This window comes from Misgurnus anguillicaudatus, chromosome 23 (genome assembly GCF_027580225.2).
Source record: "Misgurnus anguillicaudatus chromosome 23, ASM2758022v2, whole genome shotgun sequence".
In the NCBI taxonomy this organism is placed as follows: Eukaryota; Metazoa; Chordata; class Actinopteri; order Cypriniformes; family Cobitidae; genus Misgurnus; species Misgurnus anguillicaudatus.
The window spans coordinates 21,241,256-21,502,500 of NC_073359.2; the positions used below are offsets into that span (position 1 = coordinate 21,241,256).

The following is a 261,245-nucleotide window of genomic DNA, read 5'->3' on the forward strand; positions in this document are numbered from 1 at the left end:
GACTTGTATCTATTTATGATGTATATTTTCCAAAAATCCCCAGTGCCTTGAATTTTTTCCCCCAGATTCACAAACTTTCAAGGATTTCAAGGACCTGTGGGAACCCTGAATAACTCAAAACCCAACTTAAGTTATTTTTTGTGATTTACTGTTTACAACATCAATTCATTTTACAATTTTGTGAAAATATAACTGATTGATATCTTTAAAATTTACTGAGATCATGTCAACAAATCAAACTTTGATGCTCCTAATACTTGGATTATAAGACTTTAGCCTGGATTTTGTACACTGGTGTCCTAAATGCAGGTATTTCCACCTGTTAGGCAGACAGCAGATTATAATTATTTATATATTATATAAGTATAAACCAGTTATTTACAATACATTACTAGATTGTGCTGCAATTAGTGTGGCCAATTGCGCCCTCTGCTGTTTGTATCAATGAAAAACTGGAGATCTTAAAGGAACATTCCACTTTTCAACATTCCAACATTTGATTTTTACCATTTCAGCTGATTTCTGGGTCTGGCGCTACCGCCTTCAGCATAGCCAAGCACAATTCACTGAATCCGATCAGACCACTAGCATCACGCCAAAAAATAACCAAAGAATTTCAATACTTTTTCCATTCAAAACTTGACTTCTGTAGTTACATTGTGTACTAAGACCGACAGAAAATTAAAAGTTGCGATTTTCTAGGCAGATATGGCTAGGAACCAGACTCTCACTCTGGCACAACAATAAAAGACTTTACTGTAGCAACATGGCCGCAGCAGGCACAACGACACCACGCAGCAGACGAAAATAGTCCCCTTAGTAACTTTCAGTGGCAGGGTGGACTATTTTCGGGCAGTGCGCAACATCAATGCGCCTCCTGCAGCCATGCCACCACAGCAAAGTCCCCGATCACCACGCCAGAACGAGAGCACAGTTCCCAGCCATATCCCATAGATATGTACACTAGATGTCGCCCTGGCTACGGAAGTTCAATGGAACGAATGTGTCAAATAGAGCCGCCATCTTGAAATGCATCAGTGTCATTGTAGGCAATGGTGTAACGGAAATAAAATCACCATAAATAGTCAAAAATGCGATTTTCTACGTTTTCTTTTGGTTCCTTGCAGCAATCAGACATGTATTTAGCATTGAGTCCAGAAAAAAATTAAAGTTTTGATATTATGAAAATCGACTTTTTCTAACTATAATGCATAGTGCTATTAGCCCTAACATCAATACGCAGCACAAAAGTCCGTCATCGTCCATGAATTCGAAGTACAGGCGGAGATAGCAGCGTTACCTGGCTACTTTCTCCCTGTTCCAAGATTGCGGTGGTTTTGACGCATACTTAGAACCCCAAGGCGACATCTAGTGTACATATCCATGGCCATATCTGCCCAGAAAATCGCAACCCCTCGTTTCTCTGTCGGTCTTAGTACACAACAGAAGAGTCAAGTTTTAAATAGTAGAAACATCCAAACTCTTCGGTGATTCTCCAGCGCGATGCCAATGGTCCAATCAGATTCAACGGACCGTGCCAAGCCATGCCAAACGCGGCAGCGCCAGACCCGGAGAACAGCTGAATGATTCCAAAATGGTAAATATATAGTGTTTAACTCTAGGGGAGCTGGAAAATGAGCATATTTTTTAAAAAAAGTGGAATGTCGCTTTAACCAGTATAGTGTTACAAATACATTGGTATATAGATATTTTTTATTGCCATTACCATTTTTATTTGATAAAAATGGACTTTGTAACTTTTATTTACAGAAGACAAAGTAAGAAAATAGAAAAATATTTAACTTTGGTGCAGAAAAACACTTAGGGGCGGTTTCCCCGGACAGGGCTTATCCTAGTCCCAGACTAAAATGCATGTTTCAGCTACTTTAATTTCAAAACACATATTTTAACATATATCAGCGCCATTGTTATGTCTTTAAAATGCACACAAGTAATGTTTTTAGTAAGGTTTGTTTGAAAAAACTTCTTAAAATAACTAAGGCCTAGTCCTGGATTAAATCTAAACCCTGTCTGGAAAACGGCCCCATAATGTCTGACATACAGTACTACCACCTAATGCACAACGTATTTTACAATATTTGTAAACACTTGCTGGTTTTCTCATTCTAGTCATTCTAGTCCAAAGATATTATATTTTGAAATTTTGCAAAACCCGGCCAGCCATCAAGGCACAAGTAAAAAAACAAATAGTTGCTTTTTGGAAAATATGTGATGCCGAATAGTCCTTGAACTCATCTATTGAGTATTTATGTTCAGGGTGCTAATTAAGGATAACATCAACGAGCCAGGCTTAAAGGAATAGTCTACTCATTTTCAATATCAAAATATGTTACCACCTCAACCAAGAACCGTTGACACATCCCTCCATCATCTGTGCGCGCGCACGCAAGCGCCGGAGCGCGCCGCGACGCCCCGACAGCACCCAGCCTAGCCCCATTCATTCAATGCCACCAATCAGAGACAAAGCCAGAAGTGACCAAACACATCAACGTTTCTCCCATTCAAGACGAGCAGCCACACGAGCAAGCCTGGTGGTACAAAACAAAACGCAGCGCTTTTCCAAGCGGATTCAAAAGAGGAACTACACTCTATGGCGCAATAGCACTTTTGGGAGTACTTCGACTCGGCGCAGTAACACCCTCCCTCTCCCATTATGAGAGTGAGAAGGGGAGCGGACTTTTCAGGCGAGTAGAAGTACTCCCAAAAGTGCTATTACGCCACAAAACGTAGCTCCTCTTCCAAATCCGCTTAGAAAAGCGCTACGTTTCACCCTGTACCACCAAACTTGCTCGTATTAAATAGGAAAAACGTTGATGTGTTTGGTCACTTCTAACTTTATCTCTGATTGGTAGCATTGAATGAATGGGGCCAAGCCAAACGCCATCGAAGCGTCGCAGCGCGCTCCAGCGCCCACGCGCACGCACACAGACGACAGAGGGATGCACCAACAACTCCCAGTCAAGGCAACAACACATTTCAATATTGAAAATGAGTAGACTATTCCTTTAATAATGTATAACGCTTACAAACCCAGTGTCAAAGATTGACTCAATAGCTTTTACCAAACAAAAAGAAGTAAAAAGATCTGGAAAACAAACAAACTCAGTAAAACGCCAGTTTCGTTTTGTTGTATTGTAAACATAACAATGGAAAAATATAAATACTTTTCACGAATTAAACATTTCCAAAGAACTTAAAAAGATAAACCCTGCACAGACTTTAATAGTGAAACAAATGAATATCTAAAAAAGCTGTTGTTTTAACCTTCCTGCCCAAAGTCGTTTGTGAACTTCTTCAGCTTCTCCAGATCTTCCTCATTTACCGTAGGCTTAGTTTTCTCCAGAGAGCTGAGCATGTCCTCCTGTGAAAACACGACAGTAGATGTCAAATCTAACTCTGAGTTTCAAACACAACAACACTACATAATTTTACTATGATATGACATACTTACCAAACTAACAATCGGCTCTAGAAGTTTATCGCTGGCTATATCCACCCAGGTCATCTTTACAGCATTCGGATCGTTCGGAGAGCAGGGGCTCAACAGGTCGTCCACGACGACATCAGGGTTGTTCCACGCTTTCCCTCTGACCTTTTCAAATAAAAATGGGATGTGTTAAATAATCTCGGGAAGATTGTTTCAATCAAGTGTGATAAATGTGCATCAGTACCTTTTTAAAGTGGGTGGATGACTGAACTTTGCGAATGGGCTGCATGAGGGCGTCTCGGACTAAGATGCTGATGTCGGCGCCTGAATAGCCGTCGGTTTTCTTTCCCAATGTGATGAAATCGGCTTCCGTGAGGCTGTTGGGAGTGGAGCCGAGGTGGAGCTTGAACATAAATGAGCGAGCGTGTTCCTCGGGAAGAGGGATGTAGATGCGCTTTTCGAACCTGGGTGGTAAACGCAATGTTAAAAAGGAATAATCTACAAAGGTTCAAATATATGTTTGATTCAGGGTTCCCACACTTTAGTTAACTTCAAATTCAAGGACCTTTCAATGACTTTCCAGGTTCAATACCCTCAAATTCAAGGACTTAATGTGGGTACACATTTCAAGTGAGAGCAAGGTTACATTGTGTTACCTTTTAAGATACATTGTTACTGTTCCCTTTTGAGGGTACTCGCGCTGCGTCACTGCGGTGACGCTTTGTTGACGCCTCCAGGGGTAAGTGCGTCTTAATGTGTATATCAAATTCAACCAATTGTGAGGCTTAAAGACAAAGACAGGGTGACGCGGGAGCCAGGAAGTATATCGCTTTCTGAAATATTGCCAAAGACGGCTTACAGGGACGCAGGAAGTATGGCAAGGGAGACGCAGCGTCTCGTTCCCTTCTCAGGGAACAACAGTTACATTCATAACCCAAGTTTTTTTCATGTGTCAAACACAACTATGCCAAAAAGCATTTTGGTATGAATCAACATTCACATACAGAAGATATAAAAGCGAACAGTTTAGCACGTGTGCTTAAAAAGTCTAGAAATTTTATGATATTATCCTACACTACACAGGGAATAATATGCATTTTTTTCCCCAGAAAACTTCTTGCATAAAATAGATTCAAGCACTTTCAATGACCTGTATATATGTATGTATATACAAAAACTTCCCAGGGCTTGGAATTTTTTCCCCAGATTCACAAACGTTCAAGGATTTCAAGGACCCGTGGGAACCCTGTAGACTGAAAAGCCACACACCTTCTTCGGATGGCAGAATCCAGCGTCCAGGGGATGTTGGTCGCACCAAGAACCAGAATTCCCTCATTGTCGTTTCCTACACCTGAGAGATCCACAAACAAAACCCTGATTACACGTTGGATAAAACATAGCTAGGCGCAATGCTAATGCTAACATCTGCGTTGCTATTTATCATTAGGCAGTAAATGTAGTTTAAAAAAAGTTTTCACATCAAATCTCAGGATATTTTAGCTGCTATTTACCTTGCATCTGGACCAGAAACTCGGTCTTGATCCTGCGAGCTGCTTCGCTCTCATTTTCGCTTCTCGAGCCGCACATAGAGTCAATCTCATCAATGAATATGATGGAAGGCTTGTGTTCCCGTGCAAGACTGAACAAAGTCTTTACTAACCTGGAGATGACAGTAGATTTGTGTAATAAATAAACATGGAGCTTCTTGATAATCTTCCCTTATTAAATCATCTTAAAGGTGCAGTGTGTAAATTTTAGCGGCATCTAGTGGTGAGGTCGCGAATTGCAACCAATGGCTTAGTCCACTGCTCACCCCTCGCTTTTGAAACACATAGAGAAGCTACGGTAGTCGGCACCGGACAAACATGTCATCATTGGAGACAACGTAGTAAAAAAGTTTGTCTGTTAAGGGCTTCTGTAGAAAAATGGCGGCACAAAATGGCGACTTCCATGTAAGGAAACCCTCAGTGGATGTAGATAAAAACGTCTCATTCTAAGGTAATAAACACATAACGGTTCATTATGAAAGGTCTTTATACACCTCTTATAATATAGTTTTGTATATTATTTTGTATTTCTGTCAAGAGATCCTTCTAAAAATTACACACTGCACCTTTAATTCAAATCAATATGAATGGTATCATAATCTCATCTTACTTCTCGCTCTCTCCCAACCACTTGGACACCAGGTCTGATGATGAGATGGAGAAGAACGTGGAGTTGTTGGCCTCGGTAGCCACTGCTTTCGCCAGGTAGGACTTTCCGGTTCCTGGCGGTCCAAAGAGTAAAATCCCCCTCCAGGGAGTTCTTTTTCCTATGGGGATTCAATATGAGGGGTTTGTATTTGTTGGTAAATACACTTGTGCACATTTCAGTGATTTAACCAATCGTACCTGTGAACAGATGAGGGAATTTGATTGGCAGAATGACGGCCTCTTTAAGAGCCTCTTTGGCTCCCTCCAATCCAGCGACATCGTCCCACTTGATGTTGGGTTTTTCCATAACAATGGCACCTAACCAAATACAAATTATCTCTTGAGTAAAAAAAAAATCACTTATATTCTTTTGGTCTGTTTGTTTAATAAAATAAAGTTAAAGGAAAACACCACCGTTTTTCAATATTTTACTATGTTCTTACCTTAACTTAGACTAATTAATACATCCCTATCTTTTTCAATGCATGCACTTAATCTTTGCACAGCGCGTCGTGAATGTGTTAGCATTTAGCCTAGCGCCATTCATTCCTTAGGATCCAAACAGGGATGAATTTAGAAGCCACCAAACACTTCCATGTTTTCCCAATTTAAAGACTGTTACATGAGTAGTTACACGAGTAAGTATGGTGGCACAAAATAAGGGGGGTTGAAGTGCTGTAAACTAATGGCGCTTTTCCATTGCATAGCACCCCACGGTTTGGTCCAGTCTGGGTCAGTTTACTTTTGGGAGCTTTTCCATTAGGTGCAGTACGTAGTACCCGATACTTTTTTTCGTACCACCTCGGTTGGGGTTCCAAGCGACCCGAGCTGATACCAAACATGACGCGAAAACACTGTAGATCACTGATTGGTCTGAAAGAAACGTCACTATCAGCATCATTGCTAGAATGTATTAGCTTTACCTGTGCTAGGCTAGCTTGCGCTGTCTGGAGCAAACATGTTGTCATCTGTGCTCTGCTATAAGTTCCCAAACTCCCTTTTAGCGATGAAAAACATCCACATGTTGAGAATCAGCGACACCATAACAGTTTTTTCCAGACTTTCAGTTTGTGGCGGAACATTCGCGACGAGCACGTCAGCATTATGTGCTTAAATGCAACTTCAGTGAGGCTCAGCGGAGCGCCGTCAGCTGATGCCGCGGATGTTTGAACAGAAACTGTCATGTGAGACAGAGGTAGTGATAAACGCGATGTGCAAACATCTATTTGTGGTGGCCAATTTTAATTTTGTGGCGGACTGAGAAATAAATAAATGAATGGGAATGTAGAACAACGCTCTCCTCTCACTTGTATGATGTCACAGCCGTATGCAGCGCAAATATAATGACACGCCTAAAATCCCTCCCACTGCGAAGTGATACTAAACTCAATGGAAAAGCTAACCACGCCAAAGTGAGGTGAGCTGACCCGACCCAAACCAAACCAAACCGTGGGGCACCATGCAATGGAAAAGCGCCATAAGTGCTCTTCCGCCATACAATATAGTTCTAATTTTTTATCCGCTTAAAAACATATCACCACGTTTATTTTGTATTATCATATATGTTTATTTATTTTGCATACTTACTCGTGTAATTACTCTTGCAACAGTCTTCAAATTGGGAAAACATGGAAGTGCCTGGTGGCCTCCAAACTCATCCCTGCCCGGATCCCAAGGAATGAACGGCGCCAGGCCAAACGCCAACACACTCACGACGCGCCGCACAAAGACCAATACCACGCATTGAAAAAAGATAGGGATGTACCAATTCGTCCAAGTTGAAGTAAGAACATAGCAAACCATTCAAAAACGGTGGTGTTTTCCTTTAAAGAAGCAAAATTGGGTATAATTACCCCACTGGCAATTTATTTTTTATTCTTGTAATCATAAACCTCACTGCATTTATGCTGTAGTGCAAGTTGCTTCAGCTTAAAGTGTCTGCCAAACGCATTAATGCGTGAACTGCACAATGGGGAAAAAAAGCGGTAAAGGTCGAGATGGGGGGGTAAAGAAAAACTGTCGCTGGGAAAGCACAGAGATCTGCCTGTGCTTGATTTGAGGGCCTTGGGCAGAAGGTGTGTTTTTAGGGCTGCTTTGCTCCACGAGAGCTATTCGAAAGAATACAGACTAATCTCCTCTCACAGAGCCTTGTCATCAACAGTGCGTCAACAAGTCCGCACAGGGCTGCGCATAAAGACGAACACGCAAACACCCTGTGGCCCAATTCGAAGGCTGGATCAAGGGATAAAAGGATGCAGCCTCCGAAGTCAACAAAGCAAACTAAAATGAGAAGGCTTGCATTTTTCAAAGGTTACGTCCTCTGAAGGATCCAGCCTTTGAAGGATGCGTCCTTTGAAATATGTGTCTTCCGAATGTAAGTGCAGTACAGTTTTTAATTGAACTTTTTGGCACACTTTAATTTAATCATTAAAGGACAAGTTGGGTATTTTACACTTAAAGCCCTGTTTTCAGATTGTTTATGATGAAATAGAACAGTTTTGACTGAAATTTTGACATATGATGCTGTCCCAAGAATTTTCGTGTGTTTGTTGTATTACCCGCCACCTCTACAATGGCTGCATAGGTGCACTGAAACACCTTCCTAAAATGCATTAAACTTTCTTTTACAAAGACGTGAAACTCACCGAGTGGTCAGGGGTGTTCACTGATATGCTCACACAAAAATCGCTGCAAAAGATGCTTTCCAACAGCTGTTTTATCGTAGTTATTGTCCAACTCCATTGACTTGTATTAGATGTGCTGTGAGGTACGGTATTACTCCGTGCCGGAAACGTTGTTTGCATTCTTGCAAATGGCAAAGGTGGATTATCGCCACCAACTGGGCTGGAGTGTCTATTATTCAAGCTCTCAACGGAAGAATATACGGGTGTGAGGCGTTTGGAAAAATAGGTCCACAAGTTTACAACGAATGCTAAAACACCTGTTGGAAAGCACCTTTTGCAGCGATTTTTGCGTGAGCATATCAGTGAACACCCCTGACCACTCGGTGAGTTTCACATCTTTGTAAACGAAAGTCCAATGCATTCCAGGAAGGATTGCTCCAGTGCACCTCTACGGCCACTATAGAGGTGGGAGGCGATACAACAAAAACACGAAAACTCTCGGGCCAGCACCATATGTCCGAATCTCAGCCAAACCCGTTCTACTCCATCACAAACAATCCGAAAAAAGGGCTTCAAGTGTAAAATACCGAACTTTAACTGTGCATACTAGCTATAGCTGAAAAGTTAGGCCTACTACACTACTGTATTTTAATATTGGTCATTATGGTGGTGCTGTACTTGGTGTAAAAAGTTTGTGAACCACTACTTTAATGCAAATGTTATGAAATACAGACTTTTGATTGTAAATAAATAAATAAATAAATAATGTAACCTTGAAGTTGATTTTGGAATTTCTTTTTCTCTGCATCGCCCTCTTCGTTATCAGTCCTGTGAAGTAATAAATGTTATAAGACTGTCGTGTATTCGGTTTTTGTGATCTCATACTCGACTATTAGCGGTCTCTTACCCTTTATCATCAGATTGAGGAACCTTTACAGGTTTGGATGGTGGTGCGCTATCCTTCTTCTTCAGATATTGTTTCAGCTGTTCGGCCCGGTCAAGGTACTCCATACATTTCGCTCTGATGCTCTGCTTGGCCTTTTCCCCCTGAGCGTCATCTTTATGGGGAAACACAATGAAATCATAATATAATAATAAGATGTGAGGTTGTCTGTGAAATCCAGGTTACTTGGAGCTTTAAACTTTGATTTCATCTCAATCTTTGACATGACTTTACTCAGTTAATATTAAAGATATCAAGGTTTGATCACTTACACTTCACCACATGAAGAAAATACTGGATTGCATGTTGATAGAGGCGAAGAGCTTCCTCATAGTTTTTGGCTTTGTCCTCCTCTGAAGCTTTACTGGCCAAATCAATGGCTTTCTGTTGTGTAGAAGAGAGATAATAAAACAACATGGAGAGCTTGTCGGTGACAACATCTTACATATATATATATATTGTTAAAGTTTATGATAGGCCTAGAAATCTGTTAGACTGCTTATGTTATATAATATAACGTTATGTGTGCTGTGGTGTGATATAGTGTATGAATAACTTGTTTGACCAGTCTGAAGAATGTAAAGCAGACACGAGTAAAAAAGCGTTTTAATCCAGTAAAACTTTAAGAAACACATTAACAAAGAAAGTCCATCTTTGTGATACTATCAAATTAACGTGCCTAGATATAGATAGATAGATATTTATAATAAGCTACAATAGAAAGTACCGTAAAAAACAAACATGTTATATATTTATGAAAAGACGTACGTTGACGTACGCAAGAGTAAATAACTGCTAACACAACACAAACACACAACATTAAGTTTTTTGACATGACTAAAATCTTACCTGTAAATTAACGTTGGTCATTGTTGTCGAATAAATCTGTCGACACGTCTTAACTTACGTGTCTCTTAAAAATTAACTGATGGTTGGTTACTGCGTCGGCGGTAATGTTTCACATTTCCACATGTTTAAATTAATAACCGTTTAACGCGTTTAATAGACGGTTGAAAACGACACGGTTCAATTTGTGCGTCCTCTCGCACTTCCGCGCTCAGTGTTTACCGTGACGTCACGCATGTCACGTGTTGAACCCAGCCCTTTATGCGAGAACCGAGAAGCGGATGACACCAAAGCACCGCGAGAGCGAACCGACAAATCATACAATCGAATCGCTCTCGCGGTACTTTGATGTCATCCGCCTCTCGGTTCTTTGCTCGACGCATGAAATTCACGAACACACCTGTAGTTCACCTTTACTGCGACATAACTACGCAGCTGATCTCATAAATCGCGATAAAATGGTTCGTTTAAAATCAAAATGCAGTCCATTCAGTAAAGTAAGCACCATAATTATTTGAATTGAAATATTTGTGTAATAATCACAAAAAACATCTTATTTTAAGCTTATTTTTCATTTATTTAAGTATATGCAAAAGGACGTTTGCATCATTTCAAACATTTATTATTTTCACATATATACAGTTTATCACTTTTCACAAAAACAAAAGATAAGTTAAGAAAAAATATTTTAACTTTTAAATAAATATAGCAAGAGTCCATAGCAAGTGTAGTTGTTTGTAGTTTTATTTTCTTTAGAGAACTTATGACGCCAAAACCTTAACATGCTGTTAAATAAAATATGCTTGCAAACCAAAAACCACTCCAACATTACTCAACAGCATTGAACATAAACTATTTCTTTCTACAAAATATCTCCATCAAACTAAAAAAAAAAAAAAACTATATTGCATTTCAATATGACATCACATCATTCACAAAGGCCAAAGATAAAGCAATTCTGCTTTTCAGTGCATGTTTGTTGTCCATCTGAACTGAGAAGCTGCAAGCAAGCACCATTAAAACATCCGCTGTTATGAGACTGACAAGCTGTTACAGAGGTCTCCTTCACCTCTCTAGAGAGGCTGTAGTGCATTTATCTTTCATGAACTTACAATAAACATAGAGCTAAGAGCAAACACAACAGTCATCAACTGGCTCCATTTAGCATCGGCCGTCGAAGGATCCTAAGGATGCGCTCATTCTTCGTAAGATCTTCGGGTAGTTCATTATTCTGAATAGAGAAAGTAATACAATAAAATAAAAAATAATCAAATTATCAACATATTCTCATTATTTCATCCTCTGTAAATTAAATTAATTGTTGCATTTATCATATTTTAGTGTAACTAGTCGGGTATTTCCTTTTTTAGTGTTAAAGTCCCCCTGTAGTCGATAATTTTATCACTTAAAACTTATCTTTGAGCATCATAACAGAATATATAAAAGTTTTTCCTGTGACAGTAATTTATTCATGCTTAAAAACAGCTTGAATGTAACTCTACCCTTGCCTCATTTAGTACACACGGAGCTATGAATATGCAAATTAGTCCCCGCCTCTACTCAATCACACAGCTCGGACTAGGCTTGCCGCGATAGTCGGTGAAACGGTGATAACCGGTGCTTCAGCCTCTCACCGGTTATATCACTTGCCCACCGCGACACCGTCTTTCACCGTCGTTTTGATATTTTCGTGTAATTAAATCATTTAGTTTCGTTAGAGAGAGCAAACACTTACAACTGAATGTGTCTGTTGTCTGAATTCAGCGGGGCTGAACGCGCGTCACGTCACAGAGCAGCAGCAGGTGTCAGATTTCATTTATTTCTGTCAGAGTTTGCAAGGCGAGCTGACTGACCAGATGATGACAGAAGCCGCGTGATTTGCTCGTTTTTGTTATAATATACATATATGATGTTTAATATAAGCGAGATCGTTTTGTTGTTGTGTTTTTCATCAAGAAAAATATTAAACCCATCATTCAAGCAGCGCTTTTATGGAGAAGTAGCCGGTTGCTCTGCTTGCGGGACTGGCGGGTTCTGTGAGAATTACCTGCGCACATTGACTCAAGCACTTAAGTAACTTAAACCAGCTGTTGCAGTCACATTGCACGCAAATTCATAGGCGATTTAATGCAGCTTACGCAAGCGATGCATTTAAACAGTTGCGTAATTCAAAAGTGAAAGTAAAATGTGCACGTCTGCATGCGCATTTATAAGCCCCTCCCACTCGGTGATACCGGGATCACCGAGTTTGTGACGCGCTGATTAACCGGTGGGAAAATTCCGTCACCGCGGCAACCCTAGCTCGGACCATAGATATATATGTACACAGATGCTACATTCGACAGTTTCAGACACATAACTGCAAAGGCCACTCGTTCAACTGTGTTGATGTCAAGGCATATGGTCCTAAAATGTAATTGGCGCAACCTCAATATATATTTGGGAGCATTTGTGCGAGTGCAAATGATTGTAGCGGTGTGATGTGTTTTCATTTCTTTACGAAACCTTTGCATATAATGTGAAAAAATTAGCAAACATCTCATAGAGACCAATGAAACTTTACACCTATGACGCAGTTTCGTACTGTTTTAGGACACAAATAAATGAAGTTAATATTCAGAGCTGCTGTCAGAGTTCATGCGGATTTCTTTGTTCACTGAGAAATGCGATGGTTAAAGGCGGAGTCCACGATGTTTGAAAGCCAATGTTGATATTTGAAATCGGCTAAACAAACACGCCTCTACCCCAATAGAATCTGGACCTGCTGTTGATAGACCCGCCCCACACATACGCAACCCGGCAAGGATGTCGGTTAGTAGACATGCTCCTTACTGCTGATTGGCTATAAGTGTGTTTTGGTAGTCGGCCCGTCTCCTTTTCCAAAGCGTTTTTCAAACATTGTGGACTCCGCCTTTAAATACGTAATGAAGTTGACAGAAATATATTCCTCTTGTATAATAAAATAAATCTACTTTTATAAATAAAAATCAATGATTTAAAATTATTTTTATTTCTTAAATATTATAATCACCCTAAAAAGATTTGTATTTTCATTTTTAATTTAAACAAAGTTTAGTTATGAAGAACTTTGACTAAAAATAAAAATGCAATGTTTTGAAAATTAATTTGTTTTATTTTTATTTGATTATTTTAGAAAATATGAATTATTATATTTTATGAATTCAGTTAATAAATCATGCTGTTTGATAAGTGAAATGTAATAAACCATTAAAAAAATGAAAAGTGAAAATACAGAATCCACAAAAATTAGAAAAAAAGAGATTTGTAAAAATAATCTGTTGTTGGGGATGTTTTCATCCACTGCAAGGTTTTTTTTACTCTTAATTTGGCCACAACTTTCTCTCTGTTTTAGCAAATTGAATGATTTTTGGTGACAAATCTTATATTTACATATATTTTAAAGGTATTGCGGAGGATTTTCTTTTTCCGGGTGGATCATCAAGACTATTGGTCCTCCTAGTTGTCAATCAGGAGTGTTGCGCAATTGCATTTTTTTAAAAAGTGGAGAAGGCGGTTCTTTTCTAAAATTCGAGAAAATCCTCCGCTACACCTTTAAGAAAATGCTTTGAAATTTTTCAAAAACTCAACGATATACCTTGGGCAAATTTACTACCTTTCGTGTTGTTAGTGTATGAAAACATCCACTAAATTCAACGGCTATAAAAATGTTTTTATAGACGGGTTGCAAGTTTACAAACATTGCAGGGTGCGCGCGCATCCAGGAGGCAGAAAGCCAGTTAGTGACGTCGCCGTGCAACCCGTCTATAGCCGTTGATTTTAACTCTTTAATTGCCAAAGTTTATAAGTGGTGTCACTGATTTGGGGAAAAAACACACACAAAATGACTGATTTTCAATATAAAAAGTGATTGTAACCTGGATTTTTTAACCTTTTTCACAGTCTTGGGTATGTCAAAGATTGGTAAAAACATTGGCTTTGAAGCATTTTTAGTTTTTGTGTAGCATTTGGTAGTTTTGATTAGTACTGAGGTTGATTAACAGATTAATGTAAAATAAAATTTGGAAAAAATATTCATCTGATATATTTTTATAGCCGTTGAATTTAGTGGATGTTTTCATCCACTAACAACACGAAAGGTAGTAAATTTGAACAATGCACAAGGGTTAAAATAACATTACATGTTTTTATAGGGTCGCATGAATCTACACATTTTAAGCATAAAAGAGCTTGTTAAAAAATGGGCCAAGCACAAGTGTGTTGCAAATAATTTAAGATCAAGTTTTATTGTTCAAGCTTTTAATCTTCAGGATGATGAAGATTAATTTCGAGCCCTGATTGGTTACATGTTTGTGACATAGGAAACCAATGCGATTTCAAACCGCGGGAATGAGATGTCTTTGGAAAACTCAAATTTTATGTAGAAAATACTCAGCAGTTGTGTTGAATGGTTGCACACGGTTTGTCTTAAAACACCACATAGACATATAAACAACAATAAAAACTTGATTTTCACCAGAGGAGGACTTTAACCAAGCAACAAACTAACCTTGTTAGGTAAAGCTGGGTCGGCATTTGCCTTCAGCAAAAGTGCAACCGTTTTTGGATTCCCGCCCATAACGGCTGCATGAAGAGCTGTGGAACCGTTCTAGTTTGATCCAAAATACACACACACAAATACAAATATACACAGATAATAAGTAAGGGATAATAACATGCTAAAACTTACAAAAATGCTATCTGTCATGTCATTCAAAAAGTATTTCTGTTATAAAGCAGGGGTGAAATCAAAATTTGACTCTGAATCAAGTCTGAAACATCTACAATATGCAAAATAAGTAGTGTGTTTGAAATATATCTACTTTGGTAAGCCTTCTTAGGCCTGCTTTTCAACTAAGACCACACAACATCATCAAATGAATATTCATAATTCAAGCTGATAGGTTTATAGTATACAAAGCATGTCAGATAATGTGTTTTTATACCTTCAGTATGCCAAGAGATGGGGAGAACTTGAGGAGCTCTTCAATTACGTTACCATATCCTTTATGCGCAGCCTTGAACAGAGCCGTGGAGCCATCCTTCAGTCAGAAACACAACCCGAAACAGCAATGAGAGACACGGACATCAAAGAATGAATTACTAATTGGTCAAATATTTTATGCAGTTTTAATGAGCTGCTTTTCCACCTGGCTGAACATGCTAAACCAAGTACAGATACAAAGCTAAAGCGAGTGAAAACCAGATCAGATGACCCAGGTAAGTCCTATACACACACCTTTCTATTTGCATCACGGTCCGCACCTCGCAGAAGCAGAACTTTAACCACTTCGTCGTGACCCATCTGAGCTGCCATCCAGAGCGGAGCTGTACCATCCTGACCCAAAAACAGAAGATCTGTTATTTCTATTGGATAGTGCAAATGATCACATTTGACGTCTAGATGTTGAAAAATCACCTCTCGTGGTTGATTGACTTTAGCCCCAGATGACAAAAGCTGGCGTATTACTGTCACATGACCTTCCTGCGAGGCCAAAAATAAAGGCGTGGCACCATCCTGCAAAGACCAATTGTTTGATAAACAGCAATATTTGATGATTATACAGCGATGAGAGAAATATTTTTAAACAAAAAATTACGCACTTCTTCTTAAAATGTCTATATCAACTTCTCTAAGAAACATGTCTGGTTCTGATTCAAACACGAATGTATCTGAATCAGCAGTAACCTTAGAAGAGCTGGCACAAATGTGCTTCTCACTGGCAGCTACAGCTTTTAAAGAGCAACATTACTGCAGGCTCAAAAGGGGAAGTGGTGTCGACTAACATTTAGCTGGTCGTGGACATTCGCACCGTTCTTCAGAAGAGTCTCGACCACTTTGGTGCGACCGTACTGACAGGCGGCAGATAGAGCGGTACCACCGTCCTGTGCCAGAAAAAAAGAAGGACAAACTTTTAAACAACAACAACAACAATAAGCAAAATCTCTTGAATTTCAATTGTAGATTTTGGTGTTAAAGCACATTAAAGAAGATACATACAAGATTATGTATTTCTAAGGAGATACATTTGAGGAGACTTATGCAACGTACACACCAAACTAGTGCTGCCTCACGATTAGTCGTGAATAATAGTTTGCAGAATAAAAGTTTGTTTACATAATATGTGTGTCCTGTGTATAATAATTATGTATAAACACACACACACACACACACACACACACACATTCTGGTTTCCATGTTTTGTGGGGACATTCCATAGACATAATGCATTTTATACCGTACAAACTGTATATTCTATTCCCCTAACCTACCCCATCCCTAACCCCAACCATCACACAAAACTTTCTGCTACTTCACATTTTCAATAAACATCATTCTGTTTGATTTATAAGGATGTTTCCTCATGGGGACATCAAAATGTCCCCACAAGGTCACAAAAACACTGGTATTCCTATCTTTATGGGGACAATTGGTCCCCACAACGTGATAATTACCAGGTACACACACAAACACACACACACACACACACACACACACACACACACACACGTATATAATTAAGAAACATTTGCTTATGTGTATTTATATATAAATAATTATTATAAACAGTACAAACACATATATTATGTAAACAAAAACTTTTATTCTGCAAACGATTATTCACGACTAATCGTGAGGCAGCACTACACCAAAACGTGGGGCATCGCGTTACTGGCTCTAGATTACTTGCGCGATTTAACTTCGTGTCATGTGAATTTTTTGCCCGAGTTGAATATTTTCAACTTGGGCGAAGACGCGTTTGAGGCGAATAGTGCATGTTTTCACGGCAAACGCGCAGCCCATATCGCGTCATTCGCATCGCCCCGCGTAAGGACGCGTCTGATCGCTTCTTTGCCTTGACATTGTATGTAATCTACTCGCGCAAATCGTTCGCATTTGGTGTGTATGTCCCATTAAAGTTAAAAGTTGAAATCGAAATGAAAAACTTTTTTTTTGGAATATTGTGGTATTTTGTTCACAAATGACTTAACTGTGTGCTTCATTATTGTATAAAAAATTCTGGTACCCTCATGATCTTTAATCAAAAACACAAATCTCCTCCCCTCCTTGAAACGATCTCTCTTTATTTCCGGTCACAAGGTATGGCAGGTGGGTGGGGTCCGGAAAAAGATAGCAGCGATTAAGTGTGTTCGACTTCATGCGGCGCTGCGCATACCAATAGGCGGCTGACTTGAAGCAGTGCATGCCGACCGAAATTTATCCGACTTAAGCTGGCGCTGAAGGCATGTGTCGTATGGTATCAATGTACCGCGAAAGCGGCTGCACGGAGTTCTGATGATGACACAGCTCTTTGTGACAGGTCGTCTCACTGATGATAACGATCATGTTTAATCCAACCTTCGGTTCCACTAATAAACATTAAAAATGTATGTTTTTATAACAAGTAAAACTCGTTAATATACCTGAATATGTCACATTGTGCCTTGTAAAAAGGCAAAAAAAATTTCTATTTGTATTTTAATAATCTAGGCTTATGTTTCCTGTTTTTTTTTCCGGGTATACAGTATAAACAGCAACTAAAATATTCAATATAAAGGTGTTCTAGTTGCAACTTTTATTTAAAGTTTTGTTTTTTGACAAATTCACTATCTAATTGATTTCATTCGTGATTATAAAAAGAAAACCCCGCGCCCACATCACTACGGCAAGCAGCAAATGTTTCTGACTTGATGGCTCCTTTTTCAGCTCTTCCCTCGTCTGCAAGCGGCAAACCTCACTGATCGGTCTGCACAGTGCCGCATGAACTCGAACACACCTTTTAGCAAGTAGCAACAACTTGAAATGATCCAATCAGTTCTCGACAGAAGAATTAAAGCTTTTTTGTACTTCAGAGGCCTTTTCTCGGATATACGTCACGACGGGAAAAATAAGACAATCGCTATTTCCATTTCATAGTGACTTTAAAGGTGTAGCGGAGGATTTTCTCGTATTTTAGAAAAGAACCGCCTTCTCCACTTTTTAAATGCAATTGCGCAACACTCCTGATTGACAACTAGGAGGAGCAATAGTCTTGATGATCCACCCGGAAAAAGAAAATCCTCCGCAATACCTTTAAGGTCTCCATGTGCTCTTCCTCCAATCTCATTCCTCTTTAAAGCAAACGGTTAAGATACCTTTGTCCGAAACTCGGTGGAAGCTCCAAATTCAAACAGGAGCTTGACTATTTCATTATGGCCCTGTTGTGAAGCGAAGAAGAGGGAAGTGGAACCTGTCTGGAAAACACACATCCGAAGAGTACAATTTCAACAACTTGTACTAAATATCACAAGCTGTCACTCTTTATATATTTAGGTCAGACAGAAATAACTTTCGGCACAGCCTCCTGCTAAACAGCAAGAACAGGCGCCAACAGAAATGCCAGTGAGATTCTGATTGGTCAGTCGTGGCATATTATATATAATGACATTAAACTCTCTCTTGTATCACTTTGTGGTATCTTTCATCCCACATAATAAAATAACTTCGACTCAAATGAATACTTTATGCCCGTTTATTTATTTATGTGGTAAGTAGCTAGGATAATGTACAGTTACTGTAGCTGGTCATCATAAACCTCTCAGGGCGATACAGTAATGAAAGGCTGATTATAATCTAATCCAATCATATTGCAACATAATATAATGCACACAATAAAGTAGATAATACATATATAGGCGAACCCAGATACACAAAGTATTCGTACCTCTCTCTGTAGGTTAATATCTGCACCTTGCATAATGAGCTCACGGACACACTCATAATGCCCACCATAGGATGCCACCATTAAAGCTGTGGTCCCATACTGCCAAAACACACCAATGATAAGTCTATGGGACAAAATGACCTCACAAGACAAAGGTGACGGCATTATTTCGTATTTGCATTATATTGCACAGCTGTTTGTATATAACAGATATACGTACACAATCTTTACAGTCCACATCCACTCGGCCACTGTTCAACAACAGCTGAAGCAAGGCCAAGTTTCCTTGCCTGGCTGCCCAAAACACGGCATTGGCAAGCGGGGTCTCCTTCTGTCCAACACATAAACAGACACACAGACAGTCACAAACAAACATAAACAGACCCAGACACATACAATTTATGTCAGATTCAACTATGCAGAAATGTATTTACTCATGGCAGCATTATTATTAAATAATTATGTATAGGAAAATTCTGTCTGTCTGTCAAAATTGTAGAAAGTGCTAGCCTATAAAATAAATATGAATAAAAACATTTGCTATAAATTTAGAGAGGTGAATCAATAAGTTACTTAAAGCGCTATTTCGGCATAAACTATGTTTAATGGTGATATTTTGGAAGGGCGGGATAGGCGGACACACGGTCGGTCAAACCTGCGTAAACCAATTGAACTATGACATCATAGTACCGCGAGAGCGATTCGAGTGCAGACTGCTCTGTACACCCTTGATTCTCTCTCGCGGTATTTGAATGTCAAACGATGATCTGTTTGCGCAGCGCTGCATGAAGTCAAAGACAGCACAGAAAGAGCCATAAACACACGACTGAAAGAAACGACGGAAATGCGCTTTTAAAAACAATTCGTTAATTAATTCCATGTTTATTCTGATCCATGTTAATGTTTTATTTAGCAGTGTTTTTGTATTATTGTCAGTATCCGTATGTTTACCAGTATCCGTATGTTTACCTTGAAAGACATCCTAGGAAATTCAGTCGAGCTTCATCTTGCTGGATTGCGCTGTCTGCTTTATGATGTTCGTTCATCCACAATGCGGCTTTGTGTCAGGACGAGGTTCCGAATAAATGGATATACGGTAACCGCAACGAGCGGTAAACGGCACGAGCCAGATGATCCAGCAGCTTTTGCATCAACAGCGAATTCTCTCTCGCTCTCTCTCTCTCTCTCTCTCTCTCTCTCTCTCTCTCTCTCTCTCTCTCTCTCTCTCTGTCTCTCTCTCTCTCTCTTTCATATTAGCTATAAAGGTTCAGGCTTCAGGGGTAGGCTACTTAGATTTTTTTTAAATACCAAAGACTACAAATAATGTAAATAAAACGTATCGTGACCATTGCACTGCTAACACAATGCTTTACCAATGACAATCCAAAAATCATATCTGAGGTAAATTTGATACTTGCCATGAAAGAGCAATTATTTACCTCCCATTATTTGACGTACATAGACAGTTGTGGATGAAATTTAATAACAGGTGTAAATTATGACCTCAGGTGCTAATGTTCACGTGGTGCATTTAAAAAACGCACAGTGAAACAACATGAATCAGCAGTCTATCACTAACATTACCTTCATAATAAAGGCTTTAGTGTGGATGGACTATACTTTATGGATATGGTGTGTCTACTAGTACATTCATTATATTCAAAACAAGCATTTGAACACTGCTGACTCATTGTAGAATGAAATATTGACCGTCCTAATTTTGCAAAGTAAGCCATGTTCCTAAACTTTAGTTAATCCGAGAACAATACTGTAGACAATTTAATAACCAGATTAAAAACATGATAAAAATATGGACCAGGGACTGAAAACTGCAGCTCAATTGGTAGAGTATTGGATTAGTAGCACAAAAGTTGTGGTTTAATTCTCTGCAAACACATGCACATACTGTGCCATTCAACCGAATTGGTGCCAATTCGGTCATCGGGACATTAAAAGTATAGAAATAGACTCTCTAGAATAAATATTAGTATTAAAGCGTAACTAAACCCTAAACCAACTTTTTTTAGTTAATGATCTGTAAGAATAGGGCTTTATTAGTGCTGTTCATTGATTTCAGTAAGTTTTTTGACATTTGGATATAAAGTGTTTCAATACTACAATATATCAGGTTGAACGGTGGCTACTGCAGTTGAATTTTTCTATTGGATGTTGGGTCCAAAAAATGACTCGTGACGTAAGCAGGTTTAAGATCACCACGCCCTTGTTACGATCTCACCACACACTTAGTTCGTCCCCTCTATCTCCGTTGGGATCTGCCCACTTTTCTTGCATTTTTCAAATATTGCCAGTGGGTGGAGTCAGGCTCTGACCAGGGGTTTAGTTACGCTTTAAGCAAAGTGTCCTGCATATTAATCTAACACCAAATTTAAACTATATAATTTAAAACATTAATGAAAACTACATAGAAAAACAGATTTTTTTTATAATTTACTTTAAAATATAGACGGTTTCATCGGACGCACGTGCGGTGACGCGATACACGTCTGGTTCGAACTTTACTTCCGGTTTCAGTTTTTTTAATGGTCTGACTAATTGCTAAACCGAACTCTTCAACAATACGCACAACCGGCGCAACGTCATAGAATGTCTCTGAACAGGTTCATGCCCACTTTTGGGGAAAAACAAACTAGACTTCCCATTGACTTCCATACAAAATAGCGGAACAAAGCAACGTTCGTACACACCCGGCAGGCGTAAATAACTTAAGCAATCACTTAGATTAAAAATGTTGAGTAATTATCTTTCCACCCTGCCTGCCATAGAGCGCGAAAGATACATTAACACATTTAATTTGGTCAATATAAAAACATGTCCTTTCATTCTCACAGCGTCAAATTTGTGTAACAACGCTCCCTATTGGCCAGAGGTGTCTTACTCAGACATTTACTCGTACCTCATCGAGTCAACAGGGAAGCCAGTGAATGATTTTCCTTCGTATTTGAAAGTTACTTCGTATTTATATATTATGTCTTTATATTTAGAGTACCCAGTCCACTTTTCCGTCCAGCCATACAACTACTAGCATTAATGATATTTCCAGTAATCACTGGATGACGTTGTTACACAAATTTGACGCTGTGAGAGTGAAAAGGACATGTTTTTATATAAAATGTGTTAATGTATGTTTCGCGCTCTATGGCAGGCAGGGTGGACAGATAATTACTCGACTAGTTTAATCTGAGTGATTTCATAAGTTATTTACGCCTGCCGGCTGCGCACGAACGTTGCTTTGTTCCGCTATTTTGTATGGAAGTCTATGAGAAGTCTAGTTTGTTTTCCCCCAAAAAGAGGCGGTGACAATTTACAGTCAAATTCCCGGATGTTCCCGTAGTCCATATGCCTGTCGAAAATAACTAAATGTTTTGGTTTCCAATGTAATCTACATGTTGTTTATTTTTCTTGTTATATAAATAAAGAAAGTTTAAAGTACTTTGTTGTTATTTATTCTTAGCGGAATTTACCGGAAGTTCCGTGTTGACCACGAAAGCCACTTGTTTATGTTGTTACTGCTGAAACCATCTATAGAGCATAACATTTTTTCAGATATCTTTATTTTTTGCATTTTTGTGTGGGTCCATATCCCATCTTTGCTGTTTATATTTTTTAGCATTAAAAAAGACATACTATTTTAGATAAAATGCAAATTTTATATCTAGGAATATTCCACAAGTCACATTTTCAAGAGGAAGGTACATCATCTGGATTTTCTGAAGGCCATGTGAAGATCAAAAATTACTTTTCTCATTTTCTTTTCTGTGTATTTTATGATATTGATGCTATGACTGTGAATGTCAATCTTAATGTTCAATACCTATATTATTTCTTTGAGGTTATCGGTTTATTTTAAAATAAAATTATTGGTAAATCACTAGAATTTGCACAGTGTCTTCATGCTATCAGCACATTTTCAATGCATATACATTTTAAGAGCACCTATTGTCCGATTCACATTTTTACATTTCCTTTGGTCTGTAAGTGTGTATTAGTACATGTTAACGATATGCAAAAGCTACAAACCCCAAACGATGATGTGAGATATCATCTCCAACGTAAATCTGTTTTCTTGGACTACAACAAACACACGGATTGTAGGCAACAGTTTACTTCCTGGGATTGGTGATGTAAACAAGACCGACATTATCATAATTCCTCCCGCTTCGAAATCAGCCATAAGTTAACTCCTGTTAGCATTGCGAGCGAATCTTTTAAACATGGTAAGGAGCGTCACAAGGTATTCAGACCAATCACAAGGTACAGATTAGCTGGCCAATCAGGGACACAGAGCTTTTCAAATCAATGAGTTTTGTACCAAATTCGAGCGTTTCAGGAAGAGAGGGAAATCTGGAGCTACAAAAATGTACTGTATGTGGAAAATAATGTGTTTTTTACCATAAACCACGCAAACACATTGTATTATACCAAATACACAAAATAACATTGTTTTTAAGCAATAAAATAGCTGCACTTTAATGTTTTTGCTAAATCTATGCTAAAAACTCAGTCCTGTTACTAAAATGCCTCCATCCTTCATTAAGAAACCTAAAAAAATAATCTAGCCACCTGAGATTGACCAATAATCATTTTAAAAAGTAAAATATGGTGGAATGGCCCTTCTGATAAAATGTATACTTTGAAAGGCCAAATGCAAAAACTTAAACGCTAGGTCATAAAAATCAGGTTTATTGTGAAATATTAAGAAACAACAAAGTTTTTTTTAGAAGTGCTGGATGCAATATAGGATTATGTTAAATCTTGTTAATTATGGCTTTCCTCTCTCGGGATGACATAGTGTAACAGGTGTGGACACACCTATGTGATGGTGTATATAATGCAAAATGCATCTTGCAGTTTGAAGTGCACATTACTTGAAACAACCACCTATCCCCATTCTGCAGAGCTTTTAGTTTGGTAAGTTCACTGTTTCTTTTGGATTTGGGGTAACTATTATAAACAACTTCAGTATATCAAGCATATTATCTTTTATCTTTTACAATGCTAGGAATTTGTTTTATAATATACATGTCAAAAAACTTTCTTAATTTTGAATCTAAATTTACCTAAATTGTGCTTTAAGAAAAAAGTTTCAGATACCTAAAGTTTCTGTTCATGCCCAAAGTCATGTTTGAAGCACATCGACTGGCGCTGTTCGTGCTCCTCATGTGGGAACCTCTGCAAGTGGCGTCAGATTCAGAAGAAGAGGTCGTCTCGGACTGGATGCTCTGGAAGAAACATAATGAAGTGTCGTATGATGAGAAGGTAAGATGCAGACCATTTCTTTATACAGTACGTGCTATAGTAACTCATCAAGTGGCATTTTTGTTGTCTTAACTTTAGAGCGATGACAATCAGAGAAGAGCCATCTGGGAAACCCACTTGGGAATGATTGAGAGAAACAATGAAGATTTCCGCATTGGACGGTCATCGTTTAGCATGGCGATGAACAAATATGGGGACCTTGTGAGTAAACCAATAGGTTCATACAGAACTAAAGACAACATTATAAATGTTAAAATGTGGGTAAATATATATATATTAGAAAATTAAATACAGAAAGTGTGTTTTAGCTACATAATATGAGTTTTATTGATTTCCTATAATATAGTCAGATTTATATGAAATATTGTTTAAAATTTGTATGTATATAATAAATTAATTTAGATGTTTTAATAAAGTGCATATTGTACTGTAGATTCTACTGTATAGTATTAAGTGTGTCCAAGTTCAATATGTCCTTTAAACTTATTTCTTATCCCGTTTTCCATCTTCTTTATTTCTTTATTTAATCTGCAGACCCAGGTGGAGTATAAACGTTTACTGGGCGCCACTATAAATGGGCAGGTAAATAGAAAAGGAAAGGTTGAATCTGCTCAGACGCTTCGTGCAAATGCTAAGAGACTGGGATTGACTCATGTGGACTACAGAGCGCTGGGATATGTAACAGAAGTTAAAGACCAGGTGGGTTTCATATTAATATTGCAGTTTAATCCTGAATGTATAAAGCCGTCCTTTCCCTTATCTATGTTATCTGAAAGTGACTTATAGTGCAATTAAATTATACAATCAGATGCACGATATATGTACGTTCCAGGACTCGAACCCATGATATTGTTGTTGCTAGCGTCGTGCTTGTTTTATATCTCTGAATACCAATAAATGCAAATATGGCATATGTCAAAAGTTAAATTAAGCGGATTAAGATGTGAAACAGATTGATGTGTTATCTTTACTCAGGGATACTGTGGGTCATGCTGGGCTTTCAGCACTACGGGTGCTATTGAAGGACAAATGTTTAAGAGAACGGGCCGGTTAGTGTCTCTGAGCGAACAAAATCTGATGGACTGTTCCAGGTCTTACGGCACGTACGGTTGCAATGGAGCTTGGATGGCAAACGCATATAATTATGTGGTCAAAAACGGACTGCAGAGCTCTGACACTTACCCATATACATCAGTGGTGAGTGATCAGTTAAATAAATATAGGTGCAAAACATAGGCTGGAAATGTATCTTGAGTACTGGATTACTTTAAAGCTTTCGGCTTAGTATTGATTTTTATTGATTATAAAGTAAATTGATCTAAATGTACTTTTCGAACGATGATTTAATGATCAGCTCACATTTATATATTTCTTAGGATACCCAGCCATGTTTCTATGACAGCAATTTGGCTGTCGCCAGAATCAGTGACTATAGGTTCACCCCAGCCGGAGATGAGCAGGCATTGGCTGACGCCGTGGCAACGGTCGGTCCAATCACTGTTGCCATAGATGCTGACAACCCAAGCTTCCTATTCTACAGCTCAGGTAAGAACATCTATCTATCTATCTATCTATCTATCTATCTATCTATCTATCTATCTATCTATCTATCTATCTATCTATCTATCTATCTATCTATCTATCTATCTATCTATCTATCTATCTATCTATCTATCTCTCTGTCTGTCTATATCTATCTATCTATCTATCTATCTATCTATCTATCTATCTATCTATCTATCTATCTATCTATCTATCTATCTATCTATCTATCTATCTATGTCTATGTCTATGTCTATGTCTGTCTGTCTGTCTATCTATCTATCTATCTATCTATCTATCTATCTATGGCTGTCGAGCTATATCTAAATCTATATCTATATCTATATCTAAATCTATCTATCTATCTATCTATCTATCTATCTATCTATCTATCTATCTATCTATCTATCTATCTCTGTCTGTCTATCTATCTATCTATATATCTATATCTATATCTATATCTATCTGTCTGTCTATCTATCTCTGTCTATCTATCTATCTATCTATCTATCTATCTATCTATCTATCTATCTATCTATCTATCTATCTATCTATCTATCTATCTCTGTCTATCTATATCTATATCTATCTGTCTGTCTATCTGTCTGTCTGTCTGTCTGTCTGTCTGTCTGTCTGTCTGTCTGTCTGTCTATCTATCTCTGTCTGTCTGTCTATCTATATCTATATCTATATCTATCTGTCTGTCTGTCTGTCTGTCTGTCTGTCTGTCTGTCTATCTATCTATCTATCTATCTATCTATCTATCTATCTATCTATCTATCTATCTATCTATCTCTGTCTATCTATATCTATATCTATCTGTCTATCTGTCTGTCTATATCTATATCTCTATCTATCTGTCTGTCTGTCTGTCTGTCTGTCTGTCTATCTATCTATCTATATCTATATCTATCTGTCTGTCTGTATCTATCTATCTGTCTGTCTGTCTGTCTGTCTGTCTGTCTGTCTATCTATCTATCTATCTATCTATCTATCTATCTATCTATCTATCTATCTATCTATCTATCTATCTATCTATCTATCTATGCCTGTCTATCTATATCTATATCTATATCTATATCTATATCTATATCTATCTATATCTATATCTATATCTATATCTATATCTATATCTATATCTATCTATCTATCTATCTATCTATCTATCTATCTATCTATCTATCTATCTATCTATCTCTGTCTGTCTGTCTGTCTGTCTGTCTATATCTATATCTATATCTATATCTATATCTATATCTATCTATCAACAGGGATCTACAAGGAGAAGAACTGTAACCCTAACAACCTCAACCACGCTGTTCTTCTGGTTGGTTATGGCTCAGAGGGGGGCAAAGATTACTGGATTATCAAAAACAGCTGGGAAACTGTCTTTGTTTAATGAATGATACATAATTCAAGCATTTATTTCAATCTATTTATCGCAACATAGTACAGATAGTTGACTTTGGCCTTTCTTGTTTCACTCAGCTGGGGAACAGAATGGGGAGAAGGTGGATACATGCGAATGCTCCGGAATGGAAGAAACAGCTGCGGCATTGCCAGCTATGCCCTCTATCCCATTGTGTGAGAGGAACGAAAAATTTCCTAATAAATACAAACAAAATCCCTTGTGTCCGTAATCAGTTAATTTACAATCCTGGTGATTTGAAGGCACTTGCTAGATCTGTTTGCATCAGTCCATGCATTTCCTGAGAATCAAATCCAGGCAAACAGTGAGTCTCATTCACTAAGCATGCATGCAAATTTATGCATGAGATGTGCATACAGATGATTCAACAAAAACTTTGGTATCAAAATGTCTTCTAAATGTACAAAAAAATGCAGGAACAACAAATAACACACATACGCAATAATCACGTACTAGGCTATAATTATAATGCACATAGTAATATTTTCTATATTATATATTGTTATATATACATTATCCATATTATTATTTAGAGGATTTTGTACATTATTATAGCCCCTACTTATTTTTTCTACACATATAAAGAGGAGGCATGCACGTAATGACAAATCTTCACGCTTTCCTTCCTTTAAATCTCTATATATGAAAGCGTCTGCTTACTGTAATGCCAAATGTAAACGTCATGTAAATGTAATGAGAAGTCCAAACGTCAATCACTTGATCTCATGTCTGTTTTATTTTAGATACAGATGCGCGTCTCTGTCTGTCATATTAATAAATGTCTTTGTTATCACATCCAATATTTTAATGTTACTCTAGTGGACACAAAGCATTGGCTGTTATTACATAAGTGCTAATAACTACATTTTGTTAACTAGCTGTCCAAATGTTTCTTTAAAAAGAAAGTTAATTTGTTTTACAAAGCCTCTCCTACTCTCAAACTCAAAGCATGCCCATTTTTCTCCACATAGCCAGGTGTGTTTTGTTTAGACACCATTATACTTTAATTCCCACAATAGGCTTCTAATACAGACAAGGTTGTGTGGTTAAATGTTGTGTCTTGTTCAAATGGGCCGATAAGCCTGTACTGTCAACAACCGGTTTTTGGTAAATTGTCGCCAAAATTGTATCCGGTAGTGAATTTCATCCATGATAAATGTGCTGAAAAGTATTTCATGTGAGTATTTAAAATGTGAGTATTTAAAAAAGTATAATAATGTGAAGATGATTAATCAATATTATGAAATGAATAAATAAACTGGGTTGGTGTAAAACCATGGGATGCACCAACCTAACATTTTTTAAGAGTATAAGAACTTATTAAAAGTATATACCAGGGGCGTAGCTAGAATTTTATTTTTGGGGAGTCCCATCTTAAAATGAGGGGGCAACGCTATATATATATATGGATGGCACATTTTCTTCTTCTCCTCGCTCATCTTCCCATGCTTTTTTGAAAAAGCGCAATATTGTACTTTGCGCGCCAGCTGCCATTATCACCAAATATTAATGAACTCTCATGCAAAGATGACAGCATAAGGTACGCACAACAACATGTGACATGAGCTAATCCAATCAAGTTTGAAAACGGCTGTCAATCAGACTAAGAAATCAAAATTTTCTTATTTTATTTTAAGCAATTGGAAATCTGAGGGGGGCGACATGTAAATGAGGGGGCCAAGGCCCACCCAGGCCCCCTCGTGTCTACGCCCCTGGTATAAACAAGTTACTATTAAAAAAATATAAAAATGTATTTATTAAATGTATTTATTACATTTATTTATTATTTAATAATGTACAGTGAAAAAAAATTATTCATTCAATTTACTCAAGTGGTTGCAATCAATTTAATTAAGCTTCATTTAAAAAAAAAATGTAGAAAAAAAAATAAATAAAAAACTTTTGTTTAAATGTAGCTTAAATAAATTGTATTTATTAAAAAAATATTTTATTGTTATAATACATAATGAGTGACCTAATTATTAGATTAACAGCAGTGTATTTATATTCAAATTAAATAATTCCCATCTTTAAACCTAATAGTAACATCATATTTGATAAATAGACAAAAAAATCCATATTTTACCCAACCACAGGTTAAAAACAGCTCAAGGAATTTGTACGTATTTTACAAATTAGCTAATTTCTATGAATTCGAACGAAGCAAATCATACAAAAACATATCATTGCAGTATCATAAAACAATAATAAAACCCCACCCCTAACCCCAACGTCACAGGGGCCCGAGCAAATCATAAAAACATACAATGTGGTCGTATAAATTAATACGAATGAACCTCGTAAAATACATATACGAATTGCCACTGGATTGCGTTGGTTAATAACAGCGCAGCATTATAAGAGACCAAGATTTCTACCTATAATAAGAAGGGCTGGGCCATGGCAAAAGTTAATGATTGAAAAAGTTCCCTGCGGTTACAGATATTCTTTGACTTTCCTATTGGTGGTGTCACCATGTGGAGAAAAATCTCTGCCCTCCCTCTTCTCTATATTACTCATGAAGGGAGAAACAGGAAGAAAACTTTTTTCACTTTGCTAAGAACGAAGGCCACACTTAAGAAGTTGGAGAGTGCATGAAAGTACTTATTTCTCTATATATTTTCCCAGCAGATGTATATGATATGTACATTTCTAGATGACTGAGATATTATTCTCGGGAATTTCTTGAATGGTGATTATATAGATTTAGACAGAGGATCAGGGAATCAGCACTGGTTGTTTGTAAATATGATGTATCATTTTTGTATGGTGTGGATTGGATCACTGGCGCTGATACCTGTGGATCTCTGGGTCTCTGCGGATCATTTGGGAGCTCTTCATAAATCCATGTGGGACAATGATGTTCAAGTCAAGAACGATTCTGGAGAACCAAGACATCGCCTTTTAGGAAAGTATTGTGAATCTGCAAACATTAAGGTAAGACAAATCATAGATAAAAATCGTTAGATTTTAAAATGTAAAATAGTAGTAAGAATCCTATGGGCGTGTATGCACCGAGCAAGACAGAATAGGAAATATGCATTAAACTTTTCATCTTTTCTTTAATGTAATGCAATGTTTGAGACTGAAAACACATGAAAGAAATGCCAAATCTGTTGCGTGTGATCTCAGATTAACAACTGAAAATGGCAAGAATGCATCTTGGGTAAATGCTTCTGTATTGTTGTTTCAGGATTATAACTGTAAATATGAGCATTCATGTAAACTTATGCAATGTTTTCAGAATTTGGCAGACCTGAATCTAACACGCCAAAACACGTTGGGCTTTAGGTATGTTAGATAAAAACACAGCATGCACTGGCAAAAGGCCAAATCAACACATGCATGCACTACTGTATTTGGCTTTTCTTACAAAAACCTGTGTATTATTAACGTTTTAGTATCGGCAAAATAGCTGGAGTTATTCAGTTGTAGGGTTTGAGAAGTAATGATTATAGGGTTAAAGTTCAGATTCCTAGCTCTGATTCATAGCCGTTGTCAATAAAAGCCATACACAGACAGCACAGTCATGCAGAAGTCCTGTTCTATATTTCTGTCACCTGAAACATGTACATGTATCACCTTATCAAGGGGCGTCATGCACCAATTTTTTTAAGGGGGCACAGTGTGCACAGCTCACAGAAATTTGTATTTGTGCATACACAGACATCAAACGAAATATTATAGAGCTTTCAGTCTTTTCCATGGCACTTACATTTCTAACAATCTGAACACCTTCATGCAAAAACCTCCAAAATAAAAGTGTTGACTAACTTTCATATCAAATACTATTTAATCGGAATAATGACATATTGATATCATGTTTACATCTGAAATGGCATGTTTTGTTTATTTAAGTTTTAATAAATGACTTGTTTAATTATCCCATTAATGCATTTTGCACAACAACTGCATTATCCTACACTGAAAAAAATGATTCATTGAATTTAATAAATTTTTTTAAGGTAAGTGGTTTTGAATCAATTTATTTAAGCTACATTTAAACAAAAGAAATTAGTAAAGTAAAATAAAATATAAAACTTGTGTTTAAATGTAGCTTAAATAAATTGATTGCAACCACTTACCTTAAAAAAATGTATTAAATTCAATGAATCATATTTTTCAGTGTACATAATTTATGTCATTTTAAATCCATAAAGTATATAAACAACGAAAATGACATAAGCTTATATGGAAATAATAAAATTTTACCATATGTAAGCATGTGTGATTCCGCGCCCCCGTGAACTTTGGCGAATTGACGCCTCTGCCTTATCTGATAATATTCATTTAACTTACAAAAAACCCAACCAAACAAATAATCATTTCTAGAAATCATTTGTGACCCTGGACTACAAAACATTAGAGGTCAATTTTTTGAAATTGAGATTTAACCATCATCTGAAAGAAGAATAAATATTTGGCCAATATAAAACTATTTGAAATACTGCAATCTGATGGTGCATAAAAATCTAAAGAATGAGAAAATTGCCTTTGAAGTTGTCCAAATGAATTCTTTAGCAACACATATTGCTAATGATAAATAGATTTTTTATAAATTTACAGTACGAAACTTACAAAATATCTTCATTGTACATGATCATTACTGTATATTCTGATGATTTATGGCATTAAAAAATCTATCATTTTGACCCATACAATGTATTTTTGGCTATTGCTATAAAAAAAATGATTCATTGAATTTAATCAATTTTTTTAAGTGGTTGCAATCAATTTATTTAAGCTACATTTAAACAAAAAAGATTAGTAAAGTAAAATAAAATATAAAACTTGTAGCTTAAATAAAATGATTGCAACCACTTACCTTAAAAAATTGATTAAATTCAATGAATCATTTTTTTTAGTGTTCCTTTGTTCTCAATACATTTTTGTTTGTCAATTCTATAAAACTTGTTCAGTTTATGTCTCTAGCAGTGTTGGGGAAAGTTACTTTCAAAAGTAATGCATTACAATATTAAGTTACTCCCCAAAAAAGTAACTAATTGCGTTACTTACACTGAAAAAAAAATGATTCATTGAATTTGATAAAGTTTTTTGGGGTGGGTGGTTGCAGTCAGTTTATTTAAGCTACATTTAAACAAAAAAGATTAGTAAAGTAAGATAAAATATAAAACTTAAATAGTATGCTAAATGTAGCATAAATAAATTGATTGCAACCACTTACCTTAAAAAATTTGATTAAATTCAATGAATCATTTTTTTCAGTGTAGTTACTTTTCATGAAAGGTAATGCTTACATTACTTTTAAGTTACTTTTGCGTTACTTTTTCTTACTTGGCTGAGGCTTGATCTGTTTTTATGATCGCAAAAACATCAAGCTCTTGCCTGCCATCTCCGTTTCTAACTTAAACTTTTCCCGCTCAGGGAATTCTATGTTAATATGTTCAGTTAAATTCAGTAAATTATTGTATTTTTAAATTGAATTAATTAAACTGAAAACTAACTTGCATTACTTTTTTTAAAAGTAACTCAAATATTAATGTGTACATTTATAAAGTAATGCGTTAATTTAATCGTTACTTCAGAAAAGTAACTGCGTTACCCCCAACACTGGTCTCTAGATATAGATATCTCTCATGTTCCTAAGGAATAATTGACAACGGGCCGTTTAACTATTCGAAAATAATGCACACCCAAGGTTTTAATGCGGCACAATGCGAGTGCCGTTATACAACGGGCGTGCATTAGTTTCAAATAATTCAGAGGACCGGAGTCAAGACATTTGACAGGTCTATCTTAAAAATAATCCATACCCATGAAACAGTTTTCAACCAATCAGAATAAAGCATTCAACAGCCTTTTGGTATAAAAATTACAAATATTTACCTTTTAAGTTTGCTGGAAATAAAAGAAGTTGAAATCTTTTTTTCTGAATGCATGTAATCTGTTTTGACCAATCAAAGTTATTGTCCACATACTTTTGATCTATATCATTATAGGGGTGTGATGCTGGTCACTATAGAGAGAGAAGAGGACCAAATAAGGGACTGTGTGTGCCATGCAAATGCAATCGTCTGTCTGATGAATGTGACCCACATACAGGAAAATGTCTGGTACAAGACCTTGTTTCACTTCATTTTACATTCAGTACTAAAAGGACTTTGTTGTTATCGATTCTTTGTGAAAGTTTACCGGAAGTTACGTTTTTTCTACGAAAGCTATTTGTTTACGTCGTTACTGCTGAAATCGTCTGTACAAATGATAACATACAACTAGAGGTTGAAGTTTGTGAGCAAACTTTGATGTTGGCTTGACAAAGGCTCTGGCTAAACGTGCACGTGCATCTGCCGGATCGTAATCTGACTCATCAATGTTGCTTTCTCACATCAGACCTGGCAAAGTCAGTGGGAATTTTTACAGTTTGATCATCCGTTTTACGAATTCCGTAAGTCCAGTCGCTTGCTAATAATAATACTCCAGGCCAGGCTTGCCAGTATGAATTATATAATAATGTACCATAGTAGGATAAACACATTGTTTCATAGGCATTCCCTTCACCATAGTATCTCTATATGGTGATTTCGGAAATCCTCAGACCCGGCAAAGTTTGTGGGAATTTTGGCAGTTTGATCGTCCGTTTTACAAATTCTGTAAGTCTGATCCCTTAAAGGTGCTCTAAGCGAATTCACGCGTTTTAGACCATAAATTTTTTTTGTTACATACAGCAAACATCTCCTCACTATCTGCTTGCTGCCTGTCCGCTGATCAAACTGTAAAAAAACGAGATCTCTGTAGACAGCCCAGGGAGGGGGAGGAGTTAGCTACGCTCAGTTTCTTTGAAAACAGTTCAAACATTAACAAAAAGTGACGTCACACAGATTCGCTTAGAGCGCCTTTAAGTCCTCGCTAAATTTTTAACTGTGCGTAAGTGGTCCACTAGAACCCCTCCCATCAGCTAAAAAAACTGCGTTATAGGTAGTTCCGTTTGTGACGGTGGGAACAAAGATGGACAGGCCCTGCGTTCCAGTTCGTTTTTTATGACCTTCCCTTGCTAACTTTCCTCAGTCTCGTTCACTCAGAGGTATGTCGTTGCTTACTGCTGCTTACAAGCTGCTGAAGTGACGTCATAATCGTGTTGCATTGTGGGATATGGAGCTGCCTGAAGTGTACATTTGAAGTAGACTCGCTCCCTTTGTCAAAATCGATGTCAAAAATGTTTAGGGAAGTTCGCGAGTGCGTGTCTAAAACTGGAGTGGAACGCAGCCCAAGTTGAGGAGTGATTTAACTCAAACTGCAACAAAAGTCGCTGTTAATTTCCATCACTTCTGGTCTTCTCAAAACATACACAAGAAGGTGCTGTTTCTTCTACGTTTGTGGGTTAAAATTGCCAAGCTGCTTCTTTGTCAAGCCAACATAATAGACACAGGTGCCCTACTCATATAAATAATGCAATAAAAAAAATAAAATAAAGCTTTGCCTAAATGAAATTAGGTGGTCCTGCCTGTCCAGGCAATTTCACATTGATTTCAATCTTTGACATGACCTTACTCATATTAAACATATTAAAGGAACACGCCCACATTTTGGGAATTTAGCTTATTCACCGTATCTCCCAGAGTTAGATAAGTCCATACATGCCTTTTTCATGTCTGTGCGTACTAAACTCTGTCTGACGCAGCCTCCGCTAGCTTAGCTTAGCACAAAGACTGGAAGTGAATGGCTCCAGATAGCATACTGCTCCCAATAAGCACTGCTACTTTTTTTATATTTGATTTGCACAACTCTGACCGAACTCTATGCTCCTCACCAGGGGGCTTATCGGGTGCTGCGAGCAAATCACTCCGCCCAAGTAGCAGTGCTTTGCCTTCTGAGAATATAGTTCCCAGTATGTATACTTTTAAAAGATGGCTGTGTCCCATAAGACCTTGTTATTTGTACACGGTGTGACTATCACAACACATAAATAGGAAAATGTTTGCGTTATTTTGTCTAGCTGGAGCATTATGCTAGCTGGAGCCATTCACTTCCAGTCTTGGTATGTATGGACTTATCTTACTTTGGGGGATACGTTGAATAAGCTAAATTTCCAAAATGTGGGCGTGTTCCTTTAAGGTTATAGTTAGCAGTAAAAGATGAAAAAAAATGACTTTGGCTTTAGGCAGAGTTCTTCTTACACTTTCAACTAAAATACGCTTTAAAGAGTTTATTAATGCATTTGCACACCACTTACTCGCTTTGTTTTATAATGTGTCATGCAGAACTGCCAGTTCAACACAGCAGGTGACCACTGTGAACGCTGTATGGAAGGTTACTATGGCAATGCAGTTTTGAGAACCTGTAGCATGTGTCCATGTCCATTCACAAACCCATCTAACAGGTCATCACAGACACACACCCATCAACTTGACATATCTTTAAATAAAAAATAAATACAAATCTGATGGCAAAATATGCATTATACTGTCTGTGCAGTTTCGCTCTTGGGTGTTTGAGGACTGGAGATGAGTTTGAATGTCTGTGTAAACCTGGTTACTCTGGATCCCGATGTGAAAGGTGTGTGTGGTTTTTAAAGCACAAACAGACTCGTGCAAAAGTCTTGGGCACATTAAATGCTTTAACAAAAATCATGTTGGAAATGTACATGGTGTATTTTGGTCATTTTAATGTGAGATTTGCACAGCACTGCATTAAACCAGCACAATATTAGTGGCCATTTTTGTATTTTATATGAACGTGAATGTTTGTAAAGGGGCATTTCTTCTTCACCTCATCTTTTAGGTGCGCACTCGGATACTACGGCAACCCTTTGGCTGAAAGAGGAAGCTGTGAACCATGTAACTGTGATCATGCTTATGTATGTGACTCGGCAACAGGCGGTAAGTTAACTCTCATACATACATATACACACACACATATATATATAACAATATGGGGCAGTTTCCCAGATAGTGCTTATCCTAAAATGCATGTTTGAACTACCTTCATTTAAGTGCCATTGTTTTGTCTCAAGATGCACACTAGTCATTTTTTTGTAAGGTATGTTTGTAAAAACTACTTAAATGTAATAAAACTAAGGCCTGGATTAATCTCCGGGAAACTTCCCTATAAGTGTCAAAGATCATATATCATATGTTTGTGTTTAAACAGATTGTTATGAAGCTGATGACCCAGACCCCGAGAATTGCTTAGGTTTGATTTCAGTATACAATACAATACACACATACATGCATGCACATGTGTGTTACATATAGCCATATACATACATGCTGATCAATGCATCCTTGAAGAATGAACTTCAGATTTTTTATTTTATAGACTGCGATGACTGTGTTGTTTTGTTAATGGATCAACTGGAAACAATGGACATCGAGTTTTCCTTTCTCAAGACTCAACTGGAACCTGTTAGTATGAAGGCTGCTGCAATCGCCGCATTGAAAAAACTTGAAGATGCCATTGCTGGTACAAAGGTCCTAAAACTATCTTATAGCATTATCAGATTTTGTGCATGAATCTTTACAGGACATCATTAAAGTTGCGATTAATATGTTGTTTATTTTTAAAAATGCTTTTTTTAGGTTTTGGTCGACAAGTACACAAAATCTGTTGATTCACTGAAACTAAAAACAGAAGAATTTGAAGCGGATATCGAAAGTTTCAAAGATGATCTTACTGCTTTGAATGACAAGGTGCCATTTAATAATTTTTTAATCATGGTTATATAATGTAACAGATGTTCAAATTTTGTGAATTTATAGAATTAAGACTTAAGGGGTTTATTCTGTACAGGCGATTCAGGCTTCATGTTCTGCAATTCAACTGCTGAAGACTCTTGACAAAACGTATCAACGGGGAGAGAACCTGCATTCTGAAATTGTCAACCTCTTACAAAAAATACACAGTAAAGCTTTTCGTATTTATTTGGGCTTGTGAAGACTTTCATTGAACAATAAGTTCAATTACCTTTGAACTTTTAATTTTTGACACATGTAGATTTCTTGGACCAGCTAAAGAATTCAAACCATACTGGTTGGGACACGGAGGAGGCTACCAGGATGTTAAAAGAAGCCAGACGAATGCTGGAGGAAATGAGAAGACAGAAATGCAAGGTTAAGAGAGAGATAGCTAAGGAAGAGCTAGAAAAAGCTAAAAAACGTGAGTTACTAATAAATGAACAAGTTTAACATCTTCATCAAAATTATGGTGAAGTTTGCTTGCTAAACTTAGCAGTGACTACACATTCTGAACAACAATGCTTTTATCTTGTGCAGTTTTTAACTTCATCATGAACAACTTTATGACTTCTCTGAACGGCTCATCTGTCAAGACTGATCGTATCGGACAAAATCTAATGGATCTGGCTGCTGGTATTCGAGATATACAAGAGGCTCTTATAGACGCAAAACTTGATGTGGTCAAAGCTAATGACGTGAACAATGACAGCGAGGCACTACTGGAAAATATTTTGGTAAATCGAAAACAATAGTTGATAATTGTCAACATTATTACAATAAGACAGAGGTTCCTAAACATCTACAACCAAATATCTTGACTGATTGAAATCAGACTTGCATGATTTTATGGGAATTCGTAACTATTACGCTGCTAATTCGTATGAATTCGTAAGATGTGAATCATACAAAAATGTACGATTATTAGAAAAAGGAATAATCAAGGCCCACCCCTAAACATCCAAATATTACTGGGTTGAAAGCAGACCATACAAAAACGTTTATATGAATGAGATTGTATGAATTCGTACAAATTAGCCAACTCATCAAATAGTTACGAAATACCATGACATTTTGTTGGACTATACATGTACTACATGGGCACCACCTTAACTATTTTTTACAGTAGTGCCATTTATAATAATTAGATGCAAACAGGCCGCTAATTTGTATGAATTTGTACAATGTGAATCATACAAAAATTTACGATTATTAGAAAAAGATATAAAAAAGGCCCACCCCTAAACCCAATGTCACTGGGTTAAAAGTAGATCATACAAAAACATGCGAATGAGATTGTATGAATTCGTACAAATTAGCCAACTCATCAAATAGTTACGTAATGCCATGACATTTTGTTGGACTATCCATGTACTACATGGGCACTACCTTAACTATTTGTTTACAGTAGTGCCATTTCTAATAATTAGATGCAAACAGGCCGCTAATTTGTATGAATTCGTACAATGTGAATCATACAAAAATTTACGATTATTAGAAACAGGAATAATAAAGACCCACCCCTAAACAACTGAAATTGTACGAATTTGTACGTATATTAGCCACCTCGTAAAATAGTTACGAAATGCCATGACATTTTGTTGGACTTTCCATGCACTACATGCACAACCTTAGCTATTTGTTTACCTAGTGCCATTTCTAGTAATTAGATGTAAACAGGCCGCTAATTTGTATGAATTCGTACAATGTGAATCATACAAAAATGTACGATTATTAGAAAAATAAATAAAAAAGGCCCACCCCTAAACAACTCAATGTCACTGGGTTGAAGGCAAATTATACAAAAAACGTACGAATGAGATCGTATGAATTTGTACAAATTTGCCAACTTGTCAAATAGTTACGAAATGCCATATGTATGACATTTTGTTGGACTATCCATGCACTACATGGGCACCACCTTCACTATTTGTTTACCATAGTGCCATTTTTAATAATTAGATGTAAACAGGCCGCTAATTTGTATTAATTCGTACAATGTAAATTGTACAAAAATGTACAATTATCAAAAAAAGGAAAATAAAGACCCTCCCCTTAACAACTCAATGTCACTGGGCAGAAAGCAAATAATACAAAAACGTACAAATGAAATCGTATGAATTCGTACAAATTAGCCACTTCGTCAAATAGTTACAATATTTGTTTACCATAGTGCCATTTCTAATAATTAGATGCAAACAGGCCACTAATTCGTATGAATTTGTACGATGTGAATCATACAAAATTGTACGATATCGTACAAATTCGTATGAATTTGTACGATGTGAATCATACAAAATTGTACAATTATTAGAAAAAGGAATACTAATGTCCCAAACCCAACGTCACTGGGCTGAATTAAGATCTTACAAATGTACGAATGAGATCATACAAATTCGTAAGAATTAGCCACCTTATAAAATAGTTACGTAATGCCATGACATTTTGTTGGACTATCCATGCACTACATGGGCACCACCTTAACTATTTGTTTACCGTAGTGCCATTTCTAATAATTAGATGCAAACAGGCCGCTTATACGATAAATTCATACAATGTGAATCATACAAAAATGTACGATTATTAGAAACAGGAATAATAACGACCCAACACTAAACAATGTCAGTAGATCAAAAACGTACAAATTAGATTGTACGAATTTGTACGTATATTAGTCACCTCGTAAAATAGTTACGAAATGCCATGACATTTTGGTGGACTATCTACATGGGCACCACCTTAACTATTTGTTTAACATAGCGTCATTTCGAATAATTACATGCAAACAGCTATAATAAAAAATTTAAAAGATAAATGGATCAAATAAAATATGAATTAAAAAAATTGCACTTTGTTTAACTTATATACAGTACATCTGGAGACTCTCTAAATCTCACTGGTCGTACACTTACATTCTCCAATGCTATAAAAGATGAAATGCATATCTTTTTTATTCAACATTTTTATTGAATGTTTGCTCGTCAGAAACATTTAAAGATACTGGAGAAAGAACAAGGAAATATCAAGGCCAATGTGAACATGACCAGAAGAACGCTGAAAGACACATCGGACCTTCAGCACACGATGAAGGACTTAACTACGGTGACACAATTCACTTAATCCAACTCAACATTCTTTTAGGAAAAGTTCACCAGTGTGGATTTTTACTTTTTGTTCTGTGCCAGGAATTGTCGCAACTTGCAGCTGAGGTCGACGGTGCGGAACACAATTTGAAAAGACTAAACACATCCAAGGAAGCAATTGTCAGACGTGCTGAGGAGCATGCGCATGATCTCATGAATCTGGCAATGGACTTTCAAATGTACGTAAGTTTATGCGTCTTTGCCCACTCAGTCGTAAGCTAAACTCAAATTGTATCCCATTACATACCATGCTTTTTTATGTTGATTGTAAAAATCCCATTTAACAGCCATATGAAACACATGCTAATCCATGCACATGTTTTTTAGGGCCATACTGAATGTCACCAATTCATCTGCTGTTCATAACGCAATCCAAACCATCAAAGCATTTACTGATGTCACCATAGCCATAAGAGAGGCCGAAGCTGCAGCCAATCGGGCCAAAGAGGCAGCAGACCGGGCGCTCAAGGTATAATGGACACCAATCAGCTGTATGCCAGAACTCAGCGTGACTTGTGATTGGCTACATTAAAAAATATTTATCTATTTCTTTTTTATTTTGTCTAAATTCCAGGATGTACAGGGACAAGATCTACAAACAAAGGCCAATTTTTTGAAAAATCTTTCGAATGCTCTCCTAGTTGATGCCAAAGATGCAAAGAAAAACCTGAAAGGTTCTCATTTACCTTCTTTGTATTCATTACTGTAACTGTAGATTCTAGATAGACAATGCCAACTACATAAAATCCACTTTTTAAAGAGAACTAAAATAACAAATCCGGTTATGGAAATACAGCACTGTGTAAGCTAGTAAACAAACAGCAACATAATGAAACTCTCTTTTACAGATGTGACTGAAGAATGTGAAAGATATAAAGACATGATCCAACGGGCGAAAGATAAACAGAACCTGCTGCGGCAAGCCATGAAAGACGAGGCAAGGAAGTTGAACAACATCACAAGGGATGAGATCATACATTTGTTTGGCTCCTGTAAAATGAAAGACGTCGGCTGTGAAGGATTCGGCTATAGACACAATTGCAACACAGTTGAGCAGAATCTAATTAAAACACTGAATGAAGAGGTCATTCAGTTTCACATTACCTTACCAAAAATAATCCTAGCTTTGTTTTTTTATTTAGATGATATAAGTGCCAATATCAACCAAGCTAAAGAAGAGGCTTTTAATGTTAATGGCACAGCCAGCGATGCATTAGCCAGAATACACAACATCAGTGAAGAACTCAACAAAACCAAGATTTCCCCACATGACTCGAACCTGAACCAGCTCCTCGATGATGTCAACAAAACACGTAGGTGTCTACAATTAAACTGATGCACACTGTTAACCCAAATACATAAGTACACTTAACCTAAACCCTGAAAAGTTACGCAAGTGTTTAAGTTTAATTCATGAATTGTATGATTTCTCTCATTCAACAAGAAATTTTAAGTTGAATCAATTTATTTGAGCTTATTTAAGTATCTGGGTGATTCTCGCAATATTAGACTTGCGAGGTATCGTGAAACATTTTGATAATAAAAGTAAATGCTATCAAAATAATAATCATACAGTTATAAACATCTCTTCTATTTTGCACATGATTTCAAATGACATCTTACAAACCAATTTTTGATGTTTTTCCACATTTAAGGGGAAAATTGTCATTACCGCAATGTGTCCATGACTGGATTTGGGTTCTTTGACATAGAAATATTTATAATTACAAAATCTAAAAAATTAAAAGCTTCAGTGCATGTTATACTATAAACATTTACAGTAAAGAAACATTTGGTATTTGGTGATCATTGGTAAATGTAGTGACAATAATAAGAAATATAAATGTGTCCAATACCAACTTTTTCATCCTCCGCAACAATTTTCAATCATTGATTAAGCCCTCAATGAACAAACATTTCATAAAAAAATATTGTTGGAAGAGACATAATTGACTGTGACACTCAAGATGGCTACCAGATAAGCAGTTCTTATTTTTTCTCTCCAGATAAAAGTTGAAATTTTGTTTGTCATAGTACCTAGACAACTTTTTAGTTCTCATTACCGAAACATGAGTTTGTAAATGCATATATTTAATTTAGAACAATGTTGCGGTAATGATAATTTTTTCTAAATCTAAAAAATTTAAAACATTCTATAGAAAATATTTTTTAAATCCTCTAAAAATAATGGTTATAGTAAGTTCATAAGAAGAAATCTTAGGCTGCGTTTACACCAACCGCATTTAAGGCATCAAAATCTACCGCGCCTAGTTTGCCACTTGAACAGTTTGAATGCATTCGCGCATCTAGAGCGAAGTAGACGCGCGGAAAAAGCAAGCATTTGACACACGTCCGCTTCTTGTGGGAGGGGCAAGTGCCATGCGGTTGTCTGTTTGCAAGGTTGCTGATGTTGATTGTGCATTTATCGAGAGAGAGACCAGTTTGTATTTGGTCACCTTACTATAGGGGGAAAATAAACGTTGCGGGTCGATAAACGTCACGTGACTCAAAAGTGAAATGTGTATTACAACCTAAAAGGTTGCCCGATGTCCTCACTGACACTCTTCCAAGCGAGGTCCTTTTTATTCCTGTATCTATAGAAATAAAAACTTGTGTCGTATAGCTCCGGGTGACTGCTTGCGAACAATATCAAGCGTTCCTTCAGTTTGAATGAGTGACTCCGGGCGGGGCTGCCACCACAGCAGCAAGCAGGCTCCTGATTGGTTAATGTGGCGTGAAAATCCGGCAAAGTTCAAATTTTTCAACTCGGGCGTCAGCCGCAAATTCCCGTCAAACGCAAAACACACAAAAAACACCATTCGCGCGTACCGTGCGTCCCGCACCAGACGCTCAATTCGCGCCAATCGCGCGGACTAGACGCGCAAATGAGGCGGAATTGCGTCTACCGTGGCGTGCCAAACGCCTCATCCGCGCAGCGAGATCTCCAGACGCGCCTCAATGCGTCTTCACATTGACTTAACATTAAAATCACTCACGCTTTACTCCTCTAAACGACGCAGCATTATATGTGCAAAAAAATTGGCCTCAAGGGCTTTTTAAAAATTCTGATGCTGGATACCTTCTAAATCTGGATTTCGTGAGAATCACCCATCTGGAATTGAAAATGTTACCCAGCATGCATAAATTAACTGCTACTGTTATAAGAGTGTTATTTTGCCGTGAGTTGTCTTCATTTACACTACTGCAGTTGTTTTTTGTTATAATTTTTCTTATTATTACATTGGTTCTATACAAGAACAGGTCTACTGGGGGGCTGGGGGGCATTGCGCCCCCAGAATTTCCCTCTGCCTCCACCCCCCAAAAAAATAAAGCCTACCATCAATTAAAAATGGATTGTCACTTTAAACAAGTAGTGTTCCTTGTTGGTAAACACTATTTTATATATATCTGTTAATAATATATGTTTTACATTGAGTGTTATGGCTGCCCACCCAAAATTCCTGACTGTCCTCCATCCAGCTATTCTAGTACCGGGCCTGGTCTATTATCCTGTATTATTCAATGTTCTTTCAGTGGTCGCTTTTTCATAGCCTCAATTTTTAATTTTTAAGTTAAGTATCAGATGTTGTTAGATTTCTTTGTCATTTTTGCAGGGGAAATATCTGAGACACATGAGATTTAAGCAAAAGTTTACATCCACTTTTCTACTTTCAGAAATTACTGAAATATTTAAAAAATCTCATCCCAGACAGATGCAGATGACTCCGGGCCGGATCTGCGCCGGAGCTGCCGACTTCGGCACGGATCCGATGCGGATCTGGCCCGGGGTTGCCTGCTCTCTAATATCTGTGATTTTTCAGAACATTTTATTGCTTTACACTGGCAAAACTGGACCAGTCTTTCCCTTCCCTCATTGATAAACTAATAGACGTGCAGAATCAAAGTGAGCATGCATCAGTTCCAGCCAACATGTCTAGCAATATTCAAAGAATCAAAGAGATGATCGAAAAGACCAGAGACATGGCCAACAGAGTAAGTGCTTTTGGGATCAAAGACGATGCTTTTTCAACCCTATAATTATTTGTTCATCATCTTCTTTATGTTTTTAGGTCAGAGGACCAATCTTTTTCTCTGGGGATGCTTATGTTGAACTTCGACCTCCTAAAGATATTGAAGACCTCCGGTCCTTCACGGCTCTTAATCTTACAATGCACCGACCGGAAGTCCCATCTTCCCGAGGTGATGAAACGCTTGAGGAAAAAGGAGACTTGTTCGTTCTTTACCTTGGAAATAAGCATGTGAGAAATCTTTATTTCTTCTTGTTTCTAAGGGGAATCAATCAATTGTCAGAAATGAATTCTTGTTCTTTTGTTGACCATAGACATTTGAGGATTACATTGGCCTGGTTTTGAAAAATGATGTGCTGTTTTGTGTCTACAAACTGGGTGGGATTGTGCATGAGATCAAGACCAGTAACATCACAAGGTCCAACAAAGACAAATCTTTTATGGATAGGGTGGATTTCCGCAGGTACACATATCTTTGTACTGCTTTCAACCAATCTGTTGCATGTTATTTCTATGTGATTTTTCATAAATATAACATTAAAGTGTATTTGTCTTATTTCCAAATCAGAGTTTATCAAGATGCACAGGTTATATTCACACAGTTCTTCACTTCAGCTCAACCTAAAGAATTGCCTCCTATGACAAACCAGGCTAAAACCATGGTTGGATTACTTAATCTTGATCCCAGTGACGTTGTCTTCTACGTAGGCGGATACCCGACTGAATTCACGGTAAATATTAACACCGCGCACACTTGGCTGTGTCTCATATTACTGTACAGTCTCTGCACAGGTGTTATATATAAACGACTTTGAATTATGATCCTATATTCTGTAAATTTTTTGTTTCATTGAATTTGGTTTACCAGCCACCAAAAGAGCTTCAGTACCCTGGATACAAGGGCTGTATTGAGTTTTCTACATTAAATGATCGCATCCTCGGTTTATACAACTTTCAACGTGCTGTCAATATTACAAGCGAAGACAAATGTCTAAGGTACATGACAAAGTTTCTAAAAAAAGCGGTTTTTAACATAAAAAATATTGTACATAATGTAAATAATATTTTATTTGCAAGCATTTAGCAGATGCTTTTATCCAAATATTTAAAATTCATTGTTTGTATTTTCTATTCCCAGGGGAAATATTCAGAAAGTGGGTTATTATTTTGACGGTACAGGTTATGGAAAAGTTAATGTATTAAGTATAAGCAAAGTCATTAAGTTCAGTGTTCTGAGTCATCAAGTGGATGCGGTACTCTTTTATATGGGACACGAGGTAAAACTTTGATAATTAAACGCCTTTCACAAAACTAAATTCCACATATCATTTGGTAACACTTTACTTGAAGGGATGTTAATAAGACTGACACGACACCTTTATAATCATGACATGACACATGTCATGAACATGAAGGAGATTTTATGCATGTTTATGACAACTGATATTAAGTGTCATGAATATTTTTCTTACCAGTGATGCAAATTTTGATATAAAAAAATGCTCTGTTAAATAGTTTTAACAAGATCATGAATATTTTTATTGCCTCAACTACAGTGGTATAAATTTAATTTGTCATTAAAATGTCATTAAGTGTTAATACCATGTCAAATAATTTAAAATACCTTAACAAAATGCAACAACATGTCAAAATATTATACCTAACTTTATATATGTGCACAATACATAAAAACTGTCAATTAACAGAATGTGTTTTTCCTCACACAGAGGGTTCTGTACGAAGCCCATAAGGGGACATGGAAAAAAATTAAATAAAGTTTAGTTTCGCATGCACACGTGAAACTATCGCGTTTAGTTTTGCATGCGCACGTGAAACTATTGCGCGGGCGCATGAAACAATCATGTGCAGACGTGAAACTAAACTTTTTTAAAAATTTCTGCACATGAAGGTTTCGCGTGAGCACGCAAAAGTTTCACGTGAGCACCCAAAAGTTTCACGTGAGCACATGAAACTAAACTTTAGATTTTTTTTAACTCCAATGTCACCTTAGGGGCTCGGTAGTTCTGAAATTTTCTGACTTAGAAGAAAAAACTTTCATTAATTAATTAATTTAATATAATTAACTGTTTTTTGCAGCAATATGGACCAAATGCTGCATGGCTTAACCCATTATTGTACTGTTTTCATATAATTTTATGTGAATCGTTCTCCAAATATTAACACTTAATGACATTTTAATGACAAATTCATCTTTGCATTCAAAATGACATAATTGTGCGAATAACACTTAATGACAGTTGTCATAAAGGTGTCATTTCAGTCTTATTAACACCCCTTCAAGTAAAGTGTTACCTATAGACCCCTTCAAGGTTTGTAAACATTGAATGATTATCGGGTGCGCGCACAGCACGGGGTCGAACTGTTCATACCATTTAGGCTTTATAATTTAATCTAACAGTGCTGAAAAATTATGACTTACCTCAAATGAAGTGAGCACTACAAACACAAGCCTCTTTGATCTGTGCATTGTCCCAGTCTGCACGTTAATTGCTTGCAGACGCAGATGTTGTATTTTTTTGTTTTTGAGATTCTGCATGAATCGCGAAAACTTAACGGAAGACCTTGTGCGATGTTCAAAGCCCACAACGTAAGTAGGCATTTTTGACGATACTGAATAATACGCAACTCAATCAGCTGTAATGACTTTTCTGACCCCGACATGCGCAGTGGGAACAGCCTGTGACGTGAACCGTGAAGGGGTCTATAATTCTGTAGTATTTGCTGCTTGTATTGAAATCAAAAATTTGAAATAAAATTAAATAAAATTAAAAAATTCTAATTGTTCAAATGAAAATTTATTTTTTATTTTTACAGAGCTCTTACTACTTAGTTACAATAGAAGGAGGCTATATTGTTTTGCAGGGTGCAAACAATGACAAAATAGTTTATGAAAAAAGTGACGGTAAAGTATCTTTCCAAGTAAGTATTTTTTATTTCCTTAGCCCAAAATAAGAGTTGTTTGTGTATTTTTCTGCAGTTTTAATTCTTTTCCCCACTTTAGACCGACAACATGCTGATCAGAATTATTCTGGATAAGAATGAAACTGCAATACAGATCACAAATCAGGTCACCATTTATCTTGGAAATGTCAAGGGTCTCTTCGAAGAGGCCTACATCGGGGGTGTGCCAACTGAAGTCCGAGAAAAGTATTTTTTTCCCTTTGTTTAATAATTTTATTTATGCACTTTATTTTTGATTTAAAAAAAACTTATCTTGACTTTTCTTTGCCCATGCAGATATAATGTTGTTCTTTCGCCACTTAAAGGATGTATAGAAAAAGTCCAGGTGAATATTGCTGTTAATTTTAAAGAAGAAGTTGGAATTATCCCAGGTTGTCAAAATACTTTACTGGTAAGAAAATGTGGATTATTTAATTGTGTCTATTAAGGGGCAGTTTCCCGGACAGGGTTTAGATAAATCCAGGATTAGGCTTTAGTTATATTAGGTAGGCTAGTTTTTACAAACAAACCTTACAATAAACAATATCGGTGTTCATCTTGATATGTCAGTGCAAGACCTTTTTAAATTAAGGCAGCTCAAACATACATTTTAGTCTGGGACTAGGATAAGCCCTATCCTTGAAACCACCCCTATATAATTTATGTATAATTCTGCTTGTTCCTGTTTGGTTTATTTTTGGTTTATTTTTAGGGTATTCGAGAGGCCACTTTTAAACCTGGGGGTTCTATGGATGTTCCACAAACTGTTGAAGATACAGACTCGGGATTGATGATTTCATTTGGATTTAAGACAATCGAGGACTATGATGACTTAATATATAATGGGATGGTTAGTTAATTGCTCCGTCTACATGACATGGCATACATGGATAAAAACTCAAACATGCATCAAAAAGGATCTTAATTTTACAAAAAAAGTTTGCTGTATATTGTGGCTATATAGATTTGAATACTATTTGTTAGTAATTTTTTTTATGAAAATGTACTTCATTAATTTAACATAAATAGAATTAACTAAAAAAAGTTTTATTTTCTTTGCTTTGCAGAACGGTAGATTCCTTATCTCCTTGAATGATAGCTTTGTCAAAATGACAGACGGTAAGAATACCTTAAAATCCAGAAACAAAAATGAAATTGGAAAATGGCACTACGTGACCGCCTACAAAAACAGTTCAGGGTAAGGAAATGTCTTGGTGTATGATTTTAATTTAACCTATTTTCAAGGGACGGTTTTCAAAAATTCATGTCAAATATTTTATTCTCAGGATGCAGTTTATTGTCGATAACACAAACACGGGAGATCCATTAAGTATGCCGTCATTTCTTCCAACCCAACAAAACAAATTTGTTTTGGGAAGAGGTGCCTTGGATGGCTGTTTGAGGAATCTGTACATTCGGAGGTTTAGTTATATTTGTATATTTCATACATCATTTTAATTGAATGGCATCATGTTTCAATATAAAAAGAAATATCACACTCAAACTGAATTTTAAGGTTGAATCATTCAAAGGTCATGCCATTTGAAGGTCGTATTTGAGGGCTGCATACGTCATAACAACCGTCTTTTTTCAGATTATTAACAATTCTTAAGTTACTATTATACTTAGTTAATCGTAAATTGTTGTGATATGCTTATGACTTGCGATTGTAATGCTCAGTTAACTGAAATAAACCAGGCTTGATGATGTATGCAGCTGCATATGCGACCGCCGAATGATGCAGCCTTCGTGACCTTTGAAGGATCCAGCCTTTGGAGCTATAGTCAATAGCTGTGTCACAATTTCGAAGGCTGCATCCTTTGAAGGTCACATACTTTGAAAGCAAGGACTCAGTCTTCAAAGGATGCAGCCTCCTAATTCCATGAAGACTATGAAGGCTTCACCCTTCCTCACATTTGAGGTATCCAGCCTTTCGAGCTATAGTCAATAGCTGTGTCACAATTCCAAGGCTGCATCCTTTAAAGGTCACATCCTTTGAAAGCGAGGACTCAGTCTTCGAAGGATGCAGCCTCAGAAGTCCACAAGGACTATGAAGGCTTCAACCTTCGTGACCTTTGAAGTATCCAGCCTTTGGAGCTATAGTCAATACTAGCTGTGTACCAATTCTAAGGCTCCATCCTTTGAAGCTCACATCCCTCAAAAGCAAGGACTCAGTCTTCTAGGGATGCAGCCTACGAAGTCCACGAAGACTACAAAGGCTTCAGCCTTCATGACCTTTGAAGGATCCAGCCTTTGGAGCTATAGTCAATAGCTGTGTCCCAATTCCAAGGCTGCATCCTTTAAAGGTCACATCCTTTGAAAGCGAGGACTCAGTCTTCGAAGGATGCAGCCTCTGAAGAGTGCAGCCTCAAAAGTCCACAAGGACTATGAAGGCTTCAGCCTTTGTGACCTTTGAAGGATCCAGCCTTTGGAGCTATAGTCAATAGCTGTGTCCCAATTCAAAGGCTGCATCCTTTAAAAGTCACATCCCTCAAAAGCAAGGATTCAGTCTTCGAAGGATGCAGCATCCAAAGAATGCAGCCTCAGAAGTCCACAAAGACTATGAAGGTGTCGGCCTTCGTGACCTTTGAAGGATCCAGCCTTTGGAGCTATAGTCAATAGCTGTGTCACAATTCCAAGGCTGCATCCTTTAAAGGTCACATTCTTTGTAAACGAGGACCCAGTCTTCGAAGGATGCAGCCTCCAAAGGATGCAGCCTCAGAAGTCCACAAAGACAACAAAGGCGTCACCCTGCTATAGTTAATAGATGTGTCCCAATTCAAAGGCTGCATCCCTTAAAGATCACATCCTTTTAAGGGAGGACTCGGTCTTCGAAGGATGGAGCCTCCAAAGGATGCAGCCTCAGAAGTCCACAAGGACTATGAAGGCTTCAGCCTTCGTGACCTTTGAAGGATCTGGCCTTTGGAGCTATAGTCAATAGATGTATCCCAATTCAAAGGCTGCATACTTTGAAGGTCATATCCCTCTAAAGTAAGGACTCAGTCTTCAAAGGATGCAGCCTCAAAAGTCCATGAAGACTATGAAGGCTTCAGCCTTCGTGACCTTTGAAGTATCCAGCCTTTGGAGCTATAGTCAATAGCTGTGTCCCAATTCTAAGGCTGGATCCTTTGAAGCTCACATCCTTCGAAAGCAAGGACTCAGTCTTCGAAGGACGCAGCCTCCGAAGTCCACAAAGACAACGAAGGCTTCAAATTTTGTGAAATTTAAAGGATCTAGCCTTGGGAGGTATAGTCAATAGCTGTGTTTCAAGGTCACGAAGTTTGAAGCCTTCGCAGTGTTTGTGGAACTCTGTCTGAAGGCTGCAGTCTTCTTGACCTTTGAAGGATCCAGCTTTCGAATTGGGACACAGTTTCAAAATAAGATTTTGGTTCAGTTCACAGAGCGACTACATTCCAGTGGACTTCAGCGGTTTAAATAAGGAAGGAGACGTATCTGTGGGGTCCTGTAAAGCAGAGAGACCTCCTCTAAACATCACCAAGAAGAGCGCAAGACATGCCAAAGTTACATCTAAAATAAACCAGGTATTTAAAAAGAATATCGCAGTGCGTGCACAAATACCATATAAAGATTTCCCTTTGTGAAACATGCTCATAATTTATTTTGCGTATTTACATATTTTCATGCTTATTTGTGTATAAGACATTGCTAAAAGTATTTGTTTTACTGCTGTGTGATTAAAGTAACGTTCTGATCAAATAAAGTATCAGCAACGTAGATATTTTTGTGGGATGTTTTACATGTGATTTTTCACTTCCAGTACTGTATTTAGTATCTGCCATTGATGCATGCAAATTATGTGTGCACTTACATCATTGGATTTACATCGTTAAACAAAGTGCACATCTTAATAACAATACCTGGCCAAACATTTTGTTGATTTTAACAGGGATTATCCATACAAGCCTGCAGGAACCCAAGATCTATAAAACGCACCTATCACCTTGGTATCAACAGCCAGTTGCAGTTTCAAATAGATTCAGAGAAACTCAATAACAGGTTATTTTTAATATTTGATTTTAAAGCACCTGTACAATGACTTAAATTCTACACAGCATTTATTTCATCAATGAAATCTTTGTCTTACAGGCCACAGTTCTCTCTGGATATCCAAACCAAATCCTTTCATGGACTTATAATCCATATCACAGGGAAACAGGGTGCACCAGTTGTGTTCTTGTATCTGACTAACGGAAATGTCAAACTCTCCGTTGGGGGACAGAAAATAGTCTCCTCACACAAGATCAATGATGGCGACTGGCACAATGTAAGTACTGTAGCAAACACAGAAAGATAAACGGGTGTGTATGTGTAACTGTGCATGTTAAATTTTCATGAAATATTGTGTACAGATCAAGTTCGGTTTGAAACGAAACAGCTTTTATCTAGCTGTGGATGGCATTACAGCACCTGATAAAGAGCTCTTAAAAGGGTCCACCCTTGAGCTACAGTCTCCTGTCTATGTGGGACACAGACAACAACAAATCCTCTACAAAACACATGTATGAATGCGTATTTTTCCCAGTTTAATATACTGTATTGTAATTATAACAGTCGTATACTAAACTAGGACGTTGGGTCAGTTACTTTGTGTTAAAAAATAAATTTTCTCTTGTCAGGTTAAAGCTCTTTCTCAGAAGAGCGTGATCGGATGTATCCGTGATTTCAGGTTTTCCAAAGATCTCCTTTCTGAACCATCTGTCAACTATGGTGCCGCACCCTGTTTTAAGGGGATGACTGCGAAGGGGGCATATTTTGCTGGAGATGGCGCACATGTGGTCTTAGGTTTGGCTTAGGTTTTATACAAAGCTTCGATACATGCACAGTACTGTGCAAAAGTCTTATGCTACATACACACCAAACGCGTAACATCACGTTCCTCGCTTTAGATTATTCGTGGGATTTAAATTTGTGTCATGCAAATTTTTCGCTTGAGTTCAATATTTTTTAATTTGCACGAAGACACATTTGAGGCGAATAGCGCGAGTTTGCTACACTTTTGTGTATTTTCATTGCCTTTGTATGTAATCTACTTGCGCAAATCGTTCGCGTTTGGTGTGTATGCCCCATTAGTCACCATGCCACCAGATTTGTTGTTTTTCCAATTGCACTGTAAAATAAGTTAGTTTAACTTAAAAAAGTAAGTTACCTGGTTGCCTTAAAATTTTGAGTTGACATTACAATTTTAACAAATAGTTAACATTGAGTTAACAAATATTTTTAAGATGAATTAACAAAAAAATGTAAGGTCATCAAGTACTTTTTAAAGTTGAACCAACAAATATTTTTACAGTGTACATATTTTCTGTATTTTCTGTTTGTATCTTAAATGCGGGGTGCATGATCTCTGAAAGCCAATGTTGACATTTGAAATCTTCTAAACAAACACGCCCCTACCCCAATAGAATCTGGACCTTCTTTTGATAGACCCGCCCCACACATACGCAACCCAGGCAACAATGTCGGCCCGACTCCCTTTTGCAAAGTGTTTATCAAAAATCATGCACCCCGCCTTTAATAAAGTCAATTAATATTGAAAAATAAATATGGATGGTCATTAAAACTTTGCAAAACAACAAAGCTGATGGTGGCCTATTTGAACAATACAATTTATGTGTGTTTGCATAGAAACTGTGCATGTTGTCTCATATAATAAGATCAAGAAATTTTTTTGTGTGCGTACAGAAAAGTATCTTTACTTTGGTTCTACCTTCGACCTCACTTTTGAGTTTTGGGCCAAAAACCACACCGGCCTTCTCTTTCACAAGAGAGATCAACATGGACGCACCCTCACTTTGTTTCTCAAGAGAGGAAAGGTGAACAGGCTAAATACAGTTTATGAATATTTTTTATTCTTAGACTGTACATTGTAAATTGTATTATCGATGATAATAATAAGCATCTGACTGGGCAATAAGGTCCAAGTACGCAAAAATAACATTGCTTCAATATTTTAAACAGTGTATAAATTAGGGCTGTCAAATATTAATCGCGATTTATCGCATACAAAATAAAAGTTTGTTTTTGGATAATATATGTTTGTACACTGTGTGTAATTACTTTGTATATATAAATACACACATACATGTATACATTTAAGAAAAATGTTATGTATGTATATATTTTATATATATATATATATATATATATATATATATATATATATATATATATATATATATATATATATATATATATATATTATTTTATATAGATTAAAAAATATATACATACATAACATTTTTCTACATACCTACATGTAAAAGTTTCTTAAATGCATGTGTGTGTATTTATATATACAAAACAATTACACACAGTGCACACACATATATTATGCAAAAACAAGCTTTTATTTTGTATGCGATTAATCGCGATTAATCTTTTGACAGCCTGAGCCTATTACTAATAAAAAAACATACAGCCTGAATGCAACGTAGGTTGCTTTGGATAAAGGCATCTGCCAAATACATAAATGTAAAAAATTATTATGATTTATTAGGTGGTTGTAAAAGTGAATGATGGGAAACGTCGCTATGGCACTTCAGTGACTCCGACTCGATCCCTGTGTGCTGCGTTTCACTATGTCGCAGGTACTGCATTATTACTTTTGTTATACCAGTACTTAAAGGTGCAGTGTGTAATTTTTAGAAAGATCTTTTGACAGAAATGCAAAATAATATACAAAACTATATTATCAGGGCTGTATAAAGACTGTATATGTGTTTATTACCTTAAAATGAGACGTTTTTATCTACATACACGAGGGTCCCCTTACACGGAAGTCGGCATTTTGTGCCGCCATGTTTTTACAGAAGCCCAAACGTTTTTACTAAGTTGTCTCCGACGATGATATGTTTGTCCGGTGGCGGCTACCATAGCTTCTCCATGTGTTTCAAATCAAGAGGTGAGCAGCCATTGGTTGCAATTTGCAACCTCACCACTAGATGTCGCTAAAATTTACACACTGCACCTTTAAGTGTGTAATTATTAAGACATCATTTACAGACGAAATGTGGTAACATGGTAAGCAATGTTAACGATGTGTGTATTCCTAAGTGTCTGTACGACAGAGAACTATCAAGCTCAGAGTGGGTGCAGTGACCTCACGGGTCAAAGGGCCGACCGTATCCCCTCCTTTAACTCGAGAAATGATCTACATCGGTGGAATTTCTGGTAAAGTCATTTCAACATACTAACTCAAACTCTTTTTCTTCATAAAAATATTTCAACTTTAAGTTGATGTCTGTTAATATTTATACAGAGAACAGCCGGAAAGGAGTGGAGGAGCAGATTTCTTACGTGGGCTGCCTAAGAAATTTACAGCTCAACAATGTTCCCCTCTCATTTGAAGAAATGACAAGCGTGTTCGGCCCCATAAACATGAATGAATGCCCGGCAGAATAGTGGCAAAATGAAGCAAAAATCAAGAAGTGCTTATGTGAACATATTCTCGGGCAAAGTAACTGATTTTTTAAATAAAAATTGTGATTGTGAAATAATGATTGTACATCAGTTAATCAGAGGTTGCGAGCTTAAAACAGTTGTGTGTTTCTGTGTTATGGTTTCAACCGGAATGTTTCAGAAATGTGTAGATGGATAATGTGATTGAAAGAGAATATGTTAAAAATACTGAAAGTCACTTAGTAAATAAATAAGCTATGCAAAAAAGGCCAGTACCTTTCATCAACTATGACAATTCTTTATCGATGGTAAAAATTAAAAGTAAAACAGATAAAATGAATGCTTTTTGCTTTTTTTCTCTCTATCATGCACTTTTGCCCGCAGTCTGCTTTATGTTATACACACGTGTGGTCAATACAGGGGCGTAGTTTTTATACTAATGAAAAGAAACGGAAATAAAAAGACTAGAAATGTTTAAAAAAAGGACATATCATGAAAATCTGACTTTTTTCACATTTATGTGCTATAATTGGGTCCCCATTGCTTCTATAAATTTAGAAAATGTGTAAAAGATCAGCCCAGTTTTGGTAAACCATTCTCTGCAAGCATGTGAAAAAATAGGTCATTGAAATCTGGCTCCCCTTGTGATGTCAGAAGGGGATAATATCGCCCCTTAATCTGCAATATCCAACCACGGCACTGCCGTTTAGTGCAGAGATCAGCTCATTTGCATTTAAAGGACACACCCAAAAATGGCACGTTTTTACTTACACCTACAAAGTGGCAATTTTAACATGTTAAAATAAATGATCTATATGGTATTTTGAGCTTAAACTTCACATACGTTCTCTGGAGACACCAAATATTTTTTTTACTTTTTTTAGTTTTGTGAAAGACTCCCCTTTAATTCAAACGTTTGTAGTGTTTCTTGACACTTCAACCTCTCAATGTTCATGCCCTTGGGTGAATATAATTTTTATGGGGCATAAACAGACAACCACTACTTAGTGTTTGGCCAAGGGAAATATGTTTAGATATTGCACAATTCAGAAAAAGAACAAAAATTTTGTTCTTTTTAATAGAAAATTGTTAATGAAGTACCATTGTATAATAAACACTAATTAATCTTTTTTGTTGTTTTAATGTCTGTAAATTGTAATACTTATTGTATGTTTTTTTAATTTAACTTATATAATTCAATATTTTCATTTAATTATATTTAATTTATTTTAGAAATAAGCTTCAAATTGTAATGTCCTTATTGACCGTTTCATCGTATGCAGTTACACATCTAAGCGGAACTTAACTTCGGTCTATGTTTGTTTAATGGCCTGACTAGTTCCAAAAGATGAGGGAAGATGGCGATCATGGATTACCGCTATGTGAAGGGAGGTTTGGCAGCCGATCTGTAGTTAATATTGTATACATTATATCAGTGGTCACTCGTGACTGCTCTTCCGAGGGGCGCAAATTCAAAATATGTGTTCGGAGTGTCATGTGTGTTGCTCGTGTTTTCAAAATGTGTGTTTGTTGCGTCATGTGGATCATGTGCATCATGTGTTTTGTCGAGGTGGGTGCCTGCTGCACGCGCGTCAAAGCTGTTTGTGATAAAAGAGACGCTCACTTTCACAAAATACACACATGACACTCCCTTAACACTAAACTCTGATTACGTATAAGATTATGCGAGTATCTGCCAATCGTGGGCGTCTCTTTTGTCATGGGCCCTTTGGACGCGTGTGCAGCAGGTGCTTGTTTTGACGGGACACGTGATGCACACAGGATCACTCGACGCGCGGAACACATGTTTTGAGATTACGAACCACACACATGATGGGATACATACATATTGTGACGAACTTCGCATCGAGTGCCCTCGAAAAAAGAAGTCACTGGCCGCCACTTCCTTAGTACAGTGGTTCCCAAACTTTTTCAGCGTGCGGCCCCCCTTGTGTACCATGCATTCCTTCGCGGCCCCCCAAAGAAAATTTGTGACAAAAAACTGTTGTAAAACTCAACATTTTAATTAAAAAACATTAAATTATACAAAAAAGTAGTGCTTTTGGTTAGTAGCCTTATTTTCTTAGGTTTAATTACACAGAATTCATAATAAATTAATGTATTTCATAAAATGTCATAAAACTGGGGCCGCCCTGGCACCTTCTCGCGGCCCCCAGTTTGAAAACCACTGCCTTAGTACACATTTTACACTACGTTAGCTCAGTGTAGTTTTCGATACGATTTAGCTATGATTTGAACTAAAGTACTCAACTTGTTATTTATTTAGCTTGTTATAAGAAATAAACTACTCTAAAAGGACTCTGTTGTTATTGATTCTTGGTGAAATTTACCATAAGTTACACACTAAAAAATATTGGATTGTTTTTAACCCAGGGTTGGGTAACTATAGGACAGAACACATTTCTGGGTTAAAATGACCCAAATAATTGGGTGTTTTAACCCAACTATTGGGTTGTTTCAACATGGTTGATTAACAATAACCCAGCAGTTATGTTAAAACAACCCATTATTTGGGTCATTTTAGAAAATTGTTCTGTCCAATAGTTACCCAGCCCTGGGTTAAAAACAACCCAATCTTTTTTAGAATGTACGTTTGTTCCACGAAAGCCGTTTGTTTATGTTGTTACTGCTGAAACCGCCTATATAGTATCTAATTTAATTTGATATTTTTATTAATTAAATTTGACATTTTTTGGAAAAAAAACACTCTAAATTCTACATTTTTATTGTATAATTTTAATTTAATTTTTTAAAATATTTTATTTAAATTTGATTTTATTTATTTTAAGAAAAATACCCACTCCAATGTCTAATGTTTTTAGTCATATAAAGTTTACATTTAATACTTTTAATTTAATTATTTTATTTTTAATCTATTAAATTATACTGGACATATACACGCCACTCCAAATTCGAATGTATTTAACCGTAATTTTATTTTATTTTATTTTAACAAGCCACTCCTTTTGAACGCACAGCCTGTTTACTGTGCGTTATTTCAGGCAAGCAAAGGGTTAATGGTGTAATTTCCTGGTTGGGTGCAAAGGGTGTGCGACTGTCAAGAGGAAGCTGTGAGTGAGCCCTCATCCTTTTCAAAACCTCAGTCTATTAAATCACCTTTCATATCACAGCGGGTGAATGAGAGGCGGATACTCCGCATGAAAGACGCCACGGTTCCGATGCGCCTTTAATATTGCGTAATGCACACAGCCGGTTGATATTTCACAGCTCGCGGCGGCCTGATGGAGGCGAAGACCGCGGATCTAAAAACACCTTAGGACTGCAGATTGGACGCGGAAGGGGTCGGATTTTATCCAGACGACTACATTTAATCGTGCGTTGGTGATGAAAATGTCAAGGCATTTGTATGGCACAGGCGCAGATGTTGGTTTTTGCGCCGGCGATTGTTTGATTTAGCGCGTGCATGTACTTAAACAAAACAACTTGACAGTCGATCTTCACTGCGGTGTTTTATGATTGTGATGGTCTATTAAACGCAGTTAGGGGTTATTGTCGTGTAAAAAGAGTACAACGAGAAGATGGCAGGCCCCGATCATCCACAACAGCAGCAGCAGCAGGTTGAAGAGAAAGCCGAACAGATAGATGACGCCGAATTGGCGTTTCAAGGCATCAATATGCTGCTCAACAATGGCTTCAAAGAAAGCGACGAGCTCTTTAAGAGATACAGGTGAGACCCATCTTTTCATTTCTTTGTTTATTTTAAAATGTTATTTATGCGTAACCGGTCCGGTCCCTTGACTTTCTGTTTTGATTTCATGAAAATGACGACAAACATTCTTGCAATCTTGCATTCTCCTTCTGCAATTTTGTCACATGCTTATGCAGATGTGAAATCCATTTACGGAAGAAGGTTGTTGTGCATGCATACGTGATACATGCAAAAGCGCGTTGCGATGATCGTGCATCTTATGTATTGGCACCTGGCGAGAAGCATTGCGTGACGTCACGTCGGCCCAAGCGTGCACTTTACACTATTGGAGGTCGAGAGTGTGCACATGACGTCATAGAGGGGACATTGAGCATCCCTGCATCCTATTTCGCATACTATCAATAGTAGACGAAATTTAGTATGTCCCATCTGTTTCAAAGCACACAAATGTACTGGTTTTGTTTTCCCATAGCAAAAACAGTACATACTTTTAGGGCATAGTATAAGTAGGCGAATTGGGATACAGGTCATGTGACGGTTTCCCACTTAAACCAAGCAAGTTTTTCAAATGAGCGTGTGAACTCTAAAGGTGGGTGGTAAGTGTTGGGAGCGCGTCTTATGTATCAATTGGGGACACCACGCTTTCTTTGGAGCACCCAGCTTGTTTTTACCAATGCCATTTGGAGATATTAAGGTTGCAGTTATACCCTTCTTCATCAAACCACTCTCTTGTCATGTACTTCAAAAAAACGGACCTAAGGTTTCCTCCATTTTCAGCAGTGTAATATTGAACCATAAAGTGTCCTAAGTGTGTGCTACATACTACGTCCTCTGAAGCCAATACCAGATTGAATACATACACATGAACATTTATGTGTGAACCTCTTTGTTTGTATCAAATGAAAAATGCTACTTAATGACATTCCTAAGGAATAAATGTTTTCATGGTTATTATGTTTCATGCTATTACAAGCTTAGGACATTGGCTCTACGGGTAATAGGAACACATTTTACTCTTCAAATCCAGTCTTTAGACATTTCCCCCCACTATTTTGGCAGAAAACTTTGTTTTTGTGTGTGTTTTAAATGTTAAGGTCTATAAAGTTATTACTTGTATAGTACGGGCTCACAACGCAATTCGTATGTGGCTAATAATTTGTACGGCCACGGCCACATTCGTACATTTTTGTACAATTTGCCTTTGCTTCAGTGACGTTGGGGTTAAGGGTGGGGTTTCGTTATTGTTTATTATAGGGATGTCACGATTAATCGTGCAAATGTGCGTTTTCTCAATGAATGAATTTTAATGAATTACGGTTCAATCCTGGCACATCCCAAAGCCAGAGGGCGCTCTCGTGCAGAAACTACCTTTGTGCCACATAAGAAGTAGCATTACGAACGCTATTCAAGGAAATATATATAGGAATATTTATATATCGCTGTTCTTCAAATTGTTTCAGGTATTTTCATGATGATTAAGAATATTTTGAATGATTTTGTTTAATGAGTATTGTTTTTTAAATGCACGTTATAAACGACGACTCCTGACCAAAAGCTGTGCACGACACACAGAATCGATTCAAAATCGATTGTTTATTCTTCAAAATCGATTCTAAATGGATTTCAGAGGCATTTTTGATGGGACATTTTCAATTATAATGATAATTGTATGTTCAGTGTGGGAGTTAACGCATTACAAGTAACGTGCATTACGTAATAATATCACTTTTCTGAAGTAACGAGTAAAGTAACGCATACGTTACTTTTTTATAAAGTAATGCGAGTTACTTTTCAATTTAATTAATTAGATGTAAAAAAAACAATGTACTAAATTACACTGAACGTATTAACGTAGAATTATGCACTTTATGCGTGAACAGTTTTAGTCAGAATTGGAGATGGCACACCAGAGCTTCACATTTTTGCGATGGAAATATGCAATTTCTGAATGCAGAACTTCTCAGTCATAAAAACACCTGCAAAGTAATAAAAAGCAACGCAAAAGTAACTTAAAAGTAAAGTAAGCATTACTTTCCATGAAAAGTAACTAAGTAACGCAATTAATTACTTTTTTGGGGAGTAACTTAATATTGTAATGAAATTACTTTTAAAAGTAACTTTCCCCAACACTGTGTATGTTTTTTGTACGATTCACTTCATACAAATTAGCCAACTTGTAAAAATACATACGAATTCTTGTGAGATCAGGCTGGGTTTCATGACTTAAAACTAATTCTTTGTTTTTAATTCTGTCTGCAGGACCCATAGTCCATTAATGAGCTTTGGGGCCAGTTTCGTCAGCTTCTTGGTAAGTAAATGACATGATGTAGTAAAAAAAATTTACATTTTCTTTTGAGTTTTTTGAGAATTTCACACACACGACAACGATTTACAAAAGATCTGTATTAACACCGATTCACAAAAACGTCTACAAAGGCTGTGCCAGGTAAGTAGATGGCAAAAAAACTTAACATGACTGCACAAATCCGCATTTCTCTACAAATTGAGAAATACAAACAATCAAGACAGCAAAAGCATCGAGCAGATTTGTTTAGATGGACTAGTAGTTTACATGGAAACAAAAAGCTTTCAAGTTTTCAAATACTTGCACTTCAAAACCTGTCTTCAAATGTTTGCGCTTTCAGGACCCCAAAGTAGGGCTGCACGATAAATCGCATGCGATAGGAATGCGCATCTTGTCGATAAATGCCGGTTCCATGATTAGTAGTAAATCGCCATCACCTGCTTTCAAATGGAGCACATTTACTACACAAAGCTGTAGTTCACTGACAAGCTGGGCCATATCGCAGGCGATACGTCCGCGATAATTATTGCGAAATTGCTCCGTTTGTCAGCTGATGGCGATTTACTACTAATCAAAGAACCGGCTTTACTGACAAGATGCGCATGACAATCACATGCGATTTATCGTGCAGCCCTACCCAAAAGCACTGCTTTTGTGTAAACAAACGGCCAAAACGTGAAAAAACGTACAGAGTTTTGGTTGAAAATGTTATGTAAGTAGCCTTACAGCAAATACAGTCCTACTTGAAGTATCTGCTGACCCCGCTAACTTGCCGGCTTGTGTGACATCCTAGCCAGCAAGACATGATAGCACTTTGTGAGTGTTTGAGTGTTTTAACATCATAGGCACTTCCCTATCAAATTAGGCTAGTGAACAACATCAGCCCATCATGCATAGTCCATCTTTGTTATCATCATTATATGACATGGTCAGCACCCGCTCTCATTCTTACTCCTCCTACAAACCACTTTTATGCTCTCGTTTCATCCTGCCAATTAGATGAAGTGAGAGGCTAGGAAGTGAAAATGAGATGAAAGTAATAGATAAAGAGACAGAGAGTCTTCTTTAGAAACTTTGTACTAGTTCCTATTTTTGTAGTGTGCAGTATGCATACTTTATGCAAATGTTTTGTTTGCATTGAATACCCAGACCTTCTACATTTGCCTTCGAATTTGTAGTATCCCCCAATGCAACACAGTAGACTTTTTACGTGTCTCTATAAATTGAAAGCAAGATCAAAAGTGCAATATAATCATTTTTATTCCCGAGACTGTAACTTTGTGCCGCTTGCTGTGTGATATTGTTTGAAATGTTTCTGTCTGTCATCACTAACATAATGTTAAAAAAGAAAGATACCAGGCACTCTTACCTTACCCATTGTTAAGGATTAGACGAAGTGTAGCTGAAATGCGTTTGTCTATATACTGTAGCATAGCAGCGTTGCGATCTATGAATTGCCCATTGTTTGTTACAAACAATAGATGTGAATGTTCATTCAGGTTTCAGTTTCCTATGTTTGATGAATACATCTATTCTCTTTTAGGATGAATTGGTATCTGTCCTTATGTGTTGTATTGTGTATGTGGCCTTATGTGTTCTGTATTGTGCATGTGGATGTGTAAATGTATTGTATAGCACTATGTGAGCGACATTGAGCTATGAAAGGTGCTATATACCGTATTTTCCGGACTATAAGTCACACTTTTTTTCATAGTTTGGCTATTCTTGCGGCTTATAGGCAGGTGCGACTTATATGTCAAAATTAATTCATACTGAATAACATGAACCAAAAGAAAACATTACCATCTACAGCCATGAGAGGGCGCTATATGTTGCTACTGTAGCCTAACCCTGAAAAAAACTGTTACTACTGGAACATGAACTTGAAGACAATGGAGAAAAACTAAACAAACCCAATGACCCCAAAAAGAATAATAGTTTTCGAAATAAATGCGACTTATAGTCCAGTGCGACTTATATATGTTTTTTCCTCTTCTTGACGCATTTTTTGACTTATGCGACTTATACTCCGGAGCGACTTATAGTTCAGAAAATACGGTACATAAAACAACAACTTCTACTGATAAAATCTATGATAAAACGAAAAAACTTAAATTTGTTTACTCATAGAATGCCATGATGACGTTCGAGGAAGAGAAAATGCAGATGGCCAGCGATGATCTGAGGACCACTGAAAAACTATGCGAGAGTGACAATGCCGGCGTCATCGAGACGATCCGTAACAAAATCAAGAAGAGCGTAAGTTTGTGCATTAAAGGAATAGTCAATTTTCTTAAAAGAAAAATGCAGATAATTTACTCACCACCATGTCATCCAAAATGTTGGTGTCTTTCTTTGTTCGGTCGAGAGGAAGTTGTGTTTTTTGAGGAAAGCATTGCAGGATTTTTCTCATTTTGATGGACTTTAATAGAGCCCAACATTTAATATTTAACTCAACACTTAACAGTTTTTTCAACAGAGTTTCAAAAGACTACAAACAATCCCAAACGAGGCACAAGGGTCCCATCCAGCGAAATAATCGTCATTTTTGACAAGAAAAATAAAAAATATGTACTTTTAAACCACAACTTTTCGTCTAGGTCCGGTCCAGCGCGACCTAACATAAATGTGCAGTGACGTAGGGAGGTCACGTGTTACATATATAAAACGCACATTTGCGGACCATTTAAAAAAATAAACACAAAGACATTAATTGGTATCATTTGACATACAACAACGTAGGAACGGTCCTCTTTCAACACACTTGTAAACACTGGGGCGGAGTTTCGCGTTCGTCCTCTGTGACCTCTTGACGTCATGACGTATTGCGTGAGGTCGCTGGCGCTTTCAGGACCGGACCTAGACGAGAAATTGTGGTTTAAAAGTGTATCTTTTTATTTTTCTTGTCAAAAATGACAAACGTTTGCTAGATAAGACCCTTATGCCTCGTTTGGGATCGTTTATAGTCCTTTAAAACTCTGTTGAAAAAACTGTTAAGTGTTGAGTTAAGTATTAAGTGTTGGTGTCCATTAAAGTCCATTAAAATGAGAAAAATCCTGCAATGTTTTCCCTAAAAAAAAAAAACATAATTTCTTCTTGACTGAACAAAGAAAGACATCAACATCTTGGATGATATGGTGGTGAGTAAATTATTTGGATTTTTCTTTTAAGAAAATTGACTTTTCCTTTAACGTGTCCGCGGTAGAGCATAGATTATGGAAATGCACAGATCTTTAAATCATTTAGCGAAGTCATTTTGAATAAAAGTGTGCAACAAATGCATAAATAGCAATTTTATCTCCACGTCAGATGGACTCTCAGCGGTCAGGGGTGGAGGTTGTGGATCGACTTCAGAGGCAGATCATCGTGGCGGACTGCCAGGTCTATCTTGCCGTACTGTCCTTCGTCAAACAGGAGCTGTCTGGTATAGTACACAAGATGATTGTAATATAACAATTTGAGTAAAATCTCTTTTATTTTTCTCGTGTTAGTTTAGTTTTCTTGCACCAAAAACTGTACTTTCTCAACCCCTTTCCAATTAAATAAAGCTACTTTACATTTAATGCTTCATTCACGTTTTGAGGAAATCGCCTTAATTACAAAATAGCACATTAAAGTGTAATATGCTCTTTACTTGCTCCTTAGCGTACATCAAAGGAGGCTGGATCCTCCGTAAGGCCTGGAAAATGTACAACAAATGCTACAGCGACATCAGTCAGCTGCAAGAGGCCTGCCGTAGACGATCCTCCGACCAGGAGGGGGCGATGGCCTCCGATCAGGCCAACCACAACGCGTCTCCTACGGAGAGCAGCGGCAGGGTAACTGAAGAGGTTCTGGACCGTCTGAAGGGTTCGGTGAGCTTTGGTTATGGGCTCTTTCACCTTTGTATTTCAATGGTACCGCCACACCTGCTCAAGATCGTCAACCTGTTGGGTTTCCCTGGTGACCGTCACCAAGGTCTTGCCTCCTTGGCATATGCCAGTGAAAGCAGGGATATGAAAGCGCCACTTGCCACGTAAGTGTGGATGACTTTATTAAACATTTAAGATATTTGTACGTTATATTATCAGTGTGATGAGTGAAGCATTACTATTATTAGTGCCTTTTTATGTTTAGAATGAATATTTTCACTTGTATTGAAGGTGAAATATGAGTACTAGGCAGCAATGTGTGTTTGTGTGTGTGTCAGCATGTTGTCGTGCTATTAAACTGATTTCACGCTGGGGTTACATAATTAATGCAATCTGAAAGGTCACAGTTAGAGATAAAGGGCATTATGAAGAAGCAAATGCTATAAAACTACAGATTCATAGATGAGTACAGCCATTTTTACACCAATTATTTTAACTATCATAATTCTGTGTGTATAAAGTACGCTTGTTTTGTTAATTTATTGCCAGAAGAGGACAGATTGCAATGAGCAGATCTATTAATATAAATTAATTTAAGAATGCTTAATTCAACATAGGCTAAAACAGATGGATTGATAGAGGGATGGATGACGGATAGAAAGACAGATAGATAGAGGGATAGATAGACAGATAGATGAATGGAGGGATAGATAGAGAGATAGATGAATGGAGGGATAGATAGATAGACGGATGGATGGATAGATAGACAGACAGTCGGTCGGATGGATGGATGGATGAGAGATAGATAGATGGCTAGGAGGATGGATGGATGGATGGATGGATGGCTAGACAGACGGATGGATGGATGGATGGATGGATGGCTAGACAAACGGATGGATGAAGGGAGAGCTAGCTTGCTAGATGGATGGATGGATAGATCGACAGACAGATGGAGGGATAGATAGACAGATGGATGGATGGAGAGATATAGATAGATAGACAGATGGATGGATGGTGGGATAGCTAAACGGATGGATGGATGGATGGATGGATGGATGGATGGACGGACAGACAGACAGACGGACGGACGGAGGGATGGATAGATAGACTGATGGATGGAGGGATAACTAAATAGACGCATGGATGTATAGATAGATAAATGGATGGAGGGATAGATGGATGGATGGATAGATGGATGGAGGGATAGATAGACAGACAGATGGATGGAGTGATAGATAGACAAATGGATTGACAGATTGACAGACAGGCCGATAAGAGGGATAGACAGACAAATTGACAGAAGGATTAACAGACCGACTGTAAAAGGGATAAACAGACGGATTGACAGATAGATGGATAGACAGATGAATTGACATACAGACGGACAGATGGATTGACAGATGGACGGATTGACAGACTGATAGAGGGATAGACAGGGGGATAATCCGGAGGGATATATAGACAGACTGATGGATGGAGTGATAGATAGACCGACAGATTGACAGAAAGACGAAAAGAGGGGAAGACAGACAGACGGATTAACAGACAGGCAGATAGAGGGCGTGATAGATAGACAAATGGATTGACAGACAGACAGATTGACAGACAGGCAGATTAGAGGGATAGACAGACAAATTGACAGACGGATTAACAGACCGACTGTGAGAGGGATAGACAGACAGATTGACAGATAGAGGGATAGACAGATGAATTGACATACAGACGGATAGAGGGATAGTCAGATGGATTGACATATGGATTTACAGATGGATTGACAGATGGACGGATTGACAGATGGACGGATTGACAGATGGACGGATTGACAGACTGATAGAGGGATAGACAGGGGGATAATCCGGAGGGATATATAGACAGACGGATGGATGGATGGAGTGATAGATAGACCGACGGATTGACAGAAAGACGAAAAGAGGGAAAGACAGACAGACGGATTGACAGACAGGCAGATAGAGGGATTGAACGATAGACAGACTGATAGAGGGATAGACAGACAGATTGACAGACAGACTGATAGCGGGATAGACAGATGGATTGAAACACAGACTGATAGAGGGATAGAGAGACGAATTGACGGATTGTCTGTCAATCCGGAGGGATATATAGACAGACGAATGGATGGATGGAGTGATAGATAGACCGACGGATTGACAGAAAGACGAAAAGAGGGAAAGACAAACAGACGGATTGACAGACAGGCAGATAGAGGAATTGATAGATAGAAAGACTGATAGAGGGATTGACAGACGGATTGACAGAAAGACGAAAAGAGGGAAAGACAAACAGACGGATTGACAGACAGGCAGATAGAGGAATTGATAGATAGACAGACTGATAGAGGGATTGACAGACGGATTGACAGACAGACTGATAGAGGGATAGACAGACGGATTGACAGACAGACTGATAGAGGGATAGACAGATGGATTGAAAGACAGACTGATAGAGGGATAGAGAGACGAATTGACGGATTGTCTGTCAATCCGGAGGGATATATAGACAGACGAATGGATGGATGGAGTAATAGATAGACCCGATGGATTGATAGACCGACGGATTGACAGAAAGACGAAAAGAGGGAAAGACAGACAGACGGATTGACAGACAGGCAGATAGAGGGATTGATAGATAGACAGACTGATAGAGGGATTGACAGACGGATTGACAGACAGACTGATAGAGGGATAGACAGATGGATTGAAAGACAGACTGATAGAGGGATAGAGAGACAAATTGACGGATTGTCTGTCAATCCGGAGGGATATATAGACAGACGAATGGATGGATGGAGTGATGGATAGATCCGATGGATTGACAGACAGGCGAATAGAGGGAAAGACAGACAGGCGGATAGAGGGATTGATAGATAGACAGACAGACAGACTGACGGATTACCTGACAGATTGATAGAGGGATAGACAGACAGATAGAGGGATAGACAGATGGATTTACAGACAAATGGACAGGCAGACAGAATGTGAAATGCTCATTTGTAAGAGAGGCTAAATGTTAAGAGGGGATAGATGGATAGACAGATAAATAGTATATTATTACATTATTTCTTTCTTTTACTTGCTAATCTCTTTCTCAGTTTGGCCCTGTTGTGGTACCACACCGTGGTCCAGCCTTTCTTTGCACTGGACGGCTCAGACTCTCGTGCTGGGCTCCAGGAGGCCAAAGCCATCCTGCAGAAGAAAGCAATGGTTTACCCAAACTCTTCCCTCTTCATCTTCTTTAGAGGACGAGTGCAGAGATTAGAGGTTTGTGTTAAGACTATAGCAGATCAGAGATTTTACGACACAGTTATTTGATGGGGAAATGATGGGAATAAAACAGAGAAGATGATTTGTGTTTCATAATGGATTGCCACAACAAAATAATAATAGTAGAGTTATCGATACTATAATATTTAATTAGTACGTAAGCACTAATTTAGTGAGGCTTTATTAAATGCATACAGTGCCAAAGCCAGCCATTAACATTCTACGTCTCAAATTATACATTACCTTATTATGACTCACTGGGGATGAAATTATGACTGAAAAATAAAAATTACCCCATAATTTACTCACCCTCCTCGATGTATATTATCTTTTTATTATATAAAGAAAATATTAGAAAATGTCCTGGCTGTTTCAAGCTTTATAATGGTAGTAAATGGTGCTTCTGATTTGAAGCCCAATAAATTCCATCGATCCTTTACAGAAACAATCCACATGGCCTTCTGAGGCCATTTTTTTAAAGAAAAATATTAATATATTTATTTTTCCCTTTTCAAACCAAAAGCACCATTTACTATCATTATAAAACTTTGAAGACCCAGGACATTTTCTAATATAACTCAGATTGTGTTCTTCTAAAGAAAAGATAATCAGATACATTGAGGATAGCTTGAGGGTAAGTAGATCATGGGCTAATTTTCATTTTTGGGTGAACCATCCCTTTAAGTTCTATAATAAAGCATGCTGTTTTTGAAAGTTGTTGCGAAACTTTGCTCAGATTATGCCAATTTTTCTCTTTCAGTGCCAAATCAACAGTGCATTGGCGTCATTTCAGGATGCTTTGGAATTCGCCTCAGACCAAAGAGAGATTCAGCACGTGTGCTTGTACGAAATCGGTAAGACTTCTGAATCTTAAAATCTAGATGTTTTCGGGCGGGTACACGTTGTATGAACTTTATGTACCCGTTAGATTTTTTGCTTGTCATACAGTACAATACAATTCCAGTAAGAGAATGCGACAAAAAAACGTTTACGGTCTTTTACATTTTTCTCAAATGGCAAAATTGTGACCAATTCGTACAGTTTAAAAGTGCTTTAATAAATATAACTAAAAACTTTGTTTGTATTTTATTTAATGTTTCGCAGGTTGGTGCAGCATGATCGAGATGAGCTTCGAAGATGCTTACAGGTCGTTCGAAAGACTGAAAAACGAATCCCGATGGTCACAGTGTTATTACGCTTACCTCACTGGAGGTCTGAATGTATTCCTTGATTTACACTCTTTTATTTTGTATGCATTTCTTAGTATAACGAAATGTTTGCTTTTCTCAATTAAAAGTATGTCAGGGGGCTTCTGGTGATCTCGAAGGAGCCAAAGCTGTCTTTCGAGACGTCCAGAAGTTGTTTAAACGCAAGAACAATCAGATCGAGCAGTTTGCACTGAAAAGAGTATGTTTTACTTCACAAAGCCCCCATTTTATATTTATATTGTCACGTTATAAACAATCATAAAACCCTTGTCTACCATTCGACAGGCAGAAAAACTGAGAAAGGTCCCCCTCACACGAGAGCTGTGCATTTTGGGTGTTGTGGAGGTGCTGTACTTATGGAAAGCTCTTCCAAACTGCTCTTCCTCTAAACTCCAGCTTATGAACCAAGGTAGGTACCATGATAAATAACATAAGTTGTTAGTCAGCCTTTAAGATTTGTCAATCAATATTTTGCTTCTTATTTACGTTTTAGTGCTACAAGGACTGGATGACCAGTCAAGTCTTGGTCTGAAACATCTGCTGCTTGGTGCTATTCAAAAATGTCTCGGAAATATTAAAGATGCTGTTCAGGTTTGTTCATCTTGTTGTGTTGGTTGAACCTCTATAGAGTATCTGTTGCTATTAAAGAGATAGTTTGGCCAAAAATGATATTAAACCCATGATTTACTCACCCCAAAGACGTCCGGGATGCATATGTCCATCATTTTTCAGACGAACAAATTTTTTAGTTATTTTAGAAAATGTTTTAGATCTTTCATTTAATCAAATGTAAAGTTACAGGGTCCACATTCTTCAAGTCAAAAAATTGTGCATCCATCCTTCACAAAAGAAATCCAAACAGGTCCACGATAATAAACAAAGGCCTTCTGAGGATAATCCGTGGGGTGTTGTTGTAGAAATATTCACATTTAAAACTTTATAAACAAAAATAACTAGCTTCCGGTAGCGACGGCATCTTAGTCGCGTCTGCATTCAAGATGAGAGCGTACACAGTTTACGGAGGTTTCTCTGCTGCTGCTCTGTGCCCCCACCCTCCGAATTTGTCATACGTCACTAATAAAAGTGAGTACACTACGCTGATACTCTCTCCTGAATACAGAGGAGTTTAAGATGGGGTTTATAAAGTTTTTAATATTGATATTTCTACAACAACACCGCAAGGATTACCCTCAGAAGACCTGTGTTTATCATCCTGGAGCCGTTTGGATTCTTTGGGGAAGGATATATGCACATTTTTCGGACTTAAAGGAGCTGGACCCCATAACTTTACTGTTTAGCAGCTGGAAGATAAAAGACATTTTCTAAAATAACTGAAAATGTGTTCGTCTGAAAAATGGACGGCTTCGGGGTGAGTGAATTATGAGTTTAATATAATTTTTAGCCGAACAATCCCTTTAAAACCTTAAAGGTGCTATGTGTAGATTTTAGAGGCATCAAGTGGTAAGATGGCGAATTGCAACCAGCGCTCAATATGTACCGCTCACCCCTCCCTTTCGAAACGGATAGGTGATGCCACAGGACAAACATGTCGTCGTTTGAGACAACAGTGATGAAATGTGCACTTTAGAGCAGTTTGTCCATTTAGAGATACTTTAGAAACATGCCGACACAAAATGGCAATTTCCATGTAAGGGGGCCCATGGTGTATGTAGATAAAACGTCAGTACAGTTCCTTACTTAAGGTCTTTACATACCACTGATAACATAGTTATGTATATTATATTGCATTTCTGTCAATTCAATGTAGGTGAAAATGGTTGCATAAAACTAAATTATGTTAACTTTTATTACCAGTACACTGTCAAAAATAAAGGTACAAAGCTGTTACTGGGGCAGTACCCTTAAAAAAGCTCCTAATATGTATGTAGGTACAAATATGTATCTTTGAACTGCCAATATGTACCTTCAAGTTGTACCTTTTTGAAAGGGTACTGTCCCAGTGACAACTTTTGTACATTTATTTCTGAGAGTGTAGCATTGACAGATATTTTAAGTGTGTGTTGCTACCTAGATGTGGCGTTTGGCCCATTTATGGATCGTTTTTGATGTTGTTTTTGTTTGTTTGTTCATAGTCGTTCCAGCTGGCGGCACATGATGAGTACGGTCGTCTGAACAATAGCTACGTTCAGCCTTATTCCTGCTATGAGCTGGGCTGTGTGTTACTGGCTAAGCCTGAGGTAAATAAAACATTTCAAATTCTCCTTATTCTCATTTTTCAGTACTTCACTGGATGAAATGAATCGGCTTTAAAAATGTAATATTTGCCATTGACACAAAAGATTTATTCTCAAAATCCCATTGCCAGGGATTAACACAGAAGTAGTGGACTTGATTTAAAATATTCAAGTACACAAACGTTGCTCGCTAACCCTAACCCTAACTTTATTTACAATTAGTCATTCAACTAATGAATTTAAGTATTTTCTCAGTACAGCTCATGTACCAACCCTGTATCACGAAATTACGTACCCAGGGTGCGATTTGTGAAAAAAACAGAGGGGGGGATGTTTTCATAGGCGTCGATTTCGGCGACGGTGGGCACCCACCATATTTCGTCATGAGTTATTTTGTACCCACCACTAGTTTTTACTTTTTTACTGTTTTCAGTGGTTATGAAGAGCAATATGAGAGAGAAATGTGGTAATCATTGTCTGACCTAACAAAAATCCATTATAATATTATTATTATTTTTTTATATATTTCTAATTTAAATATTTCTAATATTCAGAAATGCGCTCTCCGCTCACGAGCTCTGATCGGAACAAACCCGAACCTCACTGTCTGCTTAACTTGCGCAGAAACATCAAAATATAACCAGCTTTTTAAAATGGTTTTAAAACTTAACATTTAGACTATTTTAGCGCAAATTATGAGCTTATTGACATAATGCGTCTCTGTCCACAGCACATTTCAAAACATTTTAATTCATAAAAATAAATAATGAGAACATGAACTCATCACTGCATTTGCAGGAATTGTAAAATCTTTTTTCTTATTAACTCATGAAGCAGCCTAACGCAATATTTTTTTTCTAATAGCTTATCTTTCCCCACACATATGAACTGTGATCATGCACAACGAAAAACGCGTAAGAATTAAATCTTGAATGGCAAAACTGTATGGCACAATGTAGTGTCAACTTAAACATAAATATGAACAATGTCTTGATTGCAAAGTTAAACCATTACAGTAGAAACAGTTTTACTGCTGCTTTTAAAGTAATAATATTAACTTTACACCGCAATGCGGAGCTACAGTGAAATGATAGAAAAGACAGATGCATTATGTGTTAGTCACTTAGCCTCATTTGCGCAAACTGGACGCGCCCTCGCCTCGCTAAACGCCTCATCTGCGTGTAACTTCGGCCATTCTCAGTGGTGTGACTGGGACACTAACTCTGCTTGTCATCATAAACAGATAATCAGATTGTGATGTTTATTCCCGCTTTATTAATATGCGGATGAATATGCTGCCTTCCACCGTTTCGACACACAGCTCCATAACCATCTCGCATGTGTTGATAGGCTACTCGTGAGGTGTAACCGGGTCTGTAACCAATCAGATAGCGCCGTGGGCGGGACATTGAGCAAGTCTGCAGAGCGGTGAATACAGAGAGGCTGCGCGCGGCAGCTGTATCAGAGCCAGCCAAAGTAGCGCATTTTAAAACAAAATTGACTTTAATCAAACCACGGATCAGTGATAAGTTTTGTGATCCGTCTCGCCACAAGTGTAGTAGCACTGATCACTTTGAGGGGGGGGATAAATTTATCCCCCCCAGGGATAAAAATAATTAAGCAGAGGCAGGGATACATTGACCAGAAAGGGGGAAATCCCACGCATCCCCCCCGGCAAATCGCACCCTGTACGTACCTATAGTCACGTAATTTTGTGGGTGTTTTCCGTGACACTGACACGTTTTTCCGCTATTTCTGTTTATGTGTCACTGTCACGTATTTGTTTTTGTTACTCAACTGTTTTTCCTATTTTCTTACGATTATCGCTTCAGTTTAGGGTTAGATTTACATAAAATGACATCCATTCCTTACCCAAACCCAACTCTAACCCTAATGCCAGGCAACAATGGTTTAAAAATCATGAAGTATAAAAAATCATGAAATAAAGGTTGAAACCAATACTTAAAGTGACATCCTAATGCAAACACCAAATCTAACCCTAAACTGAAGCTCAATGGTTTATAAATAGGAAAAAGGAGTTGAGTAACAAATATGTGACACGTGAAAGAAATACGTGACACGTTCACGCAAAAAAGGCGGGAAAACGTGTTAGTGTCACGGAAAACACTCACAAATTTACGTGACCATAGGTACATACCGTAATTTCGTGATACAGGGTTGCATGTACAGGTACTGTTTAATATTTTCTAACAAACAATAGCTTGTTAGTTAAATTTACGCATTTGGCAGAAGCTTTTATCTTATATAAGTGACTTTTTTTGTGCAGCTAACGCAATGCTCTAACACTGAGCTACAGGAACACAATATTACATGAAATATATATTACGTAAAATTAATTAAACTAAATTAGAGTTTATAATGATATTGTATTTTTGTTTATTTTCTTATTCACTGTAATAATTTTTGGATTTCTTTTCTTGTAAGACTCTGAGTAAAGGAAGGTCATTACTGCTCCAGGCCAAGGTAAGACTAAAGTTACCATATATCACCAAAATCTTATCCCAGACAGGGATTAGACTAAAATAAATGTACGAGATGTCCAAACTGAAAAAAACTTACACAAGTAATGTTTTTGTAAGGTATGTTTGTTAAAACTAGTTATATTTCATAATTAAACTAAAGCCTAGTCCTGGCTCAAGCTAATCCCTGTCCGGGAAACCATCCCATAATGTTCCAAAAACGTTCACTTGGACGACTATGCATTTACTTGCAGGAAAACTACACCGGGTACGACTTCGAGAACAGACTGCACGTGCGTATCCACTCTGCCCTCGCCTCCATAAAAGAAGTGGTCCCCCACTGACCCCGTCCCAACCAAAAAAGTGCACCTTGACCACTCCTGCCCAGCACTTTTAAAACAAAAAGCCATTCGGAGTAGTGTGCTTTTCTGGAAGGAAAAACAAAAGTTATCTGACTTCAGAGGATCAACTTTACATTTTTCTTTTCAACTTGGTGTTGTATCAAAACTGGTTCACAAATAATTGTCCATGTAGCTGTTGGTCTCAATCATCTCTTTTTTTTTTTTGCATTCACATATACACTCACTTTACATTTTGGATGCATAGCGTTATGCGTGTTGGAAAATCTGGACGGACAGGAACTCAAATCTCACAATGAATCAAGTAGATCCTTTACTATAGCTTGCCCTACATTACTAAGTACATTAGCATGGACTAGACTTTAACATTAGAGCATTTACACAAAAATATCTTGCTTAACCATTTATCTTAATGAGATATCTAAAGTTATACATGTGCCAGATCATGATCGTATTTACCACGGCAATGTCTAGTGTAGTGGTCGACCGATAATAGATTTTATCCAGTATACGGGAAGCACGTTGATCAATATATTACAATTTATGATAGCAAATAAGAAACTATATTAGATTAACACTTTTTACTAATTTGTATTCAGATTCACGTAAAACACTGTCAGTTGGTCAATCGGTGCCACAGATATTCTTAAATATCAGTCTATCTCTTGACTAGTCAAGGAATATTGCAGTCATTGCATCGAAACTTTTGATTGTATGTATGTATTAATTACGTACTGTATGTTGCTATGACCATATAACACTACACCACATATATTTTTTTGTAATTCTCAATGCTAATATTTTAACATGTATAACAGTCTATGGTATAATATATCAGTAACAGTCATTGGAAAACATGCCATTACCCTAAACGTTGTATGTTAAGTTAGCATTAACATTAGCATCTACTTTGCTATACCTTTTCTTATAATGTCCTCTGCTTGTCAGCAACTTGTGACAACAGGATATATTTTCTGAAGAGAGAAACCATGCACAACTACCTACCAGTTTTCCTCTAGGTCAGAGGAACTCATTTGATTTAGTTAAATTTTTTCTTGTTTTTAACAAGTATCTTGTATTTGTTTTGTGCCAGATGTTCTGTAACAATGTTGTCGGCCTAAGTTTATTATTTGTAGCGCATCAGTATCACCTTTTGATAATTTTGCCTCTGAATAACTTGAACTTGTTTTAGCTGGTGTATATATTGTGAAATTGTTGTGAAACTTGAACTCCCTTATTTTCTCGGTCCCTTAGATGTCAAATCTCTGCCCGTTCAGGGCTTCATTAACTTATTCAGTAATTATCTATAAACAAGACCCTTTAGGCTCTCAGTAACATCTGCCAAGTCAAGAGGCTTGATTTAAATACTTAAAACTTGTTTTCACTGTGAAACATGTTAATATATTGGATGTTCAGGGTATGAAAACCTTGTGAGGACAATACAATTAGGAGTTGAATAATAAAATGACTAAACTTACAGTGAAACTGGTCCCGAATTCTGTTCTGTATTCGTTAAATTTTGATTGTGAATGCAGGATTTTGCAATTTTAGCCCTTTTTGTATTTTTCAGTGCTTTAAATTAATTCCATTTAAGTACAATAACTTTGGAACGCGTGCAGTCGTCGTTCAAGCTACCTTGGTCGTTGACGCTCTCTCTACGTTTTACGTCATGCACGTGCTTGATGACTACGCTGAATGACTGCTTCATTCATGGCGTAATGCAGGTAAGTTATTTAGAGAGTCCGTAAAAATAGACACTAAACATAAATTGACTAGATCAGTGAAGTTTATTACCTAATTTAGTTAGATATTATCAAGCAAAAATAAGTCGTTAATTTAAGTTATTCTGCTGTAAGTTACATAATAGCTATTGAACGTCAAACTTTTCGGTTCTGTATTGTACATAGCCAAACCGACAGTGGGTTATTTCTGGTTTATTATTCAGCCTAATCTAGTATCTCAGACTCAAACAACACTTAAATAAATCTTTACCAGCTGGCTTAGGTGCAAAAAAGAAATAAAGAAAAACATATGTGCAACAAAATACATCTGTGTGACAAAAAATATAAATAATAAACATTTAAATACAATGAAACACGTTTTATTCATAAATTCTGATTGGATGAGCTGTGCTTAAAACCATTAAAAAATATTCATCTTGCGTTTATTGCCCTGCCTAATTTTTTTTTAATTTGATATAAATGTAAATAGTTAAAGGCCAAAACAAGGAATTTATTTTTTTTATTTTTTTTACTTATTTATTTTAAACTATTACTGTTACATAAACTGTCATGTTGACTTTTTTAAACTAAAAATCAGGTCGGTGCGTAGTGGGCGCGTAGCTAGCTGTACGGAAATACCTTATATGGTGCGATATACTGTCCATGGTGCTGAAGTTAAAGTCGTTTTAGCACATTATTAAAGTTTAATATTTCATACCGTAAAACCAAAAAAATCATAAAAGCAAAGTTTACGTTACAATTTTCTCCACCACACCGTTTCTTTGATATTCTGTGAATTCCTAGTCACGTCTGTGTTGTAGCCACGCCCCTCGTTATCATAATAATTCAAAAACGACAAATTAATTAATTTGTAAGTTATCTGAGAGTAATTAAAACTGACATAAACACGAATAAAAGAGGGAATTTACTACAGGAAAATGCTGTTTATTATTTGTACATTATCTAAGATCGTTTGTACGTTTTTATTAGGCTACAAGCTTGATATGTTTAAAAAATGCAAGACGCTATTACTGTATTGATTTGAAGAAGCTGTCGATGCGGTTGTATCTCTTCTCTTAAGACGAGTTTTTCATTTGCGATCACTTGGATTAAAGTTTTTGGTCACTTTTAGCAATTTATCCCTGTCGAGGGCTAGAGGATAAAGAGCTTGAAACATCAAGACTAATCAAGATTAGAGATCGTCACAGGTAAATTTGAATCAATGCATGTTTAATATGTTGATTTGTGGAACATGTCATCTTCTAAAACAATTTTACTGACTTTTTCGATCTTAACCATTTGTCCTAAATATGCTAATGTATTGTTTTTTATATAACCTCATATTAGAAATTACTTGGAAATTTTTTACTCTACTTTTATTATAAATGCATCCCTGTAGCAATGTTACAAAACATAATTGAAGTCATATTTAAATGTATAATCTTCATATAATAATTTTCATCCCATCTATACTATCGTATGTGTGTAATGCAATTACAGAGATGTTAAGGCGCAGCTCCAGGTTGATGTCAAGTGTATACTACCTTACAGAAGATGATACAGTCCATACTGGTTCTAATGTATTGGTTTGCAAGATCTCATATATAGAAACTCCACCCAGGTGTGGACTCTGAAACCTAAAAGTCTTCTGCATTCATGTACCATGATCACTATATCTTCATTTTCATATATATATTTATTTACTTGTATGTAGGAGATCACATAAAGGTCATGGTGCTACCCCCACATAAACATCCAACAGTGGGAATAAATTACTGACTGATTATTCAAATGATGGTGTATATAATAGAGGTCAGTGCTGATAATATATTACAGTTTTTTATTAGACTACAAGCATGCTGGTCTTACAGCTCTGGTATAGGCTATATGTTAATTTCGGACCATTTTCTTCTTCATAACATGCTCTTTTCTTTTTTCAGGTCTAGACATGATCTCTAACTTTGAAGTTTCTGGCCCAAAGACCGAAATATTTGAGACAGACAGTTGCACCGATTTGCCTTTATCCCAAAAAACCACTCAGGGATTTGTACCTGTGTATCATTTAACTGATGAACAACCTCAACCATCCACCTTTAATGGTGTGTGTGTGTGTGTGTTTACACATTAAAGAAAGTACATATATTTCTTGTTAGTTACACATTTAAAAATCGTACTTTCTTGTCTCCAGATTCAGCCCATTACATTGAAAATCCAAAGTTAGCCTTCGTGGAAATTTTACACTCTCCTGGTAATAAATTTATCAGATTTTTATATCTCCCTCTAGTAAAATATTGTATTTTTTCATGCATAAGACTTTGTTGTTTGGGACAGATCTGGTTTTAGCCTTAATCTGTTGTTGGTTGGAGAAAGCCTGGCACACATTGAATCAGAACATATCAAGAATGCAGGCGTCTTATGATTTTCAGTTCAGCAGGTAAACATGTCGTTATAAATATGATATAAATATGTTTTGTGATCATAAACTCTTTTTACAACCTGTATACATTTGTTTAATAGATGCAGTGCAGGTTTGAGGAAAGCTGTTGCGTTCTCTCTCATCTTATGTTTGTTTTGTGGTGAGTCGGATCTCTTCATGGTTTACATTTACACATTTGGCAAATGCTTTTTTCTAAATGACTTATAGTGCATTACAAGTTAAACAGTTTGTAATTCTGTGTGTGTCATGACAGTGCTAACACAATACTTTACCACCAAGCTATACACAAGTGATATTATTATGCACAATTCAATAATAATTTTTCAATGCATGTTATTATAAAGGTTTGTCTTTATAGTCTTTTATCAATATTTTATCATATGTGGTGGGGAAAGTCACTATTAAACTCTTTTGCTCCAGGTCTTTGGTACATCCTTCCATTTGCTTTTCCATTTCATTGGCGTCACGCTGAAATTCTTCCACCATGTAAAACAAACAGAAGCAAGCCTACATCAGACAATGTAAGAAAAATTCATATACATAAAGTAAACTTCAGAGGAACATTGTAAACATTTTTAGGAAGACTCTTGCTGTTTTACAGAGCCACTTGCCTTATGAAATCCTGTCAAAGATGAAGAATGAGATCACTAGCATGCGTGAAAGAGAGGCCAACATGATGGTGAGGAGATGGATGGATGGACAGACAGACAGATGATAGATAGATGACAGACACATAGACGACAGACAGATAGATAGACAGATTGATAGATAGACAGACAGAGTTTTAACTAATAGATAGATAGATAGATAGATAGATAGATAGATAGATAGATAGATAGATAGATAGATAGATAGATAGATAGATAGATAGATAGACACAGATAGATAGACAGACAGACGAACAGGCAGAGTTTTAACTAATAGATGATAAACAGACAGACAGATGATAGACAGACACAGACAGATAGACATACAGATAAATGATAGACAGATAGATGATAGATAGATGACAGACAGACAGATAGAGATACAGATGAATGATAGACAGATAGATGATAGATAGATGACAGACAGACAGACAGATGATAAACAGATAGATAGATAGATAGATAGATAGATAGATAGATAGATAGATAGATAGATAGATAGATAGATAGATAGATAGATAGATAGATAGATAGATAGATAGATGACAGACAGACACAGATAGATAGACAGACAGACGAACAGGCAGAGTTTTAACTAATAGATGATAAACAGACAGACAGATGATAGACAGACACAGACAGATAGACATACAGATAAATGATAGACAGATAGATGATAGATAGATGACAGACAGACAGATAGAGATACAGATGAATGATAGACAGATAGATGATAGATAGATGACAGACAGACAGACAGATGATAAACAGATAGACGACAGACAGATAGATGATATATAGATGACAGACAGACACAGACAAACAGACAGACACTGTCACAGACAGATAAATGATAGACAGATAGATAGATAGATGGATGGATGGACAGGGAGAGTTTTAACCAATAGATGGATAGACAGACAGACAGACGATAAACAAACAGACAGATGATAGACAGACACAGACAGATAGACATACAGATGAATGACAGACAGACAGACACTGACACAGACAGATAGATAGACGGATGGACAGAAAGACAGTTTAGGATAGGTAGACAGACAGACAGATGATAGACAGACACAGACAGATATGATAGACAGATAGATAGAAAGATAGATGATAGATGACAGACAGACAGATAGAGTGTTTTTCTGTAAATAGAAATACTAGATAGATAGATGGATGGACGGACAGGCAGGCAGAGTTTTAACAAATAGATGGATGGATGGATGGATGGATGGATGACAGACAGACACAGATAGATAGATAGACAGACAGATAGACGACAGACAGACAGACAGATAACGACAGACAGATAGATGATATATAGATGACAGACAGACACAGACAAACAGACAGACACTGTCACAGACAGATAAATGATAGACAGATAGATAGATAGATGGATGGACGGACAGGGAGAGTTTTAACCAATAGATGGATAGACAGACAGACAGACGATAAACAAACAGACAGATGATAGACAGACACAGACAGATAGACATACAGATGAATGACAGACAGACAGACACTGACACAGACAGATAGATAGACGGATGGACAGAAAGACAGTTTAGGATAGATAGACAGACAGACAGATGATAGACAGACACAGACAGATATGATAGACAGATCGATAGAAAGATAGATGATAGATGACAGACAGACACAGACAAACAGACAGACACTGTCACAGACAGATAAATGATAGACAGATAGATAGATAGATGGATGGATGGACAGGGAGAGTTTTAACCAATAGATGGATAGACAGACAGACAGACGATAAACAAACAGACAGATGATAGACAGACACAGACAGATAGACATACAGATGAATGACAGACAGACAGACACTGACACAGACAGATAGATAGACGGATGGACAGAAAGACAGTTTAGGATAGGTAGACAGACAGACAGACAGATGATAGACAGACACAGACAGATATGATAGACAGATAGATTGAAAGATAGATGATAGATGACAGACAGACAGATAGAGTGTTTTTCTGTAAATAGAAATACTAGATAGATAGATGGATGGACGGACAGGCAGGCAGAGTTTTAACGAATAGATGGATGGATGGATGGATGGATGGATGACAGACAGACACAGATAGATAGATAGACAGACAGATAGACGACAGACAGACAGACAGAGACAGACGATCAGGCAGAGTTTTAACTAATAGATGATAAACAGACAGACAGATGATAGACCGACACAGACAGATAGACATACAGATGAATGATAGACAGATAGATCATAGATAGATGACAGACAGAAGATAAACAGATAGATGACAGACAGACGATAAACAGATAGACGACAGACAGACAGGCAGACAGATAGATGATATATAGATGACAGACAGACACAGACAAACAGACAGACACTGTTACAGACAGATAAATGATAGACAGATAGATAGATAGATGGATGGACAGACAGGCAGAGTTTTAACCAATAGATGGATAGATAGATAGATGGATGACAGACAGATAGACAGACAGACGACAGACAGACAGAGACAGACGAACAGGCAGAGTTTTAACTAATAGATGGATAAATAGACAGACAGATGATAGACAGACACAGACAGATAGACATACAGATGAATGATAGACAGATAGATGACAGACAGACAGACGATAAACAGATAGACGACAGACAGACAGACAGATAGATGATATATAGATGACAGACAGACACAGACAAACAGACAGACACTGTTACAGACAGATAAATGATAGACAGATAGATAGATAGATGGATGGACAGACAGGCAGAGTTTTAACCAATAGATGGATAGATAGATAGATGGATGACAGACAGATAGACAGACAGACGACAGACAGACAGAGACAGACGAACAGGCAGAGTTTTAACTAATAGATGGATAAATAGACAGACAGATGATAGACAGACACAGACAGATAGACATACAGATGAATGATAGACAGATAGATGACAGACAGACAGACGATAAACAGATAGACGACAGACAGACAGACAGATAGATGATATATAGATGACAGACAGACACAGACAAACAGACAGACACTGTCACAGACAGATAAATGAATGATAGACAGATAGATAGATGGATGGACGGAAAGGCAGAGTTTTAACCAATAGATAGATAGATGACAGACAGATAGACGACAGAAAAGACAGAGACAGACGAACAGGCAGAGTTTTAAATGATAGACAGACAGATAGATAGATAGATAGATGGATGGACGGACAGACAGGGAGAGTTTTAACCAATAGATGGATAGATAGACAGACAGACAGACGATAAACAAACAGACAGATGATAGACAGACACAGACAGATAGACATACAGATGAATGACAGACAGACAGACACTGACACAGACAGATAGATAGACGGATGGACAGAAAGACAGTTTAGGATAGATAGACAGACAGACAGATGATAGACAGACACAGACAGATATGATAGACAGATAGATAGAAAGATAGATGATAGATGACAGACAGACAGACAGAGTGTTTTTTTGTAAATAGAAATACTGTATCTGTAGACGTCTTCATGGGTTTAAATCTTTCTTTCTGTTACAGAAGGAAATCACAAGGCTTCAACTGGAGAATGAAAAACAAAACCTGAAGTTAGAGGTGAGAGATTCTCATACATAAAATAAATCCGTTATTAAAAACTAAGTTTTTACAACTTACTTGATTCATCTATATGACCTGCTGTGTGTGTGTTTACCATCCTGTAGATGTTTCAAAAGGATGTGACAATGCAAGAAATTAAGTGAGTTTCTTTTCCTTTTGTCTTTTGTTGTGTTTAATAGTGGGCATGTTTTTCATTTGTTGAGACAAACATTTATTGCATTTTATTATGTTTTCGTTGTTACGTTGCTATCACAATGAAATACACTGTACTGTGCAAAAGCCACCACCACCAGACTTGTTGTTTAGAAGTTTTTATGTCCATCCATATTTATTTTTAAATCTATTTTATGAAGATACAAACAGAAAATACAGGAAATATGTTAAAAAAAAACTATTTTCAGGACTAAATGTCTTCACGTGACCGACCTGCATCGTCAGTGTTTAAAGTGACCTCTTTTGGCACTAAACACATCTTGAGCATTTTTGAGCAGAATGAAGTAAAAAGACAATTTTTTTAAAATTAGAAATTAGGATTTAATTTTATTTAGGTTTAAGATATCCTGCAGTTCCCTGCTATTGCTCAAGTGGAAGGGGAGTTTACCCTAAAAACTTGACACTTTTTTTACACATTTTCTGGATGTATTCTATTTAGAGACTAAGAAACAATTATATATGATCACTATAACATTGCAAAAACAACAAATCTAATTCTGGCATGATAGCCCAAGACTATTGCACAGAACTGTATATTAAATGTTCTCTGTTTCTTTTACTCAGCCTCGAATCGGAGTACCAGCAGCAGATCTCCAACCTAAGATCAGATGTTATAAACATCAGAGAAACATCCAACGTCCTCAAGCAGAAACTCGATATGCAAAACCTTCTAAACACCAAAGTAGATGTTCACACAATGTTTCTGTTGCTCAAAACACACATATATTCACACTTACAAACCAGGGATGCACCCATATATCAGTCTATAATCGGTATCAGCAGATCAGACATCCGCAGATTGTTTAAAAACAGTTGTTTATCAGGGCAGATTATATCCTGTTTAATCAAAGCGTTACATAAAAAGGAGTAAAAAAAAACTATCGGTATCTGTAAATGTCATTCTACACTGCAAAAAATGATTTTCAAGAAAAGCATCTTAAATTAAGATGCTTTTTCTTGATGAGCAAAACAACCCAAGAAAATAAGTCTGGTTTTTAGACCAAAAATATCAAATTTAAGTGATTTTGTGCATAAAACAAGCAAAAAAATTCAAGAAAAATTCAAGAAAAAAATGCTTACCCCATTGGCAGATTTGTTTGCTTGTTTTATGCACAAAATCACTTAAATTTGATATTTTTGGTCTAAAATCTAGACTTATTTTCTTGGGTCGGGTTTAGATACTGCAAACTAGACAAAAATACTAAGAAATGTTTTTCTTGAAAATCATTTTTTGCAGTGCAAGTAATCGAATATCGGTATTGGCGCATAAACAGCAAAAAATGACTTTCTTACTTAGTATTTTTGTCTTGTGTTCAGTAGAAATATCTAAAAATTCTTAAATTAAGATGCTTTTTCTTGATGAGCAAAACGACCCAAGAAAATAAGTCTAGTTTTTAGACCAAAAATATCAAATTTAAGTGATTTTGTGCATAAAACAAGCAAAAAAATGTTTTTTTTTATTTTTTTTTTTATTTAGTGTTTAAGAAAAATTTTCAAGATTTTTTTGCTTGCCCCATTGGCAGATTTTTTTTGCTTGTTTTATGCACAAAATCACTTAAATTTGATATTTTTGGTCTAAAATCTAGACTTATTTTCTTGGGTCGGGTTTAGATACTGCAAACTAGACAAAAATACTAAGAAATGTTTTTCTTGAAAATCATTTTTTGCAGTGCAAGTAATCGAATATCGGTATTGGCGCATAAACAGCAAAAAATGACTTTCTTACTTAGTATTTTTGTCTTGTGTTCAGTAGAAATATCTAAAAATTCTTAAATTAAGATGCTTTTTCTTGATGAGCAAAACGACCCAAGAAAATAAGAAAATAATAGTTTTTGGACCAGAAAAATAGCATTGAAGTGATTTTGTGTATAAAACAAGCACAAAAAATATTTTTTCTTGAATTTAGTGTTAAAGAAAAATGTTCAAGATTTTTTTGCTTACCCCATTGGCAGATTGTTTTGCTTGTTTTATGTACAAAATCACTGAAATTTGATATTTTTGGTCTAAAATCTAGACTTATTTTCTTGGGTCGGGTTTAGATATTTTTACTGCAAACAAGACAAAAATACTAAGAAATGTGTTTCTTGAAAATCATTTTTTGCAGTGTAAGTAATCGAATATCGGTATTGGCGCATAAACAGCAAAAAATGACTTTCTTACTTAGTATTTTTGTCTTGTGTTCAGTAGAAATATCTAAAAATTCTTAAATTAAGATGCTTTTTCTTGATGAGCAAAACGACCCAAGAAAATAAGTCTAGTTTTTAGACCAAAAATATCAAATTTAAGTGATTTTGTGCATAAAAGCAAAAAAAAAAAAAAAAAAACTTTCTTGGACTTGGTGTTTAAGAAAAATGTTAAATATTTTCTTGCTTGCCCCATTGGCAGATTATTTTGCTTGTTTTATGCACAAAATCACTTAAACTCAATATTTTTGGTCTATAAACTAGACTTATTTTCTTGGGTTGTTTTGCTCATCAAGAGGAGGCGTCTTGGTTTGAGAATTTTTAGATATTTTTTAATGAAAACAAAACAAAAATAAAAAAAAAATTTTTCTTGAAAATCATTTTTTGCAGTGATACTCTTGCATTAAAGATTTTAATTCATTCCTCTTTTATCCTGAACGTAATATAGGATGTGACGGACATCGTTCAAAGCACTTTGAGTTTGTACAAGTCTGATGGCACTGGCATGGCAGACTACGCTCTTGAATCCTCAGGTATTTTTTTGTGTCGACAACTTCACATTTACTGGATTTCAGTACATTTAAAACTGATCAGTATGTGTTTCTTAGGTGGTAGCATTATGTCAACCCAATGCTCGGAAACATATCAGCTTAAGTCTCCGCAATTCAGCTTGTTCGGCATACCGCTGTGGTATTATTCTGAAAGCCCACGAACTGTCATACAGGTGTCATACACAAACATCCAGGTATATTTAAACCAGCCCCAGTTTTTGGGAATAACAGTGTTTTGCTCTTGTTGAAGCCGGAGGTGCATCCCGGGAAGTGTTGGGCGTTTCGCGGCTCAAAGGGTTTCCTGTCGATATCTCTGTCCTATCCGATCAGGATCACCCACGTTACCCTCGAGCACATTCCTAGGACCCTTTCGCCAACTGGGAAAATAGACAGCGCTCCCAAAGACTTTGTTGTTTATGTGAGTTCACATATAATTCACATTTATTATATTATGAAAATGATCTCATTCTCTTGCATTTTTAGGGTTTGTCCACTCAGTGTGATGGAGGACAACTGTTGGGGAGCTACACGTACAACCAGGATGAAGATCCTATACAAACCTTCAAAATGCCGGTATGTCATAAAATTGAGAACCTTGATTTGTGATTAAACTAGCACCATCTGGCTTAAACTGTGTTTTATATTACCTAAAGTGACTTTTATTTTGCTTTTGAAGGAGTCTACACAAGTTTACAGCATGGTGGAACTGAGGATCTTGAGTAACTGGGGTCACCCTGAATACACCTGCGTCTATCGCTTTAGGGTACACGGAGTCCCCTTAGTCACCAATGGGTCAGAGTGATGCTGATAACAAATAAATGTGTAAGCATTCATTTTCTGGTTGCATTGATAGTCAGTTTTTTACAATATTTAATTATTTTGCAGATAGTCAAAGTATCTAAAATGACATCAAATCAGATCAGACAATTTAATTTCACACTTTTTTTATATGTGATATACACACAACATTAATGCCTTGTATGTACAAAGTTATTCTGCTTATTTTTATAGTGCATCTCTAAAAAAATATGCACGCACAACAACACATCTGCACACACCAAAATAAATGCAAGACTATAATCCAAATTTAACTTTGTTTGCAGTTCACGCTGCTAAAATGTCCAACTTTATCAGATTCGTTTGATATGGTTTTGTTTCGAGTGTGAACACGAACACACTTCACTTCTAATCCACTTAAAACACATGTTAAAATCAACTAAAACGGCAAATACAATGTAAATACATAACTGGAATATAATATTGCTATTTTATAAAATAAATTAACAAGATATTGGTCAATATATTAGTAAGAACAACGATAAAAATAAAATCTACATCTGTCCTAATACTGTGCATACTTTGCATGTGCAGAATGTGAGCTTTTAATTTGCATTACAAATGGTCAAATCCAAACCTGTAACAGTCATTTTATAAACAATAATGTTATTTTTATGCCATACTCCACTCTCAACACAATGGGAATGTTACAAACTTAGAAATAAAAACTTGTCAAATAAAAGTTGACCAGAAAAAGAATAGGGCCAATAATCGAGCCCTGTGGGACACCCTAAGGTGCATACTTTTATAGCATCATTTTCTCTTTGGGAAGATTACACATTATAGCTTTTATGCCATACGGTACACTGATTTTAGTATATCAAGGCCAGCTCGTGATTTTCTTTTTAATATGTTATAAATCTGTGGATCCTAAAAGACTAAATATTTTCATGGCATAATTAAGAAAAGTCTCTATAAACATTAAAGTGAATTTGCAACTTGCTACTTTTCACCTGGCAAACCACCACATAGTCTCGCTAAAACAATACAGGGTTACTTGGGTCAGTATATGTCCGGTAATTGGGAATATTCACGATCCCAGTAGTTGTTGGAGAACAGCCAGTCCTGAGAGCCGTTGTGCGGATTTGGACCCTGATGAAACCACCTGTCGCAAACACAGAGAAAAGGTTTGATGTTTTGCAACAAAACTACAACAATTGTACTATTGCCAAAAAAGCACGACTTTGATTTCGAGCATGTTTAGTAAAGTCTTAGTAAATTATAAGGCAATCCTCACTCGCTGGGGTAATCCCACAGAGATGCATTAAAAAAATGTTTGTTTGACCCCATTTGCCGTCTCTTTTATTTCGTTCACAGGATTTGGCTGCAACACTTGAACCGAGTGTAAAGTTTCACAACCTGCGCTATGCAGTCGAAGGCTAGAGAGCTCCGTTTACATCGTCTTATTCCACATTAAAAATACATTGTCTAAGTGGACAATAAAACAATACTGCTATTCACAAAGATTTTATTCATTTGGCAATTATCATAGGGTTTTAATCAGACTGTTAAAGGAATAGTTCACCCCCCAAAAAAATTCTGTCATCATTTACTCACCCTCATGTTGTTACAAACCTGTATAAACTTCTCCGTTCTGATGAACACAAAGGAACATATTTGTAATAAAGCAGGAAACGGAAGCACCGTTGTGCTCAAAAACGGTTTGGTTACTAACATTGCTCAAAATAACTTCCTTTGTGTTCAGCAGAATAAAGAACGTCATACAGGTTTGTAACAACATGACGATGAGTAAACGATGACAGAACTTCCATTTATGGGTGAACTACCCCTTTAAATATGGCGGACATATAAAATAATATTCTTTTACCGCAAATAACAGAAGAATAGTTCATCTTAAAATGATGTGACACGCCAAAAAATCAACATATACTCTCATGTCATTGTAAACATGTATGACATTTCTTTTGCTGAACACAGAACATGTAAAGAATGTAACCAAATAACATTGGTGCCCATTGACTTCCATCGCAAGGACACAAAACCAAAAATATGTTCTTTTGCGTTCCACAAAAGTATATAAGTCCTATATAGGTTTTGAATATGAGGGTGAATAAATAAATGGCAGAATTTAATTTTTTTGGGTAAACTATCCCATTAAAGGTACAGTGTGGGTGTTTTAGTAGCATCTAGTGGTGAGTTAACAAATTGCAACCAACAGCTCAGTCCACACACAGCTCACCCCTCAATTTCGAAATGCATGGAGACGCTACGGTAGCTGCCAAAGGACAAACATGTCATCATTTAAAACAACGTAGGGACGAAACGCTTCCCATAGAGCTATTGGGGGCTATTGTAGAAAAATGGTGGCGACTTCCATGTAAGGGGACCTGTGGTGTATGTAGATAATAACTCCTCAATTAACAGAAAGCGCTTCACTGCCAACAACGAGTTTTTCCAACAATCTGTATTTCCGCTATTATACACCAGATGGTGCTCTTACCCACTTTATAAAACCCCAAAGCAACCCCTCAGGTGAAAATGTAAAAGCAGTTACATTAAGCAAAAAAGCGAGAATCAAACCTGGGGCCAGAAGCGACGTTTCTGCTCACCGCACCAGTCACGGGACAGATGGTGGTGCCAAAAGAAATGTTGGGTTAAATGCATGAGTATAGTGTGCGGTGAAGCAGAATTAACATGCAGTCAAAAGTGCCAGTCAAAGGAGTGTTTGAGTTTAAACCAAACATGCGTAAAGGGGACATTTCACAAGACTTTTTAAGATGTCAAACAAATTTTTGGTGTCCCCAGTGTACATATGTGAAGTTTTAGCTCAAAATACCATATATAGGAAATTTATTATAGCATGTTAAAATTGCTATACTTTATCACAGCAGTTAGTCACAAGCAATATACAAAGGTTACCATAGTAAATGCTTAGTAAGAACAGCATAATGTACGCATACAAAGATATAAAACGGTCTAATTTCTGCATACCTTGACTTCCAATCTTCATCTGACTTTGAGCGACTCTTACGAGCGGCTCTCTGCTTCTCCTCCAGCCTCTTTTTCTCCTCGCTGGCCAAGTCTGACATTGCAAAAAAAAAGAAATTTAGGAGCTTATTCTACATATCTGTAATAGCGCAAATTGATAGTAAAATTGCGTTCGCATACCAATGTCTCCGTTCTCCATTGCTCTTATGTCAGGCCTCAATCTGCTGTCTGTTTTAGGAATCACATCTTCTATTTCTTTGTCCAGCTCGTTGAGTTGCATTGCGAATGTAGTGAAGTTGTACATCTTTTACATATGCAAAAAATAAATAAAAGCATAATAAAAACAATGAGACTTTCGCTGGACCTTAAAGGAATATTCCATTTTCTTAAAAGAAAAATCCAGATAATTTACTCACCACCATGTCATCCAAAATGTTGATGTCTTTCTTTGTTCAGTCGAGAAGAAATTATGTTTTTTGAAGAAAACATTGCAGGATTTTTCTAATTTTAATGGACTTTAATAGAGCCCAACATTTAACACTTAACTCAACACTTAACAGTTTATTTCAACGGAGTTTCAAAGGTCTATAAACAATCCCAAACGAGGCATAAGGGTCTTATCTAGCAAAACGATTGTCATTTTTGACAAGAAAAATAAAAAATATCCACTTTTAAACCACAACTTCTCGTCTAAATCCGATCGTGATGCGCCAGCTGACCCCACGCAATACGTCATGACGTCAAGAGGTCACAGAGGACGAACGCAAAACTCCGCCCCAGTGTTTACAAGTGTTGAGAAAGAGGACCGTTCCGACGTTGTTGGTTGTCTAATGATATTAATTAATGTCTTTGTGTCAGTTTATTGTTTACAAGGGTCCGCAAATGTGCGTTTTATATATGTAACACGTGACCTTCCTACGTCACTACGCATTTACGTTAGGTCGCGCTGGACCGGACCTAGACGAAAAGTTGTGGTTTAAAAGTGTATATTTGTTATTTTTATTGTCAAAAATGACAATCGTTTCGCTAGATAAGACCCTAATGCCTCGTTTGGGATTGTTTATAGACCTTTGAAACTCCGCTGAAAAAAACTGTTAATTGTTGAGTCAAGTATGAAATGTTGGGCTCCACCAAAGTCCATTAAAATGAGAAAAATCCTGCAACGTTCTCCCCAAAAAACACAACTTCCTCTCGACTGAACAAAGAAAGACATCAACATTTTGGATGACATTGTGGTGAGTAAATTATCTGGATTTTTCTTTTAAGAAAATTGAACATTCCTTTAAAGGTGAAGTGTAAATTTGATCTTCTTGTACCTAAACTGTGTTGGCAACAAAAGGTCAAGGGTTGGCTTCCACTTGAGAAAAATGTATAGCTTAAAAATGCATAATAAAAACTATGGCACTGGTATGGAATAAAAAATGCTGTTTTTAAAGGGACACACCACTTTTTTTGAAAATATGCTCATTTTCCAGCTCCCCTAGAGTTAAACATTTGATTTTACAGTTTTGGAATCCATTCAGCTGATCTCCGGGTCTGGTGGTACCACTTTTGGCATGGCTTGGCACGGTCCATTGGGTCGGGTTGGACCATTGGCATCATGCTAAAAATGACCAAAGAGTTTCGATATTTCTCCCCGTTTAAAACTTGACTCTTCTGTAGTTACATCGTGTACTAAGACCGACGGAAAATTAAAAGTTGCGATTTTCTAGGCCGATATGGTTAGGAACTATACTCTTATTCTGGCGTAATAATCAAGAACTTTACTGCTGTAACATGGCTGCAGGGGGCGCAATGATATTACACAGTGCCATAAAATAGTCCCCTGCCATTGAAAGTAACCAAGAAGACTATTTTTGGGCACTGTGAATCTCTTTGGTCATTTTTTTGAGCGCGATGCCAATGGTCCAATCAGATTCAATGGACCATGCCAAGCCATGCCAAAAGTGGCAGCGTCAGACCCCGAGATAGACTGAATGGATTCCAAAATGTTAAAAATCAAATGTTTAACTCTAGGGGAGCTGGAAAATTATATTTTCAAAAAAAGTGCAGTGTCCCTTTAAACTGGTCCACTTATTGGTCAGCCAAACAGATACTTACACCACTGGTTAAAGGAATACTCATTAAAGATGTTTATGTCTTGATTTCGTAATACGTAAGGTCACGATGGCATGCCACACGGCTAGTGCAAGACCAGAAATTGTGGTTTAAAGGTACATATGTTTTTATTTTGTTTGGCGAAAATGATGATTTTTTTCTCTAGATAAGACCCTTATGCTTCATTTGGGATTGTTTGGAGCCCTGCATTGAAACTACAATTTAACTGTTGAGGTCCACTAAAATCCATTATATGGAATGTTTTCCTTAAAAAAAACTAATTTCTTCTCGACTAAACAAAGAAAGACATCAACATCTTGGATGACATGGAGCGAGATTTTTTTTGAAAGTGGAATATTTCTTTAAGCCAACATTGCTGTGATTAATGTGTTTTCAGCTCTCTAAAACTAACCTGGGTGGAGTTAGCTGGTCGTGGTGCTATTCTCCACAGTAAATGACTGCCTGGTATCACCTCCAATGAATCTCCACCCGGTTGAGGCGTTTCTTCAGCATCACCCGATGTCTACCAGACACCAAACATAAATTTGCAACTGAAAGCTTAAAAACACACAAAAAGGAACTTCTTCCTGCAGACCGAAAGATGTGCAAAATACCTGTTTGCTGCTTTTTTTATCCTCTGGCGTCTTTTTAGCGTTCTTCCTGTGAGCTTCGAAGGCAGCCGGGTCGACTATGTACATGCACTCCGTCCATTTCCCGTAAAGGATGCAAACTTTCTTCTTGCTGGAGGGAACGTACACATTGACAGTTTACGTCGATGATGTTGTATCTTTTGCTGAAAGACTTTTTAAACTACTCACCTCTTGTCCAAGATGTAACCTTCAACCTTGTGCAATTCCTTCCCAAAAAGGCCACAGGGTTTGAAATTCAAGCAGCATTTTTCACCGGTCCTGTTAGAAAACATCAGCAAATAGAGCTGAACTCTTAAATTATTGCTTATTCAAGGTCCTTCTTCACAAATAGTTTATGGTTGATGAAATTGAAACACATACAAATGTGAACTGTGTCTTTAAGCGTTATATTATATCATGTAGGGTTTGTGTGGTCAATAGGAGACCCGACACCAGAACTGTACATTCATCGGTCCTGTGGTTAATGACCTCCACATTTCCATACTGTTCGATCCACAGCTGTCCCACGATGATGTTGTGGACACAACACGTGGGGTTCGTCCATGTGTACGCCTCGTTATGCCTGCAATTAACCAAAATTTACATTTAGCAAAACACTAAATCAGTATTAGCAAAATTCCACCAATCAGATGCCTGCTCACTTTGGAAGTTCTAGAGTGATGATGCCCTTTGGCTCCGCCTCCACACTCTTACCCCAGAACTTCAGTTTGGGGTAGATCGAACCGTGGAACACGAAATCCTTCTGCAAACCCTCGGCGTGGAAGGCACTGACAGGCGGATGGTGACTCACTTGTTCTGATATCAACCGAAAATCAAGATCATCCCTGGAGAAAACGCCATTAAGATGAACTTAAGAATATATTTTCATGTATTCTTATGGCGGAGAGAAAAATGTCTCACCTTACTAGCTCGTATGTTTCTCCTAGCAGTGGATTGAAGGGTTTTCCTGTCCTGTCCCACTGAGACGCCACGGCTGAGACGGCAAATGCTGCCACACTCTGGAGAAAAGCACAGATGGATCTAAACACATTCACTTAGTTTGACAATGTACATTTGATGATGTAAACACTATTAAAATGTGTAAGCTAGAAAGGCTCTTAAGTAGACAGCTACACAGACATTCAGAGCTTGGAAATAACTATAGAAAATATACATATCTGTAATAGTATAAATATATAAAGTATGTTCTGCCTGGGATCTGTAGCTCTTCTGTCAGGTTATATCACACAATCATTTTGTATAGGTATTTTAAAGATGCATACATGCTACAGTAATAAATATTATTACAGTGAGGATTTAATGTACCTTCATTCTCTCAATAGAATCATTTGATTCATTAGCCTGGTGAATGAGATACGTGTGCTCCATGTATTCGGTAAGCCTCTGCAGAAAGCTCAGTGGCTCATTAAAAATTACGGGCATGGTGATCTTAGACAGCTCCTAAAAGAGAGAGAGAGAGATAAAGAGAGTGTAAGAGAATGTGAGAATGACATAGTGAATGTGAGATAAAGAGATTGACAATGAATGAGAGTGAGAAAGAGAGTGAGTGACATAGTGAGTGAGAGAAAGAGTGAGAGACAGGGTGAGTGAGAGAAAGAGTGAGACAGGGTGAGTCAGAGATAGAGTGAGAGAAAGAATGTGCTTACATATATCCACACAATCTTGCACAACACATTGTTCATAGATTTTTAAAATGTATTTTTGTATCATGTCTCATGTGATGTATATGTTGTTTTCATATGTTCTATATTAACTGTTAATGCTTTGGCAATACATTGTAACACTTGTTATGCCAATAAAGCACATTAAATTGAAATTGAGTGAGTGAGAGATAGAGTAAGTGACATAGTAAGTGAAAGAAAGAGTGAGTGACATAGTAAGTGAGAGATAGAGTGAGAGAAAGAATGAGAGATAGAGTGAGTGACATAGTGAGTGAGAGACAGGGTGAGAGACAGGGTGAGAAAAAGAGTGAGAGACAGGGTGAGTGACATAGTAAGTGAGAAACAGGGTGAGTGACATAGTGAGTGAGAGATAGAGAGAGTGACAGGGTGAGAGAAAGAGTGAGAGACAGGGTGAGTGACAAAGTGAATGAGAAATAGGGTGAGTGACATAGTGAGTGAGAGAAAGAGTGAGTGACACAGTGAGTGAGAGAAAGAGTGAGTGACATAGTGAGTGAGAGAAAGAGTGAGAGACAGGGTGAGAGAAAGAGTGAGAGACAGGGTGAGAGAAAGAGTGAGAGACAATGTGAGTGACATAGTGAGTGAGAACAGGGTGAGTGACAAAGTGAGTGAGAGATAGAGAGAGTGACAGGGTGAGAGAAAGAGTGAGTGACAGGGTGAGAGAAAGAGTGAGTGACAGGGTGAGTGACAAAGTGAGAGAAAGAGTGAGACACAGGGTGAAAAAAAGAGTGAGAGCTAGGGTAAGAGAAAGAATGAGAGACAGGGTGAGAAAAAGAGTGAGAGACAGAGTGAGTGACATAGTAAGTGAGAGACATAGTGAGAGAAAGAGTGAGAGACAGGGTGAGTGACATGGTGAGTAAGAGATAGAGTGAGTGACAGGGTGAGAGATAGAGTGAGTGACAGGGTGAGAGAAAAAGTGAGAGACAGGGTGAGTGACATAGTAAGTGAGAACTGGGTGAGTGACAAAGTGAATGAGAAATAGGGTGAGTGACACAGTGAGTGAGAGAAAGAGTGAGTGACAGGGTGAGAGACATAGTGAGTGAGAGAAAGAGTGAGTGACATAGTAAGTGAGAGACAGGGTGAGTGACATAGTGAAATAAAGAGTGAGAGACAGGGTGAAAAAAGAGTGAGAGACAGGTTAAGAGAAAGAATGAGAGACAGGGTGAGAAAAAGAGTGAGAGACAGAGTGAGTGACATAGTAAGTGAGAGACAGGGTGAGTGACATAGTGAGAGAAAGAGTGAGAGACAGTGTGAGTGACAGGGTGAGTGACATCATGAGTGAGAGACAGGGTGAGTGACAAAGTGAGAGAAAGAGTGAGAGGCATAGTGAGTGAGAGAAAGATTGAGTGACATAGTAAGTGAGAGACAGGGTGAGTGACATAGTGAGATAAAGAGTGAGAGACAGGGTGAAAAAAAGAGTGAGAGACAGGGTTAGAGAAAGAATGAGAGACAGGGTGAGAAAAAGAGTGAGAGACAGGGTGAGAAGAGTGACATAGTAATTGAGAGACAGGGTAAAAGAAAGAGTGAGAGACAGGGTGAGTGACATAGTAAGAGAGAGTGAGTGACAGGGTGAGAGATAAAGTGAGAACAGGGTGAGTGACAAAGTGAATGAGAAATAGGGTGAGTGACACAGTGAGTGAGAGAAAGAGTGAGTGACATAGTAAGTGAGAGACAGGGTGAGTGACATAGTGAGTAAGAGATAGAGTGAGTGACAGGGTGAGAGAGAGTGAGTGACAGGGTGAGAGAAAGAGTGAGAACAGGGTGAGTGACAAAGTGAATGAGAAATAGGGTGAGTGACACAGTGAGTGAGAGAAAGAGTGAGTGACATAGTAAGTGAGAGACAGGGTGAGTGACATAGTGAGATAAAGAGTGAGAGACAGGGTGAAAAAAGAGTGAGAGACAGGGTAAGAGAAAGAATGAGAGACAGGGTGAGAAAAAGAGTGAGAGACAGAGTGAGTGACATAGTAAGTGACAGTGAGAGACAGGGTGAGTGACATAATGAGTAAGAGATAGAGTGAGTGACAGGGTGAGAGACAGAGTGAGAGACAGGGTGAGTGACAGGGTGAGTGACATAGTGAGTAAGAGATAGAGTGAGTGACAAGGTGAGAGATAGAGTGAGAGACAGGGTGAGTGACATAGTGAGTGAGACAGGGTGAGTGACAACGTGAGAGAAAGAGTGAGAGACATAGTGAATGAGAGAAAGGGTGAGTGACATAGTAAGTGATAGAGTGAGATAAAGAGTGAGAGACAGGGTTAAAAAAGAGTGAGAGACAGGGTAAGAGAAAGAATAAGAGAAAGAGTGAGAGAAAGAGTGAGTGACAGGGTGAGAGAAAGAGTGAGTGAGTGAGTGACATAGTAAGTGAGAGACAGGGTGAGTGACAGTGAGATAAAGAGTGAGAGACAGGGTGAAAAATAGAGTGAGAGACAGTGTAAGAGAGAATGAGAGACAGGGTGAGAAAAAGAGTGAGAGAGAGTGAGTGACATAGTGAGAGAAAGAGTGAGTGAGATAGAAAGTAAGAGATAGAGTGGGTGACAGGGTGGGAAAAAGATGGTGAGTGACATTAGTGAGTGAGTGAGAGACAGAGCGAGTGACATAGTGAGAGAAAGAGTGAGAGACAGGGTGAGAAAAAGAGTGAGTGACATAGTGAGTGAGAGACAAGGTGAGTGACAGAGTGAGAGAAAGAGTGAGTGACAGAGTTAGAAAAGACAGCAAGTGAGAGAGACAGTGACAGACTGAGTGACAGTTGTGAAAATAAAAGAGAGTGAGAGTAAATGACAAAGTGAGTAAGAGTGAAAAAGAGAGGTCAAAAATCACTACTTTTCAAACAAAAAATAATGATGGTTGTATTTTAAAAAGGCATCTTAGGGTTGCCAACTTTCTCACTCTGAAATACAGGACAAAAGATGGTCTGCCGCAGCAGTGCGGACATGGTTGTGTATATAATGTATTTAAGACATCTGTCAAAATTATAGCAAATCTCCTAATTAAATATTAATTTATAACTCTTATGCCTTGGCAACATACGGTAGGCTTATTAATAGTTTTAATAATAATTTAATAATTTACAGTAGGTACTTTTAAACACAGTCCCTTAATTGAACGATTACCTTTAATATCTGTCTAAGACAAAACACTTGTGACTCCCGCACTAAGAGTAAAAAAAGTTATCCCATTAACAGTATGTTAATCATCTTACGTGTGACAAACTAAAACTAACATAGAATCTGTGAGCTCAGACTACACTAAACTAGCATGAAATCGTATTATTTGACTCCATTAAATGTATACTGATTGTGTCTAAGGGGGTCTGATTGGATGAAAGGTGTCAGAGGTCATTATCAAGATCAGCGCTGTTGCTGCTTGTGGCACCGCAAGAACTGACAGGTGGATGACATCAAAGCACAGCGAGAGCATTTCGATAGCAGTCTCCTCTGTATGAATTCACAAATCGCTCTCGCAGGATTTTTATGCTATCAGCCTCTTGGTTCCACATGAAGTCAACAAGTCAAAATACAGGACGTCCCAGCTAATACGGGACAGTTGGCAACCCTAGAGCCTCTACAGGAGTACTTCAGCTCACATAAATAGCTCTGTTTTACAGAAATGTGATTTATTTATATGTATTTTATTAAAAAGGAGATTGGAAATCAACTTCCTGTTTTGTTTCATGCACCAACATTTACCAGCTACAAAGAAGTAAAAAGAAGTATCTCACCATCCCAATGCACTTCCTCAGTATGCTCCAGATACTGAAGTCATTTCTGGAAAACATGGGGGCTGGCAAACTACTCCTGTGCATAAATAACAACAGAACATGCCATCAAATGAGCTGAACCATGTCAACATTTCAAGTTACAACCATTTTTATTTGTTTACATTAAAGGTGCAGTGTGTAAATTTTAGCAGCATCTAGTGGTGAGGTTGCGAATTGCAACCAAAGGCTGAATCCACTGCTCACCCCTCGCTTTTGAAACACATAGAAAAGCTACGGTAGCCGCCACTGGATAAACATGTCAAAAAATTTAGGGTTTCTGTAGAAAAATGGCGGCACAAAATGGCGACTTGCATGTAAGGGGACCCTCGTGTATGTAGATTAAAACGTCTCGTTTTAAGTTAATAAACACATAACGGTTCATTATGAAATGTCTTTATACACCCCTGATAATATAGTTTTGTATATCATTTTGCATTTCTGTCAAGAGATCCTTCTAAAAATTACATAAACCTTTTTGAAAAAAGAGAAACACGTCAGTGCAAATGGTTGTAATGTGGACACACAGTTAAATCACGTCTAAACCGTTGTGATCGGTCTGGTACAGTAACAGAGCCTTTATATCTTATTTAGCAAAGCAGGGCCGAAGTCCGATCAATTTCAGACACCGAAACCTACTCTTTTTTTATTGCACATGCTAAACATAGTAATTGAGAAACGTGACGCAGGGTAACATGGTACTCTCCAAGCATGTTATATAGGAAGAGATGGAGAAACCAAATATTGTGAAATTGTCTCAAACTAAAAACATAAAAAAATCAATTGTATTTTTAAGTACGATATTTAAAAAAAACTTTGAAAAAATCTCTAGCATCAGACGCAAAGACAGTCCATCAAGAGCCGTCTGTCAACGTGCCGAGCCTTGAAAGTTCAAATTACAGCGTTAAACTCGGCTTCCTCATCAATCTTTTACGGTTTCATTATGTGCACCTCTTCTGGCCTCGGCGCGCTAAATTATTTACCACAAACAAAAACAAAACACAAGATAAGAAAAGTTACAAATAATAAATAACAAAAAATATTTGTAAAAAAAATTGCTGGACGCTATATTTGATTATATGTTTGTTTAATACTTTTTTTATTTTTAAACGTTCATTTAACTAGATTTAACTAAGTAAAAAGGGCGTTTTAGTTAATTTTCTTACCCAATAATTCATATTACGTTAAAGCATTCACATCAGTCGACTTAAAGTTTTTAATTTAACTGTTAATTTAATCACACAATTATTCTACATTTTCCCACCTGTGTTTTCTCATTCCATTAACCCTTGACTCTTCATCATCATCATTTTCCTCCTCACCACCACCACCACGGCGGTCTTCCTGGGACATCCTGCCGTCGAGACGACTTCGGACGCTGCAGTAGTGCTTGACGCCCTCCTCTTCTTCGTACGAGTTACCGGCCGTCTCAAATCCGCTCACCACAGGCTCAGAGTCCGAATCTGTGACAACCGAGAACAAACACACATGGTTAACATTGACATTGTGTGGCCAACGGCAACAGGTTCCTAGAGGAAACCCGAGCCATGGATCAGGTGGCGTTTAATGGAGGCAGGTAGTCGGAAGTGACTGGGCACATTACTGAATAAGGTGTCTTGCTCTTATAAAACACTTTCTGAAGATAAACAAGCCATCGAAGATCTTGTACAGTACTGTAACTATAAGAAACTGTAAATGCAGAATGGATGGGCCCTTTTTTTTTTGAATGTGTAGACAGAGCATAAAGTCATGATATAATCCTCCTATTGGTAAATGCATATTTACCATTTTTTAAATCCGCAAACCAAATGTTTTTGGTAAAAAAAATATGTCTCTTTATTTGACCCTGATTTGCATTGGTAAGCTTATATTAATGATTTATAATTTGAGCCGTCGGGCATCATTTTGCAGACGTTATTTGACTTCAACAGAGGGACCCTGTCCCAAATGGCACCCTAAAGACTTCCTACAAGTCTTTTGTGCACTTTCGTGACATAACGCTGCTTTGACTGTTGGGAAGAAGTCTGCTGCGAAGTCCGCACAGATGCTCAGGAAAAGTTTGCATCAAGAGCGCATATAGACCGAAAAGGGGGTGCCCATGAGCACCCTTTTCTCTATTTATTCTTCACGCCATTACAGCATCTGTGGCTATATTCATGGAGAGAAAACGGTTAATCCATACACAATTTGATGCAATTTGGCATCTCCAATCCACCTAACTTGCATGTTTTTGGTCTGTGGGAGGAAACCGGAGTACCTGGAGTAAACCTACACTGTAAAAAATGATTTTCAAGAAAAAAAATTCTTAGTATTTTTGTCTTGTTCCCAGTAAAAATATAAAAAAATTCTTAAATTAAGATGCTTTTTCTTGATGAGCAAAACGACCCAAGAAAACAAGTCTATTTTTTAAGATCACACTTTTTATATCAAATTTAATTGATTTTGTGCATAAAACATTTAAAAAAATAAAAAATATGCCAATGGGGTAAGCAAAAAGTCATGAAAATTTTTCTTACACACTCAATTCAAGAAAAATTCAATAAAATTTGTTTACCCCATTGGCATATTTATTTATTTTTTTGCTTGTTTTATGCACAAAATCAATAAAATTTGATATTTTTGGTCTAAAAATAGACTTATTTTCTTGGGTCGTTTTGTTCATCAAGAAAAAGCATCTTAATTTAAGAATTTGTAGATATTTTTACTGAAAACAAGACAAAAATACCAAGAAATTTTTTTTTTCTTGAAAATCATTTTTTGCAGTGTACACTGACACAGGGAGAACATGCAAACTCCACACAGAAAGGCCACCTGATCTAGCCGGGACTCGAACCGATGACCTTCTTGCTGTGGGGCAACAGTGCTACCCACTAAACCACTGCCACCTCGAGCACCTCCCATTTGTCATTTTCAAACCCAAAATGACAAATGGGACACCCTACCGTATCACGTTACATGAAGTGTGCCATTTGGTACGTAAAATAACCTGCAATTTTATGCTTCAAACAGAGATGGCGATGGAGAGGCAGACTGCTGCTTTTAATTCAAAGCATTTTTTGGCTTGATTAACTTTATATCTTTAACGTGGGTATATCTTTAATTTTTACCCAAATTAGTCTAAATGGATTTATTGCATTTTGGAACCAAACTCTTCAGATATTTTTATAGTTATGTAGTTATCGTTCATAATGTAAACGACCCTTATTCTGTATGAACTGTTACTGTCAAGCATTAGCAATGACTGACCAGACAGAGCATCATAAAACTCGTCTTCGCTGAGAGCGTTGCGTGGAGATGATCCTTTGACCAGCGACTGCTCCAACTCGTGATGTTCTGTAGCCAAGGTCTGCAAAGCCTCCGACAGGATTTCATTCTTCTCCACCTCATGCTCCAGTTTCAAACTGCGTGCCTGGACAGAAGTTGACAGAAGTTTTATCCAAAGTTATGCATTCCCTGGGATTCAAACCCATGACCTTGATCACTGCGTGAATATAATCTGCCAAAGCAGATATTAATGCCCTTCCCTTGTGGCTTAATCGGTACAGCATTGCATTAGCAGCACAGAAGTCACTTAGGATAAAAGCATCTGTTGAACGCTTAAACCTTTTTTAGCAGGCAATTTTAATAATGTCCTTAAACTGGGATTAAAGCAATGATTGTCTTTGCAGTGAGATGTATCACATACCCCTTCCTGTTTGGAAAAAAGCCCCATACACTGTTGCAATGAGGAGCAGGTTTCATTGGAGGCTTCACACACCTCTTTTAGCTTCTGAACAATTGCTGAAGGAAACCCTGGGAGAAAACAAAAACACGTAGCTTTGAAACTCAAGGCGTATTGTGTTCAGCCAATCGGATGGGACAATTACATTTGGAAGGTCTCACGTTCGGCAAGTCCGTCCTCTTTCACCATGGACAAGAGAGTCAACATCTCTGTCTCCAGCTTTTGATGACTGGACTCGGCCCGCTGTGTGACAAAGAGGGAAATAAAAGAGACAGAGAAAGTTTAAATGAGTAAAGGTTAGTCAACGATACCACTTCCTGTGGTTACAAAAAAAGGAAGTCCTTTTCCTTATACTGCAGAAATAAACACGAGCAACATTATAAAACAGCAAGCTGTACACACTGCAAAAAATGACTTTCTTACTTAGTATTTTTTTTATTAAGATTAAAAATCAAGCAAAAAAAATCTGCCAATGAAATAAGAACATTTTTCTTGAATTAAGTGTTTATGAAAAAAGTTTAAAAAAAATTTTTTTTTTCCATTGACAGATTTTTTTGCTGGTTTTATGCACTAATTTACTTAAAATTTATATGAAGAGTTTCGTTGCAAAACGAGATAACCACCGTTTTTTTTATTGTTCAGAAATCTTGTTTTTTGGTTGTGCATTCCAATTAATTTCAATGCAACTGCAGTTGGTTTGTTTTGATTTAAACCTTCATAACTTAAAAAATACAGCTAAGTAGCACCATAAAACAAAATAATAACATGATAGCATAATAATAAACATGTTTTGACAAAAATGTTAAAACAATTATTTTGCAACAAAACTCTTCATATTTTTTTTGTCTATAAACTAGACTTATTTTCTTAGGTCATATTGCCCATCAAGAAAATACATTTTTTTAAAGATATTTTTACTGAAAACAAGACAAAAATACTAAGTTAGAAAGTCATTTTTTGCAGTGCAGGCAGGAAACCTCATATTTAACTGATAGATAGTGTTGTCACATGACGATGCTTTCAGATAGAGAGTTGCTTATCATCATACACAAGGAAGAAAGAGCCATCACATGCATTTAGACAGCTGATGTGATCTTAAAGATACGCCACAAAATGACCTTTCACCTGCAGCGATTCGGACAGTTCACCCAAAGGCACGCCACGATCCTCTTCTTCCTCGCTGTCCGAGTCTTGCGAGCAGTAATGTGTGCTAAAGGCTGAATGTTTCTCTATGGCCTCCAACCATTTCTAAAAAAAACATAACATACAAAATGGTATAGTTATATAACACTAAATGGGCTACATAGAAACATGTGTTGTTAACAGGGCTTGACTTTTTTGCTCACCAGCCACAGTGGCTAGTGGTTTTCTAAAGTTACTAGCCACTCAACATTTACATTTTAAAGGGACACTTTTTAAAAAAAAAATATGCTCATTTTCCAGCTCCCCTAGAGTTAAACATTTGATTTTTGCCGTTTTGGAATCCATTCAGCTGATCTACGGGTCTGGCGCTACCACTTTCAGCATAGCTTAGCATAATCCATTGAATCTGATTAGACCATTAGCATCGCGCTAAAAAGAAATCACCAAAGAGTTTCGACATTGTTTCTATTCAAAACTTGACTCTTCTGTAGTTACATCGTGTACTAAGACTGACAGAAAATTAAAAGTTGCGATTGTCTAGGCAGATATGTCTAGAACTATAGTCTCATTCTGCCTAGAAAAGCCCAACTTTTAATTTTCTTGGTACACGATGTAACTACAGAAGAGTCAAGTTTTAAATAGGAAAATTATAGAAACTTTTTGGTTATTTTAGCGCGATGCTAATGGTCTAATCAGATTCAATGGATTATGCTAAGCTATGCTAAAAGTGGTAGCGCCAGGACAGGTGTCGTGAGCAATTCGGTCCCCAGTAGGACCCCGATTGGTATCTAGCACTAATGCCTGCTCAAAAATGTGTCGTTGCAATATCTCGTCTGCATACGCGGCTAGCAAGCTAATTATGTTGTACAAAATAGAAGCATAAAATTAAATAAAAGTTAACTAAAAAATAATATAATAAACTAATATTCATGTTGCAGACACGTCAGTACTTTTGTGTCATCATCTGCTTTACAAAAACAATACTTTTATTTTTTGTAAATTATTAACATACCTTACAGAATATATTTTTTAATAGTAAAAGTGTAGTAATCATGGCTTATAATTATAATTTAAATGTGTGATTCAACTATGTAGTAATCATGTTTTGTATAAGTAATTAATGAGTAAGTAATTGTATAAGTAGACAGTCAAAAGTGGAAATGGTACAGTATAATAATCTAAATAATAAAATGACACAAGCAATGTGTAGATCTCCCACCTATAGCCTCATTTATATACTACTATATGAAACATATAATTTAAAAGACATCAATTGTAATTTTAACAACGTTCTAACTACATAAATCATAACGCGATTTTGTAAGAATTGTAATAAGGCGCTAAGAAAACTACCCATGAGGAGTTTTTTCAGCCAATGGAATCACGCGGGGTCCTAGGGGAGACCGAATTGCCCAGGGGGACCGAATTGCTCATGACACCGGAAAACAGCTGAATGGATTCTAAAACAGTGTTGTTTTTGGCAGCCCTTTTAGTTTTAGTCTTAGTCTTTTGGACGAAAATGCTTTTAGTTTTAGTCACATTTTAGTCACTTATAAAATTTATAGTTTTAGTCAAGTTTTAGTCGACGAAAACACAAAAAGGTTTTAGTCAAGTTTTGGCCACCGAAAACGCAAAAAGGTTTTAGTCAAGTTTAAGTCAAATTTAGTAAAAAAAAGTATTTTTTTACCAATGAATTTAGGTTAAAAAGTGTGGTGTATTTAATACAATTAAAATATGCATTAAGGTTGTCCCTGAGGGCTTGCCGTTGTTTTAGTCGGTGTGCCTTCTGCGCATGTCATAACAAAAAGTTATGAAGAAAAAAGTTGACCCTCATGTTGAGTTTGTGTGTTACGCTGAGACCTCGCTTAAAGTTGAGAAACGTGTGCCTTGCCTTATTTAAATACACCACAAAAAGTATTGGAAATGGGCTTAGGGTTGACAAGTAAATACATGTAAAACCTTAAGCTTACCATGAAATGTGTCACAAGCCGAATGTCGAGTAAAATTGAATGTATATGATATGTTAACAGCATGACTTGTTAGTTACCTTTAAAAAAATATTAGCGTGATGAACATTCAGGTGCCGCTTGAGGTTGGTGGTATTCTTCCCACCTAGTTTGTGGCCGCATTTACCGTCGTCTCCCAATATGCATTCCGTTTTACTGTCTGATGGATTATACTGAAAGTATGTCCATAAATCATCTCGTCGTTTCCGTTTATTGGCGTCACCGTTACGGTCCTTCGAACTCGCCACAGCCGCAGGTGTGTTGTTGTTGTTGTTTGAAATCTGGTGCGCGTGCGTGGAAGTGAGACTGTGTTGACCCAAAACAAGGATAGGAACCGGCAGCATTGCTGATACTTTTTAGCTAAAAACAGACAGATTTTACGCAAAATAGGCAGAAATGACATGCATTATGAACGTCAGACTTATAATCATTTTCGTCCCGTCTCGTCTCGTCAACGAAAACTCGAAAGCGTCTCGTCATGTTTTCGTCACCTTAGAGAAATTTTTAGCTAGTCATCGTCGCGTTAGCGTCATAAAAAATAGGTGCGTCAACGAAATCTTTTCGTTATCGTCATCGTTGACGAAAACAACACTGTTCTAAAAAGGTAAAAAATCAAATGTTTCACTCTAGGGGAGCTGGAAAATGAGTATATTTTCAAAAAAGGTGGAGTGTCCCTTTAACATAACATTTTATACTATAAACTGGGAATGGCTGTACTACTCACCACAGCTGAGATCTACCCACATTTGTCTGGTGTTAATGTCAAGCCCTGGTTGTTAAGTTGTCTGGTGTGCAAAGGAATCTCACCTTTCTGGTGACTTCAGGGTCATTCTTTGGTGAAACTTTAAAATGGTGAATGCTGTCGTCAAAGCATTTGACTGTGAAATAGCAGTTATCTGTTGCGTTGATCTGAAAAAAACAAAGAGGTTTAGCAGGTCATGTTAGAAATTCCTACCATGATACATGACCCAGCATCTTATTCGTTTGTGATAAATAATCACATGAATCTCACCATGCACTGAGCTTGCGTTAAGGGTTTGCAACCTTGCCTTCGTGTATTTGAATCAGCATCTGACCTTAGGTAACAAGAAGACAAGAAAAAAAATTACAACCGAGATGTATACCTCATTTCCAGAAAAATCTAACTATCTTCTAATTTTCCTTTAATTAAAGGTGCCAAAGAATGCATTGAAATAATGTTAAATTGTTCTTTAATATTTACATAGAAGGTATGTAACTTTATTAACTTTATTAACAATTCTACATGTCCATTTACAACCCTAGGATTTGTCATTTTAATGAAATTGTCTATTTTTGCCCTATTTGGAAGGGTCATGAATAATAATCTTGAGCTCTGCTCTGATTTCTCTGCTCTGAGGCTCATGCCAGTAGCTCACATTAGTAAAGATGTTGGGGTGTACATTTCGACTTTTACATCACAGTTGGTGTTATGTTGACATTGGCCTGTTTTCCAGCAGTCTTTTGCATGCACAAGGTTTACATAAGGATGAGTAAACAAACGCGCTTAAGGCTAACGATATGTCATTACCATGTACAGAGCTCTTATTATTCATCTATGCCTAGGTAAATACAGCAGTTTCTTATTCTATGGCACGTTTAATAGAAAATCTTAAGCATTTTTACTTTTTAACGGCTTTATTAAATGTGCTTTACAAATATAGATTGTATTGTATTGTATAAGATGGTTCTGGTTGTGTGTTTTTTGTTAGCCCAAGTCAAAAGAGCCAAGCACCAAGTCTTTATTTTATACACAGATTTATCTTCAGGCTTGCAAAATTAACATTTTAGAGGTGGATGCTCACTGTTTGGGGTACCATGATAAGACCCCATCTTGAAGAACCACCCAATGTGAGCGCCATCCAAAAAACCTCGAACTCTGAAATAGGATAAAAAAGATATGAATTTATAAATAGTTAAAATAGATTAAATTAAATAGTGCCACCCTGGCCCTTATGTAGCCTTGCCACTGATATATAGACACTATATGATACCATACTACTATATTATACAACCTTTATATATTACTACAGATGGTTGGGATTGTCTTGATAAACATCAAACTTACCTTGTAAAGACTTCCCTCAAATGTCTCGACACGTCGTGTAATGTCCTGTAAAACCAGCGAAAATTGTAACCAAATTTAAAGAAAAATGTACAACATTCACATTAATGAAGTGTTGATATGTTTACAAGCAAGGGATTCCTGAGTCAAAATCATTAGGGACAATGCATTGCTTCAGGGCTGAAATGGTATTTGATTTATTTGCCTGCAAAAAACTGGTTTTCAGTAAAAATTTCTAAAAAATTTTAAATTAAGATGTATTTTCTTGATGAGCAAAATGACCTAGGAAAATCTAAGTCTAGTTTTAAGACAAAAAATATAAAATTTAAGCGAATTTGTGGTTAAAACAAGCAAAAAAAAAATCAAATTCCAATGGAATAAGAAAATTTTTTTTGAATTAAGTGTTATTATTTCAAGGAAATATTTATTATTCCATTGGCAGATTTTTTGTGCTTTTTTAAGCACTCATTTACTAAAAGTTTGTATTTTTATCTAAAAACTAGACTTATTTTCCTAGGTAATTTTGCTCAATAAGAAAATACATCTTAATTTAACAATTTTTAGATATTTTTCCTGAAAAAAGTAAGAAAGTATTTTTTTCCAGTGTGTGATATATTTATATTTGCATTATAATAACAAACCTACTTTCATAATGTTGCTCGTAATGATCTGCTTCAATTCTGCATCGCTAGCCAAGTCGAAGACAGTCTGATCTGAAAACAAGAGTTTAAAATACATTTGTCAACATTGTGTATTAGTCATTATGGGGCGGTTTCCCAGACAGGGTTTAGATTAATCCGGGACTACGCCTTATTAGGACTTATTTTTTACAAAAAACACTACTGGTGTGCATCTTGAGGCAAAACAATAGCACTGATATATGTTAAAATATGTAAGTACAAGGTGTTTTTAAATTAAATTAAAATTAATATATGATATTATATAAATAAAATCTTATCAGGAAAAGTTTTTTACATATGACTGGAAGGATAAAAATAGGAGCAGTACGTTAATAAAACTAAACCAATAAAATGAATATTGAAAGCAAAATAAGCAACACAATAGTTAAATTCGTCCGACGCCGATTACCGTTATTATTTTTGATATAAGGGTCGGCCCGGAGCTGCAGAAGTTTAATGGCGCACTCTTTCTGTCCCCTGTAAGCAGCGCAGTGCAGCGGTGTGTTGCCTAGCAGATCTCTGCAGTTTATGTTAGGGGGTTTCTTCATGTTTAACTACAAGGGTCACAAGAATATTTATGGTCAATATAACATGATGAAGATTTTTAAGGTTATTAAAGGAATAGTCTACTCATTTTCAATATTAAAATATGTTATTACCTTAACTAAGAATTGTTGATACATCCCTCTATCATCTGTGTGCGTGCACGTAAGCGCTGGAGCACGCTGCGACGCTACGATAGCATTTAGCTTAGCCCCATTCATTCAATTGTACCATTTAGAGATAAAGTTAGAAGTGACCAAACACATCAACGTTTTTCCTATTTAAGACGAGTAGTTATACGAGCAAGTTTGGTGGTACAAAATAAAACGTAGCGCTTTTCTAAGCGGATTTAAAAGAGGAACTATATTTTATGGCGTAATAGCACTTTTGGGAGTACTTCGATTCGCCTGAAAAGTCCGCTCCCCTTCTTCCTCTCATAATGGGAGAGGGAGGGTGTTACTGCGCCTAGTCGAAGTACTCCCAAAAGTGCTATTACGCCATAAAATGTAGCTCCTCTTTTAAATCCGCTTAGAAAAGCGCTACGTTTTATTTTGTACCACCAAACTTGCTCGTATAACTACTCGTCTTAAACGTTGATGTGTTTGGTCACTTTTAACTTTATCTCTAAATGGTACCATTGAATGAATGGGGCTAAGCTAAATGCTATCGAAGCGTCGCAGCGCGCTCCAGCGCTTACGTGCACGCACACAGATGATAGAGGGATGTATCAACAATTCTTAGTTAAGATAATAACATATTTTAATATTGAAAATGAGTAGACTATTCCTTTAAGTAGTTTATGACATGGTTAACAGTCTGGTGAGGGTAGTTACAGTTCCTTCCCGAGCGGCGTCTAACAACTGCTCCTCTAGTTTCCTCTCCTCGGTTCTTCCCGCAGCTAGTAAATAACAAGTGAGCAGTTATTTTAAGTATAAGTATGACAGAAACAGTGGTGGTTGGTTCAACAAAATAATGGTGTGATGGTTCACATATAATGTAGTTGCAGAATATACAATTTTGGACCGTTGAATGTTTCACTAACTAATAAAAGCCCTAAAGTAATGTACTTCTTTTGCTTTATATGATATTTCTCAGTTATTGTACATGGAAAGCATTCATTTTAAAATAAAAATGCAAAACAGCTTCAAAAACGAACTGATAAAAGCTGTAAATATACAGGGATTTACCATTTAAAGATGTTATTGTTATGTTTTTTACATTCATGATTTGTTTTTTAGCATTTAAAAGAGGTTTATCAATGGTAATATTCTGTCATTTAAATTTTTTTACTGTAAAATCATCTCTGTATTTTTACAGATTATTGCATGTAATTTTGAAAAAAAATTGACAGAATTCATCTGGAAAACTCTGCTGTAAATATAATCTCACACTGCAAATTTTGAACCTTTAGCCTTTTAACAACGGAGAGATTTTGCATGAATTAGTAAGCAACAGGAGTTAACTTACCCTCCAACATGCTTCTGATCTCAGCGCTCTGGGTGACGTCTTTAGGAATCTCTGCATTGCCATTGATGACAGAAGCACAGGCGTCGTGTCGAAGAAGAAGCATTACAACCTCCTAAACAACACAGATAACATCAGCAGCAGTATTCAATTACTTTTCAGCATTTATTAAAAAGACATTCCCATTTTAGGGAGCATTTGGACCCTGTCTGTGAAATCCAAGTTAAAATCTCAAAATATACATTTGAGATGATGGAACAAGGTTTGACTTAATTTTACACAGATTTGAAGGCGGAGTGCACAATGTTTGAAAGCCAATGTTGACATTTAAAATCACCTAAACAAAAACGTCCCTACCCCAATAGAATCTGGACCTTCTTTTGATAGACCCACCCCACACATACAGAACCCAGGCAAGGATGTCGGTTAGTAGACACGCCCCTTACTGCTGCTTGGCTACAAGTGTGTTTCAGTAGTCGGTCCGACTCCCTTTTCCAAACCGTTTTTAAAACATTGTGCACTCCGCCTTAAATATGACCTTACCCATTCAATATTAACTCTTTCCCCGCCATTGACGAGTTATCTCGTCAATTAAGAGAAAACATTTGCATAAAAAAGTGTTCCTGAATTTTTTTTATGTTAATCTGCAAAACCGCGATTATGGACTTACCCGCACTTACTATGAAAAAAACTGAAGCAATTTTTTTAATGAATTTTAAACTCTGTGTGTGTTTTGATAATCGTTCTGAATCTGATCTCCAACAAAATTCCTTCACAAAAATGCTATTATTTCAGCTTTTTGCTAAAAAATAATATTTTTAAAGAAAAATACCAATATTCATACCGAGCCCCCCTAAGGTGACATTGGAGTAAAAAAATATAAAGTTTAGTTTCATGTGGTCACGCGAAACCTTCATGTTCAGAATTTTTTGTAAAAGTTTAGTTTTGCCTGAAACTTTCACATTCACGTGCGCATGCGATAGTTTTACGTGCGCGTGCGTTAGTTTCACATGCGCGCGCGAATCTAAACGTGATAGTTTTGCATGCGCAGGCGAATCTAAACGCGATAGTTTCATTTGCGCACATGAAACTAAACTTTATTTAATTTTTTCTCCATGTCCCCTTAGGGGCTCCGTATATTTAAGAGTTTAGAAGCAGAGAAAACAATATAGATAGGATTAATCATTTTTTTTCCTTTTTGGTGATTGTTTGATTGTTTGTTTGAAAGCAGAGGGTCTGTTCTTTCATTTGATATATTTGTATGTTTATATATTTTTAGAAGAAACTTTTGTAAAAACAAAATCACAAAAAATGCTGGCGGGCAACTTTTTAAAAAATGGCTGGCGGGAATGAGTTAAAGATATCAAGGATATTTTTACAGAATGTTCTTTACATTATGTAGGAGAATTTGTGTTCACTATATTATGTATGTTGTGCAAAAAAAAACTTAATAAAGGTAATACCTTTCTCCCAGTGAATGCCGCTTTGTGGAGAGGGGTGTCTCCAACATTATTTGGCAAATTTGCATCGGCTCCAGCCTATTGAAAGCATAAAGAGGCAAATATTGAATCATTTGCAACCCACACTTGGTGTAAAAGAAAAACGATCCTCATAAAACACACAAATGGGAAAATTTAACATGGTGCACTGCAAAAAATGACTTTTACATTTTTTTTTACTTATTTTTACTGAAAACAAGACAAAAATACTATATAAAAATTCTTAAATTAAGATGCTTTTTCTTGATGAGCAAAACGACCCAAGAAAATAAGTCTAGTTTTTAGACCAAAAATATCAAATTTATTGATTTTGTGCATAAAACAAGTGCAATAAAATATGCCAATGGGGTAAGCAAAAAATCTTGAACATTTTTCTTAAACACTAAATTCCAGAAAAATTTGCTTAACCCATTGGCAGATTTTTTTGTTGTTGCTTTTTTTATGCACAAAATCACTTAAATTTGACATTTTTGGTCTAAAAACTAGACTTATTTTCTTGGGTCGCTTTGCTCATCAAGAAAATGCATCTTAATTTAAGAATGTTTAGATATTTTTACAGAAAACAAGACAAAAATATTAAGTACAATTTTTCTTGAAAACATTTTTTTGCAGTGTGATGATGATAAAGAAACCCTTAGATTATCAGTACATACAATCATGCATTTGGCAGATGCTGTTATCCAAAGCTATGCAAAACTATGCACAGAAACTGAACCCACGACCTTGGCATTGCACAGGCAATGGTCTGTTAGCTGACCTTCAGGAACACGTCATTACCTTCAATAACACCTCGACAACATCTTTGTGTCCAAAATAACAGGCGAGATGGAGAGGCGTCCAACCATGGTTAGATTTGCTTTTGCCTAAAAAAAATTCAAGCACAAGATATTACAGTTACATAAACTTTAAGCTTTATTATTTAGGGCATAGTGCAAAATAATATGCAGACAATCAAGCAAAAATGTAAGAATATTAAAGCAAACTGCGTCTCCTACCTTTGCAATTGATGTCGATTTTGGCCTCTTCCTTTATCTTGGACATCAAAAGCCTTTGGATACCCTCTAAGTTCCCATTCCTGGCATCCTTGAGGAAAACCTCCTCTGGATCCAGCTCCTCCATGACTTCGTGAACAAAGTAAAAAAACATTACAAAGTGAAATGTGGACACACACACAAAATTTTGGTTTGCCGTAAAGGTTTAAGGTACATATATATTACAAATAATTCTTAAAAAATAATAATTCCTTTTAAATAGCCAAGAGGGCATTTGATTGAACAAATCTGTGTAGTGAATGTAGAGTCATCAATGTTTTTGCTCCATTTTTTTTCAAAGTAAAAGCCATTTTAAATGTGCAAGTCTGCCTAAATGTGACTTCCTTCAGTTTTCAGTCTTGTGATGTTCTTGTTTAATAGGAGAAAAATGTCCTCCAACATGAGAGATCTAACACATGACACCCTTCTGGCACACATGAATTTTCTTGCAATGATTAAGCCATTAAGGCACTCCACTTTTTTTGAAAATATGCAAATTTTCCAGCTCCCCTAGAGTTAAACATTTGATTTTTACCGTTTTGGAATCCATTCAGCTGATCTCCGGGTCTGGCGTTAGCACTTTTAGCATAGCTTAGCATAGTCCATTGAATCTGATTAGACCATTAGCATCACGCTAAAAAAATAACCAGAGTTTTGAGATTTTTCCTATTTAAAACTTGACTCTTCTGTAGTTACATCGTAAACTAAGACTGACGGACAATTAAAAGTTGCGATTTTCTAGGCAGATATGGCTAGCAACTATACTCTTATTCTGGTGTAATAATCAAGGTGTTTTTCTGCGAACCATGTCTGCATGAGGCGCAATGATATTACTAATTTTCATTTTTGGGTGAACTATCCCTTTAACAGCAGCATTTTAACACAGCAATCACATTGAACTACATTAGCTGTACACCATCACATAAAGCCGTCTTTGTGTGAAATGTAGGTCAATACCCAGAAAAGAAGTTGAAGGATGTATCTGTAAGACCCAAACAGGTCCAGACCAGAAATGAATTAAAAATGCAAAGCAAAAAACTCTCTTAAAACATTCTGCACTGACAAGTCGTAACAAATCTGGAAGTATCTTATGTGGTTCCAATGCTATTTTTATTGCTGTCCGCATTTCTGAGTTCGCATATCCAAAACGTCTCTGTCAAACTGGTGTCATGTAAAGGTATACATTTGAATCAGATCTGCAACATGCGTTCAAGACAACCTGATCAAATGCATACAACAATTTCTAAAAATACTAACTTTAAATGGAGAGACAATGTAGATGTCAATCATTTCCTTAAAAGAACAAGTTATACCACCCAAATCTGAAGGTGCAGTGTTTTATACGCCTATAACAGTTGGGCACTGACGTAATTTCCACTGAAACAGGAAGTTGGGGTGGGACATATTGAGTGGCCCCTCTCCTAGCCAATAGCATTTAGTTTACCTCACAGCCTAGAATCTGATCAGTGCAGAAAGCTTTCATAAAATTGTTGATCCGTATTGGCGGATGTGAGAGTCCTCTGAATGCTTATATCCTCAAAATGTGAATTTTGTCAGTGTTTTGGAGTACACTAGTTTATAGATATCCTTAAAGGAACAGTATGTAAGAAATGTATATCAATTAATCATAAAATGGCCCTGATATGTCACTAGACATTAAGAAATCATTTTCATTTCAAATACTTATATCACTGACAACAGTGGTGCGGCCAGGATATTGTCATTTAAAAAGTGGAGTTGCAGCCCTCAACTGATGTTTATGTTGTCATTTTGTGTATTGACCACCAGTTGTGTGATTGCAGTACCAGTTTTGGCCACAATCCTACATACTGTTCCTTTTTAAGGTAAAATATTCACACTAAAAGCAAAAAATATATATTTCCTGGGGACTAATAAAGTACAAAGCTTTGTCAGCAAAGCTTATGTAAAAATAATTTCACCGTCATGTGTTTTTTTTTAAACCTTACAAGCAAACTAATACAAACTGTAACATCAGGTTGGTTCAACTTGATAAACCTGATTGAATCTGATGGCTTCATAACAATAATCTGGTAGGGATCTTTGCTGTTGAAATTCTCAGAGAAAAACTGAGAAAAGCAACATTTCCAATTGTAAAATAAAAATCAAAGTGTATATACACTGTTTTAGTTGATTTAGGTCACAGTATTGATGATCTGAACCTCAGGGTGAGGATTTATCAATTCTCACCTCTCATGAGACTTTGAAATGAGCTGCAGTCACAGATAACAAGATATCTATTTGAGAATGATACAATACAGTATAGAAACTGAATAAAAGAATACATTTTAATAAAATAGAATAGTATAATAATTTTAATAAAACTAGTCAAAATATTTTTATTAATATTCTATCCTTTTTTTATTTTGAATTCTAACCCAACCCTAACAGTTTAAATATATTAGCATTCAGTGGCAAACTTAGTTTAAACTTCGTAAAAAAATACTTGCCGATTTCCCGTAATCACATGACATGAGGATCCAAGAAACACAGTGCCATTCCTTATCCGAAGTCACTTAGTTTCAGTAAAGAAATTTGGTATTATAGATTTTTAAAAGCATGTGATGTGTTAACACTCTTCCTGTATATGCAACACGCACGTGAGTTTTTTCTAACAATGCAAAGTACGTTAATCATCCAAACATCTGTTGTGTAACCACACATAAATTCCACGAGTGCTCAGTGAAATCCACACAAATACAAACTAACATCATTCCGCAGTATGTAAATGACCAGCTGACCGACAACACGTATGATGACGACTTACTTCCGGTTTTTCACGTTAACATCATAGACAGTAACCAAAATGTTTTACATTTATGTAAAATCGACATTTTTATATTTATCAAATTATAGTTATTTAAACTGTTTTACTGTTTTGAGTTTATTAATAATTTCTTCAGGTCAGTTGTTATTTTTGGTCTTCACTTGACAGGTCTCTTATTTTGAAATTCCTTGCGGAAGTTATTCATTCAGCTCGTCAGTATGGAGGCATCCAAAGCAGACGGCGTGTTGGCACCTTTACCTGGACGATGTGCTTTTTATGTCACTAAAAAGAAACGATACTGCAAAATGGTTGTTGGGAAAGGAAAGACCTTATGCGGGGAACATGCAAATGCTGTATGTTTGTAAAAGAAAATACATTACGGTGACAATTCGTACCTGTTTGCTATGCATACCTCATACATACTAACGTTAGTCAAACAAATAAAACTTTACCAACTTGTTTAAATATTCTTTTTTTTCATATAGGGCGAAGAGACCGGGAAAAAACGAATACCATGTCCTTTGGACCCCAAACAGTAAGAATTTGATAACGTTACTGTTGCACAGAAGTAGAAAAACAGATGCATTAAGTTATGCATTATAATCTAATGAATACGTCCATGCAGAAGGATGCAACTGATTTGATTTTGAATAAATTCACACATACATTTATATAATGGACTTAAATATATTTTTTGTCATTCCCAAAAATCCCGTTTTAAACAGTACAGTATATGAAGATAATTTGGCTAAACACCTGAAGAAATGCAACTCCAAGGAAAAACCAAAACCTGTAAGTGCCACAGCAATTTTTTCATCATTTCTTGTATTCGACTATTTAAAGTATATTAAATCAATGTGTTTGTGTCATCATCAGTGTTATTATGTAAAGGACATCAATGCTGGGTGTGGAAGTGAAGATGAAACCATAGAAGAGGTGATCTGTCTTCTTTAAATCTGTATTTAAAGACTTTAGGGTATTAGACATAATAATAATAATGCTGTATTTAGGTATCAATTGCTGATCGAACCAAAGAGGAACTGGATGAGTTGATTGTGAAACTCAAGACCGCATTGAAAGGTATTCAGCTCGGGTTTAATGACATAAATAGGGATGGTGGTGCATTTACATAACAAACTTATGAAGTATTCGAAAAGTGCATTATAGGAAAATGTGAGTTATGTTGTTGTTATAATGGCAATTTCACTGAAGTACACTACCTGACTTGTAGGGTTGTCACAATGATTAAATAACCGTCTCATCGTGATTGTTTGACCTTATCGCAATGATTTCAGATCACCGCAATGATTGCACATCTCTCTAAAAAACACAAGGGGGAGCTGCAGCGCCTGTAAAAACGAGACAGTATCAGATTACTTTTAAATATGTGTTATGTGTATTGATATTTACTGCCAGGTAAACCTTGCAAAATGTTTAATTTAAATAATCACAACAATGTGTGAAAATTATTTCATGAACAACCAAAAAAATATGAGAATTAAATGTTAAAGCAACAAAACAGACAATTTATCGTCATAATCGCCAAAGCATTCAAATAGGCAATTAATCGCCATAATCGTCAACATTTATTAGGCAATTAACCAAATTTAATAATCGTGACAGCCCTACTGACTTGACTTTTATGTATATTTTGTCCCCAGGGCTGAACACAAAGATTGTCGAAAGCACACTTTCACACTCCGCTCTCGATGAACCTTTAAATGATCCCAAAAATGGAGATTCTGCCTTCAAACACCTAAAGCAACAGGTAATTCACTTTAGACAGCCAGACTATACCTATCATTATAAATGGTGTTTGTGTTTAGATTCCTGTATTGTCTTGTTTAACAGGCCTCGATCTTGGGAAACATGGAAGCTTTGGAATTGCTCAGCCCAGAGAGATGCTACATAGAGTTTGGAGCCGGAAAAGGAAAACTGTCTCACTGGATTCACATCGCTCTTAAAGAAGCTGAAAACGTCCACTTTTTACTCGTGGAGCGGTCCAGTACTCGTTTCAAGGTATGATGTCATTTACGTAAAGCTTTTCTTTTCTCAAATAGAAGAAAAATTGGGCATTTTTTCTCAGAAGTCAGGTTTAATTTCCATTTGATGTTTTTTTTTTTAAGGTAGACGGCAAACACAAAAATGCAGACTCAACATTTGAAAGGCTGCAGGTCGATATTCAGCATCTTGATTTAAGTACGCTTTCTATCACGTTATAATTGAAATATTATAATAAATACGTTATTCTTATTAGTTAATCTTCTTCATTTTATAAATATTCATTTATTTTGGCATCTTTTAGATCAGGTTCCCCTCCTAAAGGATAAAAGACTTCCTGTGGTTGGAGTTGGGAAGCATTTGTGTGGTGCAGCAACAGGTAGACAAACATCCCATAACTTTCAATAATCCACGCAAAGTCAATTTCACAACGTGTGTTCCTTGGCAGATCTCGCCCTTCGATGTTTATTCGACCACTTGTGCGATGAAAATGACGAACCTCCGACCAAACGCTTAAAGCTCCGGCAGGAGCAGGGAGCCGGTGATGAAATGAAATCCGTTCCTCCAACCGAAGCCACTGGTGGTGGCCTTGTAGTGTCAGGATTGGCTGTTGCTTTGTGCTGCCACCACCGTTGCGATTGGAGACATTATGTTGGAAAAGAGTTCTTCAGGCAGCGAGGTCTCGGTCCGGAGGATTTCGCAGCCTTTCAGCGCATGTCGAGCTGGGCTACGTGCGGGATGAGGAAATTCGGCTCTAAGACATCAGAGCAACCAAGTGACCGTAATACAGAGGAAGAGGATGAACATGAGAAGAACGAGGAAGCCATACCAGATATCCTTAACGGGTGGGTGAATCAACCGATGAATCTTTAATTAAGCATATCATTATTTTTAGTCTAATAGTTCTTCACATCCTTGCAGTGTAATGTCGGTTGAAGATCGCGAACAGATTGGACGTCTTTGTAAACTTTTGATCGACCAAGGCCGAGTGTATTACCTCAAGCAAAGAGGTTTCGAATCCAGCTTGAAGTACTACACAAGCAGAGACGTATCGTTGGAGAACGTGTTACTGACAGCCGTGCCCTCATCGAATCAGAATACAGAAAGTACATGACACAAACAAGCAGACATATCAGCAAAGCAGTGCACATTTCATTTTTAATTATTTAGCTCATCCACAAAATTTTAAGAGCTACCAGGAACAGGAAGCTGACAACAGCATAAACAACAAAACATGATGACAATGGACTTCACATTGTTGGTTCATAAGAACAGGCAGGGCCCAGAAGACAAACCAGCAGACGGTAGCCAGCATGCTAGTCACAAAGATGATGCTAGCTCTGGCACGGCATCCAACGCCATGTTTAGCACTGATGTGAACGTTTGGGATCCTGCAATACACATTTGAGTTGGTCATTAAGAGGGTCTGAAGGCTTTAGTTTTATTACTGTTTTATTTATGCAATGTTTTATATTAAACTAATGTGCACGCAATACATATTGAGTACAGCGTAACCTCTTTTTCGGGACTCCTGGATGTAGTAGTGCATGAACTCTCGCCCGAACATCTCCCTGTCATTCTCCTCTTCGTCGACATCTTCGTTTAAATCGGGAAGCGTCACGTCGTACGTCAAAGGGTTGTCTCGGAAATTCACAAACCTGTCGAAAGATCGGATTAAGCTACACAATAACGTAAAAAACGAATTGTTTTGATCTTAGGCTAGAAAGATGCACAACCTCGTAATAAAGTTCGTGTCTGTTTTTTTGTAGCTAGCAGTGACACTACTAGCTACAAAAAACAAGACACAAACTTTATTTTCATGCATTAAATCAGCAAAAAGCTGATTTTCTAAAAACAAATACGTAAATTTTGTGAAAATAAACCGTTTATTTTCACAAAATGTACGTAATTGTTTTTTAAACTGTTTATTTTCACAAAATTTACATATTTGTTTTTTTAAACTGTTTATTTTCACAAAATTTACGTATTTGTTTTTTTAAACTGTTTATTTTCACAAAATTTACGTATTTGTTTCTTTAAACTGTTTATTTTCACAAAATTTTCGTATTTGTTTTTTTAAACTGTTTGTTTATTTTCACAAAATTTACGTATTTGTTTTTTTTAAACAGTTTATTTTCACAAAATTTACGTATTTGTTTTTTTAAACTGTTTATTTTCACAAAATGTAGGTATTTGTTTTTTTAAACAGTTTATTTTCACAAAATTTACGTATTTGTTTTTTTTTTACTGTTTATTTTCACAATATTTCCGTATTTGTTTTTAGAAACTCAGGGTTTAGCTGATTTAATGCATGAAAAAAAAAATGTTTTGATCTTAGGTTAGACAGATGCGCAACTTCATAATATAGTTTATGTACGTTTTTACGTACAAATTTACGTATTCGTTTTTTTCTTAAATCAGCATTTCTCTTTTGTAAGTATTTTTATCGGTCAACAAAGATGAAAAAATCTTCATTAAATCCAATATATACAGAAATTAAGTGATGCTAACCTGAGGTTACTCATGCTCTCCATTAATGGAGGAATGTCTCGTAGTTTATTCTTGCTCAGAACCAGCGTGTCTAGGCTTTGCATGCGGCTGATGTTGTCCGGCAGGTACTCTAGTTCATTTCTCGGGAGCCACAGGGTATGAAGTTTCTCCATTCTGGATGCATGGGACATAACAGGTCTTAAAGGGACACTCGACTTTAAAAAGGGTGCTCATGTTCCGGCTCCCCTGGAGTTGAACATTTGATTCTTGCCGTTTTGGAGTCCATTCGGCTGATCTCCGGGTCTGACGCTGGCACTTTTGGCGTGGCTTGGCACGGTCCATTGAGTCTGGTTGGACCGTTGGCATCGCGCTAAAAAGTAGCCAAATTGTTTTGATATTTTTCCTATTTAAAACTCAACTCTTCTGTAGTTACATGGTGTACTAAGACCGACAGAAAATGAAAAGCTGCGATTTTCTAGGAAAATATGGCAAGGAACTGTGCTCTTAGACTGGCGTGATAATCAGTGACTTTGCTGATGTGGCATGGCTGCAGCAGACGTGGTGATGTTGCGCACTGCCCGAAAATAGTCCCCTTGGTTACTTTCAATGGAAGGGAACTATTTTCGGGCAGTGTGTAGTATCACTGCGCCTGCTGCAGCCATGTTGCATCAGCAAAGATCTTGATTGTTACGCCAGAATGAGAGTGTAGTTCTTAACCATATCTGCCTAGAAAGAAGAGTCAAGTTTTAAATAGGAAAAATATTTAAACTTTGGTTATTTTTGGCGCGATGCTGGTGGTCTGGTCGGATTCAGTGGATTGTGCTGAGCTATGCTGGGGGTGCTGGCGCTAGACCTGGATATCGGCTGAGTGGATTCCAGAGCTGTGGGAGTCGGGTGTTTAACTCTAGGGGAGCTAGAACATTTTCAAAAAAAGTGGAATGTCCCTTTAAACTAAATCTCAGTTTGTCTACAAAAAGTGACCTGTAGTTCGGTTTTTACCTGTGAATGTCATCTGGCAACGTCTCCAATCGGTTGCTTCCCATGTCTAGCCATTCCAGAGAAGGAAGATTGACCACACAGTCCGGAATAGTGGTGAATTGGTTCATGGAGAGATCCAAATGATACAACTTCTTTAGATTGCTAAGCTATGGAAATTAAATCGAATACATTTCTAAACAAATGCAAGCGGGGGATGTGAATGAGGATATATGTATAGGCATGTAACTTTGATACCCCGGCAGGCAGGTCATCCAGATCGTGATTCATTGCCAATTCTAGTTTCTCCAGATTTTCACAGCAGCCGATTTCCTCCGGTACGTAGTTGACTCGGTTATAGCTCAACAACAGGTCTCGTAACCGAGTTAGTTTACCTGTAATTCACAAGAACGTGTAAAGGTTACTTCTGTTTAATGTTAAGGTTGAGACGTATATTTTATAGTCATATACCGACCAATCTCTTTGGGAATCTCTGTGACTGAATTACGAGACAAGTCCAAGACTATAAGATTTTGAAAGGTTGAGATGAACTGCGGGATCTTCTGAAGTCCTATTCGGTGTAACTGCCATTCTTGGATGTGGGTGAGCTGGACCAGAGCCGCAGGAAGTGTCTGCAGAAAGATGCCAATAGATCCAAACACAAAATTTGTGAATTTTTATTTTTAAGGGAACTATTCCTTTAAATCTCACAAAATACAAATCGTTGTACCTTCCAATCCTCTTTTTCAATACGTAGGATGACACGTCCTTCCTCAGTCACAACTTTTTCCTTCAGCTTGGCCAAAGTTATGCGATCCTCCCAGGCACCCGTCAACCTACATTAAACATTTGGTTTTTGAGAATGAGGGCGTATCATACAAGCTTGGTGCCAAAATTTTGTAGACTTGATTTGGTCTACGACCTTTGACATTTATGGGAAGCATAAGGTTTGTTTGAGTTCATGCAGCGCCGCAAAAACGGTGGTTGATGACGTCAAAGTACAGCGAGAGCGTTTGAGAAACCATACGGAGAAGTAATTTATTTTTTTCTGTATATTGTCTCTTGTGTTTATTGTATATGTGTATACTGTATATCTACTTTTTTTGTATGTATGTTCTGTACGTTCTTGCAATAAAAGATTAGAAAAAAATATAAGTCTAATTTCGCATCGCGCTCGCGGTAGTTTGACGTCATCTGTATGTCTGTTCTTGCGGCGCCACGCGAAGTCAAACACACACCTTTTCTGATAAGCTAATTTCATTTTGGCATACACATGGCGGTAGTGCACGTACCTACCCACTGCTATGCGATCTCTCTGCTCTTTCTCTTTCCTCAGATCATCTTTACTTTTCTTTATCTTGGTCTCCCAAAGTGCTTTGATGGAGTTCACGGTTCCGAAGCAGACTGCGACCCCCGTCATGATGATGACAAACAGCCCTGAATCTCACGAGCAAACTAGAATATACTTGAAAAGATAATGTGTGCACGTATGACTGTTAATATATTTTTACTTTAAATTTTAGTTAACTGAGATGATTGTTTAAAATAAAATTTAACACAAATATTAATGTGTGGAGTTAGCGTGCTCACCATTGGCTGAAATTACGTGTTTTCCCCCTGGTGTCACCAACACTGCATTCATGTACAATTCCTCTGATAATTCCAGTAAGCGTTATGTTTGTTGAAAGATTAAGTTTTAAATTAATTATTCCGACGGTGTAGTCATTGCTTTGGGTCGGACCTCTAGCTAGTCAGGTTCTAAATATAACCAAAGACAACACTGGGAATAGTGCGGTCACGTGTTCAAGTTGGCACGAGCAGCTGGGCAGTTTCGCATACCTCACTAGACCTGGGTTCAAAATATAGCAACATTTATCTGATTAACAATGAAGCTTTAGACAATGCTTAAATAAACATTGTTTTGGTATAAACATGGATGACAGCTGTTGCAGAATTTTTAAACAGAATTTGGGTCAACTGGCATTGCAACACACTGCTAAAATGTAACACGAGACCAGTTAGTTTTGTCTCTTTTACTTATGATTTAAACTTAACATCCACAATTAGTTGAAGAAACAATATTTGTTTACTAAGAGCATTAGGCTATATGCAACACACATGAAACTTTATTTTTGTTATTACATATAAAAAACATTAAAAAGTACTGTTTTTTATTTCAACTAAAAATGTCAATAAATTTTGGATTTTAATTTTTTTTATGGCTACTCCTTATTAACGGCATACAGAATGCATAAGGCAAATAAAGATGTGTTTTTATAAATATATATATTCAACAATCCACTGTCGGACTCCTTATAGCTCAAATACCCTATCCTAAACCTAATAATCTTTACAAACTATATTGTTGGAAAGCTCAAAGAGTGTAATTTTCATATTTCATTACCATTTGGGAAAGAATATGACATAGTGAGAGTCAGTTTCTAAAAGGTCACGGGCCCACAGGTAGGCCAAATTTGTTTTTACATATTTATAACAATAAACCCCTACTCTAAACCTAAAAAATCATGACAAACTATATATTACTGGACAGCTCTTAGAATGTAGTTTTCATATGTCAAGTTCATCTGATGATAGAAATAATGTAGTGACAGTTCTTTTTTGTTACATGATAGGAATGCATATTAATTTTTATTTATTCATAACACTATATCCTATTATAAATCTTAAAAATTTTTGACAAACTATATATTGTTGAAAAAGGTCTAAGAATTTAGTTTTAATATTTAAAAACCTTTTCGCATTAATAATAATGCAATGACAGTAATTTATTAATTTGTGACAAGAGTATGCAGCAAACCGTTGACACCTAGTGGCCGTTGTTGGTAAAACCACTAAAAGTGAAGCGTGACACAAACCAAATTTTTTGTGATTTTAACTTGAAATTTGAATCACAACTACTTGAGACTTATGGCTTCATGTTTACATTATTACTTTTGTGAAAGATAATTTTTTAAATTTTATTTATAAAATGAATATTTTATTGGATTATTTGTATTTATTAAGTTCAATTTTAACTGCTATAACAAGTTTTCTGTTTGATATTTTCACCTCCATACACTTCAGTAAAAAAAATACTTGTATGCCAGAGTTATGTTAATTTGAAGATCATACACATCAACTTTTCACCCCCACTCAAAAGGGTGAGGTGACATCGAAGGGGTTAAACAAAAATAAAAAATGTAATTGCATTTGTGTTTAAGCAAATAAATCTGCGAATGGGGTAAGAAAAACATCTTGAAATAAGTTTATTTTTTCTTAAACACTTAATACAAGGAAAAAATGGCAAATTGTTTTGCTTGTTTTAAGCACAAACTCACCCAAATCCTATTTTTTTTCTGTCTAAAAACTAGACTTATTTTCTTATGTCATGTTGCTTATCAAGAAAATGCATTTTGATTTAAGAATTTTAAGTAAGAAAGTAATTTTTTGCACTGGGCATAGTGCATTCTGGGTAGTACTGTACCATTTTTTATAAACATTAAATAGTATAACCTCAAATACTAACAGACATTAATCCAATGTTTTTGATGTCTGATCAATATGAATAAAATTTGTCAAATTGGAAATGGAAGCAGAGCACATTGCATTATGGGATATGGTTTACTGGGTGGCACAAGGCTTCGGCCACTGAAGGTCGAATATGCAGGCTGCATGCATCATCAAGCTAGGTTTATTTAAGTTAACTTAGCATTAAATTCGCAAATCATAAGCATATTACAACAATTTACGATTAACTAAGAATAATAGTCAACTTTATAATTGTTAAAATTCTGAAATAAGACATATGCAGCCTAGAAATGCGACCTCCGAAAGCTGCAGCCTTCCTTATTGAGAAACGGCCATAGTGGGTTGTTTATCTTTCAAATCGGTGAACGAGATCTCAAATGTATAATTTATTCAAACACTTTCTTTCTTTCACACCCTCACACAGAAATACCTCAAAGAAACACTATTATTTAGCAATTGCAAATTAATTTCATTCATATTTGTCAAATAAGAATTTCAGAATTTATTAATGTCATTTCCCCACAGCTAGACGTTAGATAAACTACAATGTGCACATATGTAATCACATACTTCCATTGTCCTTTAAAAACAATGACATTAGATTGCAAAGCAGCATCCTCAAAATATTTTTTGAGATGTCACCACACTGTTTGTAGTAAGCGTGGACAGATTTTAAAAGGTCCTGTGCAATGCCAAAAAAGAGCAATTTTCAAAAAAGCACAGGTCCGTGTACATATTGCTACATTAAATTCATATTTCCTAACACTCAGCAATACATGATGGCATATGTAACATTCTACAGTAAGGCAACAAGAGGAAGATCCTTAAACCATAACAATACAGTCCTTACCAATACACAGGAAACACATACAACAAAACACCAGTTAGTCATTAGCCTCATGTGGTGGTAACACGCAAATGTTCTTTAAATCTCATGTCATGAAGAAAAAAACAGGCTTGAATAACTTGAAATCTGTGCTTCGGTTAAGGAATAATCTTTAGTGTCGAGATACGATCTCATCGGGCTCGGGTGCGCTTGGTGGTCTTTATTTAAGGTCCAGGACCATGGTGGCAGGGTTCTCCAGGTAAGATCTCCACAAGTTAGAGAAACGACACATGGTGGCTCCGTCGATGATTCTGTGGTCGGCTGACCAGCTGACGTTCATAATGTGCGCTTTCACTAAGTCACCCTTTGCGTTGAACCTGGGCAGCACCTGTGGTGAATGAAGGAGAGTATGTTAAACTTGTGAACTACAATTATATGCATATCTTCATATTTATATTTACAAACCTGCATCTTCCCAAGAGCACCAATAGCAACCTCAGGAGGTAAAATAACCGGTTTTGCATATGTTCCTCCGATCTGTTAAGAAATGAGAAAAGTAAGCAAATTGAAAGTAAGTACTTAAATGTAACGTCTGTCACACCAAATTACGGTAGTAATCTAAGATCTTCCTGTAGCTTCTGACACACCGATCCTATGTTGGAGAGGGTGAATGTTCCTCCCGTGAGTTCGGAGGTCCCTAACTGTCCCGTCGCTCCCAACGTCTGCAGACGGTTAAGCTCCACTGCGATTTCAAAGACGCTGAGCATCTGTACGTTTTTCACGTTAGGAACCAGAAGACCTTGAGTTGTGTCCATCGCCAGTCCGATGTTATGAGCAGCCTTATGGGAAAGGAGAACAGACCTTAGTTAAAGGGGCCATGGCACAAGAATTTTTTAAGATGTCAAATAAATCTTTGGTGTCCCCAGAGCACATACGTGAAGTTTTAGCTCAAAATACCATATAAATAATTTATTATAACATGTTAAAATTGGCACTTTGTAGGTGTGAGCAAAAATGTACCGTTTTGGGTGTGTCCTTTAAAATGCAAGTAAGTGGATGAAGTGCAAACACTGATCACAATGATGGTGGTTTTTTGCAATTAAAACTAAATTGTGCTGTGAATTATTTTCTTTCTCTCTTTTTCTCTGCACTAAATGGCAGTGCTGTGATTGGATAGTGCAGATTAAGGGGTGGTATTATTATAATAAGAGCTCCTTATGACATCATAAGGAGAGCAACATTTCAATGACCTATTTTTTCATGTGCTTGTAGAGAATGGTTTACCAAAACTAAGTTAATGGGTTGATCTTTTTCACATTTTCTAGGTTGGGGACCCAATTATAGCACTTAAACATGGAAAAAGTCAGATTTTCATGCCATGGCCCCTTTAAATCAAAATGATATGAATCAAGATTTCTTTAGACGGAAATTTACCTTATAGGTGATATTTGTGCAGTTTTCATCCAGAGATGCGTTCAGAATTGGGAAGTGGAGAAGTCCGAGTGATGCTGCCTTTTTTTTTTTTTTTTTTGAAGAAAACACAGATATCAAAACCAACGGTTTAAAAAAATCATGACAAACTATATATCCATTGAAAGCTTTCAGAATGTAGTTTTAGTATGTCAAGTTCATCTGATAAAAGAAATAATAAAGTGAGAGTTTTTGTTACATGACTTCCCCCCATAGGAATGCATGTTAATTATTATTTATTCATAACACTATATCCTATTATAAATCTGTAAAAATGTTGACAAACTATATATTGTTGAAAAGGTCTAAGAATGTATTTTTCATATTTCAAAACATTTTTGCAGTAATAATAATGCAGTGACAGTAATTCATTAATTTGTGACAAGAGTATGCAAACCGTTGACACCTAGTGGCCGTTGTTGGTAAAACCACTAAAAGTGTGACACAAACCTCATTTTTTGTGATTTTAACTTGAATTGAATCACATCTACTTGAGACTTAAGCCTTGTTTATGGTCGCGCTTTGGTCCGCAACGCAAGCCTCCGCGGATCGCGCGCGCGTCTCACCAAACGGACGAGGCGTTTATAGTTGAGGCGCTCGCTGTTGCACTATTTTTTGAACCACCGGGGGGCGACGCGAGCAATAAAGTCAAAAACAAACACAAAGAAGAGGATAGAAGTCGTCGTCCGCTGGAACAACCCTGGTGCTTTTAACATTAGAGTTTGATATATATAAATATGAGAAAATGAATAAAACAACAATCTTTTATATATGTCTTTATTAAACATTATCATTTCATTAACGTTTTTACTAAACAAACAGTACAGACATCTTAAGGTTTGTATTTTATTCCTCGTCCAGTGGTTCATTCAATACAAATATAGGTCAAACATTCTGAATCATGTAAAATAATTCGTGTTTTAAACTGCAAAGTTTCCAAACTTTACTACCAGAGTGTCAGATAAATTTATACATTGTTTTGCTTGGATTGATCAAAGAGATACGTCACAGGCTTGCCTGCTCGGACAGAATCGCCTCGAGTTCGGTCATTTTCGGATGCGGAGCCGCGCGGAAAGTTACAAAAAATGCCGTGCACAGCGCCACGCGAAATGGGGTCTTGCGCACCCAACGCGCGCGACCGCCCACTCCGCGTTGACGTCATTTTTGCCGCGCGCACCAACGCGCTCTTGCGGACGCGGCGACCATAAACTAGGCTTTAGGGCTTCATGTTTACATTATTACTTTTATTTATAAAATTTATATTTTAATTTATTAAGATAGATTTTAACTAGCCTGACTACGTCAGACTTTGTACTTACACTAAATTTCATTACGCTTCTGTACTCAGTCTGAGATACATCCCATTCTAACCGTTTCCTCCGGTCTCAAAACGGCAGTCCAATCAACGAACAGAGGGCGGGCTGAGAGCCGTGACATAGACGCTAAGAGAATGAAATAAGTTTCTTACCTTAATGAAGAAGGGCATATAGCTGAGCTTTACTCCTCGAGCCTCAGATAATTCCTTCAGCTCAGACCTCAGTCGGACCAGCCGGGTTAGGTCCACTTCATCACAGTAACCGAAGTGAGGAATCTTCAGAGCCGATGACATGGTCTTGACCATCGCCTTCTGAAAACCTGTTTTCATGTCAAATGCAAATAAGCTTTGATAACACAGCTCATGGGTGAAGATTACAAAATATATATCTGCATCATATTTAACCTGAAAAATAATTTTAAAAAAAATTGACCTGGACTTAATCTTGCCAAATGCAAGATCAGCTTTGCTAAATGTAAACATGTACCCACCTTTAACAGGTTCAGTATGATCTTTGCCCGTAAACACGGGTTTGGGGATGACGGGAGTGGGAATGCTGGGTGTTTTTGCTGTCGGTTTAGCAGCTGGGGCTGAAGGTGCAGCAGGTGCGGGAGGCGGTGGTCGAATTTCAGAGACTGGGGGTAAGATTGCCCCTGTCTGACGCGCCAGGAAGTTGAGGATGTCCTCTTTGAGAATACGGCCGTCCTTTCCAGTGCCGACAATTTCACTTAATTTAATCTGCGAGGAAAGTATGACTTAATAGTTAAAATCCTAATGGTCCGGTTTCCCGGACAGGGTATAGAATAATCCATGACTAGGTCTTAGTTATATATTAGGACATTTAAAGGCGAGGTGCACGTTTTTTGAGAACACTTTGAAAAATGGAGTCGGGCCGAGTACCAAAACACACTTGTAGCCAATCAGCAGTAAGGGGCGTGTCTACTAACCAAAGTCGTTGTCTGGGTTGCATATGTGTGGGGCAGGTATATCAAAATAAGGTCAAGATTCTATTGGGGTAGGGGTGTGTTTGTTTAGGTGATTTCAAATGTCAACATTGGCTTTCAGAGATTGTGCACCCCACCTTTAACTAGTTTTTACAAACCTACCTCACACACAAAAAACAATACTGGTGTGCATCTTGAGACAAAACAATAGCACTGATATATGTTAAGATATGTTAGTATAAGGTATTACTTAATTAAGGAAGCTCAAACGTGCATTTTAGTCTGGGACTAGAATAAGCCCCAATAAGTCTGGAAAACCGCCCCATTAAGCCCTAATTATCCATCTGCAGAGCAAAAATTAATGTAAGCACTTGATGAAAACAACCCACTTCAAAACTACAATTTCAATATACATTTAAAACAAAATGTGACCCTGTCTGTGAAATCCTGTCACCGTTCCACAGGTGGGACGTTTGGCACTACATATTTACAACAATAATTTCATAGTTTCTAAGTAGTAATCTAAACCTACACTAATCTTGACAAACTATACATCGTTGGAAAGCTCTCAGGTTGAGGTCATATTTCATAACCAATTTGCAAAAAAAATGATGTAGTAAAAGTTTTTTTTTATGTCACAGGCCAACAGGTGGGCCCAAGGTGTTGTTACATATTTATTATTACATATCCTATAAACCTGAAATAATCTTGACAAACTATATATATTGTTGAAAAGCTCTGAGAATGTCGTTTTTATATTTTACAACCTTTTCACATTAATAACAATGCAGTGACTTATTCATTAATTTGTGACAAGATTAAGTAGCAAAACATTGACACCTAGTGGCCGTTGTTGGTAAAACCACTGAAAGTGTGACAAAAACCAAATTTTTTGTGAAATTAACTTGAAATTTGGATCAGAATCCAGAATGTCCTTTACATTATATAGGATAAAGATGATTATATGTAAAAAAGTCAATCACAAAAAAATTACTTTATTCTCGTTATATATTGACCTTATTCTCGAAATTTTACGACTTTATTCTCGTTATACTAGGGCTGTGACGATAACTGCCTTACCGCATCACAGCAGTAATGAGATGCCTACCGCAGTGCCAAAGTCATCGTCGTCATCACAGCACTTTAAATATTTTATTTATTTATTTTCCTGGCGAAGGTTACAGAAGTCATATTCTGTATGATATGAACTATACACAAAAGTCATTGTTAATCATAATTTACTGTCTTCAATCCTGTGTTCAGGGCTTCTAGAGAAAAAACAGCTTTCCGCGCAAGGGGGAGGGATTAAACATATATAGGGGTTTATTATGTGCGCGTGTCTGATTATTGTTTATTTAATTACTTAGTTTCAGTACTTGGTGTCTACAGAAAATGTTCAATTAAATACACACAAATAGCCTACTGTCACGGGTGCAATCTTCTTAAACATGAAGCCATTACTTTAAGTGCGTCTTTACCATGTGCTCTGATATTTATTGCATGCCATGGAACCGTACCAACTCACTCACTGCGCGAATAACTAAATCTCAAGTGCATCTCACAGCCACGCGCATTACATTATTCAGGTGCAAGAAGGTGTCCGGGCATCACAAATGCGCGTTGGTGATGATAATAATAGAATAATAATTATATAAAACTATAATGGGCAAACATGCCAACTATAGTTATGAAGGCTTGCGCGATCGGCTGTAGACCTATATGTCTGACTATCGTAGCGAGGAAATGCCACTATCTAAAATCACATCTTTTGATGATTAACTATCATGTGGCGTTTGTCGGACTTGGGAGCACCAAACATACCTTTAGTAAAGCATAAAACTTCAGCCCAGCAACGACAGTTGGAAATCTCCAAGGCCTTTGCGAGATGAGCGAAGTACCAAAGGGACAGCACAGCAGTCAGGCAGGTGAGCGCTAACATACTGACAGCGTGACTCGGTAATGGTTTAAACTAATTTCTCCAGCTCAGGATCAAAAAAGTCTTATTACGTTCTTGATTATGTAAATGGGCAGCAGAAATTTAAAGCATTGATTGGAGTATCTATAAGTTTTGCGCAGTTATTTACGGGATGATGCAATAGGCTATTTCGTTTCGTATCTGCTTTGAAAAATTCTAATGAAACATTAACTATAGTAACATGAAATAGTATTTATTTTCGATATCTTTTGAGTTTAATATGAATTATGGAACAGTTTTTGTCATTGGTTGTAACCCATTTTATTGTGCAATAAATTATTTAACGTTCAACCAGTTGCGTTTGGAGGAATGCGTTATATGCACAGAGTGTTACCCGAAAAACACTCTAAAAATGTCTAAAGAAATTGGAATCAAGGTTTTGCTTACAAGAAACAATGTTAAGCTCGACATGTTCTGTCTAGTTTTTTTCTGGTTGCTATTTTATGATATGTATTGTACAAAATGGGTTATAAACAATGACAAAAAATTATATAATTCCTATTACGTTCAAAACATGTATATAAAAAGCTATGGAAATACATATTATTTCATGTTTTTAATAATAAATAAGAATACTGTTCCCCGATGCTTTGCCGGGGGGTGCGGGGGGGGGGGTCTGGTTTGGGGTCGCTTGGGCTTTGGGGGGTTACTGTTGTGCGGTTAACCGCGTGATTTTTTGATGCTTCACCGCGGTGAGAAAAAAATCCTAACCGTCACAGCCCTACGTTATACTACGACTTTATTCTCTGTATATTACGACTCTATCCTCCGTATATTTCGACTCTATCCTCCGTATATTTCGACTCTATCCTCCGTATATTTCGACTCTATCCTCCGTATATTTCGACTCTATCCTCCGTATATTTCGACTCTATCCTCCGTATATTTCGACTCTATCCTCCGTATATTTCGACTCTATCCTCCGTATATTTCGACTCTATCCTCCGTATATTTCGACTCTATCCTCCGTATATTTCGACTCTATATCCTCCGTATGTTTCGACTCTATATCCTCCGTATGTTTCGACTCTATATCCTCCGTATATTTCGACTCTATATCCTCCGTATATTTCGACTCTATATCCTCCGTATATTTCGACTCTATATCCTCCGTATATTTCGACTCTATATCCTCCGTATATTTCGACTCTATATCCTCCGTATATTTCGGCTTTGTTCTCAATATAACACCTTTATTCTCGTTATTTTATGACTTTACTACGGCTTTATTCTCGATATATTACGACTTTGTTCTCAAATTTTTATTTATTTTGAATTTTTTTCTCAAAAAAGTCCTAGTTTTATAAAACTCCTCGCACTATATTGACTTTAATCTCGAGATGTTTTTAATTTTATTTTAACTTGACCCTAATCCTCCTTGGTACAAATACGTTATCAGTGTTGTTATCAAACTGATTAAAAAATCCTTGTCTTAGTTTACCCCAGATGGATCCCTTTATTATCCCCTCTTCTCTGCCCCCTACTTGTAGCCATGACAACAACATTTCTTTCTTGAGCTATGTAAAATTGGAAGGCCATTCTATTGCTCTCCAGCGAGAGTCTATAGAAACAAGCTATGGCTGAAGGTAACATCAACCATGAGTCTGATTCATCGATGCCTAGCAACTTATAACCCTTAGCAAGAGTTTACGACCCCACATTAGAATAACTAAAGACCGCTCCCCGCCGACTCTGACACCATGCTCGGCTTGATATCTGGCGGTACCATTGTTTGCGAACACTTTCCAATATAGTCTTAACTAAATCTTTATGTGAATATAATAATAATGTGACCATGCCTGAGAAAGCCCATCTCAAGTATTTTTTGCGATTTACCCTGTACTGTTTTTTTATATAAAATCATCCTACATAATGGAAAGAACATTGTGTGAAATATAACCTTGATCTCTTAAGCTTTGAAGCTCTCAATCTCATAATCATATTATGATACTTTAACCTGGATTTCACAGACAGGGTGACATGTATACACTATAAACATGCATCATGACTTACATTGTTCTCCATGGCTAAACGTCTCACGGCTGGAGTGGCCTGAGTCTTGTGACCTTTGATCTCCTGGTGCGTATGTTCCTCTTGAGACATGGCTGGAGTCTCCACCACATCCTCCTGGGGTCCTTCCACTGTACAGCGTCATGATATATTATATTACACAAACCAAGTATCAGTTAATTGCTTCTAAACTACTTTTTAAATGATCAGCACGTACCCCCCAGCCCTGTCTCCGTTTCAATGTCAACGAGAGGTTTTCCCACAAGGGCGATGGAATCGACATCGTAGTAGAGTTTACGAACGATTCCGTCATAGCGGCTGGTGATCGTGACTGAAGCTTTGTCACTTTGAACTTCACAGATGCTGTCGAACTGAGACACCTTGTCACCCTCTTTCACATACCTGATAAAGAAAAGTAATAACAGATAATGGCACCCCCTGCTGGTGACTACATGTGGGTGATCATTCATGTACAGGTTCATTTTGTCTCCAAAGTCATTATTTCTTTCATTTTTTCTATATTTTAATAATTTGGGATTGATTGTCCTAGATCACAATTTGTTACAGGGCATAACAATAAAATATTTTCTGGGAAAAAGTGTATTATTAAGCTGAAAATCATTTTGATGTTGTCTGAAATGAGTCTAGTAAACAGAGTAAATATATAAAAGCAGAAGATAATAATGACTTTGGACACCACCACATATACCAGCAATTATATAATAACCAATGTAAGTGTCAAATAACCTCATAATAACTTACCATTCCTTAACTGTAACCTCCATAATGCCCTCACCAATATCTGAGAGCTTAAACTGCACAACTGGTCTGGCTGCAACTATATGGAAGGGCCAAGAAAGAGATTACAGCTATAATCTCATAAAACGCTCTGACAGACAGACAAACAGACAGACAGACAGACACAGATAGATACCATAGCTTGTGTGAAAGAACCGATGTTGTGGTCCAGCATTAAGTGAATATGAGTGAGGTCTGTATACAAGGCAGGCTGCCTGGACCCTCGAGCAGCAGTGCTTGTGCAGGCGTGCAGAGACCTGAAATATTGTGAACAACGCAGAACAAACTTGAATCAATAAGTAAAAGCGTTGCAACTTTAGCTAAATCTTATTTAAATACTGGGGTAAAATGTTACCCGTGACGTTTTCTGATAACATTCACACAACTATACTGTAACTGTAGTCTGTGATACTGTATATGGTCGTTAAAGGGGATATATCATGAAAATCTGACTTTTTCCATGTTTAAGTCCAATAATTGGGTCCCCAGTGCTTCTATCAACCAGAAAATGTGAAAAAGATCAACCCAGTAACTTAGTTTTGGTAAACTATTCTCTGCAAGCATGTGAAAAATATGTCATTGAAATCTGGCTCCCCTTGTGATGTCAGAAGGGGATAATACTGCCCCTTAATCGGCACTATCCAACCACGGCACTGCCATTTGGTACACCCCAAAATGGCACATTTTGCTCACACCTACAAAGTGACAATTTTACCATGCTATAATAAATTATCTATATGGTATTTTAAGTGAAAACTTCACATACGCACTCTGAGGACACCAAAGATTTATTTGACATCTTAAAAAAGTCTTGGGAAATGGCCCCTAACATCCACCCTTACAAACATTAACCATGGTTTAACTATAGTAACCACCATCGCTTTTTGGTTTATTTGAAGTAAAACCACAGTAACGACAAATTTTACCATGGTCTCAATATTATAGTAATAATAGTTATCGTGATATTTGTAGTTAAACTATGATATGAATGGCAAACAATCTGATAAGAACCTGGTTACTACACTTTTACAGTAATAAAACCATGGAAGATTTTTTTATGAATGACGATTATGAACTATAACTGTACACAAAAAATATATATTTTAATACATAAGTGATTAAGGTGTACGTTACACAGCTTACACTCGTATTTACAAACATAGTTTGTCTCGTTTTCACCACTTTAAATGCTTGTATTTGAATAAAACCGTCGTTTGTTTACATTTTGCCAGCTAGGCACACACATCATGCAGGTAATGGGGTCACTTGAGCTGCTAGTTGCAGGTTACTTCCGAATTTTACTGTCTTAAACGCGCTGTTTCGCGCCAAACTTGCGTCTGTAAATCGACTGTACACTTTAAAGGTGATTGCAACTGTATAATGCATACAAATGTAAGATTAAAACATACCAGGCGTCTCATAAACGCGAATGGACTCCGCACGGCGATGACTGCCGCCATGTTTCCCCACCGATTTTGTGTAGCCGGATATGACGACACCCTCACGCCCCGCTCCGCTGGCCAATCAGAGAGCGTCTGGTGAAGGACAAATAATTCATTGGCTTTATTGAATGTTTTAGGATAAACAGAAAATCCTCATAACATCTTTAATACATCGTAATGTTTTGTTCATTTTTTATTTAAAATAAAACATAAATTAAATAAAAACGTACTAGTTTTTACCGTACTAGTTATAAAACGTTTGTAACTTTAATAAACACAAAAAATGTGTCTGAGTAATAAAGTACATGGGTTATAATATAGTATAATAGAGTATTAATTTATCAAGGGCATTAAAAGAAATGCCAACGATCCAATCAATAAATATTTTTTTTAAAGGTTAAAGAAATAACTTCCCATTAATGGATACAACACGATTGAATGATAAAATTATTACTAGCCTATATAAATAGCCCTCTGGGATCATTTTTGGTGTTACAAGCTTTCCCAAGGCACTGGATTGAATAAATACCCTGCACCCTGAATCCTGTTCAGCTGGTTTACCATCTTGTGATGCCAGCAGGTTTTCTACAATGGATTTTACAATCGCGGAGGTTTGACAGGATTTGAGGGCCCAAACAACTTGTTTTTCTCAACCCACACTTCTGTCCATAAGAAATAAGAAAGGGTGACCTGCAAATTTAAATGTATTGCTTTGTTTTTACAAAGCCTTCTTCATTTACAGTCAGAAAAAAATCGTATTTTATATATACAAAAAAAATGACATAGAAACGCTAATTATTAATTATAAGCCTGCGTATAAAATAGCACAAACAAAACAACATTGATTAAATAAAAAACCCAACGCCCCCCTTTCCTAATGTATAAAAGCAAAATGTGTATTTCAATGAAATATTAATAATCACGTCACAAAAATAATCAAAATGTTCTTTTTTTATTGAATAAAATCAAAATGTTCTTTCCATTCTCTCCTTTGAACAAAGTTACAGTACAATGCGCGTCGCGTCACGCTACATCTGCGCATGCTCAGAGCTCACCAACCATACTAGCGGCAGTGTGACTGGCAAAACTAGTAGTTGCGAGAGTGCGACGTGTATCGCCAGGAAATTTGTTGAATTTGTATTTCTGCCGAGTTTTACTTTACTTATTTGAGTCTCACAGTCATCTCGACATTCGTATTATTGTTATTAATTCGGACTGATTCGGTTGTGCCCTGGGGACTGTGAGTGAGGGAGAAGTTCGCGCTTGTCGCCGCATTGTTTGTGCGCTGTACACCGGCTTATATTAACTTTAGTACAGTGTGGAAGTTGCGCACCGTGTCTTTTTATTTCACGTGCGCGCGTCTCCTATCAACGTCGTTTTTGAAGTCCAACTCTCGGATACGTTATACAATTTTTTTTTATTTCGCGAAAATGGCCGCAACAATGTTCGAAATGGACGGAAGTGTAATGGAAGGGGGAGTGTGCATTTGCAATCTTTTTCTTTTTAATAACGACAAAAACGTATTATTTATCGCTGACATTGTTAAACGTTTATTTACAAGTTTTTTTTATATAAACACTCGATGTTTTTCTTTCAAGGGAGGACAGATTTTAAGGGTCTCTGCGGCGTTGAGTTGCATCCAAGGGGCGTCAATCAAAATAAATAAAATCCGAGCCGGTAGAAGCACACCGGGTTTGAGGTAACGATTATTTTGTTATAGACACAATGTATGTTTAGTTAAAAGTGGCATTGTGTATAATTAACTTGTTTTGTGTGTTAAATGGAACATGTTACCCATACCCCCTCCCTTTTCTATTCAACAGTAGATCATGAAACAAAGCAAAGTTGGGTTGTTGGGAGTATAATAATAACCCGATTTTAACTTTACAGTTGAGGTCATCTGTGTAGATGAGTGTTTATTGACAAAAGTTGGTTTATACAGTCTATCCAACAACAAAAAATTCAGTTAGTATTAATTTTTAATGGGACCCTTTGTTAGTTGGCACAGAAGCACATGGCTACTTTCCATGTTCTGTTCTTTATTTGTGCTTGTAGCTTTTCCTGTTTTTTTTTGTATTAGAGCATATTAATATTATCCGTTTTCCTTTATCGTATAAAATTGATTCAGTTATAACATTTTCTGATAGGCTATAAACAACATAAAGTTGTTTCAAACTTTGTGAGATATCCAACTCTCAATAGATGGTAATTGTGTTTCTTTAAATCAACCAAAAATGGTTTTCAACCCCTAACACTTCATTATCTCCAATTGTTATCACCACCCCCCTCCATCCCTATTCAACGTCACCAGGCCTCAGCATCTGTCAGGTCTCGAGCTGTTAAGGGACATGTGTGACGGCAATCTGGAGGGAGCCACAGTGGGATCCACCGAAATTACGCTTGCTCCTGGGAAAATCAGGGGTGGCAATCATATCGCTGACACTCATACGGCCGGGTAAGAGACTAAACGTCCTGTTGCTCAATTGTGGGGTTCGATTCCCACACATTTGCTGGCTATGTAAGCCGCTTTGAAATAAAGTATCTGTCAAATGCATAAATGTAATTGTAATCAAAGAAATTGATTGGTCGTGTCATCGCTTTACTTGCTTTTTCACAGTAAATTATGACATTAGCTGCATTTCCATTATCCTTCAAATTGCGCAAATGACATTGTGAATTGAAAATCTGGCCAATGGAAACGCATCAAAAACTCCAATATATCGCTCGCAGGAGGTAGTTTTACAGGCAATTTGAAACGGGGTGTATTGAGCAAAACGGCAATGGAAACCGTTTATTCGCATTTCCAGGTCACCTGATGCAACTAAGATGATGCGGTATGTACTAAAACCTCCCAGAAACACCTTAATACGTGTCTGCTCCCAAGTATAACAGACTTTCCTTGCCAATAATGTTTGGATAACACTCCTACATCTCTTTTGATTAAAATAATGTACTATTACCTCTGAGAAACACCTTTACGTTGCCGCTCCTAAGTATGAGGGGTTTTCCTTGGCATTAATGTTTGGATAATACTCTTAGGTCTCCTTTGGTTAAAAATAATCCCTGGTGTGGTGCATGTGATATTAGTAAGGCCCCGTTTACACATACATGGTAATTTTGAAAAAGTACACATCACATTTCCCTTTGTTTGCGCCTTTCGTTTACCTGCAAACGGAGAATTCGCATTTTTTCTAAAAACTCCTGTCAGAGTGGAGATTTTGAAAATCGTCGTTTGTATGTAAACCGAGACAAACGGGTGTTTGGGCAGCTAACGTCACAGAGCTCGCACCTACGTCAAAAGTGCGACTTTTGTTCAAAAGAGGAAGAGATTCGTTGCTGCTGTTGCTATTTTCAGGATTCTGATTTGCTTACGTGTGCTTGAGCTTCTCGTTACACCGCCACCTAAAGGTTTGGCATGCTCTTGACGGCATATGTACACGGTACGTGTAAATGAACACTTTTCTGAAAACTGACATGTGTGCACGATGAAACCGGAGAGGTTGAAATGTCTGTTATGAAAATAGCCGCCCATGTGTAAACGTAGCCTTAAGCCCGATTTATAGTTGTGCGTAAGCTCTACGCAGTAGGTTATCCGTACCCTGACATGCACCTCGCAAAAATGTTAACAGCGCGTCAGTTCCACACGGACCGCAAGCACTGTGATTGGTCCATCAGAACCCCCTTCTGTCAGGTAAAAAAACTGCGTCATAGGTATTTACGTTTGCGATACGATGAGCTAAGTTGAGGATTTAACTCAAATTTCTTCCATCATTGCTGGGCTTCTCAAATAAGACGCAACAAGCTGCTGTTTCTTCTTTGTTTTTGGGTTAACTTGCCAAGCTGCTTCTTCTTTGACGGTCGCGCTGCTACTGCGGTTACACGCATGGATACTGCCTACCAGCGGTATAAATGAAAACCGACACAGAACCTACGCCGTAGGACCTACGCGCAACTATAACGAGCCCTTTAATCTACCAACATCAGTCAACGTGATGTTTGGAATGACTTATTGCGAGAGGAAAAACTATGTTTCAGTCGCATATCATCGGTTAATGGAAATGTCGTCATTTCGCAATCGTTTTTTTTCGACATTTAGAAAATATGGCTAAAGTTTTGCGCAAATGGAAACGCAGCTACTGATCTTAAATCAACAAAGTTACATTTAGAGGCGCACGTGATTCTTCACAAAAACAGATATCTTCAAACCTTTTTTTTTGTCCATGTAGAAGTGTTGGGCTGCTGATGCAGATATCTCTGCCCTGTGCCTTGTTTGCTCAGGGTCCATCTGAGTTGTGCTTAAAAGGAGGAACCAATGCTGAAATGGCACCTCAGATCGATTACACAATAAAGGTAGGAAGAAACCCTGGGCAGAATCAGACTTACAAGCTTGACCATCTAATTATTTCGACAACTTCGTTTTTGCATCATCCAATGAGATCTGTTTGAATTTCTTTTAGGTCTTTAAACCGATAGCAGAGAGATTTGGGGTTCAGTTTGACTGCGATTTAAGAATGAGGTAAACCAGAACAGGACTTAAAATGTTAAATAAATCTTTGGTGTCCCCAGAATGCGCCTGCTAAGTTTTAGCTCAAAATACCATATAGATAATTTATAATAACATGTTAAAATTGCCTCTTTGTAGGGGTGAGCAATTTATGGGTGTGTCCTTTTAAATGCAAATGAGTCTCTGCACTAAATAGTAGTGCTGTGGTTGAATAGCACAGATTAAGGGCCGGTATTATATCCCCTTCTGACATCACAAGGGGAGCTAAATTTCAAATACCTATTTTTTCACATGCTTGCAGAGAATTGTTTACCAAAACTAAGTTACTGGGTTGGTCTTTTTCACATTTTCTTTGTTGATAGAAGCACTGGGGACCCAATTATAGCATTTAAACATGGAAAAAGTAGCATTTAAACATGGAAAAAGTCAGATTTTTTTAAAAACTAAATCGAAAATGTATTTATTTTTAAAAACAGAGGTTACTATCCTAAAGGAGGTGGAGAGGTTGTGGTCAAGGTGAACCCTGTCAAGGAACTCAGTCCTATAAACATGACCGAAAGAGGAACCATCACCAAAATCTACGGCAGGGCATTCGTGGCTGGAGTTTTGCCATTCAAGGTACGTGATAACTATTTTTGCTATCTCTTATATTCATAACTGACCCTGAAAAAAGCTCTGGAACAAAGACATTTCTGTTTTTATCGAAATTGCTGATTTGAGCACCCATAAACTTCAATTGATTTGTTTAGCTGGCGAAGGACATGTCCACGGCAGCGACACGTACTATCAGAAAAGAGATTAAGGACCTGTACGTCAACATTCAGTCTTTGCAAGAGAAGGACAAGGCATGTGGCAACGGCAATGGCATTATGTGAGTACATGGTCTCAACCATGGTCTCTTTTTGAGGTACTTTAATTCGTGCTAATATGTTGTTTTTGTCTCCTGGCAGAATAATCGCAGAATCGTCCACCGGCTGCATATTTGCAGGGTCATCACTTGGCAAAAAGGGTAAGAGTTGTCTAGCTCAGAGCTTTGGCAGCAGATTTAACAGAACAATTAATTCAGTGTTCTAGTTTTGCCACTAGAGGGCGATACATCACAAAGAGAAGCCTGTTTGTTTGTGATTGAGGTTATGTCGTACAGAAGGTCAGGGAACGTTCTTGCGCCCATAATATTAAACATGCCCTGCTAGTTGGATTTAGATAAATGAGATGATTAATTGTTTAAATTGGAAATGTTCAAGTGAAGTCGACACACCAAAGCTCCAAAAATATCCAAAATGTATTAAATGACTTGACTTAAAGTTTTCCAGTATGATTTTAGTCGAGCACCCATGTGAGGTTGATGTGCATGCTTTTGTTTTCTTTTTGTCATTTGTAAAAATTGAAAAAATGAACTGAAAGTGATAATTTTATTTACATTATCAGGTGTGTACGCGGACAAAGTTGGCATCGAGGCTGCAGAGATGTTGCTAAGGAACATCAGACACAATGGTTGTGTGGACGAGTTTTTGCAAGACCAGGTCAGGAATGCGCTCGACAATGTTAACACAATGAAATGCATGCTTAATTCGCTTCCACGGAGAGTAAATTATACGTTTCTTTTTCCAGCTTATTATTTTCATGGCCCTGGCAAACGGCACATCCAGAATCCGGACGGGCCCGATCACTCTCCACACGCAGACGGCTATCCACGTAGCCGAGCAGCTCACTAACGTAAGTCTGGCCTCTATGTACATCAAGGGTTCCCACAAGGCTTGGAATTTCTGGAATATCAGGGAATTTTGAAAGGCCTATTACAAACATTGAAAGTGAGGGAATTTTATAATTTTTTTGTCCAAGTCATGCAATAACAGGGATTTAGTTTGCATTTATCAAAATGTACTCCATTGTTAAAGGGACATTCCACTTTTTTTTTCCCCCTTCCCTAGAGTGCGGCATTTGATTTTGGCCGTTTTGGGGTCCATTCGGCTGATCTCTTGGTCTGGCGCTGCCGCTTTTAGCATAGCTTAGCATAATCCATTGAATCTGATTGGACCATTAGCATCACGCTAAAAAAAATAACCAAAGAGTTTCAATATTTTTCCTATTTAAAACTTGACTCTTCTGTAGTTACATCATGTACTAAGACCGAAAGAAAATTAAAAGTTTTGATTTTCTAGGCAGATATGGCTAGGAACTATACTCTCATTCTAGCGTAATAATCAAGGACTTTGCAGCTGTAACGTGGCTGCAGGAGGCGCAATGATATTATGCAGCAGCCGAAAATAGTCCCCTTAGTAATTTTCAATGGCAGGGGACTATTTTCGGGCGGTGCGTAATATCACTACGCCTCCTGCAGCCATGGTACAGCAGCAAAGTCACTGATTATTTGGTTATTTTTTAGCGCGATGCTAATGGTCTAATCAGATTCAATGGGTTTTGCTAAGCTATGCTAAAAATGGTAGCGCCAGACCCGGAGATCAGCTGAATGGATTCCAAACCGGTTTAAATCAAAAGTTTAACTCTAGAGGAGCTGGAAAATGAGCATATTTTCTAGGAAAGTGGAGTGTCCCTTTAAGTTGTAACATAAGGAATACCATTTCCGGGTCCAAGCGTCCACTGATTTCAAGTGATAATAGCAGCTAAACAGCCATTTATTGGCATTATAAGGCTCAATGCATCTCAGACATGGGTCATGAAAATTCTGCTTTTTATTCAGTAAAAATCAGGGAATTTGGCTTGGAGTGGGAACCCTGTAGATCTAGATATTGCATCAGGCACTCAATTTATACCTTTTGTTTGTTTTTAAACGCGAAATTTGTTGTACGCAAGGCGGAAGATGAGCAAGCCAACAACGCTACCTACATTATCGAGTGCCACGGAGCGGGTGTCACCAACTCTAACTTGTAAACGGCTTGGATGACATCAGCTGGAGGACTTGTAGCAGAGAGACACTACTACTGTAACTGACTGGATAACTTAAAAGATAGCTTGACATTATCTTGGTGTTATCTCAGGATGAATGATTAGTTTTTGCCTTATTCCTATGCCAACTGTTCTGTCCCCCTCTTAAAACATTTGTTACTCAGGGTATTGCCTTATACTGTAATGAAACATTACCGTTGGATCGTTTTTGCAATATTCTCGCCCAGTTTGTGCCGTATCCTGTCGGTGCGATTTCAGATTCACTTTTAATGCGTTCGGATTTGCTTTCCGCACCCTAACACGAGCCTTAAGGTTTCATCAAACCCTTCTGATACAACGATCGATTTTGTGGTTTACAATTGCTTAACCAATTCGCATGGAAGTAGTAATCTACGTGTATGTCACTGGTAAATTTAGTGCACTGTGTGTACACAGAGAAAAAGGTTATACTACCCCTTAAGTTAATGTAGCTGCTTTGTTTTTCGTAAATTATTTAAGACGTCGCGTTGCAGATTTCGTTTTTCCGCCATACTTTTTGTTCCATTGAAGTGCACAGCGTCGTTTTATAGACTTGTGTGCGGTTAGTATTTGTGTAATGTTGATTTCAGGATGACATGCGGATGAAAGATTTCATTCCTGTTCATTATTATTACTGTTTGTTATTTATAAAATGGAATTGAAGATGTTAATTTGACTTTTTTTTGGCTACTTCAGGCAACCACGTCCTTTTGTTATTTGCATTAAAATATTTTTCAGGAGAAAAAAAATACAATAAATTGAAATATAGACATTCAGTATTCTTGAATCTTTTCTTTCAGCCATTGTTGACCTTTCTTATGTATACGTCGGTCGTGTTGCATTCAGGATTTCCTAAAAGCAAGTACTTGTTTATCTCACAATGCAAATCTTCACATTTAGAGATGGTCTACAAGTGTTAGCGGTTACCAATTCAACCAGAGTATCTTCCCTCTGCTCTTTTGTGCTCGGGGCCAATACAATTACTCCCGGCAGATGCAAGAACAATGGGGGAGAAGAAGAGAATGGGCAGACCATGTGATGATGCGTGAATATGCATGGAGTCCGGAAAAGGGCGCATCTACATTGTTAAAAGGAGAAGCTTCCCTCAGGGAGGTTGTGGGTGTGGTTACTCAACCACATTTAATAGTCTGTCATTGGCTGTCTGGTACATCTGTTGCTTGAGTAATCAAACATTAGCAAAGCAGAATAGGACATGTTTTTGGATGTGGCCTACTGCACGATCAAAAAAATTGGCTTTTAAAATGTAATCAATTTTTTATATCACCTAAAATGTACTGTTAAATACACTAGGCAGCTCTGTTGCTTTACAAAGGTTGTTGCATAAAATTCATTGGGATTTATGGCTCTGTGCCTTTGTATACATGTCTAACTGCTATGATAACACAGCTGACCAAGTATAATCACAAAGTAATGAGGTTTGGTTTGGGTTTTTTATAGCAAGCAATTTTAAATTGCTGTTTATGTCACAAATTACATAAATATAATAAACACACATATACTTGGAATTTGGTGATAAGATGTCATTTTCTCATCACCAAGCAAAATTAATTTCCAAACTGACAGAAGTGTTTGTCAGAGCATATATACATGCTATTATTAGATTCAACTGTCATGAACCTAATGAATCAAAGACACCAATGTGTAACCGCCTTGTGACTTATATGGGCGGTTACCCATACAGGGTTTATCCTAGTCCCAGATTAAAATGCATATTTGAGCTGCCTTCATTCAAAAACACTTTGCATTGACGTATCTTAACATATATGCTGTTGTTTTGTCTCAAGATGCACACCTGTAATGTTTTTTGTGGGGTTTGTAAAAACTACTTAAATGTCCTAATATAACTAAGGCCTAGTCCTGGATTCATCTAACCCCCCCCCCAAAGTAGTCCCCTGTGTGACCTAAATCTCTTAATCAGTCATGTTATCATAGCAAACCTCTTATTTTATATGTGTTTTATATAATGTATGTGTGTGCACTAGCCAAAATTATTGTCCTGATTGAGAATTTGTACAGTATTTGAATCTAACCTGAGGGGGCATTAAAAGCAATCTTTAAACGATTAGTCCATTTTATAAAAAAAAAAAAAATTCAGATAATTTACTCACCACCATGTCATCCAAAATGTTGATGTCTTTCTTTGTTCAGTCGAGAAGAAATTATGTTTTTTGAGGAAAACATTCCAGGATTTTTCTCATTTTAATGGACCCCAACACTTAACAGTTTTAATGCAGTTTAAAATTGCAGTTTCAACGCAGCTTCAAAGGAAACGATCCCAAGCATAAGGGTCTTATCTAGCGAAACGATATTGATAGCGAAATAAAAAATATGCACTTTTAAACCACAACTTCTCGTCTTCCTCTGAGCCGGCGCAACCTCACGTAATTGTGTAATGACGTCGGAGGTCACGTGTTACATATATGAAACGCACATTTGCAGACCATTTTAAACAATAAACTGACACAAAGACATTAATTAGTATCATTCGACATACAACAACGTCGGAACGGTTCTCTTTCTCCACACTTGTAAACACTGGGGCAGAGTTTCGATACGTCATCCGTGACCTCTTGACGAGATGACGTATTACGCGAGGTCGCGCCGGCGCACCACAGGACCAGCAAGTTGTGGTTTAATATTTTTTATTTTTCTTGCCAAAAATGACAATCGTTTTGCTAGATAAGACCCTTATGCCTCGTTTGAGATCTAAGATTAAAACTGTTAAGTATTGGGGTCCATCAAAGTCCATTAAAATCAGAAAAATCCTGGAATGTTTTCCTAAAAAAACATATTTTCTTCTCGACTGAACAAAGAAAAACATTTTGGATGACATGGTGGTTAGTAAATTATCTGGATTGTTTTTTAGAAAATGGACTAATCCTTTAAAATATATATGGTATGTAAAAACACTAAACTATGTATTTATTGGAGAACATAATTTGGCAAAAAGGCAAACCAAAGCATTTTAGGGAATCACAAAAAAAAGCATATAAAAAGCTCACAGATATACTAAAGCATATAACATTGGCTACAATTTCATCTGTTATTAATATTTGTTCAATATTTTGTAGTCTACGTCTTTATAAACTTTGCACATGTGTGCAATATTTTTGCTAAGCCTTCTTATCTCATCTCAAAGCTGAGGTTCAGTTTATACTCCAGTCCAAACACAAATATGCAACATGCATACAACATTTTAATGCATCTTTATTAAATATTTGAATGAAGATCAAAGTTGGACATTATTTTTGGCCACTATTAACCTATTTTGCTGCCACTATTAAGTCCTTAAGATAAATTTAACGAGATTTTTTTAGCATCATGCTGTGACTCAATGTTTTTGCAACCTTCCCACAGACTGTAGGAGTGGTTATTATCAACATCCTTCCTTCCTGTCGCAGATGTAATCAAATAATCTCTTTAGTGTTTCTCAGACTTGGGGTCGTGAGATGTGCCGGGGGGAGGCAGTTTTATTGTTATAACGTTTTTAAAATACATAAATTCTGTGCAATTAAACCTCAGAACCAACAGCATTACATTGTATTATTTAATATCTTTCTAAGTTTGAGATTGTTTTATGTCATTCGTTTTTTTTAGGGGACCGGGGTGCGAAGAGATGACTTAATACTGTATGATGTTATCTGGTTTTGTGATTGTTGGTCATAAGTCTTTGTTTGATATTTAGAAAAATACTTCAGTTCCTGCACATTCTTTGCTTTTTCAGCATCTTCTGCATGTTTCACTTCAAAAACAGTGTCAAGGGCCGACCCCAAGATACACAGTGAAAACAGTCCTCTTAATTTTCACCTGACAGCCAGCCAGCACACGAAACCCGTAATTCACTTGTTTGCTTCCCGTCCACTAGTTTTTCCATGATGTCATGACGTCTTTATAATCAGCGTGTGCACTAGCTAAACAAAGTCGAGCTAACATGCCTGAAAAAGCTCAGAAATACTATATGGCACATAATAACAGAAGATGAAAATAGCTCAACCTGGATCGATATCCAGGGAACGAAACGGCACATTAGAGTCGATCGTTTGGAAAAGTAACGTGAGGAAACCTGAAAGTCACACCTCGCCGGGACTGTAATGCAACCTCATGTGAGGAAACCCGAGTAGGCCGCACGAACAAGATCCTACCCGTTTTGTTCCACTGGTTCACTGTGTCCCCAAAGACTATACAAGCTACTCTACGAGGTACTATTTGTCCCAAACACAGTGCAACAGAGGAAGCCGTGGGTCCCATCAAACCGGTTCTGTCAAACCTTCATGAAGGCATGTCAGACGCTGGATCCTGGAGGTCCCAGAAAAAAAGTGAAGGGAGCCAGTCAGCCCCAGCTGTGCACAAGGTCTGGATCTCTCTAATAGGAGGTAAGATAGACTTGCTTTAAAGCATATTCTTAAAATAAAACAACAATATAAGAAGGCTGTTTCGTGGATTTTGAAGAAACCTTAGAGACTAAGAAGTCTTATTTTATGCTAAACTCGAAGAAAAACAATCTTGTTAGTAGTTCCTGTAGGAGTAGAAAGTTCATTGTGTTGTTTACTCATTTGCATATTATTCAAATTGTATGCATAATGCTCCAAAGCATCCTGCATGCTTGGTTTCATATTGTTTGCCTTTACAAGTAACAATAATACAGAGACCATTCTGATCTTACTGATAGACCTTATAGAGATATTACTCATTCTGATACGTTTATTGTTAACTATTTACGATCATTGAGTGACCACAGTGTGACGTGACTCATACGCCATCTCTCCAGCTGTTATTTTGGATGACCCTAACAGAGTCTGATGTTGGCCAATGATATTTGAGCTCAGATTGTCTGGCAGCTGATGTGTTTGGGTTCTCAACAATGCTGTGAGCAAATGAAATAAAATTGCAATCCTGGTAAATTTAATTAAAATGAAAATTAATGTATTTATTTAAATTAGTATAAAATTTATATTTATTAAATTTAACCACTACAGACAAACATACATTTATGTGAACCCATGCTCAAGCAATTAAACTATGGAATGTACGAGACACACGGACAGACAGACAGACAGGTCAACAGGTAGATAGACAGACAGGCAGACAGACAGGCAGACAGACAGACAGACTGACTGACGGACGGACGGACAGATGGATAGATAGACAGATAGACAGATATAGATAGATAGATAGATAGATAGATAGATAGATAGATAGATAGATAGATAGATAGATAGACAGACGGACATAGACAGACAGACAGACAAACAAACAATAGATAGATACTGTAGATAGATAGACAGACAGACAGACAGACAGACAGACAGACAGACAGACGGACATAGATAAACAGTCAGACAGAGACAGACAGACAGACAGACAGGCAGACAGACAGACAGACAGACAGACAGAGGGACATAGATAGAGAGGCTAACAGGTAGATAGACAGATACATAGACAGACAGACAGACAGACAGAGATAGACAGACAGAGGGACATACGTAGAGAGGTCAACAGGTAGATAGACAGATACATAGACAGACGGACATAGATAGATATACAGACAGACAGACAGGTCAACAGGTAGATAGACAGATAGATAGACAGACGGACATAGATAGATATACAGACAGACAGACAGGTCAACAGGTAGATAGACAGATAGATAGATAGATTGATAGACAGATGGACATAGATAAACATTCAGGCAGACAGACAGACAGACAGACCGAAATATCTAGAGAGGTCAACAGGTAGATAGAAAGATACATAAATAAATAAACAGACACAGATCCATTGATAGATAAACAGACAGACAGACAGACAGACAGACAGACAGATGGACATAGACATAATAAACAAAGTCTGATGTTGGCCAATGATATTTGAGCTCAGATTGTCTGGCAGCTGATGTGTTTGGGTTCTCAACAATGCTGTGAGCAAATGAAATAAAATTGCAATCCTGATAAATTTAATTAAAATTAAAGTATTTATTTAAATTAGTATAAAATGTATTTTTATTAAATTTAACCATAACAGACAAACATACATTTATGTGAACCCATGCTCAAGCAACTAAACTACGGAATGTACAAGACACACGGACACACAGGTAGATAGATAGATAGATAGATAGATAGATAGATAGATAGATATTATTGATTCATGTGCAGCAATATTACATACACAAAAAGACGAACGGGGCATTTAGGGGAAAAAGCACTCGAAAAGATTGAATTACAACGTGAACTTGATGTTTCACTGAGTAAACCACTATCCTGTCCTTTAACTGGTCGTTTGAGAGTTAACCCCAGTAACATCCTCCAGCGCCTCTGATTGGCCAGCTTCTTACCACGTGACGTCCCTTTAAGATTTCTCTTTTGACTCTTCGCGACCATGGCACGAGAAAGATTTCCACCTATTGAGCACGACGGAGTACCAGTGTAGCAAATCGCGTCTCAAATCTGTCCAAAACTGAGATATAACTCGGCGGATGGTGCTTTGGAGGCAAGGGATGAATCTCAAACGCTAGCAATTCAAACACTTTTACGCGGGAGACGATCTGGGATGACGCAGGTTGGGTTATTTTACGAGATTAAGAAGTTGCCGTAGTTGTTTTCTCGTGGACGCACGGTCAACCACAACAGTAAGAAGTTTACTTAGTGGTTTCGCCGATCGAGAAGACAATATCAATATTTATAAACACGCGTGGGAGAATGCCACCCGACGTCGGTGCCTTACTTTAACATTTCGTTGAGCTTTTTTGTTCTTAAAACTACACTGCACATTTGCACCATCAGTTAAGAGAGAAGTTGCATTGCATCCGTGGGGAGGAAGCAGGTTTTTAAACCAGCAAGACGTCGTTTCGTAGCTTTCGTAGATGACACTCAATCACTTGAAACATTCAGCGATACTCAATACGTTATTTAAAATGACAGAGGATAACGATTTGATAGGTGCATCGGAGTTCATTAAAGGTGAGTTTGCGTCTATTGGCCTGTGTTTGCAAAACTTTGACTTATGATGAGAATTTTTTCTTTGAAGCTAAGTCCGATTAACTTAAATAAATCATTGCTCGTAAGTGCATTTAAACTACGACTGGATAACAATGACGAAAATTAATAATTGTTTTACCACAGTATACACTGTTTAACTGTGCTGGTGGTTGTTGTTTACACAAACTTAACGTTACTATGATTCCACTAACTTATTTTTAAGAAAATTAACACGTGTTTATCAATAGTTTTGTGGTTTTATTTGTAGTGAAACTATAGTAACCACAAATTCAGCCTGGTCTCATTACAGGAACCATATTTGTAGTGAAACTATGGTGATGCAAATGACAATCCGCTTAAACATGGTTACTACGCTTTAATTTGCTTAAGGGAAATTGCAGAGGATTTAACCCAAACCACTAATCTGACGATTAAAAACTTACCTTTTAAGTGTTACTAGTTGTTTTATAACTTTAAAAGCATGTTTAATTTGCTTTTCCTCCATCTTTAGATCGGCTCTACTTTGCCACCTTAAGGAGCAAGCCGAAAAGCACCGCGAACACACATTACTTCAGCACGGATGAGGAGTTTGTGTATGAAAAGTGAGTTTTTTTCCCGCCCTCACAGCCTAAATCCTCAGCAGGCGCGGGAAGCACATCAAAAGTCGGTTACATAACGACCACTTGACTTGAATTTTTGAATCTCAGTAATGGAACTGTCAATCATTTTTGAATTTCCTGCTGAGAGAAGATTAGACAATAATGAAATTGCTGTTCTGCTCCGCCTTCTGACAGAAAACTTAATTGAAAAGCTATTTAAACCCTGTTTTAGACTGACTTCCAAGGAGGGATTATGGTCTTGCGAGGCCTCAAAGAATCGTCTTATCAGAGTTGCGAGATATATTGTCTAAATGATGTGAAATAATTATGTTGCGACGTTGTTCCCTTGTATCCACGGTGCGTATACCATAATTTTTATATGTTAAACATAAAAAATGCAATAAAGAAAGTTAAAGAGGGCACAGGAACCAATTTATTTATTTCACTTGTCTCTGGTTCAAGTGCGTTTCATATATAATTTTTATCTCTGCAGAGACTTGTTTCCAGGTGTCAGTCCACCATGAGCATTTTATAGCTAGAGGCGTAAACATTTATTAATTTGGCTGGCTCGCCGCACTTTTAACCAAAACGATTTACAGTCAATTTTATCAGTAGGTGTGTTCCCTGGGATTCGAACCTACAACATTTTGAGCGAGGGCCCTGGCCCTCAGTTCATAATCCCTCCATGGTCATTTCTGTACGATCTTTTTTGTAAGTATGGTGTTTGTCTTTTCTAGTTTTTATGCAGATTTCGGACCCCTCAACCTTGCTATGCTGTACCGGTACTGCTGTAAACTCAACAAAAAGCTTAAGGTGAGTCGAGCACCTGCCCGATACAGAAGAATGCGCACAATGTAGCTGCTACATTTAAAAAATGTGAAGAATTTGTTGCCACACCCCCTTCGACGACTGCATGGAGGATATTTTGGGCTGTCCGACATGCTGACATTTCCTTTATTTGTAATGTAGGATGGGAACTGAATCTTAATGACATGGCCAGAAAATGTCTTGTTTAGGTTTCACTTTAATGCCATGCCCGTAGGGGAAATCTTTGTGTGCTTGTTTTAAATAAAAGCAACTTTTACCAGAGGCTAAGTAGAGTATCACATGTGCTTGGTGTCAGTAGAAACGTGCATCTGTCTTATCTTTGACTCAACTGTTTCAAAGCTTTGATAGCACATTAATGGACATTGCAATCTGTTTGAATCCATACCAGATACCAGGTCCAAATATTGGTTTATCTTTGTCAGGAGGGATTGATTTTGGTACACTATGCTTAGTCAGGATTCTAGGAAGCAGGATATTTTGTGCAATTTTGTATTCAACCTCTCAGTTATCTATAGACACCAGAAGTTTAAGCAGTCATCTAGCAAATGTTATCCAGTATTGATCCAATAGTTTGGCAAGTAGTCATTAGCAAATGTTATCCAGATGCTTTTACAGAGACAATCTCTGGAGTGTCGTGAGGTTAATTGCTTTACTCGAGGGTGGAATGATGGTAGCTCATGTTTCCTGCTCCTTATGGATTGAACCAGCGAAACTCTAGTTTCAGTCTTGAACTTTACCCACTAGGTCACAGTTTAACCATTCAACCAGACAATCTCAGCTCTCAGTCTTGCGGTGTGCTGAGAAAGTGAGTTACATTTTGTCACTATTGCTAATCTAAGTCCAAATCATTATTTTTTTTATCAGATGCAAGCACATGTTGGGGATTAGAATCAGCCTTCTGGCATTCAGTGGCCATCGGCGTTGAGCTTGGCATGTTGTTTATGCATGTCCTAAGGATTTATGAAGGAGGATTAGATGTCCAAATACTGCTGGGGGAGGGACATGGGGTTTGTCCTTGTCCTCAGTTTCTATTCCCTCTTGGACATTAAAAACTTTTCACATCTATTTAAAAGGATCTTTGGTTAGAGATGGGTAGTTTGAGATGTAGCTTTATCCTGTGCTTCTTGCTAGGCATTCTGGGGTTGCTTTCTGTGCAAAAGCCTGAATTATAATTCTGTATCGGACCTATGCCGTACCATCTAAGCTGTAGACTATGCGTCAGGTTTCATTGATATTTGCGTCGTTGTTCACAGTTGACGTTATAGGGTGGTTTCCCAGACAGGGATTACCTTAAACCAGGACTACACCTTAGTTTAATTAGAAAATATAATTAGTTTGAACAAACCTGCCTTACTAAAACATTACTTGTGTGCATTTTGAGGCAAAACTTAAGGGTACTGATGTATTTTAAGATATGTCAGTGCACTGTTTTCAGTTTGGACTGCTCTTACATTTATTGTAGTCTAGAACTAGTCTTAATCCTTGTCCAGGTAACTGCCTCAAAGGCTGCTAGTATGCAGTATTGACTAGCGTGTAACTGGTGTAACCCACAAAATAAAGGCAAATGCTGAAGAAGCGGCAGCTAGATATTGTCTTTTTTACAGCCCGATTTGTTAAATATCGCTTAATATCAACTTGGTCGGAAAGCGCAAGGAGTGCAACGTGGTACATCACAGATTTTTGGACCTGAGGGAGGAGTTCAAGCAGACCAATCACAGCACTGTAAAATGTTAAAGTTGGATAAAATTACTTTTAGTGGTAGTTTTTTCAACTTAAATTTTCTTCCATTAAGTGAAAATTTAAGGTACAAAATGTTTAAAAATTACTTCAATGGATAGCACCTAGAATATTTAAACATTTCCAACATAATTTTTCACTTAGTCTTCAGTAATTTTTCTAGTAAATCTAGTAATTTTTATATTGATCCAAATGTGACTTTTACAGTTAGCACTTATGTTCCACGTAAAATTGACTGTTACATTTTTGGGGAGGTATGTGTCGGGTACGATGTAAAATTGTGTTCCACGTAGGGTACGACGTAAAATTGTGTTCCACGTAAAATTTACATTGTTACATTTTTGGGGAGGTACTTGTCAGGGTACGCGACTATGCGTAGGGTACGCGACTATGCGTAGGGTACGCGACTATGCGTAGGGTACGCGACTATGCGTAGGGTACGCGACTATGCGTAGGGTACGCGACTATGCGTAGGGTACGCGACTATGCGTAGGGTACGCGACTATGCGTAGGGTACACCGTTTACTCAATGCAGAATTATAAATAGGGCTTCAGATTTTGGCTTGCAAAAGGTAAAACCAACAATTTTATGCCATTTTTGTTTTTCTGTTTTAGCCAGTTCGAAAGTAGTTACAGTTTACACGCTATCAAAAGCCATAAAATGTTTAACACATCCTCAACTTTAGTTTTCAATTAAGTTCTAAACTAAGAGGTTACCAAGAGCACCAAACCCGAAGCGCACGTACAGCGATTACTTCTGCTTATGTTTCCACTTTCTTCCTACGTTTTTTTCTTTCAGGAGCTAAAGGAGGGGGAAGAAATAATAATTAACCCCTTATTTTATCTCTCTTGTTTCTAAAGCTTGCAAGCTGTTCTTCTTTCGTGTGTTCATGTTATGGAATATTGAAGGTAAAGTGCTTGTGGTAAAGGCATGATGCCTTCCCCTCCTCCATTAACCACTGTCACCATATCCACACCCCTCCAACCACATGCGATTGTCCCTGCCTGTTTGTGATTTACTAGTTGTCGCCATGGCGATGGCATTTTTCTTTTTAACCCCACCGGGCCAGCATGTTTGGTTGAAGAGCCGAAAAGCAGAAGTTCAGAAGGGAACCTTGGTAGTTTCTATTTGTAAACTGCGGTAAAGGGCGTCCATTGTTGCAAAGCTATTGCATTAGTGATTTGGTGGATCAGTTTACTAGCATTGAAGAATGGAGCTTGTGCAATGTTAAGTTGGCGTTTTTGTAAATCAAATAAAAAGGCTGTCAATCTTGAGATTGTTTTTAAGACGTTAAGCTATTCTTTCAAGGCCCATTTGTTTTCCTCACTTGCAGGTCCACCTCCTATATGTGGATGCTTTATATTTTGTATGACTAGTAAGCTACTGTAGGCCCGGACTGTTAAAAAGTTTCTACCCTGTTGTTATTATTATGAGTTGGAGAGAAAAGATAACTTTGAGATGAGCTGGTGAAAACTTCGCTTCCCAACTGGCTGGATGATTTATCCCTTGAAATGCTTTATATAGGGATGGATGAATGCAAAACTCTTAATATGTAAGGGAAATTGTTTTGTCTTTGGTATTTGTCTGGATCGGTGGTAATGTTGAATCGACAGCCATTTGTTGTGCTATCAGTTGAAATGTTTTCCCAGCTCAGCCAAACTTTAACTCCAAAGCATGTGGCGCGACACAGGAACAGATGCTTTGATCGTTTTTTCCTGTTCGGCTCATTTCCAGAACAGATTATTCAGAAGCGTTTGGCATGTGCCCGTGCATGAGCTGTCTTTTAGCAGTTTGGACGCAGCCCGTTTTTTTTTTTTTACACACACGTAATTCGGCTCACCTGCAGCCTCATCTACGTGGCACTGCAGCTGCTGAGGCAGATGTTCAAACATTCGTCTCTAGTTTCTTCATGTTAAAGAGCTTTCGTTCAGTTATCCTCAAGCTATTTTAACGTTTTTGGGTTAGGTGTGATACTTGTACTTGTTTCGTCAAATAGTCTTAACATGTTTCTCAAACATATAACCCGTCATGTAAACCAACTCTAACAGGTTTGACGTGATAACTAAAAGTTTTAAACAAACTATGATTAACACTTGACACGATTTTATTTTTTAATAAAATGAAAACAAGTTTAAAGACTAATGTTGCAGTTTAATGGTATTTTCTTTAATTAAAATGCTATAGAGTGCCGCAGGGATGACGTATTTTTTAAATTAACTCGGAAGTTAGCGGGATACTGGTTCCCTCACAAAAAAGCCCATTTATTTTTCCAAGAGACTTTTGAATTATCGCAAAAAAAGCTCTGTGTTTAACAAAAGTTTGACACTTGCGCGTTTTGTCTTCACAGATGAATGCTACTTTTATGAAATTTGAAGTCAAAATATACATTTATATATTTCTAGTAACTGCATTTAGACTTTAAAATTCATAAAATTTGTATTAATTTGTGAAAATTAACTTGTTGGACAAAACAAGGGCTAAGGGCTCGTTATAGTCGTGCGTAGGTTCCGCGTCGGTTTTCATTTATACTTTTGCGTCGTCCTCCGTGTCGACGTGCAAACACACGCGCAAACCGCTGGTAGTCAGTATCCACGCGTGTAACCACAGTAGCAGCACGACCGTCAGAGAAGAAGAAGCTTGGCAAGTTAACCCACAAACAAAGAAGAAACAGCAACTTGTTGTGTATGTTTTGAGAACACCAGCAATAATGGAAGTAAATAAACAGTGACTTTTGTTGCAGTTTGAGTTAAATCACTCCTCAACTTGGTTCATCTTTGTTTTCACCGTCGCAAACGGAAATACCTATGACGAAGTTTTTTTACCTGACGGGAGGGGTTCTGGTGGACCAATCACAGTGCTTGCGGTCCGCGTAGAACTGACACGCTGTTTCATTTTTTGCAAGGTGCACATCAGGCTACGCAGAGCTACTCGCAGGCTACGGATAGCCTGCGTAGAACTTACGCACGACTATAAATCGGGCTTTAGTGTCTTCAACGTTTGTTAAACACAGAGCTTATTTTTTTGCGATGATCCGAAAGAAAAATGAATGGGAGGAATAGGTGTGCTTTTTTGCTGGGGAGCCAGTGTTCCGCAAGGTTCCGTGTTAGCCAACAAAAATGCGTCATCCCTGCGGCACTCTATGGTAACAACAAAAACCAAGGCAAAAAAAATCATGAAGGTTTATGCTTTTTTTCATTGAACAAAACATTGTATGCAATCGTTAGTCATTTTTAGTGCTAGGCCAAGATTAATCGTGACTAATCGCATACAAAACAAAAGTGATATTTTGCATACTATGTGTATTATGCAATTTACGTGTGTGTGTGTGTGTATTTATATTTATTTATTTATATTTATTTATTTATTCTATATAAAAAAAAAATCTGAAATGAATATATGTGTGTGTGGGGTTAAATGCATAATAATTACACACAGTACACACACATATTATGCAAAGAATCACTTTTATTTTGTATGCGATTAATCTCGATTTTTGTTCATGTTTTCTTCCTCGATTTTGCTCACATGTATCTCCTGTCTCTCCAGTCTTTCACACTGACCAGAAAGAGGATTGTGCACTACACCAGCTTTGACCAGCGCAAAAGGGCTAACGCCGCTGTGCTCATCGGTGCCTATGCTGTGAGTATCCCATCATCCTCTTCTATAATTTGTCATTCACTGGTCGCAATGTTTCTCTCATGGGCGGGAATCTGTCATGACCCTGCAAATTAGTTGTTCAGTTGTTCGTCCCATGCGTCAACATCGAAACCAACAATCCTCCCACTCTGTGTTCCCATTCGCTGGCGTCAGGGGCCTGTCGTATCAGCAACAGGTTCATAAATGTGGCATGTTTGCCGGACAGAACGTCTCTTCGGATGTTTGCCAACGTCCTCGATCCAGCCGCCCCCTCGGAGAGAGCAACAGCTCGCTGACTGACTGGTACCTCCCCCGCATTGTGCCTGCTCAATAACACCTTCCCATCATTGCTTACATGCCAGTGTGTCCCCGGATTCATTCATTCACCGATTCATTCATTCAAATTGCCTCCTTGTTGCACTGTTGGATGTGTCTGATTTTCGTGTTCCTGGCACTTTAAAAATAGAGCAGATTTATTACTCAAATGGCACAGTTGGCATCACATGCCTTGTGAAATTCATAGGTGCTGTTTATAATGTGGGTCAGTGTATCATTCATATAAGCTTTCATGTTTTTGAGCTCTTATAGGGCCGTGGCATAAATTTTTCATAGCATTCAAAATTTTAATAACAAGCTAGTCTGCTTTCGTATGGTAATTGACGCACAATGAGATAAGCTCTGGAAGATAAGACCACAGAGGAGAAAAAGCTGCCTTGCTCATGAATATTAATGAGTCCTAAATGGAAACACGGAAAGGAAGTGTTACAAAGATGCATCTCTGGTTTCTTTCAGAGAAGATATTGTTGACTTACCATTGTGCGTGCCCGATCTAAATTTGTGCAGGTGATTTACACACACATGCTGATTCAAATTAAACTATTAGGGCATTGAATTGAGAAGAGGGTGTTTTTCAATAACAATCTCAAAGGGTGCTAATGTTTTCTTGTTTACCATTGGATGAATTATATTCTGGCTTAAGGTGTAATCTGAAGCTGGACTGTAGTGATGTAATGGCTGTTTGCCATTATTTATAATCCTCTGTTGTTTGTAGCTGAAGCTCGGCTTATTTATGATGCCCAAGAGGTTTTACTACATGACCACATTTACGCCACATTTGACTGAGTGTAAATGGCAGAAATTACATTGGCTTTGACTTTGTCACTTTCAAATCCGAATAATATTGATATCTACGCTTTAGGTTGTAGATCCTTGACAAGACCTGTCAAAATAAAATAATTTGGTCTTCTAGGAATGGTCACGTTTAAATGGCTGCTAAATTTAACTCGAATCATGATCCTGAGTTTAATTTACCATGATCTTAAATGGAAACTAATTTGAACTTAAAACCCAACCCCCGGAGACCGCTGGGAAATCTTTCAAGATTCCCACCTAAAAACGGCAACGCTGTGCTGAAAATAAACTCTTGCTTGCTAAATACAGCGATCATCTCCAACAATGAGATTCTTAGATAAAGCTCCTCCATGCGATCATGACATTTAATGTAGGATGTTTATATCTTCTGACTTTGTCAGTGGATCTTTTGTTTATATTGATCCACATTCATCTCTAATCCTGTCCTTCCTAGCAGCAGATGTTCACTGCTGATCCATCTTTTAGTAGTTGATCCGGTTTTATCACGCAAGGATGATTATGCACTGTAAAAAGTTGGTTCAAATTATATTAAGTACATTTTAAGGCAACCAGGTAACTTTAAGTTGAACCAACCTAATTTTTACAGTGACTATGCACAAAATTTGGTCAATCTGATTGAAAAAGTTACGACAGTACAGTTTACATGCACCTTAAACATTGCAATCTGATTAAAATGTTAGTTTACATGTACATTCTATATAATCCGAACCGAACATCTGCGCAGGCACACAGCCAGGGTTTCCAGCTTCGTGTATCAAAACCATCCCAAAAGCACCCCAATGACTATTTACAGCCCAAATACCAATAACTAATGAAAAAAAATTCTAACCCGCATTAAAAACAACCTGCGGAGACGGTTTAAACAGTAGCCCAAATCTGAACTAGAAAAAAAGCAGAGGACTTGGCAACGCCACCCAGTGTGCAGCATCTCTAGTCGAGTTCATGCTTTATCTCTGGATAAACGTATAAAGCCGAGTTGGAAAAAGTTGTTAAGTTTTCAGATATAGGCAAAAACACAATTTTCAAAAGGCACGACACTGTTTTATTGGTTTATGTAGCCTAATGTTATGAAAGTAGAATGTACAGCGGGGGACCCAATTACCTTAATATTGCTTGTTGCCTTTGCCTTGCTATTGCATGTTTCTGTGATGAGAATTGTGATGCGTGCATGTGCACAATATATTTTTACGTCCGATTGAGGAAATACTACAATTCATGCGTAGTGCTTGGCAAAGATTAATCGCGATTAATCGCATACAAAATAAAAGTAATTTTTTTTTTGCATAATATGTGTGTGTAATTATTATGTATATTTAACCACACACATACATGTATTCATTTCAGAATTGTTTTATTTATGTATAATTTTTTTTAATTTATATATAATATAGAATATATAAAAATATAAATAAATATATATATACACATGTAAATGTTTTTTAAAAACATACATGAATGTGTGTGTATTTACATATGCATAATAGTTACACACAGCACACACTCGTATATTATGCCAAAAATCACTTTTATTTTGTATGCGATTAATCGTGATTAATCATGATTAATCTTTGCCCAGCACTATAACGCGTGTACATGCGTACTTTTCTCCTGCTGGATCACCGCACCCCCTTTCAATATGATCGAAATTTGCATCCGATCATCCTCAATCGTATTGATTAAGGTGTTTACATAAAGGTTTTTCAGTACGATTGAGCCATCAATATGATCACAAACGGATTATTTGGTTGCATGTAAACGTACCTAGTGTTTGTACTGGTTGAGCTGCTGGGTCAAGAGTTTCTCTAGGTCACATTGTAAAGTGCAACAAACAAACAGCCGCTGGCCCTTCTCACGGGACTGAATTTAATCTGCGGAAACTGTCCAGCTAATTGTTCAGTTGGTGCATATTTCATTAGCTTGTGCAGAATTGACAAAAGCGCTGGTCTCCTGTTGTCCGACCTTTACAAACATATTGACTTTACCTCAACCCACCTCAGTCCCAAAAATTGTCATTTATTATCCTAAGGTTGTTCCAAAGCAACACAATCTCATGGCAATTTACGAGGTGGCTAATTTGTATGAAATTTGTCGTTCACTCATTTGTACGTTTTATTATAATATGCTTTCGCCCCAATGACTTTTTTCGAAAAAATCACTTTTAGTTTTTGTTCAAATCACATCGTACAAATTCATACAATATCAAAAATATGTTTTCCCGTGAGATCGGGTTGAAATGTGAATGGCGCAAACCGTCCGTCACTCGTGTGTACCTTAAGCACACTGCACATTTCAACACATAATTTATTTTTCGTAACAGTGTTAAAGTTGCCGCTGCCGTGCTGAATTCTGACATTAAGCTGTTGAAATGTCATCAGGGATTGGCGTGGTTGAACAGAATAGATATTTGCTGTGCTAAAACAGAATGCGTTAGCAAGTCTGTGTATGTGACTGCTGCATTGTGCCGTGACAAGTCGTCCCAACTTGAGAGGGGCTCTTTTGTGCCTCACCACAGGATCTCATCTGTGTGACACATTCTGGCATAACGTCACTTATTTTCCACAGTGTGATTGCGTTTGTTGGGAGATAAATGGACATGGACCCCCTTTATATAGAGAACTGGAAGAAGCGATATCCGATTAGTCGAAAACTCTTGAAAGTAAAACGTTTGTTGGTCCGAATGGTGCTCTAATGTCACTTCTTGTACCGCTTTTTCCTCCCCAGGTGATTTACCTGAAAAAAACGCCAGAAGAAGCTTACAGAGCCCTGATATCCGGATCCAACGCCTCGTATCTCCCATTCAGGTAAGATGCCACCATGTGTCGTCATCTGCAAAATGGAAAGTTACATGGCCACGCATGGTTTACCTTCCTTGTGTCCGTCACCTGAGCTGGTCTCTGACGTGCTCGGCCATTGAAAGCCGAATAATAACCATCTTATTCCCTTACATGAGTTTGTTATACCAAATGGATGTTAACACAGGCATCATTTTTGACCCAAAAAGGTGGTCATACAATACCAATGTGGTCTTTTTAAAAAAAAAAAAAAAGCTGTATTTCGCCCCCTTATTTTCTGTCTGCCGTGCTGGCAGTAATCTTATTCAGCTTGGCAAGAAATATTGTATCCTGTTGTGGCTCGGAGGTTTTGTTTGTAATGCGATTGAACTACTTTTCCCAGCTAAATAATATTTGCATGGCATAGAGAGACAGAATATATTTAAACCACTGCTTCGTATTTATGATATAGATACATTATTATCTAAAATAAAGTAAAATCGTTGCTGGGTTGTATAATTTCGCAGCATCGCTGCTAAGCATCTTCAGCATCAGTAATTGGAGATTACAGAGTACAGCCAGGACAGATCCTGCATAATCCTTAAACTCAATTGAAAAGCTGAATTTAGGACTCGGTTCCAGACTTTTCCAAAAATATACAGCGCTAAAGCCTTTGAGCTTAAAATCTGATGCTTTCAAGTCTTGTAGCAACAGCTGTGTGGTGGTAGTCTGGTGTTGGATATGTGAATAGATATGTGGAAAGGTTTAATAGAAGATTCTATTGTAAATGGGTTTTCCTGTTACACAAACAGCTTTTTCAACGTTTATTGAAAGGTGCCGATGTTTGTACCGAACCTGTAACCTTTATTTAGTTTTGTTGGCAGAGGGTTGCCATACTATATAATGTTTAAAAGGTGTTAAAAGAATGAATGGGTGCGGTTGATGTGTTGTAAATCTTAATAGTCTGGTCGTGGCTTGTGGCATGGCTTCAAAAATCAGGAAATCATTAAATCAGACGTGGCGTCTTTCATTACCGTGTAGTTAATATTCTGGATTAGTTGAGCCTGTTGGTCAATTAAATGACCTCAATTTTCACTGAACCAGAAACACAAAAGTGTTCGGTTCAACCAGGCCAACCACATCTGCTGATTTGGTGCATATACGAATATGAAATAAGCAAGATGGGTTAAAGACATTAAAGAGAAATGTTTATTGTTAAAATTGCTTGCAAATAATTATTGTAAGTAACATTCGAGAAGTTTAGATTTTTTTCAATCTGTGATTTTTCAATGCACTCTTTCAATCCATATGAATTAAGCCATATCACAGACTTATCTGTGAAACTACAGATATATGTACTGCATAAACTGGGGATGGGTTGACTAGTCATTTTACAACTTGTAGGGGTGGTTTCCCTTGACAGGGATTAGCTGAAGCCAGGACTAGGCCTTAGTTTAATTAGGAAATATAACTAGTTTTAAAGGAACATGCTGGCTTTATGGGACTTTGGCTTGTTCGCCGTATCCCCCGGAGTTGGATGGGTCCATGCATGCCTTTTTCATCTCCGTGCATAAATAGGAAAATGTTGGTGTTATTTTGTCACTTATTGGGAGCAGTATGCTAGCTGGAGCCATTTACTTTCAGTCTTTGTGCTAAGCTAGGCTAACAGTGGGTGCATCAGACAGAGTAAGGCTAGAAACATTACTTGTGTGCATTTTAAAACAAAACAAAGGGCGGTGATGTATTTTAAGATATGTCATTGCAAGTTGTTTTCTGTTTGGCCAGCCCTTACATTTATTTTAGTCTAGAACTAGTTTAATCCCTGTTTGGGAAACTGTAGAGTTTAAACATCACATAATAAAACATGTCTAAGCAAAACCAGGTCAACCAGAACCGACTAGTCCATTTGGAAACATGAAATGTGCTTTAAGTGGATCCGGTATAGATTAGCTCTGGCCTTGTAGGATCTGGCCTTGTGATGTAGGATCCATTACTCATTCAGTGTAAACGGAAATGGCATATTTACTTGCAGAAGTTAATGGGGCTTTTCCCAGAAGCCCCCTCTTATACTCCACATTACAAACTCTCAATCTTCAAAGGGATACATCTTCGGTTTCACGTTTACTCACTGGACTTTTTACTAGGAAGAGCCTAGTATACCATTGAACCACTATTAAAGGAATTGTTATCCTCATTGGTGGGTAGTCATCATGTCTATTCTGTGGCATTTCAAAAGTTTTGCAATGGTGCACAGTTTACTTCCCGAAACATTAATCTCAGATTTATGTAAAGTAACAGTTAATAAAAGCAGAGCTGCTCCTTGGGCTTGTTCAGGCTTGTAAGGAAGCAAATATTTATCTTGGCCACAGGGTTAAATGTTCAGTGGCACCTTTGTCAACCCTAATGCTGTATTTCAAACAGTTTATGGGATTCTTACTGTGTACCTTAGATTGTCATCTTGACATTAACGTAAACGAATAGTACATTTGTTTTACGTTCCCTTTGACCTGCACCATTAAACTCTATGCTTATCTGGCACAGAAAATGATTATTGATGTGTGGATAACAGAAATTTTATTTAGCATATGCTACACTACAAAACATGACTTACTTTCTTAATGTTTTTGTCTTGTTTTCAGTACGAATATCAAGAAAATCTTAAATTAAGATGCTTTTTCTTGATGAGCAAAACGACCCAAGAAAATAAGTCTAGTTTTTAGACCAAAAATATCAGATTAAAGTGATTGTGTGCATAAATCAAGCAAAAAAAAAAAAAAAACTGCCAAGGGGTAAGCAAAAATATTTTACATTTTTCTTAAACACTAAATTCAAGAAAAAAATCAAGAAAATTTAGCTTACCCCATTGGCAGATTTTTTTGCTTGTTTTATGAACAAAATCACTGAAATTTGATATTTTTGGTGTAATAACTAGACGCTTTTTCTTGATGAGCAAAACGACCCAAGAAAAATCTTAATTAAAGAATTTTTAGATATTTTTACTGAAAACAAGACAAAAATACTTAAATAATAAATAATTTTTTTCTTAAATAATTTTTTTGCAGTGTACGTTCATCAAATACCTTCGCTTCAAATCCACTTAATCCCGTTCACCCAAATATGAAAATTCTCTAAAAAAAATTTCAACCCCATGCCATCCCAGATGTATATGACTCGCTTTCTTTCGCTGAACACCACCAAATAATTTTGTATTAAAATAGATGTTCGATACACTTAAATGATGGATGTGCTTTTGGAGCCTTACCATTGTTGACCCACCAATAAGATAACGTTCTGTGAGAGAATTTGCATATTTGGGTGGACTTAAATGAATGATTAACAATAACATAACACATTAAATAAGATGCAGTCCTTCATATGAAGAGGCACTTTTTCTTTTATCCAATCTTTTTAATGATTTTCCTGGCCCTTTTTTCTCCACAAAGATGTGATTGTTAAAGTTTAGCTGCGCATGGAAATAAAAGAGCTTTGTCACCTCATCCCCCACTTGGCGGTTGTAGACACGACACTCAACAGAGACAAACAGTACAAGTGATTATGTAATGCTTAACAATTGGTTGGTTCCAAAAGTAAATGGTTGTATTGTTTATGAGAGGCTTGGGGTCCCTGTGGGAAACAATGAATGGGCCACATTATCCAATAAAGGAAAGCTGTGTGCGAGAAATGAGTCACGGTCAAGTTTATCACAACAAGAGGAAGCAACAAAGAGATGTTACGTAGTTGAAAACATTTAAGTCGCTGTGATGTTTCATCTGCCTTTTATAAACTACATCACACTGCCAAGTTCACCTGAACGGATGGGGATCTCTGCCAGGAATAGGGCTTGAAAGGATTTCTTAGTCTATTTTTAGCTGTGTGGGTTCACATTGGCTGATGTATTTTTGTCCAGAATGGGATTAGGTCATTAAAATTTGGGCCCACATTTGGGGTTAACTGGTGATCTAATTGGTTTCCACTTCATCTGTCGGGCCAAATTGTCTGCGTGTTGATCTTTAGTTAAAGGTCAGGATATTTAACACAACAAATCGCTCCTTGTAAAGACAAGTATCCACCCAATAATGGTATGCTCAGCATGACCGCAACTCATTGTCTTGAAGAGATGCTTAATGAAATAACCTGAAAGTTCACATTGTTTAGTAGGAGTTTGTTAGCAGTGAAAATATAGTTCAAGTAAACTGGTACAGTTTTGTTACCAAACACAAGATTAAAGACTTGCTTAGTGGTGTGGTTGAAGGGCTTTAATCTAGTGAAAGGGCTTTAGCATTGCAGTGTCATTATGTAAGAATAATGAAAAAAATTTCCTGTCTGGCCAAATATTTGGCAGTCCAACAAGGAAAGCAGTGGCAGTGTTCCCAGAAACTTGGTCCACTGTGTAAGAGCTGATCCATGAACAGTTTTGGAGAGGTTTCTGACCCAAAGAATATGATATTCTTATATGGGATATGAATTACCAATCACAAAGCATCTCAACACCCAGATCTGTACAAAAAAGGACATACATTTCCTGCTTTAAGTTTCACCTTTGCATGTACATGCTGAATTTAGCCCAGTGAGCTCACATATTCCTTTCAGGTTTGATCATTGACACACACGTCAGTAAGGTCTCATGTCCTGTCACCGTTTCCAACAGACATGCGTACATCCAATCAGAAATCCTCCCTTGAGTTTTGAGGTTTTCATCACCCTGTCATTTTCTTGCTTTGATCACGTAAGCATCTGATAGGTGCTGACTTGTGGCCGATCATCTTTCAGGTTTGTTAAATCACACCTTGATTGGTTAAGCACTAGCCCCTGAACACTCGGAAGACCTTTGAGCTTTTACGTTCACAGAAGCCATTACCATGGTAAATCTGTGTCTGCTAACCGGTGGTGCCGGTTACGTAACGGCACTAATGCGTGTCTTGCGGTTTTTGCATCTGTAAGCTGCTGTTCCTTTGCTCGCCCGCCATACGCCCTGTGCTTAATAGCCCAGCTTATCCCAGCCTTAGAGCCCAGCCTTCAATTCTAAAGAAGATGATTTATCCCTAAATACCCTCTGTGATGCCTCCTTTAGCGAAACAAAAAGTCTGGAACAAACATTTAATGAGATTATGTTGTACTGCTTTTGTTAAGGGGATTTTGAGGATATATTGTTTTTTTTCTCCAAATCAGAGCTGTCAATCATATTTGTAGAGACGGATTTTCGTGATTCCAGGGATGTAGGCTGATAACTGAAGAGTTGGGGTTGTCGTAGCCGCTGGGGTTGTCGTAGCCGCTGGGGTTGTTGTAGCCGCTGGGGTTGTCGTAGCCGCTGGGGTTGTCGTAGCGGGTGGGGATGTCGTAGCGGGTGGGGATGTCGTAGCCGTTGGGGTTGTCGTAGCCGTTGGGGTTGTCGTAGCCGTTGGGGTTGTCGTAGCCGTTGGGGTTGTCGTAGCCGTTGGGGTTGTCGTAGCCGTTGGGGTTGTCGTAGCCGTTGGGGTTGTCGTAGCCGTTGGGGTTGTCGTAGCCGCCGGGGTTTGTCGTAGCCGCCGGGGTTTGTCGTTGCCGCCGGGGTTTGTCGTAGCCGCCGGGGTTTGTCGTTCTATGAGCCGAAAGTTACCATGAATGGAAATTGACCATTCTTATTTTTTTAGTTTATTGTAGTGTTTTTAATAAATGATTTATCTGTGCACTTCTTTATTGTTCGTTTTTTAATTCATGTGGCCTAAGCAGAAGCCTCCAACCCCCCTCAAAACGACTTTCCTTATTTTCCTTGTGCGAGGGCGGGGCTTCTGAGGTTTTGTTAGCAATGCCCAACTTCCAACGATTTAATCAGTTGGCGATGGACAAAATAAGTTCCTGAAATCATTTCGGAAGCTGTTTCACTCAGATAAATGTCACAGTAGGGAAATTCAGACAACTTCTGTTTCGTGCCGACTTTTAGACACGTGGAGATACCTGGCGAAGTCTATGCTGCAAGTCACTTTAGTTTTTTTTTTTTGGCCATTTTGCCATTCTTTTGAGAGTAATTGAGGAGAGGACAGAAAGTACAGGGCAGAGAGAGGGGTACGGGATTGGCAAATGGCCACGAGCCGGGAATCGAACTCGGGCCGCTGAAAGTGCAAAAGCACCACATGTTGGAGCGCTGCCCACTACACCATCGACTCCGACTGCAATTCACTTTAAATAAAGTTTGGATTAAAGAGCACCTATGATCCGATTCACGATTTTACGTTTCCCTTTGGTGTGTAAGTGTGTATTAGTACATGTTAATGATATGCGAAAGGTACAAACCCCAAAGTAAACCATGATGCAAGTTATCGTCTCCAACGTAAATCTCTTTTCTTGGACTACAACAAACACACCGATTGTAGGTAACAGTGTATTTCTTGGGATTTATAATGTAGTAAAGACCGACATTATTATGATTCCTCGCGCTTGGACTCATAGCCTGTAATTTAACTCCTGTTAGCATTGCATTGTGACCGAATCTTTCAAACATGGTAAGGAGCGTAACATTTCTGGCTGACGTCAGAGGTATATAGGCCAATCACAACGCTACAAAAATATACGGTATGTGGAAAATAATGTGTTTTATAACCATAAACCACACGAACACATTGTATTATACCAAGTACACAAAATAACCTTGTTTTTAGCAATGAAATAGGTATTCGTTAAATTGCAAAAATTATTAATAATTAAATTTTATAGATGGACAGGGTTAAAGCTGGATTTGTCCATCTATCAGCTAGGTGAGACATGAAAGAAGAATATTTTGTGAAATGAAAGAGTATTATCATAAAGATTATGTTGTACATCAGTTTTAAAGGCATTGTTAAGAGCGCCAACATGCAACAACTCTTTGCCATCTTGTGGGAGTTTGGGTATGCGTGTGGGTGAGTGCAGTCTGATGTCTTTCCATTAAGACACAACGGGAGACCCAGTAGAATACTGACCTACTTTTTATGCAATCCAGCCTCTGCATCATAAACCGAGTTAAGCATATGCATACTGCAAAGCACCAAACTCGTTCCTTGATTCTGGAGGCTTTATCTTCTTTTCAAAACAAAAACATCCTTGTCGATGATATGTTTATTATGCCGCCTTGACTCTAGAGATGACCCTAGCCTTTGTGTGCAGACTGGACAGATTTGAGGTTTGGTCTCTTTTTGTTTCTTTACCTCTTGTGGCCTATGTTCTCCATCTCGCCCTTCTCCCATACCTGAATACAAAGAGACTGACCCAGTTGCTTGCATTCAGTGGTAATGGTTTACTGCGGAAGAAAGCCGGCCACAGTGGTGGTGTTTCGTTTGCACATAATGGGACTTTGTGTATTGGTATAGGTGTGAGAAGGAAATGGGTGGGTGAATTTGATCTCGTGTGACTTGCATCTACACGGTAAAAGTTTTTTAATATGCTTTTTCTCTCTTCTTTCAGGGATGCTTCATTTGGGAATTGCACACACAATTTGACTGTTCTCGACTGTTTGCAAGGCATTAGGAAGGTGAGAGATACACATGTCACTATAGTTAAAGTTTTGGAATATTGTGGTATTTTTTTTACAAATTACTTAATTTGTGAGCTTCATTATTTTTTTAAAAATGAATGTGCCCTCATAATCTTTAATCAAAACCGCAAATCTCCTCCCCTCCTCAAAGCGAGCTCTCATTACTTCCGATCATATGGTATGGCAGGTGGGCAGGGTCCAGGAGAAGATAGCTGCGATTAGCAATTAGCAACACAACCCAACTTCAATCGATCCAATCAGATCTCAATGGGCAAATCCAGTCCTGCCTAATTTAATTACAGAAGTTGGTTTCTCTCGGATATATGTACCCACTCTGCAAAAAATGATTTTCAAGAAAAAAAATTCTTAGTATTTTTGTCTTGTTTTCAGTAAAAATATCTAAACATTCTTAGTTAAGATGCTTTTTCTTGATGAGCAACACGACCCAAGAAAATGTGTCTAGGTTTTAGACCAAAAATATTAAATGTGAGTGATTTTGTGCATGAAATAGGCAAAAAATCTTTGAATTAGTTTTTAGACCAAAAATATCAAATTTAATTTAATTCAAAGATTTTTTTGCTTGTTTCATGCACAAAATCACTTGCATTTGATATCTTTGGTCTAAAAACTAGACTTATTTTCTTGAGTCGTTTTGTTGAAAATGCATCTTAATATAAGAATTTATTAGATATTTTTACTGAAAACAAGACAAAAATACTAAATTTATTTTCTTGAAAATCATTTTTTGCAGTGTTCCTAGGTCATTTTTCTCATCGAGAAAATGCATCTTGTTTTTAGTACAAATATCTTTTTTTAAAATAAAGACAAAAAATACGAAGTAATTTTTTGCAGTGATGAAGGGGAATGTAGCAAACGTCAAATACAGCAAGTGGGATTTTTTTATAGAAAGACTAAAATATGGGAAATTATTTAAACGGGATGATGACGGGAAAGAATGGTAAAATATCAGAGAATCCCGGGAAAAACAAGAGGGTTGACACACTGCAATAAATGACTTAGTATAGTTTTCAGTAAAAAAAATCTAAAAATTCTTAAATTAAGATCTATTTTCTTGATGAGCAGAATCACCTAAGAAAGAAAATAAGTTTTTGTCTAGTTTTTAGACAAAAATAATAACATTTAAGTAGTGTTTAAAACAAGCACAAAAAAATCTGCCAATGGAATAAGAAAAATTTTCTTAAAATAAGTTTATTTTTTCATAAACACTTAATTCAAGAAAATTTTTCTTTTTCCATTGGCAGATTTTTTTGTTTGTTTTAAGCACAAATTTGCTTAAATTGTATATTTTTTGTCTTAAAACTAGACTTATTTTCCTAGGTCATTTTGCTCATCTTAATTTAAGAATTTTTAAATATTTGTACTGAAAACAAGACAAAAGTACTAAGTACTTTTGGTCATTTTTTGCAGTGCAGTATTTTTGTCTTGTTTTCAATAAAAATATCTAAAAATTCTTAAATTAAGATGTTTTTTCTTGATGAGCAAGACGACCCAAGAAAATAAGTCTAGTTATTAGACCAAAAATATCAAATTTAAGTGATTTTGTGCATAAAACAAGCAAAGAAATCTGCCAATGGGGTAAGTAAATTTTTCTTGAATTTTTCTTGAATTTAGGGTTTAAGATATTTTGCTTACCCATGGGCAGATTTTTTTTTTTTTGCTTGTTTCATGCACAAAATCATTTAATAACATCTAATAACTAGACTTGTTTTCTTGGGTCGTTTTGCTGATCAAGAAAAAGCATCTTAATTTAAGAATGTTTAGATACTTTTACTATAAACAAGACAAAAATACTAAGAAAATCTTTAATCATTTTTTGCAGTGTTTTCTAAACTCCTCTCCAAAGCACAATGAAAAGTTGGAGTTTTGGTCGATGACATTCCCAAATGTTTTTTTGCGACTCGAAGTAGACACTATTACCCAAATAGGTGTTGCTAGTTGAATTCTTCGAACTGGCTGCTGTGTAGAAGTGTGTTTGTCAAGCATGCGTTTCTACTGTATGTTTTGAGTATCTCAGCAACAACTCCGCAAATAGACTAATATCGACGTGACATCATCCCGGCACACTGGAAAGACACGTTCAGCACGGTGAGCATGCATTCTTGAGTCGCCTTAAACTCTGGAATGTGCTTTGCTCAGCCCACATCAAAGAAAACATGTCACACAATTTCCATGGTTTACTTAATATATGTTTACATTTGATAAGAGCGTTGTTTTTGCAATCTCAAGGTCATGGGTTCGCATCTAGGGAATGCCCACCTTCATAAAATGTGTAGCTTTGAATGCGCTGTAAATCGATTTGGATTCAGGCATCTTTCAAATGCATAAATATAAACCTGTGGACATTTGGGTCCTCTTTCATTGTGCCTTCTCTTACCATGATTTGGTTTGAGATGGGCATATGTGACAGCTTTATTTCTGTTGCCTTTGGCTGTCATTAACAGCCTTCTTCGTTTTGTGACTCACACTTCATCTCTCATTGAGCTTCTGGTGGGGAGATAAACACTGAAGCCTGTTAATGAAATCACATCACCATTTGCAGAGCACTTAATGCCCTTTTACCATCATGAGCTCAGCTGTTTTTGTAGTGATGTGGCATAGCAAGGGGTTAAACATCTGGCCTGGTAATGGAAAGGTTGTTTGTGGGATCTTTGCAAAAAGCAATCCTAAAAAGTCAAGCTCTTCTGTTTATTTCTAACTTTCATTTGTGGGTAATATCAGACAAAAAGGGTCTGCATGGGTCTGCATTTTGAATTTTAAGCTGCTTTAAGGATTTCAACTCCTATTTCGAATACTATTTAGGACGGATTGTATACGAATTGGGCCGCTAGGCGAGTCTCAATTGTTAAAGCTACCACTGGTTAAAGGAATAGTCTACTCATTTTCAATATTAAAATATGTTATTACCTTAACTAAGAAGGGTTGATACATCCCTCTGTCATCTGTGTGCGTGCACGTAAGCGCTGGAGCGCGCTGCGTTGCTTTGATAGCATTTAGCTTAGCCCTATTCATTCAATGGTACCATTTAGAGATAAAGTTAGAAGTGACCAAATACATCAACGTTTTTCCTATTTAAGACGAGTAGTTATACGAGCAAGTTTGGTGGTACAAAATAAAACGTAGCGCTTTTCTAAGCGGATTTAAAAGAGGAACTATATTTTATGGCGTAATAGCACTTTTGGGAGTACTTCGACTCGCCTGAAAAGTCCGCTCCCCTTCTCACTCTCATAATGGGAGAGGGAGGGTGTTACTGCGCCGAGTCAAAGTACTCCCAAAAGTGCTATTACGCCATAAAATGTAGCTCCTCTTTTAAATCCGCTTAGAAAAGCGCTACGTTTTATTTTGTACCACCAAACCCGCTCGTACAACCACTCGTCCCAAACAGGAAAAACGTTGATGTGTCCGGTCACCTCCAACTTCATCTCCAAATGGCACCATTGAATGAATGGGGCCAAGCCAAATGCCATCGAAGCATCGCAGCGCGCTCCAGCGCTTATGTGCACGCGCACAGATGATAGAGGGATGTATCAACAATTCTTAGTTAAGGTAATAACATATTTTAATATTGAAAATGAGTAGACTATTCCTTTAAGTGTTCCCATTCATGACTCAACGTTGATAGCTTATGGATTATCCCTTGTTACAGTTTGAACCCCCAACCTTCTGCCCACCATCTAGATCTCCTGGGTGTTTCAGGAGACTGTTAAGTAACGCCAACATGGCCTAAATCTTCAATCACTCATCCACATTGACGCAAATTTCACCTGTAAGCTCTTTTCCCATCAGCAGCAGAGAGGATGAGGTCATCTAGGCTTATTCGATTAAACCGGTCCTGGACCAGAGTACAGTTACATAACCACGGCCTGGGAGAAACCATGCAAGTGAGCTGTCTGGATCAGATATGTGTGTGTAAATGGACACGGCCATCTGTTGTACATCTGCATTAAAGCTGCACGTGTAGAGTTCATTGTCGTTGTTGTTGTTTGGGTGATGTAGACAGTCAAAAGGTTTCGTACTGTATGTGAAAGCAGGGCAGGGCGGTAATTAAATGAGTCAACTGGCAGATATTTAATACATTAAATATAGATAGGATTCATATACCGAGATACAGGGTTCCCACGGGTCCTTGAAATCCTTGAAAGTTTGTGAATCTGGGGGCGGGGGAATTCAAGGCCCTGGGAAGTTTTTGAAAATATACATACATAGATACAGGTCATTGAAAGTTCTTGAATCTATTTTATGCAAGAAGTTTTCTGGAAAAAATCCATATTATTCCCTGTGTAGTGTAGGATAATATCATAAAATTCTAGACTTTTTAAGCACACGTGCTAAACTGTTTGCTTTAAATGCTTATATCTTCTGTATGCGAATGTTGATTCATACCAAAATGCTTTTTTGCATAATTGTGTTTGACACATGAAAACGTCTCTAGCTAGGTATGTAACTGTTGTTCCCTGAAAAGGGAACGAGACACTGTGTCTCCCTTGACATACTTCCAGCGTCCCTGTAATGCCGTCTTTGGCAATATTTCAGATAGCCATATACTTCATGGCACCTGCGTCACCTTGTCTTTGTCGTTAAGCCTTACCATTAGTTGAATTGACTGATGTACACATTCAGACGCACTTACCCCTGGAGGCGTCCTCAAAGTGTCACCGTAGTGATGCAGCACTAGTTCCTTCGAAAGGGAACTGTTACAATGTATCTTAAAAGGTAACACGATGTAACCTTGCTCTCGCTTGAAATGTGTCCCCACATTTAGTCCTTGAATTTGAGGGTGGTGGTGGACCTGGAAAGTCACTGAAAGGTCTTTGAATTTGAAGTTAACTAAGGTGTGGGAACCCTGTTGTAATCACACTGAAAACAACCACAGTATATTAAAAAATGCCTTCCTTTTTATTTCTAGTGAAGTTTGAGATTTCTGCCATTGTGTTTACACTTCTGAAAAGTAGTGATATTAACCATTCAAGGGACACTCCACTTTTTTTGAAAATATGCTCATTTTCCAGCTCACCTATTATTAAACATTTTGATGTTTACCGTTTTGGAATCCCTTCAAGCCAATCTTTGGGTCTGGTGGTACCAATTTTAGCATAGCTTAGCATAATTCATTGAATATGATTAGACCATTAGTAGGGATGCATGATATATCAGCCGATAACTGCTTATTTTTAATATTATCGGTTATCGGTCTGATAGCAAAATTAGGCCGATAAATGAAAGCCGATAAATGATGGATTATTTTGGTTTGTTGAACCACTTCACTTGCTCATTGCTGGCCATGTGAAGTTTTGATTGGTGCTTTCTGTGACATAGCATGAAGATGACGCGTGTTGCGGGCTTAAGAAGAGTATGCTAGTCTAGCGCAAAGACAAGATGTCTGCGGTCTGGGAGTTTTTCATTGTGGAATTAATATGAATATTTATCAGCCCCCAAATATAAAGAGTTATCGGTATCGGCCAAAATTTCCATATCGGTGCATCCCTAACCATTAGCATCATGCTTAAAATTGACCAAAAAGTGTCAATATTTTTCTGTAGTTACATCTTGTACTAAGACCAACGGAAAATTAAAAGATGCGATTTCTAGGCCGATATGGCTAGGAGGAACTATACTCTCATTCTGGCGTAATAATCAAGGACTTTGCTGCCGTAACATGGCTGCAGCAGGCGCAATAATGGTTACTTTCAATAGCGGGGGACTATTTTCGGGCACTGCGTAAAATCATTTTGCAGTCACCATATAATCTGACTGCCACAATCTTTACATCAGTTCATTGTTGTCTTCATTTTATGGTCCCTTTTTTAAGATGAGTGACAGTTGCAGGTTTTCGGTCTGTGTTTACAAACATCAGATCTTTATTGGACTTGTTTAAATGCTTTATAATAGAGGCGTTTTAATACTGATGTTGGTTGTTTTTAACTGTTTTACAGGCCCTTCAGCACGGATTCTTAAACTTTGAGACGTTTGAGGTCCACGAGTATGAACATTATGAGGTAACAGCACTCTTTCACTACCGGCAGGCGATCCTTTTACCTGGAATTACATGAATCAAACCTGTTGCATAATCTTATTGTATATGCCAGGCCTGAAGACATTTCATCTTATGCCAGTGTCTGATCAATCTAATTTAAATCATACACCAAACAAGCCTTAAACTGATTTATTGGCATGCTATGATCATTTAATAAAACCCACTGGAAAATTAACCAATATTTGTTTTTTTCTATTACCATTTGTATTAGGTTTCCTACTTAAAACTATGGTTACTATTTTGAGTATAAATAGTACATTTGTGGTATTACAACAAATACCATAGTTCATAGTTCATTTTCGTAAGGGATTGCTTTCTATTATAATATATTCTCAGGATTTATAGGAGTTTTATCCAAATTGGACACATTGGGTCGCCTGTTACACACATGCCTGCTGTTTTTTGTATATGTGAAAACCCAGCAGAAGTCATTTTTGTGATTTACTGTTTTCTACTAGGGATGGGCGATATGGCCTAAAATCCATATTGCATTATACATTGCAGCCTCTTGCGATAGCGATATGTATTGCGATATAATAATTTCAATAGACTCGTTTCAGAACAGGTTATATAGACCCTTACAAAAGCCAAACTGCTAAAAAAGTAAACCGTTATGGCCAGATTAGTCTTGTTACCTTGTTACTTCTTAGCTGGAACTTTTGCCTGACACACTCTACAGCATGGGTGTCCAGACTTTTTTGTGTGGTGATCTACTTTTAAAATGATAAAGCCGACAAGATCTATCTGCTAAAAACACAGTTAATTATTTAACACTAAACACTTTAAATGCTTGTGGGGACTATACTGCATATATATATTGCATATATATATTGCATGTTTCACAATTACTAGACCATAATGGCAATTTCGCGCGTGGAGCAGCAGTTAACTTATGTAACTTATGGCTTAATGGTGTTAATTACCAAAATAGATGTTGCATCGGTCTTTTTCACGAGTTCCTCTGTTTCGCTGACGCTTTCATCCATGTTTATTCGGCTGCAGCTCGTGGCTAAAGTTCGCGGGTAGATTGTGTCATCAACACGCATTATCGCGATAGAGATTTTCAATCTATTGCACTATCGTATGCCAATTTTCTATCGTTTATATTGCATATCGTTTATATTGCCCATCCCTATTTTCTACATAAATCATCCTACATGATGTAAAAAAATATTACTTATATGAAAATATAACCTTGATATCTTTAATATTGACTGAGTAAGATTTAAATCAATGACTGAAATCAAACTTTGATGCTTCTCATCAAAATTCAATTATTAGACTTTAGTCTGGATTTTTATCTTTTTGCTCTTTTATCTTATCTCCTTGTCACCTTAAATTTATGTTTTTCTGTATGTTTAGCGTGTAGAGAATGGTGATCTGAATTGGATCATCCCTGGCAAACTTCTTGCATTCAGCGGGCCACATCCGAAAAGTAAAGTAGAAAACGGTAAGCCGAATACTTTGCCTCACTCCATGTAGCTTGTATGCTATATTCATTTCTGTTTATGCATTTGTCAATCACTTTTATCCAAAGCAGTTTGCAGTGAATTACGAGTTATACATTTTTATTAGTATGCGTGTTCCCTGGATTCGAACCCATGACCTTTTGTGCTGCCAACACACTGCTCTACCACCAAGCTATACAGCAACACATTCATTTAATTTAGTTCCCTGGGTTTTCCCTTTCTGAAGTGAATATTGTCATTGATATGGTCAACTTGAAGCGATAGTTCACCCAAAAATAAAAATTGTGTAATTTAATTTACATGTTACAAACTTGTATAAATCTTTAACCTTTAACCTTTATATATATATTTACATATTTATATATATGAGAGTGAGTAAATGATGACAGAATTTTCCTTTTTTAACTCCCTTCTGATGATATTTATGTGTTTGACAGTAGAGGGCGCTGTTGTTTAGGTAATAACATGATGTAATGTAATCGTGGTACTTGAAAAGCCATGCAGAGTTTCGAGGAGATGGTCAGAGTTGTAATTTTTGGCCTGGCAGGTGATAAAATGGGTGAAACAATACATAAGGTTGCATTGAAGGATTTTCCCGAGTCATAATTAGGGATCAAAATCTAACAGAGAATTGGGAGTGGGACTCTTTTGAACAGGTATGATATGGAGGACGAAAAATGACTTGTGTATAAATAAATAAATGCATAAATGAATGAATTAAAAAATACATGTAGAAATAAATAAATGAATAATACATAAATGCAGAAATAAAAAAGCAGACATAAATATATTGTTTTCAAACTTTAACATTTAATTATATTTGCACCACTACATTTATTTCTACATTTATTTATTCATTTTTTACATTTATTTATGCAATTCTACATTTATTTCTGTATTTCTACATTTCTGTATTTCCATGTCCGTATGTTATGCAGCCCCAACCTCTCTCAATGCAGTATTGGATAAGTCATTTTTCGTCCTCCATAGTATGAAGCCACGCAGAACATAGCAATGATTTAAATTTTAACAATTTTTTTAACACCCCATATATAGTAAAAACCCACACCTAAAAAAATGAAGAAAAAAAATTGTACAAATGGATATACTATACATCAATCTTCCCCTTTTCTATGATTTTAGGTTATCCCCTCCACGCGCCCGAGGCTTACTTCCCTTATTTCCGCAAACACAACGTCACCACCATAGTCCGTCTCAACAAGAAGATCTATGACGCCAAGCGTTTCACGGACGCCGGGTTCGATCACTACGACCTGTTCTTCATTGACGGCAGCACGCCCAGCGACGTCATCACCCGACGCTTTCTGCACGTGTGCGAGAGCACGGATGGGGCGGTCGCCGTGCACTGCAAAGGTGAGGCGGCAAAAAAACAAACACTTGAATCAAAGATATGGAAATGCTGCCTCATTGACCTACTTACTACTATTTTGCCAAAAAAGGATAATTGTTGTCAAAATGGTTATGAGTTTTGTTGTTACGTATTGCATTAAAGGCGCAGTGTATACATTTTAGTGGCATCTAGTTGTGAGGTTGCGAATTGCAACCAATGGCTCAGTCCACTGCCCAACCCTCGCTTTTGAAATGCATATAGAAGCTACGATAGCCACCACCGGACAAACATTTCATCATCGAAGACAACTTAGTAAAAACGTTTGTCCATTAAGGGCTTCTGTAGAAACATAGCGGCACAAAATGGTGACTTCCATGTGTATGTAGAGAAAAACGTCTCATTCTAAGGTTATAAAAACATAATGGGTCATTTTAAAAGGTCTTTATACACCACTGATAATATAGTTTTGTATATTATTTTGCGTTTCTTTTAAGAGATCCATCTAAAAATTACACACTGCACCTTTAAACAATAGAGAGTCTCATGGGCTTGTTAGAAAAAAGCAACGCCTTTGACAAGAATCAATATTGTAGTATTTGTCACATTAAATATAACTAATATTTCAGTGCATTTATGGTTCCTACAATGTTTTTCCAACCAATCACAGCCGGTTTAGGCCGTACAGGCACTCTGATTGGCTGTTACCTCATGAAGCATTACCGTTTCACGGCCGCAGAAGCCATCGCCTGGATACGCATCTGCAGACCAGGTTCGGTCATCGGACCCCAGCAGCATTACCTGGAAGAGTAAGTCGTGACGCTATCCACAATGCACCAGTACTGCCCTCCCCAAACAACTCTCAAATATCTCCACTGTTTATCATTGAAGCAGTTACGCAATGCATATGTGAGAGCATTTGAGGCTTGATAGATATCCATATATTTTATTTTCAAAAGCTTGAAGTGTTTTCGAGAGCGCACTCCTTTACGAAAGAGATCACAGAGGTTAGCACATTTTTCGGATCCAATTGATGCAATAGTAGTCACCCTACCGCTGAATCATCAAACTTGGAAGTTTATACTAACAAACTTTATGTGTGTTATTTCTGTCACGGTCTGAGTTAAACCAGAGCTCTGGTCAAGTGAAGGGCATTTAATCTCTTAAAGTGTTTTGCTGGGCTGAGAAGATGCAGTGTACCGTAGCATGCGAACCGTATAGATGCACGTTATCTGCAGACATAGTTTCCTCCTTAGGGCATTGCAAAACGTGTGAGATTATGATACAAAGCGCCTGTTATCTGGAATTGGCAGTGAGTTGGCGATGGGATTTATTCCAATATGAGCAGGACACATTGAATCTTTCCTCTTTTTGTGCTTCTCACGCTCTTTCTACCTGTACAGGAAACAGGCGACCCTCTGGGCCCATGGAGATATTCACAGATCCAAGCAGAGGCAGCACGAGGAACGATCTGTCCCTCACCTCATCTCCAGTATGGACAACCTCTCCATGAACACCTCCATCTTTAAATCTAAAAGTGTGGACCGCATGGAAGATGTAAGACTTATTTATGTTTGTTAGTATAGACATTGATTGTATATGAAGAGTTTCGTTGCAAAACGAGATAAATCCATTTTTTTACATTTTTGTCAAAACATGTTGATTATTATGTTATCATGTTATTATTCTGTTTTATGGTGCTACTTAGCTTTATTTTTTAAGTTATGAAGGTTTAAAACAAAACAAACCAACTGCAGTTAAATTGATATTAATTGGAATGCACAACCAAAAAACGAGATTTCTGAACAATTAAAAAAACGGATTTATCTCGTTTTGAAACGAAACTCTTCATATAGTTTGATGTAATCTTTACTGTTCTTATAAACTGTATTACTGTCCATTTTAGTCTTTTAGCAATGATATTATTGATGCTATAATGCCGGTGGTCAGTATGGTCACTGATTCATCATACATCTTTATATTTACATATGACATTGAATGCCTAAACCCACTATGAAGATGTATTTCATTGTCCGTTCTGCTAATACAGAACGATTACGCAGAGAATGACCTCGGGATGACTCAAGGAGACAAACTGCGTGCCTTAAAGGGTCGACGGCAACCGAGGTCTGCTACGACTGGAGCTATAAGGTAAGACGCTCCTGTTTTGGTTATAAACGTTTTTAAACCAATCTGGCAGCTTTTCATAAACTTAAGGCCAGAAATCTACAAATGAGTGTGAAAACTTAAGAAATGCCTAAACTGTAGTATATATGAAGAGTTTCGTTGCAAAACGAGATAACCATCGTTTTTTAATTGTTCAGAAATCTCGTTTTTTGGTTGTGCATTCCAATTAATATCAATTCAACTGCAGTTGGTTTGTTTTGATTTAAACCTTCATAACTTAAAAAATACAGCTAAGTAGCACCATAAAACAAAATAATAACATGATAACATAATAATAAACATGTTTTGACAAAAATGTAAAAAAATGGATTTATCTCGTTTTGCAACGAAACTCTTCATATTTTTTTAACTATAGTTTAATATACTATTCTATATTGTCAACTGTAGTAAATTGATATTAGTAGTAAAACTGTATTGGTCTATACTTAAATATTTACTATAGTAAGGTTCAATAGCACTAGCATTTAGGCATTTTACAATAGTAAATACTAAAGACTGCTACAGTTTTTTAATTTGAGGTCTTTGCATGCATTCTTGCATTAAAGGGACAGTTCACCCAAAAATATAAATAATTTATGACTCACCCTCATGTCCTTCCAAACTTGTAAGAGCTCCGAAAACACTAAGTTTTTTTTTATGATTAGTCCGAGAGCTTGCTGACCCTTTATTGAAAATCTATGTAAGGTATACTGTCCATGTCCAAGAAAGGTAATGAAAACATCATCAAAGTAGTCCATGTGACATCAGTGGGTCAGTTAGAATGTGTTGAAGCATCGAAAATACATTTTGGTACAAAAATAACAAAAAGTACGACTTTATGCAGTGACGCGGCTGACGTGTTATTATGGTGGGCCCCAGCATTTTTTTTTTGTGCGCCCAAGCTTAATTACAGTCTGAGGGAGACGCATGCTGTAAGTTATAAAAAAAAAACTTCGCAAACATGTCTGAGGATAACACGTCACCAGCGTCACTTAGAGGTCGACCGATTTATCGGCCGGGCCGATTATTTGGCCGATTTTTGGCATATTTTAAATATTTTGGCCGATTAAATAGGCAGGCGCATTTGCAGGCACCTAAGCGTTGTTGTAGAACTCGTGACGCTGCCTCTTGCTGAAAGCAGATCACTCCCGTGTGTGTGCAGCCGTGCCTTGTTCAGAAACAGCTTTAGTAAACGATGGTGGGATCGCGCGAATTAAGCAGCCAGTGCAACAGCGCGACGGGCTTATGTCTCGCGGTGCACTGTCCGTGCAAAAATTAGGCTCATTTCATGTGATTAATGAGTGATGATACTCTTTGTTTGCGTGACAGAGAGAGCAGAGCCGCGCGCACATGCAGGCTTTCTGTCTTTAAACTGTCTCCCTGCTTTTATTACTCAAAACAAAACTGACTCGATGGCAAAAGGTCGGAAGACCAAATCATATCCACCGAGGAAATGTTTTTCGTGTTGTTACAGTAAGACTTTGTTTACAGTTTTGTGCTGCTCATCCTTGATTAGAACACCATGCGTCCGATTCGCGAACTGACTCCTTTGAACGGATTCGTTTGAATGAACGGTTGAAACAACAGATCTGTCCCTACACTAAACTCACAAGACGTCACTGTCAGCACAATTAGTCACTTATAGCGTCTCAGAAATGAGAATGTAAATGTGTATAGAAAGATTTGCCCTAAATAACAGTCTCAACTAAAAACCATAGACATTTACTATGTTAACTTTATGATGAATAAATAATTTATCAGGTCTACCGAATAAGGATTTTATCCTACAAAGCAATAAAAGCCATGGTAAAAAACTGATCAAAGATGATGACAGCAGAGTGTCAGGTAATATCTGTGTCTGATAAATGCATGGTGCAGAGGAGGTTGTAAAACTCTTCAGAAAGACCAGTCACAATTTTTAAAAATACTTTGACTTAAATAGTGACATTTTAACATTTAAAATATCTGCTAATCATGAGAACATTTTGATTATTATACAATTATTATTATACATATAGAAAATCGGCCAAACATATCGGCCATCGGCTGCCCTGATTTCTAAATATCGGTATCGGCCAGAGAAAAAGCCATATCGGTCGACCTCTAGCGTCACTGCAGTCACATGACTTTAGTCTCTTGCATGCGGTTCACAACAGAACCGGAAGAGAAGACAATGCTGAATAAAGTCATACTTTTTGTTATTTTCGGACCAAAATGTATTTTCGATGCTTCAACACATTCTAACTGACCCACTGATGTCACATGGACTGGTTTGATGATGTTTTTTATTGCCTTTCTGGACATGGACAGTATACGTAGATTTTCAATAAAGGGTCAACAAGCTCTCGGACTAAATGTAAAACATCTTAAACCGTGTTGCGAAGATGAATGGAGGTCTTACGAGTTTGGAACGACATGAGGGTGAGTCATAATGCCATTATTTTCATTTTTGGGTGAACCTACCCTTTAAGGTGGCATAATTGTGGGCCTGAATCTCAACTGGGCAAAAAGAAAATCAAAGCTGGTTTAAGATCATAACACATCATTGGTCCGTTTCTCAATATATGCACTTTAATGAGCCACATTACATGAATGACGCTCCATCCCTCAGTATGTGAATGGAGCCTTTTATCAGGAATCTTTCAACTTCCATTAGCTTTTAGCTCAGTGAAGAACTAAATGACGCCCGGCTGGGGCTGCGGTTGCTAGTCGTGTCTCAAATGCAAGACAAAGACCGAAAATAATTACAAAAGAACACAGTGCAGAGAAGAGGAGTGATACACCAGGCGCTGAGCTGGTTGGCATAGTAACGTGTCTTAGACTAATGGTTTGTCTGTACCTAAAGATGGGAAGACATACAAAAAACGTTCTGGTATCTTTTTTATCTCAGTCCTCTAAACATCTGTGATTTCTCTTTGGTTCAACATGGAATACAAGAAGGATGATGTATAAATAGATAGACACACATAAATGATGGATGGATGGCTAAATAGACACACATACAAATGAAACATCTGTGATTTCCTTTTGGTTCAATGATGATGATTATGTATGTGTGGAGACACATAAATGATAGATGAATACATAGACACGCATAAATGATGGATGGATGGATGATAGTTGGATGGATGGATGATAGTTGGATGGATGGATGGAAAATAGATGGATGGATGGATGGATGATAGTTGAATGGATGTATGATAGTTGAATGGATGATGGTTGGTTGGATGGATGATGGTTGGTTGGATGGATGATGCTTGGATGGATGATGCTTGGATGGATGATGCTTGGATGGATGATGGTTTGATGGAGGGATGATAGATGGATGGATGGATGGATGGATGGATGGATGAATGGATGGATGGATGGATTGATTGATGGATGATAGATAGTTCAATGGATCGATGATAGCTGTATGGATGGATGACAAGGGAATGGATGGATGATTGATGGATTTGGATGGATGGATGATGGTTCGATGAATAGATGATAGTTGGATGGATGGAAAATAGATGGATGGATGGATGATAGTTGAATGGATGGATGATGGTTGGATGGATGATGGTTGGGTGGAGGGATGACAAGGGTATGGATGGATGTTAGTCAAATGGATGGATGGATTGATGGATGATAGATAGATAGTTTGATGGATCAATGATAGTTGTATTGATGGATGACAAGGGAATGGATGGATGATTGATGGATGAGGATGGATGGATGATGGTTCGATGAATAGATGATAGTTGGATGGATGGATGGACGGATGATGGTTGGATGGTTTGATGGATGATGGTTGGATTGAGGGATGACAAGGGTATGGATGGATGTTAGTCAAATGGATGGATGGATTGATGGATGATAGATAGATAGTTTGATGGATCAATGATAGTTGTATTGATGGATGACAAGGGAATGGATGGATGATTGATGGATGAGGATGGATGGATGATGGTTCGATGAATAGATGATAGTTGGATGGATGGATGGACGGATGATGGTTGGATGGATGATGGTTGGATTGAGGGATGACAAGGGTATGGATGGATGTTAGTCAAATGGATGGATGGATGGATTGATGGATGATAGATAGTTTGATGGATCAATGATAGTTGTATTGATGGATGACAAGGGAATGGATGGATGATTGATGGATGAGGATGGATGGATGATGGTTCGATGAATAGATGGTAGTTGGATGGATGGATGGACGGATGATGGTTGGATGGTTTGATGGATGATGGTTGGATTGAGGGATGACAAGGGTATGGATGGATGTTAGTCAAATGGATGGATGGATGGATGGATGGATTAATGGATGATAGATAGTTTGATGGATCAATGATAGTTGTATTGATGGATGACAAGGGAATGGATGGATGATTGATGGATGAGGATGGATGGATGATGGTTCGATGAATAGATGATAGTTGGATGAATGGATGGGTGATAGTTGGATGGATGGATGGATGACAAGGCGATGGATGGATGGTAGTTGAATAGATGATGTATGAATGATAGATGGATGGATGGATGGATGGATGATAGACGGATGGATGGATGGATGATAGACAGATGGATGGATGGATGATAGACAGATGGATGGATGGATGATAGACAGATTGATTGATGGATGGATGATAGACAGATGGATGGATGGATGATAGACAGATGGATGGATGGATGGATGGATGGATGGATGGATAACAAGTGGACGGATGGATTATAGTCGAATGGATGGATAACAAGTGGATGGATGGATGGATGATGGTTGGTTGGATGGATGGATACATGGTGGTTGGTTGGATGAATGGATGCATGGTGGTTGGTTGGATGAATGGATGCATGGTGGTTGGTTGGTTGGATGGATGCATGGTGGTTGGATGGATGATAGTTGAATGGATGGATGATGGTTGGATAGATGGATGGATGATAAGGGGATGGATACATGGTGGTTGGATGGATAGATGACAAGGGGATGAATGGATGGATGGTTGGATGGATTGATGATAAGGGTAGGGATGGATGATAGTCAAATGGATGGATGACGAGTGGATGGATTTATGGATGGTAGTTGAATGGATGATGGATGAATGATAGACAGATGGATGGATGGATGATAGACAGATGGATGGATGATAGACAGATGGATGGATGGATGATAGACAGATGGATGGATGGATGATAGACAGATGAATGGATGGATGATAGAGAGATGGATGGATGGATGATAGAGAGATGGATGGATGATAGACAGATGGATGGATGATAGACAGATGGATAGATAACAAGTGGATGGATGGATTATAGTCGAATGGATGGATGACAAGTGGCTGGATGGATAATGGTTGGTTGGATACATGGTGGTTGGTTGGTTGGTTGGATGGATGGATGCATGGTGGTTGGTTGGATGGATGGATGCATGGTGGTTGGATGGATGATAGTTGAATGGATGGATGATGGATGGTTGGATGGATTGATGATAAGGGTAGGGATGGATGATAGTCAAATGGATGGATGACGAGTGGATGGATTTATGGATGGTAGTTGAATGGATGATGTATGAATGATAGATGGATGGATGGATGGATGGATGATAGACGGATGGATGGATGGATGATAGACAGATGGATGGATGGATGATAGACAGATGGATGGATGGATGATAGACAGATGAATAGATGGATGATAGACAGATGGATGGATGGATGATAGACAGATGGATAGATAACAAGTGGACGGATGGATTATAGTCGAATGGATGGATGACAAGTGGCTGGATGGATAATGGTTGGTTGGATACATGGTGGTTGGTTGGTTGGATGGATGGATGCATGGTGGTTGGTTGGATGGATGGATGCATGGTGGTTGGATGGATGATAGTTGAATGGATGGATGATGGTTGGATAGATGGATGGATGATAAGGGGATAGATGCATGGTGGTTGGATGGATAGATAACAAGTGGACGGATGGATTATAGTCGAATGGATGGATGATGGATGGATGGTTGGATGGATTGATGATAAGGGTAGGGATGGATGATAGTCAAATGGATGGATGACAAGTGGATGGATGGATGGATGGTTGGATGGATGATGGTTGGATGATGGTTGGATGATGGTTGGATGATGGTTGGATGAATGGATGACAAGGGGATGAATGGATGATTGTTAAATGGATGATGGATGGATGGATGATAGTCAAATGGACGGAAGACAAGTGGATGGACGGATGGATGATGATGATTGGATAAATGGATGATAGTTGGATGGATGGATGAGGATGGATGATGGATGGATGGATGAGGATGGATTGATGATAGTCAATTGGATGGATGATGGTTTGATGGATGAATGAATGATGGTTGGATGGATGAAAGATGGATGGATGTTGGTTGAATAGATGGATAAATGGTTGGTGGATGGATGGATGGATGGATGATAGTTAACTTTCCTTTTAAAAATGTAAACTGTTCTTGACATATGACTACTATTTAACATGTTCATTTCACTGTATTGTGTCTTGTTTAGAATTTTTTAAATAGTTGATTACAAACTACTTGCCTTGCTGTTTATGATGTTATATTGGTTTGTTTGAGTCAAACATCTGTACTTAAATCTAATAGAAATGTTCTTCTATCAACAGGCTTGAAGACATGAAACTGCACACCAGATCCCCATCACAGCCTCTCAGGTATCTTCCCATTCTCTGCACAAAATCAACACTGTGTTAGATTTTCATTTCATTCTCTTTAAATGACCTATTAGAGGTCATTATCACTGAGGTCATATGATTGTAGAAATCTTAACATGAGAGAGAGAGAGGGAGAGGGGGGTTGTATAAACTGAATAACAGTAATTTATTGGTGTGCATGAAATATTGATTGATCCATGTATAAAGGGCAGTGAAACTGTAAATGATGGCGTTTGTAATGCGGTTTGTCCCATGCAATATGTATTTTCCCTTCAAACTGCTCAGTTCTTTCTAAAAATAGAACAAGGAACAAATGCAACCTATTTACAGTTGCTGTTTTATGTACTTCACTCCTCCTTACCCACAACGCTAATAAAACAAGATCTTCAAGTACCTCTCGGTGAGAACAGGACACAGCATCCACGTGCACGACGTCGTCAGTAATTCAAACAAGCCCGTTTTAGCACATTTAAGCCCTGATGTAGATTAAACACCCCCTTGTGACTAAAGTACACAGTCCTTAATTAATTTCCCTCAAAGAGATGGGAGTTGAAGAGCCCTCTCGGACATAACCGGCCCTCCTACTCTTCCTGTCTCTGCTCTGTCTCAAAACAAAACAATGTTGTGAACGATGAGACTGAGGAAAAACTTGGTCAGTTTGTTTACAGTAAATGGGAACTGGAGCTTTTTCAATCACTATTAAAGTGTCATAAATATGGTTCATCGGACTATATCCAAAAGCTTTTAAGGTCATAACAGACTTTGTGTTTGTTGAAAGTATTGGACAGACTAATTCTGTGGTTTTGTGCATGTTTTGTGTCTTATGGTGCGTTTACACCAACTGCGTTTCAGGCGTCAAAATTGCGTCTACCGCGCCTAGTTTGGCACTTGAACAGTTTGAATGCATTCGCACGTGTAGAGCGGAGTAGACGCGCGGGAAAAGCAAGCATTTGACGCGCGTCAGAGGCAAAATCCGCTTCTTGTGATATGGGCCGCAAGTGCCTATGCGGTTGTCTGTTTGCAAGATGGCTGATGTTGATTGTGCATTTATCGAGAGAGATACCAGTTTGTATTTGGTAACCTTACTATAGGGGGAAAATAAACGTCACGTGACTCAAAAGTTAAATGTGTATTACAACTTACCAGGTTGCCCGATGTCCTCACTGACACTCTTCCAAGCGAGGTCCTTTTTATTTCTGTCTCTATAGAAATAAGAACTTGTGTCGTAAAGCTCCGGGTGACAGCTTACGGACAATATCAAGCGTTCCTTCATGCTGAATGAGTGACTCCGGGCGGGGTTGCCTCCACAGCAGCAAGCAGGCTCCTGATTGGTTAACGCGGCACGAAATTTCCAAAGTTCACATTTTTCAACTCGGGCGTCAGCCGGCAATTCGCGTCAAATACAAAATGCACAAAAAACACCATTTGCGCATACCGCGAACAACGCTCGATTCGCGCCTTTCGCGCGAGCTAGACGCGTGAATGAGGTGGAAACGCGTCTTCCACGCCAAACGCCTCATCCGTGCCGCAGGACCTCCAGGCACATCTTCACATTGACTTAACATTGAAATCACTCGCGCTTCACGCCTCTACCGCGGTTGCTGTAAACGCAGCATTAAAGTTGGGGCGATATATTGAAAATATTGAAATATCGCTCATGATTGTTTTTCTACTGCTGAGTTTTTGTTGGTGCAGGCATCTGAAAGACTAGTGTGTGTGCAGGAGTGCGTGTGTGTGTTGATTATATAATAATAAATATTCAATTATTTATTAATAATAATGTAAAAATATGTTTTAAAAACGTAACATTGCGTTGCATATCTACGGAAGAGGATTAGGGCCACTGGTGAAAAAAATATTTGAGATTAAAGTCAGAACTCTTAGTTCTGAGATTAAGGTCAGAACTCTTAATTCTGAGATTAAGGTCAGAGTTCTGAGATTAAAGTCAGAGTTCTGAGATTAAAGTCAGGGTTCTGAGATTGAAGTCAGAGTTCTGAGATTAAAGTCAGGGTTCTGAGATTGAAGTCAGAGTTCTGAGATTAAAGTCAGAGTTCTGAGATTAAAGTCAGAATTCTGAATTCTGAGATTGAGGTCAGAGTTCTGAATTCTGAGATTAAAGTCAGAATTCTGAATTCCGAGATTAAAGTCAGAATTCCGAATTCTGAGTTTAAAGTCAGAATTCTGAATTTAAAGTCAGAATTCTGAGTTCTGAGATCAAAGTCAGAATTCTGAGTTCTGAGATTAAAGTCAGAATTCAGGTATTTTTTCACCAGTGGCCCTAATCCTCTTCCGTACATATCGAATATTGTATTATTTAGAAAATTATCACACATAGTGTTTTCATATCGTGCAAGCTTCAGTCCTTTGAATGACACGTAAATAATGACAGGACTTATTTTTGGTTAAGCTTTTCTCATAACTGATAGAGACGAAGAGGTGAAGACAAGGGCTGGGAGGTGAGTCAAAGGGGAGTTTTTGGATTGGGTGATAACGCCGGCGAGACTGTGTGTGGGTGATCGGCGGAGGTAGGGTGGGCCGCTGATAAAGAGGTCTTGGGCTTTTGCCACTTTGTTTGCATTGTGAATACTTTAGGACTGAAATGAAATAAGAATGGGATTGAAAACTGATACTCCTCAACACAAAGACTCATTACGCACGTATGCAACGTCTTGGAGACTCTGGCACCTTGGCTTTGTCTTTTTTTTAAAGATGTTTATGAAGCCAATTTAAAAGTCGGGACAATGCATCTTTGTAGTGTTTGCTTAAAGTTTTTGTTAGTTTTGCTGATTAGAATCAGTCCAAGTGATGATATGTTGACGACAGTTTGTCCTTGATATGTTGATGACGGTTTGTCCTGATATGTTGACGACAGGTTCTTCCTAATGTCCAAACATTTCCAGCAAATGTTTGTTGGCACAAAGCCAGCTGTCGTAGCCAATGGATTTGGACATTTTGGTCATTAAGATTATATCAGGCTATGTGAAGGAAAGGAAGGCACTACAGCTCAGGCTTATTTATCCAGTGGTTTTTGAAGTGGTTGCTTTTACTTTCTTTTCGTTTTAGATCCACCCAAGTTCCTTGAAATAACGAGACTTTAATTCAGCTCAGTTTGACAAACAGATCAAAGTTGTTTACGATAGGAGCAAGATAAGATACAAATGTGCACGAGCCTCCATTTCCTGTTTGTATTGCTTTGATGATATTGATATTAAAGGGACACTCCACTTTTTTCTGAAAATAGGCTAGTTTTCCCGCTCTCCTAGAGTTAAAGGTCCCGTTCTTCCTGTGTTTTTGAAGCTTTGATTGTGTTTACAGTGCACAATATAACGTGTGTTCATGTTTCACGTATAAAAAACGCGGTATTTTTCACACAATTTACTTATCTGTATATCGCTGTTTTTTACGGTCCTAAAAATTGGCTGATGTCTTCCTTGTTCTATGAAGTCCCTCCTTCAGAAATACATATTAAGTTCTGATTGTGTAGCTTGTTTAGTGTGTTGTGATTCGATGTTAGCTTAGCCGGCGACTGACGTATTCCTGTGGGCGAAGTTTAGTCAAAAACTGTTTTAGTGACATCATTAAAGCAGGAAATGGAGTACTGTAGTCCAAACCAGCCGTTCGCTGTAGGCTTTGAAAGGCGAATTCTGTTAAAGAAAATATATCGCCTGGTAATGAACTTTGAGCTTTATCATTTTACAGGTGTTATTTATGCTCTTAACAGCAACATTACACACTAAGTAGGGTTTAAAATATGGGATCAGAATGAACGTGACCTTTTAAACATTTTATTTTTACAGTTTTGGCGGTACCACTTTTAGCATAGCTTAGCATAATCCATTGAATCTGATTAGACCATTAGCATCACGCTCAAAAATGACCAACAAGTTTCGATATTTTTCCTATTTAAAACTTGACTGTTGTAGTTACATCGTGTGCTAAGACCGACAGAAAATTAAAAGTTGTGATTTTCTAGGCCGATATGGCTAGGAACTATACTCTCATTGTGGCGTAATAATCAAGGACTCTGCTGCCGTAACATGGCTGCAGGAGGTGCAATGATATTACGCAGCGTCCGAAAATAGTCCCCTGCCATTGAAAGTTTCCAAGCGGACTATTTTCAGCGCTGCGTAATATCATTTTTCGTCAGCCTTAGTACACGTTGTACTACAGAAGAGTCAACTTTTAAATAGGAAAAATGTTGAAACTCTTTGGTTGTTTTTTGGCGTGATGCTAGTGGTCTAATCAGATTCAATGGATTATGCTAAGCTATGCTAAAAGTCGTACCGCCAGACACGGAGATCAGCTGAATGGATTCCAAAACAGTAAAAATCAAATGCTTAACACTGTGAGAGCTGGAAAATAAGCATATTTTTAAAAAAGTGGAGTGTCCCTTTAAAGAAAAACATTTTTTTAGCAGTAAATTCATGCCAACACTAAAATAGGGTTTAAACAAACAAGTGTGTGTGTTTTAAAGCAGGACAAAGCCGACAGTCACTGGCCAGGGCTCCGCATCTCCCCTAAAGTCATCCAAAGTCACATCATCCTCCGCTTCTGCCTCAGCCAAGCGAATCAGCCGCACCTCCTCCTCATCAACCACCAACCTTAAGAGGTGAGCATCGCCTCCGCGTTTTCTCCATTCCTCTCTTTTTATGTTTTGTTCGACTTTACGCATCGTTTTCCACTACCTATTTCTTATTTCTGGCTTACTTACTCTTTCTTCTCTTTCTCTGGTCTCTCTTTTCTCCTTACAGCTCCCTGGCAGCTTTCTTTCCTCTCTGTGACTACCCTATGATCTAAGCCGGAGAGCAGCAAACACGAGTAACCAAGATGATTTGGTTCGTGCTCTCAGTCGTGTGCTATTTTCGTGTGATTCTTTGCCTGCTGTTTATGTAATGAAAAGCTATCTCACCTACTTATCGCTCTATCCAAACCAGCACCTTTTTATATTCGATCATGCTGATGTATTTTTGGACATGTTATTTTCAAGTACTGTACTGTTCTGACAAGTTTGGATTTTTGGATCACGATTCAGGTTAGGGTTGGGTGAAATAGCTAAAGAATTGAATATATCCCATTGTATACCTTATATAACTATACTTTTTTTATCAAACAAATGATTAACTCACAGTTGTGAATCAACAACAAACAAAATGAATCAACCTCGCCAGCTGTTTTATGACTGCTTAGATTTCGGCACAAGCCATAATTGCAAACAGTTCATTTTGATATATTTTTTATACATCACCCAGCCCTGCACAAGGCCACTTTTATATTTTTATTGGCAGATAAGGACAAGTCACTCCCCAACATATGCAACACAACATTACAAACTGTTCCCGGTCCTTTTGTCAGAAGATTTCCCATAATCCCCCACTGTAGACATTGCAGTGTGTGTTGTCAAGTCACTGTGTGTATCCTTTACCCTTCATGCCTGTTTTCCCTCCTCCCCCTCCTCTAGCACCCGGTTAGCCAACTCTCTGGGTAACCTGTACGAACCCGACGATGAAGCCCACAGCTCTGTGAAACAGCCCTCCTCCTCTCCGTTCACTTCCTCTTCCCACACCCTCCGTTCAGCCTACAACGGCCCCCACAATTACCACTATGAGGTCAACAATAATCAGTATAACACATCCAGCACCCACAATACCAGTTTGGTGAGCCCAAGCAGTGGGGCGAAAAGTCTGACCTTCAACCTCAATCACACCAGCACGGTGGGATCTTCCACCCTCGGAAGGCTGGGGGCCGAGGAACAGGGGGCCCACAGGAGCCCCTCGACGGGGCTTAGCGGGCTCTCGGCACGCTACCTCAGCCGGTCCATTCCCGTAAGTGACGCGACCTTTCTTCAGCCCTCCTGAGATTCGCACATTCAGCAGCAGCAATTCAGAGCCTTCCAAAAACTACCATGGTAACCATAGAAACCGCCAAAATTTCATAATTGCTATGAGGAAGCGGCAGTGACTATTAATTATGTAGTTGCTGTGTTGTAAAGAAGTTTTCATAATTGGGGTAAAATACTTGCAATGTAAAATATTTTCATAATTTAAGTTTCCAGCTTGAAAAATTAGTTAATCAAATTCAAAGCAAATCTTTATAATTAGAAGTTTCCAGCTTGAAGAAATGTTTTTATCAAACTCTGTTTTTTTTGTAATTGTAAGTTTTTAACTTGTAAAATATGTTAGTGCTTTATTCAGTTAAAAACTTGTAATTACAAAAATATGACTTTGTAATTACAAAAATACTATTTGATAAACACACTAACGTGTTTCAAAAGTTAAAAACTCGTAATTACAAAAATACGATTTGATAAAAACACTAACATATTTTACAAGATAAAAACTTGTAATTACAAAAATATGACTTCGTAATTGCAAAAATACGATTTGATAAAAACACTAACGTTTTCACAAGTTAAAAACTTGTAATTACAAGAATATGACTTTGTAATTACAAGAATATGACTTTGTAATTACAAAAATACGATTTGATAAAACACTAACGTATTTTACCAGATAAAAACTTGTAATTACAAGAATATGACTTTGTAATTACAAGAATATGACTTTGTAATTACAAAAATACGATTTGATAAAACACTAACGTGTTTTACCAGATAAAAACTTTGAATTACAAAAATATGACTTCGTAATTACAAAATAAGATTTGATAAAAACACTAATGTGTCTCACAAGTTAAAAACTCATAATTACAAAAGTACGATTTGATAAAAACACTAATGTGTCTCACAAGTAAAAAACTCGTAATTACAAAAATACGATTTGATAAAAACACAAACTTATTTTACAAGAAAAAAACTTGTAGTTACAAGAATATGAGTTTGTAATTACAAAAATATGACTTTATTACAAAAATACGACTTTAAAAAAACACTAATGGTATTTCACAAGTTAAAAACTCGTAATTACAAGAATATGACTTGATAAACACCAACATATTTCACAAGTTAAAAAGTCATATTTTTCGTAATTAGTATATAAAAAAGTTACGTAACACATATTTGTGTTTTCAAACTGTATTTTTAATATATACAAGTTTTTAAAGTAAAATATGTTAGTATTTTTATCAAACTCATATTTAAAATAATTTAGTTTCTGACTTTTTTATACATTTTTATATTTAAGTGTCTTTATCAAACTCATGGCATTGTGTAAAAAAGCAAAATAACTGTACCCATAACCCCTTTAAAGTAGTTAGCAATTCCTATCCTTATATTTAACATACTTTTTTTATAATCAGGGTTACTTAGTTTAATTTCTTAATATTGCAAGATTATAAGGTGAATAATCTAATGATTAAGTATTTTACCATCATCAACAACTATCACAGATCCGTTTTGCCATACGTGTTGCCATAGAAACTGCCATAGAGTACAATACTCTAGTTCTCATCTGGTAATTACAATAATTTTGTACAATAAGCAGTGTCATAAAATCCCAAAATAACACAGTCTAGAAGCTTCTTTCGTGGTTTAGAAAAGATCCAATGTTGATGTTTTAACAGTCAAAACAATAATCAACTATTGCATTTTGGCATAGACTATGGTTACCATTGTAATTTCTAGGAATCCTTCCTATGTCCCTCTTAAAGGGATTCTGTCCTTTTCATCATCACTTTACTTTTCCATGAACCTTATCAGTTCCTCTAACAGCAGGTGCTTTTCACCTCACACTGAGTTTTAGCCAGGGGTGGGCATTACTGGTCCTGGAGGGCCACTGTCCTGCGGGGTTTGGATCCAGCCCTAATCAAACACACGTGGAAAATCTTTTCAAACGCTGCATGATGACTTGGCAATATCATTCAGGTGTGTGTGATTGGGGTTGGAGCTGAACTTTGCGGGACATTGACCCTCCATGCCCACCCCTGGTTTTAGCTATGGTATAACAAACTTGCATGCATGTTTTTCCATGACCGTCGTCCTTTTAATAATTCTCACTTCATGTGCTCCTCTTGTCTCTAGTGTGTTCTAATAAAGCTCTTGTTTAGATGTTCAGTCGTAGACCTAATTACCGCTGTCAAGTGAGCTTTAATGGAGTGGTCGGGACGAGGGTAATTTTTTTCATTTCCGAGCTAATCCGCCCGAGTGCATCCCACGCTAACGATTGGAGAGAAAATAAAACTAAAAATATTAACAAAAGACAAACGGTGATTCATCAGGGACATGGGATGGAAAACGAAGTTTTAAAGCTTAACTAATAGGTTTTTAAAAATGGGTAAAAGGCAGGCAGAATTGTTAAGGTTTGACTGTAATAAATTCACTAACAAGCACTAATTGTCTCAATGCTGCTGTTTGAGGTAATGGGAGTTGTGGAGGCTGCTAAGAAAAAAAACTGTTTGTGTAAATCAACCAAACATCACCCCCACCGCCTGTGACACTGACCACATTTATATTTGTAATTCTAATGGGATTTTGGCAATATTTCGATTATACTGCATGTAAACACAATACTTTGATAAAAATAATGTGATTAAGATCATAACCGTGATTTAAGTCTCGTTTATACAGGCGCTGCGCAGCTCCCCCTTGTGTTTTTTAAAGAGATGTGCAATCATTGCGGTGATCTGAAATCATCGCGATGACGTCAGCAATCACGATGAGATGATTATTTAATCCTTGTGACAGCCCTAGCATCTATAGAAACGTATTTGTCATTTTAAAGTTAGTAAATTTCATCATTTGTACTCTGCATTGGGCTATGTGTGAATAATCAGAAAATAAAAAATGCATTTAAACAGAAGCGAAGAGCTCCTCCTGCAAATAAGTCCTTACTCTTATTGGAAATAATCGCATTATTGGTCTACATGTAAACGTAGTTATTTTTACGAAAAATCTAAATAAGTTAAAATAAAGTGGAATAATTTCATACATTTTATTGTCCAACTTTATGTAAAATCTATTCTGATTTAATGTAGTTTTAATTGTAACAGTTAACCAAATCAATGGCCATCGTTCACTACTCTTTCCATTCCATTTATTAGAAACGCTTGACCACTTCAATGAAAAATTTGACATTGGCTGACCCGGTCTCGCTCAGACCAGAGGGAAAGAACATGAGTTTGCTTTTTAGCGGATTGTTGCTCTTGGACCGTCTCCAAAACTTTCTTCTGTAATAATGTAGCCTGGAAGTTGTTTTCCCAGTGGATTTCCGGTACTCCTACTGTGTCCTGTTTGTAGCTTTGTCTATTGTAAATTAGAGTGTTTTTTTGCATATGTCAGTGGTATATCATGTGATTTCAACTTAATGAACTGAACATCTTTCAGCATGTCCTCTTTTTTTGCAGACTGCAGTTTTGCAATGCATAGTTAACTGTCTGTTTTGCTTTTCTTCAAAAAATCTTGATGCCTACAATGTAAAATATAAAATAATAAAAAATATTTATAATTTGTCTCTTTTTTGGGTGGTTTCCCGGACAGGGTTTAGGCTAATCCAGGACTAGGCCTTATTTGTATTAGGTCATTTAAGACGTTTTTACAAACATACCTTACAAAAAACACTACATGTGTGCATCTTGAGGCAAAAAATGTCACCAACATATGTTAAAATTAGTCACGAACAGGCGTTTTTCAATAAAAGCAACTCCAACGCGCATTTTAGTCTGAGACTAGGATAAGCCCTGTCTGGGAATCCACCCTAAAGTGTTTTTCACTTAAGCCCGGTATACACTGTGCGATTTTAAATAATCCTTTAGGATTGTTGCTTGCCACACTATGTGATTAAGATCGTAGTTAAGTCCATGTCACACTGTATGATCTCAGTTTCCATCAGTGTCGGACTGTACGAGTTTTAAGACTTTTAAAAATCGGACGCACGGCAAAAAATGCAGTTTTACGTCATTGATAGACGACGGCTGGGCAAACATGCGCTGAAGCGAAGGCTAGCAAACCGAAACAACAGGATAATTTTGATCGCAACGGTCATTAATCGGCTGTATGTGAACATGTCAAACTAGCGACCAAAGACGGCAGATTTTAGCCTAGGATTCCAGGAATCTTTTAGGATTTCAAAATTTGTCCTAGACGGCTAAATCGTGGCTGAAATCTCACATTGTGCACTGCGCTCTAGACATGTTGAAACAACTTAATTTTTTAGGTGTTACCAATTGAAGTAAATTATTTTAATGAGCATTTTTTAAGTTGATCCAACTTTTAGTTTTTACAGCGCAGTCAACAAAGTTGAAATCAACTGTAAATTCAACTCGGTTAAACTTAAAAATTTAAGTGCAACAAGGATTTTTTTTTACAGTGTATGCGTATATACTGTTGAATTGAATTTTATGTATTTTAGTTAGTCTTCTGTGTTACATAAACTATTGCTTATTTAAAGGAAAACACCACCGTTTTTTCAATATATTGCTGTGTTCTTGCCTCATCTTGGACAAATTATTACATCCCTATCCTTTTTCAGTACTCGCTTCATTCACGCTTGAAATTCTAGTTATCAAGACATTCACGTGGAAATTTGCGTCATGGGAGGGGCTTCTGCGACTCCACTGGCTTTCTGTAATCACATCGCTATTAGAGCAAGCTCCTGATTGGTTAATGCGGTGCGTTATTCCGCCACAAGTTCACATTTTTCAACTCGAGTGTTTCCCGCGGCAACGCTCAAATCGCGCCATTCGCGAGACCTCCAGACGCGCGTCAACCACGTCTTTACATTGACTTAATATTGAAATCACTCGCGCTTGATGCCTCTACCGCGGCTGGTGTGAATGCAACATTAGCATTTAGCCTAGCCCCATTCATTCCTATGGGTCCAATCAGGTATGAATTTAGAAGCCACAAAACACTTCCATGTTTTCCCTATTTAAAGACTCTTACATGAGTAGTTACATGAGTAAGTATGGTGGCACAAAATAAAACTTTTGTTTGGAACCATAGGAATAAATGGGGCTAGGCTAAATGCTAACACATTCACGAAGCGCTGTACAAAGATTAAAAGTGCATGCATTGAGGAAGGATAGGTATGTATTAATTCGTCTAGGTTGAGGTAAAGGCGTAGTAAAGTGTTGGAAAACGGTGGTGTTTTCCTTTAATCATTCCCTTTAGCCTGTGAAGTCTGTCTTTTGTCTCAGATAGCACAGGAATGCTCAAGACATCTACACAATGCATTTGTTTTCTTAATGTAAAGTTTCTGTTGGCTATTCGCCACTTCTAGTTGAGAATAGAGAAGAAATAAGATTAGGAAATGTTTGTTTGTTTGAATTTTGCGTAAATGCATTACATTGTCCTTCATAAATGTATAGGTGAGACGTGTTGTCTGATGTAGCCTCCCACACTGTCTGCTTTTCATTTAAATACACACTTCTGTCACTTCTTTTTTCATTTCGTAATGTTGTTTTTCAACCTTGGAACAATTACAAAAAATTAGCGCTGTGCATGTGTACATCTGCTTGCTTGCACACACACACTTGATGCAAATTCATTTGGACTTTTTGTCATTTCACCTTCATTTGCGTCAGCAAGTACTGTTAGTGACGTTTCAGGGTTTTTTTTTTTTTTAAATACCCTCCATATAATTTTCCTTAATTAAGTTCAGCATCGTAATCGTTTCATCTTCTATATTTCCCAGCCTTACCTTCTGCGTTTTTCCATCTTTTACAGTCACTTCAAACTGAGTATGTTCAATACTAAATCCGCGACTCTCCGCTGACCGCCTATCTGGTTCTGACCCGGACAACCTCACTGTGACCTTCACATCACGTCAAAGGATACCGATCCAGGAGGAGGTTTGAAACTTTAGTGGGTGCCTTTGACGGCCTCGGCGACTGGACTTCTATCATGATTGAACTGATCTGGAGTCTAAAATGATCTGGCCATCAACTATCTCTTTTTTTATCAATGATTTTCATGTAGGAACACACACGGTTGTACTGAAAAAGATGTCTATTTTAAGATAAAGAATTTTGTACTCGCTATTTTATCTTGTGCTTGACGACAAACACGTTTTGTTTGAGATATTTGTGTGTCGATTAGGGAATCTGGTGTGACGCAAATATCAAGAGTCTACTTGCCGAATAACAAGTGCGGGGGCTATTTTTGAAAGGTGCAAAATGGGTTCACCGCTTCATGTCATCTTCAAAGCATTTTTTTTTTTAGGAGAGATTGCTAGTTTTTTATTATAATCAAGTTCTGGGGGTCTAAGGTGGGCTCGTATCCACGCAACTGCAGGCTGCTAACGAGGCGAAAAAATGTCTCGCATCTCGACTTATTTTTCTATGTACATGAAGTGCTTTGTTTGGTAGCGGTAACAGGGTGGACTGTTATTTTGTTCTGTTTATTTGACATCATAAGCACCTTCGATTTGCAAAGCTTAACGCAGATGCATGTACCAGTTTCACCAGCACCTTTGAAATGCTCTTGACTGCTGGTTTTCATGTGCACCTTTTTGCAAGGTGTCGTTCATATTATAAACATACATTTTGAGAAAATGAACTCTTTAAATGGCGTATTGTGTAAATGCAACTGTATAATAAAACTAAACGTTTATTCTTAATGCACAATGAATGTATTGACTAATCTAGCGGCGTTACTACAAAGTTTTTGACTTTTGTGAAATCTTCAATTTTGAGGATGTTTACAAACAGGCGATTATTTGTCGTACAGTGTTTGTATTTGCTTAAGCTACGACATTTGAATTATTGACTTCAAGGACGTTTCATGAATGGGTGAACTAACCTGTAACCTTTCTATTTTAATGCATTTGCCGTTTGATACAATTTTAGTTTCTTGTTAATAGCCGTAATCTGTTTTTCAGCATTCCATAAGGTGTTATGATCTTTATGTGTATATACATTTTGGGAGAATCTTGTTTTTGATTTGAGTATTCTACCTCTTTGATATATCTGCTGTAAACAACTCTTTTGCTTATATAAAAGTATATATATTTTTGACACTGTGTGTAAAAACCTAACAATATTACTGTAAACAAGCATTTTGCTTTTCACAAACCTAGTAAATGAACTTTAAAGTACAAAACAGTGGCTTGCACGTTATTTTAACCATGTAAACAGGCTTTCAAAGACCGGAACCGAATAAACACGTATACGTGATCCAGCGTAATTGCTTTTCCTTTCATTAAAAACAACCTCGGATTTCTCGTGTCTTTCCACCACAAATGAGTTAACACTGTGCAGCTTGTTTGCTGCGGAGGCAATAAGCACTTATTTTTATCGGCGGCATGAAAAGCACAGACGAAATGTTCACCCTGACAACCATCAGTGTGAATCGCATTTATGGATGGCTTGGGTGAAATGAATTCAGCATGCGTTTTCGAACACAACGTTCGTTTCTTCGATAGATATACAAATCCTAGTGGTGCATAAGCGATAAAAGAATGAACATCTCAAGACTGCAAATCGCCAATTAATTTTAAGCACTCTCAATGAGAGCTGTAATTGGTATTATTTGTTTTCGGTGAAATATCTTTATTTGTGGCTGTGAGCTTGAGGGTTTCCTAGACCTTTCCGTTAGATTATAAAGCTGGAATGTCTGCCTTTGATTATACATGAGATAAATGATCAGCTGGAAGCAAACCGTGGGCTTCAAGGCTGCCGCTGCGCTTACTATAATAATGGTCTGTGAGTTTCTTTGAAATGATACCGGTAAGGCAGTCTGACATGTTCCTCCCACCTGCTTTGCACACCAGATACAGATGGATGAGAGCAGTTTTATGAATGTGAATCAGTTTTGTATATATTAATAATTGCTAATCGCCCAAACTGTAGATAATTTACTGAACTACATGTCTTTTTATGTTGGACTGTCTGTCTGTATTTCTCTGTCTATCCATCCATTCGTCTATTTGTCTTTCTGTCTCTATTTTATCTATCTTTCCATCTATCTATCTCTGTCTGTCCATCTGTCTCTTTATCTATCTATCTGTCTGCCTCTATGCCTGGCTGTCTGTCTATGTCTATCTCTATCTGTTGGTCGTTCTATCTATCTTTCCATCCATTCATCCATCCATCTGTCTATCTATATGTATGTCTGTCTTTCTTTACATCCATTTATCTGTCTATCCATCCACCTATTTGTCTTTCTGTCTCTATCTGCATGTCTGTATCTAGCTGTCTGCCATTGTTTTATCTATCTTTCCATCTATCTATCTCTGTCTGTCCATCTGTCTCTATACATCTCTCTGTCTGTCTGAATATCTTTCCATTTATCTGTCTGTCTGTCTGTCTCTATGTTTGTTTGTCTGTCTCTATGTCTGCCCTTCTGTCTATGTCTATATCTGTTGGTCGTTCTATCTTTCCGTCCATTCATCTGTCTGCCTGTCTATCTATCTATCTATTTATCCATTATTCATCCATCTATACGTCTTTCTGTATGCCTGTCTCTAGCTGTCTCTCTCTCTCTCTCTCTCTGTCAATCCATTCATCTATTTGTTTGTCTCTCTCTGCCCGTCCGTATGTCTGTCTATCTTTATCTGTCTTCTAGCTATCTGTCGGTTGGTCTATCTTTCCATCCATTCATCTGTCTATCTGTCTGTCTGTCTGTTTCTATCTACCTTTCCATCCACTATTCATTCATCAATCTATCTATCTGTCCGTCTATCTGTCTGTTTGTCTATCTATCTATCTTTCCGTCTCTCTATTCATCTGTCTATCTGTCCATCTATATATATCTATCTTTCCGTCCATCTATCCGTCTTTCTGTATGCCTGTCTCTAGTCTATCCCTCTTTCTTTCCATCCATTAATCTGCCTGTCTGCTCGTCCATCTGTCTATGTCTTTCTGTTTGTCTATCTGTCAGTTGGCCTATATTTGTCTATCTTTCCGTCTGTCTGTCTGTCTGTCTCTATTTGTCTCTAGCTATGTTGGTCATTGTATCTATCTTTCCATCCAGTCATCCATCTTTCCATTTGTCTGTCTGTCTGTCTTTGTTTGTCTGTCTGTCTGTCTCTATGTCTGCCCTTCTGTCTATGTCTATATCTGTTGGTCGTTCTATCTGTCCATCCATTCGTCCATCTATATGTATGTCTGTCTATCTTTCCGTTCATTCTTCTGTCTACCTGTCTATCTATCTATCTATTTATCCATTATTCATCCATCTATCTGTCTTTCAATATGCCTGTCTCTAGCTGTCTATCTATCTCTCTCTCCCTCCCTCCCTCCCTCCCTCTCTCTCTCTCTGTCAATCCATTCATCTATTTGTTTGTCTCTCTCTGCCCGTCCGTATGTCTGTCTATCTTTATCTGTCTTCTAGCTATCTGTCGGTTGGTCTATCTTTCCATCCATTCATCTGTCTGTCTGTATCTATCTACCTTTCCATCCACTATTCATTCATCAGTCTATCTATCTGTCCGTCTATCTGTCTGTTTGTCCATCTGTCCATCTATATATCTATCTTTCCATACATCTATCCGTCTATCTTTATGCCTGTCTCTAGCTGTGTATCTCTCTTTCTGTCAATCCATTTATCTATCTGTCTGTCTGTCTGTCTGTCTGCCCGTCCATCTGTCTATGTCTATCTGTTTGTCTATCTGTCAGTTGGCCTATATGTCTATCTTTCCGTCTGTCTGTCTCTATCTGTCTCTAGCTATGTTGGTCATTCTATCTATCTTTCCATCCAGTCATCATCTTTCCATTTATCTGTCTGTCTGTCTCTGTCTGTTTGTTTGTCTGTCTGTCTGTCTCTATGTCTGCCCTTCTGTCTATGTCTATATCTGTTGGTCGTTCTATCTGTCCATTCATTCGTCTCTGTCTGTCTGTCTGTCTATCTTTCCGTCCATTCATCTGTCTGCCTATCTATCTATCTATTTATCCATTATTCATCCATCTATCTGTCTTTCTATATGCCTTTCTCTAGCTGTCTATCTCTCTCTCTGTCAATCCATTCATCTATTTGTTTGTCTGCCTATTTGTCTATCTTTCCCTCGATTCGTCTGTCTGTCTGTTTCTATCAACCTTTCCATCCACCATTCATTGGTCTATCTATCTGTCCGTCTATCTGTCTGTTTGTCTATCTTTCTCTCTGTCTATTCATCTATCTGTCCACCTATATATCCGTCTTATCTTTCCATCCATCTATACATCTTTCTGTATGCCTGTCTCTAGCTGTCTCTCTCTCTCTCTCTCTCTCTCTCTCTCTCTTTCCATTCATTCATCTATCTCTGTCTACCTGTCGATCTGTCTTTTTATCTCTATCTGTCAGTCGGCCTATTTCCATCCGTCTGTCTGTCTGTCTGTCTGTCTCTTATTTGTCTCCAGCTATGTTGGTCATTCTATCTATCTTTCCATCCATTCTTCCATCTGTCTGTCTATCTATTTGTATGTCTGTTTCTAGCTGTCTGTCTATCCATCTATCTTTCCATCCACCATCCATTCATCTGTCTATTTATCTATCATTCATCTATCTATCTATCTGTCTTTCTGTATGCCTGACTCTAGCTGTGTCTCTCTCTCTGTCAATCTATTTGTTTCCATCTATTCACTTATCTATTTAGCTGTCTGTCTATTCATTTATCTCAAGCTATCTGTCTATCTTTCCATCCATCTATCTGTCTTTCTGTATGCCTGTCTCTAGCGGTCTTTCTCTTTCTTTCTTTCTATCCATCCATTTATCTATCTATCTGTCTGTCACTTTGCCCGTCTATGTCTATCTGTCTGTCTCTCTATTTGTCAGTCTATCTATCGTCTGTCTTTCCATCCACCCCTCTGTCCTTCAATTCATTATCTTTCTATATCTGTCTCTAGATATCTGTCGTTTAGTCTGTCTGTCTGTCTGTCTATCTTTCCATCCGTCTGTCTATCTTGTGCGATTAGAAATCAGCTACGTATTGAAATTAATTTCACATGGCATTAAATATGCTGCCCTGTTCTTATAGCTGGAGGTTCTTAATGGGAGCTCATTATAAGAGTCGATTCATAATGAAAGAGTCATTTATGCTCGCTATAAATAATGCAGAAACCGGCACGTGAGAATGCAGCGTGGGCTCTTGTTGATCTCACGCCTTTCTTCGTGCGAGATAAAACCGCACATGTGCTCGTGCACACACAAAGCACCGCCAAAAGGGTGGGCTGCGCTCTCTTCTCAGTTTTATCCACACAATGTAAGACTTCAGATAAGATTAGATAAAATTGCTTTTTTCACACCTTCATCATGCCAAACGACACGGACGAACCACTGTCTGAATGCGCGATGGGACGCGGATCGCGCATCTCGCTCGCAACCATCTACTCCTTCATGTGCGTTTTGGGCACCATCCTCAATCTCTTGGTCATCTATCTGGTCGTCACGTTCAAGAAACTCCGCACGGCCAGCAATGCCTTCATCGTGAACGGCTGCGTGGCTGATTTATTAGTGTGCGCGTTCTGGATGCCGCACGAAGCTGTGACCACCTCCACCGGGAGATTCCTGGTGGTCGGGTACCAAGCGTTCAAAGAAGCGCTGCTGTTTCTGGGAATCACGGTTTCTTTGCTTTCCCATTCGCTTATTGCCGTGAACAGGTACGTTTTGATCACCAAAACCCCCGCTGTGTATCAAAGTCTCTACCAGAAGAGAAACACTGAATGGATGATCGCGGGATCGTGGCTCATCTCACTCGGTTCTTTGTTTCCGTGGCTCACATCCTTTCGGTACCCACCAGAGAGATGCAGGGATGCCGAGGGTGCGCTCGCAGCATCAGCACCAGCAACATCCTTCGCGATGGGGACGTCGATGTCCGTTTTATCCAGTCCGTTCGCAGCTGGCACTTTCGCGGTCACTATCATCGGACAGACTTTTGTGGTAGTGTACTGTTACTTTAAAATCTTCCGCAGGGTACAAATAAGCGTGAAACGAGTGAGTATTTTGAATTTCCAAATCGTGAACAATCTTCCCTATTCCTTCCCCAGAAAAGACAAGCGCCTCGGTTTCTATGTCCTCGCGGTCTGCTTTATATTTATCCTCACAACCGAACCCATTTTTTGGGTGCTCGTCGCAGGACTGTTCGTGCCCGTGTCTGTGGTACTTTGGACATCGACGTGGATTTTCTTCTGCACTATTTTTGTCTCCAATCCGTTTTTGTACACTTGGAAAAACGAGGAGTTTAGGAAGTCGTTTAGGTCCGTCATGAGAGGAGATTTCTTGCGTGGATCTACGGTTGGGGTCGAACCCATCACCATTAATGCAATTTCTCACATTTTCCCACGCCAAAACAGCCGGAGGGCATTCCTGGGTGAAATGAACTAAACCTTGCTTGAAAAACTGTCACCCTGCTGATAAAAACAATAGATGGTTATAATGGGAAATGTATTAGTTTTAATGGAAACCATATGCCAGTGTTGGGTTTTATTGGGATGTTATCTAAACCAATAAAGCGTCATCAAACCACGCTACATAAATACATTTGTACTGGTTTTAATGGGAAATTATGATTCATAAGGATATTTGTAATGAAAACCATTGTAATTTGTATAGTTTTTATTGGATATTTCAGCAGGGCAGTTTCGCTCGTGCCTAGACGTTTGTGTCCAAGATGCTTCTACAATCCGCCAGTGAAGATAAGCTGCATGTATTTTACAGTGTTTTGTAAAGCAGAGTTTCTTGTTTTGTAAAACTTGACATGTGAAGTGCTTTTGCAAAACTGTGAACGACTGCCACTTTTTAAAGACATGTTTACCTTAAAATAAATCTCGGTTCTTTGTGGTGTTTTGCATCTTCAGTGTGTGCATATTCGTTATAATAGTGTACTTATATTTATTATATTTATTTATCCATACACCTTAACTGCCATCTACTGTAAATACGCAAAATACCTCATGGTCAGTTATATCAGCTGAAGTACCAGAGCAATTGTCATATCTTGTTTGTCATGCATTAAAAAACAGCAGGAAAAGATTTTATGAGGTGTTTCAGATGATGTTAAAGGTCACCTCTGACATGACAAAAGGCCAACCATGTCCTGTCTTAAAAGCACAGTTATATAATGAAGTTTCCTCTATTGGTAAAAAAACATTTGCATGTGCCGATGGCCTTAAAGGATTAGTCCATTTTCTTAAAAATCCAAATAATTTACTCACCACCATATCATCCAACATGTTGATGTTTTTCTTTGTTCAGTCGAGAAGAAATTGTTTTTTGAGGAGAGCATTCCAGGATTTTTTTCTCATTTTAACGGACCCCAAGACTTGAAATTTTTAATGCAGTTTAAAATTGCAGTTTCAAAGGACTCAGGACAAGTCATGGGGGTCTTATCTAGTGAAACGATTGTCATTTATGCAAAGAAAAATAAAAAATTTGCACTTTTGGACCACAACTTCTCGTCTTCCCTGGCTGTGTGGTGAGCCAGCGCGACCTCACGTAATTGCGTAATGACGTGGAAAGGTCACGTGTTACATATATGAAACGCACATTTGCGGACCATTTTAAATAATAAACTGACACAAAGACATTAATTCGTATTAATTCGACATACAACAACGTCAGAACGGTCCTCTTTCTCTAAACTAATAAACACTGGGGCGTAGTTTCGATACGTCATTCGTGATCTCTTGACGTCATGATGTATTATGTGGGGTCGCGCTGGTGCGTCACACGACCAGAGGAAGACGAGAAGTTGTGGTTTAAAAGTGCATATTTTTTTATTTTTCTTGCCAGGAATGACAATCGTTTTGCTAGATAAGACCCTTATGCCTCGTTTGAGATTGTTTGGAGTCCTTTGAAGCTGCAATTTTGAACTGCATTAAAGTGTTGGGGTCCATTAAAGTCCATTAAAATGAGAAAAAACCTGCAATGTTTCCCTCAAAGAACATAATTTATTCTCGACTGAACAAAGAAAGACATCAACATTTTGGATGACATGGTCGTGAGTAAATTATCTGGATTGTATTTTTAAGAAAATTGACTAATCCTTTAAGAACGACGCAGATTTTTGACTTTAGGTTGACCCGGGACACTCTTGACAAAATAATACATCTATTTAGATATTTACAGTATCCATATATTTAAGACAGTGTTTGCAAATGGGCCACATTGAATAAAGTCTAGTTCATTCCCTTTGCTTACACCAGGGCTAGTCAACTAGCAGCCTTCAATCATCTTTATCCGGCCTGCCGGTCATCTTTATCTGACTTAAAATCAGCATGGTTATTTTAAGGGGATAGTCACCCAAAAATGAAAGTTCTTTTATCATTTACTCAGCCTCATGTTGTTACAAACCTGTAAAAATGTTATTGTTTTGGTGAACACCAAGGAAGATCATTTGAGAAATGTTTGTAAACAAAGCGTTTGTGGACCCCATTTAATTCCAAAGTATTATTTTTCCTTTCATCGGACGCACGCGCGCTGACGCAATACACGTCTGGATCCGAACTTTACTTCCGTTTTTCTTGACTAGTTGCTAAACTGATCTCTTGAACAAATGCCTTGTTGAAAATAACAAATGTTTTGGTTTCCTCGGTAATCTATGTGTTGTTTTTTTGCTTGTTATATAAATAAACTACGTTTAAAGAACTTTGTTGTTATTTATTCTTAGTGGAGTTTACCGGAAGTTACGTGAGGACCACGACAGCCGCTTGTTTATGTTGTTACTGCTGAAACCGTCTAAGTGAATGGAGTTATCGAACGATTTGGTTACAAACATTTCTCAAAATATCTTCCTTTGTGTTCATCAAAACAATGAAATTTATACAGGTTTGTAACAACACGAGGCTGAGTAAATAATGACAGAATTGTCAATTTTAGGGGTGAACTATCCCTTTAAAGCCGCCTTTCCACTGTGCATTACAAATGATGGCCAATAAACCGTTTTTTGTGCAATGTTTAGTTGAACTATTAACATTTGGCTCATGCAATGTTAAACTGCAATTTAAAAAAAATTTTTTTTAAATGAAATATGAGTTTCTATTAATTAAAAGGCAAAATACTGGATACAAGATGTGTGCATCTTTTTTTAAAGCATGTTTTTTTTTATATATGACCTGACCTGTACCAAAAACAACATAAGTTACATATATAATAATATATATAATAGGTAAAAGTTAAAAAAGATATAACAGGTAAAAGTTTGGCCTGCATCATATTTACAATTTTTAAATCAGGCCTTCAAAGAAGAGGAGTTGAAGACCCCTGACTTACACCATCAGAAAAATTGTCAAAACATTATCTCTAGCTGTCACTTTCCAAAAAGTACACAAGATGTCACATTGGTACCTCAATGGTACATATTGGTACCAAATGTATACATAGTTCACAAAAAATATATAACAGCTGAAACTGTAAAACAGCACAATTCCTGTAAATGGAGTCTCTTTTTTTTGTAGATTCAACTTTTCTGGGATTGCCCGAGCTTGCCCACTTTGTCACAAAACAGATAAGGAATATTTGTGGTGGCTATAACACAATGAAAAACATTAGCTATCAGATTATTTGACTGTTTAATCAGCAGTACATAATGAAAAAAATTGTGTTGAATGTAATTTCCTGTCATTGAGAGAAGCGTCTCAGGACAGCAGGGGGAGCCTGAAGGTGGGACCGAGACACTTTCACTATCAGTTCTCATTGAATGGCAGTGGGGCTGGGAAATTCCTCTATCACATTTAAAGCTGTGTTACTATCCCACCCCCTGAAATAAATACTGAGACCTGAGACGAGCAAGTACATTCTCACGTTTATCATTTAGTGGAGGGAACATAGTTTGCCAGCATGGATTTAACTTTTCTTGTATTTATCTTACTACCAATCCCAGGTAAGTTATTTATATAAATACTTATAAACACTGTAGTATACTTCAGCATGCTATTAAGTATTTTTAATCTTATTTTTCAAATTGGCAATGCAAATAAAACATTTAATTTTTTTTTTATATAAAAATGCAAAATTAAGTTAGCCTAATTTAAAGGGATAGTAGCTCACAAATGTTTGACCATGAATGATTTACCATCAAACTTGTATAATTGTCTTTTTCTGTTAAACACAAAGATATTTTGAGAAAAAAATCAAGCAGTTTTACAGCACCATTTACTTCCATAGTAGGGAAAAATACTATGGAAGTGGTTCTCCAAAACCGTTTGGTTACAAGCTGAAAATATCCTCCTTTGTGTTCAGCAGAACAAAGAAATGTATACAGGTTTGAAACAATTCGAGTAAATTATGACAAAATTTTCATTTGTAGGTAAACGGCATAATATATATATTTTTTGCACCATTACGATACGTCTGTCTTTGTTACACGAGGATGTAACTACATATGCAAATGTATTATTTACACATTTAACTATGTTTGCAAATTTGGGATTATAAAACATTATAAATAAAAGATCGTTTCATACTGAGAAATTTAATTTTACATGCACAATTAACTATGCTAACACATTATTCCTTTATAGGCTACAACTCAAAATGACGTAATCCGATATGCAAATCACTTAACTGCGCGTTCTGACTGAGTAATTCACATTTATTTATTTAGCAGACGATTATCAAAAGCAATAATTCAGTAGAATATGCAAATATACGAGGATTATAAAACGTAATTACCCTATAAAATAAATTATGCACCCCTTCTGTATAAACCGTCACAGAAATTATGTATGAGAAATTGTATTGGTTTTAATGAAAACCATAATGTTTTTTGTGGGTCTCTATTGGTAATTTGTTCGGCCAAATGGCAACCAATAGAACACCATTAAATCCTACTGGAATAAGATCCAAAACATACTACATAAAAATGTTGTAGGCTATTGTTTTTTAAAGCTTGTAGCGTATGTGTTTTTTCGACGTTATATGTAAATCTTGACCAAAACCAAATCTTTTTTGAAGCTGTTTCATATAAGGTGGATATGCCCTCCGAAGTCCTGTTTAAGGTGGGTGACAGGAGGACGTTGACGTGCAGCCTGCCCTCATGCCCGGAGCGAGTGACGTTTTCTTGGACTGCGTTAGAGGACAAACCGCTATACGCCGACATGGAGAGCAAGCACACACAGTCCTTGTTGATCTTTGAAAATGTCACGAATAATCACGAAAACACCGTAGTGTGCAAAGCAACCTGTGGGAAGGACTCAAAACAGGGGAAAACTGCGATTAGAGTTTATTGTAAGTATACGTCATTTTTGGCAGCGCTAGCAAGAATGCCACCGGGGCAAGTTGTCACAATATTGTATTCAAATACGTTTCAGTTTGGGGGTTTACTGTTATATAACGTAGCCTATATGTATTTAGCGATTTATTTAAGCAGTAGAACAATTATAACTATTTTAATTTACCATAGTTTTACTATAAATATTATGGTTAGATATGGAAAGACAATGGTAAATTTTTACACAAAAAAACACACAGCAATTCATGAAACTGTATCATGTGACAACTTGCCCCAACCTGACATTTACATCAATTCTTGTCCCATATCTCAGCTTTTCAAAGAAACCCAGTTATAACCGGGAACGAGCACATGATACTCGGCGAGAAGAGCGTCTTGACCTGTGAGGTATCTCATGTACACCCGTCAGATTACCTTGAAGTCGAATTGCTATATGAAGACAAAGTTCTGGTCAGTAAAGAAGGGGGAGATGGTACCGATAGTTTGAAGATATCCCACACATTCCAACCTTCAAGTGAAGACGATGGAAAGGAAATAACCTGCAGAGCATCCCTTAATGTTGAAGGCATACCACCTGATGAGAGGACCAAAGAGACATCTGGACACCTGAGGGTTCTTTGTAAGTTTATATCTAGTTCCCAATCACCTCCATGTGTACTTGTATAAACCATTTTTAGTTTAAAATCATGCCAGATGTAGGAGTTGCGCTTTCTCTTGGGGATGCCCTGATGATGTCATCATATTCTTTGATCTGTTTTCCCATTGCTTGCTTTCACAGCTGCACCTCATAATCTTCGAATATCTGGATTAACCGCAGTCTCACTGGGATCCAGTTTAACTTTGACCTGTGAGGCAGAGGCCAGCCCTAAGCTCGAGTTTACATGGACGTCACTTAAACCAGATGGCCAGTCTGTCGAAATAGGAAAACAACGAGAGATCTCCATACGCAATGTGACCCTATCTGATGCCGGTGTTTACCAGTGTGAAGTTAGCAATAATTTGGGAAGACAAATTATCAACGTTTCTGTTGTCGTTCAAGGTTAGTGAGCAACTCGTTTCCGCTTTACAATCATGCACTTTTATCTGCCATAGTACACATTTTTATCAGTAAGTGTGTTTCCTGGGCATCGAAGCCTTGAACTTTGTGCTGCAAACTTAATGCACTACTTAGACCCTGTCCCAAATGGCGCACTTCCTGTGGATTAACGGTCTCCTGGCCTTGGGTTGCGCGTTCTCGCTTGGTCTACGGGTCCGTGGGGTGTCCCATCTGTCATTTTTACGCTTTGAAGTGTGCTCATCAGCGCCTCCTTTGCCCCCTTGTTGCGTCTTCAGAGAAGCCCGCACTGCAGCAGGCTTCCCGCACTTTGCCAACCCAAAAGTCCTTGCGAAAGAGCAATCAGACCAATCCGACGACAGAAGGGAGGAGTTCACACTGACGGGCAACTTCCCTTCCTATTTCCGGCGTGATGCTCGTGTCTGGCCCTGTCCCAATGGCACACCCCGGACTTGTGGACCTCCTCAGAGTCCACACTTTGATGACATCATGTAGTGCAGACCTTAGGGACCCTTGACGCGAGTCCAGGAGGGCGCACCGGAGTCATATTTTGGGACAGACTCGAGTGTCACGCCGGAAATAGGAAGAGAAGTCGTCCATCAGTGTGAACTCCTCCCATCCGTTGTCTGATTCGTCTGATTGCTCTTTCGCAAGGACTTCTGGGTTGGTAAAGTGCATGAAGCCTGTGCATGGCCCTGTCCCAAATGGCGCACTTAATGTGGACTTTCGGTCTCGTGGCCTTAAATTGCGCGTTCTCGCTTAGTCTACGAGTCCGTAGGGTGTCCCATCTGTCATTTTTATGCTTTGAGGTGTGCTCATCAGCGCCTCCTTTGCCCCCTTGATGCGGTCTTTAGCAAAGCCCGCACTGCAGCAGGCTTCGCGCACTTTACCAACCCAGAAGTCCTTGCAATCAGACCAATCAGACAACGGAAGGGAGGAGTTCACACTGATGGGCAACTTCTCTACCTATTTCCGGTGTGATGCTCGAGTCTGTCCCAAAATACGACTCCGGTGCACCCACGCGGACTCGCATCAAGGTTCCCTAAAGTCTGGACTACGTGATGTCATCAAAGTGTGGACTCTGAGGAGGATCACAAGTCCGGAGTGTGCCATTTGGGACAGGGCCCATGAAGTTCGCCGAAAACCGCATCAAGGGTGCAAAGGGGGCGCTGTTGAGTACACTTCGGAGCATAAAAATTACCGATGGGACACCCTACGGATTCATAGACTAAGTGAGTATGCGCAATTTAAGGCCACGAGACCAAAAGTCTACTTGAATTGCGCAATTTGTGAAAGGGCCTCTGTCCCAAAACACGACTCTGTTGCACCCACACGAACTCGCATCAAGGGTCCCTAAAGTCTGCACTGATGATGTCATCAAAGTGTGGACTCTGAGGAGGACCACAAGTCCGGAGTGTGCCATTTGGGACAGGGACTAATTTAGCCACAGGACCATGCCTTGATTCCCAGCAAGCAATGGTTAACTACACCTGATATAGTCTGGGTATGGGTAACCCACTTCTAGCCAAAATAAACTTGAATTTGTTTACATGTCTTTTATGCCAAAATAACTTTAACTGAGATGTATGATATTACATCAAAATCAACCGGAATTACAAGGTTTTTGGTTTCATTTATTTATTTATTCCATTTATTTTTGGGTTAGATGTCTATTAAATTTGACAACCAGCCCAAATGTTGCATCATTTTAGCCTATACGTCTGTGGGGCTGTTATTGGACGGCTATTAGACGTCTTTTAAACGCAAAATTGCTTTCTGGGTTGCTTCAAAAATGGGTCAATCTTTAGGCTTTACAACTTTATAAAGTTATTGAAATCCTTAAATTTTACTACTGTACACTTTTGTGGCTTTTGTATATTAGCTTTAAATTCATCTACATGCTAGTGTACAACTTAAATTTCCCAAAATTCACTTCTTGGCACATATATCCGATATACTGCTCTGAAAAAATGGGATAAAACCTTTGATGACTCACACTGCACTAGACAATCTGTCCAAATCAAATGCAATGCGTATAATATATAAGGAAATTTGTTGCAGGACACATAACAAGGCCTTAACAACTCACTTGTTTATAATCAGATTTTTTTATTTGCCAGCACCTCCAATGAATACGATCATTGAAGCAAGTCAAAAAACAGTTCTGATGGAGGGAGACTCCGTAAGCATCTTCTGCAAATCCGATGGGGTCCCAGTGGATCGTGTGGTGCTGAGACAAATGCTGGATAGCAGAACAACAGAGCTGAAGAGCAGCGTTGGGTCTGAAACATCATTTACCTTTGAATCTGTCAAGGTGTCCGACTCTGGCTTTTATGAATGTACGGCCTTCAATACGTTTGGAAGTCAGAGTGCTTCTCTTAGCCTTACAGTTGAAGGTAAGACTTAAAAAAATCAAAGTGTGATCTGACGTATGTAATTGAATGATATACACGTGTTTTATATATACAAAATATATATGTATAAACCAGATTTAGATTAAAATCATGCCAGATGTATGAGTTGCACTTTCTCTCGGGAAGCCCTGATGATATCATATTCTCTGATCTGTTTTCCCATTGCTTGCTTTCACAGCTGCACCTCATAATCTCCGAATATCTGGATTAACCGCAGTCTCACTGGGATCCAGTTTAACTTTGACCTGTGAGGCAGAGGGCAGCCCTGAGCTTGAGTTTACATGGACGTCACTTAAACCAGATGGCCAGTCTGTCGAAATAGGAAAACAACGAGAGATCTCCATACGCAATGTGACCCTATCTGATGCTGGTGTTTACCAGTGTGAAGTTAGCAATAATTTTGGAAGACAAACGGACAATGTTTCTGTTGTCGTTCAAGGTTAGTGAGCAAATCCTTTCCGTTTTACATTCATGCATTTTTATATGCCATCCTATACATTTTTATCAGTAAGTGTGTTTCCTGCGGATCGAAGCCTTGAACTTTGTGCTGCAAACTTAATGCACTACTTAGACCCTGTCCCAAAAGGCGCACTTCGTGTGGATTTACGGTCTCATGGCCTTAAATTGCGCGTGCTCGCTTAGTCGAGTCCGTAGGGTCATTTTTACGCTTTGAAGTGTGCTCATCAGCGCCTCCTTTGCCCCCTTGTTGCGTCTTCAGCAAAGCTCGCACTGCAGCAGGCTTCCCGCACTTTGCCAACCCAAAAGTCCTTTCGAAAGAGCAATCAGACCAATCCGACGACGGAAGGGAGGAGTTCACACTGACGTGCAACTTCCCTTCCTATTTCCGGCGTGACGCTCGAGTCTGGCCCTGTCCCAATGGCACACCCTGGACTTGTGGACCTCCTCAGAGTCCACACTTTGACCAATCAGACAACAGAAGGGAGGAGTTCACACTGATGGGCAACTTCTCTACCTATTTCCGGTGTGATGCTCGAGTCTGTCCCAAAATACGACTCCGGTGCACCCACGCGGACTCGCATCAAGGGTCCCTAAAGTCTGGACTACATGATGTCATCAAAGTGTGGACTCTGAGGAGGACCACAAGTACGGAGTGTGCCATTTGGGACAGGGCCCATGAAGTTCGCCGAAGACCACATCAAGGGTGCAAAAGGGGGCGCTGTTGAGTACACTTCGGAGCATAAAAATGACCGATGGGACACCCTACGGATTCATAGACTAAGCGAGCACGCGCAATTTAAGGCCACGAGACCGAAAGTCCACTTGAATTGCGCAATTTGTGAAAGGGCCTTTCTGTCCCAAAATACAAATCTGTTGCACCCACATGGACTCGCATCAAGGGTCCCTAAAGTCTGCATTACATGATGTCATCAAAGTGTGGACTCTGAGGAGGACCACAAGTCCGGAGTGTGCCATTTGGGACTGGGACTAATTTAGCCACAGGAACATGCCTTGATTCCCAGCAAGCAATGGTTAACTACACCTGATATAGTCTGGGTATGGGTAACCCACTTCTAGCCAAAATAAACTTGAATTTGGTTACATGTCTGTTATGCCAAAATAACTTTAACTGAGATGTATGATATTACATCAAAGTCAACCGCAATTACAAGGTTTTTGGTTTCATTTATTTATTTATTCCATTTATTTTTGGGTTAGATGTCTATTAAATTTTGACTACCAGCCCAAATGTTGCATCATTTTAGCCTAAACGTCTGTGGGGCTGTGTTTGGACGGCTATTAGACGTCTTTTAAGCGCAAAATTGCTTGCTGGGTTGCTTCAAGAATGGGTCAATCTTTAGGCTTTACAGCTTTATAAAGTTATTGAAAACCTGAAATTTTACTACTGTACAGTTTTGTGGCTTTTGTATATTAGCTTTAAATTCATCTACATGCTAGTGTACAACTTAAATTTCCCAAAATTCACTTCTTGGCACATATATCCCTTACAGAATCCGATATACTGCTCTGAAAAAAATGGGATAAAACCTTTGATGACTCACACTGCACCAGACAATTTGTCCAAATCAAATGCAATGCGTATAATATATAAGGAAAATAATGCAGGACACATAACAAGGCCTTAACAACTCACTTGTTTATAATCAGATTTTTTTATTTGCCAGCACCTCCAATGAATACGATCATTGAAGTAAGTCAAAAAACAGTTCTGATGGAGGGAGACTCCGTAAGCATCTTCTGCAAATCCGATGGGGTCCCAGTGGATCGTGTGGTGCTGAGACGAATGCTGGATAGCAGAACAACAGAGCTGAAGAGCAGCGTTGGGTCTGAAACATCATTTACCTTTGAATCTGTCAAGGTGTCCGACTCTGGCTTTTATGAATGTACGGCCTTCAATACGTTTGGAAGTCAGAGTGCTTCTCTTAGCCTTACAGTTGAAGGTAAGACTTAAAAAAATCAAAGTGTGATCTGACGTATGTAGTTGAATGATATACACGTGTTTTATATATACAAATATATATGTATAAACCAGATTTAGATTAAAATCATGCCAGGTGTATGAGTTGCACTTTCTCTCGGGAAGCCCTGATGATATCATATTCTCTGATCTGTTTTCCCATTGCTTGCTTTCACAGCTGCACCTTATAATCTCCGAATATCTGGATTAACCGCAGTCTCACTGGGATCCAGTTTAACTTTGACCTGTGAGGCAGAGGGCAGCCCTGAGCTTGAGTTTACATGGACGTCACTTAAACCAGATGGCCAGTCTGTCGAAATAGGAAAACAACGAGAGATCTCCATACGCAATGTGACCCTATCTGATGCTGGTGTTTACCAGTGTGAAGTTAGCAATAATTTTGGAAGACAAACGGACAATGTTTCTGTTGTCGTTCAAGGTTAGTGAGCAAATCCTTTCCGTTTTACATTCATGCATTTTTATCTGCCATCCTATACATTTTTATCAGTAAGTGTGTTTCCTGCGGATCGAAGCCTTGAACTTTGTGCTGCAAACTCGATGCACTACTAATTTAACCACATGAACATGCCTTCATTCCCAGCAAGCAATGGTTAACTATAAACCAGATATAGTCCAGCTATGGGAAACACACTTCTAGCCAAAATAAACTTGAATTTGGTTACATGTCGGTTATGCCAAAATAACTTTAACTGAGATGTATGATATTACATCATGTAAGCAAAGTCAACAGTGATTATAATAAAACCTTGGTGTATTTATTTATTTTAATTTATCTTTGAGTTAGATGTCTATTAAATTTTGACTGAAAGCCCAAATTTTGTATCGTTTTAGCCTAGACGTCTATGGGGCTGTGTTTGGACGGTTATTAAACGTCTTTTAAACGCAAAATTGCTTGCTGGGTTGCTTTATAGAAAAATTCAAGAATGGGTCAATCTTTAGGCTTTACAACTTTCATAAAGCTTAGTAATAGATCATCCAAGAAAAACCTTAAATTTTACTATTGTACAGTTTTGTGGCTTTTGTATATTAGCTTTAAATGCATCTATATGTTGGTTTACAACTAACATTTCCCAAAATTCACTTCTTGTACTGCAAAAAACATTTTCAAGAAAAAAAATTCTTAGTATTTTTGTCTTGTTTTCAGGAAAAATATTTAAAAAATTCTTAAATTAAGATGCTTTTTCTTGATGAGCAAAACAACCCAAGAAAATAAGTCTAGTTATTAGACTAAAAATATCAAATTGAAGTGATTTTGTGCGTAAAACAAGCAAAAAAAATCTGCCAATGGGGTAAGCAAATTTTTCTTGAATTTTTCTTGAATTTATTGTTTAAGAAATTAAGAGTTTCGTTGCAAAACGAGATAAATCCGTTTTTAACATTTTTGTCAAAACATGTTTATTATTATGTTATCATGTTATTATTTGGTTTTATGGTGCTACTTAGCTGTATTTTTTAAGTTATGAAGGTTTAAATCAAAACAAACCAACTGCAGTTGAATTGATATTAATTGGAATGCACAACCAAAAAACGAGATTTCTGAAAAATTACAAAAACGGAGTTATCTCGTTTTGCAACGAAACTCTTCAAATATATATATACATTACAGAAATCTGATATTTTACCACATATAATGTCACATATGTTTTTTTTTTAAATATCTCAATATATCAGTCATGAAAAATGGCACAAAAAGTTTGATGACTCACACTGCACGAGACAGTTTTATCCAATCAGGTGCTATTTGTATAATATATAAGGAAATTAGTTGCAGGTCAGACAACATGTTGATTTTATAAGGCCTTAAAAGGATAGTTCAGGCAAAAATGAAAATTCTGTCGTCATTTACTCACTCTCGTGTTGTGGCAGACCTGTATGGATTTCTTTGTTGTGATGAGCACAAAGGAAGATATTTTGAGGAATGTTTGTGAGCCCCATTCACTTCCATAGTATTCTTTTGTCCTATTATGTAAGTGAATGGAGCTCATGATTGAAAAAAATATCTTCATTCGTGTTCATCAGAAAAAATAAATTTATACAGGTTTGTAACAACATGAGAGTGAGTAAATGATGACAGAATTTTTAGTTTTGGGTGAACTATCCCTTTAACATCAATAGTCATACTGACTTGATTTTTTTATTATTTACCAGCACCCCCAATGAATACGATCATTGAAGCAAGTCAACAAACAGTTCTGAAGGAAGGACAGTCCATAAGCATCTTCTGCAAATCCGATGGGGTCCCAGTGGATCGTGTGGTGCTGAGACGAATGCTGGATAGCAGAACAACAGAGCTGAAGAGAAGTGTTGGGTCTGAAACATCATTTACCTTTGAATCTGTCAAGGTGTCCGACTCTGGCTTTTATGAATGTACGGCCTTCAATAAGTTTGGAAGTCAAAGTGCTTCTCTTAACCTTACAGTTGAAGGTAAGACTTGTGATGTGACGTATATAGTTCAATGTAAGACATGTGGACTGTATTATTCATCAAATAAAACTGTTTTATAGCTTATTTGCTCGAAGTGGAACTCCAACCAAGTGATGCGATCGTAGCAGAAAGCGGCTCCAGCCTTACGCTTTCCTGCAATGCTTCAGGTTGCCCCCAACCCATGTTCTCCTGGAAGAGTCTTGGAAATCTACCAAACCGAGGCCTAATTAAAACCGACGGTTTATTGTCCAAGCTGTTCCTCAACCCGGTGGAGGTGGAAGATGAAGGAACTTACATCTGTGAGGTCACATGCGGCTCAGTTGAGAAGTCCAAACAGACCAAAGTGAATGTGTTCTGTAAGTACCGACAATAGATATTTTTGATATTTGGAAAAGCACTTAAGATAAAGCGTTGAGTTTGGAAAATGAAACTTTGAAATGCTATAGCATGACTTATAGACGGTTTCACCAGTAACAACATAAACAAGGGGCTTTCGTGGTCGACACGTAACTTCCGGTAAACTCTGCTAAGAATAAATAACAACAAAGAACTTTAAACATAGTTTATTTATATAACAAGCAAAATAAACAAACACATAGATTACCTAGGAAACCAAAACATTTGTTGTTTTCAACGAGGTATTTGTTTAAGCGTTCAGTTTAGCAACTAGTCAGACCCTTAAAAAAACTGAAACAGGAAGTAAAGTTCTGACCAGACTTTATCCGCGACAATGCACGTGCATCCAATGAAACCGTCTATAGTTCTCCACAGGTGCTATAAAGCAGTGGTTCTTAAACTTTTTCAGCGTGCGGCCCCCTTTGTGTATGGTGCATTCCTTTCACGGCCCCCCAAAAGAAAATGTATGACAAAAAACAGTTCTAAAACTTCACATTTTAATTACACAAAACATTAAATTATACAAAGTAGTGCTGTTGGTTAGTAGCCTTATTTTTTTTAGGTTTCATTTCACGGAATTCATGATAAATTAATGTATTTTATAAAATGTCATAAAACTGGAGCCCCCCTGGCACCATCTCACGGCCCCCCTGGGGGCCCTGGCCCCCCTGGGGGCCCTGGCCCCCAGTTTGAGAACCACTGCTATATAGGACCTAAAGTGGTTTGTCTATATGATTACGAGCCAATTAAATACTTTTAGTGCTATTTAGCACCATTTTTTTAAAATCAATTATAAAATAGTCACTTTCGGTGTTTGCATTACATAAAAAAATCTGTCAGACTCAAATCTAAATAATAATAATATAATAATAAAATAAATTAATAAATTATAAATTAAATACTGGCAAAATATTTAAAATATGGATTCAGTCATTAATAAACTTTTCTTTTTTTAAGGAAATACTTCCCTATGAACTTTTAATATTGCGGTCAAGTTCGCTGAACCACGTTTTAATTATAGCTCAGATGCAGGAATTAAAGCATCCGTTGAACCCTTTCCAAAAACCCTGCCAGGGTTAGTTGAACAGGATTTAATACTCCTCTAATAGAAAACTTTATTAGGGTCACAAAGTCTTCCTTAAAAATGTGCCAAAATGTTCTTTCAGCAGAGATTAACTATTGGGAATGTGCGAGGGAGTGTTGGTTTGGGTACACTATGAACAATCATCTTTCCAAAATCAAGGTCCATCGTAATCTTTGTAGCTTATCAGTGTGGGATGTTTCATTTTATTCTTCTCTTATCAGCGTTTCCTACAAGTCCTGTGGTAGAAAGTCCTGGACCTTCTCTGGAGGGAGAGATGATACGCTTGACCTGCACCGTTCTGGATGTTTTCCCAGCCAATTTCTTCCGAATTGTGTGGACGGATGGGGAGCGGGAACTTCATTCTGAATCTGGGATGTTTTCGAGTCATCTTCAGAATCTGACTTCGGTGTTGTCTTATCGCGTAGAGGCTAAAGACCAAGACAAATTAATGACCTGCAAAGTCTTACTGGATATGAACGGTGTACCGACAGCTCAAACTGTAAAGACGGCTTCAACAGCTTTGTCCGTTCACTGTAAGTCAATCAGATTGTTATTGGTTTCACTTATAGCATTTTTACATATATGCATATGGCAGTCACTTTTATCTAAAGCATCTTAAGGTGCATTACATGCTACAGTATCAGTATGTGTGTTCATTGGGGTTCAAACCCACAACCTTTCACACTGCTAACGCAATGGGCTACCAACTGAGCTACGGGTTGGGAACACATTGATGGTTAATCTGATTAAGTAATCACTTCATTACATTGGGCTCAAATACTTCTTCCCAGACAGCAAACGACTCTGGGCCGGATCCGCACCGAATCGGTGCCAAAGTCAGTGCAGATCTGCTACAGATCCGGAGTCGGCTGTCTGTGAAAAAATTAAGCTGTTGTCGGTTTTTATATGCTGTATATGCTTCCATTTTTAACAGATCCTCCCAGAGGGACCAGGATAACTGTGATCCCACAGGGCGAGCTCAAAGAAGGAGAATCTGTGAGCATTTCCTGCCTGTCTGACAGCATTCCGGTGGGGCGCGTGGAACTGATCAGGGTTGTGGATGGGATAGAAACAGAGCTGATGGCCAGGGATGGGGTTGAAACATCGGTTATCCTCACGCCTCTTGAGCTGGATGACTCCGGCCTATATGTGTGCAAAGCGTCTAACCGGCATGGAAGTGAAAGTGATAGTGTTGAAATTAAAGTGAAAGGTAAGTTAATAATGTTTGCATTACATCTTCATCTTTTATCCAAAGCGACTTACAGTGGATTCAATATGTGTGTTGCCTGGAAATCAAACTCATAACCTTTTGCGCTACTAACACAATGCTCTATTAATTGCGTTATGTTAGCTTAAGTAAGCTAGATATCCACAAGTCTTGGTGTACAATATATCAATGGTAACAGTTAAGTGCAATAAACTGGATTTGGATTAAGTGCCTTGCTCTCCGTTTTGCCTTGTACTCCTATCAAAATTCAATACGTCATTGCGTATTAAGTGGTTCCTGTGTGATGCCTGAGTAACAACTATGTCTTTTTTAACTCAGCACCACCCAGGAACACAACGGTGGAGGTCTTCCCATCCTCTGAGGTTCAGGAGGGCCAAAATATCACCATCTGTTGTAACTCCGTGAGCTTTCCTCCACCTGCGGTGGTCCTCAGGAAGCTGGATAGCGAGTCAGTCATCTACTCTCTCGATGGCGTCTTTCAGCTGATCAACCTTACTGCCAAAGACACAGGACTGTACCAGGTCAATGTCACCAATGATTTGGGCTACGAAACTGAGATTTTCACTATACATGTGATGGGTGAGTAAAACATGTTTTTTTGTGTCAGAGTAGTGAAGTGTCAGTGTTATAAAGTACTTTGCAAATACCTTTGTGTTCCTGTAGCATTAGCACCATAAAGGTCATGAGTTTGATTCCCAGGGAGCACACATGCTGATTAAATGTATAAGTTAAATGCACTGTTAGATAATTATACATTTTTGTTTCTTTTCAGAGAAAAGATTTGAGTCTCCACCAAGCTGGACTGATTTTATAACCCCTGCAATCTGCCTGGGAGCCACTGCAGCACTTGTTGGTATTATGGTGTATCTCTGGAGAGACCGAAAGAAGGGTTCGTACGATCTCACGAAGTGCAATCCGGACACCGTATAGACTCATTTTGAACTCCACAAACTGTCAGTATGAGGCACGCCCTGCCGAACTGTCCCGTAAGAGTCAGAGCTTTCCCAAAGCTAGAACGGCAGGTGAACGGATTTCCAATCGCCACGTCATGTGATACTTAAGAACCAGCGTTCTCCACAGCCGGAGACAATCAAGGTGTCTGTCCTTGACGTGAACGAGGGAAATGGATTGGTGAAGTTTCTTCACAGTTTTGAGAAGTGGCAGCTGTCTTTTAAGCAGTGAATTCGATTACACTGATTTTTATAAACGACTGTGCAATATGAATGTAATATTTAGGCATTAAAACTGATATAAATGTGTGACCGTGTTTGTGAAATCCATGTTGAAGTCTAATAATCTAATAATGGGATGTGGAGCATCAAATGCACAGTAAATCACATATAAAATGACTTTAGCTTGGTTTTCACAGGCAGGGTCACATAGTGTTCCTTGATTTTCTATTGACTAAAGGTACACAGCATTAAGACACAGTTTCAGCACATGACACATGAAAGTTTAATTTTATTGTGCGTGATTCAAGTGTGCATATTATTTTTTTCTCAAAATGCAATATAACTTGTTTTGCCTCTTTGTCTGATGTCACAGAGCCTTGTTTATTTGACCTATTTTAAAGAAATCAGTTTTAATGATACAATTAATTTGCAAGAAAATATTAAGTCCTGTCGATCAGTAATATGTCTGGAAGTGAAATTAAAGTGCTCAGACGCAAAAGCTGCTAAATGGAGCCACCTCTGGTATAATTCAACCTGATCTCATGAAAATTCGTACGTATTTTACAAGTTGACTAGTGAATCGTAAATAAACATATGAATATCTTAAGAACAATAGCGAAACCCCATCACAGGGTTCAAGTGGTTATACAAATGAATACGAATAGCCACCTCTTAAATACGTACGAATTGCCATGAGATAGCGTTGGAAATACTGCTTTGTTGGCAGAATCTGTTAAATACCAATGAACGACGGTGTGTATACGTGTAACCGTGGGTTCACACCAGCCGTGTTTGAGGCGTCAAAATAGCGTCTACCGCGCATTGTTTACTCACTTCATTCGCACGTGAAAGCCGTGCGTTAAATTCTAGTCATCGAGACATTCACGCGGAAATGTATTTGTGTCATGGGAGGGGCTTCTGTGACTCCGCTCGCTTCCTGTAATCACGTCACTACTAGAGCAAGCTCCTGAGTGGTTAACGCGGCACATGTTTCCGGCAAAGTTCAAATTTTTCAACTCTCGCGTTTTTCAATTTAAATTTTTTAATTCGCGCCATTCGCGCGAACTAGACGCGCGATTGAGGCGGAATCGCGGCTACTGCGCCACGCTAAATGCCTCATTCGTTTTTCCGCCAAAGTTAAAATTTTCAAACTAGACTCGCGAATGAGTTTACTCGCTTCATTTGTGCATGAAAACCGCGCGTTAAATTCTAGTCAACGAGACATTCCCACAGAAAATTTGCGTCAAGGGAGGGGCTTCTGCAACTCCGCTCGCATTCTGTAATCACGTCACTACTAGAGCAAGCTCCTGAGTGGTTAACGCGGCACATGTTTCCGGCAAAGTTCAAATTTTTCAACTCTCGCGTTTTTCATTTCAATTTTTCAATTCGCGCCATTCGCGCGAACTAGACGCGTGATTGAGGCGGAATCGCGTCTACTGCGCCGCGCTAAATGCCTCATTCGCGCCGCAAGACGTGCGTCAATGCGTCTTCACATTGACTTAACATGGAAATCACTCACAACATTTTGAGTTTACTCGCTTCATTTGCGCATGAAAGCCGCGCGTTAAATTCTAGTCAACGAGACATTCCCGCAGAAAATTCGCGTCATGGGAGGGGCTTCTGCGACTTCGCTTGCATTCTGTAATCACGTCACTACTAGAGCAAGCTCCTGAGTGGTTAACGCGGCACATGTTTCCGGCAAAGTTTAAATTTTTCAACTCTCGCGTTTTTCAATTACAAATTTTTCAACTCTCGCGTTTTTCAATTACAATCGCGGCTACTGCGCCGCGCTAAATGCCTCATTCGCGTCGCAAGACGTGCGACAATGCGTCTTCACATTGACTTAACACAGAAATCACTTACAACATTTTGAGTTTACTCGCTTCATTTGTGCAAGCTCCTGATTGGTTAATGCGACATGTTTTTCCGCCAAAGTTAAAATTTTCAAACTAGACGCGCGAATGAGGCGTAATCGCGTCCCCCGCGCCGCCCTAAACGCCTCATTTGCGCCACGAGTCCTCCAGCGTCTTCACATTGACTTAACATTGAAATCACTCACGCTTGACGCCTCTACCGCGGCTGGTGTGAACGCAGCATAAGACTCTTTTAATATTTTTCTTATATTTTAGGATATTGACCGAATTTATGAGCCTTTTACCTTTATTCACAAAGGACATTGAAGAGAGACTTTTTTAGAAGTGGAAATCTTACAGGGTTTTGCAACGAAATTTGCTAAATACCGTACTTATTAAAAGACTAAAGCGACATTTGTGAAAATATGGCATTTCAATTACTGACTAATAACATTTTCATTGCCATTAAAGTAAAATGATTGAATCTAAACATAAGAGCCTGATATATAAAAAATATGCTCAGTTACAAGAAAACATATCAGACGCACTTATTGAGAGTTTTAATGTCTGTTTAAAGAATATGCTGTATAACTGTCTGTATTTAAATCAATGTGTTGTTTATATATTTGAATGATGTTTTCTGTTTAATAAATATTTTTTTAAACAACCAATTGCCTACTATCTGATTTTGGACCGTGTTATTGGAAACCCCCTATTGGAAACATGGAAAGTTTTGGTAATTTAATACGTTCCACGGCGTCTGTTATAGCTTGTTGTACTTTCACTTTTCATGTCAGCATAATGTAATGTTATTCTTGTAATTCAACACAGTAAGTGCTGGGGAATGTGGAGGAGTACGTGCTTTCATTTTGGTTTCCCGTGAATGGTTATCAGTACAAGCTGTATCCTAAATCTGAACAAGATTGCTATAAATATAAAACCATGCACAACTTTCGTCCAAAAATTACCACTTTGTATGTGTTTTTGTTCTTAAATCAATCAGGATGTTTGTTTTTCCTTATTGGGTTCCTTGTTTCTTTTTGTTTCGTAAATCGATTTGTTCTATCAGCTGTATTAGGCTGTTGCTATGGTGACCATCCTGATGCTGGGGGAGGTGTGAGTGTTTCGGGTCCCTCGGGGAAGAAAAAAAGAGGAAGAGGTGTGAATAGATGGAGGACCACAAAAGATTCAATATCTATTTGTACTCCCTTTCATGCTAAGTTTAGAAGAAGGGTCTTTTTAAGAGACACCAGTAAGTTTATTTCTATGCACCCTGGTGTTACAACAAAGTATTTTTATTGAAGAAATAGCAGAATAGAATAAACATTTTTACATTTCTAATTAAAATTCGTACAAAACTCACTGTCACAGGATGTCTGTGTGTGGCTGATTTGCTAAAAGGTTGCAGTGTTGGTTAATATTACGTTGCAATGAGGTTGCTATTGCGTTTTGGGTGGTTGCTGGTGTTTTGACCTTCTATCAAAATCTGACCTATTGGTCGATATGCTGGAGAGACTGATAACTAACTGGTCATTTTTTGTAAAGCCCACAACTAACCAAATGGTAAGTCAATCAGACATTTAAAATTTGACATAATGGTGTAAGTTAAAGAATCCCATCCGCGACAATCTTATCATGATTCATTCTGATTGGACAGTCGCTACATATCCAGGTTTGTTTTTCCCAGATAACAACCGCTCAAAACACACGGTAACCGGATGCTGCAAATCATTTTGACTGGTACAGTTTAATAATATACAAAAATTAAATAAAAATATGTATTTTAATAACATGGGACAGTTTCCCGGACAGGGCTTATCCTAGTCCCGGACAAAAATGCATGTTTGAGCTGCCTTTATTTAAAACACCTTTTACTGACATATCATAACATACCTAGCAAACACAGAACATTCCCAGGATTAATCTGAACCCTGTCCGGGAAGCCACCCCTTAATTTACAAATGATTAAATCAAATCTGTGTTTGTGACAATTGAACGTCTTTTCTTATCTTAAAACCAAAAATAAATGGGTTTTCCTCGAGAAAGCTCTGCATTCGTTAAAAATGAGTACTTAAAGGCGGGGTGTATGATCTCTGAGAGCCAATGTTGACATTTGAAATCACCTAAACAAACACACCCCTACTCCAATAGAATCTGGACCTTCTATTGATAGACCCGCCCCACACATACGCAACCCAGGCAACAATGTTGGTTAGTAGACATGCTGATTGGCTACAAGTGTGTTTTGGTACTCGGCCGACTCCCTTTTCCGAAGTGTTTTTAAAAAATGCCTTTTAAAACAACTTGCATCCCATCTTTAAATATTTCAAATCAATATTTAATATTCCTTATGAAGTAAATAGCCGTGTAATAAGCGGGATAAGGAATGGCAGCCGGTTGTAAGCGCAGAAAATAAGCCCCTTCAGTGTGCTACAAGATTATTTCTGGGATAAAAACCGTTTGCCTGTACGTTATCCCTTAATTAGCATTCTTTATCAGCTTTTTTTCCCAAAAAAATACCCCGATACCAAAGACCGATACCTCACGTGACGTACTTTATGACACTTTATGACAAATTTGATTGTCTTGTGTGTGATTTCTTTAGCACTTTGACAGCTTTGTGACAGGCAGGTAAAAATTACATGCATTACATCCTTGGTTTTGCCCTTTGGGGGTTATTGGACACCGTGAAATTTTGGCTTTGAAAATTTGTGATGATAAGCACATAAGAATTATTTGTTTTTTCATAATATGAGTTGAAGTTGTTAAAAATAAAGATGCTGACATGTTAAAAAAAAACCCAGTACAACAAGCATCTGTATCGGCGAGTACCAGGGAAAAAATATCGGTACTCGTACTCAATCCTTAAAAAGTGGTATCGGTGCATCCCTAACGATATACAAACGGCACAAATCCCAAAGTAAACGATGACGCGAGTTATCGACTCCAACCTAAATCTCTTTTCTTGGACTACAATAAACACAGGGATTGTAGGCAACAGTTTACTTCCTGGGATTGGTGATGTAGACAAGACTGACATTATCATAACTCCTCCCGCTTCGGACTCAAAGCCTGTAAGTTAACTCCTGTTAGCATTGCATTGTGCGTGAATCTTTCAAACATGGTAAGGAGCGTCACATTTCCAGCTTACGTCAGAGGTATTCAGGCCAATCACAACGTGCAGATTAGCTGGCCAATCAGGGACACAGAGCTTTTAGCGTTTTAGGAAGAGAGTGAAATCTGGAGCTACAATAATGTACGGTATGTGGAAAAAAAAGAATTTTTTTTTTAACCATATAAACCATGCGAACACATTGCATTATACCAAATACACAAAATAACCTTGTTTTTAGCAATGAAATAGGTGCACTTTAATGGGTGGTGTTCTTTCTCATACTGAAACAAAACTGCCGATACAAGACAAAATGCAATATGTCATCATGAATATGTTAATTCGACGCATGACATCATCTAATGACTTTTTAATCAGGCTTTGGCTACTTTTCCTTTAAAACGTTGCCAACCTTGATTTCATCGCTTCTGTTTTGACTGCCACATAAAAAGCTTTGTAGATAACACAACAATCTTGCTGGATAACAGAAAAGCAGAAGACTAAATAGTAATCTTCTGCTTGTGCTTCGAAGGGTCGGCGTGGTTAAAGATTCAATTGCTTTATCGTTGTTTTATTTTGTTAAAACGCTCAACCAACACTCAGGTCCGTACTTGAAGCGCAACTCTCAAGACAAAGAGAGACAAATATCTGGTAATTGTGTCCTTGCGAACCTGCTATCAGCGTAATAGGAAAATTATCAAGATCATCTCATCCCTGTCCGCTCTGTCCTCTTCTGACATCTGGTTGTTTAAAATGACTCATCATCTACAATGACTCATCTGCAAGATTTTATTGCTTAGTTGTTTTTCTTTCACACACTTGACTAGCTTTTGGATATATATCGGTGTTATTTGAAAGGTTTTTCGGGAATCTCTGTTGGTTATTCCCGGATATCCGTGATCAGGGTTTCATTTTCAACCATTGAGCAATAATCCATAGCAACCCCATAGCAACAGACTTAAAGCCAGTCAGCAACTGCATAACAGCCATTGCGGCTGACGTGACTTTTGCAATCATGTTACTTATTTGAGGGGAACAATGTGCTCCGGCATAGCTCAATAACAGAGCATTTTATCTCACACAACCCTTAACACTAAAATGTTTAAAATTAGATCCTCCATTGTTTTAAAAGCTTTCTTATAAACATTTAGTCCAAGACATGGATAGTTTGTGACCCCCAGTGCTCCCTTCAAACCCCTCTTATGCAACTCTCCAGCGAAAGTGATGAGTAACAATGATTTGTGATGACTCTTGACTTTTTTAATCACTTAGAGACAGTGGTATTTCCTGGTTCTCAGCGGTGGACCTGGAACATCTCTGGCCCCCATCTGCCTCTGTGCAAGCTAGTTAGTTTGTTTGATTGCCGTTTAAAGAAAAACAGAACATGTATGGAGGAGAACCCTGCGGTTAAACAGATGGCGATTGACCCAGGGTCTCGACGTTCCCGCTGAGCATCCTTTGTCACTACAGCACTTGCTGGCGTTGTGGAGGATCAGCATCTTTTTATTGCACCCTCCATGCTGCATTGTTTTCCGAAAGGTTGTTTTGTTTTTATTGTTTCCCTTATGTGTATTTACGTCGGAAGCGCTGGGGAGATTGAAACGTGCCTACTCAGATTTTTCGGACAAGTTTCGGACATGATGCTTGCAAAAGAGCTTCAAAAACAAGGATAACAGAGGAAGAAGCAGTGCAATCCAAATAATAATAACAATAATAATAATAACAATAATAATAATAATAATACTGACAATTCCAATAGGTGTCTCAGCACCTTCGGTGCTTGACCCCTAATAATACTAACAGAAACAATAGGTGCCACAGCACCATAGGTGCTTGGCCCCTAATTATTCAATTCAATTCAATTCAATTCAATTCAATTCAATTCAATTCAATTCAATTCAATTCAATTCAATTCAATTCAATTCAATTCAATTCAATTTATATAGCGCTTTTCACAATTGGTAATTGTTTCAAAGCAGCTTTACATTAATAGAAGCAGGGAAAAACACAGAAAAATCGACAAATAGCATAACAGAATACAGATAGCATAAGCAGCAGAATTTGCTGTGGCTATGAATTAACATTATATATATATATATATATATATATATATATATATATATCGGGTTCTGCCGCTGGTTGTTGGTCAGGCATCAGCTGGGCATCACGTTGATGGACGGCTAGTAAATCAGGGATGTTCCGACCTTCACATTTACCGGAACTGGGTCTGTTTGTCTCATTGTCCTCGGGATCGAGGACAAGATAGGGAGAAAGAAACAAAATCCTATTAGCGTAGGGGCCGTTCAGATGCAATGCATGTGTCACACAGTGATGTGGTTTAAGTCAGCTTGGTTCCAGACAGGCTAACTATTGCGGCATAAGTATATTACCCATAGTTAAGGATATTGATGATGATGATGATGGTGATGATGATAATAATAGTAATAATAGTAATAGTAGTAGTAATAATAGTAATAGTAGTAGTAATAATAATAATAATAATAAAAATAATTGTAATAATAAAAATAATAACAGTAATAATAAAAATAGTAACAGTAATAATAATAATAGTAATAGTAATAATAATAATAATAATAATAATAATAATAATAATAATAATAGTAATAATAATAATAATAATAATAATAATAATAATAATAATAATAATAATAATAATAATAGCAATAATAATAATAATAATAATAATAATAATAATAATAATAATAAAAAAAGTAATAGTAATAGTAATAATAAAAATACAAATAATAATAATAATAATAATAATATTTATAAAACAATAATAATAATAATAATAATAATAATAATAATAATAATAATAATAATAATAATAATAATAATAATAATAATAATAATAAATATAAATATAAATATAATAATAATAGTAAGAGTATTAATAATAATAATAATAATAATAATAATAATAATAATAATAATAATAATAATAATAATAATAATAATAATAATAATAAAGTAATAATAATAATAATAATAATACTAAAACTACTACTACAACTACTACTACTACTACTACTAATAATAATAATAATAATAATAATAATAATAATAAAACAAAAACCATTATTATTATTATTATAATAAGCAGTGACCCAGTCTCTAAAATCCAGTCAAAAGTTTTGTAATCGATAAGAATAGGAGCATCAAAGTTCAATATGACAATAAAGATATCAAGGTTATATTTTAAGATCATGTTCTTTAGATTATTTAGGTTTACTTTATGTATAAAAAACAGTAAATCACAAAAAAATGACTTGAGCTGGGTTTTCACAGGCAGGGTCGCATATTATGTAAGAATTTGAACCTTGCCCCACTTGCATGTTTTAAAACAACTTCACGACATCATGCTTTACACTAAAAAACGGGTGTATAACGCCACTGATGTACAGTACATAGGGTGCTGGGTTCTGCAAAGTGAGATATATCATACACACGCAGATACAGATAAGCACTTTAATGCCCATAACTGCCTAACAGACAGCACTGCGTGTTACAGTGTCAGCAAGATGAACTTTTTTCTTTCAGGAAAAGCATGCAGGCATTTGTTTAATCTGGCTGAACATTTTTTATCAGCGCTGGTCCGATGAGTATCCTTTTCATCACCTACATCCTAAATCATTTTTATTAACATCTCATAGAATTGAACAGGCCTACTATGCAAGATTTCACAATACACTAAAGATTATTGCTCATTGTTCAAACTTTGAACTCTAAGCATGAGCAATCTTTTTAAAGCATGTCACTGGGAATATAGAAATATAGCTGATATTGTCACAACAATGCAAATGCAAAATCTCATCAAAGTGCATGTAATGTTATATCGGTGCATACGTTGCCCTACATAGATAAGCATGCATGCCTGCAAGAGTGGGCTATTTTTAATTCGAAATGACCTTGAATATCAACTGCCCTCTGCATTCTCTACTCCCAATTCTAGTGAGAGTCCATCTGCGTTTTTAATAAAAGGAAAAGTGAATCTTCCGGTTCCCTTTCTCAAATCTGCAGAGGTTTTAGGATCACTGACTTCCCTATGGACATAACATGAAACATCACAATCTCACGTTGTTCCACAGGAAGTGGCGGTTTGCATACTCCAGCTTGTGTTCCGGAAAAAAGTTTGACCTGTAATATTGCCGTGTGACCTCTTTATGCATACTGCATACTTCTTAAAGACAGTGGTTACTGTTGGCACGAATCTCGCGTTGCTGACCACAGCGCAAGTCTTGCCAACTTTAGAACAAACTGTACTTTTATTGTTCTGTCACTTTTGATGATGGGACCTCTCAAAAGCTGCTTGTCAGGAAGTTGAGTTTGGCTCTGTCTTCTTAAAATATTATTTTTTCATTGTTCAAACTGTGTGAAAGTGTGAAAAGTGTCTATATATATATATATTAATCACACACAATTATTGCCATGTAAATGTAGAATTTACGCTTAAATTGAATAAAATACACAGTTCTTTTCATGTTTTTTCAGGTTGGACTGTGGTTTAAGTACTGAAATTGAATTAAATAATTAAATGTTAATAAATACTGCATACACTGTAAAAAATTATGGGATTTGAAGTTATAAAATCAATGATATTGGACCCACTCACTTTATAAACTCACCTAAAGGATTATTAGGAACACCTGTTCAATTTCTCATGAATGCAATTATCTAATCAACCAATCACATGGCAGTTGCTGCAATGCAATTAGGGTTGTGGTCTCCTATGGTGTGAAAAGAAAAACATCCAGTATGCGGCAGGCCCGGGGGGCGAAAATGCCTTGTTGATGCTAGAGGTCAGAGGAGAATGGGCCGACTGATTCAAGCTGATAGAAGAGCAACTTTGACTGAAATAACCACTCGTTACAACCGAGGTATGTAGCAAAGCATTTGTAAAGCCACAACACGCACAACCTTGAGGCGGATGGGCTACAACAGCAGAAGACCCCACCGGGTACCACTCATCTCCACTACAAATAGGAAAAAGAGGCTAGAATTTGCACAAGCTCACCAAAATTGAGCAGTTGAAGATTGGAAAAATACTGCCTGGTCTGATGAGTCTCGATTTCTGTTGAGACATTCAGATGGTAGAGTCAGAATTTGGCGTAAACAGAATGAGAAAATGGATCCATCGTGCCTTGTTACCACTGTGCAGGCTGGTGGTGGTGGTGTAATGGTGTGGGGGATGTTTTCTTGGCACACTTTAGGCCCCTTAGTGCCAATTGAGTATCGTTTAAATGCCACGGCCTACCTGAGCATTGTTTCTGACCATGTCCATCTCTTTATGATCACCATGTACCCATCCTCTGATGGCTACTTCCAGCAGGATAATGCACCATGTCACAAAGCTCGAATCATTTCAAATTGGTTTCTTGAACATGACAATGAGTTCACTGTATGGCCCCCACAGTCACCAGATCTCAACCCAATAGAGCATCTTTGGGATGTGGTGGAACGGGAGCATCGTACCCTGGATGTGCATCCCACAATTCTCCATCAACTGCAAGATGCTATCCTATCAATATAGGCCAACATTTTTAAAGAATGCTTTCAGCACCTTGTTGAATCAATGACACGTAGAATTAAGGCAGTTCTGAAGGTGAAATGGGGTCAAACACAGTATTAGTATGGTGTTCCTAATAATCCTTTAGGCGAATAAAATAATCCTAAATCCTATATATCAACTTTATCAATATTAATGGTACTTTTTTGCTCACACTTCAATTAGCTTCACTGTCAGAAAAAATGGTCATAAATGGTCCCAAAGCTGTCACTTGGGCATGCAATATCCTTTAAATGTCCTAATATGTAGTATTTAGGTACAAATATGTTTACATTTGGTATTAATATGTATCTTTGAGGTACTAACATGAACTTTTTGAAAAGGTATCGCCCCAGTGACAGCTAGGGACCAATTTTTTCTGAAAGTGTAACTCATAGTCATTATTAGGGATTGGGGGTGGGTGCACATTGTCCCGAGCCTCATGATGGGGGTTGGCATTTTGAAAAGGAGGCCCACCAGACAAATTTGGTTCCATGTCTTACTAGCAATGACTGAAACTATGTTGCTTGTTTGTGTTATGAACATAAATCATACTTTTAATCTTTTATAGTTGGCGTGTAACGTTTTTAAAAAATGCTAAATTTGGAGAGCAAATCATAAGCTAGCTCATCTCGAAACAAAGATTTGACTAATATGAATAGAAAGATTTACAAGATTTAGCATTTTTTGTCTTCACGACACGAGGCCAGACGAACCCCAAGGGAACATTTTAAATGAACACTTCACAATGTTTCAGTGTTGCTAAACAATCCAAATATCCAGTTCATTTTAACAACCCTCTTCGGACTGGAATGTTATGCAAAGTAGATCCCCCACCGCGAAGTGTTTTCAGAAATAATGGACTTCAGCAAGATCCACAGCAACACTTAACTGGCTTCTCTCTCTGTTACTCTCTCTCCTAAGCCCCAGAACAAACATTTGTACCTTGGTCTTGTTTAATTTACCGGTACAAAAGGCAAACAAAGGTCTCTAGAGCTTAAAATCGTCACATGATGTACATCTATATCAAGACTATCCATGAGAGCTAGCAAAAATTTGTATTGTCCTTCCATACATTTATTTGCACATATACATCTGGCACTGTATTGCCCGTCTCATGTTCTTAGCTTGTATTCATTTCACTTACAGAAATAAGCAGTGGCAAGCTGAGACAGCGTATGGTTTTGATGACTTCAAGCTCTTGTCAAGTTTACGCCTCCAGCACGGCTCTCGAATTTCATATTGCAATGTCAAAAGTCTCAAAACTAGAAAAAGCACCACAACTTCTAGTTTTTGTCTGCTATAGATGTCCATTTTAGGAGGTATTGCACAAGTCGGTTATATCCTTTAACCTTTGGTCAAACAGTATGATTTGTTTTATCACACGCTGCGGCATTTGCATGCGAGAGAAGCCCTTCTGAGAGTTTAAAAAAAGCAAGTTTGTTCATATTTCTGGACTAACAAAGGCCTGCTTTCAGTCCCCTTATACATATTAATGAATTTATTGAATGAAATGTCTGATGTCTTTGAAAATAAAACCACTTTGATGCCTCTCGTGTACCCATTAAGACGTACAAACTATGATTCAATATAGCAATTTTCAAGAGGTGCATGCAAAAAAGCTCACTTTGTGTGCTTTTAGGAAGACGCATTTTCACAAGAATTAATAGATAAATGCAATAATTCGCTCGCTACCCCAAAAAGCACAAAAGATATGATTAACAGACAGAAATGTCATTTTGCATTTGTGTAGATCAAGGAAAACACATTGTGAACGTCTGACTATCGTGTTAGACTGCGCTTCATCTCCCATTCCCGTCTGCTGAAACAGTTACCATGGGAACATCCCTTTTTCTCTTGTATTCTGGGAGCATTGAAGTGTTGTTTTAAAGTATTTGAAATGCAGGTCTTGCACAGTTTAGCATTGAAGCTCTGTTAATCCCGAAGTGTTACGATTTATCCCTCTTTGCTTTTAGTTGTGACTTCTTGTCTTGAAAATGTTAACTTTTTACATATTCAATTTTGTTTTTTTCCTGAATTATCTGAGTTACGAGTTTACAAAACAGCTTTTTTGTGATATAGGCTAGAGATTATATAAAGTTAGGGTGATTATATTGATGCTTTGTATTTGTTTTGCATATTTATATATTTTGCATATTGCACTGCAAGTGTTTTCTGTAAACATACTTGATAATATGAACATGTTGAAATAATCAGAGCTTTAGATGGTTTTATTTTTAATTTTACATTTTAAAGAAATCTTTTGTGCTTGCTGGTCTTTATATATTTATATATGTATGTATATACGTTATATATTTGTTCAAAGCTGCCATTAAAGCCCATAAAAGTAAATGAGAACTACAATGCCTACAGTATGATAAAAGGGTGACACCTGGTGGTTTTATGGTGCCAAATTGGATCATCAATACTAACAGCAGTACACAACCAACATATTCTTTAAGACTGTCCAAACATACAAAAAATAATATCACATATGCCCAGATCATATGTGATATGTGAAATTATGAATCATACTGAATTAAAGCTGAATAAATAAGCTTTATATTGTTTGTTAGGACTACTGTATTTGACAATATTGAATTTGTGGGTGCAAAAAAAAAATAAAAATATAATAAGAAAATTGCCTCACAAAAAAAGTTTTATTGTAGAATTTTTTTTAAATAATTTTTACATAATATCTTAATGATTTTTGGCATAAAAGAAAAAAACATTTTGTCATTTTGTCCCATACACTTTTTTGTTGTTGCTATTGCTACAAATATACCCGTGCTACTTAAGGTTTTGTGGTCCAGGGACACATATAAGATTTTATTGAATATTGTCAAAATAACAAAATATATTTTTATTTTATTTATGCATTTGGCAGACACTTTTATCCAAAGCGACTTGCAGTGCATTATATTTAAAGGGGACATTTCACAATACTTTTTTAAGATGTCAAATAAATATTTGGTACGTATAGAGTATGTATGTGAAGTTCTAGCTCAAAATAACAGATCAATTATATTTATTATGTTAAAATTGCCACTTTGAATGTGTGAGCAAAAATGTGCTGTTTTTGTGTGTCCTTTTAACTGCAAATGAGCTGATCTCTGCACTAAATGTATAGATTAAGGGGCGGTTTTATCCCTTTCTGACATCACAAGGGGAGACAAATTTCAATGACCTATTTTTTCACATACTTGCACGGAATGGTTTACCAAAACTAAATTACTGGGTTGATCTTTCTCACATTTTCTAGGTTGATGGAAGCACTGGGGACCCAATAATAGCACTTAAACATGGAAAAAGTCAGATTTTCATGATATTTCCCCTTTAACATACAATATGTAGCACAGGCCCGGTGATGTAATGTGGGCCAAGTGATGTATCTGGTGGGCCATAGTTGTGTTTGGTGGGGGTGTTTTGGGTTTGCAAGCACTATGAATGTCTCATGGTAAAAGAGAAAGAATAAGATGAAGAATCAAAATAATTACACAGAAAATTTTAGGAATTTCAGAAACACTCTGCTTTATAGTCCAACTATTATGTTCTTTAAAATAAATCTCACATTTCTGATATAGATAGTAACATTATGAACTTATGGCTAGTTTAAGTTTTGTTGATGTATTTCATTTTTCACAGTTTTGACTTGATAAGCCTTGCAGCTATGCATCATTGCCACGTGTTTCCAGATCTCCACGTAGTGAAAGCTCATTGACTGCTAAATATTTCACCACACAGTCTCAGCACTGCAATGCTTTTTGTGTAATAGTGATTTTTTTCTATTTGGGTGCCGAACAACCATGCTACCCTCTTCCCTGACACTTATTGGTTGCAAAATTCTGTCCATGTGGTGGAGGCTTAAAAATAAGCTTGCATGGTTCTCACATGCAATATGGGCAATGTTTCACTTAATTTTAAATATTATTTTTATTGAACAATATAGGTGGTTTGCAATTATATATTGTAATCTAGACAACGTTATGTCAAGCTGTTACGTTGGGTTGATGTCCTAAACTGACATAGGACTGATGTCCAAATGTAACATCAGGTTGATGTCAAAAAACCATGTTGGAACTTCGGGTTGATGTCAAAAACCAACATCGGACTGACATTAGGGATGGGACGATTACCGCTTTCACGATTAACCACGATAAAATGTCCTGATGGTTAGTATTATCGTTCAAAATTTAATTATCATTACAACCGTGTTTGATTACCGTGATTTTGAAAGCTTGTCCAGCCAGAATCATTTTGACACACCCGCGCACATGCAACAAACCTTTTTGCTCAAGAAGGCCTTTAAGGGATAATGTATTGTATTCATTCACTGTAAACTTATTAGACAGATTTTTTTTACCACAGAAATTATTTCAGGGGCATGAAATATTAAATTGTGATTTTCAAAAATAAAACTAGTTTTCAGTGTGTGTATCAGTTCTTTTTTAACATTTCCATCTCATTTTAACAAAACCATGATAATATTGCTAACCGTGATAACTTTGGTCACTATCATGATATGAAATTTTCATACCCATCCCTAACTGACATCAACGTCTGTAACGTCGGATTGACATAAAAAATTATCATCGCTCTGACGTTGGGTTGATGTCAAAACCTATCGCCAGCCTGACGTTCAGTTCAGATGTAACGTCAGTTTGACATCAAAATCCAATGTCGGCCTCACATCAAGCCGTAATGTCCAGTTGTAACGTCAGGTTGACATAAAAAAAACTATGTCAGACTGACCTCAAGCTGTAACTTCGAGTTGATGTCAAAAAGCAACATCGGACTGACGTGAAGCTGTAACGTCGAATTGACTTAAAAAAATCAACGTCGGCCTGACGTCAATCTGCAATGGCAGGTTGACATTAACACCCAACATTGGCCTGGCGTCCAGATGTAACATCAGGTTGATGTCAAAAAACAATGTCCGACTGACCTCAAGCTGTAACTTCGGGTTGATGTTAAAAACCAACATCGGATTGATATGAAGCTGTAACGTCGAATTGACGTCAAAACACAACGTGGTCTGCCTCACATCAACATAAGATTGACGTCAACACCCAACATTGGCCTGGCGTCCAAATGTAACACCATGTTGACGTCAAAAAACAATGTGGGACGGACCTCAAGCTTTAACTTTGGGTTGATGTCAAAAACCAACATCGGACTGACGTAAAGCTGTAATGCCTGATTGATGTGAAAAACCAACGTCGGCCTGACGTCAAGCTGTAATGTCGGTTTGTCCGGATGTAATGTCGTATTGACGTCAAAAAACAACGTCAGACTTACGTCAAGCTGTACATTGGGTTGACATCAAAAACCAACGTTGTCCTGACGTCAAGCTGTAACGTCGGTCTGACATCAAAACCCAACGTCAGCCTCATGTCAAGCGTTAACGTCAGATGTGGCATCCAGATGTAACTTCAGAATGATGTCAAGCTGTAATGTTGTTTATGTCAGTCTATTACATTACAGATATTATCTACCTATAGTCCCACCTTTCATTCATTATTTTATTTTTCTCTGGTTGTTTTATTGTGATGTATATTGTATTTTAGTTTGTTTTGTTTTGACGTATACAACAAAATAAGCCAATACATTTGTTTAATTACAAATATTAAGATCATACATTTTATTCAGAAATAAATTGTTAGTAAAATTGTGACCATTACTAAACATGAATAAATGTTCAGTATGAATGAATGAAAATGCAAATATATTTATATTATTCAGACGTGACTGAATTAAATCGAAAAGGGGAAATTTCACTAATATAAATAGGTATATTAAATGACACATTACACCCACAGACAAAAGACATTTGTGTCTGAGCTCTTATGGCGAATCATCAGACGCACGTGACGTCATCGTGAGGACTTTTCATCCTCTCGCGTCCAGACGCTCGTGCAGCCGCGGTGGTCAGTGGATACCGGAGACGCTTCGCTGAAAAATGCTCCCGTTATCCATCAAAGATGACGAGTACAAACCTGCCAAGTTCAACTTGTTGGCCAAAATCTCGAGCTGGTTCAGGTAACGAGCGTTAAATCGTTAGTAAATCAATGAGTTTCAGTCACAGCTGTCGGCTAATACAGTTAGCATGCTAGTTAGCTCGCGAGACTTTGTCATTAAAATGTACATTAATATATTTAAAATGTACACGTTATATACTTTTATTCGTACAAATGAAATGTATTTATTGAGGAAATATAATTTAGTTGTTATGTTAAAGAAGCTGTTTTGTATAAACTTGACATGTTGTTAGCGGAGCTAAGTAAACATTTGACATATGATGAAATATCTTTTCATTTATTCTATTAAATGTGTTATAATGTATTTCACATCACAATATGTGTATTGGGAGTTCATTTGGACCCCATGTCATTTCCAAAAGTTTTATTTCAAAAGAATGACAGAGGTGTATTTGCTTCGTTGTTAGTTTCCAAAGCCAGCCTGTCTGGTCTGGTCACTTTTATAGTGAATCAAACTGAAACCATCTCATATTTTCCCTTTCAGATCAATTCTTGCGGATAAGACGTCTCGCAATCTGTTTTTCTTCCTGTGTTTGAATCTGTCCTTCGGTTTCGTGGAGCTCATGTATGGCATATGGAGTAACAGGTAACAGTAGGGGGCTAAACACAAGAACATGCCACGTAGATCTAAAGTGGGATGAGCTTGTGTGCTTTTGTTTTGGGCCTATCCTCTGTTTGATTTCTGGTGGAAGTCCATTTGTATGTTTTATTGAATGTTTGTGTGTGCTAGGAGATTAAAAGGTGTCGGCTCAGAGTTCGGCTGTGCCTTAAAGTGAGTCACTTACCTAGACAGGAACCTTGGGTGTCATAGGCAGGTGTAAGCATGCGGACATTATATATGATGCCCAAAAGTGCTGTGTAGGTAGGCAGCGAGCTGAATTTTGAGACATAGCCATTATATTCCATATATGGGAAATTCCCCAATGATGTAATTGGGCATTAACCATTTGTTTGCCAAAAAGAATATGTGATGTTGAAATATGACGCATAGCCATGACACTATTGTTCACTAAAATTAGCGTAATGATTTGAATTGAGGTTTTGTGATTGTATTGTATACTGTAAAAAGTGTAGTCAACTCTCAAACTTTTTAGTGTGCAAGCTAGGAATAACAAACCTGCTTATGTCGTGACTGGCCAATCAGAATCAAGCATTCCAACAAGCCGTAAAATAAATATTATTAAAGTATTCAAAGTAGTTCTGTTGGTTGTTAGTATTCTTTTTTATTTAGTTTGATTACACAGAATTTATGATAAATTAATATATTTCATAAAATGTCCTAAAACTGTCCTAGACCAGTTTGAGAATATTGATAGGTCAATTATAGAGAGGTCGATATTTGGATTTTTATTATCTGCATTGGCTGATAAATCTTTTCAATCGGCCAGTAAATTTCTCGAGTACATAAATTTGATGTTTGTAATAAAAAGACACTCAGTGTCACTCAATTTAAAGACAAAGTCTGACAGACCGTAAACTAACCAATCATTATTCACTTTTTAACATTACGTTATGTTGTGTCACACACAACACCACACAAGTTTAACACACTTATTCAAACAGTACCATGAGATTTCAGATCCAAATTAATTAGGTCTTGTAAATATGTTTTAAGTACATTTAAATGGTATATTTATAAATGTTATGCATAACAAATGTTTATTTAGTTTCACCAATTTTCTGTTCGTCTCATATTTACTTGTAATAACATTTGTTATTTTGGCCTCATATCGGCCATACACCTTTCTTAATATCGGCATTGGCCAACATATCGGTCTACTGCTCTAATGCAGTAATTCTCAAAGTGTGGTCCGCCAACCCCCCCAGTGGTCCGCCAAAAGATGACCTAAACTAGGCAAGTGTTTATACAATCGTCACTTATTTAAGTAGATTTGTAATGCACTTGCGAAACTGTAATATCAGTTCTTGCCTTTCTGTTTTAATAATGTAAAAATGGATCGTTTGGCTAAACCAAAGAGGAGTCAAAATAAAAGATCAAGCGTCAACTGAAAGCAGCTAAAATCCACAGATCTATTAGTTTTGTAATGTACTAGTTTTTGTTCATGTGTAAAATCCCTGTAATTTCAGTGATTTTGGACATTAAGGGAAACATTTTTTTCCAGTATTTTATTGTTACCATAGTTACAACCATAGACTTCATATACCCACCACCTCAGTTTTAAACTATTGGCTCTTTGGAATGACATTAAGTGGGACCTAGGCTGTTATAATATGTTTGCATTTTTTCACATGTGCAGTTTGTTGTTCATATTAAGCTGCAACTCATTTCACATTTACTTTTTCAAATGAAATAAAATTCATATAATACTTTCTGAACATAACATTGCATTTGTTTTTAAAAAATTTGTTTTTGACTTAAAACAGTTGCATATTAAACTTAAACTTAGCTTATCCTTCCTATTTTGTTGTTTTTTTGGGGGAGTCTTAGAGTGGGATTCTGTTAGGTGGTCCTCAGAAAAAAATTGGAAGATAAAGTGGTCCTTAAAGTGCGCCCTCGAAAAAAGATGTCACCGGCCGCCACTGGTATTACATTAGTTATATTTTACAGTCCAGGGGCCTGTACCATGAAGATAGTTTTAACAAACTATAAGTTACAGGATTAATTTTGAGTTGACAAAACCAAACCAATACGATCAGGCTTTGTTGGTCCGATGAAGCGGCTTATCAACTTACTTTATCAACTCAGGTTTTGATCTTAAACTGAAAGAGTGAAGTCGGCACCGACCAATCGCGTTCAACATGGCAAAGCAACTTCCGTATTTTATTTCTTAATAATTATTTCACAAATATTAAGCAGGCCTATATAAAAATTTATTGTAGACACTGAATTAACAATATAATGTTTTTCTGCTACTGTCAAAGCAAGAGAGACTGAAATTCTTGAAATTAGTGTTACTTTTTTGTGATTTTGTTTGAATGAAAGATCATAATGATAAACAATGCAGATATATTTCCAAATTATTTTATGCATATATTTACTAAGGGTGGCAATAATTCGGACCAGGGCTGTATGGTTTTGGATCTATTTTTATCAGAAATTTGTAATGTTTTTTATTTTATTACAATTTAAAAAAACAAACTGATAGATACAGTATCAAACAATATTGGATGACATAGTATAAAGCAGGGATGAAAGACAACCATTTGAAAACAAAGAAAAAGCAAAAAAAATTATGTAACTTATGTAACATTCATCAAATCATTATACAAATTTGACACTTTTTTATTAATCTTTGTCAGTGTTTTAATTAAATAATTAAGGCCACAAAGAAATTTATGTTAAAAAATGTTTAATTTGAGAACAGTTAAGGAAAATTTACATTTATGAATATAATATTTTGCCAATAAAATACACACATTTCCTGCAATTTGTAATGGTATATCTTATATAAGACTTTTTTATATCGTTATTGTTTTTATCTACAGCGTATGTCCATCACCATGTGACTCACACCACAATAAAGGGCGGGATGATTTTCTCAAGTTTCTTGATAATTTAACGCCGATTTCTTTGTTTGCTTAATTCTCAGTTTAGGTTTGATATCCGATTCCTTTCACATGTTCTTCGACTGTACGGCTCTCCTGGCAGGCCTCGCAGCATCTGTGATCTCACGGTGGAGATCCAATGACTCCTTCTCATACGGGTAAAGGACCACCACAACATTTTAGTTGTTAAATATGTGCTAACGTGAACATTTCCTAAACAGGAACTTCTGCTTTGTTTGTGGCTGTGACAGGAAACATAATTTTTTCTGTTGCGTTATTGTTGCAGATGACGCAAGTTCTCTTGAACCACATGTTGTGTTTTATAGGTATGTCAGAGCAGAAGTTCTCGCGGGCTTCGTGAACGGCCTTTTCCTGATATTTACCGCCTTCTTTATCTTCTCAGAGGGAGTAGAGGTACGAAAGATGACTGATTATAGATCAGTTGATTGACAGTAAAGTAATGCTTATGAATGGATGCTGTTTTTATTTCTTGCAACCACCAGAGAGCGCTAGAACCCCCTGATGTGCACCATGAACGGTTACTTCCGGTGTCAATAGCAGGACTCCTGGTGAATCTTGTAGGAGTATTTGTTTTTCAACACGGAGGACACGGACACTCTCATGGTGATGAAGGTACGCTTAATCTCAGGAATTCGCGAATATGCACCTGATTTTTGGTTTCATTCAGTGGTGCTATTTTATATACTGAATATGTTGGTCGTGCATGAGAGTATTGAGAATTAATGGCACTTGTTTATCCAAAACTTGTTGCCACAATGCTAGGAGGTTACTGTGATGCTACATTATCATGCCGTTGCTAAGGCATTCTGCATGGTTGCTAAGGAGCAAAAGTCTAAAGGCATCACTTTACTCTCTGTGGTATTTTTTTACTCTCTAGATCTAGCTTCGGTTCCCCCTCCAGCCTTTTTTTGCCGAATTGTTAATTACTCTTTCATAAGTATGTCCTCTTTTTGTTTTGAAGGTCATGGCCACAGTCATTCCCTATTTAATGGCAGTGCAGGGCACGGACACAGTCACGGACACAGTCACGGAGGCCACGGCCACAGTCACGAGTCTAAACACGGACATGATCACGGTCACTCGCATGGAGGACACGGACATTCACATGAAGATTCGCATGAAGATTCACACTGTCATGGTAAGACCTATGTTTTAGTTTTGTTATGCACACCAATCGGGTTACTTGGTGTCATTGTACTGTCTCGCCTGTTACTGTGTATTGAAATAGCAGACACTATACTGTCACATTGTGATTCGTTTCAGCATGATTCATTTCTAATCTCTCTGTGTCCTTAGATGACCACTCGCTCACAACGGGAAAAGGCTCCAACAAGCAGATATTACAAGGTATGATTTAATATACACGACCACCGCTAGGTGGCGCTTTACTCCCACGCACAGCATTTGAGTAAGCAAGCGCTTGCGTTTTCATGGCATGAGATGTGAAGATATTTTCAATCACAGCTATCACGTCTAGACAGGTTTTTCCTTTTATAGGTGGCAAATATTTGAAACTCACAATAGGAGGCTTAAATACACTAAAAGAAGTGCTTTAGATCAGCTGTCACACAACAACTCAGTTATCATTAAACGTGACCGAACGATGGAGTTTTATGTGTTGTCAAGTGACATCCCTGACCATCCCAACCTCTAACCTTTGACTCTGCTAACCGGGTTAACACCGTCACCGGAGCGCTGTCGCTTTAAATCTCTTTGTCCGAGCTTGTGTGGGAAAAGAGCACAGCAGAGAAAGTAGTTTGTCCCCTTCACCCTGGCACACACAGAGGGAGAATGGATCCTTTGGGAGGCCTGCTCAGGGGAGAGAAAAGGGGGCACGAAGGGAGGAGCGTACAGAGAGGGGGGAGGGAAGAGAGGAGGTGACAGTGCAAAAGGTTACACTGCCTCCATCCCCGTTTCTTCTCCGCCGAGGGACGTTTTGAATCACAAGTAGTTTGTACCAACCTTCATGTTTGGAATAGCATACTACTCTATGTAGCATGGCATGCTCTATCCCACAATGCATTGCATTTCACAAAAGCCTCTGTTTTTAAGTGTGACGAATCAACAGGAAGTAAAAAACTTTTTTTGTTCTTATACGTATTTGATTGGATATCTAGCAGGTAATGCGAAATAGCAATTAAAGAGCACCTATTTCATTGCTAAAAACGTTATTTTGTATATTTGGTATAGAACAATGTGTTCGCGTGGTTTATGGTTTAAAAAACGCATTATTTTCCACATGCTGTACATTTTTTGTAGCTCCAGATTTCACTGTCTTCATTAAATGCAGGGATTTGAAAAGCTCTGTACAATGTACAATGTGATTGGCCTGAAAACCTCTGACGTCAGCAGGAAATGTGACGCTCCTTATCATGTTTGAAAGATTCGGTTGCTAACAGGAGTTAACTTACAGGCTGTGAGTCCAAAGTGGGAGAAATTGCGAAAATGTCGGTCTTGTCTATATTACTAATCCCGGGAAGTAAACTGTTGCCTAAATCCGAGATTTACGTTGGAGACGATAACTCGCGTAAATGTCTACTTATTAACGGTATGCAAAAAGTACATATGTACTAATACACACTTACACACCAAAGGAAATGTAAAAACGTGAATCGGACTGTAGGTGCTCTTTAACTAGTAAATGTTATGTTTATATGTGCACTGCTTACTGTATTTAAAAAAAAAAAATTTAAGTAGGTACTATACAGTGTATACTGCACAGTAAGCTAGTATGCTCTATTGTACACAGTCTTTGTGAACTTTGGTTGAAAGCATTCCTGTTTATTTTGCTCTGACCACATTTGGACAGGGTCTCCGCTTATTAGAGATTTTCCTCCGTTACTGCGGTCATGCTTTCTGTGAAACTGAAACTTACCTCAATAATGTCATCTACTGGGGACTTATTGGACCGTATCATAGCATGCCATCACACCACAGTCCACAAGCATTCAGGAGAGTTGATTAAGACAGAAAAGACTTTTTTTTTCGGAAATGTTGACTCATGTCGGGGTCCAATTGGAGTCGGGTTACAGGTAATCTGTTTTGATAAATCCTGGAAAATTGTCTGCGAGAGTCTTGCAAGTTGGCCGTTTATTTGGAGATGTGCTGGTGTGACCTCATCGTCATCTGGTTGTGGAATGACATCATCAGTTTGAGGGTTACCGCTAAAGATGGTATCCCAGGCAGCGGGTTCGGTCTGTCCACAGCTGTCATGTTTGAGGATATATGTTGGCAAACACCATATCCTGATGTCAGACACAATATTTACATACCGGTCCTTTTTACTGGAACTTTCATGCAGACTTCTTCCAAAATCTTACCTTGGACTGTAATACATACATAAGCCCAAACTAAATAGATAGTATTGAAATAATTGGTTAAATGTTGACTTATTGCAGTGCATTCTGGGATTGTTTTGTTTGTGAATTAAAAGTAAATGAGCACATTGTGCATCAGTTATAGTAAGCAGGTCCATACATGTAATAAAACGAATAAGGTTTTTGGATTCCAGTTAATCCAAATTGTTATTTTCTTTACCGCAGGAGTTTTTCTGCACATCGTCGCGGACACGTTGGGCAGCGTTGGCGTCATAATATCAGCCATCCTGATGCAGAAATACGACTTGATGATCGCCGACCCCATCTGCTCCATGCTCATCGCTCTGCTCATCGGCGTGAGGTAAGCATACGCACGCATTGGCTACGGATATTATAAGCATCTGACCTCTTTCGACTCAACTCGAGACAATCCTTGAACTCCACCCAAAAAACCCACAGCAGCACCTAACACAGATCATACAAAACCACTTCACAGCGGCCTTCACCGAGGGCACAGCGAAGCCGTTGGCACTCCAGCCGGGTGAATTACAGGATACGTGATCAGAGGGTGGAGTCCTGAGACTTTCCCAACATGTGGCAAAGCCAGAAAACCAGGACTCGACTCTCTCATGTGGCTTGCTTAAACCAGCTCCAGTCGAAAGGGAGAAACGTATATATGTTTTGCGTTTTCGTTTCTTAAAGTGCTCACTTGGCCTGCTTTATTGCACCCACAGATGACATTATTTTAGGGATGCAACGATATGGAAATTTTGGCCGATACCGATAACTCTTTATATTTGGGGACCGATATATATAGGCCGATAAATATTCATATTATTTTCCCAATAAAAAACTCCCAGACCGCGGACATCTTTTCTTTGCGCTAGACTAGCATACTCTTCTTAAGCCCGCAACACGTGTCATCTTCGTGCTATGTCAAAGAAAGCACCAATCAAAACTTCATATGGCCAGCAATGAGCAAGTGAAGTGGTTCCAAACCAAAATATTCCATCATTTATCGGCTTTCATTTATCGGCCTAATTTTGCTATCAGACCATTAACCGATAATATTAAAAATAAGCAGTTATCGGCCGATAACGATATGTCGGCCGATATATCGTGCATCCCTACATCGTTTACTTTTCCTCAGGTCATTCAAAACACTTACAAGCAATCTATGATGAGAATTCATTTTGTTGTTTTCATTTTATTGTCCAAAGAGACAAAAACATACAAGTTTCATAGTCTGCACAACTCGTGCACTATATAACCAAGCCGTGTGATTGGTTTGTTTAATCAACAAAACTTAATTCACGTTATTATTCACGAATAATCATTTCTGGGCATTTGAGCAACATTTCGGTCTGTTTTTCACACAAAGTGGTCACATCAGAAGACTTCGGCCAGGCTCACACTACAGTTTTTTTTTTAAATCATGGCTTATGAAATCTGGTTATGTGGCACACACAGGAGAATCTTGACAGATTTTCTTTTCTTAAATCGTAAACATGCGGACAGTACAAGATTTAAAAATCATAGCACACAGGGTTCCCACGGGTCCTTGAAATCCAAAGTTTGTGAATCTGGGGGAAAAAATTCAAGGCCCTGGGAAGTTTTTGAAAATATACATACATAGATACAGGTCATTGAAAATGCTTGAATCTATTTTATTCAAGACGTTTTCTGGAAAAAATCCATATTATTCCCTGTGTAGTGTAGGATAATATAAAAATTCTAGACTTTTTAAGCACACGTGCTAAATTGTTCACTTTAAATGCTTATATCTTCTGTATGCGAATGTTGATTCATACCAAAATGCTTTTTTGCATAGTTGTGTTTGACACATGAAAACGTCTCGGATTACGTATGTAACTGTTGTTCCCTGAGAAGGGAACGAGACACTGTGTCTCCCTTGACATACTTCCTGCGTCCCTGTAACGCTGTCTTTGGCAATATTTCAGATCGCGATATACTTCCTGGCTCCCGCGTCACCCTGTCTTTGTTGTTAAGCCTCACCATTGGTTGAATTTGATATACACATTCAGACGCACTTACCCCTGGAGGGTCCCCAATGTGTCACCGCAGTGACGCAGCGCGAGTTCCCTTGAAAGGGAACTGTAACAATGTATCCTGTATGTAACCTTGCTCTCACTTGAAATGTGTCCGCATATTTGAACCTGGAAAGTCCTTGAAAGGTCCTTGAATTTGAAGTTAACTAAAGTGGGGGAACCCTTACTACAGGATATTATTAAGATTATCATGCCAGAGCGAGCGCTTCACGTCACCTCACATAGATGCGGATGTAATCGAATAGAGATTGTGACACATTTATTATTTTTAATGTTTACATTTGCTAGCTAGCTTGTTTTTTCAGTTGCAATTTCAAAAGTCTGTCATTCCCCTCTCTTTCTCTCATTGGCTATGATGTAATCATCATAAATTTAAAATCGTAAATATCAAATATATTTTATATGATTGGGATGGCCCCGATTTGCTGTTGAGCACTTTGGGATGTGTAAGATTTGATCTGTAAACGTCACACATTACATGAGACGAACTCCGAAACCGATCGAGGTCCAGAACCCGATTTTACCCAATTCTTGTGAGGGGCCGATAATAGCATGTGCCGTATGATCTACATTTCTGGTGCTTTTTGGATCTTGACTGATGTGGTTACTATTGTACGAGAAACAGCCGTAGGAAGAAATTCTTAAAAATCTTTTTTGGGCAAAATAACAAAATTTAAGGGTGAATAAATAATGGTAGGAGTGTACTGTATTTTAAGAGGCAAGAGCAGCATTGCATTTCTTTATTGTGGAAAGTCACAAGCGGTAGGATGATGAATAGGCGTCATTTTTTCTGTATGATGTGGGTAAATGCGTGTAAAGGGTTTGTGTATATATACGAGGCGAAGCGCTGCAGTCCGTGCATCATGTTGAAATTGCAGATGGCCTGTGGTTACCGCGCTAGATTTCAGATGGAGAACGCGGCCCCATTCGAAAAAATGCACGGGTCTGAGCAATGCCTTTCCCGTATATTCATCTCCCCTCTCCAGCCCCCTTTCCCTCCCTCTTTCCGCGCTGAGGCTTTTCTTCTCCCTCTTTGGAATGTGGTGGCGATCTGTGAACGTTACTTCAACAAAGGCATCTTTTAAGATGGATTTTCCTTCTTTTTGTTTCTGAAAGAGTAGGGGGTTTATGTCATCGAGGACCCCCCCCCATTAGACATTTTCCCCATCTTTTTTTTTTACAAACGCAGAAGAATTAACCAACACATGGCTGCGGATTTCTCCAAATTGCACCTGCATGAAACCGGCTCGGTCTCAGTCAGGTGCAATCTGGAGATGAATCTGGAAAGGTATTGCACAAGTACGGAAAGCAATTTAAATCAGTTGCACATGTTACAAGTAAGTTATTTAAAGGATTTTTAAAGCGTGCAAGCTGGATCTCATTTGATTTTTAATTGCTTACCTTGCATTCCTTTGGTCGGCGTGTGGATATTGTGTGTTAAGATGCAAAGCTACGTCTTTTGGATAGTCATTATGTTTCCCAGACCTCACATTGAGCACATTGCATTTTGGTATACGGTGTCCAGTGTGTCCTCTTTTGCACATTTATGCAAATATATCCACTATTTTATGCAAATAGAAAGTTTGCATACTATGCACAGTGTTAGTAAGAGCAGCATGGTATTGTTGTGCCGAACATAGACCTAGAGATGTATTTTTACTAGAGAAACGATGATTTGAAACTAGCGGACAAAGCACAAATGTATTCGCAATTTCACTTTTATTTGCATCATTTGTTGTTTCAACGTTTAAGGAAATGGACCATAATAGGCTTAGCTTAATGGACCTCGCACTTTTTGGACATGCTTTTTTCCATGCACCCAAGTCTGTGAAATTCATATTCTCTTCATTGTTGATTGGGTGATTTCATCTCGTATTTACATTGCCAACTTCTTACCTGAGGCGTGACCCATTTGCGCAGGGCTCCCGGCAAAGCCCCCATGCTGTACGCGAGACCGGGTGTGGTTAGCCAAGGCCTCTTTGGGTGTGGTGGCCTTGCTTTAGGGAAATATCTGGAGCTGTTTACCCTATGATTAGTTAAGGGAGTGAAGAAGTCCTGCTGTTGTGACCTACAGCAGTCCACCACCACCAGAGTCTTCCCAGACCACTAATCACTTTGGATCCCAGCCTAAAGCCCACCGAATGGCTAACATTAATTACCGTTCGTTCTGTGCATGCTAAGCCGGGCCTTTGAGACTGAATACATTTGTCAAGCCTTGGAGGAAATGTATTTAAATTCCTCTCTAAAGCAGCTTTTGTTCTACATTACCGTGTTATTCTTTGATGTACTTAATTTTTTGCTGTAATGCGTTCAGCTCGGAGCTGGACCCCTGAAGTAGCTTTACTGTGCAAAACCCTTAAGTTATATGTGCATAAATTATACCTCAAATTTTGCAGTTGGTTCAGGATATTTCAAACCTACAGGTTTTTTATGTTAGTATTGCTAAATCATATGAATATGAATTTGATATGCGTATTTGCTTATTAAAGGTGCAATGTGTAATTTTTAGAAGAATCTCTTGACATAAATGCTAAATATTATACAAAACTATATTATCAGGGGTGTATAAAGACCTTTCATAATGCACCGTTATGTTTTTATTACCTTAGAATTAGATGTTTTTATTTACATACACTGAGGGTCCCCTTACATGGAAGTCGCCATTTGGTGCCGCCATATTTCTACAGAAGCCCTTAACGGACAAACTTTTTTACTGAGTTGTCTCCGACAATGACATGTTTGTCCGTTGGCGGCTAACGTAGCTCCTCTATGCGTTTCAAAAGCGAGGGGTGAGCAGTGGACTGAACCGTTGGTTGCAATGCGCAACCTCACCACTAGATGCCCAAAATTTACACACTGCACCTTTAATAGGACTATGAATACAATGTAATTAAGGTGTAATTATAATGTGTCATGGATTTTCTGGACTATCATGGAATTTAAAAGGTCTTTTCCAGACATTGAAAGTCAGGGATTTTTATATATTTTTGTCTAAGTCGGTGGTTTTAAGTCCAACCTTTTTCACTTTAAGGCCCCCTAGTAGCACACAACAATATTTAAAGGCCCCCCACTCACTCTGTTTTTTTCCAGATAAAATTAAATAGAACTCGGAATGACTAGACAGATGTATATTCGCTACTAAAATGGCCAAAGAAAATTAGAAACATCTTGATTTTTGCTTCTTTTAGATTATTTTAATGCTTGTTTTGTCCAATTTTTTATAATTTGAAGTCATCTTGAGGCCCCCCTGTGGGCCCCGGCCCCCTGGTTGGGAACAACTGGTCTAAGTCATGAAATATCAGGGATTTTTTTGTTTTTGTTTTGTAAGTTTTAATAAATTTTAGTTTCCATTTATCAAAATGTAATCCACTTGTGACATAAGGAATACCACTTCCAGGTCTTCCACTGACTACAATTTGAAACAACTGTTTATTGGCACCGTTTATTCATTTCACGCTACATTTTTAAAGACACTACATTATCCAGGCTCACAGCATCCCAGTTATAGGTGATGGAAATTCAGCTTTTTGTTCAGTGAAAGTCAGGGAAAAGTCAAGGAATTTGACATTTGACTTGGAGTGGGAACCCTGCAATTAGCTTTGGGGCTGCAAGATATACCGTATTTTCCAAACTATAAGTCGCTCCGGAGTATAAGTCGCATCAATCAAAAATGCGTCATGAAGACAAAAAACATATATAAGTCGCAGTGGACTATACCTCGCATTTATTTTGAAAATTATTTCACAAAATCCAAGACGAAGAACAGACATTTAATCTGGAAAGGCAAGTTATTCAACTAAACAATAGCTGAATAGGTGTCCATACATTAACTTTTAGCTAATTCACCGTATCCCCCACAGTTAGATAACTCTATACATACCTTTCTCATCTCCGTGCGTGCTGTAACTCGGTCTGACGCAGCCCCCGCTAGCTTAGCTTAGCACAAAGACTGAAAGTGAATGGCTCCAGCTAGCAAGCTGCTCCCAATAAGTGACAAAGTAACGCAAACATTTTCCATTATGTATATTGTTAAAAGATTGCTGTGTCTCATATAACCTTGTTATTTGTGCACGGTGTAACTATACAAACCACAACACATAAATAGGAAAATGTTTGCGTTATTTTGTCAATTATTGGGAGCAGTTTGCAGAATGGCGAGACAGAATGAGTGATGCTTTCTTTTATGCTACTAATATATTAAAATATTTGATAAAAATGATAATTAAACGTAAAACGAACTGTAATACGTTGTATTGCATATTGTATACCGCACCCCCAAAATTGTGCAGGTCTAATTAGTATCGCTAAGGTTCATTTTTTGGTGTGAAGAAATTGCAATAATTCCTTGTATTCTATATTTTTTCGTCATTTGTATTAATATTGGCGTACTGTAAAGCTGATTTGCAACAAGGCAAAAAATTACACAAAACACGCTAGAACTGTCACGCTAAATCTACTTTAAGATATCGTTTACATTTAAGTTGTGCTTTACTATCAAATGTGGCATTTAAAAATGTTTGTAAACATTTATTGTAGTAGTCATTCGACGTTTGAATGTCTGCAGACGTTCGTACCATTTAAAATGTGTCCTTGAATCTAGTTGTGAGTTATATTTGAGGCTTAATAGCTATACTATCCTGTGGCTTTAACCATAGCTTGAGTGAACTCGATTTCTAGAAGCAAACAATTTCAGCTCTTTGTGGTAGATTTTCAAGTTTGGCCAGCTAATGGAAAAGTCTAAATCACAAGCATTTAAATGTACCCACTTTAATTCCCACAGTCACCTCATTCTTGCGGTCGTTCTGGTGTCATAAATGTTTAGTTGCTCAGGTTGTCTGGGTGTGATAACCCAACGGTTGCTTTTACAAGAAACACTTTTTTCCATGTGTCTCTTGGGTGTTCAAATAGAAATGGTCACCCTTACGTAGGTGGCGACACTGCGTACATGTCACCATCCAACTTAACCTTGATGTTCACACGTAATCAAATTTTAGCCCTGTTAGTCACTCGTCTAACTGTTACGGAGCGCCCAGGGCAGGTTAGCAAGCAACCACCAGTGCTCTTTTGGCAATGAACGGTGAGTAAGAGTGCCTCTCTCTCACCGAACAGGAAGGTGTCGAACAATGGTATGATGTCAGAGGTCCGAGATACCCGCTTGGAGTACTTTCCTGTTTTCACTTTGTCCCAGAGAGGGACAAACACACGGGTACTGAATGGAATGCATGGTAGGCGTTTTTTTATGATGCCCCGTCACGGTGCATGTCGATGGAAACAAACGGTCATATTGAGTAAGGACTGAGTAATGCTAATGAACAACATGTACTTAATGTATAATTAGTGGTGAAAGATATTGCTCGAATTTTGGGTTGGGGTTTGTATTTAAATCCCCAACCGAAAGTATTGAGCTTACGTGCGTAACACGTCATGCGCATTTGCGCTATAGACGATATTGTTTGGTAAACCACAGTCATCTTGAGACGTATTAAACGAAATGTTTGCATGTGCTGAATTGTCAGCGTATTACCTAATGTTACTTGACCACAAAGACGACTGTGTGTGTAGTCTGGAAAGCTATAGATTGGTGTGGCATTATTGTTAGTATTAGTATAGAGTAGTGAAAGTATTTCGGTAGGGGCTATTGTGAAACCCAAACGGCATTCTATGTAACAAATATAACAGTTTCACATATTTGATCAAATAAGCAAAACTGAGGCAAATATTTTGCTATCGCAAGTTTTACATCAGTAGGTCACTGCAAAAACATCTTTTGTTAATAGATTTGTACGCCACAAACGGTGGTCCTCATGTGATGAAGAACAGCTCCACGTTGGCGTGTCTCAGCATCTGAGGCTGGGGTTTCAGGGAGGGGAACATGGGGTAATAGAGCAGATTAGAGAATGGGAAAGGAGTCCAAACCAAGTAACCCTCTAATGGTTCACATATGCAGCAGTGGTCAGGTTTGGAAGGACTGATGACTTTGTAAGATGCTGGCACAGCTAAGGCATAGCTTTGATGGGGCAGAAATGGTCGACTGGTCGGGAGAGGAATAGTCCTATTACTCTCCTAACCAGTCAACCGTTTCTGGCAAGTGATTCTTCGGCAGAATTAATCAATTTGAATGTCTATTCTGGTGCATTTCAGCTTTGCTTGGAGTTTCAGAAGTATTGGGCCAAACTACAGCTGTTGGAATGACATCAGTTCTTTTTTGTTACTCCACCCCTACCATAAGTTTGTGTTGAACTTCACTAAGTGGATTTTGTTTGTGATTATTAATGACTTGAAATTTCCTTTACCTAACTGTACATCCATACCCAATGACACACGTGTCCCATTCATTTAGCTAGGGTGAGCCTTTTGCAAGTTGCAGCTTCATAAACATCTCACTTTTCTCTTTCCCCAGTGTGGTTCCTCTGCTCAGGGAATCCATGGGGATCCTGATGCAACGGACACCTCCTTCTCTGGACCACGCCCTTCCTGAATGCTACCAAAGGGTGAGTCCCATTTTCCCAGGTCTCATTCGTATGTGGCTGCTTAAGCCCTGTTTACAGCTGGTACTAAGATGTGTTTAAGTTAGGGCTGCCAATAGATTAAAATATTTAATCTAGATTAATCGCATGATTTAATGAGTTAACTCGCGATTAATCGCAAATTAATCTCAGATTTTTATCTGTCCTAAATACCTTACCTTTAACAATTTTCAGTTTTTTAATACTCTAATCAACATGGGTGTGGACAAATATAGATGTTTGCTGCTGCATCATTTGTGAGCTGTGCTGACAAATTATGTCAGAATGAGCAAATTTTATAAAATGAGTGTTTTATATTTTGACATTCTCTATTACAAAACTTGTTTGAATCTTCAACCTGTTTAAAGTTGACAGAGTCAGCAAAGGTAATTTTGAGAAAAATCCCAAATTACCACAAAATTACCACATCCATACCTTAAAATAATAAATGTAATAAATAGATTTAGCACACACAAAGTCAAAAACAATATCAATATATGTTAAACTTTTGATTGACATTGAGACAGACAACTTTAAGATCTACTATAATGCAAGGATCTTTAATGTTAACACATCAGATATTTTTCCACAGTTAACCAAACATTCACTTCATATATAACAGATTATAGTCCCTAGCTGCATGAATTCTTGTCAAAACAGATATTTTTAAAACTCTAATTTTGTGTGGATGTCTACATATCAGAGTCGCGCACTTGCGCCTCTGTGTGCACGTGAGGAAGATTGCTTTTGAGTCTTGTCTCTCTTAATAACTCTTTAAACATAACTTTATTTCTCTTAATAACCCTTTTAACATCAAGTAAGTCCTGCAATTTATTTTTACATTTCTGCATGCTTTAAAAGCGAAACCAAAATACCCGGATGAAGACCCGTCGTGCACCTCTCAGAAAATGTACAAATAAATAATTTCAGATGTTTAATGACTATTAACGGGTAAGACAGTAAGGCTGCGTCCTAATATATCCAACTATAGGCTGGACCAAGGGCGTTGCGTTAATCCCCATTAATAAAATTATTGGCGTTAAAATGCGTTAATTTTGACAGCCCTAGTTTAGTCGATCAGATCCAACAGCTGTGAAAAGTTTTAAGCTTGTCCACTTATGACCACATTCAGAGAATTTGGCTTAATCCTGGCATAACTTAACTCTTTCACTGCCAGCGTTTTAAAAAAAAAGTTGCCAGTCAGCGCCAGTGTTTTCACGATTTTCACAAAAGTTTAATGCCTTCCAGAAAATGTTCTTCTTTAAATATATAAACATACAATATATCAAATGAAAGAACAGACGCTCTGCTTTAAAAAAAATCCTGTTTAATGCTACCTTCAGTAGTTTTTTTGTAATCAGCTTTTGAATATGGGTAGGTTTCTGCAAAAACACCACATTTTGAGCAAAAAGCAGAGATAATTCCATTTTTGTGACAGACTTTTCATAGAGTTCCCATTCAGAGCGATCTTTAAAACAGACACGGACATGCAGCAGCTTGCCAGAGGGCAATACTCCCAGGTTTAAAAAGTTGCGGATAATAGCGGTATTGCGGAAAGACAGAAATACTCGTCTATTGCGGGGAATCGTTTTCTCTTGATTGACGAGATATCTCGTCAATGGCGGCGAAAGAGTTAAAGGGACACTTCACTTATTTTTGAAAATTTTGAAAAAAATTGCTCATTTTCCAGCTCCCCTAGAGGGAAACATTTGGTTTTTAACGTTTTGGAATCCATTCATCTGATCTCTTGGTCTAGCGGTACCACTTTTGGCATGGATTAGCATAATCCATTGGATCTGATTAGACCATTAGCATCATGCTAAAAAATGACCAGAGTTTCAATATATTTCCTGTTTGAGACTTGATTCTCCTGTAGTTGCGTTGTGTACCAGGATCGACGGAAAATTAATAGTTTCAATGATATTACGCAGTGCCCGAAAATAGTCCCCTGCTATTGAAAGTTACCAAGGGGACTATTTTTGGGCGCTGTGTAATATCATTGCGCCTGCTGCAGTCATGTTACGGCAGCAAAATCCTTGATTATTACAGCAGAATGAGAGTATAGACATATCGGCCTAGAAAATCACAACTTTTAATTTTCCGTCGGTCTTAGTACACGATGTAACTACAGAAGAGTCAAGTTTTAAATAGGAAAAATATCAAAAAGCGCGATGCTAATGGTCTAATCAGATTCAATGGATTGTGCTAAGCTATGCTAAAAGTGCTGGCACGAGAGATCAGCTGAATGGATTCCAGGGCGGTAGAAATCTAGTGTTTAACCCTAGAGGAGCTGGAAAATTAGCATATTTTCAAAAAAGTGGAGTGTCCCTTTAAGTTATCCTAACTTTTTAAGTCAGGCTATGTTTACGTTGTTGGTGAAATGTTTTTTGTATGTGTGCAAGTTTATGCTACATTGTCTTGAATCCTATCCAACCAAGCATGTCATTTCTGAGAAAAGCACCCGACAACCTAATAAGGCCTGTTTGGTCTTTATCCCATTATAAACGTACAATAAACAGAAGTCGTACCTGCTAATCTATGTTTACTGCAGGTCCAGCAGCTTCAGGGTGTTTACAATCTTCAAGAGCCTCATTTCTGGACACTATGCACAGACGTCTACATTGGCACACTTAAACTCCTTGTAGCGCCTGATGCAGATTCTAGATGGATTTTGAGCCAGACACATAATATTTTCACGCAGGTGAGCATTGTGACTTATCTACATCCTGCTCAGTAAGGCTCCTATAAAGTTTAATTTCCATGATGTGATGATTTGTGTGCCCAGGTTGGCGTCAGACAGCTGTACGTTCAGATTGAAGTGGCTGCCATGTAGGAGTCCACCATACTTCTCCTGATCTCTGGGAGTCCTGGGACCAAAGGCCTTCTGTGCTGCTGTGGGGAAGTTCTCCACCCCAACCCATTTCTTTTTGGGTTTCTATTGCTCCACCTCCTTGATGGAGGTGGTGCAGTCCAGCAGTCTGACTCTTCACTCTTACCAGGAAAACCAACGAAAATAACAAATGACCAGCTATGACAGTGCGATTTTGTTTCGGAGGGAGGCAAGAACTTGCAACATCACTGTTGCCAACACATTACCCTCGGTCATTTGAAGTGCATTCTTTGAAGTAATCCCACCGGACTGTTTCTTTCCTCTTAATTAGATTTTTCATTATCAGAATGAGGTTTTAATTATTGGCGGTATGAGTGTGTGTGGAGTTCAGTGGACGTCAAAATTGCTTAAAAGTGTTTTTGTACATTTGCATCTATTTTTTGTTTTTGCACAGTTGTAAAGAGATGCAGAATTTCATCACGATGCCATTAGAAACATAAACAGATTTGTCTGCATTTCTCAAGTGCCTTTTTGTAAGTGATCATGAACAATTGTGAATACACGAATGGACCTTTTTTGACTTTGCGTCCTGTATACGATTAAAACATTCCCTTTGCATTAGGTTTGCTGTTTAACGCATGGTGTAAAATTGTGGTTTCCCGGACAGGGCTTATCCTAGTCCCAGACTAAAATGCATGTTTGATCTGCTTTAATTTAAAAACACCTTTTCCTGTTTAATTTTAACATATTTCGTTGAAATTGTTTTGTCTTAAGATGCACACCTGTAGTGTTTTTTGTAAGGTATGTGTGTAAAAATGACCTAATATTAATAAGGCCTAGTCCTGGATTAACCTAAACCCTGTCTGGGAAACCACCCCAAAAAGTCCCAAATATTTTATTGTATGGATGGTAAAGCAAGCAGCTTCCATAGATAAGATGCCTGACTCTGATAAATATTGTAAAACAATCGATGATTTATTTTTATTTTATTTCCAACTACGCATAATAATTGGCAATTATAGCAAAGTGGATACGTTTATCAAAATACTGTTTGTTCCGACTGTAATAACCTTACTATTTAATATTTTTCCCATTTTGGGAATGATTTTATCAATTGAAATACACTTTAACACATAGTATTATAAATCCTATCTTAGATTTATAAGAAAAATAAGTAAAGTAATTCTCTTCAGTATTACTGTGCGTTCACACCAGCGGCGTTTAAGGCGTCTAATTCGCATCTACCGTGTCTAGTTTGCCGCTTGAACATTTTGAGTTTACTCGCTTCATTCGCGCGTGAAATTCTAGTCATCAAGACATTTACGCAGAAATCCGCGTCATGGGAGGGGCTTCTGTGACTCTGCTTACTTTCTGCAATCATGTCACTACTAGAGCAAGCTCCTGATTGGTTAACATGGCAAGTTTTTCCGCCAAAGTTCAAATTTTTCAAGTCGCGTGTTTCCTGCGGCCACGCTCAATTCGCGCGAACGAGGTGGAATCGCATCTACAGTGGCGGAATCGCGCGTCTAGTTCGCGAGTTGAGACCCCCAGACGCACGTCAACGCATCTTCACATTGACTTAACATTGAAATCACTTGAGATTGACGCCTCTACCGCGGCTGGTCTGAACGCAGCATGAGTGAAGGTATCTTTTTATCTTAAATTAATTCAATACTTTTGAAGTCTTTGCATTCTGGAATTAAAGGTGCAGTGTGTACATTTTAGCGGCATCTAGTGGTGAGGTTGCGAATTGCAACCAACGGCTCAGTCCACTGCCCAACCCTCGCTTTTAAAATGCATAGAGAAGCTACGATAGCCACCACCAGACAAACATTTCATCGTCGGAGACAACTTAGTAAAAAAGTTTGTCCGTTAAGGACATGGCGGCACAAAATGGTGACTTCCATGTAAGGGGACCCTCTGGGTTTGTAGATAAAAACGTCCCATTCTAAGGTAATAAAAACATAACGGTTCATTTTAAACACCACTGATAATATAGTTTTGTATATTATTTTGCATTATTTTCAAGAAATCCTTCTAAAAATTACACACTGCACCTTTAAGGGTTATTGAAGTAATGCAATTTTTGTCAAATCCAATAAATGTCTTGCCAACTTTCAGGATTATACAAGGAAATATCCATTATCATCACAGTTTAATTGTTTGTAAAATGTGGAAAAATTAGTGAAACTTATTTGGTTTCTTACTATTAAAAAGCCAGAGTAAAAACTGTGAAGCCAAAAACAACCTCTAAATGCAACGTGATCTTAAAAGTTTTTTGTATAAATAAAGCAGAATGACACCGACCAGTTTTTTTTTTTTTTTTAGTATCTTTACTCATTTTTGATGCATGATGATGACAAATAAAATGAAAGAACACTAAGAGAAAAGGTACAAGGTGGTACAAAAGTTTTCACATGGGTGGTACCTTTTCAAATAGTACACGTTTGTTCCTAAAAGGTGTATATCTGTACCAAAATAATACATATTAGGACCGTTTTAAAAGGTACCATAACAGTGACAACTTTTGTACCTATTTTTTTTTTTTTTTTTTTAAGAGAGAAAACGAACAAATAAAACACAGATGAAACTACTCGACCCAAATGTTGGGTTTATAATCAGCAGCGTCGCATGTCTTTATTGTACTTAATCTCTGTCTTTCATTATATTTACATTCTCAATGAGAACGTTTCATTAAGAACGACTTTTTCCAATTACATTAAGCCAATTTACAAAAAAGCTCAATTTTCAAAGCCGCTAACGCAACCCAGATGCAGTTGTCCCACAAAAACCTTTTTCATTTCCTCCGTTATAATTCCATCATTTTGACAGCCAGACATAAAATAATGTCAAATATCACGCGATCCTGGCCCGACTGCACCTCAAATGTTCATGCGAAGGTCAAATCTGATATTACTAGGGATGCACCGAATATTCGGCCACCGAAAATTTTCGGCCGAAAATGGCCCAAAAGTGGTTTTTCGGTTTTCGGCCGAAAGACTTTTATCACCGAAAAAATACGGCCGAAATAATGTGATGACGCAAACAGAAACCGCGACCTGCACGTGCTTGTCTGAAGTAACATATCTGCGGTGTGGACTAGATTTCTCTCAAACCCGCGTCCGCCGAATTTCTGACCAGGACCTCCGCAACCTGTGAGTTCCACTCCCGCCCACGACCGTAATGTTTGTGTCCAAACCCGCGGAGTTTCTCTGGGCATTTGTGTACTGTTTTCATAAGCTCCGACTAAACATTCGTTCAGATTAACATCCAGAATAACAGACATTTAACATGATTGCTTTTAAAATTAGGGATGTGCACGAATGGTCAAATATTCGATCTGCAATAATAATTAGAATGGGGAAAAAATGATATTCAAATGTTTTTAATCCGCCACCGCAGCATTACGGCTACTGCTCATTGAATCCTTTTTCACTTCACCTGTACGGTCTTTTACAGACTTTAATATAAAATAAACATGAAAATTAATATGTATGTATTTCTGATTGTTTTGGTAATTCAGATTGCAGACTCATTTAAGGGTTTAGAGTTTTAATGCCGGGTGTTAGACGTGCTTCTCCGCCGCCGCATCAGCGTGCATGATGAGAGACTTGTTCGCTTCCTTATATAGCCTAGTTTATTTTGTTGTTAAAACGACACGAGACACGCATGGAAAGCGAAACGGAGAACGTTTATTTTATCTGTGGATATGGTTATAACGAACCCGATAACTGCAAATGCCGTAACAGCAAACAATAGCTCCGTTTTGTGAAGTGTTGTTAAATTAAGCTCGTAACTTTGCACCCTCAGCAATAATGTATCAAGCCCGCTTGCGTTATTTGTAACATAATATTAAATTCAGATATATTTGTTAGATCCGTTTGTTGTTTTCACTGGATAACAACAGAGCTGAGTTTTTTCTGCAGCTGGCATTAATGAGAAAAACGTGTTTCACCGGAGAAGGTAGGCTAAATATGATTTTCTTTTTAAACAAAAACATGTCAGATTAAATAAAGAAGATATTCATATTTGACTGAGCCTTCAATCCATTCGGGGTTTTAACGTGCATTAAAATGCCATCATTTTTTTATCAGCATTTTGTAACATTAACGTTAGAACAAAACCACAACTAGCACATCTCAGTTTTTAAATGTATACTGCATGGCAAACAAGCACCAAAGGATTAATCAAACAAATCCTTCAGCCTATATAACTGAAGTTGGGTTTGTTTATGCCACATGCTGTTTGGCTTATTTTTCTTCTCAAATTGTGTGTGTTGACTCCATTTCTATTACACACAAAAATACCATAAGTGCAATGGTAGTACTAATAATTGGCATAATTTCTTTCGGTGTTTCGGCTTTCGGTTTTCGGCCTTGGTTTCCTCTTTTTCGGTTTTCGGTTTCGGCCAAGAATTTTCATTTCGGTGCATCCCTAGATATTACTGTATTTTGTACAGTAGCTCTGGTAAGACCATCATGTTAACCAAAGCATTGGTTTCCTCCGTGCCCACATGTGAACCATTTTTTGTGATGCAAATCAAGAATCATACGTGGAGCTGTCGGTCATCTTCAAGGTCTTCAATCCCTCAGAGCCGCTGAAAAGCTTCAGCATGTCCACCTCCAGAGGATGAAGGTGTCCAGTGATGATCATTGAATGCAGTGGTCCTCCAAGGTCACAGGAGGCCAACTCCCGCAGCGTCCCAGAACGGATGGCTTGATCCTCGGCTCCGACCCGAGCCAGACCGACGCAAATCGTGTCTTCGGTCATGGCTGCATTAAAGCAGAACAGAGCATTAAGTAAACTAATTTTACTCTGAAGCCTGCCGGTCTCTAGTAAATGTTTCTTAAAGGAATATTCCATTTTCTTAAAAGAAAAATCCACATAATCCACTCACCACCATGTCATCCAAAATGTTGGTGTCTTTCTTTGTTCAGTCGAGAGGAAATTGTGTTTTTTGGGGAAAGCATTGCAGGATTTTTCTCGTTTTGATGGACTTTAATAGACACCAACAAATAGTACTTAACACGTAACAGTTTTTTTCAACAGAGTTTCAAAGGACTATAAACAATCCCAAACGAGGCATAAGGGTCTTGTCTGGCGAAACGATTGTCATTTTTGGCAGGAAGAATAACAAATATGAACTTTTAAAGCACAACTTCTCGTCATGTAAATCCGGTCGCGATGCGCCAGCATGACCCCACGCAATACGTCATTACGTCAAGAGGTCACAGAGGACGCACGCGAAACTCTGCCCCAGTGTTTACAAGTGTTGAGAAAGAGGACCGTTCCTACCTTGTTTTATGTCAACTGATACTAATTAATGTCTTTGTGGCAGTTTATTGTTTAAAATGGTCCGCAAATGTGCGTTTTATATATGTAACACGTGACCTCCCTACGTCACCATGCATTTACGTTAGGTCGCGCTGGACCGGATCTAAACGAGAAGTTGTGCTTTAAAAGTGTATATTTGTTATTTTTCTTGTCAAAAATGACAATCGTTTCGCTAGATAAGACCCTTATGCCTCGTTTGGGATTGTTTATAGTCCTTTGAAACTCCGTTGAAAAAAACTGTTAAGTGTTGAGTTAAGTATTAAATGTTGGTGTCTATTAAAGTCCATTAAAATGAGAAAAATCCTGCAATGTTTTCCTAAAAAAACATAATTTTTCTCGACTGAACAAAGAAAGACATCAAATTTTTGGATGACATGGTGGTGAGTAAATTATCTGGATTTTTCTTTTAAGAAAATGGAATATTCCTTTAAGCAATTCAGAAAGGTTTCTTACCCAGTTCCTCGCCTAGTTCCCTTCGATTTTGGACTATCTCCAGAAGTTGCTCAGCTGCTTGAGCGACAGTCATGTACCTGGGGGGCTCGTAAATTTTTCGACCTCTGTAACAAGACGAGAACATCTGTATCTGCATTTGTCTTCACAGAATGGATATGAGATGCATCTACGCTTGCTCTTGGTAACAACCTCAAGCTGGAAGTGGGTGGATGGTTTCCCCTTTTATTAATGCAACCACACCTGAGCTTGGAAGTAAAACACTTCACGTTGCATGGATGAAGTGGTCTTGGATGAAATGATTGAGCTTCAGGAAAATAGAAACATTTCTTTTTGGGGCCGTTTCCCCTTTCCTGCAGTGAAGGGCACCAACCTCACCGGACAAGCATTTCACTGTGACCAAAATCATCCAGCATATGGTTATTCCATTTCCGAGTAATAGTACAACGGTGCCAATAAATCTGGGAGACATTAGCCCACTTTCCAGTCTTCGTTGCGGAGCACGCACCAGGCCTAATGCTCGTCTCCTTATAGCGTACATAGTGGAGCACTAAAACTCATTCTGGTTTATGTGGACTGGATATAAAATTACAAAAGTGCACGACCGTGGGGGAAAATAATTATAGGACACCACAGAGAGAGGGAGAGAGAGAGCAAGAAGTTAACAACAGTCCTCTACGACGAGAAATAATTCAAGTTCAGGAAACATTTTTCAAAAGTTTCAAACTGGAGGACGAAGTATAAAACATGTTTTTCTGGATGAGAAAATTATAGCGTAGCAGTTCTAGAAGCGACACTGATAACAGATCATGCGTCCAAGTCCAACATGCGATTTTTACTGTTCTTGTTATTTTTTCCAGCTCGACCAGTCCGGCCCCCAGCGACTTTGAATGTAAAATAAATGTCTACCGAAACCACAAATCCACCGAAGCCCCTCCCTGAGAAGTACAGCGGACCAGATATAAATCAGTGACCCCCCCTTTTACCGCACAGAAAATAAGAGAGTAAGAGGGCCTTACCTCATTAAATTCTCCATGGACTGCTCTTTAACTTTGATATCTGTGAAAAGGGGGAAGTTGTAAGTACTGTATGATAAAACAAGCTCAAGTTTTATAAACTAAGTTTCTCTGGACGTTACCGTCACGTCATAAATAGTACGTTGGCCCTTCGTCTGGGGCCCCACACAATCTGGAACATGAGTACATTTACAGACCGCACTTGAGCGGTCCAGTTCGGAAACAAAGCAAAAGGAAATACAAGACCTACATGTATAAAAACT

General features: G+C 37.7%; 16 protein-coding genes across 31 annotated transcripts in view; 10 read left to right on the top strand and 6 right to left on the bottom strand.

The window, feature by feature from the left end:
* Positions 1-3,133: 3,133 nt before the first annotated feature.
* LOC129454321 (vacuolar protein sorting-associated protein 4B) lies at positions 3,134-10,267 on the bottom strand. The gene is made up of 11 exons (XM_055218803.2): positions 10,060-10,267; positions 9,483-9,594; positions 9,175-9,325; positions 9,040-9,095; positions 5,842-5,961; positions 5,606-5,762; positions 4,960-5,108; positions 4,718-4,799; positions 3,693-3,912; positions 3,473-3,613; positions 3,134-3,382 (listed from the first exon to the last, which is right to left on the bottom strand). Exons 1-11 carry the CDS (start codon positions 10,078-10,080, stop codon positions 3,281-3,283), a joined length of 1,311 nt encoding a protein of 436 aa, XP_055074778.1. The 5' UTR covers positions 10,081-10,267; the 3' UTR covers positions 3,134-3,280.
* A 613-nt stretch (positions 10,268-10,880) lies between these two features.
* Positions 10,881-19,960, bottom strand: ankrd29 (ankyrin repeat domain 29). Its single transcript, XM_055218807.2, has 10 exons — positions 19,749-19,960; positions 19,000-19,110; positions 18,780-18,878; positions 18,211-18,309; positions 15,862-15,960; positions 15,494-15,592; positions 15,314-15,412; positions 15,021-15,116; positions 14,585-14,683; positions 10,881-11,287 (listed from the first exon to the last, which is right to left on the bottom strand). Exons 1-10 carry the CDS (start codon positions 19,758-19,760, stop codon positions 11,204-11,206), a joined length of 897 nt encoding a protein of 298 aa, XP_055074782.2. The 5' UTR covers positions 19,761-19,960; the 3' UTR covers positions 10,881-11,203.
* Positions 19,961-23,497: 3,537 nt separating this feature from the next.
* cts12 (cathepsin 12) lies at positions 23,498-27,205 on the top strand. The gene is made up of 8 exons (XM_073862026.1): positions 23,498-23,708; positions 23,917-24,056; positions 24,135-24,257; positions 24,591-24,755; positions 25,032-25,253; positions 25,433-25,601; positions 26,870-26,972; positions 27,084-27,205. The coding sequence occupies exons 2-8, from the start codon at positions 23,919-23,921 to the stop codon at positions 27,184-27,186; spliced, it is 1,023 nt and encodes a 340-aa protein (XP_073718127.1). The 5' UTR covers positions 23,498-23,708; positions 23,917-23,918; the 3' UTR covers positions 27,187-27,205.
* Positions 27,206-29,532: 2,327 nt separating this feature from the next.
* lama3 (laminin, alpha 3) lies at positions 29,533-54,365 on the top strand. The gene is made up of 38 exons (XM_073861754.1): positions 29,533-29,964; positions 32,988-33,101; positions 35,247-35,365; positions 35,461-35,541; positions 35,767-35,864; positions 36,136-36,177; positions 36,304-36,455; positions 36,564-36,674; positions 36,775-36,886; positions 36,979-37,140; positions 37,257-37,453; positions 39,702-39,818; positions 39,902-40,038; positions 40,187-40,328; positions 40,434-40,533; positions 40,708-40,823; positions 41,001-41,168; positions 43,697-43,852; positions 43,930-44,118; positions 44,202-44,350; positions 44,456-44,618; positions 44,756-44,883; positions 45,026-45,164; positions 46,723-46,827; positions 46,910-47,055; positions 47,146-47,260; positions 47,561-47,698; positions 47,916-48,046; positions 48,135-48,269; positions 50,243-50,390; positions 50,756-50,865; positions 50,956-51,133; positions 51,219-51,368; positions 51,486-51,651; positions 52,552-52,682; positions 53,366-53,456; positions 53,923-54,039; positions 54,128-54,365. The coding sequence occupies exons 1-38, from the start codon at positions 29,776-29,778 to the stop codon at positions 54,268-54,270; spliced, it is 5,085 nt and encodes a 1,694-aa protein (XP_073717855.1). The 5' UTR covers positions 29,533-29,775; the 3' UTR covers positions 54,271-54,365.
* A 2,938-nt stretch (positions 54,366-57,303) lies between these two features.
* On the top strand, positions 57,304-75,116 carry ttc39c (tetratricopeptide repeat domain 39C). The gene is made up of 14 exons (XM_055218802.2): positions 57,304-57,976; positions 60,218-60,266; positions 62,394-62,522; positions 63,573-63,687; positions 63,909-64,278; positions 67,224-67,392; positions 68,156-68,249; positions 68,500-68,607; positions 68,693-68,802; positions 68,889-69,012; positions 69,097-69,194; positions 70,697-70,801; positions 73,244-73,282; positions 73,533-75,116. Exons 1-14 carry the CDS (start codon positions 57,828-57,830, stop codon positions 73,620-73,622), a joined length of 1,749 nt encoding a protein of 582 aa, XP_055074777.1. The 5' UTR covers positions 57,304-57,827; the 3' UTR covers positions 73,623-75,116.
* A 1,261-nt stretch (positions 75,117-76,377) lies between these two features.
* On the top strand, positions 76,378-87,402 carry LOC129454326 (SUN domain-containing protein 5). Of its 4 annotated transcripts, none has more exons than XM_055218812.2 (18): positions 76,378-76,566; positions 76,859-76,979; positions 77,073-77,170; positions 77,299-77,457; positions 77,553-77,606; positions 77,690-77,792; positions 77,876-77,934; positions 78,216-78,316; positions 78,379-78,474; positions 82,037-82,090; positions 82,198-82,232; positions 82,871-82,988; positions 84,938-85,022; positions 85,098-85,213; positions 85,291-85,458; positions 85,524-85,613; positions 85,717-85,862; positions 87,195-87,402. In XM_055218812.2, exons 4-17 carry the CDS (start codon positions 77,307-77,309, stop codon positions 85,840-85,842), a joined length of 1,356 nt encoding a protein of 451 aa, XP_055074787.2. In that variant the 5' UTR covers positions 76,378-76,566; positions 76,859-76,979; positions 77,073-77,170; positions 77,299-77,306; the 3' UTR covers positions 85,843-85,862; positions 87,195-87,402. The 4 variants fall into 4 exon arrangements, with proteins under 4 accessions (XP_055074787.2, XP_055074786.2, XP_055074789.2 ...); XM_055218811.2 differs by having other exon boundaries at positions 76,379-76,566; positions 77,547-77,606; XM_055218813.2 differs by having other exon boundaries at positions 76,381-76,566; positions 77,547-77,606; positions 78,397-78,474.
* osbpl1a (oxysterol binding protein-like 1A) lies at positions 85,968-113,953 on the bottom strand. Of its 4 annotated transcripts, none has more exons than XM_073861329.1 (29): positions 113,643-113,953; positions 111,139-111,264; positions 110,921-111,006; positions 110,108-110,182; positions 108,648-108,759; positions 107,989-108,078; positions 107,047-107,187; positions 106,603-106,670; positions 105,961-106,005; positions 105,698-105,771; positions 104,887-104,950; positions 104,682-104,783; positions 101,851-101,973; positions 100,887-100,968; positions 100,690-100,796; positions 100,251-100,413; positions 98,269-98,467; positions 96,969-97,044; positions 92,879-93,013; positions 92,474-92,571; positions 92,215-92,397; positions 92,023-92,135; positions 91,742-91,826; positions 91,538-91,664; positions 91,336-91,446; positions 89,007-89,130; positions 88,830-88,920; positions 88,419-88,439; positions 85,968-86,982 (listed from the first exon to the last, which is right to left on the bottom strand). In XM_073861329.1, exons 2-29 carry the CDS (start codon positions 111,260-111,262, stop codon positions 86,880-86,882), a joined length of 2,922 nt encoding a protein of 973 aa, XP_073717430.1. In that variant the 5' UTR covers positions 111,263-111,264; positions 113,643-113,953; the 3' UTR covers positions 85,968-86,879. The 4 variants fall into 4 exon arrangements, with proteins under 4 accessions (XP_073717430.1, XP_073717427.1, XP_073717429.1 ...); XM_073861326.1 differs by lacking the exon at positions 113,643-113,953 and adding an exon at positions 113,383-113,404; XM_073861328.1 differs by lacking the exon at positions 113,643-113,953 and adding an exon at positions 111,710-111,809.
* A 189-nt stretch (positions 113,954-114,142) lies between these two features.
* On the top strand, positions 114,143-117,455 carry trmt13 (tRNA methyltransferase 13 homolog). The gene is made up of 11 exons (XM_055218596.2): positions 114,143-114,312; positions 114,445-114,494; positions 114,685-114,751; positions 114,836-114,895; positions 114,970-115,039; positions 115,621-115,727; positions 115,811-115,978; positions 116,086-116,158; positions 116,265-116,339; positions 116,409-116,805; positions 116,882-117,455. Exons 1-11 carry the CDS (start codon positions 114,178-114,180, stop codon positions 117,072-117,074), a joined length of 1,395 nt encoding a protein of 464 aa, XP_055074571.2. The 5' UTR covers positions 114,143-114,177; the 3' UTR covers positions 117,075-117,455.
* On the bottom strand, positions 117,093-121,197 carry lrrc39 (leucine rich repeat containing 39). Its single transcript, XM_073861612.1, has 9 exons — positions 121,016-121,197; positions 120,718-120,890; positions 120,156-120,261; positions 119,901-120,057; positions 119,684-119,820; positions 119,450-119,595; positions 118,472-118,624; positions 117,476-117,618; positions 117,093-117,351 (listed from the first exon to the last, which is right to left on the bottom strand). Exons 2-9 carry the CDS (start codon positions 120,843-120,845, stop codon positions 117,281-117,283), a joined length of 1,041 nt encoding a protein of 346 aa, XP_073717713.1. The 5' UTR covers positions 120,846-120,890; positions 121,016-121,197; the 3' UTR covers positions 117,093-117,280.
* Positions 121,198-123,431: 2,234 nt separating this feature from the next.
* dbt (dihydrolipoamide branched chain transacylase E2) lies at positions 123,432-148,621 on the bottom strand. The gene is made up of 12 exons (XM_055218595.2): positions 148,604-148,621; positions 133,701-133,826; positions 132,428-132,548; positions 132,256-132,331; positions 131,711-131,895; positions 131,497-131,624; positions 127,056-127,302; positions 126,718-126,884; positions 125,214-125,291; positions 124,427-124,618; positions 124,245-124,316; positions 123,432-124,167 (listed from the first exon to the last, which is right to left on the bottom strand). The coding sequence occupies exons 2-12, from the start codon at positions 133,749-133,751 to the stop codon at positions 124,000-124,002; spliced, it is 1,485 nt and encodes a 494-aa protein (XP_055074570.1). The 5' UTR covers positions 133,752-133,826; positions 148,604-148,621; the 3' UTR covers positions 123,432-123,999.
* Positions 134,771-141,938, top strand: rtca (RNA 3'-terminal phosphate cyclase). The gene is made up of 11 exons (XM_073861873.1): positions 134,771-135,207; positions 135,331-135,432; positions 136,045-136,188; positions 137,960-138,083; positions 138,191-138,249; positions 138,714-138,855; positions 138,987-139,108; positions 139,188-139,246; positions 139,666-139,760; positions 139,849-139,950; positions 141,028-141,938. Exons 1-11 carry the CDS (start codon positions 135,164-135,166, stop codon positions 141,127-141,129), a joined length of 1,095 nt encoding a protein of 364 aa, XP_073717974.1. The 5' UTR covers positions 134,771-135,163; the 3' UTR covers positions 141,130-141,938.
* Positions 145,439-197,166, top strand: cdc14ab (cell division cycle 14Ab). Of its 7 annotated transcripts, none has more exons than XM_055218593.2 (17): positions 147,517-148,142; positions 148,672-148,762; positions 149,497-149,572; positions 152,186-152,233; positions 154,872-154,964; positions 158,835-158,914; positions 166,301-166,367; positions 172,322-172,384; positions 173,785-173,872; positions 175,035-175,265; positions 175,910-176,048; positions 176,643-176,796; positions 177,290-177,390; positions 184,050-184,097; positions 188,572-188,706; positions 188,849-188,932; positions 189,556-189,694. In XM_055218593.2, exons 1-16 carry the CDS (start codon positions 148,046-148,048, stop codon positions 188,892-188,894), a joined length of 1,557 nt encoding a protein of 518 aa, XP_055074568.2. In that variant the 5' UTR covers positions 147,517-148,045; the 3' UTR covers positions 188,895-188,932; positions 189,556-189,694. The 7 variants fall into 7 exon arrangements, with proteins under 7 accessions (XP_055074566.2, XP_055074568.2, XP_055074567.2 ...); XM_055218588.2 differs by lacking the exon at positions 188,849-188,932 and adding an exon at positions 195,715-197,166 and having other exon boundaries at positions 147,520-148,142; positions 188,575-188,706; positions 189,556-189,919; XM_055218586.2 differs by lacking the exon at positions 188,849-188,932 and adding an exon at positions 195,715-197,166 and having other exon boundaries at positions 147,521-148,142; positions 189,556-189,919.
* Positions 197,167-200,780: 3,614 nt separating this feature from the next.
* On the top strand, positions 200,781-203,087 carry gpr88 (G protein-coupled receptor 88). Its single transcript, XM_055218837.2, has one exon. The coding sequence runs from the start codon at positions 201,217-201,219 to the stop codon at positions 202,285-202,287; it is 1,071 nt and encodes a 356-aa protein (XP_055074812.2). The 5' UTR covers positions 200,781-201,216; the 3' UTR covers positions 202,288-203,087.
* A 2,553-nt stretch (positions 203,088-205,640) lies between these two features.
* On the top strand, positions 205,641-221,887 carry vcam1b (vascular cell adhesion molecule 1b). Of its 4 annotated transcripts, XM_073862308.1 has the most exons (14): positions 205,641-205,783; positions 206,857-207,129; positions 207,447-207,752; positions 207,912-208,172; positions 210,308-210,583; positions 210,780-211,040; positions 212,746-213,021; positions 213,217-213,477; positions 215,208-215,483; positions 215,564-215,839; positions 217,185-217,496; positions 217,898-218,173; positions 218,510-218,770; positions 218,964-221,887. In XM_073862308.1, exons 1-14 carry the CDS (start codon positions 205,741-205,743, stop codon positions 219,119-219,121), a joined length of 3,516 nt encoding a protein of 1,171 aa, XP_073718409.1. In that variant the 5' UTR covers positions 205,641-205,740; the 3' UTR covers positions 219,122-221,887. The 4 variants fall into 4 exon arrangements, with proteins under 4 accessions (XP_073718409.1, XP_073718410.1, XP_073718411.1 ...); XM_073862309.1 differs by lacking the exon at positions 218,510-218,770; XM_073862310.1 differs by lacking the exons at positions 213,217-213,477; positions 215,208-215,483.
* Positions 221,888-235,761: 13,874 nt separating this feature from the next.
* On the top strand, positions 235,762-256,488 carry slc30a7 (solute carrier family 30 member 7). Its single transcript, XM_055217171.2, has 11 exons — positions 235,762-235,933; positions 236,417-236,518; positions 239,484-239,597; positions 239,766-239,853; positions 239,943-240,072; positions 240,422-240,598; positions 240,757-240,807; positions 243,003-243,138; positions 251,247-251,337; positions 253,904-254,053; positions 254,138-256,488. Exons 1-11 carry the CDS (start codon positions 235,854-235,856, stop codon positions 254,183-254,185), a joined length of 1,167 nt encoding a protein of 388 aa, XP_055073146.2. The 5' UTR covers positions 235,762-235,853; the 3' UTR covers positions 254,186-256,488.
* Positions 256,489-258,231: 1,743 nt separating this feature from the next.
* The window catches only part of dph5 (diphthamide biosynthesis 5), an 11,062-nt gene continuing 8,048 nt past the window's right edge, over positions 258,232-261,245 (bottom strand). Inside the window, exons 5-7 of the mRNA XM_055217172.2 lie at positions 260,986-261,025; positions 259,970-260,073; positions 258,232-258,954 (exon numbers count right to left, since the gene is read on the bottom strand). Coding sequence (XP_055073147.2) covers positions 258,722-258,954; positions 259,970-260,073; positions 260,986-261,025 — 377 coding nt within the window. The 3' untranslated portion in view covers positions 258,232-258,721. The remainder of the gene's footprint in view (positions 258,955-259,969; positions 260,074-260,985; positions 261,026-261,245) is intronic.

Coding starts and splice junctions, on each gene's coding strand:
- LOC129454321 (XM_055218803.2), bottom strand. CDS start 10,080: ATGACCAACGTTAATTTACAG. Junction 9,326..9,482: donor TTTTCTTCATGTGGTGAAGT/GTAAGTGATCAA, acceptor TTCCCCATAAAG/ATGACGCTCAGGGGGAAAAG. Junction 3,614..3,692: donor CATCCACCCACTTTAAAAAG/GTACTGATGCAC, acceptor TTATTTGAAAAG/GTCAGAGGGAAAGCGTGGAA.
- ankrd29 (XM_055218807.2), bottom strand. Junction 15,593..15,861: donor ATGTCCACGACCAGCTAAAT/GTTAGTCGACAC, acceptor TGGTCTTTGCAG/GATGGTGCCACGCCTTTATT. Junction 11,288..14,584: donor ACCCAGCTTTACCTAACAAG/GTTAGTTTGTTG, acceptor TTCTCTATTCAG/AATAATGAACTACCCGAAGA.
- cts12 (XM_073862026.1), top strand. CDS start 23,919: ATGTTTGAAGCACATCGACTGGCGCTGTTCGTGCTCCTCATGTGGGAA. Junction 24,258..24,590: donor TGAACAAATATGGGGACCTT/GTGAGTAAACCA, acceptor TTTAATCTGCAG/ACCCAGGTGGAGTATAAACG. Junction 24,756..25,031: donor TAACAGAAGTTAAAGACCAG/GTGGGTTTCATA, acceptor ATCTTTACTCAG/GGATACTGTGGGTCATGCTG.
- lama3 (XM_073861754.1), top strand. CDS start 29,776: ATGATGTATCATTTTTGTATGGTGTGGATTGGATCACTGGCGCTGATA. Junction 40,534..40,707: donor TGCAAAGAAAAACCTGAAAG/GTTCTCATTTAC, acceptor TCTCTTTTACAG/ATGTGACTGAAGAATGTGAA. Junction 47,056..47,145: donor CCAACTGAAGTCCGAGAAAA/GTATTTTTTTCC, acceptor TTGCCCATGCAG/ATATAATGTTGTTCTTTCGC.
- ttc39c (XM_055218802.2), top strand. CDS start 57,828: ATGGCAGGCCCCGATCATCCACAACAGCAGCAGCAGCAGGTTGAAGAG. Junction 67,393..68,155: donor GACGAGTGCAGAGATTAGAG/GTTTGTGTTAAG, acceptor TTTCTCTTTCAG/TGCCAAATCAACAGTGCATT. Junction 69,013..69,096: donor ACTCCAGCTTATGAACCAAG/GTAGGTACCATG, acceptor TTTACGTTTTAG/TGCTACAAGGACTGGATGAC.
- LOC129454326 (XM_055218811.2), top strand. CDS start 77,307: ATGATCTCTAACTTTGAAGTTTCTGGCCCAAAGACCGAAATATTTGAG. Junction 77,793..77,875: donor TATGATTTTCAGTTCAGCAG/GTAAACATGTCG, acceptor TTTGTTTAATAG/ATGCAGTGCAGGTTTGAGGA. Junction 78,475..82,036: donor AAAGAGAGGCCAACATGATG/GTGAGGAGATGG, acceptor TTTCTGTTACAG/AAGGAAATCACAAGGCTTCA.
- osbpl1a (XM_073861328.1), bottom strand. CDS start 111,773: ATGCTAAGCTATGCTAAAAGTGCTAACGCCAGACCCGGAGATCAGCTG. Junction 111,007..111,138: donor AATCGACATCAATTGCAAAG/GTAGGAGACGCA, acceptor AATTTTTTTTAG/GCAAAAGCAAATCTAACCAT. Junction 91,665..91,741: donor GGTTACATCTTGGACAAGAG/GTGAGTAGTTTA, acceptor CGTTCCCTCCAG/CAAGAAGAAAGTTTGCATCC.
- trmt13 (XM_055218596.2), top strand. CDS start 114,178: ATGGAGGCATCCAAAGCAGACGGCGTGTTGGCACCTTTACCTGGACGA. Junction 114,896..114,969: donor AAGATGAAACCATAGAAGAG/GTGATCTGTCTT, acceptor TGCTGTATTTAG/GTATCAATTGCTGATCGAAC. Junction 116,340..116,408: donor TTTGTGTGGTGCAGCAACAG/GTAGACAAACAT, acceptor GTTCCTTGGCAG/ATCTCGCCCTTCGATGTTTA.
- lrrc39 (XM_073861612.1), bottom strand. CDS start 120,845: ATGACGGGGGTCGCAGTCTGCTTCGGAACCGTGAACTCCATCAAAGCA. Junction 120,058..120,155: donor TTGAAAAAGAGGATTGGAAG/GTACAACGATTT, acceptor ATCTTTCTGCAG/ACACTTCCTGCGGCTCTGGT. Junction 119,821..119,900: donor AGAGATTCCCAAAGAGATTG/GTCGGTATATGA, acceptor TGTGAATTACAG/GTAAACTAACTCGGTTACGA.
- dbt (XM_055218595.2), bottom strand. CDS start 133,751: ATGGCGGCAGTCATCGCCGTGCGGAGTCCATTCGCGTTTATGAGACGC. Junction 124,619..125,213: donor GCACAAATATCACCTATAAG/GTAAATTTCCGT, acceptor CTTTCCCATAAG/GCTGCTCATAACATCGGACT. Junction 124,168..124,244: donor GTGCTCTTGGGAAGATGCAG/GTTTGTAAATAT, acceptor CATTCACCACAG/GTGCTGCCCAGGTTCAACGC.
- rtca (XM_073861873.1), top strand. CDS start 135,164: ATGGCCGCAACAATGTTCGAAATGGACGGAAGTGTAATGGAAGG. Junction 135,433..136,044: donor AGAAGCACACCGGGTTTGAG/GTAACGATTATT, acceptor CAACGTCACCAG/GCCTCAGCATCTGTCAGGTC. Junction 138,856..138,986: donor CTGGAGTTTTGCCATTCAAG/GTACGTGATAAC, acceptor TGATTTGTTTAG/CTGGCGAAGGACATGTCCAC.
- cdc14ab (XM_055218586.2), top strand. CDS start 148,046: ATGACACTCAATCACTTGAAACATTCAGCGATACTCAATACGTTATTT. Junction 158,915..166,300: donor GCCTCGTATCTCCCATTCAG/GTAAGATGCCAC, acceptor CTCTTCTTTCAG/GGATGCTTCATTTGGGAATT. Junction 177,391..184,049: donor GCTACGACTGGAGCTATAAG/GTAAGACGCTCC, acceptor TTCTATCAACAG/GCTTGAAGACATGAAACTGC.
- gpr88 (XM_055218837.2), top strand. CDS start 201,217: ATGCCAAACGACACGGACGAACCACTGTCTGAATGCGCGATGGGACGC.
- vcam1b (XM_073862308.1), top strand. CDS start 205,741: ATGGATTTAACTTTTCTTGTATTTATCTTACTACCAATCCCAG. Junction 205,784..206,856: donor TATCTTACTACCAATCCCAG/GTAAGTTATTTA, acceptor TCTTTTTTGAAG/CTGTTTCATATAAGGTGGAT. Junction 208,173..210,307: donor CGTTTCTGTTGTCGTTCAAG/GTTAGTGAGCAA, acceptor TTTATTTGCCAG/CACCTCCAATGAATACGATC.
- slc30a7 (XM_055217171.2), top strand. CDS start 235,854: ATGCTCCCGTTATCCATCAAAGATGACGAGTACAAACCTGCCAAGTTC. Junction 235,934..236,416: donor AAAATCTCGAGCTGGTTCAG/GTAACGAGCGTT, acceptor TTTCCCTTTCAG/ATCAATTCTTGCGGATAAGA. Junction 239,854..239,942: donor TCTTCTCAGAGGGAGTAGAG/GTACGAAAGATG, acceptor TGCAACCACCAG/AGAGCGCTAGAACCCCCTGA.